The sequence below is a fragment of the Eublepharis macularius genome, chromosome 3 (genome assembly GCF_028583425.1).
Source record: "Eublepharis macularius isolate TG4126 chromosome 3, MPM_Emac_v1.0, whole genome shotgun sequence".
In the NCBI taxonomy this organism is placed as follows: domain Eukaryota; kingdom Metazoa; phylum Chordata; class Lepidosauria; order Squamata; family Eublepharidae; genus Eublepharis; species Eublepharis macularius.
The window spans coordinates 100,368,408-100,656,765 of record NC_072792.1 but is presented as its reverse complement, the minus strand read 5'-3'; the positions used below and the strand labels follow the sequence as shown (position 1 = coordinate 100,656,765).

At 43.0% G+C, this 288,358-nt stretch overlaps 3 protein-coding genes across 5 annotated transcripts; all 3 read right to left on the bottom strand.

Annotated features, from left to right (window-relative positions):
• Positions 1-48,792: 48,792 nt before the first annotated feature.
• LOC129326696 (claudin-8-like) lies at positions 48,793-49,455 on the bottom strand. Its single transcript, XM_054974994.1, has one exon. The coding sequence runs from the start codon at positions 49,453-49,455 to the stop codon at positions 48,793-48,795; it is 663 nt and encodes a 220-aa protein (XP_054830969.1).
• An 8,870-nt stretch (positions 49,456-58,325) lies between these two features.
• Positions 58,326-59,633, bottom strand: LOC129326096 (claudin-8-like). Its single transcript, XM_054974220.1, has one exon. The coding sequence runs from the start codon at positions 59,590-59,592 to the stop codon at positions 58,915-58,917; it is 678 nt and encodes a 225-aa protein (XP_054830195.1). The 5' UTR covers positions 59,593-59,633; the 3' UTR covers positions 58,326-58,914.
• A 99,753-nt stretch (positions 59,634-159,386) lies between these two features.
• On the bottom strand, positions 159,387-275,389 carry TIAM1 (TIAM Rac1 associated GEF 1). Of its 3 annotated transcripts, XM_054974621.1 has the most exons (27): positions 275,219-275,389; positions 273,812-273,915; positions 269,419-270,392; positions 247,849-248,293; positions 242,521-242,693; positions 228,466-228,699; positions 227,472-227,657; positions 225,698-225,844; positions 223,788-223,862; positions 220,883-221,053; positions 216,934-217,038; positions 215,607-215,688; positions 212,894-212,980; positions 211,443-211,661; positions 198,612-198,718; positions 187,527-187,703; positions 183,598-183,666; positions 183,058-183,183; positions 181,599-181,707; positions 176,201-176,380; positions 175,463-175,581; positions 172,095-172,203; positions 170,514-170,572; positions 168,441-168,543; positions 166,397-166,484; positions 165,441-165,613; positions 159,387-162,071 (listed from the first exon to the last, which is right to left on the bottom strand). In XM_054974621.1, the coding sequence occupies exons 3-27, from the start codon at positions 270,379-270,381 to the stop codon at positions 161,587-161,589; spliced, it is 4,791 nt and encodes a 1,596-aa protein (XP_054830596.1). In that variant the 5' UTR covers positions 270,382-270,392; positions 273,812-273,915; positions 275,219-275,389; the 3' UTR covers positions 159,387-161,586. The 3 variants fall into 3 exon arrangements, with proteins under 3 accessions (XP_054830596.1, XP_054830594.1, XP_054830597.1); XM_054974619.1 differs by lacking the exon at positions 273,812-273,915; XM_054974622.1 differs by lacking the exon at positions 273,812-273,915 and having other exon boundaries at positions 198,612-198,715.
• Positions 275,390-288,358: the final 12,969 nt, after the last annotated feature.

Genomic DNA, 288,358 nt, shown 5'->3' with positions numbered 1-288,358 from the left:
ACGTATGGTTTAGCAATCTTAGAACTAGATTGATACACATATTACAGATTTCTATGGTTTGGCAGTGGAGCCAGGCAAGCTAAGCTGCTGGCCCCCTGTGACGAGTAGGCATTTCCTGGGCAACATAATACAGGCTGTGCGGGGATGGGCACCCAGCATGACCATAAAAAGGGGGGCCTTAAGAGGTTCAGGGAGTGCAGAGCTGATGCATTGACCATATCCTGAGAAGGATGGAGATGGGTAGAAATAGTGGTTTATACTCCATCTGCCCTAATACCAGCCCTCTCCCCTCAGTTATCCCAGCTGGCAGGTAAGAATGGTGCTGGCATCAGTTGGGCTGTCAGCTGTGCTCAGTGTCTCCAGCCTATGCTATGCTAAGACCTGTGGAACCTGTAATCAATATGGTTGTGGCCTAATTCTCTGCAGCACAGTGTGTTTGTGACATCTTTTCCATCCCCGCACTCATGGCAAGTCCCCATTCCAGGCACAACTAGAGATAACAAGGATTGAAACAGATACCTTCTACATGCAAAGCAGATGCTTTTCTACTGCTCTGCAGATATTTCCCCTCTCACTTCCCCCTCTTTATGTATAGGCTTTGTGTACATGCTCTCAAAAATTGTCAGCTGGAATGACAGAAATTAAATTCCTCTTAGCTATCATATAAAATTAAAACTCAGAATAGCATAGGCTGGGGAGACTGAAATATGATTGTGCTAAATCCACCAGGTAAAAGGTAAAGGTAAAGGTAAAGGTAAAGGTAAAGGTAAAGGTAAAGGTAAAGGTAAAGGTAAAGGTGCAAGCACCGAGTCATTACTGACCCATGGGGGGATGTAGCATCATGACGTTTTCTTGGCAGACTTTTTACGGGGTGGTTTGCCATTGCCTTCCCTAGTCATCTACACTTTACCCCCAGGAAACTGGGCACTCATTTTACTGACCTCAGAAGAATGGAAAATTGAGTCAACCTTGAGCCGGTTACTGAACCTGGCTTCCGTCAGGATCAAACTCAGGTCATGAGCAGAGCTTGGGCTGCAGTACTGCAGCTTACCACTCTGTGCCACAGGGCTCTTATAAAGCCACCAGAGAGAACACATATGAAGGTGCCTAGTACTTCATACTCTTATGATGTCTGTCCAGCTTTTCACAGATGCCATTCACAAGGAATATGGGGTGGGCATTAAAAAAAAAGCATCACAGTCCTTCTGGGAGAAAAACAGCTCTTGTAGGCATTCTTTGGATATAAGACTGCACTTCTTATTACAATTTTCATGCACTCCTTATCTATATAATGCATCACAGACTTACTAGAGAAAAATTCTAGAAAGATACCCATGCTACAGTGCAATCCTAAGCACAGTTATTCCTTTCTAAACCCAAGGGCATAACTGTAAGTGTGCTACTGGAAAAACCAGAAAGTGTTTTAGGGCATCTTGAAGAATAACACTATTGCCAGTCGTCAGTCCTTGGTTTATGTTGGAAAAAGGCAGGGGCAGGGTTCTTTCCAGGGCTCTTGTAGCCTTTAAAGGAGGACTTATTGGGGCTAGGCCCAGCATTAGCTACTGGGTGACGTGAATGATTCACCTAGGTCCATCGGCTTGCTACTGTTCAGCAGCAGCCACCTCATGAAAACCAGGTTCAAATCCCCACTGTGTTGTGGAAGGTTCTTGGATGACTTTGGGCTGGTCACATTCTCTCAGCTTAACCTACCCAACAGCAGGCTTGCCTGCCAGTGGTAGTGAATCTCCCAGGGGGTTTCCTGGTTGCCCGCTGATTGCTGGTAACAACAACAAAAGGAGACACCCTGGTACAAAGCGCAATTATTGGTGGGAGATTGTCTCCTTTGGGTCTCTGGTGTAGATTTTCCATTCTTGGGTTCTTAATCAGCAAGAGGTGGCAACCTAGCCAGCAATCACCCACCACAAGCAGGTAACCCAGAAAAGAGGTGTGCTCCCAGCAGGGCACAACATCATTTCTTGAAGTGATATCGTGCCAGCCACGTACACGCTCCCACATTTTACTGGGGCCAATTTTGGCCACAAATGGACCAGAAATACCCCCATGTGAAGTGCAGAAGCACACCTATGGCCAGTGTGACATCACTTCTTGGCATGCCTCTCTGGGAGTGCTCCAGTCAGTAAATCCCAGGTCCCCCACCTCCTACAGGGAGGGTATAGGGACCTGGGAACCCTACCTGACAGGGCTGTTGAGAGGAACACAACAGAGGAGAGGAGAATGAAATAAGCTGTTTTGAGTACCCACTGAGGAGAAGAAAGAAGCTTTGCTTGGCAACCCTAGGTGGCACTGTTACTTGGCGGGGGATTGGCAGCCCTACCTAGAATTCTCACTAAACTGTTATAGTTTCCTAGCAACACCCACTGGGGGTGTCTGGTTAAAGCTACGCATGCTCCTTTTATCATTTTTTTTTAAAAAAAACATTTTAAAAAAACAGATTTCAGATTTTTCTGCTATCTCGAGTCATTTTTCAGGTATGTAGGAAGATCTGTCTTGTCCTTTCATGTCTCCAGTCTCTGGATTTAAGTATCCTCAGATCAGGGCCACTTGGCTATTAGTATATAACATGATCATATCCCAGTTGAGATTGTTGTGGCCATAGAAAAGGTGACCAGCATACCTCCAATTGAGGATATAATGAACTATTTACACAATGATTCCCCTGCAATTATTTCTGGATCTTTACACAACTGTGTTTGTGGATGGCTCAAACAATGGAAATGCCTCCAAATGATTCTGAAGATGGACTAGCTCTTTATATTTAGCATATATAAGTCATCAGCCATGAACAGGAAATGTGCACTGTCTTCCTAATATCTCTTCCTATTATTTTATGAGGGTGATATGAGAGCCAGTTATTATAAGCAGAGCCATTCTTCAAAGATCATTTTTATGGATATGGATTTAATGATATCTGAGGTATTTTAATTAAAGAACTGTAAAGCTGCCTGGGCCATACAAATATTTAATTTGAATTGATGTATTTTTAGCCTGTGACTGAGTGCTTAGAAAAGGCTCATTAAAATTCGTACAGTTCTTTTAACTGTGACATCGCCATGCAAAACCTTAAAGTTTATGTGTGAGTTTACATTGGTGTATGTATATGTATACCAGTATATTTTTTCACCTAATTATTATTCTATTGCCAGATTTGGTTGTTGTCAACTGCTTTTTAATGTCATAAACAATGAAATATTTTATATACATGTGGCCTTCTCAGAATGCTAACCTACCTCTGCCTAACCTACCTCATGGGGGCTGCTGTGAAAATAAAATGGAGGAGAGTAGGATGGTATAAGCTGCATTGGGTCCTGTTGTGGAGAAAGGTATAAACAAACAAACGAACAAACAAATGCTTCCTATATGATTGTAATGGTTCTTTTGAATTTATAAGACTGTCAGTGTATTGTTAATCACCAAAAGCAAATAAGAAACTAAATAAAAAAAATAGGATAGGGTAAAATTTGTCATCTTTACAACCATTTACCCTAAGGATTGGTTTAAATAGTTTTCTCATTGTATGAGAATGTTCTATGACCATAGAGCCAAATATCCATGGAAAGGGGTCTTCTGAATAATCCCAGTATGTAATCAATCAAAGTTTAAGAACTCTGATTTGCAAGTAGCAAGGCTAGCTTCTGGAGCCAGAATGGTTAGTCATCTGCCAAGACTAGTGGGTGGGTGTGCTGGGGGTGGAGCTGGTTTATAAACCCTCTGGCTCTGCCCTCACCTCATTCCCCGGATGTTGGGAAAGCGCCTGTCATTCTTCTGCCGTTGGGGTGGCAAAACACGTCCCCCAGCTTTAAGCAGTCAAGCTGCTAGCTAGGAGTGCCGCATTGCCACCCCACATGGAAAGAAGAGACAGACGCCAGTTTGGAGATCTAAACAGGCCATATTTATTTTGGCAACAGCACAAACCAACATATATACACGGCAAGGGCCTAACGAGCAGTACAGGTCAGGCCCTGGAGTCACTACTGGACCTCTGCCCTGACCTGTCTGGGTGAGTCCTGCTGCCCCGGGCAAGAGCCATCCACACGCATGGCTGGAACCCAGCTGGCCAGGCAAAAGGCTCCCCACTCCAAGCCTATAGCACCTCGCCATAAAGCAGGAGGGCGTTACTTGTCTAGGGGAGCCAAACGGCAGTCTGCCCTCTCAGCTGGCAGCCACCAAGCAGTACCAGTGATCCTGACAGACCCCAATTCCCCCCCAAATGGGGATGTGCCAAGGGTACTCACCATCCTGCTCATTTCACCCCTCCTAAACTTGCCACTGCTGGGGCCAAGCCTCTGCTTAGGCCTCTGCGCCCCACAGCTGGCCTATTGCCAGCCGAAGCCCTTGCTGTAAGCCTTCCAGAAAAATGCTATTGCCCTTCACCAAAGGGTGGACCCCATCCCCTCTGTAGAGGTCTGCAAGATTGGCCCATATGTGCAGATGAGGTAAATAAACTCCCAAACCACCCTGCAAGGAGTTAAATAGGGCACTATTGGCCTTCTGTCTTGCCCTTTCGATAGCTCTAGGGTCCCAAGCCTCCCGCCACACATGGGCCGTTTCCACATGGCTTACCTGAAGCCGGGCCATGGCACAACATTGCAGATCATGCCGGGGAAAATGCGAAATAGTGCATTTTCTCACACGAGTTTTGTGTGACGTTGCGCAAAACTCGCACGAGAAAATGCGATCTTTTGCATTTTCCCTAGCATGATCTGCAAAGTTACACCATGGCCCGGCTTCAGGTAAGCCGTGTGGAAACGGCCATGGCGCAGAAGCATTGCTGACCACATAATTAAAACACCAGGCCACCTCCTACATATCAATTGTAAATCCGCATGAGCCTGCATTGATAGAGCCCTACCCTCGATCAAACCCAGGTCATTTCCCCCCAAATGTATTAACAAAATATGAGGAGGAGGAGCTGACCTTCCATCAAAAAGCAATGGCAGTAGACCAGGCCATCTCAAACCTCTCCGGCCCAGCCACTCCACAGTAGCCCACTCACTAAGCCCAAGTTGGGACCCGATCCGTTTCCTCTTGGCTTGGTGGGTCACCCAGAAAACCAAGCTGGGTCCGCAGATGAGGATTCGAAGCCTCTCCCAGTGAGACACAGCACCTAAGAAAAAACAGAATTAGTAACATGTTCAAAACTGCACAGAATGAACATAGGATCAATAGGCAGCCGACCGCCACCTACCAACCCTCTGTATCTCACTTCCAGAATAACCCATGGCAGCTGCCATCGAGGCAGCCCAATCCTAAAGGAATGGGTGCAAAATTTAATCCTAGCTAATCCTAATTTAGCATGTGCACGACCTGTAACCGTCCAAAACTGATACTTCGTGAGCGGTGCCCCATCAATGTGACAAAATAACACTTTAATGTATGCCATTAAAGGTATTTGAATTGAATTGAATTGAATTGAATTGAATTGAATTGAATTGAATTGAAATAACACTCCAGCACCCTCACCCCTAACATCCACATATCTACGCAGGGCCCGATCTGGGCATAAATCCTCCTCCCCACAAGAACCCAATTCCAACAATGTGCCTTGCCTCTTATCTGTTTTGGAACTTCTAACACGAATTGTAACTCTGTCCCCAATAAACTGCAAGTCCTGTATGGACAAAGCTCTCCCCGACCTGTCCTTAAGGGACTGTGCCACAAACTCGCTTACTCTAAGGGCACCAAAAAAGGCAGTCAGAGATGCTGCATGAAATAGCAACTCTTCAAAACTAGAACTACAAACAGTAGGCCAAATCGACCGCAAACCCCATAAAATAGCAGGAGAGGTGGGCTGCCTCTGATCCCTGCTAACTCCAGATTCCCTAGACCACCCCTCCAACATTTTTCTAAGCCTAAAATTCTGCTGGGAACTCCCGAATACCCCAAGCCTTGCTTGTGAAAGCTAAAGCAGCAAGCTGAGTCCTTATTGACTTTACGATAATCCCCACAGTCTACCTTCCACACAAAACTGCATCATGTGTTCCACAGGAATCGGCCATGTCTGCAGCAATCCTATCCCCTGCCTGAAGTCAGAAAATTAATGAACTACGTGATCATGTGACCTGTGGGTACTTGGAGCAATAGCTAGTCGCATTGCTCTTAATGCCTCCGCATTCCAAGCATCCACAGCTTCTGGGGCATCCGAGCCAGCAGTGAGTCAGCCTTGGGGGCAAGCTGATGGAAATGCTCCATCTGTTGGTGAGACAACGCATCCGCCACTCCATGGTCAACCCCAGGGACATGCCTGGCCTTGAACAATATGTTCAACTGCAGGCAACAGAGCGTAAACCACCGCACCAATCCCATGACCCGTGGTGACTTAGAAGAGAGGGAGTTAATGACATGAACCACTGCCAAATTGTCACATCAAAAGTGGACACAGTGGTCGGCCAGCTCCCCCCCCCCATAAGTGCAGTGCCACCAAGATAGGAAAGAATTCCAAAAAGGTCAAGTGGGAGGTTAACCCCATACTGATCCAGTCTGCTGGCCACTCGGCAGCACACCAATGCCCCCTGAAATATACCCCAAAGCCTGTGAAACCTGAAGCATCAGAAGTCACCTGAAGCTCAGCTTCAAGCAACAAAACCTCCCTCCAGAAAGATACCCCATTGAAGGAATCAAGAAATTCCTCCCAAACCAAGAGGTCCTCCCTCATACCTTTGCTAATTTGTAACCTATGATGCGGTAAATGCAACTATCCCATAGCATCACAGAGCCTCCTTAAAAAGGCTCTCCCTGGGGCCACTACTCTACAAGCAAAATTCAAATGACCCACAAGTTGCTGCAACTCCAAGAGGGATTTTTTCCCCTTTCTTTTTACAGCCATAAGGCGATTCTTCAAATCCTCCAACTTGGATTCCAGCAAATGAGAAGCTTGCTGCACAGAATCCAATTCAATGCCCAAAAATGTTACAACAGTCGTTGGGCCTTCTATCTTTTCATGCGCCAACGGTACCCCCAACTCATTAGCCAACTGGACGAAGCCGTCCAGAAGCCTAGCACATTGACCAGTTCCTGCAGGGCCCACCAGGGGGTAATCATCTAAATAGTGGCAAGTGTCATGGCACTGAAGCTGGTGATGCAAAGTCCACTCCAGAAAGGTGCTGAAACGCTCAAATGCAGCACATGAAATGGAGCACCCCATTGGTAGTGCCCGATCCATATAAAATTGCCCATCAAATGAGAACCCCAGCAGCTCAAAGTCTGCAGAGTGAACTGGCAAAAGATGAAATGCCAACTTAATGTTGCATTTTGCCAATTCTGCCCCAACCCTGCAACACCGAACCACATGGACGGCCTGGTCAAAAGAGGTATAGTGAACAGAGCATAAATGCTCTGGGATGGCATTGTTAACAGATTTCCCCTGCGGATAGGAAAGATGGTGAAAAAGTCTAGATTCACCAGGGGCCTTTTTAGGCACCATGCCCAATGGGGAGACACGCAGGCAGGGAACTTTTTACAGCCATAAGGCCTTTTACAGCCATAAGGCCTTTTACAGCCTTTCGCATCAAGGAACCATCCCTGGGTGGGGCGGGAGGGAGGCTCTTGGTAGTTGGTGATTCGATCCTTAGACAAGTAGATAGCTGGGTGGCACAACCACGTTCTGACCGTATGGTGACTTGCCTGCCTGGTGCGAAGGTAGCGGACATTACGCGTGTTATAGATAGGCTGGTAGATAGTGCTGGGGAAGAGTCAGCGGTCGTGGTCCATGTTGGAACCAACGATGTTGGGAAATGCAGTCGTGAGGTCTTGGAACAAAAATTTAGGCTGTTAGGCAGGAGACTCAAGGCCAGGACCTCCAAGGTAGCCTTCTCAGAAGTGCTACCTGTTCCACGCGCAGGGCCAGAGAGACAAACGCAGATCAGGAGTCTCAATGCGTGGATGAGACGATGGTGTAGGGAGGAAGGGTTCAAGTTTGTTAGGCACCGGGATTCTTTTTGGGACAAGCGGGAGCTGTACAAGAGAGACGGTCTCCACTTGTCCCGAGAAGGAACCCGGCTGCTGGCACTTAAAATCAAAAAGGTGGCAGAGCAGTTTTTAAACTAAATGCTAGGGGAAAGCCGACAAGAGATAAAGTGTCTCTGGTTCAGGATGGTTCATCTCAGAGAGATGAAGGGCTAGGTATAACACTTCTACAGGGAGATAGATTAGAGTTGTCAACTGAGATGGAGACAAACAGTGCAGATGACCTAACTACGTCTCGAGGCAAAGTGTGCCGGGGAAGTTACAGGTGTTTATATACAAATGCTAGAAGTGTCCGAGGTAAAATTGGGGAGCTGGAATGTTTAGTGTTGGGCGAATCCATAGACATTGTGGGCATATCAGAAACTTGGTGGGATGAGGAAAATCAGTGGGACACGGTGATTCCTGGATATAAATTATATCGGAAGGATAGGGAGGGAAGGGTTGGTGGTGGGGTGGCTCTATATGTCAGAGAAGGTATACATTCCAGTAAGATTGAGAAGGTAACTGAATTAGATTCGCTTCTGGAAATGCTATGGGTTGAAATTACGGGCCCAAATGGAAACTTAACTGTGGGAGTTTGTTATCGCCCTCCAGATCAGAAAATAGAGGAGGATTATAAAATGATGACAGGATTAAAGATGGCTGCTAAACAAAATAACTGTGTTGTAATGGGTGATTTTAACTACCCACACATTGACTGGGCCAATGGGTGTTCGAATCGGGGGAGAGAAAGTGAGTTTCTAGACTGTCTCAATGACTGTGCTATGGAACAGATGGTTACAGAACCTACTAGGGGAGAGGTGATCCTGGATTTGGTCCTCAGTAATGCTGAAGACCTGGTGAGAGATGTAAATGTGATTGCACCACTTGGGAACAGTGACCATAATGTTGAGTACAACATATGTATAAATAGGAAATTGCCAAATAAGACCAACACAGCCATGTTTAACTTCAAAAGGGGTAACTTTTCTGAGATGAGGGGGTACGTGAAGAAGAAACTGAAAGGGAAAGTAAAAAAGGTCAAAACACTTGGGGAATCTTGGAGACTATTTAAAACTACAATCCTGGAAGCTCAAATTAAATATATACCGCTGGTTAGGAAAGGCACAAATAGGTTTAGGAAAAGGCCAGCATGGTTAACAAGCAATGTAATAGAAGCTGTAAAAGGTAAAAAGGATTCTTTTAGGCAGTGGAAAACTAGTGTCCTGAGAGATCTCTGTCTTTTGGTGCTACACCTCTGAAGATGCCAGCCACAGCTGCTGGCGAAACGTCAGGAACTACAATGCCAAGACCACGGCAAGACAGCCCGGAAAACCCCCAACAACCATCGCTCCTAAGTAAGCTCAGTAGCTATGGGATAAAGGGCCAAGTCCTCTTGTGGATCGAAAACTGGCTAATTAATAGGAAACAGAGAGTGAGTATAAACGGGCACTTCTCACAGTGGAGGGTGGTGAGCAGTGGGGTGCCACAGGGGTCGGTATTGGGTCCAATGCTTTTTAACTTGTTTATTAATGATTTGGAATTGGGATTAAGCAGTGAAGTGGCTAAATTTGCAGATGACACGAAATTGTTCAGGGTGGTGAAAGCCAGAGAGGATTGTGAGGCACTCCAAAGGGATCTGTCGAGGCTAGAAGAGTGGGCCTCCATGTGGCAAATGAGGTTCAATGTAGCCAAGTGCAAAGTAATGCACATTGGAACCAAAAATCCAAAATATAAATACAAGTTGATGGGGTCTGAACTGGCGGAGACTGACCAAGAGAGAGATCTTGGAGTCATGATAGATAACTCACTAAAAACGTCAGCACAGTGTGCGACTGCCATAAAAAAAGCTAATGCTATGCTAGGGGTTATTAGGAAAGGGATTGAAAACAAATCAGCCGGTATCATAATGCCTCTGTATAAATCGATGGTGAGGCCTCATTTGGAGTACTGTGTACAGTTCTGGTCGCCACACCTTAAAAAAGATATCATAGCACTGGAAAAAGTACAGAGAAGGGCAACTAAAATGATTAAAGGGTTGGAACACTTTCCCTATGAGGAAAGATTGAGGCGCTTGGGGCTCTTTAGCCTGGAGAAAAGACGACTGAGGGGAGACATGATAGAGGTTTACAAGATAATGCACGGGTTAGAGAAGGTAGAGAAAGATGTGTTTTTCTCCCTTTCTCACAATACAAGAACTCGTGGGCACTCTATGAAATTATTGAGCAGTCGGGTTAGAACAGATAGAAGAAAATACTACTTTACACAAAGGGTGATAAACACATGGAATTCGTTGCCACAGGAGGTGGTGGCAGCTACAAGCATTGCCAGCTTCAAGAGGGGACTGGACAAATATATGGAGCAGAGGTCCATCAGTGGCTATTAGCCACAGGAGATAGATGGTATTCTCTTTGTGGGGAGGTGGTGCTCTGTTGTCTTGGTGCTGGAAGGAAGGCAGTGGGAGGGCTTCTGGTGTCCTGGCCTCACTGACAGTCCTTTAGATGGCACTGGATTTCTAGCCACTGTGTGTGACAGAATGTTGGACTGGATGGGCCACTGGCCTGATCCAACATGGCTTTGCTTATGTTCTTATGTTCTTATGAACTGAGGGGGGGCACCAGGGGGCGCACATTCTTCACATTCCTTAGCTATTTTTTGGCACACAATCCCTTCCATGCCAACCACCGAACGCAAGTTCGCTGACATGAAAGGGGTCCTAGGACCCTGGAAAGGGATCCTAGATCCCTCTGAAAATCCTTCCCACAAGTATTTTGCATCAGCTCGCTTGGGACAAATGTCTAACAATTGCTTAAGTTCCTTCACCTTTATGGGGCTGGGACCCTTTTCCAGCTTGCTGGGAACCACCACTACCCCCTACTTTCTTTCCTGATTGGCGATACTTCTTACATGCCGAGAGGGCCTCTACAGACTGGACACTCATGTCCAAATCTGCAGAACTTCCTGGAGCATACCCCTTGATATGCAAACTCCCAACAGAGCAGCCAGGGTCAGGGCTGGTGCCAGGGTTTCTGGCGCCTGAGGCAAGATACCTACTTGCGCCCCCCCCCCCACTAACCAATTATAAAAAACAGAAGAAATGTAGGAAAAATGAAAATTGCAAAACTTAAAACTTTTTACATTTTTAATTTAATTTTTTCTTAATTTAAATTTAAATTTTTAAATAAGTGTGAGAATAAATAACAATAAATCTTTTGTTTTTCTTTCTTAAACAGGAAACAGATAAATCACAAATAACTTTGAATAAACCTGTGAACTGTAATGTCAAAATTATGTCTGTTGCATGTTTTCATTTCAGGCACGTCAAAATCTTACTTTGCGTGCCTTTTCTCTTGCAAGGTTTTCACAGGGCATGCAAGGTTCTCTCTTCCTCATTTTACATTTTTATCCTCCCAACAACAACCCTGTGAGGAAGGTGAGGCCAAGTGAGAAAGGTTGAATATGAACTGACAGTAGTCTGTCCAAACTTTGATCTCCTGGACAGTGGCAGGAGTTTGCAGATGCATAAATGGCACAAGGAACAGAATGGTTTGGCAGAGACAGCACTAATTTATACTCTGCTACTGCCTCCTGGCTGTTGGCAACCAAAGCTTTAGGGAAGTCCAGGTTTTAAAAGGTCTGCCTGTCTCTCCTTTGAGCAAACTGGGGGAGCAGCATCTTGTCACCTACCATGTCTTAAACACCATAAATAAAGAAGGTTGTCCAAACACAACACAGACATGGAAACCCTGTATTAAACATGCACACCCCTTCCAATAGCATGCCTTTTTTTCCTGGCAGGATGAAAATGGGGATGTCAGGAGATTAGGAGGAGGAGGTCAGCAACCTGTGTGTGCGTTCTCATAAAACTATTTTTGGAAATTTACTTTGCCTGGATTCTTCTTTTGCTGTGAATCACCAAGAGAGCTTCTATCCAGGTTGACATTAAGGTGTCATTCTAAGGTGAAATTTTGGTTTTTAGCACATTCATTCTTTTGTACAGCAGGAATGCAAGGGAAAATATGAAGGATGGAAATCCCATACACCTTGCATTGTTCCACCTGTACACTGAATGTGAATGGGAGTTTCCAGAAATGCTTTACAAGCTGTTCATTACATCAGGAGCAGAATCATCCTGCTAGTTCAACCCTGGGCTGCAACACAGACAGATAATAAACTTTCCAAATATGTGCACACTGTGCTGTGCCTGATCCCCTGCCAGGCCCCACAATGCAGGCAGGTCCCGTCTCTTGCAGAAACTGCAGACTTTCCCTGCCCAACCTCTGCGCTTCGTGCTGCTAATCAGCCCAAGAGGCCAGCACGCGCTTCTGCTTGGAGGGGGGGCAGGGCTGCTGCGGCTGCGCCCCAGAGCTTCTGCCAGCCTGCACGGCGCGCGCACCAGGACGCTCACAATGAGAGCGGGGCAGGGTGGAGCGGGGCTCCGGTGTGTACACAAACACCACATGGAGAGCCAGGGAGGGGATTGGCTGCCAGCCGGGGAGAACTGAGAGGCACAAGCAAACGGCATGAAGCGTCGCTGGCTGCTGCTCTAGCGCTGGGTCAGGCTGAGGTGTTGTTGGAGGCGGGGCTGGGGCCAGGCAACGGCGCCTCCTTCGGAAAGAAGCGCTCGCGGCCATCGCCTACCCCGCCTCTATTATAACGCCGGCAGTGGCCAGGGTTGAACCGGCTGCCCCGCTGACACGCAGGTTCCTGTCTGTTGAGAACTTGAAGGTTGCCCTAGTCTGTGAATTAGGTGGCCGCTATCAGAGTGGTCCCCTGTATTTGGTTTCGAGGGTGACATCACCTGCAGCCATAGCTGCTGGTAAATCTGATCCCAAGACAAGTTGAGATTAAGAGCCGCCCTCATCCTAAACTCCTCATCATATTGAAGCCAGATGCCCCCCCCAAATCTCTGTATGCTCTGTAAATAATATCCAAGTATTGAAATAGGGCAGCCACCCTTAACGGCTGAGCCCTGGCTATCATGCCTGCATATATAAAAAATCCCTGCCAACCAATTAGTCCAAGTCCTGTCAACTTTCATGCTTTTAAGGTGCTCTTTTTCTCTATCATCTAAGTCTTCCTTATCTTTCTTCTCCAGTTCCCTGAAGAGAAGGGTGAAGACATCCACATACTCACCATGCAGGATCTTATCCCTAGTGGCCTACATGAGATGATCTCCTAAAGGCAGGGCAGTATCCCCAAATGGGAGCACCCTAAAAGGAACTGATCCATAGAAGGCCAGCCTCAACTGGGAGGAATGCCAGCCCGCCCATGGTAATGAATACCAGGGGACCCCTGGCTCCTGAACAGGCAATACTGACCCACCCTGGCCAGTGGCAGGTGAATTCTGAGATCCTACTGACCCAGCAGGCCACTATATGCATTACCCCATGTTGCATGGCCCCAATACGGCCACACAGAAGAATGGGAAATACCCTGTGACGTACTTGGCTGTGGCTCAGCTGACTGCCCCAGCACTGTCTGTCCAAAGGTAGACGGCTGCCCCCAAGGCCATGGATATGCCTGATAAGGCCAACCCGCCTTACCTTCAACTTCACCATGATCAACTGTGACCTCCACAGGCGTAGCCTCTGGAGTATCTTCAATAACTTCCACTGTATCCCTCTTTCTGTACTGATGTTCAACCAAACAATGACCCTCAGCACCAGAAGTGTCCCCCAAAGCTGCAAGACAAAGATAGAATGTGACGGTGAAAAGCAGAATCAGATTTGGCCTTGACATCTCTACGCCCCCATTTGCTACCAGACCCCACAGCTGCACTCCGCTTAGAATGCTCCAGAGCAGCAATCTGCTCTAATATCTCATCTTTGCCTGGAAATACTGGGGCAGGCCTTTTTGGGGCAGGCCGTTTAGCAGGCTGCTTTCCTTTAGATCGCCCTTCCCCTTTTTTAGGTGGCATGGTTCCGAAGCCCAAATAACACTGCAAACAAGTATAGTGGCTAGAATGTGGCTTATCCTAGGCACACACTAGCCTTACTATAATGGCTGCGGGCTATACAAATTAAGGCTGCTGGTAAAAAGCTCTACCATAAAGGTTAGCCACTCCTATTCGTCACTATCTATCTAGATTGTTAACAAAATGGCTGCTGACCCTGCCAATATAAAGGCATCGTCAGGGTGTTAACAAAATGGCTGCCAGCCCTGCAACCAAAATGGCTGCTGCCTCAAACAAAAATGGCCAACAGGCCTATCAATATTAGTCCTAGGCAACCACTGCCCCAGCTAATGCCCAAAAGTAATATGGCTGCTGCTTAACTGGCAGCCACAGTCCAGAATTCTAACAGAACCAAGGTGAGGGCACAAAGGGGGGAGTATTATAATAACCACTAGCCAAGTAGAGCCATGCTTGGAGGGGGGGTTGGTTTTGGTGAATTAACAACAACTCTGACAAGAGCTTCAGTTTAAATAACCTCTTCCCACCAAAAAACAGGGGAACAAATAGGCCTCAGACAGCGCCCCTATGCCAAGCCACCCCCCCTCCTAAAAAGCCACCCCCCGAGCCAAAATGCAACTCGGGGGCAACTTCCCCTAGCTGACGTGGCCCCACTCCTGGCAAACCAGCAATTCCAAGGGCCGCTCGATAAACACAGCGGCGGCCCGAAAACGGGCCACGTAAACCAATGCAGCTCTTTGCTCGCCGTTGCAGATGGTGATCGAGACCTCTGCTGAGCCTGGTGTCAGCCTGAAAAAACAGCTTGCGCCAAGCCGCGCTGCCCTGCGCTGAGATGACCAGCCCGACTGCTCCACTCCTCAGACGCTACGGGAGGAACAACTCTCCTGCTTCGCTCAAGGAGAAAGCTTTAAACTTTTGATCATTTGAAGGCTGTAGTTCTATGCACACTTGCTAGTATGTAGGTTCCTGTGAGACATACCATTAAATAAACATACAAGATTCTATTGAGGCAATAAATGTTCACATCTGGTAGAAATCCTACTGCAGTACTGGAATGAGCAAGTTTTAGCATGAACTTCTTTTATGCCTGTTACAGCAATACCTAGAAAATGATCCAAGAATATAGCTGTGTGAGAGTCATACTACTGCTATGTACCAGTTCAATTGACTTTACATAACTCAAATGTTCTTGTATTAGAGTATGTATGTTTTAAAGATATTTTACAAAGAAAAATAAATTGCAGATCACTTTTTTTTAACTTAAGAAAAGCCCTATATCATGAACAGACATAGGCATGAACAGGAAAAAAATGAACATGATTTTCATTGTTCATTGCCATCCACGAACAGAGACTCATGAACACTTACGAGCATGACTTGTTCACGAACATGTTTGTGGTTGGACATTCGTGGGGGCCAGCAGGCTCTCCTCCAGCCATCATCCAAGTCTGATCAAGATCCCTACTGCACCACTCCCAGAAACCTTACCTGAGCAGGCAGCAGGAAAGGTACCAATAATAAATAATAGCTTGGCCCAGAGCCTGGCCGCAACCCTGGAACCTGAAGGGGTAGATCCCTATCCCACCACACACAAAGAATATTCAAGCTCCAATGCACTCTCTCTATCAAAATGCCAACCGCAGCTGTCTCTCCCTCTCCACTGTCTGCAAAGCCAGAGCTGAGAGCCCCCCTCCCCTCAGTCTTTGCTCCCTTGTAACAAATTTGGAGCTCCACACTTGAAAGGAAGACCTGCCTATCAAGCTAAATTGGGCTTAGATTGGGGTTTCCAGGGCAACAGCAGGAGTTCAGACAATCCCTGCCTAAGTTGTCAAGGGAATTGATTGCAGGTGGCAGACTGTCTGGCTTGACGAACAGCAACAAACGAGGCTTGCAACAATCACCTGTTCATTTAGAATGGGGACTCATGAACAGCTTGTTCTCAAACAGCAGATTGGGCTGCTTGTGGCTTTTTTTCTGTTCGTATTGCTGTTCATGCCCATCTCTAATCATGAATATGAAATTAGACATGGGCACGAACGGAAAAAAAACCCCGAACACCCTGTTCATCGTTCGTTGCCATCCACGAACAACGAACATGGACGAACATGAACTGTTTCCAGACATGTTCGTTGTTTGTTTGTTCATGAAGGCCAGAACCACCCCCACCCCAAACCCCCCCACTTAGCCCCCTTCTCCTCAAACCCACTTACCAGGCCCTTTAAAGATCCCTTTAAACTAGCAGCTGGCAGGCGGCAGGTGGGGATTCCCCCCTGCCACCTGCCAGCTGCTAGTTTAAAGGGCCCTGTCCTGGCAAAAACAGCAGCGTCTGCTGGCAGCTAGTTTGAGGGGTTACAAAAGTGACCTTCCCGATGTCCAATACCCACCAAATTTGCAGGGGACATAGTCCTCACTGTCCTCTGAAGACCCCCCCAAGTTTCAGAGAGATTGCACCCCGGGACAGGCATGATTCACGGGTCTCCCTGTTGGCTGTCATTTTCTCTTCACAGTGGCAAAAACGGGACTCTCTGCTGGAAGTACTTTGAAGGGTTAAAGCCAGAAGGAAAGGCAGAAGGAGTTCAGACAGAGGTCAGACCCTCCCTGCCTCCGGTTGCCAAGGGGATTGATTGCAGGTGCCAGACTGTCTGGCTTGATGAATGCAGAAGGCAATGAAGGAGGCTTGCAATGATCCCCTGTTCGTTTAGGATGGGGCCTCACAAACAGCTTGTTCGAGAACAGCAGATTAGGCTGTTTGTGGATTTTTTCTGTTCGTAATGCTGTTCGTGCCCATGTCTATATGAAATTCACTGGCTATCTTGCTGAAAGTAAGTGATAAGATTCTAAAAATGAAGGACTACTTTCTGAACACTACAATAAGGGTTTCCCCCCCCCTTTCTGATTTGGAGTGAAACTGAGGATGTTTCTGCTGAAACCACAAGGAAAGGCAAAGGGAACATAAAAAAAAACAAAATCTGAAGTAGTTTTGTTCCCAGAGATGTCATCTCATAAAACACTCGAAATATTTCCTGGTGGAGTATTTACTGATACATCACCATAAACCATAAATAAATTCTTTTCTACTCACATAACTGGTTCTACATGATTCTGTTATGCCAAATGTGCCTGCAAACCTGTATTGTTTTTTCATCCTTTTTATTCTCCTCGAAACCATAAAGCTAACATTTAAAAGATAAATTCACTGTAACACTGCAGAAATATAACTTAATGTTCATATACTTTTCAAGAGATAAAGCAAAAAGACTATTTTATAGTTACTTAAAGTTTTACTTAGGAACTGCAGGATCTTTTTAGAATAATAATATTTTTTAATTGCAACTATACTGCTAGTTAAGCAAAAGGAACCAATAGAGCCATTAAGACACACTACCATAGTTTTGGAAAGTAATGCTGTTAAACATAATTAGTTTATTTGTACCCTAGCTGACAGTTGGTTGCCAGACCTTTCCCTGAGCACTTTTAAAGTCAAACTGTCTTAATTTACTAAAGTTACAAGTCCCTCATTATCTTTGTATTGTTGATCTATAATGGGCTGAGTGTTTTTGTAGCACTCCAGTTAGGAAATGCTAATGGAGCTCGAAATGCATAGATATAACAGTTGATAACCAGATCCAGCTCCTTTAATAATGGCTCCTATAATAATGACTAATCTGAGTGATCCTGCACTACTTGACACCATCTGTGGTTCCTGTTTTAAGCATAGGATCATAGCATTTTGTTTGAACCTCTGCAAGTTTGATGGCTGTCTCCTAACCTGCTTGTTTGGCCCAACGAAGTTAAATATTCTGCCATCACCTTTTCCTTGCATTAATGGAAGAAATAAATAAATAGGTGTTCTAAAGAATAATCTTCATTTATTAAATAGCAATAAAAAGCAGAAAATAGGGGTATTATTATCAGTATATGCAATGGAAATTATTTGAAATGATTTAGCAATAGATCTTATGTATTAGTCCATTACTAAGGCTGCAGTTCATTACTAAGCTGCTGTAGCACTGAGGTTAAGTGGTTGGGCTGTGAATCAGCACTGTGCTGTTTTGAGCCCCAGTACTAACATGAGCCCTGAAGGTTGCCCTGGGTAAGCCACTCATCTCAGCCCAGTTACCCAGTTGTATTGTAGGGATATTAATAACACTGACTTTGTTCACTGTTCTGAGTGGTCACTAATCTGTCTAGAAGGGCAGTATATAAGCAACACTTGTTGTTTTTGTTGTTGTTATAAGCCAATGTTATTCTTTCTGTGGTACTCATCCAAACAATGGAATTTAAACTATCAATTCCTTCCACTTGCACCTGATGTTATTCCAGTAAGGCATGCTCCATAGATGCAAGCAACTGCATGGCTGGCTACTTGACACACAAGTCATGTAGAGTCTGCTTCTTCTTTGTTTCTTTGTGTATTGTCTACGAGTCTACACAAGACATCTTACATGGGGATGCTCAAGTGTAGGGAGATGCAATGTTAGCCAGGAAGTATAGTTTTAAAAGACTTGGAGGAGATGGTTCTTCAGAGGGTTTGTTAATTTCATCTTCTCCTCCCTGAAGGCTCTGTCAATTTCATCTGTCTACCAGAGGGTAGTTTAAAAAGACAGAGCTAGTGGAGGTCACACCTCAGAAGGTTTGTTAATTTCATTTTTTGCATCCCTGAACACTCTGTCAATTTCACCTCTCCTTTGGAGAGGTAAAGATGAAATTAACAAACCCTCTGAGGGTTTGGGGTCTTTCTCACTAAACAGGTATTTTTAATGGGGAATGTTAAATAAAAGAGTCAACTAAATGTTGTGATGTTAACTCTTACCACAGACACTGGACATTGGTCTTTACATCCCCAAGTGAAGCAAGAGAAAAAGCAGCTGTAGGTCTTCTTTCTCCTGCTCATCTCCCCTTGACCAGTCCCAGCATCCACCTCCCTTTTGCTCATGCTATGAGGCACACCTTGAGATCTTCTTACCACACCCAGTTAGGAAACTGGTGGACCATAAGGAATTATCTGGAAAAGCCATGGAGAAATTGTGGGTGCCCATTCTCTCATTTCAGCTGGGGATGTAAAAATCAATTAATCATTCATTCTGTTCCTAAAAATGTTGTTTGTGATAATTCACTCGTGCATCTCAGAAGGGACTTAGTCCTTTACCTTAACTTTCAGCTCCAAAACAAAAATGCTTCTGCATATTACAGAGTCCAAATCTTTCTAGCCAATAGACAGCTGGAAAATCAAGAAACATTTCGTATAGATGTCATGAAACTATGGGAGTAAACATCTAAACACAAATATCAGTTAGCTTCTTTTCGGCCAGGAAAAACCATATTTTACACTAATGTCACCTTTAAACATTTGTGTTGTTGTTTCTTTCATGTTTCTTTACTTATGCACCCTACACATAAAATATTTAAGTGCCACAGAAACAACAAAATCTTAATGCCTTCTGAGTGGCCGTTTTTCATAAGAACAAAACATGTTTTACATCCTTCTCAGTAGTTTATTTATAATGTAGCCCACACTTCTGTTTCTGACCAGTTAGCTGTGACTTTATATATAAAGCCTAGAATATAAAATAATAAATAATAAATTCCCACAAAATACATGTGAAAATACACATCAGCATTTCAAACCGTCCTGATTTATACAATAGAAATTCCCTTTCCAAATATATATGTAAAATAAATCGGCAAATGGAGGGGGCGAAACCCGTATTTCAGAACCCTTTTTGAAGAGGGCCGGTGTTTCTGAATTTCATTAAGAAGAATTGCAAGGACAGGATATACAAAAGCACAAACAGGAAGGACTATTTGACTTGTGCTCATCTCATGGCTGTATAGCTAGCTATAGCCCAATCCACACTAGCCTTTTTCTCTCCATTATGGGCACTGTTTACTCTTTGCTTCCTCAGCATCCAAACAATATTAATCCTGCGCTTCAGCATTTCCCCCATTTTTAAAATTCAAATATTTATTCCTTACTACTGATCTCCCCCAAGTTTTCCCAAGGCACAACCCAGCTTACAACAAATTTGTCAACAGTCTTAGAAAATTACATTAACAATTTATCAATATGAAAAAATGCTCAGATAATTTATTTCACTTACTATGCAACTGCAGCATTATTCTTCATTTATGAATGGGGTTTTTCTATTGTCATACCTTGTATAGAGGCAGACTTATTAGTGACCCAACTTCCCTTCAGTACTACTCTTCCACTTCCACTCTTCCATTTCTCTTCCCCGCTCTCTTGCAGGAAAAACTGACACTCTTCCATTTCTCTTCCCCCCTCTCTTGCAGGAAAAACTGACATTATGGAAGGAAAGGCTTTGTCAGTGTCACTCACTACTGTTCTTTGCTTTTAAAATAAAAATAAAAATGTTTACTCAAGTCGCATCTCCATCCTCCTCTCTGCTCCTCCCTCCCCTTTTCTCTCTCTTCTTTCTCCTCATCCCCCTCCTTTACCAAGAAGCACCTTTAAAAAAAAAAGAAAACTTTATGATGTTATAACATTATAAAGTTGTTGTTATTGCATTGTGTTGGTTGGCCTCACTGGTGCTGGCCTCCTAACTCTGGCTCAGTCTGAGTGAGGCTCTCTGGTTTGGACCATGGGGAGGGTCATAAACAAAATGTTTACTTGGAGCATGGCTGTCATGTGTCAGGGGGTATTTTTAAAAAACCAAGCATAATGACATTATAACATCACAACAATATAACAACAGGATTACTTTGTGTTGTGGTTACATGGATTGCTTTTAGGTTTTCAAAGATTAACTGTCTATGTTTTTGGGATTACTCTGCACCAACACTGCACACATGCCATGTTGGATTTCCTTTTGCTTTCATTTCTCTTTTGTTTTGGGGTGGGTGGGTTTCCACTGCTAACTTGCTACTTGGCACCTCTAGTTTTCATAATGTCATAATGTAATAACGTGATTGGACATACACAAAAATTTTAATAAGGCGGTGGTGGTGATGTGACAATGATGGCAACGGTGATGCTGACATGGACATCAACAATGACGTCCACACCCCACCATATAATTCCCTTTATTTCATAGTGGTGTGGACAAAAAAAATGGCACTCACAGCAGCATTAAAAGCGGCATGTGGAAAGGTAGGTGGCTAAAACAAATCCAATCCTTGGGGAGTGAACGCTCAAAAAGAGAGGAGTAAATTGTTGTCTGGAAAAGGCTGTACTCTTTCAATAATGTAGGTTTTCCAACTGTTTTGATTCAAATAAGTTTCGCTTTCATAACTGGACACAGGATTTGCTGATGTTCAAGGGAGATCCACATTTAAAATCACAGCCATGAAAACTGATGGTCATATATATCTTCTTGATGTACTACTACAGAGCATTTTTATATTAAAATTAAAGCACACTACAATGAACAGAGATGCTGATTGCCTAAGGGCCAAATGAAATGTGACAGCATCCTCATGTTCACCCTGAGGACACTGTCGTCATTTTAAAGTGATTTTAAAATGATTCAAGGGTCCAATCAGGCACACAACAGAGCAGGTTTAGGAGAATGGGAGCCTTTCTAACCTCATTAGGCAGGCCATTCTATAAGGTGGGGGCTAGGGATGTGCGTTTCGGCTTTCCGAATGCCGAAAGAAAGCCGAAACAAAAGTGTTTCGGCTTCTTTCGGATAAGCCGAAACGTTTCGGAGGAAGCCGAAACGTTTCGGCTTAGCCGAAAGAAAAAAAGCCAAAACGTTTCGGCTTCTTTCGGCTTTCTTTCGGCATTCGAGAATCGCCATTTTGTTTTTGCTAGCCGTTTGCCTTAGCAAGCGGCTAGCAAAATCCTGCTGGAAGCAAAGGCTTCATGCAGGCTCTTAGAAGAGGGGAGGGGGGGAGAAAGAGTGAATCACTCACTCCTTCTGTCACCCCCCCACCCCTCTTGCAAAGGAGGATAGGGAATCCTGCTTTGCCTTGCAAATGCAAGGTGCAAGCATTGCATTGCACTTTGCATTTGCAAAGCAGCAGAGATTCCCGCCAAAACTAACAGGTGGGGAGGGGGAGCAGGAGGAGGGTGACTCTTGGAGTGTGGGTGGGGAAAGGCAGGGGAGGGGGGACTTTAGGAGTCACCAATCCCTCTGCTGTATTTTCATGCCAGCCAATAGATTTAAATCTTTGGCTGAGGCTGCAGCAGGGGGTTTAAATTTGGAGCTAGACTGTCTGGAGCACCTCTGTTGCTGCTGCTGCTGACTGAGAGAGAAGAAGAAGAGAGACTGCACTGCACCTGGAGCCTGGAGGACATCTGCCTGGAGGATCAACTGTGCTGCTGGACATCCTGAGAGGACACCTGGTAGGCCTTTTTAAAATTTTTGAAAATTTTTTTGATGCTGGGCAATGTGCTGCTATGGCCTGCCTCTGCAAAAAGGTGTTGCAGTTTATTCTTGGCATGGCCTGGGGGACAGGTTGGGCAGACAATGTTTGATGGGGGGGGTTCAGCATTGGTTGTTGTGCTTGCCTTCTTTAAGCTTGATCTACTGTTTTAAGATTAAAACAAGAGTGTGCCAGCTTTGGGCCTACACAGGCCAGAAGCTCTGCTGGGTGTATTTGGTGCCTTTCTTCTGGCTGGCTCTCACAGTTATGCTTCACAATCTGGAATGGTGTGGCTTGTTTTTCTGTGTCTGGTCCCCTGCTTGCAAGGCTTCCCAACAGGCTCCGTCCTGATCAACTGTGCCAGCCTGTGGCCCACACACAGGTATGCTGCTTTGGCTAAGGTAACCCTTTTTGGTTGCTGGCCTGGCACTCACAGTTTTGCTTCACAAACTGGAATGGTGTGGGCTTTTTTCCTGTGTCTGGCCCCCTGCTTGCAAGGATTCCCAACAGGCTCCGTCCTGAACAACTGTGCCAGCCTGTGGCCCACACACAGGTCTGTTGCTCTGGCTTTGGTAACCCTTTTTGGTTGCTGGCCTGGCACTCACAGTTTTGCTTCACAAACTGGAATGGTGTGGGCTTTTTTTCCTGTGTCTGGCCCCCTGCTTCCAAGGATTCCCAACAGGCTCCGTCCTGAACAACTGCGCCAGCCTGTGGCCCACACACAGGTCTGTTGCTCTGGCTTTGGTAACCCTTTTTGGTTGCTGGCCTGGCACTCACAGTTGTGCTTCACAAACTGGAATGGTGTGGGCTTTTTTTCCTGTGTCTGGCCCCCTGCTTCCAAGGATTCCCAACAGGCTCCGTCCTGAACAACTGCGCCAGCCTGTGGCCCACACACAGGTCTGTTGCTCTGGCTTTGGTAACCCTTTTTGGTTGCTGGCCTGGCAGTCACAGTTGTGCTTCACAAACTGGAATGGTGTGGGCTTTTTTTCCTGTGTCTGGCCCCCTGCTTCCAAGGCTTTCCAACAGGCTCCGTCCTGAACAACTGTGCCAGCCTGCGGCCCACTTACAGGCCTGCTGCTCCGGCTTTGGTAACCCTTCCCGTTTGCTGGCCTGGCACTCACTGTTTTGCTTCACAATCAGGTTGTTTATCGTTGGTGGACCTCTTCTGGACTGGACTGCACTTGGTGGACATCGGCCTGCAGATCTCTGCGTGGAGGACCAACATTGCTGGACATCTGTAGTGGTGGACTGGTAGGGTTGTTGTAAAATTTGTTTTTTGAGCTTATGTCTGCTGCTGTGCCTACCTGCGAGCATATGCTTTGGCTCGGTCTTTATGGCTTGGGCTAGGGGGGGCATTTTCTGGTTGGGCAAGAGGACATTGTTTGGGGGTTAGGGGGGGCCAGCATTGATTGCAGTGCCTGCTTTCTTTCATGTTTCATTTGTCAAGTTTGAGTGTGGGGTGGGCTTGAACTACTGTTTCACAGGACTTAAAAATGAGTGTGCCAGCTTTTGGCCTGCACAGACAGAAGCTCTGCTGGGTGGATGTGTTTTGTTTTGCTGCTGGTTGGCCCTAGCCTTTCAGGGGGGGGGGCTGACTTGGCTTGTGCAACGGGGCCTTGAATTTTGGGGGTTGCGTGTGCGGCGTGTGGTGTTGACTCTGTTAACATTTCCAATTTTCTTGACAGCATCGCGGAGGAGAGGAGGACCAGCTGCAAGACCACCTGAACATCGCTGGACTGCAGGACTGGTGTTAGTGAGCGAGTCCGGGTTCATATTTGGGTGGGCTTGGGAGTGGGTTCTTGCTAGCTTGGGAGGGGGGAGGCTCATCTTCAAAACACCACATCCACACCCCACACCGACATACCACAGATACATTGGTCCCGCTAAATAGTGTCTCTTAGGTAGGTAGGCCAGTTGGTAGGTGATCAGTGTATAATTGCCCTCAACATAATTATTAGGGAAACCAAGCCTAGTTTTTTTAAAAAAACTAAATAGGGACTCAGCAGGGAAAACATTAGTGAGTGAGTGTTACGTTTGAATTCTATATATATATATATAAAAAAATTTGTAATAGCTGTCAATAGGCTTCCCATTAGTGCCCCCATAACTAGGGTTCCACTGCCCATCTCTGGCACCCGTGGTGGTGCCAGGCCGGCCCGGGCATACTAGTGTGTGAGTGTTTAAGGCTTAGTCACCTCTGTTATTGGGGTTTAGGGCCAGCTCAATTCCAGAGGAATTCAGCTGATTGGCAGGCTCAGGTTCCCTGACATAAATAGGGTTGCTTAAAAAGGCACTTGATTGTTCATCTCCAAGTCACAGAGCCACTAGAAGCACAGATTTAGAGCAGGTTAGTTAGGTCTTGAAAACAAAGTTGACCTTTGTTTTCCAAATCTTTTCTGATTAGTTAGGGTAGATTTCGGGAGGGGAAAGTATGTCAGAGAGGAAAGCAGAGAGGGGCCCCGGGGGAAAGGCTAGGGAGAAATCTAGAGGGGAGGAGGGAAGGGGGAGGGGGACTGCTGCGGCAGCCCCCCCATCTGAGCGGAGGAGGCCCTCCCCTGCGCTGCTGCCGTTCACCAGCCTGGCTTCTGGTGACAGGAAGAGGGTTCGCAAGACTCTCTTTCCTGAGACAGCTGCTGGAGGGCCACCCCCAACCCAGAGGCGTGAGGCAGGTGCTGGCACTGGGAGGGGGCCTGCTGCTGAGGCTCCTCCTCCTCCAGTGGTTGCGAGCCAGCTGCTGGAGGAGGGGCAGCATGCGGTGTCTCCTGGGATGGGCGCGGAGCACATGACTTTCCCTGCGCTCCCGCTCACCCCAGGAACCCAGAGGATGTTGGAGGAACTGCCCGTGAGACCCCCCCTGGGGCGGTCCACCCCAGTTTCCTCTGAGGCCAGCAGCAGGCCTCTCACAGCTGTGCAGGAGGAGAGGATGCGGGAGGAAGAGGCAGAGACTGTGGTGGAAGAGCCCACATCTCTGCCCCTTCAGCCTCATCCATCCCCACCTGCCCGGCCGAGAGTGGGACACGGTGTGTCCGGCCAGAGCACCTCACAGGAGGTGCCTCAGGGTGATCCAGAAAGCGCTTCTCCTTGGAAGCGTGGGATGCCCTTTTCCTCCGAAATCTGGAAGCACTTCCAGACAGCGGAGGATCCCCGAGCAGCCCTGTGCCTGCATTGTAGGCAGCACGTCAGCCGTGGCAAAGATGTGCGGCATCTCTCCACGTCTGGGTTGAGGTACCATATGAAGAGGCACCACCAGGCGGTGCTTCTTCAGGAGGAGGGTTCGAGTGGCGCCGCATGGCCGCCAGCTAGCCAGAAGGAGGCAGACTCCTCTGGTGCTCTCCCCCTAAGGGTACCTGCAGGAAAGGGACGCCAAGCCTCTCTCCCGGAGATGCTTGGTATGCAGGGCGCTAGTGTGCCCAGAGAGGGGATCCGGAGGGCGAGCAGGCGCATCACGCACCACATCGTCAATATGATAGCAGTGGATGGACAACCGTATTCCGTAGTTGAAGACTTCAGCTTCTCAGGGCTGCTCCGAGATTGCTTTCCCTGGTACGCTGTCCCTGCTCGCATGTCGTTGAGCAGATCGGTGGTGCCCTCGTTTTACAGGGCTGCCAGGGATCATGTGAAGGCACAGCTGTCCCGGGTTGCCGGGAGAACTGTGCACTTCACATCGGACATCTGGACCTGCCCAAATGTGCAGCAAGCGTACCTCTCGCTTACTGCTCACTGGTGGGAACCCGAGTCGGTTCTGGGTGGGGGCCGGGGGGAGGTGCCTAGCACAGCTAGACAGGGAAGGATGGGAGACCGCCAGGCCGGCTACTGCAAGGCCTTGCTTCACGCCGAGGTGCTCGACGTGTCCCACACGGCGGAGAACATCGCTGCCACCTTGCGAAGACAGTTGGACGAGTGGATAGGCCAGGGACCCGCCACCGTGGGATGCATGGTGACGGACGGTGGCAAGAACATGAGGGCAGCGGCGCATCTAGTGAGCCGAGAGAGCGTCTACTGTGCCGCTCACAAACTTCACCTAGTGGTGAGAGATGCGCTGGGGTTGGGCTCCTCGAAGGAACCCGTGGATACCCGGACCCATGAACTCCAGTTACTTATCCAGAAATGTCGGAGGCTCACGGGTCACTTCTCACGCAGCGTGAAGGCCACGCACAAACTACGCCAGACACAGGTCAGGACAGGTGTGCCAGAGCACGCTCTGATCACTGACGTTAGCACTCACTGGAACTCCACCTGCGCCATGCTTGAGCGCTTGGTGGAGCAGCAGGCCGCACTCCACGCATGGCTCTCCGAGAACCGCAGTGCGAGTCAGGTGGGTGAGTTCAGCCAGGAGGATTAGCTCACCGTCACCCAGACAGTGGAGGTCCTGAAGCCCTTCAAGGACTTCACTGTGGCGGTCTCGTCAGACACGGCGACCCTCGGTCTGGTCATTTCCCTGGTGCACACGCTCCAGAGGAATCTGGCCACCTTTGCAGACCGGGTCGCGCCCCGTGCTGACCTTGTTCCAGCGGTGCGCGCATTAGTGAGAAGGCTGCAGCAGGGCATAGCTGCCAGGCTAACTCCTCTCACTAAGGAAGAGTCATACATGTTGGCGACCGTGTGTGACCCGCGCATAAAGGGCACTTTCGCCGAGCGGGACGGGAACCTCACCCAAGCCAGAGACGGGCTCTGCTCTTGGGTGAGATGCAGGCAGGCCAAGAGGGGATGCCTGTCGACAGGGGGGACGCAAGAGGGGCCCTGCCGTGCGGGTCCCTCTGACGCCCCCTCTGCGCAGGCCCCCCCTGCGGCCACCACCTGAGTGCCGATGGAGATGGAGATGCTCCGGTGGGCCCTCGTCCCCTCTGGGGTCGTGAGGACCGTGAGAGAGGATCCGGCGGAGGCGATGGTCAGGGACTACCTCGCGGAGCCCTGCAAGTCGCTCTCCACTGATCCGCTCAGCTACTGGGCCAGGAAGGAGTCGGTCTGGCCGGACCTCTCCCTCGAGGCGCAGCGGCTGCTCTCATGCCCTCCGATGAGCGTGGAGAGCGAGCGCGTCTTTTCACATGCGGGCGACATTGTCGGCCCACATCGCACTCGCCTTCTCCCATGGAGAGTCGAGCAGTTGACCTTCCTGAAGGTCAACTCTCACCTCTTCGATTTCTCAGGACTGGACTTCCAGAGTGACTGAGGTGAGCCCAACTTGTGGCCTGCATCCTCTGTGAGTCCAATCCTTTGGAATCGCGCTCTCCCCTGTATAAAACCCTGTATATACAGTTAAAACCGGCCAGTAGAGGGAGGGTGGTTAGGAACCAGTGGCAAAGGGAAAACACCCAGCAATTTGAAAGCCCCCCCCCAGGGTATTCAAAACATCTCCCATCACTGAGACAGACCCTGTGGGACCAAATTTATTATGAAAAATAATGCCCCAGAAACATGGATTGCTACTGGAGGGAGAAACAGGTTAGATAGGGATTGCTTAGGTGTTTTTATCAGATGAAATCTTTGTAAAAAAAAATTGAAGAAGAATTGTTGTACTGTTTTTTAAAAGTTGATGTACTGTTCATGTAAAAAAAAGAACCCCCCCCCAAAATGTTGTGATTATGTTTTTTAAAAGTTGATGGAATGTTCATGTTTAAAAAAAAAAACCAAAAAAAATGTTATTCTGTGTTTTCTGAGTTGATGGACTGTTCACGTTTAAAAAAAAAAAAACCCCAAAAAATTGTTGATGTTAATGTTGGGTTTGCATGGTTGGGGGATGCGGGAAGAGTGGTGGATGGGCACCGGCCAATGATGATCTCTCGCAGATGTTCCCAGGTAAATTCTGAGGCTGGTGGCGGGGGGGAGACCTCTGCAGAACTGCTCCAGAAATACCATTGTCCAGTGCCTTGGAAGTGCCCAGTTCAGCTTTTTGTGTCTGAACTGAAAGCACAGCCACAGGAAATGACAGAGGTTCTGCTGGACCCTGTTGCAGTGGTTGCCCCCCATTAAGTTGTTTTATGGAGGGAGAGTTGTATTAGGCTGGTAGTTATGATCATCTTGTCTAGTGTGGGCTTCTGTTTCCATGCCCTGTTGTGCCCGCTCACTATGTAACCTGTGGAAATGTTCAAAACTTTACAGTTTGTCCATTTCAAAAGAAAAATTGTTTTTAAGATTCTCTGATGTGTAGTTAATTGTGTTGTGTTGTGCTGTGAGGGACAATAAGTGTAATATGTTGTGTGATTTGTTGACCACTTGTAATTTGAAAATGATAAAATAAAGTTTTTTTAAAACTTAATGATTGTGTGTCTGTGTTCCCTTCTTTGATGGGAGGTTGGTTCCCAGCATAGGGAACAATGGGGCAGGCTGGCCAGCCTGTTCCTGGGGTACTGGGTGTGGGGCAGCTGAGGGTGGTTTTGGTTCTGAGAGGGGCTGAGTGGAGGATTTGGGTCTGTGTGTGGCAGCTGGGGTGGGGGAACTGGGTTTGTGTGGGGCTGTAAGGAGTGGACTATGGGGGATGAGAGCACTGGTTGTCCTTTGTGCCCAAGTAGGCCCCTGCTACTGTCCTGGTGTGGGCTTCCATGCCTCTATCAGTTGCTGGCTTTGCCATCTTTTTCAGAAATTTTCCTAGGGCTGCCAAACTCCTGGTTGGGCTTGGAGTTCAGGTTAGAGAGAGTAGTTCCCTAGAGAAACTGGCTGCTTCCAAGGGCAATCTCTTTAGAGGGCAAATGTGGACCATGGATTCTGGGGGAGATCCCTACTCAGATTTCCCTTTCCACAAGTCCCACCCCCAAATTGCCAGTAACTTCCAAGGCCAGAGTTTGCCACCCCAGAGAGATCCCGTTCCCACCCTCTTAGCCTTGGCATGAAAGTTGTAGCCCCCATGGAACACATCCAGGTTCCTGATTCCAAGCTCAATGACACCAATGTAAGACAATCCAGACCTCCATCAAAAATGGATTTTAAGTAGCAGTGGGATTGGGCTGCATTTCAGTCATTCACATATCTGGTTGTGTACCCAAACATTTAGCTTATGTTTTTTAAATCAGCGTATGGCCCTTAAAGACACTTTTAAATGGTTTTAAAAACATATTTTTATTATGAAGTATTTAATGTGGCATTGCTCAAGGGCAGGCCTTTTGGCCAAATGAGCAGTATCAGTACAGTAAAATTTAGACAAAGCTCATAGGAAGAAAACGCATTCATACTGTTAAGTGGGAAGAAAGTTTCAATTTACATGTACCATGGACTCCGAAAAAGACATGTAAGTGGCATCCAGACCAAATCAGGCCTGCTTTCTCCCTTGAAGATATCAATTGATGATAGTGCTTATGTCACATCATGAGAAGACAAGGTTCACTAGAAAAGACAATAATGCTAGGAAAAATTGAAGGCAGTAGGGAAAAGAAGAATACCCTAGATGTGGTAGATTGACTTCGGTTTGCAATACATGGACAAGGTTTTTGGGATATTTTGGAGCTCAATAATTCTAAAGTACACCATAAGTGATTTGAATGCATAAAACATACAGACACATACACATAAAATGTATATACCCCCTCCCCACCAAATTAAAGGTTTATCTTATGCCCCGGTTTTCTCCCCCATGGGAACCTATAGTGGTTTACACATTGCTGTTCTCCCTTGATTTGTTTCACCCTCATCACAACCAGGCTAACAATAGACAGCTGCTCCATGCCTCACATTGGGAGTGACTACATCCACCGATGGCCTTCTTAGTTGTTGGAGGGGGTGGAGGGGGGGGAGGAAGGAAACAACGCACTCCAGCCCACTCTATCTGGGGCCTAGGTGACCAAATTGCTTGGCCTTGGCAAGGAGCCAGTGGTGGGGCGGCACTGGTTCTGGGGCCCCGTCCAGAACATTTGTCCAGGGCCCCAAAATCACCTAGACTGCCTCTGGAAAACACAACACAATTGTTTACTTAGGCTGAGCCAAGAACATCCATCAAGCCTACAAGGCACAGAATCAGAGTCTGCCAGATTCTAGACCAACACTCTAGCCATTGCACTACAGTGGATATCTAAAAATTGTTCATACCCCCACCAGCAACTTGAACATTTTTCTCCAAAAGGCACACAACTTGGCTGGGTCTCAAAAAGGACTATGATGCATGGGCCTGTCAATGCATACTGTTACTAAGGCTCTGGCCGGGGGGAGGGGGGCATTGTGCCAATGCCACCCTGGCTTTGGAAGGGGACAGTAAAATAGAAGAAATAATCTAGGTTCAGTGCCTCCCCCCCTTCTCTGTCTCTCTCTCTCTGTCTCTCTCCATCTGTCTCTGTCTCTCTCTCTGTCTCTGTCTCTCTCTCTCTAATGTGTGTGAAAACATTACTGACATACTATACCATCACTGAAGCCTACAGGATACTTAGGGACTGTTCACACACGCATGATCATTTCATGGCAATGCTCTGGCATGATGATGTCTGTTCTAGGAAGTGATGTGATCATCACACAAGGCTGGGGAGCACGCACAATTCACAGCAGGCAGATTTGGGCCACAAGTGATCCTGCTTTGGCCTGTAGGCCCCAAATCAGCCCACTGCAAAGCACAGGAATACTCTCAGGGCAGCCAGATGACATCAGTGACATCACGGCAGCAGCCCCAGGAGCGTACCTTGAAGGCTCATTCCCTGACTTTCCCCCTTCCAGCCAGGTAAGCAGTGACAGGGGGTGATAGGTGACAGTGGGGGATCCCCCACCAAGGGGAAACGGATCCCTAATTGTGTCTGAGGTTGTGGAAATCAAATGGGTCATCATTACCTCCATATTGCTTCTGTCTTTGAGGGACTTACATGCACATTATATTTAACTCCAGATTTCTTGATTGTCAAGGAATGCATGTGGTGGGGGGTGGTAGGAAGGGTGGGAGAAGGGCCCCTGAGGGTAAGGGTGGCCTTTGGCATGCAAAATGCCACCCCTGGCAAGACAAGCCTCCCCCAGCTGTCAGTGGTAGAGATGAGAGCAGAGCACCTACTTGGGGAGGCCATGAAATGCCCCCCCCAAGTGGGAGCAGGCTGAGCCTTGGTGGGGGGTGGGAGGAAGGGTGGGAGAAGGGCCCCAGAGGGTTGGGGGGGGGATTTTGTTGCAGTGGTTCCCCCCCATTAAGTCGTTTTATGGAGGGAGAGTTGTATTAGGCTGGTAGTTATTATGATCATCTTGTCTAGTGTGGGCTTCTGTTTCCATGCCCTGTTGTGCCCGCTTACTATGTAACCTGTGGAAATGTTCAAAACTTTACAGATTGTCCATTTCAAAAGAAAAATTGTTTTTAAGATTCTCTGATGTGTAGTTAATTGTGTTGTGTTGTGCTGTGAGGAACAATAAGTGTAATATGTTGTGATTTGTTGACCACTTGTAATTTGAAAATTATAAAATAAAGGTTTTTTAAACTTAATCATTGTGTGTGTGTTCCCTTCTTTGATGGGAGGTTGGTTCCCAGCATAGGGAACAATGGGGCAGGCTGGCCAGCCTTCTCTGCAGGTGGGGGGGGGGGGTCAGGGGGGAGGTTGTCTGTGTGCCAGGGCAGGTGCTCTTTCCCAGGGACGATTTGGCACTGCCACCATTGTGGCACCCCTGGTCTGTGCGGAATTGCCCTGGGAAAGAGAGTTTAGGGGTTCCCAAAAGGGGAGGGCAGGCCAGCCTGTTCCTGGGGTTATGGTGGGTATGGGGCAGGTGGGGGTTGATTTGGGTCTGTGAGGGGCTACTGGGGGGATTTGGGTCTGTGTGTGGCAGCTGGGGGGGAATTGGGTTTGTGTGGGGCTGTGAGGGGTGGACTTTGGGGGCTGAGGGGACCTACTTGGGGAGGCCATGAAATGCCCCCCCCAAGTGGGAGCAGGCTGAGCCTTGGTGGGGGGTGGGAGGAGGGGTGGGAGAAGGGCCCCTGAGGGCTGGGGGGCATTTTGCATGCAAAATGCCACCCCTGGCAAGACAACCCTCCCCCAGGTGGAATTGGTGGAGAACAGAGCACCTACTTGGGGAGGCCATGAAATGGCCCCCCCAAGTGGGAGCAGGCTGAGCCTTGGTGGGGGGTGGGAGGAAGGGTGGGAGAAGGGCCCCTGAGGGTAAGGGGGCATTTTGCATGCAAAATGCCACCCCTGGCAAAGGAAGCCTGCCTCTTCATTTTTCCCCATAGGAAATAATGAAGAAAGATTAGCAGCAGCATGCTAACAATATGCTGCTCCTTCGCTTTCTTATGGGAGGATGGGGGACCTGCTTTGGGGGGCCATAACATGCCCCCCCCAAAGTCTAATCTGTCTGAAACTTGGGTGGTTGTTAGAGAAGGGTTAGAGGAAGGTCCCCACCAATTTTGGGCTTATTCGGTGGGAAAATGCCTCCTCCAGGCGTCCTGGAAGACGGAGGCATTTTCCCATAGAAAAAAACCGAAAGAATGCCGAAAGAATGCCGAAAGAAAGCCGAAAGCCGAAAGCCGAAAGAGATTCTTGTTTTGGCTTTCGGCTTTAACGATAGAGATTCTTGTTTCGGCTAATGCCGAAACAAGAAAGCCAAAAGTTTTTTCCTTGCACACCTCTAGTGGGGGCCAAAACAGAGTGCATGTATGTGCAATTGTTGATTTTGCACATTTATAGGATGGCACCTGCAGAAGGCCCTGTTCACATGAGTGAAGCTGCCAAGGCATAGAAGAGTGTAACTCTGTTTAAGATGGTAGTTTAGCAGATTATGTTAATTTCTGGACTCCTCTTGAAGAGGTGTATAACATTCCCTCATCCTGAATGACAGAAATGGCACCAAAGGAATTGTTAAAATTCCAAAAATAACTAACTAATTTGTTGTAGAGGGAAAAGCCAGATGAATTCAGGGGTTGAAAATTTCTGAGATAATGAGAGAGAGAGAGAGAGAGAGAGAGAGAGAGAGAGAGAGAGAGAGAGAGAGAGATCTGAGGTAAAATCAGAATATGTACAGACCAGTTCTTATGCTGTTCATAGATACATAAAGGCCTATGTTTTTAGGCTTTGGTCCCCTTGTATTTCCTCAAGCACTCTATGATACTTTCTTTTAATATTCTCTTTCTCTTCTGGAATTAAGAATGCTGGTACCCACTTTCTAGTATCCCAATCCCCTTTTCTTCAAACATCAGTGCTTTCCTTCAGTTGTTAACTTAATGTGAATGTCTCCACAGGCAGTTTCCAACTATACCTGACCAGGGATCTCTTCACTCTCCAGAGCCACCTCCCTGCTTGAATGGGTAGGGAAAATCTCCTCTCCTTAAAAGACCTATCCTCTTTCTGTGGCCCATTTGGGAGTCTGCACGTACTTTCTAAATCTCCTTGCCATCTTTCCCCAGTTCTTCTGCCTGTTTTAAAATTGGTCTCCATTAGGACTCCATCTCCCAATTGTTCACACTTGATTGCTCTAATAGGACTGAAAACAGACCCTCCTCTTTCCAGCTGATGCTATCCTGTCAGATCCCTTGGAGTAGCCTGTCACCCAAAGCTCTCTGATTCTGTAAGGGCTTAATTCTTAACAGTCCTTCAGTTGTGTTGTGTGTACACCCCTTCTGGGCTTTATAAAATGTGCAATCTGTCACCCGGTAGTTCACTTGCTAGGTCTTTGCTTGGACATATGGAATGTGGCAAAGGCTTCAGCCTTTACAGGCAAAGCAATAGCTACAAAATCCACTCATAAGCAGAGAGTCAATCAATGAGATAGGGTTCCCAGTTCCCCTTGTCCCAGTCTCCACCCCCTGCTGGCTCTTACCTGGCAATAGGGAGGCAAAAGGTGTGGAGAATACAAACAGGAGCTCCTGTGTGCTCTGGAGCCTTCTGTGTGCTTGTTCTTGAAATGATGATTGAAATGAAATGATGATTTCAGCTGATTTTAAGCAAAAAATAGCCCCATGAACAGGCCTTCCCTTCTTTGTTGTGTTGGGAATGCCAGCATTCTCAGCACAACAAAGGCTCCAGAGTGTGCACACATTTCTTGAGTTTCCCTCATGTGTACCTCCCTCCCCCTCCCCCAGTCCCCTGAGTTGGGCACTGGGGGACCTGGCAACCCTACAAGGAAATGTGGTGGTGGTGGCTGTAAATACAGTTTGCACACAGCATCTGAATTCTTCTTAACAGTTAATATATTGGTCTACTTCGGGTAATAATAGTAATACCAGAATTTATCTCTGTTGCAGAAGCATTGCAATGAATAAAACAGTATTCTTCAAACTGGAGACAAGGCTCTCTAGAGTTACTCAGGACATCAACAAGGAAGGTACAAAATACTTTGCATTCTAATAGGTGATTTCCCATCAAGACTCTTGGCTACATGACAAATCCAATCAGAATGCTGAAAAGGAGAAATGGAGTCAAGACTGTCACATTGTGGATCACATTAGGATGGATATTACATGGCACGGAAAGAGATTACATATAAGATATAGGAAAGTAAAATGGGATAAAATGTAATGTGAGCTGAGTAGGGGGGAAGGTGCAGAATGAAGTAAAGGTATGCTAAGAAATTTTTAGTGTGGGTATGGGGGAGGAGTAGGGCTGGCATGTCCATGGAGGTGGGTCCGGCAGCCACCTCGAGTGCTGAGGCACTGGGGCGGGGAGGGGGCATGCCGCAGAGCTGGTGGAACAGCAAACCAACAAAAGGAACCCCCTGGCTATACAGACAACACAAGTACAACAACCAGGGTCACAAAAATTAATCATGCAAGGTTGATATAAATTTTTGTATTAAATCCAAAGTGCAACAGTGCAGAGGTGCAATATATATCAAACAAGATTTAAAGCGCATATATATACAAGAAGAGGTAGTCTATCGGGTAGACAATAAATATATTTCTATATACAATGAATATTCTGGTGGTGGGAGAGTGTAGACAGATGGAAGAATGCACACAGGAAATGTCCATATGTCCAAGAGTGGAAAAAGGACGTGTCCAGAGACACCTAGCCGACGGGCTACAGCTTGCTATTTCCAATTCCCGTTTCGGTCTTTCTTCATCCTGGGCTAGACTCTATGGACTATAAATAAAATTAACCCATCAGTAATAAGCATTATACACAGCCTGACCAATGTAACTACTGGTTTACAATCTAGGCAATTAAAAGTTTCCTTACTGTCCACTGGCATCTCCCCTCACTCCACACACCATTGCAGTTCCAAGTACACTGATAGTTACAACTAGTACCAGACACACCCCATGTTTATATAACAAGCCTAGGGTTATCCAATTAGGAAAAAAAAACCCTTAAAGGGGCAGTGTCAGCAGGACACAAAACAGAAAAGTAACCAATACAGCAACAAATGCAAACATGACAGAGAGGCAATACATGTACAATTAATCCATATACAAGGCAAATACAGAGAATGGACCATAGTATATACATATCAGGCAATCATAGATGGAAACACCCTGCTGTTTATCCTAGGAAACAGGAATAATCCATTGTAAGATTTAAACCCCCCGGCGTCAGGCTCTTGAGTTCAAAAATCCACCTCGCCTCCGCTTGCAAAAGGTGACAGTAAGGAAACTTTTAATTGCCTAGATTGTAAACCAGTAGCTACATTGGTCAGGCTGTGTATAATGCTTATTACTGATGGGTTAATTTTATTTATAGTCCATAGAGTCTAGCCCAGGATGAAGAAAGACCGAAACGGGAATTGGAAATAGCAAGCTGTAGCCCGTCGGCTAGGTGTCTCTGGACACGTCCTTTTTCCACTCTTGGACATATGGACATTTCCTGTGTGCATTCTTCCATCTGTCTACACTCTCCCACCACCAGAATATTCATTGTATATAGAAATATATTTATTGTCTACCCGATAGACTACCTCTTCTTGTATATATATGCGCTTTAAATCTTGTTTGATATATATTGCACCTCTGCACTGTTGCACTTTGGATTTAATACAAAAATTTATATCAACCTTGCATGATTAATTTTTGTGACCCTGGTTGTTGTACTTGTGCAGAGCTGGTGGAGGCAGTGCTGGCGGCTGAGCAGAAGGGCTGGGAAGCCACCCGCTCACCGCCCCGGCCACCTGCCATGCCTGGCCCACAGCTGCTGTGCCCAGCCAGGAGCACATGCTCGCGGCGGCAGCATGGGGCAGTCTGAGTGGGCAGCCTCCCAGCCCTTCCACTCAGTTGCCCTGTGCTGCTGCCGCCTGCACACAGCTACAGGCCAGGTGCAGCAGGGGGCTGGGGCAGCACAGAGCAACTGAGTGGGAGGGCTGGGAGGCCACCCGCACACCATCCCAGCTGCCTTCCATGCCAATGGAGCCAGCTCGCAGCAGCATGCTGTGTGATGATGTCACACGCAGTGATGTCATCACGCAGTCTGGGTGCGGCAACAGCCCTGAAGCTGCCCTCAGCCTCAGGCACCAGGAACTCTGGCACCGGCCCTAGGGAGGAGTTTAGTTATTTTAGAAAAGTATATAATTTTATAAAGCTTGAGAAACTCTGAACTAAAGATTTTATCCGAATGTGAATTTGGAATCTAGTCCAAAAGCTGTTGCAGTGTCTTATTTGTAATCAAAGTGAAACCTTTCCAAACAAACTTATGAAGTTGAATAAGCAGGGTGTTTTTTTTCAATGCATCATTTTGGCTTTGTCAAAGGTTAAATGGTGCACCATTTGTATCCAGCCTTGTCCCCAAAGCAGTGCTTATTTTCTTTGTCCCACTGAAATTGATTGACTAATGTTTAATTCATGGAGATATATCTTCCGAATGTGGTCTCCAATATATATGTGGAGCAAAAGTATTGCTAACAGTAGCACCTCATGAAATGTCTGCATCTATAACAAAAAGCCCCACAAATCAAATTATTACAGCTAGTGGATACCCAACTCTATAATTACACTCCTGTGTGGAGAACTGTAGAAGCAATTAGCTTCCTCCAGAAATTCAGATCAGTAATTCACTATAATCAGGAAAGTAGGATATCTGATCCTAAACAAAGAAAGTCATTGCTGCTTTGTCAAACAAATCTGACAAATTACTGTCAACATCAAGGAATGTTTCAAATTATTCTATGCTAATTTCTGTTCTTAAGGCTGATTCTAGATATTTGAATTTTGCATCCTTCATCCCTTCTTAATAAATATATACACTTGCAGTATTGTTAAAGTAAATGAATTCCAGTCACAAAGCTTTTTTGTTGTGCATTCAAGCCTCATAAATACTTACAGTAAAAATGATGGGAAGTGATACTAAGTAGTGATGCCAGGAAATGTGGTATTTTTCATTTCCCTTTGGGCTATGATTCAGTTGGGTGACAACCAAACCACCACAATAGGAATCTGTATAGTCACCGAGTAGAGGAAACCAATTTGGCTCTTTATTCCCTGTGTGTGTAGGAAATCTTCAACTATGTAGCAAGCTCTGCAGACAGGGGCTGTCACTGAGTTGCGGAGCACATGCTACAGATAGAGCAGGTCCCTGGTTCAATTCCTGGAATCTCCAACTGAGAAAGGATAATTACAGATGTTCAGAACTGACATCTCTGAGAGATGTTTGCAAGGCAAAGTAGACTACAGTGAAATCTAAAACAAACAAACAAACAAGGAACATTGGCAGAGGTTAAAAAAAAACCCAAGTAATAAAAGGGATGTCTGTAGCTTTAAGAAACAGATGTCAAAAAAAAAAAGAAAAAGAAAGAAAAAGAAAAAAAGAAACAGATCTCCTCAGTGACTGTCGCTCGACAACAACAATAGTTTGCAAGTATTCCAGGCTTGGTTTCTGCCAGGAAAAAATTAAGGAGCAGGACCCTTTCTGGGGCTGTTTTGGCCTTTGAGGGAGGACTCATCAAGGCCAATGCCAGCAATAACCACTGGATAATAACACAAAACTTGCATGACTCACCCTGCTTGCATGACTCACTCATGCCTGCTTGCTACTGTTCAGCAGCAGCAGCCTCCCGCACCACACTCCAAGCCAGAGTAGTGTAGTGTAGTACTTAGAGTTTCAAACTCCATTCTGCTGTGGAAACTCTCTGGGTGACCAGGAGCAAGTTACATACCTCACAAGCAGGAGCAGATTAGTCATAAAGAGCACCAGGATGCCCCCCAAAGGGCCAAAGTGACCAAAAGGCCCTGTGACTGAAAGGCTGAGTTTGGCCCTGTGGAAGGTGCGGGGGGGTAGCATGTGGCCCACCCAAAACCTGCATGGTGTGAGGAGGGGGAGCCAGCGCCTGGCCTGCTTGAACCCTATGCAAGGTGAAGCAAGGGAGGCAGTGCCCTGCTTAGCCCATGCAAGCCAAGAGAGGCAGAATCCAGCTCAATCTGCCCAAAGCCCACCCCATGTGGCAGCATGCCCAAGGCTTACCCAAGATGAAGCAGATGGTGTCCAGCCAGCCTAAAGTCCGCATGAGTAGTGGCACCTGGCCTGCCAGAGGCAAGTAAATCAGCATCTGCCCAACTGGTTAGGCAGGCTGCATGTTCCTTCCTCCCTCCTTCCCTCCTCCCTTTGGGAGGGCAGGTCTGAGTCAGGCAGACTGACTCTTCCTCTCTTTTAGGGATGGTCCAGGGTTGCTGGGCCCCCAGTAGGGGATCCCCCACTCCCAGCCTTTGCTCCCTGCCACCACTCACCTGACCAGCAGTGGAAAAGGTTCGGGAACGGGCCTCCGGGGTGTGCTCACAGTGCAACGATGCCACTCCTGGAAGTGTTTTTATGTGCCCTGTTTCAAACTGTAAATTATCCCCCTCCATTTCAAGCCATTATCAGTGATAGTTGGCAGCAGCAAAGAGATAAATCACGCAGTGTAGACTGATCTACATTGTGAACCAGTACACATAAAATCACTTCCATGTAGAATAGTAAAAAGTTACAAGAATGCTTTGGTGACTGTATTAAACTGAGTCTTGCCTTTTGCAATCTTTAATCAGCCAGGTGGTCACTTAGGAAAGGCAGTAATGCTTTTTTGATTTACTGCATATAAGTCCCTTGACATAGGTACCATTTACTTCCTTGGCAGAATATTAAACTGAGAGCTGTGTTCTTTAGAAAGCCAGTCCCTCCTGGCTTATCTGATCAGCAAGAAGCAATGAAATAAAGCATCTTTCTCCATGTGTGTGTTTCCACAGGTTAGAGGTTCTAACAGTATTAGAACACTTTCATAGACAGAACCCCTTGAGAGAACAATACATTTATGCTACAGTTGAATGATTTCTCCTGGTGATACTTGGTGGACCACAGTATTTTCTAATCGGTATATAAAAGGAATTTTTCCACAGTTTTTGCTTTCCTTTATACTTGTGGTAAACAGTTTCCATGAGCCTTGAGCCTATGAGCCGAACTACACGATACGAATGACATGCAAATGACACATGAACAGACTTACACGTGTCTCCCTGTTGCTTTCCTGTACACTCACCAGTGTGGCCAGACTGCGCTTGATCCCGTGTCCATGCTGGCATGGGTTTCTTCTGCGTTTCTCCAAGACGCAGGAATGGTATCCCATCATGCACTGCCAGTTTGTGCATGCTTAAACCATCCCCTGTAACTGTCCCCTGTCCCCTATTGCCTTTCTGTGAAGGAAGAGAGAAGTGGAAGCAAAACAGAATCACCACTCTGCAATGGTGACTTGATGATATGGTCCGCGGACACTCGCCAATGTAAACTGCTTTTTTGCTGACATGTGCACAGAGCAGAGCCACGGACACAAGTTCATCAGGGGTAAAAGAGACACAGGAAGGTGAGGGAAAAACTGAATCTGGCCAATCTGGCCACTCGCATAGACTCGTGTAATTCGTCTCATCTAGTTCAGCTCTATGTTTCTAAATTTCTTCCTTGTCTCATACAGAAACAATTTACTTCATATTCTCTGCTTGTGGCATACTCTCTGTTTACCTCATGGTTTACCTTACACACTCTTGCTTGCAATAAGCTTTTGGCTTACAGTGCGTTGTATTTAGAATGACTGAAGACCAGATAGTAATTGTATGCTAGAGATTACCTTGTATCAATGAAGATACAATTAGATGACCTCCAGTCTGCCAATTTACATTAAGTGTTCCATTGATTAAAGATTAAGTAATTAGGGCTGTCCTAAAGAAAGGACATCTTTTTCCCCTTTCCAGTTTCAGAATAAATAGACTAATAAAGATATGGCACAAGTTATTAAACATATTTATATCAATAAACATAATGTAGTCCAAGATGGTTCATGCCAGACAAGTGGCAGCTTGGGGTTCCATGAGGGCAGGATCAGCATTTACCACAGATGCTCCTGGTTTTCTCTGCTATCTCATCTACATTGCCACCACTTGAGTCCAGGGCAGGCTAGAGAAGAAGACTTTGCATTTTTAAAATGCACTTACCCTTTAAGCCTGTTCTCAGTCCTTCTTGTCCTCTTTCCCTGGCTGAAACAGGAGAGGATCTCAGATATCCTGATTGTTAGGGGCAAGACAATGGCTCTTGAGGATATCCATCTCTGATCAGAGCCAGGGAAAGGGGGCAAAGAAAAAATGAGAACATGTTAAAGTAAAAACATTTTTGAAGAATCCAAAACCTTCATCTACAGATGGCTTTGGACCAAGTGGTAGCACCAGGATGAGGGGAGAACAGGAGCCTCTTCCCATCCATGCCACTGCCATCATAGTGGTAGCAAGGATACATGGAGCCTCCTGCTATCTATCCTGCTGAGCTGGAGCCGCTTTCTACTCCCAAGATGGCTGCCATGACTACTGCAGTCCGAACAGATGAAGAAGAAATTCAGGTACTAGAAGCTAAAATTAACCTTTAGATCAACTTGAGGATAAAATTGTTAACCGGTTGGAAAAGCTCCTTAAGCCCATGAACAATCAGTTACAGTAATTAATGAGACACTCCAGCAAGCTACGCAAACTGCTGACTCAGCACTAGATCTCAGTTAGATCTCAGCCTGTCCCTGCAAAAAGATGTGCGCGTAATGCAATCAAACGAATGCTGGCTGAAAAACAAAATTATGGATTTATAAAATAAAATGAAGTACAACAACCTGAAATTGCACGGATTTGCAGAATCCAAAGAAGGAACATCGGATCTAATAGCGTTTCTAACTGGAGGCTAGCACAGGAGTTGCAGTTAGAAGAGGGGGTGGCACCAAATATAATGGCTGCATACAGGCTGGGTTCCCCTCGAAACTTGAGCTCAAAAATCAATAGAGACATAGTTGTTAGATTTTCAGATTCCCGTACCAGGGAAAAAAATCATTCAAGAGGCAAAGAAAAGACGCTCATTTTCTTTCCAGGGGAAAAAAAATACACGTTTTCCAGGACTTGTCGAGTGAAACCCTGTTGCAGAGGAAAGATCTCAAACCCATTATAATTGCATTAAACAAAGCGAATATTAGATATAAGTGGGTGGCTTCTTCTAAGCTTCAGGTGACACACCAAGGCAGAGCTCTTCGAGCAGTCGACCTGGACACCAGTATGAAACTACTCACAGAACTGAACTTGCCAACTCAAGACCTGGACGTTAAACTACCAGAAAATTACATTGTTCAGAATCTTTCTACTCAAGTGAAATGGATTACGATCCCAATCATCCCAGTCATCAACCTGAGACAGACAACACTCACCAATGACTTCCATCCACCTTGATCTTCTCTGAAAAGAGCCCAGGAAAACTTTTGGCTGTGCCTGTACTGATTACTTCTGTTCTTGCCCTTAACTTTCTTTTCCTACTATCACTGTGACTCTTTCCTCTTTTATTTTTATCTGTTGTTCTATCTTTTCTTACTAATCTTTCAGTCAGGGGGGAGGAGGAGACACCTGATTTTCATTATAGTTCCTGGTCTACTTAGGAACCTCCAGACAAAGGAAGGTAAAGTTTATTTTCCTTTCTATTTACGGTACAGAATGTCTAATTCTGTGCATCTGGAGAGATTGTTCCTTGACTTAAAGGAGAAGAGGGGTGTGAAGGTTAAGTTAATTTAGTTGGTTTTTGGGGGGGGGGGAGTTGAGAAATAGTTTATCCTTGGAACAAATGTTTATTTTTTGCAACTCTTGGTCAGCTATGTAAAGATAAGGAAGGTGCATTTTCAGCACTCCAAATGCTTTATTTTTTCTACTTGATTCTACTATGTGTTACTAGCATCAAAAATATCTTCCAATTGCTAGTATATTATGACAGATAAAATTAAAATTATTACCTTTAACTGCAGAGGTTTAAACAACCCTAGAAAATTTAAACGTGTTTACACAGCACTAGCGAAACAGACATATTATTTTTGCAGGAGACCCATTATAGAAAAGTAATGCCTCAGATACTGAAATTCAACAGGTTTAATATGCAGTTTCAAGCTTCTGGCTCCTCAAATGCAGGGGGGGGGTCTCAATTTTATTTTCAAAAAATGTCAAATTTCAGTGGATAGATTCTAAAATTGATCCTAGAGGAAGATTCATATTCATTAAGGGGAAGAAACAAGGGTAACCTTAGCTTCCATATATGCACCAAATGATAAGCAACTTGATTTTCTTCATGAAACCATATCTAGTTTATACATGTTTGCCAAAGGTGAAATCTTGATCAGGGGGATTTTAATTGTATAGCAGATTTAAATTTAGACTGGTCCCAGAATGATAGGAGCGTTCAAAGGAAAAAACTATATCAATCGAACCTGCAACTTTTATTTGATAAATTTGCTCTTAAAGATGTATGGTGCACACAACATGGGCTAGGAAAAGATTTTACTTACTTTTCTGTCTGTCATCAAGTTCATACAAGAATTGATTACATTCTGGTCTCCTGCAAAATTTACCAAAATCTAATTTCCTCCAGCATAGGCAGGATCACGCCTGAGTGGAAAGTCAACTAAATTTGGCTGAAAAAACGAGACACAAAACTCATTGGCTATTGAATAAATCTCTTTTATTAAACCCAACCATCCACAAAGAAATAGAAAAAAAGTTTGAAAATTACTTTAAAGAAAATGTCGCAGGCAAAGTTTCCCAGGCAATAACTGGGGATGCCATGAAGACAGTGACTAGAGGGAAGGTCATTTCATTAGCTTCATTCTATAAGAAAGAAAGAGAACAGTTTAGGTTAGAAATCATAAGCAAAATCCAAGCATTAGAATACAAGGATAAAAAGTATAATTGAAAAAGGCATACAAACAATTATTGCTGGAAAGGAAAAAGCTTGAAACACTAGAGTTATATTAAAGAAGAATCTACTTTTTCTTATGCAGAAATATTGGCACAGCAGTTCTAAGACACTACGTTTACTTGCTTGGAAAGTCAAAAAGAAAGCTTCATCCAACCAAATTAATTTAAAAGTAATAAGACTTACACTTCTAATAACAGAGAAATTTTGGAAGTATTCTTCGATTTCTACTCTAATCTTTATAAAACCACAAATCCTCCACCACCTGAAATTGACAACTTTTTAGCCTCTTGTACATCTTTAAAACAACTTACACCAGCACATAAGGAATTTTTAGATTCTCCTATTTCTACTCAGGAAATCACAGAGACTATCAAGAAGCTTCAACTTAATAAAACCCCTGGCAGAGATGGCTTCCCTGCTGAATTCTATAAAAGTTTCAATCACATCTTAGTTGAGCCACTTAGGCTGACCTGCAATGCAATTCTTTCACAAAACATCTTTCCCTAGTCTTGGTATGAAGCTTCGGTTATTTTGATTCCCAAAAAAGGAAAAGATGCTATCCTTTGTCCAATTTCTTATCGTCCAATGCTACCCTTCGTCCAACGTCTTATTGTCCAATTTCCCTGTTAAACCATGATGCAAATTTTTTACAGCAGTATTAGCCAACAGGTTAAACAAAATCATAAACCAATATATTCATCCTGACCAAACCAGCTTCATTCCAAATAGAAACATTACAGACAATGTGCGGAAGTCTCTTAACATTATCAAACATTGTAGTACTAACCAAATTGAGGCACTTTTATTGTCACTGGATGCTGAAAAAGCTTTTGACAGCCTAGAAACCAATTTTCTTTTGAAACTCCTATTACTTAGGGCCATCCTAAGTAAGGGGCAAATAGAAAGAGATGCCGATGTTACTGTCCCATGGTATCAATATTTACAGTTGACACACCTTATAGGCAGCCAGTCAATTGCAGACTCTTTAAAATGAGAGCTAACAGAATTCAAATATCTGCTAAAGCAAGTACAATCTCAACGTAAAGGCCTTCTAGCAAGAATTTATTCTATTCTAAATCTGAAAATTGTGCTTTGGATGGCACCGTGAGTAATCTCAGGCACTAAATATAGTGGACAGGCAGTATATAAGTTAAATAAATAAATAAAATTAAAAAGTAACTTAATACAGTGCAAAAATGTCCTAATACCTGTATTCTAAGGCTACCAAAACTAGAAAATGTGCACAAATGTATTACACTGATAAATTAGGAGTGACAAGTGGTAGGTGGCAAGAATGCGCTTATGATTTATAGTCCCTTAAGAACAGTTCTAGGACTTGTCTTCTTCAAAGTTCAAAATTACATTTATATTTGTGCAATATGCCTGCTATTTTCAGGGAGTACTCGATTCCATGCAGGGAGTACTCATTTCCATGAAGGGAATACTCAATTCTATCATTCCTTCCGCCCTCCAGGTCTACTCTACAGCCGCTTCCAATTTCTGGCATTTTCTGCCAGCATGGACAGTGCAGCCTGCTGGTCTACCTCGAAGACCAGGGTCCTTTGCTATCTGGCTCATTAAAGGCATGGGGTTTAGCTCCCAGTACCACTGGGTGCCACCTGGCAGCCATCTTCTTCAGCAGGACCCACAGCTACTCAGACTTGTGTGACTCATTTGCCACACACAGGGCTCTAGAGGGTTGGCAATGGGTGGTGCTTCCTGCCTTGGACTCCTGCAGGCCTATGACGGTTACAATTCTGGCCAGTATTTTACACCAGCTTCCAGGTATTTGTCATTCACCTTTCAAAACTCAGCTTTTTGGGGTGGCCTTGCAGCTGGCATTTTATGGGGCCTTTCGAGTAGGGAAGCTGGTCTCCAGTTCCTGCTGGGATACCTCTAAGCATGCAATAGCGGACCGAGATGTCAGGGTATCGGCTGCTGTAGTCCATATCCACCTGACCAGAGGGGGAAAGGGAAGTGCATCTGCTCGAGTTCCTCTGTGCATACAGCACTGTACCAGATTCAAGCTACAGGAGTCTACCTTGCCATTCACCCACAGCACACTGGCCCCTTCCTAATACACAGAGACTACTCCCCGTTGACAGAGTTCTAGTTCTCTTCTATCCCCATGTCCGATTTCATGGTGGCTGGCTTGCTGGCAGGAGAGTTCAGAACCCACTCCTTTAGGATCAGGGCCACAACAGTAGCAGCAGGCCTCAGCCTTACATCACCCCGCATCAAGGCCATAGGGAGATGGAGGTCTAGAGTATATAGGACCTCTACATTTGTCTGGGTTTGGGGGCCACTCACTAATGTATCCTCTCTTGGTAGTCCTTGCAGGTCAGTAGAAATCTGTCTGGATCTGCAGGCACAGCATCGTATACTGGGCCAGTCTCTTCACGTCTTTGTCCAGATGGGCCCTGTAGCTTGGCCTGGATGGTGCCATCAACATCACCTGGATTGGTGTCAGGAGGAGAATGCTGTGGGGATCACTGGTGCTGACAGTTCTTCCCTACTCTAGTTGTCGGGCGGCCTGTGATGCCCTGGTCATCCAGCTGGGGGAGAACATCTTGGGCAGATGGCAGGATGTGGGAGCATTCTATTGTAGCTAATTTGGAACTCCTCTGGGGATGCTTTCCATAGCTGTACATACTGTGGTCAAACTTGCTGGAACGTCACTTTTGGTGCAGGGCTGCTGACCCAGATAGGGTCGACCTAGCCAGGAGGAAGTTGGCCAAGGTTGTGGGACAGGACCGGGAGGAATTATTATCCCTCACCCGGACATCTCTTTCAGAGTGGAAGCCTTGTTCCACCCTGATGGAGTGCACCTGTTCAGCTGGAGTCTGGACGTTTGGTTGCAGAACATCCAGGATGGCTTGCTGGGTTGGTTGCAGCTCTAGGAGTTTTAGTGGAGCTGTTTTGTGGCTCTTGTGGCGGTTTCGGCATTGGGTACAGATCTGTTTGGGGGGGCCGGGACAGAGTCTGCAAGTTCAGTTTCTATTTTAGGGATCCCCTTAAGGGATCTGGGGAGTGAGGCATGGCAGGTACATGTCCAGCTTGGGTGGCTGTTGGGGCAGCCTCACTGTCTTCCTATGTTCTTCCCCCTGTCAATAGATAGTCTGAGGGGCTAGGGGCTGGCAGGTGGGTCAACCAATTCTGGGATCCTTCTCTTATCCACTGCCAATGCTCTGCGACCTGTAAATCAATACAGTTGTGGCCTCTTTCAACTCCATCATTGCCTGGTGTCTTCTGTCTTGTCCTTGCTGCTCCTCCCCCATCAGCACTGGGCCTGCAATTACATTTATATTTATGCAATACGCCTACCATTTTCAATGTGTTCATATCAATTGGTCATAAATTCTTGGAAATGACAAAAATTTTGTACGTGTTGAATGTTAAAATGCTGATCTCTGACATAGCAAATTAAATAATCTTTAAAAGAGTGAGTTCAGATGGCATCAGGATCTCCTTCAGTGAGGCAGTGTGAACTGACTACTTAGGCAAAGAAATGTGGATTCTTGAACTTGCATGCAATGGCAAAATCCAGATTTTGTTTTAACATTACTCACTTTTTTCTCTCCTTTGTCTGAACAAGTATGAACAAAATGCAGTAACTGTTCCAATCAGGTATGTATTTTCCATAAACTAATTTTATATATACATGTTACAGTTGAATCACAAACCTCACAAATATCTTGATAAACAGCAGAAAAAATCTATAGATTTGAAGAGTCTTTGAACAAATGTTATCACAGTAACCTTTACTACAGTCTGTTCCTGAGCAAAGCTATTTCAAGAATTCATTTACAAGATGCAAAAATAAAACACAAGACCTGTTTGCATAATAAAACAAGATTAGTTGAGGCTCACCTGAGTTAATGTTAAGTTTTCTATATGCTTTCTGCTTACTAATTTGCTAATGATGTTTATAATCACTGTTACATTTTTTAGTGTACAGAATGCTTTACAATTCCTGTCTTATGTATTCTCACAAGTACCTTGTGAAGATTTGAGTCCTTCAGCAAAAATGGATGTTTGTATTTAAATTACACACATATATGTATGCACTGACAATATTTATATCTCACCTTATCTCCCCAGACTCGGCAGTGAACAAAGCAGCAACTGATAGCAAGTGAAAGCAAAGCTGAGTTTCTGCACAGCGGAATACTATGTTCTGGCTGGTTGAGGTATAAATTAACACTGAGGCTTGTTACTTAGAAAAGAAATAGAGGTTCTTTATTGTAAGAGAATTCTATAATGACTAGGAAACGCAGAGGAAAATCTTCTACCTAGCTATCTAAAATAAAATAGAGGGAGATTGTACAAAGCGTGTCCCCTCATGGTGGAGAAAGCGGGGAGGGAGATGACTGGACAGAAGGAAGCATTCTGGGGTATGCACAAAAGTAGGTTTGGAAAACCTCCTGTTTCAAAATTTGGAGAAGTTACTGAACATCTGGGAGAGCCACAAAGAACACCTGGTGGGCTTCATACAGTTTGGTGGATCACAAGTTATACAGGCCTTGGGTATATAATTTGTCTATTCCCCCATATTGCTTGATTGATCAGGAAAAGGGAAGACAATAGCAAGAAGTTGCTTGAAGATAGAAGTAAATATATGGGTGGGGACATGGAGGGGCACCATCAAGTGTATGATGTAATTTTAATGGAAAACCAGAAAATCTTTCTAGGAGCACTGAAAAACTTTTCTAGGAATACCAAAAAAAAAAAAAAAGAAGAAGAAGAAGAGTTTCTGGTAAAAAGCAGCGGCTGACTCACCAGCAAGTGGAGTTGGCACCTGGGGCCAGACGGAGTGGAGGCAGGGCGAAGAGTGGAGGCAGAGCGTCCATCCTGTGAGGGTCCAGCTGCATGGTCAACGCCATTATTGTCCGAGCATCTGCAGCAGCAAGTTTCAGCAGCAAGTCTCAGGTAAGGAGCCAGATGCTCGGGTGGGGGGTCCCCCCGCATCTACTGCCCAAGGGGTGGGGGGCGCTCCTGGGGGGGTTTTCCTGTCCCCCGGCACGATGCGGCCTCCGGCCCGAGGGGACCTCCCGGCTTCGGCGGGGGGGGGCCTTTCTGGGGGCGGTGGCACAGGGCGGGCGCTGCCTGGGTGGGCCGCAGCACTTCCAGGGGTGATGCTATGCCATCACCTGACACAGATTTTTTAAAAATATTTTTTCTCCTGATGGCCACAGGATCCCAAACAGGAAACAGGAGCCAGGAGTGGGGGAATCCTCTACTTCAAGCAAGACAATGACAAGCCTGTTTGAAGAGAAGCCAGGCTTTATAAACAAAGCAATATCAAGCATTTTCCACAAGAGTGAAAGAACTATTAAAGAGGGAAGTCCCAGAAGGTTTAGAATACATCTGAAAGCACATGGAATAAGCAATCAGTCCCAAACAAATGAAAGTACAGCTTCTCTAGTATCATTTTGAAAACTGATCTTTGTAGAAAGAATTTCCTAGCATTTCACATCAATATGCTACAGAAGCACAATACCATTAATACAGAGAACTTCAAAAAGTAGCCATTTAGACAGTGCATAGCGTAGACGCTAGAAGCAATCAAACATAGGAGTGCGCTGATGAAGGCTTCCTCATGACATGCTCAAGTTTGTGCACTCTGTCACTGGATGGTGAGGAATATCCTTTGGACTTCTTTGCATGGCGACAGAAGCTACATAAAATGCCTCCTCCAGGGATCAGGAATGCTGGGGTTACCCAGCCTAAATAGATGGCTTCTCCCAGTTCATATTTCTGAGTATCCGGGATTGCTTTATCATAAAAGTCCTTGATGATATTGTTGGTAAACCAGGAAATAGGAATGAGCACAATAATCCCAGTCAAAATAAAAATGATTCCAGCAGTCAACAAAATCTTGCTCTTGATTTTCTCATTATTGCCAAGATATTTGAAACACTTCATGCCAGGCACTGCAATCAGAAAGGCAATAACAGATAACACGCATGCTGTGCACATAAGTGCTCTGGAAACTCCTAGATAAGTTTCGAGAGCCAGTGGTGACAAGTGGTTTAAGCACACTAATGTACCACCCATACGCCTGATGCAACTCATCCACAGGCCTTCCCAATGAATTTCAGAGATAAGAATGTTCCCTCCAATGTTGGCAGTTACTTTCCACTGGGGCGTCAGGGTGACAGCAAAAGTTCCAAACGCCCCAATGATTCCAAGCAGTAGACCCAGAGTTTCCAAAGCAAAGCAGGCCATGTTATTCTTAATAAAACTTCACCCAAACAAGAATCACCCAGGTACACTTTCCTAAAGAAGGGCTTGCACTCAAAAGATGAAGATGAGAAGTTTTCCTTGTATGTCTGTTTTCATCTGTATTGCTGAAGAATGTGGGAAGAAATCAATTCCTGCCTTGCCTGAAGGAACTTGTATTTATTTGCTCTATGATGAGCCAAGGCCTAACTGTGTAGCCAATCCAAGGCTCAGTAAGGGTGGGTCCAACCATACTTTGCCTGACATCACTGCTTTATTGTATAATAAGTGATGCAGAGACATTATAATTAAATGATTAGGCTATAACTACAACTTCCCAATAACAGTGATGATAATTCTACAGAAATTATAATTGCTTCAGCTTTAAAACACTATGTATGAAACAGGCTTGTGAAACAGAAGTCACAAAAATCTGCCAGTTACAACAATCGGTTAATAACAAATTATTATTGCAAAGTACCAAAGAATGTCACATTCTGTACCACTTGATAGCAGATTTCTTGCATTTTTTACAAATGGGAATCATTTGTATTTTTTCAGTCTGTATTTGTATTTTTTCAGTCTGATGAAGAGTTATAGACTACTCAAAATTTTTGCTTTGTGTTATTTTGGTTGGTTTTAATAATACATGGATTTTGGTCTAGGATTTTGCATTATATATTGCTTCATATATTGAAACTTGTCTGGCATTCTATACAGGATGCAGATAAGAGGCCACAATTATGTCTGAAACATACACACAACCCTCCTCACATATACCTTGAATGGCAGGCTATAAATATTTTAAATATATTTTCGGAGTATTCAGCTACACAGTTTTTCAGATAGTATCGCTATACTGAGCCCATGATAGTATTCCAGAGGGTCCACTGAACCCAAGGAACAAACAAGGGCTCAGTGGGCTACAACAGGAAGGGAAGCAGGGAAGTCCCATTCTTCAGAGTAAGGAGATGGTTAGATACACAATAATATATTTTTGACCTTCGAAAAACCTCACAAACTCTGTCAGTAATTGAAGCAAATACTTGGTCATGGACTCTTAACACAAGGAAAGTCAAGATTAAAAGATCTGGAGGCTTCTGTCCTTTGAGTAAAAAGAATGCAGGAGCTGATTAAGAACAGTGCTATTGAGTAGCACTCAGGGCTCATTTCAAGGGGGAATGCACAGGAACGCAGTTCCGGCAGTTCCCCAAAGAGGTCACATGTCAGGTAGCCCTGCCCACCTGACTTTCAGCCATTTTGGGCCCATTTCAGCCTGGATTGGGGCTGAAATGGCCCGGATCGGGCCTTTGATGGGTGATGGATCACTCTCCTGCACATCAGCAGCCTGATCCTGACCATTTGGGGCCCCCCTTTCAGCCATTTTCAACCCCTTTTTGCCATTTTGGGCCCAATTTCAGCCCTGAATGGCCAGGATTGGGTCCAAAACAGCCAGAATAGGTGATGTCAGGGGGTGTGGCATATGCATACTAATGACACTTCCAGTGATGGCAAGAGGCATGGCATATGTTAATGAGTTATGCTGGAGTTCCTCCAGCTCTTTTTCTACAAAATGACCCCTGGTAGCACTAGAGATTATTTCTACACCTTACTGAGAATGTTGGGTGGTTTTCAGCTTAAAGGTTGCAGACCAGCTTTAAAACACTTAGGGGAAAACCAACAGGAGCTGGTGTAGGGGATACCAGCTAGCTGTATATATAAGCTATACAGGAAAGACAGGGAGAATGTATTGAAGAGTGGGTGTTTATGTATGCAAAATAAGGTATAAGTGTTTGAAAAAAAGAAACCACAAAGGAAATTGCTATGAAAAGGTCAAGCAAACCACAAAAAGCAACAAGGCTTCCTTTAAAAAGTGGAAATCTTGTGTCACAATAAAATAGTTTAAAAGAGTACAGCTAAAACATTGGTTTGGATCCAGCACAAAATTTCCACCCGTGCTTGAGCTCATACACAAGTGGAAATGAAAGACAGATCACAGTAGCCTCTTGTACCAAGTTCAACATTTATTATTTTTATTTATGTCATTTATAGTCCGTCTTTCTCATGGAGACTCAAGGTGGATTTCACAGCATGAGATTAGTACTGTCAATATCAGGAACATTTCCCTAAACAATGCCATAGGGTAAATAGATACAAGTTCACAAAAACATAGCATTAGCAGGAATCCAATACAACATAATGGTGAGGTCTATGGTTCCTAATTCATTAGCGAATCATCTGAGCTCCCCTCCCTACAATACAGCCCTCCTATCTAAGTAAAAAAGCCTCTTTGAATAATTCGGTTTTGCATTGTTTGCAGAAAGCCAGGAGAGTGGGGGCTCTCCTGACCTCCTCAGACAGGCCATTCCACAGGGTAGGAGCCACCACAGAGAAAACCCATGTACAAGCTGCTATTGATTTTGCTGATGTGCAGGGTGGCACCTGCAGGAGACCCTGTTCGGATAAGCAAAGCTGCTGTGGAGGCGCATGGGAGGGAGACGGTCCCGTAGGTATGATGGACCAAGGCCATGAAAAGCTTTTTAAGTGATAACCAAAACCTTGAACTGAGCATGGTAACTAATGGGTAGTCAATGGAATGACAGCAGAATGGGAGTGATCCTCATTTGCATCCCATTTGTACTAAATGGTGTTCAACTAACCAGTCCCAAGAACCAAACCTAGCTGTTACTTCATTCTCAAAATGGCTCCCCAAGGTACAATATGGGAGAGAGAAGAAATTGTTCCACAAGATCTTGCAAGTGTATTTCACTCTGTATATAATCAAACTAGGATGGGAGCAAGGAATGTTGCACAACAATTTGTGCAATACCATCCCAAGCGGAACTATCCTAAGTAGATTTCCACTTGTGCATTACTTGATCCAACTAATTAAGACTATTAATGTATTAATGATGTATTAAGACTAATACATGAGAAACATGAGACCAACCAGGGGAGACAGTTTGGGAAATTTGTGGAAATTTGGGGATGGTGCCTGGGGAGGCAGAGTTTGGGAAGGTGAGGAAGCTAAGCAGAAATGTCATGCCATAGGGTCCTCCCTCTAAAGCTGCTGTTTTCTCTAGGTAAATTGATTTTTGTTGTGTGCATATCAGTAATTCCAGGAGTACTCCAGATCCCATAATCTCGGGGGGGGGAGGGAATGGAGACCAGAAAAACCAAAAGGCGATGAGGCTGCTAAAGGAAGATGGGGAAGATAACGAAGAAATTGACTGAATCATTTGTTAATATGAACTGTAGTTATACTGGGGCAGTTATCAAAGCTGGAGCTACTTTTTTCAGAAAAGAACTGACCAAATAGAGATTATGAGATGAAGCCTTAGAGCTGATGAACAAATTAAAAATAAACAAGACCCCATGTCCAGAAGACTCAAATGCAAAATTGTTGCTCTCCTATCAAAAATACATGGCTTGTCAGTAAAGCTGTCTTCCCTTCCAAGGGATTGGACGATATCAGCTACCCTAAATTCGGTCCGTCCATACCATCCCTTCATGAGCCGTAGGAGAGTGTGTTTTTGAACAAGCTTTGCACCTTGTGTCCAGTCCGAATTGTTATATGCCCAGGATGAAGTGAGGTTCCACTCACGAAACGGGTTAATGAAAAATTTCCTGCATATTCCCGTCGGCGATTTGTGATGCATTATATTAATTTATTGGACTGTTAAAGGAATAACATCTTGCACTACTTCCTACCTACTGGCTGCTCATTATTGTTGGCATGTTGCACTTTAAAGATGTTGAATGAGTTCTACGGACTTTGAATATCTAATTTGAATTGCGTGTGATATACATTGATGGACTCTGTATTTTTGTATTATATGATTGTATTGTAATCATCGTTGTATTTATTCACATTGGCACTTTTGCACGTTTTGCACTTTGATTGATTAACAACAATTTTGTATATCATTGTGGTTCCCTGGTCTTGTTGCTTTCCTCCAATTCCACATCAGGGTTGCCCGTTGTTTTCCTCCACCCTAACATGTTTCAGCAAAATCGATGAAAACTGTTATTAAAGACAGAATGATTAAGTGCATAGAAGAACAAGATTTACTGATGAAGAATCAACATGGCTTCTGTAAAGGAAAATCCTGTCTCACCAACCATTTGGAGTTCTTTAGAAGTGTAGTAGAGCAGTAACCCATAGAAGCCCAGCTCTAGGACCATTTTAGATCTGGAGCAAAGCTATTATCAGCCAGACCTGATGTTCACATCACCAGTATGTCAACTGGAGTGGAGTGAACATATTACTCAAAGTTTGGGACTACTTTATTGACTGCCAATCTATTCCATTTTTTACTGCTCTCCCTTGGATAATGCTCTACAGTTTGAAGTGGTATAGTCTATTCTATCACCTCATTCTGTTGTATGCATATACAAAGCCATTTTTCTTCCTTTACTGTACATACAACGAGAAGTGTCAACTGGCCACAGCTGCCTATGTGAGAAATATATATGTTCTAGGTAGTTTTCATGATATATTTTACAAAAAAGTGCCTTCCATATAAACATTTAGCAACATGGTGCTCTTCTTGAACTCGGAGGCCAAGCAAACTATAATTCCCATCAACCCTGACAGGAAGTGATAACTGGGACACGGTTGGGAGTTGTGATTGCAAGAGAAGGTGAGCCTCTTCAGGACCTCTCCTGTGTTTATCTATTATGCTGCAGGTTAGTTTTTCACTTTGCAAAGGTGAAGTTTGTTGCCTGGGAAGCACAGAGAGGTGGAGAACTAACAGGAATGGTTAGATTGCAAACATGATATGTTCACACCAGTTCACTGACCAACTTTCCATTCAGTTCAGCTTTCCAAGTGTCATACAAACTCCCTTCATCCAAAATATTTTCATTGGCGTAACTGCCTGATCCTCATCCACCATGAAGCCAAAATTTCAATGAGGTGATAAAGCCCTAGATGAGCAACTCCTCTTCTAGGGGTGGACAAATAGCTCACTCTAACAACAAAAAAGGAATAAACCATCTTGAGCAGTCAAGTTGAGGCCAGTAACTATCAGCTAGAGTTACAAAACAAAAGGATGAAATTTGTGTTGTGAGCTCTTATAGGATTACCATCATCAAGGTGGGAACTGCAGTTCCATTTTTGTATACTTTATTTGTACCCCACTTTTCTCCCCAGTGAGGACCCAAAGTAGTTCACACTCATTCTCCCCTGCTTCAATTTATCCTTACAACAACCTTGTGAAGTAGGCTAGGCTGAGTGTGTATGACTGGCCCAAAGTCAGCAACAAGCTTCCATGGCAGACTGAGGATGTGAACATGGATCACCCAGACCCCAGTCCAACATTCAAACCACGGTTTTCCCAGAATTACAACTTCTGCCAGAGGTCAATTCCCCTAAAGGAAAAAGCAGCTCTGGAGGGTAGACTCTATGGCATCATGTCCTTGCTGAGCTCCCTCCCCCACCCCAAACTCTACCCTCCTGAGGAATCACCCCTAAATCTCCCAAGAATTTACCAGGCTGGAACTGGCAACTAAGCCTCGGGCAGATGGCCATTTGCTTATTGCTTGTGCTCTCCAGCAAAATAGCAAGAACCAACAGCGTATATAGGAAATGGAAAGTATACTATCAAGACACAGCATAAGAAATAGTACATTATGCTGTTTGAATAGTACATTATGCTGTTTGAATGAGGATAGTTGAAGAGAAAATGCTCCTAACAAGAAACACAAGGAATGGATACACAAAGAGAAGATATACAATCATTTCCCTTTCTCCAGTGTTATAATGTCCATATCTAATGACTATAAAATACACACAGTATGTAATCCTTACACGCACACACACACACTTCTCCCCCTTTTTTGTAGTCCAGACAACTAAAGTTGCTCAAATACCACTTGCGATTGTATTCCAAAATATGTTAAGTAGACTTCTGAGGAACTGTATTAGGCCACACTGACTACAAAGTAGATTGCATTTATTTTTCTGTGTAAGATGTAACTGTGCTGAAACTCATTCACATAATCTCAAGTGATGGGATAATTACTAGTATTGAGCCCTGAGGGAAGGGAAGCAACACATGACAAAGCAAAAGGTGGAGGATATTATGCACTGTACAAACACAGACAGAATTCCAAAGAGTTTGGGCTTGATTTCCACTTCATTTGTTGTTAGTAAATCTTTCAGGAAATAACTGTGATAGAGAATATACTGATGCAAGAGAGTCAGGTCCCAGATTTGGGCAGCAGACCAACCCATTATTTCCTAGAAACCTGCACAGATACCCCACACAGACTTTGCCGGTTTGCTTTGCCAGTTGGCATTGGAGATCCACTGGGCTCTCCAATGAAATGAGTATTTGGACAGGAAGTTTATTATCTCTGTGAATCAGACGATCCCTGTTTCAGTCTTGGATATGGCATCTTCCTGTTTGAGTTGAAATTCCTGCAACATATTCTTAGACTCAATTGATATGCGTAATGAATGACATACTAGTTTCTTGAAAATACAAATAAGTGGACTCTGTATTGCATAGGAAGCTTGCAATATTCTTGAGTTAGTGGCATTTTAAGGTGCATTCCAAGTTTCATGGAATTCACTGACAAAACACCAACTGACATTAATGCAGCTGGATTGCACAATATAGCACTGACATTTTGATACTGACTGTACTAATCTCTCTAATCTCTCTGTAATCCGCCTTGAGTCTCAGTGAGAAACGCGGACTAGAAATGACATAAATAAATAAAATAAAAATAAATTGTTGATAGTTTTAAGCAATTTACTTATATCAGTAAGAGAACCTTAGTTATTTACTTATTGTTACACAGTTAATATTCTGTTGTATTGCAGACAGGGCAGTATTACAGTTTCATGTTGCCATACCAATCACAATCAGTTACTATATACAGTTTTCAACAAATTTCTAGGGTGATTTGTCTGGAATTTTATTTGCTGATTCCTGAATAAGTTAATACGCATTCCAGTTTTATAAAAATATTTTATTTAAATTTTAAAAATTGATTTTGAAAGTTTCTCCATCCATTGTTTTCCGCAGAACCAGCAGTCAGATGCTTAAAATGGGAATAATCGGTATGTCGTCTTATTGATTTGTGCCAGTCAACACCATATCATACTCCAGATGTTGCAACCAGTGTAGCAAGACAACTCTTTAGTGGAGGCTATTTTCATCAATGCAAAGCCTATGTTCAATTCTAATGTAGTAGGAAATTGCAGGACCATATGAGACAGGAATCAGACTTAATTGAATTGAGTGCTATGTCTCAGATACATTGCTTTAAAGTTACTCATGAGATCAGTTCAGCCCTTCACAAAAATGAAATATTTTAATGTACTTCACACCAAGATGAAATGAGTCCTCAGCTTTCAGATACACTGAGCTGCCTTTTTGTTCTTTTTTTCTTTGAAAACGGAGACATCGTGTTTACAGAGTATGATAGCCAATACCGTGCGATACCTACAGGACACATGCACATTTCTCCAGTAGGTTTTGATCAAATCAGCTTGGCAGATTCTGCCATGTTTCGAGCTGTTTGTGGGGAAGCCTCGATTTGTATGTTTGTGGAGCTTGTGTGTTTGCTAGAATTCAGGTAATAAGTAAAGTATCCTTATTGCTATTGGAAACAGTAAATGAATTAAATTCTATGTTTTCTAGATATACATAATATATTTCTGGAAAAAAACTAACCATAAAACATGGTAGGAAGGGTGAATTCAAGATAAGCATTGCAAAAGAGAAATAACAGCTAATTCTTAGGTCAGAGTATCTCCAAGGGGAATGGAAAGACCTGCATAGGGGACAATCTGTTGATGCCTGAAACTGTTTATTTATATTATGTGTGACTGTCATGGTTATATATTTCATTATCATTTCAAAAAAAATTAAAAAGTGTTCCTACTGTCCTAACTAACATGGCATGCATTTCCTACAAGCCTGCCTGATACACAGATAAATTCATTCATATATGAGAAAAATGCATAGATACATAAAAAGAGTCACTAACTGCCACTGATGAAACAATGAAATTAGCATTCAATCCACCTGCCTTCCTTATCTTGTTGTGGCAGTCATTCCCAACTAAATTTGGGGAGGCAGCCTCAGACAGCTTAAGACACTGACACTGTTGACGTTTGATGATGGCATATCTCTTGACATGCTGGTATATCTTCAGGATATACCAGGAACTTGTTACTATCTTAAGGCATGAGTTTTGCCTAGAAAAATCTTGCAAGACACCAAGAAGATCACACACATCTTGTTGTATGATGCAATTTTAAAGTTTTATTGAAATGTGTTAGAATTATTTGATCACAAAATATAACAACAAAGTGTTCTAGGAAAGTAACAGCTTAGCGTGAGCATCGAGAATCAACATTCTACTTTATTGCTACTAAATTTTATTCATCTATTTATTTATTTAGAAGATGTCTGTGCTGCCACTCCACAGAACCTCCTTGACACAGTTAGCACTTCACTGAAGAGGTAATACTTTTGGATGAAAAAATTTAGAAAGAAAATGGTCTATGTATACTTTGAGTCAGGGCTTTTTTTTCTGGGAAAAGAGGTGATGGAACTCAGTGGGTTGCCAGCTACAGGGGGCAACTCTTGGCGGGAGGTGGTGCCCTTGGTACCACATGTGTGCGCGCAAAGTGCACGCATGCTTCCAGGGCCAATGACGTCACTTTGGGTCATCTGGAACAAGTGGGGAGCTTTTAAAAGTTTAAATCACCCTTGGCGAAAATGGTCACATGGCTGGTGGCCTTGCCCCCTGATCTCCAGACAGAGGGGAGTTTAGATTGCCCTCCGCGCCAGCAGTGTCTGGAGATTGGGGGCGGGGCTACCAGCCATGTGACCATTTTCAAGAGGTTCCGGAACTCCATTTCACCGCGTTCCAGCTGAAAAAAAGCCCTGCTTTGAGTCTTTGAAAAATACACTGAACGAAAAAAAGCTCTTGAGAATATCAGCCTTCTGTACACATGTAAACAATACTTCCATTAAAATTATGGCATAGGTTAATATAATCAAGATTTAGATTAGGCTTCTCCTCACACAGCTTTTCCCCTTTACTCTTCCCCCACTCAAATTCTATGATACATTTTATATATTAAAGCAGTATTTTACAATATAATGGATTTCAGTAATTTTACAATTTTTTGCTAAAGCCTCCTCCTCCTCCCTCCAAAGCTATTTAAAAATCATTATAATCATAATATATATCTTATTCAATACTACTTTTAAAACATTCAGAATGCCAAACAGGATCCAGCTAGATTTTCTCATCTTGTGCTAAAACATACAAAGACTTCATTTTGTACTAAAAAGCTTGTCTTAGAATTCAAAGATAATTCCATGGATTTCATTCTAGCCAGCATGATGTACTAGCAAGTATTTTCTGACTTTGTTAGATTTCAAGTTTGAGATGAAAGCATCCTGTTCTTAGAGAGACCAGTAGATGAAGAAACAGCTAAACATACTGACTTTTAGAATATGCACTGTCAGATCTTCTTTGCACATGATGGCTGCGGTAAGCTGTTGGTTGCGAAGGCACTGAGTATCGGTATGTTCCACTTTTTTCATTACAACGACAGAAGCAACAAAGAATGGCTCCTCCAGCGACAAGACAAAAGGCAGATGTCCAACCAATGTAAAGAGCCTCCCCAAGCTCTCGCTTCTGAGCTACTGTAACAACCGGATTGTAGAAGTCTCGAATGATGTTATGGGCAACCCAGGACACTGGGATGAACACAATGAGACCAGCGACGATGAAAACAATGCCACCTGCTAGCAAAATGTAGCCCTTTATTCGGTCATCGTTTCCTGTACACTGTGTACATTTCATGCCAAGAACGGCTATTGCAAATGCAAGGAATGCCAGGGCTGAAGCCGCACACATCAGGCCTCGGGAAGCCTGCAGGTCAGGAGACAGTGCCAAGAGGGAGTCATAGACTTTGCATTGCATCCTGATGTCTGCTTGCCTTATGCAGTCCATCCAGAGACCTTCCCAGATAGTTTCAAAAACCACAATGTTGTTTTCAATGAAAGCGGTTACACGCCACTGTGGCATGCCAGTAATGGCAAAAGTCCCAACCACACCAATGCCTCCAAGGATCAGTCCAGTGATCTGCAGAGCAGCAGCAGCCATGTCTTTGTTCCAGGGAATCAGTCCAGAATGGAGCTCCAGCTACGTGCTCTGCAAGTACAAGGAGGATTTTTTTTCTTTTGCAGACTGAACTTAGCTGCTTTCTTTAAAAGCTTGTGCTGGCGGGGTTGCTTACAAAAGCCCTATGGACTCCAACCAGTTTAAATCTCTGTACACTGGCTAGCTCTGGGCTGTGCTTTTATTGTTTTAAACATTCCACTGCCCCCATTGCTTGGAAAAAATAAAGTTGCATATCAGGTATAGCAACTTTCAAAGTCAATGAAAGGTTAACCAGGACTGGGTGGGAGTGCAATAACGACAGCCAAAAAAAATGCTTTTCAGACACAAGCATATGCTCTCAGGGAAATTACACACACTTAAATTTTCTTCTCTTTTTTGTTTACAGTGAAATTTTATAAACATTCTGAAATAGGAATAAGTTGACTTTAATATGGAAGGCAACACATAATCTCTACATAAAAATTTCCCTCAAAATAATTCTCAGAAGAGACTACGAGAAAGCCAACAAGAACCAGTAAGAAAGTGTAGCTATGGTCTCTGTCCTAGGCTTAGGCATTTTTACTTTGAAAACTCGGTTTTTAAAAATGGTATTGGAATTTAAGGTACATAATTGTTGTAAGAAGTTTTAAATGCTCCTGTGAATATGATATAGTATGTGTCATAGGCAAGTTGAGCTATGAAGAAAACCAAATGCCCTTATATACCTCCTTGGTTTTAAATTGGTTTTATGAGTAGAGATGGGCACGAACCGGAAAAAACCCGAACCATGTGGTTTCTGGTTCGCGAACCAGTTCGTTTGGTTCATGAAAACGGCACATCCAGGTCAGAAAATCATCACTTCCGGGTCAGCAGAAGGCCACTTCCAGGCCAGCAGAAGTTCACTTCCGGGTCAGCAGAAGGTCTGAAGGAAATCCATCCCGTTGCCAAGGAAACTGATTGATTGGCACCAGGCTGTCTACAGTGACGAACCAAAAAACGAACCAAATGAAGCAATCTAAAGTTCATGGCGGTTCATAAGAAATGGGATCTGACGAACCACTGGTTCGCAAACCACGAACCGGCCTGGTTCGTGCTTAATTTTGGTTCATATTTAGGTTTGTGCTCATCTCTGTTTATGAGTTTAATAATGTTCTTTTTTAAGTTGAGTGACTCTGATTGGTCAGAAAGGTGCAATTCTGTAAAAATGAACGAATAAGTTTCCATAATGGCTGGTTTGGCAAGCTTTGCTCCAGCACCCTGTATTTGTGTTATGAGGTTTACCTGTGTGCCATCCTGCACTCATTGTCAACAATGCCACAGTCCGGATCCAGGGTGAGTAGCCCCTAAGATGCAGCACAAAGGCCACTTGGCTCAGCAGAGCTGGCTCCTGGACACTTCCAGGACAGCAGTCCTCCTAGAATTTTCCCAGTAAATTAAAGGGCCAGTCCACCTGGGAACAACCAAACAGAGCATGTTCTGTGACATTCACAGTTTTCTACTACTCATATGTCAAGTGCCATGAAGTTTAAAGTGGAATCCCTAATGGTCAATGTTTGGTGGATGAAACAGCACATAATTCAAGCTGGTATGTTAACTGCATAGACCAGAGAATTCCTGATTCAGGGAACTTGCTGATCCCACAGAAGTAATTCTGTGGTTTGCCGCAATCTCTCAAAATGTGTAGCTCTTCATGAAGAAGCAATTTAGCTCTCACTAATATTCAATATTCACTGAACATGGGGGTGATATTGGACCATGTCAGCTTTCATTTCTGGTCACTTACCACTCAGTCTATCTGAGGAAAATAGGAAAAACAATTTTTGGAGAAGGAGGAATCCTTTGAGGAAAACGCATAGGAAGTAGGCCCTATTCTGGATGATCCATAGAATCCTATTAATCTCATTATCAAATCAATAAATGTATAACTGGACAAATGTTGTAATAGGATGTGTGCTGATTTCAACTTCGTAACTAAAAACAATAATTGTTATCTCATAATTTCTCCTCTAATATTTCTTCCATTTACTCTTTTCTAAATCTCCCATATGTAAGATGAAAATGCGTAAATAAAGATTGCCTCCTGCAGGCACATTCTTAATTGGGGAATTATAAAGGACGTTTAAGAGCTTTGTAAAATCAATAATGCAGCACTATTTCTTCTCAGTTAATTACTTCTTTGTGATGTATAAAAACAATCCCTAGAGCTTTTATTATAATTTGTTTACTTATATAAATTAAAAGGCATAGGTGTGCAGATTCCCTAAAAGGCTGCCCCATTGGGTTTGCCAGCATTGAGAAAATCCTACCCTGGCTCCAAGCGCTCTGCAGACTCAGATGTGCTTTGCTTTGCAACACATCCTATCCATTCACCCACACCCACACACTACGCCACACAGAGTAAATGTTCATATGCTGATGGCCAGTGCTAAAGGATTAACAATCCCAGTGTAGTGTTTAACTAAGAGTGGCTACTTTGGGTCAGGCTTGCCAGATCCTCTGCTGTAGCAAGGGATCTCCCAGCCCCAGGCTGCACCAACCTGGGCCAGGGCCGGCGCGCCCATGGAGGCCAGGTAGGCGGTGGCCTCAGGCGCGAGGGCACTGGAGGGGCGCCGGAGGACGTGTCGGGGGTGGAGGCGCACACAGCGAAGCTGGCATGACTGGGCTGCAGCTACTGCTGCAGCCAGCCAGCCCCGTGCTGCCGCTGCCGCCACATGCCCCAGCCGGGCGCAGCCTCCGTGTGCCGCCCCAGCAGCGGCTCGCGACTTCTGCGCCCAGCTGGGGTGCATGGCAGCGGTGGCACGGAGCTGGCTGGCTGGCTGCAGCAGCAGCTGCAGCCAGCCATGGCAGCTCCGCTGCACGCTCCTCTGCCCCCACACACCCCAGCCGGTCGCAGAAGCTGCGAGCTGCTGCTGGGGCTCGCGGCTTCTGTGCCCAGCCGGGGTGTGTGGCAGCGGCGGCGGCATGGGGCTGGCTTGTGCGCTCCTTCACTCCCACATGCCCTGGCCGGGCGCAGAAGCCGCGAGCCGCTGCTGGGGTGGCGCGCGGAGCAGCCTCCGTGCACCACCCCAGCAGCGGCTTGGGGCTTCTGCGCCCAGCTGGGGCATGTGGCAGCGCCAGTGGCATGGGGCAGTGCCAGCTGTGCTGCATGCTCCTCCACCCCCACACGCCCCAGCTGGGCGCAGAAGCTGCGAGCAGCTGCTGGGGCAGCGTGCGGAGCACGGAGAAGCTTCTGAGCACTGCCCCATCCATCTTGTGCTGCGTGATGACGTGACGTCATCACACAGTCAGAGGTGTGTGCGTGCACAGCACGTACGCTCGTGGCCACAGGCGCCAGAAACTCTGGCGCCAGCCCTGGCCTGGGCCCCCTCCCTCACTCATCTGACTGGCTGGGGGGAAAGGCACCTGAAAAGGGCAGAGGCAGGCCTGAGGCATGCACATGTGCTCACCTGTTGTGCTATAAAATGACATTTCTATCATAATGCAGAAGAAAAGAGGGGCAATTTTTTGAGAATTAGTCTCCAGCACAACCCATTGCTTCTATGTTACACTGCAAATTATGTCATTTTCTGCTGGAATGGGGTAAGTATCAGCTTCCCACTCCCCTACCCCAGTTTGGCTCCAGGGGACCTGGCAATGCTGGTTTGGGTGCCTCCCCCTCCAACATTTGGTCCCTGAGGGTGATTTCCAATAAATAATAATAACAAGCAACCTAACCCATAAAAATTCTGCAAATCCCAACTAGTGTCTAATCCAGGGGTTCCCAACATGATGCCCATCAGAAACTGAGCCTTTAGCATTATACCAATTAACTCCTTTGGCGGAAAAAGCAATGTGTGCAATGTGCATGAATGCATTTTTTGTTTGGCACTCCCCAGGCAGTCAAGAAAACAAAAAAACGTGAAACCTAAGTAAGCATAGCAATCAAGGAAATGAATGTAACTAAAGACAATTTAATTTGGCTCTCACAGAACAGTGTTTTTTTAATCATACAACACATTCAGATTGTATACTCTCAGTAATGTTAGCAGAATAAAGTTTTCTTACATTACTCTATCTACCAACTGGGTCATCAAAAGGGGAGGAGTACTGACCCCCTCTCCCCACCTATCAGCTTTGGAAATGTTCCTTCAATTTTACCCCATTGGAGAAGAAGGAGGAAGTATACATTTTTCTTTAGTGTTTGATGCAGATGATTAACTGCATTTATAAATGTGACTGTTACTGCTCCCCACCCCAATATCTGCTGGCTGTCAAAACCATCCCTGCTCTAACTGAGCGTGAAACTTGCTTGTGAACAGTTTTATTGATTAGCACTCTTACCAGGATTTTTTTTTGCTTTATTTATCTGATTGTCACCAGCAGTGTATTCAAAATGTATTCATGTATCTAGAAACATTTCAGTCCACTCCATACCCCTGGTGTTGTGGTCTTATGTCAATAAAGGTTCCTACTTTAATAAATATAGATTTGTGGATTACCATGATTCTCATCTTAAAAAAAAAAATCATACTTTTTATCAAGTTTTATCCTCTTGGTATCTAAATACACTTTTTCCCCATGTACCTACAACTATGCCCTTATTGCATTCATTGATCTGAGCAACATTTATGGCATTTCCTGCTTCAGTACTAGAATATACTTGAGGCTACTTATTCTGATGGCTGGTCATGATTTCCAATGGAGTATTCTACTCTGCTTAAGGTGATGCTGGCAAGGTCAGCATTTTCATCATCAGCACCTTTAGAAATGTCCCAGATCTGTAAAGCATTCAAAATATCTTTGCTATTATAAGATAAAATTAGTAACATTAAGTTAGCTGTTCAGCATTTCTTTCACTTTGGAAGCTATTATTTTAACAAGTTATTGTTTGTGCATTTGTTTCTACTTTCCAGAAGTAAACGTTTTTTCTCAAAAACACTTTACCTGATTTTCAACTCATGAAAAACCATATTTGGCAGAGAATGGATGAAAAAGCAACACTTTGTACTCATTTAGAAGATGCCTCATTGCAGCGTATCACTTTTTTAAAGTTAGGCCCTGACAATAGCTTTTCCCTCACCCACATCCTGAGCATTCAGCCACTGGTGGGGCAGGCCTAAGGATCAGTCCTCTTAGCAGCTTTCAAAAACCAGAGTTGACAAAATATTGAAAAACGTGCATTAGGGAGCAATCTTGTATTGGGAAGGAGTTGGAACTGATGACTTAATTGACCTTTCCAGCCACAGGCAATAGTGCTTTTATGAGGTTGAACTGCCATCTGTTTACTGCAACGGGATGGACAAAAATATACAGCAAATAAGAGGTCATTGAACCAAGTTCTCTTGGCAAATATGTACTAACTTTTGAACTCACAGAGTCCATTAATAGGTAGGACGAAGATGCCAACAGTTCTGGAATTTCCATGTAAAACAAATAACATTATTAGAAAACAGTACTGTAATCACTTCAGATTAAATTTAGGATCCTAAGAAAGTTCTTAGCTCATGAAAACAGCAATGGGATTGACACTACAATGACACCTAAAGGAGATTCAAAGGGATCCTATGCATAATCTTCTACATGGTGGTCTTCTACTAGTGGTCATCAAGTTCATGTAATCCTTTTGCTGTGAAACAACTGCATAATTGTCAGTGGCATTTTAAACATAGTTACATCCTTCTAAATCAATGGTCTTAGGAGGATATAACTGTTCAGGATGAAATTGTGAAACTATCAAATGGTCACAAAGGGCAAGTCATAACTACCATCATCACTAACTTTGTCCAGCATTTCCAATGGAAAAAGCCATTAGACTTGCCTCCAAATCAGTCTATTACAAGAGATTAATGTCTTTGTCTAGCAAATGATGTAATCCCTCACTGCTGCTCTCCAACATGTGGCACAGAATCACAAGACACTAGCCCAGAAAAAAGATTATAGTTTATCTGTTCCTTTAGACTCATCTGTAGAGATGGGCATGGACCAGGAGTTGGCCATGGATCGCTGGTTTGTGGTCCATGGACTTTCACGGACCATGGACCACAAACTTTTAAACTGACTGGCCTGGTTCGCGAACCAGTTCATGAACCATTTTCATGCAGTAGACCTTGTTTTCCCCACATATTTTTGCTTTAGTAAACCCCAAAGGTTTTCATGTAACCCTCTTCAATTATCACTTTTTCAAAGACTTAGACAAACAACAACTTCCCCTCCCCTATTCTGACTCACCCTTACCCACCCTTGGTGGAAGGACAGAGACTTGTGCTCCTGTCCAGGAAAGGTGGCTGCCCACAAAACCCACCTACATGGGGCTGCATCAACAACTTGAGTAAAAGTCAACTCCACAACAGGAGATCATGTAGCAATTCAAAGGCCCCTTGCTGGAATAGAAGGCACGGGAGGGAGGGAAATGATGTCTTCCACACCTTGGGGGAAGGAGACTTATGCTACCCTATTCAGAGGGAGCCGCTTTGGGCAGTGGCCAATGAATTCCACCTCAGTGTGTCTGCTTGCTTGGGTTAGGGGCAGGGCTCTGACCTGGGCCGCTGTCCTACTTGTCACTGGACCTTGGGGATTGACGATCTGGTTTCCCTCCACTCCAAGTTCAGTTATTTTAGGGCCCCCAACCATCTGGTGGAGCAGAAGGCTCCACCACAGTGGCCCACTTTAAAGGGTTCTTGTGAGGATAAAATGGAGAAGTTTCTCCAGTGTCAGCAAGAAAAAGTTCAGCTAACAAAAGGGGTATCCAAGTCCCCTCTTGGGGCTGTTGGGAAGGAAAGCCCTTCCCAACTTCAGGGAGGGTGACTCTAAGCCCCTTTGCAGGGGGGTCTTCCCTCCCCCTAGGGAACGCGACTTAGAGGAAAGGTGGTCACCACCAAAAAACACCTCAGCTATGGGGTAGCCATGAGAAAAGAGAAGGGTGGTGCTGTCATGATGAAAAGTAGAAGACAGTGGAAAAGAAGCAGCGAAACAGAGGCATATGAGATGTTACCAAAAAAGAGAAGCAGTTCTTGAGTGTACCAATGCTGGGCAACGAGAGGGGACAGAGCGGGATGTCTATGAAGGTGCCCAACCACAGGGACTTGTCTCGTTGCGCAGAAAACGCGAAATATCGCATTTTCTCTCGCGAGTTTTGCACAACGTTGATATTTCGCATTTTCTGCGCGACGACACGCGATGTTTCACAATGGGGAGGGCCGTCTGGAATCGGCCCTGGTGTCTGCGAGGGAATGAAACGCTTGTGTTGGGGAAGGCAGTAGACATGGTGTTGGGAAGGAAGCAGACTTGGGCTCCCCAATACTGATGGTAGCCTTGGAGGATGGGAGCCTCGAAGGAAACTTGTGCTCATCTATTCGGAAGGAGTTTTCCACAAGCCTGGGAGAGGGAGACTTGTGCTCTCCCATTCGGAGCACCGTTCCCCATGCTTGGGGAAGGAGACTTGGGTTCCCCATTCAAAAGGTCCCTTCCCTATGCAGGTCAGGAGCCTGGAGACCACTAAATGATAATTTTTATTTTAAAGGGGTGGCCCCCCACATCGTATCGATGGTGGCCACCTGCTTCCTTGGGGGGCCCCCTTTCCTTGGACCACGTGAGGTTAGGGTGGGGAGAGGGTGGCCACCATGTCATGGAAGTGGGTATCAATGGCAGCCACCCCTCCCTTTTGGGGTCCCCTTTCATTGGACCAGTGGGGTTAGGGCCGGGAGAGGGCGGCCACCACATCATAGAGGTGGGTCTCGACAGTGACCACCCCCTCCCTTTGAGGGCCCCCTTTCCTTGGACCACTTGGGGTTAGGGTGGGGAGAGGGTGGCCACCACATCGTGGAGGTTGGTATCGATGGTGGCCACCCCCTCCCTTTGGGGGCCCTCTTTCCTTGGACCAGGTAAGGTTAGGGTGGGAAGAGGGCGGCCACCACATAGTGGAAGTGGATATTGATGGCGGCCACCCTCTCCCTTCGGGGGGCTCTTTTCCTTGGACCAGTGGGGTTAGAGTGGCGAGAGGGCGGCTGCCACATCGTAGAGGTAGGTCTCAAGGCTGACTACCCCCTCCCTTTGGGGCCCCCCTTTCCTTGGTAGCTAAATTATTCCTCATTCATAAAAGTAGCATTACAGTTTCAAAGTGCGAAGAAACAGGAGATTGGAAATTATCATTTTAAATTGTTTCTTATTTATCTTCTTGGCTGAAATGGAACTGCAGGCAGATTGGGCTAAGAAGCCTACCTTTACAACCATTTGCTGTTGTCCCCATTGCTGCATCAATTCACTGTTCACCTTGCAGCTTGAACGGTATTAAAACCTCATGCATACTTTTCTAAGAACAGATAGATTTTCTTATTCATGGGTGTAAGAAAATAAAAGGGGATATAAATAACTTTTTTTTTTTAGCTCTGAAGGTTACTCTTAGGTCATTTATAAAAATATTAGTTCAAATTAGGTTCCCCCCCACACACACACACACTATCTGTCCATGTTTATAATGTGAAAGCAGGAGGCACAACTCTTCCTTAGCCTCTTCCTCTCCCTCGTTAGATATTCTCTGACAAAGTCTTTCCCCCCAAGAATGAAGAGAAATAACAGACATAGAGCCATACAACTTGATTTTAGTTTGATCATTTCATTCCCCAGTGTTATCTGTTAAACATTAGAGTTTCTTTCATTCTCTTATATAGAAAATGATGTATTGGACACTGTTTCTCTCTGATTTTTGAAAACACCAAATATAACTGTAATAGAAAAAGATTATATCTAGCTATGTGGATCTGAAGATTTTTTTTAAAGACCTGGATTGTAACCTGTGTAAGCAGAGTGAGGTTTGGAGAAGATAAGACCCTCCCCACCTTCTACTGCAGTCCCCTGTGCCCTCCTAAATTGTGCTTCTGTGGGTCAATGAACTTCCAGGCCCAAAAAGCAGCTAGGGGAGAGAATTGGTCAGCAGCAGAAGGCAGGAATTTGCAAAAATCGCCCTTGCAGAAACAAATACTGTTCCATCATCACTGCACTTTTCAATCCAAGGTAAAAGTTGCTAGGATTAACATATTGGCCAGGGTTTAGTGATCATTTGGGTGGTCCTAATAAAAGGTATTCCACAATTTTTGTTTTCGTAATTTAAAAAGTCTTTATCTACGAAAAGCCTATTCACATGGCATTAGAAGCATTCTTTTGCATTTTTCATCATATTTGTATGCATATGTGAATGCTGTTAATGCAAGGAAGCAAAAAATGGCCTTTTTATTCACTATGCAGAAATGGGTAATGCAAAATGTTTCTAATGATATGAGTAAGTTCTGTCTGGTCCAGACCATAATATGACATTCACTTGCTCTGAGCTGATAATTGCCTCCCTTCAAACTCTGATGCCTATTTGGTTCTCAGAAACTGCTCTCAATAAAAGGCCTTTGGATGGCCCCAAAGCTTTAAAAAAAAAACTTCTAAAATGGTTTTCAATCAGTTAACTTTCAAAGCAGTGTAATACTTTAGAAAATCCACTGATCCCTTTAAAATAAACTACCTTGCATCAGAATATTTCAACCAAGAAAGGTTTTCTTCAGGGCAGAAGGGGACAATGACTGAAAGAGGCCCTTTGACTTGTCCTTCAGGGAAATGAAAACAAAGCACTTAAGCAGTTCAAAGTAATGATCAGTTCTGAAATTCGAAAATTAATAAAGGTAGCAAACCAGTCACTTCATTAATTTTTTCCATGCCAAGTGTTTTTCTTTCTTCAATTTATCATAACTGTGAGGGAGATATATATTATATCAACCACATATAATTTCTCCTAAAACATTTGAAAATACAGCATTAGCAGTGCCCCAGAAATACTTCTACAAGCTGTTCTCAACTTCTTTTTGTATATGAAAAAGCCATTATCTGAATGGCATGTACCATTCCCTTTCTGCCCCAAGCATGTACAGTCTTAGAGCAGTGCCACAGACTCAAACATCTAGAAGAACAGGTAGGCCTTCCTTGGAGCAATGTGTGTAACACCATTAGGGAATGGATGAGTTAACCACCTCAGATTGTAATCTGTTCTATTAGGAGAGAAAAGAAAAAGTTCCTCACAGCCAAATTTATTGAATCTTTAGATAAAAAGATGAAAAGAACAGCTTCATCAAAAAGATGCTAGCAAAACTGAAATGACTTTTAAACAACACAGGAGTTCTGTTAACAGCTGTTTTTTCACAGCACATTTCACTGTACTTCTGTAACATTTAAAGACATTTCGGTTGTAGATCAAAATGGCCAGGGCTTTGTGGCTCTTTGAAATACATAAAAATTATATGCAGAAAGGGTGTAAAGCTCTGCATAACCATGACAAGAGTTCTGTCTCCGGCTGTTGCATGTGCATGGGGCCTGTTGCCTTAGTGGCCAGGGACAGCTGTATTCTCTGGCTTAATCCCAATTTATCAGCAGTCTGACTTTAAGGAAACAAGTGGTGAAGTCTGGTCAGCTTATTCTAATTCTGTGTCCTGTTTTTCCCCTGTGCATTGAATCTCAGACAGCTTTTTAGATTTTAATTCTTGTCTAGTTTTGAACTGTGCACTGTGCAATGTTGATACAAACACGCAAAAATAGATTGCTCAAATAAATTGTGCCATAGGGGAAATCATCAGGTCTGAACTAGAAAAAATTCCTTCTTGAAATCAAAAGGATGCTTGTGTGTAGCCTAAACATAAAAGCAAATTTTGTTCATTGAAAACCCACAAAATAAAGCTCTGTTTCTCTGCCATACAAGCCTACCCTACCTAGGTCTTCTGGGGCAGTTAGTTAGGCACTGTGATAAAGAGGATAGTGACTAGATGAACCATTCGTCTGACAAAGCAGGGTTGTTCAGGGTTGCAATTGAACATGACTTCCTTCTGTATAGTTAATGCTGGACACTAAAGTGAGGAGCATGTGCTTAACATGCATGCTGGTATCACTGTCTCACAAACCCCCAAATTAATCAGATATCCCTATGCATTTCTACATTTCCATTAGGAAACTCTCTGCAGGGAAGAAAGATTTAGGGAACCCTGTGTTTCACTTCCTGCATTTGTGCCAGGGAGGGGGGTGGTGATGGTGAATCTTAGATCAAGAGCTAAATTGGAAGCCAGATAAAACTTTGTCAAGTAGGACAGCCCCTTCTTTGTAATGGCAGCATTAACAGAGCAGCCAGATAAAAAGTGCAATCTCAGATGGAGGAAACAAACTGGATCCATCCACGGTCTTGATAGGCTTCAATGCATACAATGCTTCCTCTCTATCAGCCCTTCTTTCATTTTTACAGGATCATTTTGAATACCAGTGACCAAAAGTTTAAGAAATGTGTGTAAGATTTGATTCAGTCTTTTCAATCAGCATTAAATGCAAATAATAGTTCTATATTTCTACTAGCATTTGTAATATGACATTTTGATTTCTTTCTCTGTGTTTAGGATAGAAAAGAGTGTGGATTATGCATTAGGTCAGGCAGGAAGGATCTGAAAGATTGTATTCCTGCTAAGCTCCTTTCTCTCAAGCTTGTTGCCCATATGGCCTGGTAATAATGTAGTTCTACAATTTAACAGCATTTTCCTTCAAATAAATCCCAAAGTAAGTTTCATGCAAGATGGCTTTCATTTAACATGGTCAGCTTGTCCCAATTGCAGTGACAAATGCACAGACACGCACCCTGAAAGGAGAAAATACATCAGGACAAAACACAAGTTGCTTAAAAGTTCAACCTTTGTCAGTTTTGTTTAATTTGCTCTGCTCCAAAAGATCTACACAGTAACCAACATTTAGAAACAAGTATGTTTTAAAGCTACTGCCTTGGTTTGCCTGGCATTCCCTCAGTGATCCCTCCTTCCTGAGGTATAGCCAATCTTTCTGTATTTTTATATAGATGTACTTTAGTTTGGCTTAAAATAAAGTAAAAAATCAAAGGTTTTAGAACAAGAGAAGCAATATCTCAACAGAAACAGAGCAGATCTCAAGACCTAACATTACAAGATCATGACTGCCATTTTGAGAGTTGCTTAGCAACCACCATAACCATTACCAATGATTAGACATGGGCACGAATAAAAAAAACCAACAACGAACCATGTGATTTGTGGTTCATAGCATTCCACGACCCATGAATTTCTGACCTTTTCCCAGTTCATGGTTCGTGAGGCTGACATTTCACAGACCCAGCACTGGAACCAGCACAGGGTCTGTGAAACTGACAGCCCCTTTCTCCTGCCGCTCTGGCAGCAGAAGAAAGGGGCTGTCAGTTTCACAGCCCCCATGCCAGTTCCAGCGCGGGGTTTGTGAAATGACAGCCTCTTTCTCCTGCTGCCAGAGTGGCAGGAGAAAGGGGCTGTCAGTTTCACAGACCCTGCGTCTGTTGGATGAACCAGCCCAGGGTCTGTGAAACTGACAGCCTCTTTCTCCTGTGCAGGGGCTGTCAATTTCACAGACCCTGGGCTGGGTTCAACTAATGGGCTGAAACTGGCGTGGGGTCTGTGAAACACCGAACCGGCCACAGAACTGCTGGAAAAATTAGTTTGTTCCGTAAACATGTGTTCCCATGGAACGTGTGTTTCAGTGCAAACGAACCAGTCCTTCCACACGGAATTTTGTTCCATGGTTCATTTCATGCCCATCTCTACCAATGATACTACAAAAACACTTCAGGAAGCAGCTAGATAAAGAAAGAAGTGAGAGAAACTGTCTGGTTTTTCCAAGGCCTGCAACAAACCAAGATGCCAACTTTGCTCTCATATAGTTCCAACCAACACCATCAGTGGACCCAACAACATCAGTCATACCATTACAGGACCATACTCTTGCTCATCCTCCAATGTGATTTATGCCATCACGAGTCATGCCTTCCATGCCTACTCTGGACAAACTGGCCAGTCTCTTCGACAAAGAATTAATGGGCATAAGACTGACATCAGAAATCAAAATATTTAAAAACCAGTGGGGGCATATTTTAACCTTCCAGGACATACAGTTGCTGACCTAAAAGTAGCAGTTATCCTGCAGAGGAATTTCAAAGGGAGATTAGAAAGAGAGACTGCTGAATTGCAACTGATAATTAAGCTCAAAACAATGCTTCCACCTGGGCTGAATCGTGACATAGACTTCCTGTCTCATTACCAATGCTGATTTCTCCATACCTACTACCCCTCTGCATACCCCACCACATTCAATCACGGCTACTATTATCATTTGGCTTCTGCAATTACTCCACTCTCCAAGATTAAAGGACATTCTAGGTGTATCTGAAGAAGTGAGCTGTGATTCACGAAAGCTCATACCCTACCTCAAATGTTGTTAGTCTTATAGGTGCTACTGGACTCTTGCTCTTTTCTACTGCTACAGACAGACTAACATAGCTACCCATCTTAATCCTGCTTTTCTTTAGAGCAATTCAGCTAGCTGGCAATGACAGTGAGGGAGGCAAGCCTGAAGTAGACAGCAATTCTCCTGCCAATCTAGGGACTGGGCTTCTTGGAAATCACCTTCTGCTCCATGCTCACACCTCATCTCACATCAGCTAGCCAAGGGGAAGGAGTGAGTTCAGACTTATTTTCTCTGATGATTACAAGCATTGCAGAAAACCAAGAAGGAAAGCACAAAGAGAGGCTCTCAGAGTTGTTTGGCCAGCTCATGTAGATAAAAGTATGGGCTTAGATTAGAAGATTATTTGCTGGATCTCTCACCCTGCTGCCATATCTGGGAACAATTCAAAGAAAAAATCTATGTCTCCCTTTCCAAAAACTTAATGAATTGTTTACAAATTAGGAGGGATGGAGAATTTGTGGTGGGGCAGGGAGCCAGTGAAGGTGTTTCCTCATAAGTTTCTTTGTGTCCTACACACACACACACACACACACATTGTTTTTTACAAAAAAAAAAGTTCAGTGTCTGAGTTGCAATGTCACGACAAAGTTAAATCCTTTGAGCAATTTAGATGCCCATTAAGACAAGCAGAAGAATGTGTAGTGCTTATGTAATGAAGTAACTGATAAATACTGGCTTCATCTTGGCATACCAGTTTTTCAGGCAGATATTGTGTACATTTCCTTATAAAGCATCTGCAGTTGCACCACTATATGGTCATGCATTTGGATTCCATTATTTTGTTAAAACTGAATTGTTCCATGAGGAAAGCTTAACAATAACAATTTTATTTTAATTTAAGATTTTTACCACTTTTCAACCATAACTGGGCCCCAAATCAGGTCATAATACAAATTAAAAACATAAAAACATAAAATCAGAAATCTTTAAAACATGCCTTAATATATAAGAGGAAAGGCACTCATCCATACTCCCTGAACAGGTAACTCTTTAAAGCATTAACTTATTATGATCACAACAGTTGCACCGACCTTGGGTCTGTCACAGTCTCTCAGCCTAACCAACTCTCACAAGGTTTTTGTTGAGAGAATTTTATCCACCTTTACTACCTGTTTTATGCTATATATATTTTATTGAGATATTTTATCTTGGGATTGGATGTTTTAACAATTTTATGATAGCTTTATTAAAGGAGGGGAATGATCCAGTATTAACATAATCATATAGATCAATTTCATTAGTAAATGTGGAATATAAAATTTTCACAACAATAATGGCTGAGAGATTAAGAAAATGTTTCCCAGATTTAATCCATGAAGATCAAACAGGTTTTGTTCCAAAGAGATATATGAAAGACAATATTAGATATCTGCTGAATGTAATTGAATATTCAAAGAGAAAAGGATAAAAAATAGCATTCATGTTTTTGGATGCAGAGAAAACATTTGATAACGTGTCTTGGTTATTTTAAATGAAAGTACACAGTGCTTTCCTCAGGGCCAATTAGCCTCCATCTAATCCCCTCAACAAAAACCATAACTGGGGCACAAAACAGGTCATAATACAAATTAAAAATATAAAAATATAACTTTTTAAAAAGGTGAAAGTATTGATTATGTAAATAAAAGTATAGATACCAACTGATAGCATATTTTAATTTCCTGCTTTTAAAAAATAAGTACCATGCTGTTTTAAACTAAACAAATATAACCAAAACAATTTACAAGGAGAAAGGATTAAATGGAGAAAGACAAAGTGAAGTGGTTTTCATCTATTTTCTTGCTAGATTCTGTTTTTGTATAAAGTAGCCATATCCAGAATCCCACTGTTTCTCATGCTGGGGAAATGATTCTATCTCCTTCAATATCTGTTTTCCTTAAAAACCTTACATAAAAATGTCTTTCGTTGGTTAACATTTTGGTTGAGTAATAATTCTCAGGAATGGTTGTCAGGAAGGCTTCTGCACTTCTATCATTATACAGAATATATAAAATTACTATTACTATTACTGTTCCACCATTCTAACTGATACCCAAGATGGATTACATTGTGCAAGTGAAAATATAATACAATCAACAGCTAGAACATTCATTGAGCAAAGTACAATAATGAACAACAATTATGACATTCCATTTTCCCTATTTTTTCTGCTGGAAATCAGTACACATTTTAGAGACTGAAATAAAATGTTGTAGCACAGATTTTGTGTGATTATTCAATATTTTTGTTTACAATAAAAGAAACAGATCTCTGGGTATCCATGTAAGTGCTATGAAACAATTTCAGGATCACTTTTGTCTAGATCAGTGATTAGGAACTTCTTTTTGCTGCAAAGGATCTTGGGACACAATGTGAGATACCCTCTACCAACCAGCGCAGCTCAGTGGCACAGTGTGGCTTGGCAGCACCCAGGGCAACTCCCGGCAAGAGATGGTGCCCCTGACACCATACACATGCATGCTTTGCGTGCATGCACTCCCGGGACTGAGCAATGATGTCACTTCTGGGAAGCGATGTCATTGTGCAGGCCGTGGCCACCCCCTGGTAACGCTTCCATGTTACCATGGCTTGCCTTCATGCCCTTTACCAGGCAGCCTTCCGCAGCAGCTGCCTGCAGCACCGCCACCAGCTCGGCATGCTCCTTGGCTGCAGTATGGCCAGCTCAGCACCCAGCATGCCAGTCACCCCATCAGTGTGGCAGGCAGCCATGGCACCATGGGCAGCCTCCCAAGGACGCAACGCAGGCTTTCCTTGGTCCAACTACCCCTCTTGCCCTCCCCCCATGCTACACCACTGGAGCAGCCCTCAGGCTAAAAGGGAAGATCAGGCTATCTTTCATCAAAGCTTATTTGCCATTTCTGATCTTGTAATTTAAAGAACACTTTGAAAACAATTGATCTAGAACAGAAATACAAAATACTGAAGGTTCTAACATTAGTTTGACAGTATGATCTTTATATTTTCAGGGGACACATTGCTTAAGATTAAATTAGGGATTTTCAACAACAGTAGCCTTCAACTCCTAATTTAAATCCTTTCTGCAAGTACTTCATCATGAACATGTTGATGTTATAATGGAAATGCCCATTTGAATTAGCTGCAAGTACTCAGGCTTAACCTTTGCACTCATTCTTAATTAAAGTGGGATTTGCTCGAGTGTTTACTAGTCACATGGACTTTGGCACTTACATAAACAGAGTATGGCCCTTGTACGTGTATTACAAGTTAACTTCTATGAATTAGAGCTTCCATCAGTTAGCATGACCGTGTGTCAGTCTATGGCTGTACAATGCATCAGCTTTGTCAAATTAAATACTTTAAACTGTTTGTGAACATTCAGAATCAATATTTATTCCAGGAATCCTGAGGAATGATAAACTTGTTCCTTCATGCTACGTGCATAACAATGTGGGACACATTAGGTATGGCAAATGGAATTCTAAGTAACTATATGAATCATAAGATATAGAAACATTTAAGCTGTAGAGTGTTAGTTTAAAATATGGTCCATGTGAAATGAGTTGTCACAGACTATGTTCAAGAATTCCAGGCAGATGGCTGTAATATAGAAAGACAGCTCACAGTAGTGTGAAGACTGTCAGCTCCTCTTTTATAGTAATGTTCTGATATGCCATCTTGCTTGTCCCCACTTACTTGCTTCATTGGTCCATTAGCTACCACTACTGCCATTCCTCATTCTCCATCTGGGAGAATGCAACCATCCAGAATTGGTACATAAGATGGGGCACAGCACAAGTTCATCTGTCTCAGGCACTCAGGTGCTTGGTGCTTGGTTTTCCATCCTGAGCTGGAATCAGCAGCAGAAACAGTGATGAGCAGACAGGAACAGGCAAGAATAATCACATACGCACTCACACACGCACACATGGTTAATTATTTACCTAGCTTCCAAATTATTCCTAGATTTATCACTGGGCGTTCTAACAAACAAGTTTCTATAGCATGCAACACATTTAAAAAAAACACTTGCTTTTTGAATAGTTGTAAATGAGTGTTTGTCCTGACCTGGATTGTCCAGGTGAGACTGATCTTGTCAGATCTCAGAAATTAAGCAGCGTCAGCCTTGCTTAGTAATTGAATGGGAGACCTCCGATGAAGACCAGGTTTGCAGAGGCAGGCAATAGCAAACCATTTCTGTTAGTGTCTTGCTCTGAAAACCCTACCAGGGATCGCCACAAGTCAGCTATGACTTGAGGGCACTCTTTACCACAAATGAATGTTTAATATTTATTCTAATTTGATTTGACATATTTCTATTCCCCCTTATCTCTTTAGACTCAAGACAATTAATAAGTCAACAATTTATAGTTTAACAATTTTATAAAAACTTTATCAACCCTTATAGTACAAATTTGATTAACTGGTTTATGATGGAGAATGTGTACCTATAATTTTGGTGTATGTGTATATTATCTTTCTTTCTTACACCATTCATATGTATAAGTTGCTATCATTATTAATAATCTTCTTATAGTAATTTCTCTGTCAGACTCGCACACTCAGAGCCAAGCTACAAGTGGCGCCTGACACAAGTTGGACACGTCAGTTTCCCTCAAATTTTGAAGGGAAGATTAGGCATCCTGGTCTTGGAGCTTGGCTCTCCTTAAGCCCATTTAATTGAAGTTTGCAGAGCGGCAGTCTATGGGAGGGAGAACGAGCGGTCAGGAGGGGAGTGCAGGCATCAGGCTCTCACCAGGCGCCCCGCTTCCCCTCCACTGGGTGTGTGTGGGATTTTCAGGGCCACTCTCCTGCCCCCTGCCAAACCATTCTCAGTGCTGCTGATGGCAGGGGGAGTGCTCCCCCTTCCCCGCCAGGGCAGTGCATCAGCCGGCAGGAGCATTCACCCCTTGCTCCCCCCTCTCACCTGGGCTGCTCTGGGGAGGTGCAGTGGTGCGCCGGAGTGTTGCTGCCTCTCCCCCCCCCGCTTGCCTGGCCTTTGCCCAAAGCCACGTCATGCAAGCTGGGTGTGGTCAGTGCACGCAGCAGCCAGGCCGGGCTGTGGCCTGAAGCTGCATTGTCTGGCATGGGCTGGGCAAGTGTGGGGGAAGAGCCAGCGACACTCCGGCCCACCACCCTGGAGCAGCCCAGGCACACACACGGCTCACGCAACACGGCTTCAGGTGGAGGCAGGATGAGCAGGGGAGAAGAGGCAGCAATACTCTGGCCACATTGCTCTGCGGGGGCTGGGCCAGGGAAGGGAGGGGAGGGGCACGCAGTGACACTCCAGCCCACCCTGTCCACCACAGAGCAGCCTGAAGCAGCCAGGCATGCCTGCTCGGCCAGGCATGCCTGTTTGGCCAGGCCGAGCTGATCCCAAAGCCACAGTGAGGGGAGGGAGAGGAGAGCAAGGAGCAAACCCTTCTGCTGGCTGATGCACTGCCCTGGTGGGGAAGCGCTCTCCCCCCACCATCAGCAGCACTGGCAATGTAGCCCTGGTTTGGTGGGAGGTAGAAAAGGGGCACTGAAAACCCACACACACACATAGTGGTGGGGAAGGAGGGTGCTCGGTGAGAGCCCGATGCCTGCACTCCCCTCCCGACCGCATGTTCTCCCTCCCATAGACTGCCACTCTGCAAACTTCAATTAAATGGACTTGAGAGCCAAGCTGCAAGACCAGGATGCCTACACTTCCCATCAAAACTTAAGGGAAACTGACGCGTGTCCAACTCATGTCAGGTGTCACTTATAGCTTGGCTCTCACTCTCCTCAAAATCCTCTCAGCAACCAACTGTCATCCTGAAGGCTGGTTCTGACTGGCCAATCAGAGAGATAGGGGAGCTGTCCATCAATCAAGCTCTCATTCCAACTCCTTCCATTCCAGCTCTTTGAGTGCTGCAGTTAGGAAACTTCTTTAAAGTGCATTCCAGCCGCGACCCCCGGGGGCCCCCGGCCCGCCGGAGGCGGGGCGGGGGGCGTCGGGGGGAGCGGCGCAGCCGCGACCCCCGGGGGCCCCCGGCCCGCCGGAGGCGGGGCGGGGGGCGTCGGGGGGAGCGGCGCAGCCGCGACCCCCGGGGGCCCCCGGCCCGCCGGAGGCGGGGCGGGGGGCGTCGGGGGGAGCGGCGCAGCCGCGACCCCCGGGGGCCCCCGGCCCGCCGGAGGCGGGGCGGGGGGCGTCGGGGGGAGCGGCGCAGCCGCGACCCCCGGGGGCCCCCGGCCCGCCGGAGGCGGGGCGGGGGGCGTCGGGGGGAGCGGCGCAGCCGCGACCCCCGGGGGCCCCCGGCCCGCCGGAGGCGGGGCGGGGGGCGTCGGGGGGAGCGGCGCAGCCGCGACCCCCGGGGGCCCCCGGCCCGCCGGAGGCGGGGCGGGGGGCGTCGGGGGGAGCGGCGCAGCCGCGACCCCCGGGGGCCCCCGGCCCGCCGGAGGCGGGGCGGGGGGCGTCGGGGGGAGCGGCGCAGCCGCGACCCCCGGGGGCCCCCGGCCCGCCGGAGGCGGGGCGGGGGGCGTCGGGGGGAGCGGCGCAGCCGCGACCCCCGGGGGCCCCCGGCCCGCCGGAGGCGGGGCGGGGGGCGTCGGGGGGAGCGGCGCAGCCGCGACCCCCGGGGGCCCCCGGCCCGCCGGAGGCGGGGCGGGGGGCGTCGGGGGGAGCGGCGCAGCCGCGACCCCCGGGGGCCCGGCTGTCTTTGTCTTTGTCTTTGTCTTTGTCTTTGTCTTTGTCTTTGTCTTTGTCTTTGTCTTTGTCTTTGTCTTTGTCTTTGTCTTTGTCTTTGTCTTTGTCTTTGTCTTTGTCTTTGTCTTTGTCTTTGTCTTTGTCTTTGTCTTTGTCTTTGTCTTTGTCTTTGTCTTTGTCTTTGTCTTTGTCTTTGTCTTTGTCTTTGTCTTTGTCTTTGTCTTTGTCTTTGTCTTTGTCTTTGTCTTTGTCTTTGTCTTTGTCTTTGTCTTTGTCTTTGTCTTTGTCTTTGTCTTTGTCTTTGTCTTTGTCTTTGTCTTTGTCTTTGTCTTTGTCTTTGTCTTTGTCTTTGTCTTTGTCTTTGTCTTTGTCTTTGTCTTTGTCTTTGTCTTTGTCTTTGTCTTTGTCTTTGTCTTTGTCTTTGTCTTTGTCTTTGTCTTTGTCTTTGTCTTTGTCTTTGTCTTTGTCTTTGTCTTTGTCTTTGTCTTTGTCTTTGTCTTTGTCTTTGTCTTTGTCTTTGTCTTTGTCTTTGTCTTTGTCTTTGTCTTTGTCTTTGTCTTTGTCTTTGTCTTTGTCTTTGTCTTTGTCTTTGTCTTTGTCTTTGTCTTTGTCTTTGTCTTTGTCTTTGTCTTTGTCTTCGTCTTCGTCTTCGTCTTCGTCTTCGTCTTCGTCTTCGTCTTCGTCTTCGTCTTCGTCTTCGTCTTCGTCTTCGTCTTCGTCTTCGTCTTCGTCTTCGTCTTCGTCTTCGTCTTCGTCTTCGTCTTCGTCTTCGTCTTCGTCTTCGTCTTCGTCTTCGTCTTCGTCTTCGTCTTCGTCTTCGTCTTCGTCTTCGTCTTCGTCTTCGTCTTCGTCTTCGTCTTCGTCTTCGTCTTCGTCTTCGTCTTCGTCTTCGTCTTCGTCTTCGTCTTCGTCTTCGTCTTCGTCTTCGTCTTCGTCTTCGTCTTCGTCTTCGTCTTCGTCTTCGTCTTCGTCTTCGTCTTCGTCTTCGTCTTCGTCTTCGTCTTCGTCTTCGTCTTCGTCTTCGTCTTCGTCTTCGTCTTCGTCTTCGTCTTCGTCTTCGTCTTCGTCTTCGTCTTCGTCTTCGTCTTCGTCTTCGTCTTCGTCTTCGTCTTCGTCTTCGTCTTCGTCTTCGTCTTCGTCTTCGTCTTCGTCTTCGTCTTCGTCTTCGTCTTCGTCTTCGTCTTCGTCTTCGTCTAGCCCTCCAGCCGATGGGGATGGGGAAATTTATTTTTGGCAACCTCTTCTACATGCAAAACTTAAAACTTTTGTGGTACAAAGTTGTAATATTATAAAATGGTAAAAATTTCATAAAATTTTAATTTTACTAACCATCCAACTCGATTAAGTATATAGATAATTCAAACAGTATAGCTTCTATAATCATTTTAGGCATAAATATTAAACATAACTTTTAAGCATTGCGTAAAAAGTAAAAAGTAGAGATGGGTTGAAGGTTTTATCTTAAATCCTGAGCAGCTTGAAACCTTCAAGTTAGAACTGAAAACACGTTTCTCTGTTTTAGAGAAACTGTTTGTCAGTACAAAATAAACGGAATGGATGTTTTTGTTGCACTCTCCAAACCAGAAGACAGACTCCTCCTAAGAGTTTAATGGCTTCTTTCATTAACAAACGCTAGTCTTTTTCATTAAGTGAGGTATCTAAATATAAATGTTTATTTAAATAAAACAGAAAAATAGAACAGATGAACACAACACGAATTAAGTTTCCTAACATTTCTTAATGAAATCTAACTCAGTCAGATTAACGATGAAATGCATTCGAGGTACCGTAGCACATATTACAAGGGTAACTTTGCTGCCTAGATCTTATGAGATTTCTTTTGGCTAAAACCCTGATCTGCTATTTGGATTACCGTTTTTATATATTATCTTATGCAGAAATCTAAGATCTTTTCATATGATAACATAGATAAATATCAAACCAATCATAATTTAATTCTTTTTAACTATTTCCAATCATGTGACATTCTACCTAGCCAAAAGTACCACTATGCCCACCTGCAAGATAAGAGAGATGGATAGTAAAAATGACAGGAAAAGTTACATGACCAGATCATCCTTGGTCTCTGCTAACAATTACAGAACATTTATCTGATACTGTTCACTATTTTTGATTGACTGTCAAACAGAAAGAAGCACCAGTTATACACCATACTAGAAAAAGAACTACAGTGAAGTTCATACAGCGTTATTTAGAATGCATATGTTTCACGAAGTATGTGTTCTAAACCATAATCAGCAGTCTACTGGTTTGAATCCCACTACTGACATGAGCTCAGTAGGTGGCCTTGGGTCAGCCACTCCTCTCAGCCCCAGCTCCATTGTGGGGATGAGAATAACACTAACTTGTTCACTGCTCTGGGTGAGGCACTAATATGTGTAGAAGAGCGGTATATAAGCACAGTTATTATTATTATTTATATTTCCATGACACCATCCCTTGACCTGTGAAGTTATGTATTTTGATAAATATGAAAGTGATACAAAATATAAATGCATTGCATAATGTGTGAGTGTACATATACAAACTTTAAAAATTGTATTGGATAATACCGCAAAGCATGATTACTCAGAAAGCTGCTTTCACTGCTTTCAGTGTGGAGAGCTGCTTGTAGATCAAAACAACCTGGCGAGCTGTCTTCATGCAGAGTGCACTTGATTCTCTTGGCTTTCAATTCTGCTTTCGTTCAGCATGGGTAAATCAATGTGTCAGCAGTAAACATTTGTATCACTCCTCTCTGAATGACCTTTTAAATTTTACTGCCTATCGTGTCAAAGCAATTAAAATTAATAATACAGTTACTAAGCTTCTAAGATCAATTAATGGCTCTTAGGCTTTATCTATTGATCTAGTGACATCTTCAAAACCCACTGGTAACAGACTATACATACTTCTCTTCTATCCACAATATATACACAAGATTTGATTACATATTCTTATCTTCTAAATTACATATTTAAATGACATATTCTTATCTCCTAAATTAATTAGTCAAACTCTTTACATCAAAGATTGGTGACACAAGTTGTGGACAGACTATGTTTGGACAGAATGTACACTGAGAATAAATGACATCAAACAAATTGTAAACTAAATAAATCACTTTTATTTAACAAATAAATTTCTTCTGAAGTCTCTTTAGAAATTAAACAATAGAAACAAATAAATAACGGAATAGCCGTCTGTAATTAGTGCTTCCAAGCGACCCGCTTAGCCCAAGAACAAAAACACTGGAGCCAAGACGTTGTGATAAAGTGCAGATGGTGTATTTACAAGTCCATATATTACAGGTACAAAAAGTGCTCAGCATACATACAGACAGAATGAGAGAGCAAAAACCAGAGTCCAAGCTGAGCAGATCAGCAAAGTACAGACCTTTGGCTGGACCTTTAATTGTCCACTAGCCTATAGGGTGAAGTGGAGTCAGCCAATCAGCACAAGGCTGATGCAATCTTGCTGCAACACCAGCTTAATTGATCAGGTGTGAACCTGTCAGAAAAACTGCTGACTCACCCTATGTTAAAGGGCACAACAGCCTTTACACATGTGCAAGTAAGTTTATATTCTGACACTCCTGCTAAACTCCTAGTCACATGTCCCATATCATTTATACACGTTACACAGTTTATTATTAGTTCGTTTTGTGGCAACTGCTGACCTTATACATTTACACCATTAAACAACTGTTCAGTGAATATGTTATATTTTACCACATCCAATCCTTTGGTAAATATGTCAGCTATATGTTGTTCAGTGTTGCTGTATTGCAGGTCCAACAACCCTTTATCAACAGCTGCTTTTACGTTTTGGTACCTGATCCCTATGTGCTTGGAGCGATTTTTGAAGTTCTGCTCCTTAGCTAACTGAATAGCAGCCGTGTTGTCACAGTGTATAATTACCTTGTTTTGGGCTATACCAAAATCATGGCATAGCGAGGTAAACCACTCCAATTCTGTGACACAGGAACTTAAAGCACCAAATTCTGCTTCTGCAGAACTTAGGGATACAAACGTTTGTTTTACTGCTTTCCACTGAACCAGGGCGCCACCCAAATAAATAGCTATACCGGTGGTGGATTTTCTCTGTTCCCTGTCTCCCCAACTGGAGTCTGAAAAAGCAAACAGGTTTGTATGGCAGACTGCCAGAGTTAGTTTCCTGTTGCTAGTGCCCTTGAGAAACCTCAAGACTCGCTTGGCTGCCACCCAGTCAGATTGCCTAGGACTGGCATTTCACTGGCAAAGACGGTGCACAGCATATGCGATGTCAGGCCGAACCCAGGAGGATAGATACAGGAGAGACCCCACCAAAGATTGATATATTGTTTTGTGAGCAAAAGGCTCACCTTCTTCATCACTGTTATTTGTGGTGATGGGAGTGTTTACTGGCTTGGCTTCTGCCATGCCGAATTTGTCCAGGAGCTGCAGAATTTTTCCTTCCTGGAATAAGACATAGGTCCCGTTTGAGTGCCTTGTCACTTCCACCCCTAGGTAGTGCCTTAAAGGGCCCAGGAATTTTAGTTGGAATTTTTCTTGCAGCTTACCCTGGAACCAAGTTAGGTGCTGCTCATGCTCTGTTATGAGACACAGGTCATCTACATAAACCAGTAAATGCACCCATTTACCTGCCCTTTGTAAAGTATACAAACATGAGTCAGCGTTGCTCTGCTTAAAACCCAGAGCTTTTAGTGCCTGATCCAGGCATTGGTTCCATTGCCAGGCACTCTGTTTCAGCCCATACAAAGCCTTGTGCAGTTTTAAATGCATACCTTTTTCTCCCATGGGGAAACCTGGAATTTGATCCAGGTATAGACTTTCTTCAAGATCTGCATTGAGGTAGGCAGTTTTTACATCAAAGTGGAAAGCTTTCCACCCTTTGAAACCTGCTACTGCCAATGCAGTTCTAAAGGTCTCGGTTTTGACGGTTGGGGAAAATACTTGATCATAATGTATCTGATTGATTTGAGAAAATCCCCTGGCAACCAGTCTTGCTTTGTATTTATTAGAACCATCCTCCAGTGGTTTCCTTTTAAAAATCCACCGGCACCCAATTACCTTCTCACCCTTGGGTAACCACATTGGTGACACGACCTCATGGGTAATGAGTGACCGGTATTCCTCTTGCATGGTGGCCATTCAGACCTCTTGTTCTTTTGGTGGCAGTTGTTGAACCTGCCAAAAATCCTCTGGCTCAGAGGTGTAAACATAATTTATGGCCTGTGAATAGTCCAACCGGTCTGGCGGCACACCTTTGTTTTCCCTCTGTGACCTCCTCGGCACAGCCTGCATTTGAGCAGGGCTGGAGGAGGGAGAGGAACTGTTTGTTTCTGCAGGAGGGGGAGATCAGCTGACAGCCGACTCACCCTCCTCTTGCTTCACAGAAGCATGCCGTTTCTTCGGGCTGGGAGTTTTTGGAGTGATAACGTTCTCCTCCTGCTGTGGAGGGGCCAGCGGCAATAGCAATTGTGAGTGGTTACTGTCACCTAGCCTCTCCCAGCCAGAATTTTCCTTAAACCCCGCGGAACGGCTGAAGATCACCTCATTTCTATCACCCAGGAACCTGTAGGCTTTTGAACCTGATTGATAGCCAAGAAAAACCAGCTCCCTGGCTTTCTTGGACAGAGTCCGTCTCTTTCTCAAAGGGACATTTACAAAGGCTTTGCTCCCAAAGACCCTGATGTGATTTATGTTGGGGTATTTTTTATACAGGGCATGGTATGGAATGTCCTGTATTGAAGAAGTCCAAGTCCTGTTGGCCAAAAAGCTAGCAACCTTCATAGCTTCAGCCCAGAAGTGTTGCTTCATACCGCTATCAGCCAGAAGGGCTTCCATAATAGTTTTGAGAGTTTGTATCCACCTCTCAGCCACACCATTCTCCTGAGGAGACATAGTGTTGGCAAGCCTCTGTTCAACCCCTTGCTTCTGCAACCATGCTTTCAATTGGTTTGAACAGAACTCACCCCCCCCTATCCGACTGGATTGATACCACAGCAGTGTCCAGCTGTCTCTGAACTCTGCTCATCCAGTACTTAAGTGTACTAAAAACCTCTGATTTGTGTTTCATGGGATACACCCAATAAAACCTTGTACAGTCATCAACTATCACAAGTACATATTGGTTCTTGGAAACACTTGGGGGAAAGGGGCCAGCCACATCCATATGAACCAGCTGAAGAGGCTTGACTGACTGCCTCTGGCTGTGTTTGGCTACTGGGGCTGCCTTGCTTTTTACTTCCTTGCAGATATTGCAGTCTAGGAAAGCATTGCAAGGCTTCATCTTTACCCCTAGCAGTCCCAAAGTTTTCTCCAAAGCCCCAAAAGAAGCATGCCCAAACCTACGAAGGAGAAAGTGTATACACCCATCGTGGTAAGGGTGGTTACTCACATGGCTAATGGTGGGAGAGTTCTTAACCATGTAAATATTGTTAGTCCGTGGTCCAGACAGCAGCTCAACTCCGTCCCTGGAAATTGTACACTCTCCGTTAGCAAAGCAAACAGCAAAGCCTGCTTTGTCAAGGTCAGCCACAGAGAGTAAGTTATTTTGCAGGGATGGGACACAAAGCACCCCCACCAGGGAGTGCTTTAATGCAGGAAAACAAATCTCCCCTTGACAGACCGTTGATGCAGCTTTGCCGTCTGCAAGGGAGACATGGCTGAGCCTGGGCTCTGTTTCAGTGACCAACAAGTCACGCTCACAACAAAAAGATTGCGTCGCGCTGGAATCGACTAGCCAGATACTCCCACCAGACACTGAGGGTCCAGCAGACACCAGTGCTGTTTGAGTACGCTGGGTCACACCACCGCTTACGACTCCTGCTGACTTCTGGTGTTTTTTCTTCCTCCGGCTGGACGGGCAGGCATTCTTTAGATGCTGTGTAGAACCACAGGCAAAGCAATGACGGACACGCAGTGCAGTTTCCTCGCTGGAAGCTTTCTCCGGCAGGTGCTGGGACACTCCTCCGCATTGTTTGTTGATTGCACAACTCTTTAAGATCGTAGCAGTTTTCGCTTCTTGCTGCCTTGATTCCTCCTCAAGCAGCAACCCAGAGATGAGGCCCATCGTTAAACTGTCCACGTCTCTTGCCTCCAAGGCTGTAATGAGGCTATCAAACCTGGCATCCAGAGAGCTGAGCAGGACAAACACTTTGTCCTGTTCAGGCAGGATTTTTCCTCTCTGAGCCAGCTGTTGGAAAAAGCCCTCCATCTGAGTCAAGTGAAAAGACATCAACTCCCCCGGCTGTAGATAGCATCGGTAAAGCCTTCTTGTTAGAGTAATGAGTAAGTCCGCTCCTTGCCTCACATGTAGCCTTTTCAAAGCGTCCCATGCAGCTTTGGCAGAAGCAGCACCCATCACATGGACAAACTGAATCTTATCCACACTCAAAACGATGGTGGCCAAGGCTTTTTCAATGTTAGTCTGATCTGCAGACATGGGAGCAGCGGGAGGGTTGCTTACAGCAGTCCACAGCCCGTCCCTTTTTAGATAATGTTCCATCCATACTGCCCACGTAAAATAGTTATCGGCTCCCAGCCTTTCAGCCGGCATGAGAGCCATTTGTGCCATGGTTGTTATCTTGCACTCTGCAGGACTCCCACTCACTCACCGCACTCACAGCTGCCTTAACGGGTCCAGGTGCCGGCTTGTAACCAGTCAGCGTCTATTCCAACCCTTGAGCTGCCACACAACGATCCAAACAACGCTCCAGCAAACCAACAGGTTCAGTTGCAGGCGGCGGCTACACTGGCGCAGTGGAAGCGTGCTGGGCCCATAACCCTGACGGAATAGCCGTCTGTAATTAGTGCTTCCAAGCGACCCACTTAGCCCAACAACAAAAACACTGGAGCCAAGACGTTGTGATAAAGTGCAGATGGTGTATTTACAAGTCCATATATTACAGGTGCAAAAAGTGCTCAGCGTACATACAGACAGAATGAGAGAGCAAAAACCAGAGTCCAGTCCTTAGGTCTATATCCAGAGGTATCCAAGTTCGTATAGAGCGACAAAGGTTTGCACCAGGCACCAAGCTGAGCAGATCAGCAAAGTACAGACCTTTGGCTGGACCTTTAATTGTCCACTAGCCTATAGGGTGAAGTGGAGTCAGCCAATCAGCACAAGGCTGATGCAATCTTGCTGCAACACCAGCTTAATTGATCAGGTGTGAACCTGTCAGAAAAACTGCTGACTCACCCTATGTTAAAGGGCACAACGGCCTTTACACGTGTGCAAGTGAGTTTATATTCTGACAATAAACTATGTGGCATTCCTCAAATCCACGTGTAGGATGCTATGGAAGTGGTACTTAGAAGGAAATTAATCTCCATTGCCTCCTGTCATGAAGAGCAAAAAGAAAACATTAGAAATGAAATGATATCTAGAATAAGAAAACTAGAAGATGAACACAAAAAAGGCCACCCAATCTATAAACTTACTTGCTTGAAAATTAAAGGAAAAAACCTCCTCACATTCTATACAAGCTATTAAAGGCTCCCAGGAAAAACTCAAACTAATTCTGTAAAATTAGCCGATGTATTTGCTGAATACTACCAAACCATTTGTACATCAGACAATCCTGACACTAATCATATTTTAAATTATTTATCATCACAGGAAATTATTTGGAAAAAAACTCACAAGAACATCAATATCTGGACCAACCAATCACAACAGAAGATGTTAAAGTCACTATCAAATCCTTGAAAAAAATAATAAAGCTTCAGACAGGGATGGATTCCCTGCCAAATTTTTACAAAAAAATACATTCACCTACTTTCAACTCCACTAACTGCCACATGCAACTCTGTTATGTTAGGAGGTAGCATCCCTCTATCTTGGTCAGAGGCTGAAATAGTAGTTACTCCAAAAAAGTACAATGATATTACAAATACTAAATCTTCTCAACCAATACCCTTACTGAATCAAGACCCAAAGATCTTTACAAGCATATTTGCCAAAAGATTTTCTAAATTTAAATAACCAACTACATTCACCTTGACCAGACTGGCTTTATGCCAATAAGGAATCTTTTTGACAATACACGTAACACTTTAACTATAATTAATTTCTGTGAAGCATACAAAACCCCTGCATTACTTCTGGCCTTTGATATAGGGAAGGCATTTGATTGTGGAAATACCATATCTAAAACTTTTACTTCAAAAAATGGGTTTTGGTGACCAATTCTAAAATGCCATTAATGCTCTTTATCTTTCTCCAAAAGCTACAGTTAGGACTAACAATGTACATTCGATAGATATCCATATAGCAAGGGGAACTAGACAAGGCTGTCCCCTTTCCCCATTTCTGTTTGCCATAACTATAGACAGGGCCGGTGCTACCATTAGACCAACTAGGCAGCCTCCTTGGGCACAGACCTCAAGAGGGGCATAGTATTATACAGATTACTTTCTTGAAAAAAATGCAACTAAGAAAACCTATTGAGCACCCCCTAAATGGTCCTGTCCACAGGCATCAAGCAGCTCAAAAGCTCACCGTAACATTTATTTATTTATTTATTTATTTATTTATTTATTTATTTATTTATTTATTTATTTGATTTATACCCTGCCCTCCCCACAGATGGGCTAAGGGTGGCGAACAACATTAAAAATACATTAAAATCACAGAAACATACAATCAATAATATTTTTTTAAAAATGATTAAAATACTCCAGGAGAGGCTATTTAAACAAATATTGGGAGTCCGTATACAGGCATGGCAGATGGCTGAGGGCAGCTCCGGAAGAAATGGTGGTCTTAGATGGAAGAAGAAGGACACTCGCTGGCACTCAGCCAAAGGCCCAGCAGAACATCTCCATTTTACAAGCCCTGCAAAACTGTAACAGGTCCCACAGGGCCCAGATCTCAAGGGGGGAGAGCATTCCGCCAGGCCAGGGCCAGGGCAGAAAAAGCCCTCGCCCTGGTTGAGGCCAGATGGATGTCCTTTGGGCCAGGGACCACCAGGAGTTGCTTGTCTGCAGAGCGCAACACCCTGCAGGGGACAGAATGGAAGAGGCGGTCCCACAGGTATGGAGGTCCCAGTCCATGAAGGGCTTTAAATACCAAGGTTAACACCTTGAACCAGATCTGGAACTCCACTGGAAGCCAGTGCAGCTGGCACAGCACATGACGAATGTGCGCTTGGATGGGCGTTCCGGTAAGGACACGTGCCGCTGCATTCTGGATCAGCTGTAACTTCCGGGTCAGGCCCAAGGGCAGTTCAGGATAGAGTGAGTTGCAGTAGTCTAGCCTGGAGGTGACCGTTGCATGGATTACTGTGGCCAGGTCCTGGGGTGAAAGATAGGGCGCCAGTTGCCTGCCCTGTCGAAGATGAAAAAAGGCAGACCTGGCAACAGTTGTGACCTGGGCCTCCATTGAAAGTGTGGCATCCAAGGTCACACCCAGACTCCTCACCATCAGTGAAGGTTTCAATTGTACCCCATCGAGGGCTGGGAGCCGGTTCCCAGCTTGATTGCCCCCTGATCCAGACACAGAACCTCTGTCTTCAGGGGATTCAATTTCAGGCGACTCTGATGTAACCATACTGTCACAGCCTCAAGACCCTTGACCAAGGAATCCAAAGCAAGATCGGACTGGCCATCTGTAATGATTCCAAGTAAATGTGTGCATGTATATTTAAATGCTTGATGAGATAGGTGAAGAGTGGGGGGTGAAGGAGATGGATGAGTGAGTGATATGATTGGTTGAGGACTGAGAGGGTGGGCGGAGTAAATGCAGTTTGAGACTGAGAGTAGAGAGAAAATTTTTAGTCAGAAGAAAGCAGGCTAGCTGTGTGCTGCCTGAATATGTTGAAGTGTTTATGAGAGAAATATAACCTGTGTGGAACCTGAACTGAGCATGTTTGTGAAAGGACACTCAGTCAGGGAAAGAGAGGCCAGCTGTGTGAATGAGAGTCAATGAAGTAACTTTAAGAACCGAGAACTACGTTTATGAAACCGATACGCTTCTTGACTAAATAAAAGTTTATTTTTGTCTTGTTATATCCCAGTGTAGCTGTCATTGCTATATCCCATTCCTATCTTCAGAGCCACATAGAACCACAAAGGAGCCTGACGCTTAGGAATGTTACCAAAGGGAAAATTTAAATAAAATATCTTGGAATAAAATATTCCTGGTGGCAGCAGACTACCCAGAGGGTTAAGGGATAGATTAAAAGAAAAATCTCCCCTAGAGAAAGTAAAGGTCATAACACCATCCATCAGCAGATAGAGCTGAGTGTCATCCGCATACCGGTGACAACCTAGCCCAAAGCTGCTGGCTAACCGGGCAAGGGGGCACATATAGATGCTAAATAGCATCGGGGAAAGAATCGCCCCCTGAGGGATGCCACATACCAAAGAATGGTAAGCAGACATCTGTGCCACCTTCTGTCCTAGATTGTGAAGGAAGGAGTTCAGCCATTGCAGGGCTGTTCCACGAATCCCCACATCGGCAAGGCAGTGGGTCAGAAGATTATGATTGACCATGTCAAATGCTGCTGTAAGATCTAAAAGTATCAGCAGTGCCGACCCACTCCGTTCCAGGTGTCACCGCAGATCATCTGTGAGGGCAACCAGAACCGTCTCTGTACCATGGCCAGGCCTGAAGCTGGACTGGAATGGATCCAGGATACAGGCATCACCCAGGTATACCTGCAGCTGTTCCGCTACCACCCTCTCAATTACCTTACCCAGGAACGGAATATTCGAAACTGGGCGATAATTGGCTGGATCAGCAGGATCCAGTGATGGTTTCTTTAATAAGGACCGCACCACTGCCTCTTTCAGTGAGTCTGGAAAAAAACCAGAACTCAGAGAAAGATTAATGATGTCAGCTAATGGTGTCCAAATCCCATCACCACCACTTTTCACCAGCCATGATGGGCATGGGTCCAGTGGGCACGTGGTAGGTTTCACAGCATGCAGGACCCTGCCCACCTCCTCCTGGGAGAGTGGCCTGAATTGATCTAATATCAACCCTGAGGACAACCAAGGGGCCTCCAGTACACATACTGCATCAACTGTGGTGGACAGATCCCAGCGGAGTGACAAGATCTGATCCGCAAAATAGTCTCCAAAAGCCTTACAGCTTATTACTGAATTTACATTTTTATTTGTCCCATGTGTGAGGGACGTTAAAGACCAAATCACTCTGGAAAGTTGTGCTGGGCGAGAACTAGTGGACACAGTGGAAGCTGCATAGTAGTCTCTCTTTGCAGCTTTCAGTGCCATCTCATAGGCCTTCATAAACGTCCTATGAGATGTTCTTGTCACTTTATCATGGAGTTGCCGCCACACCCGCTCTAGCCATCTCAGCTCCCATTTGATTTGTCGTAGCTCATCAGTATACCAAGGAGCGACTCTAGTTCGGGGGCGGAGAGAGCGATGGGGAGCGATCTCATCAATAGCTTCAGAGAAATGGGCATTCCCGTCCTCTATCAGCTCATCCAATGAGCCACCAGGGGGCATCGGATCCTGCAGAGCGTTCTGCAATTCAATTGGATCCATTTGACTCCACGGGCGAGCATAAATCAGCTCGTCGCCCAAGCAGGAGGGGGTCATGGTGCCCAGACAAGCCCTCAGGATGAGGTGGTCTGACCATGGCACAGCTATAGCTTCATCCAGATCCACCTGTATCCCGAACCCAAAGATCAAATCCAGTGTGTGTCCTGCTCGATGTGTGGGCATTGATACAAACTGGGAGAGTCCTAATGCTGCCATGGAGGCTATCATGTCCATGGCCTGTGAGGAGGTAGCATCATCGGCATGGACATTGATGTCCCCTAAGACCAGAAGCCTGGGGTACTCCAAGGCCCAGCCAGCCACCGCCTCTAACAGGCCAGGCACAGCATCTGCTGGTGCGCTGGGCGATCGGTACACCAGACAGATGGCTATACTCTCCTCGGCATCCCACACCAGGCCCACACAATCAATGCCAGCAATCTTTGGCAAGGGGAGCAGCCTAATGGAGAAAGACTCGAATGAGCACCACTACACCAACAAGACATTTACCAATATGTAAAACAAGTATGAGAAACCTGTACCATAAATATGTTGGAATATGTGTGTTGCAAGGTCTGAGATTCAGTCATTATGGGGTTAATGTGTTTACCTACCATGCTATTGTTTCGATTGACCTGGAAGGGGAACCTGGCTCAAAGCCAATAATCTGCAAGCCCGGGAAACTTGAGAGTGTTTGTAAACTGTTATTGGTCAACAGGTCAGGTGATTTTCTTTCAGGGTCAAGAAGACAGAGGAAGAAGAAGATTCTGCATTCAGTTATCCCAGCTCTTTGTTTGTAACCAGTAGTGAGAATGTAGCTCCAGGCATTTGTTATTTTGTAGGCAATCCTGTTAACCTTTTTTCCTTTAGAAGTAAATGATTTTAAAAGCTAAACTCATGTGCTGACTCTCTATTGATTCAAGATCCATTGCACCTCTGAAGAAAAACTATTTTTTAACCTTTTTCCCCAACAAAGTGGACCAGTAGAAGTAATTATTAAGGTGAAAAAGATGCTAGCAATTCGTGTATATTGTTCTTTGAATAACAGCAGTATGGTATGGCTTTGGATAGGCAATATGAGATTATTAACTCTCGAAAAAGGCAAACCTTATGAGTTATATCATCCTGCTTTCAGATAATACTGCCAGTCATTGCTGCATCTCAAAATAGTCTAGGAGACTCAAAGTTATCTCAGAAGTCTCAGTCAACTTGAGAGGAACAATCCTTAGTGAAACTACTCCTTTTTAGCTCTCCAGAGAGCCAGCTAAAAAGAAGAAAGCAAACAAACAAAGTAACTGCAGATAAAAGTATCTCCTTTTCAAGTACAACATAATTCTCTCATTGTCTCACAGCAAACATGAGAAGGGGGTGGGAGTAGAAGACACTCTGTTGTGCCAGTCAGGAAAAAGGTGGGGAAATAGCTTCCAATGCTAGAAAAAGAAATTTTTCAGCAACTTGAGGAAGCCAAGCAAGAAGTGAGAAGGAAAACAAAAGGGAAAAGGTGGGAAACTGCCTCCAGAGCTAAGAAAAAAACCCACTTCATAGAGCAAACTGTATCCCAGCAACACCAAGAGAAGAGGCAGAGTGGAAAACACTAAAATCTTCACAGCTATTCTGCTGTGTCTGGAAAGAAATGGGCAGAAAGTCAGCTTCATGGCTGCAAGGAGGGAAAGTAGGAAAGGGAGGAAAGTAGGGAAATTCTGCTGTAGCAATGCGCAGAGCATACTTTCTGCAGAGGAACAAGTGCAGGGAAAAATACCTCTGCACTAGAACCTACAACTATATAGCCAAGCTTTTAAGGTTTCCTCAAAATCTGAAAATCCTTTAAAGAGTTATGATGACCTCGTCCAATCCTTAAGGCCACTTTTGGTAGGTGCTCGAGAGGGAAAACTGGTCAAGACCAATTTGTCATCTAAACCTTGGTTTGATCAAAGCTGTATTTGTGCTAAAAATGCTTTAATCTATGCCTATAAGCTAGCACTGAGAGCTGATGAAAAGACCAGACAAGATGCATATCGTTCTCTTTCATTTTTAAAAAAGAAGTATAAATCACTGGTTGCCCGCTGTAAGAAAGAACATACCAGAAAACTGTGGGCCAATATAACTGAAGCAGCTACGAGCAAAAACTCAGTGGTGTTCTGGAAACTAGTGTCAAACCGCGCCTCCACAGCCGCCTCCCCCTTGGCTTCCTCTATCCCCCCAGATAAATGGACTTCTTTTTTCCAAAAAATGTATGATGATCCTATTCAACCCCCTCCTGCCCTAACAATAGAAAATCTGGCCAAATGCCCCCCAGTTCATGCCGAAGAGGTAAAAGCTTATATTAGCCAGTTAAAGAATGCAAAAGCCCCTGGGCTTGATGGAATATCTCCAGAATTACTAAAAACAAATAAGGACTGGTGGGAAACTTTCCTAGCCTCCCTATTTACTTATGTTGATGAAACCGGCTACATCCCCAATGATTGGGGAATGGCTATAGTAGTCCCCTTCCATAAGAAGGGAAAGAAGGAGGATCCATCCAATTATAGACCAATCAGCTTACTAAGCATTGTAAGCAAGTTGTCTACAAAACATCTGCTGGAGAAATTTTTAGATTGGCTAGAACAAGAGGATATAATTGCTGATGAGCAAGCTGGGTTTAGAGCTGGCAGGTCAACAATAGATCACTGCCTAGTAATGCAACACCTTGTAGAGAAATACGCTACAGGAGACCAAGCATCACTTTACTGGGCATTTGTTGATTTAAAAGCAGCTTTTGACACAGTCTCTAGAAATAGACTTTGGAGGAAACTGCAGGCCTCCTCTATTGATAGGCGACTGCTGTCCCTTTTGGGGGCTATGCACAACCAAACTGCCCTGAGTAAGGTGCAGCCGAATTGGGCATTTGACTGACCCCATTCAAACTTACAGGCAGGTGTGCCTTCTAGCCCCCTTTCTGTTTATCTTCTACATCAACAATTTGGTAAACCTTTTGAATGACCCTGGATTGCACCCTCCCAAATTAGCAAATAGGCACATTCACGTACTGCTCTATGCAGATGATGCTGTACTACTTTCTAGGACCCCCATAGGGCTGAAACGAGCCCTAAAAAAATTCTCCCAATTCTGTGATACTGAACACCTTCTAACTAATTACCAAAAAACTAAGATCCTGGCTTTCGGTAAAAATCCAAAGATCAGACGATGGGAGCTTCAGGGGCATCAGTTAGAACAAGTTACCAGCTTCAAATATTTGGGTGTAATTTTGCAAGCCTCAGATACCAAAACAACACACAGCAGCTTCATTGCTGATGTGGGAGAAAAAACAGCACACGATATACTGAAATTCTATCGATCACAAGGGGGGCAGTATGTACCGGCTGCACTCAGATTGTTTAAAGCCAAACCATTGGCCCAATTAGTATACGGATCATTCTTGGGGCTGCCATTCTCCTCTTTCTCTCAACTTGAGAGAGTGCAGTCCAAATTCCTTAGAGCCCTATTACAAGTGCCCAAATGCATGCCTAACTCATGGGTTAGACTGGAAACAGGAATGTTAAGGGTAGAGGCCAGAATCACCATCCTTTCCATTTTCAAATGGCTGTCAGGACGTCTAAACCCGCAAGGTCTGCTCCTTCTGTTATTCCAAGACAAATTTCAATCTAATTGGCAAAAGGCGACTCTGAAATCCCTGGGAAAATTGGGTCTTTCCCCTCAAAGTTTGCTAGTCATGGGGTTAGACTGAGCAAAATCACTCATTAAGCAGAGAGTAACAGACATTGAAAGACAAACAGATTTACTTAGAGCACCAGGTTTTATTTCTTCAGATACTACTAAATATATTGCCGCTCCTGCAGCCTATTTTTACTTTCTTGAATCTAGTAACTCCAGAAGGGCATTTACTTTAGCTAGGAGTTCAACTCCACCCTCTGCCATTCTGGAAGGAAAGTTTAAAGCTGTCCCTTACTCTCTTAGGCTTTGCTCCTATCCCCTAAGAGAAACTGACTCAATGGAGCACATCTTCTTTAACTGCCCAAGTCACAGTAAAATTAGAGCAGAAACCATCAGTCCATTAGTAGAAAGATTCCCTGGAAGTTCAAATAAAATCAAACTTGATTATCTTTTGTCTGATCAGAATCACCAGACAACACATCAAGTAGCAAGAGTCTGTGGCCAGGTCTACAAGCAACATAAATCGCATAAGGCAGACTGAATGTATTTTAACCTTTTAAACAATTAATTTATGATGATCTTATATTTTTACTCTTATATTTATTCATCGTTCTTCCCCTGTATCCAATCTCGACTGTTTTTAAACTGATTTGCAAATGGTTTTATATGTACTGGTCGCAGACTATAATAATAAACATGACTTGACTACCTCTGCACTAAGAACAGCAGAAATACCTGAACCTACTTCATGGGGTGAAATATCCTAGCTACCACCAGAAGAAGCTGAGAAATGGAGAAAAGTGGAGGGTGTGGTGTCGGTGTTGAAGAGAATGATAGCACATTGAAAGAGCTCCGTCTCTCCCCTACCTGAAATTTAAAATGTATGTTGGAAGGGTAAAGTAAAAATATTTACCCTTCCAACATAAAGATACACTAAGAGATCCGAAAGGCAGATTCATATTTATTAAAGGCACTATAGAAAACCAAACTTACACATTTGGCTCAATTTATGCCCCAAACCAAGACAGCCTAATGAAATTCTAAAACAAAGTTCATTAGAATACACATGTATCACTTAGTATAATTTGCTCTAAACCATATTTTCATGACAAACCCACAGAAACAGCAGCAACATAATCTAAGAGTATAATGGAAAGCAACGAATAGAAACAGAAGGATTAAAAGTATCCTGCTCACTAGGTTGGAGGCAAGTTCTGACGACAACAGGGTCAACAACAAAGATTCTCAGGTCAAACTCCATGGTCAAGTAACAGATTCCAAAATCAAAGACTGTGACCCACCAAGGCTCAGGCAGCCAGAACTGAAGAGCTCACCAACAGCCAAGCCCAGAATACCACAATTGTGATTAGCTAATCCCATGCTAGCTGCGGCCTTATAAAGGGTGTTTCTCCTACAGGTGAGGCTGGGTTCATTAAGCTTCTTTCTCCAAGCTGGCTCATCTCTGCTACTCAGGAGGAGTAGATCAGATCCTGTACTGGCTCTCCTGACATTTCCTCAGCAGGGGGAAGGCCATGGGCTGCCAGGCATGCGCTCCTGTGCTTGGTCCATGCCTCTGCCCTTACCCTCAAACTTCGCTTCTCCTGGAGTTCTTTGGGAGACAGTGGCAGTTCTGGCAGCAGTAGAGATGGGTTGAAGGTTTTATCTTAAATCCTGAGCAGCTTGAAACCTTCAAGTTAGAACTGAAAACACATTTCTCTGTTTTAGAGAAACTGTTTGTCAGTACAAAATAAACGGAATGGATGTTTTTGTTGCACTCTCCAAACCAGAAGACAGACTCCTCCTAAGAGTTTAATGGCTTCTTTCATTAACAAACGCTAGTCTTTTTCATTAAGTGAGGTATCTAAATATAAATGTTTATTTAAATAAAACAGAAAAATAGAACAGATGAACACAACACGAATTAAGTTTCCTAACATTTCTTAATGAAATCTAACTCAGTCAGATTAACGATGAAATGCATTCAAGGTACCGTAGCACATATTACAAGGGTAACTTTGCTGCCTAGATCTTATGAGATTTCTTTTGGCTAAAACCCTGATCTGCTATTTGGATTACCGTTTTTATATATTATCTTATGCAGAAATCTAAGATCTTTTCATATGATAACATAGATAAATATCAAACCAATCATAATTTAATTCTTTTTAACTATTTCCAATCATGTGACATTCTACCTAGCCAAAAGTACCACTATGCCCAGCTGCAAGATAAGAGAGATGGATAGTAAAAATGACAGGAAAAGTTACATGACCAGATCATCCTTGGTCTCTGCTAACAATTACAGAACATTTATCTGATACTGTTCACTATTTTTGATTGGCTGTCAAACAGAAAGAAGCACCAGTTATACACCATACTAGAAAAAGAACTACAGTGAAGTTCATACAGCGTTATTTAGAATGTATATGTTTCACGAAGTATGTGTTCTAAACTATAATCAGCAGTCTACTGGTTTGAATCCCACTACTGACATATACCCTTGAGCTGCCACACAACGATCCAAACAACGCTCCAGCAAACCAACAGGTTCAGTTGCAGGCGGCGGCTACACTGGCGCAGTGGAAGCGTGCTGGGCCCATAACCCTGACGGAATAGCCGTCTGTAATTAGTGCTTCCAAGCGACCCACTTAGCCCAACAACAAAAACACTGGAGCCAAGACGTTGTGATAAAGTGCAGATGGTGTATTTACAAGTCCATATATTACAGGTGCAAAAAGTGCTCAGCGTACATACAGACAGAATGAGAGAGCAAAAACCAGAGTCCAGTCCTTAGGTCTATATCCAGAGGTATCCAAGTTCGTATAGAGCGACAAAGGTTTGCACCAGGCACCAAGCTGAGCAGATCAGCAAAGTACAGACCTTTGGCTGGACCTTTAATTGTCCACTAGCCTATAGGGTGAAGTGGAGTCAGCCAATCAGCACAAGGCTGATGCAATCTTGCTGCAACACCAGCTTAATTGATCAGGTGTGAACCTGTCAGAAAAACTGCTGACTCACCCTATGTTAAAGGGCACAACGGCCTTTACACGTGTGCAAGTGAGTTTATATTCTGACAATAAACTATGTGGCATTCCTCAAATCCACGTGTAGGATGCTATGGAAGTGGTACTTAGAGGGAAATTAATTTCCATTGCCTCCTGTCATGAAGAGCAAAAAGAAAACATTAGAAATGAAATGATATCTAGAATAAGAAAACTAGAAGATGAACACAAAAAAGGCCACCCAATCTATAAACTTACTTGCTTGAAAATTAAAGGAAAAAACCTCCTCACATTCTATACAAGCTATTAAAGGCTCCCAGGAAAAACTCAAACTAATTCTGTAAAATTAGCCGATGTATTTGCTGAATACTACCAAACCATTTGTACATCAGACAATCCTGACACTAATCATATTTTAAATTATTTATCATCACAGGAAATTATTTGGAAAAAAACTCACAAGAACATCAATATCTGGACCAACCAATCACAACAGAAGATGTTAAAGTCACTATCAAATCCTTGAAAAAAATAATAAAGCTTCAGACAGGGATGGATTCCCTGCCAAATTTTTACAAAAAAATACATTCACCTACTTTCAACTCCACTAACTGCCACATGCAACTCTGTTATGTTAGGAGGTAGCATCCCTCTATCTTGGTCAGAGGCTGAAATAGTAGTTACTCCAAAAAAGTACAATGATATTACAAATACTAAATCTTCTCAACCAATACCCTTACTGAATCAAGACCCAAAGATCTTTACAAGCATATTTGCCAAAAGATTTTCTAAATTTAAATAACCAACTACATTCACCTTGACCAGACTGGCTTTATGCCAATAAGGAATCTTTTTGACAATACACGTAACACTTTAACTATAATTAATTTCTGTGAAGCATACAAAACCCCTGCATTACTTCTGGCCTTTGATATAGGGAAGGCATTTGATTGTGGAAATACCATATCTAAAACTTTTACTTCAAAAAATGGGTTTTGGTGACCAATTCTAAAATGCCATTAATGCTCTTTATCTTTCTCCAAAAGCTACAGTTAGGACTAACAATGTACATTCGATAGATATCCATATAGCAAGGGGAACTAGACAAGGCTGTCCCCTTTCCCCATTTCTGTTTGCCATAACTATAGACAGGGCCGGTGCTACCATTAGACCAACTAGGCAGCCTCCTTGGGCACAGACCTCAAGAGGGGCATAGTATTATACAGATTACTTTCTTGAAAAAAATGCAACTAAGAAAACCTATTGAGCACCCCCTAAATGGTCCTGTCCACAGGCATCAAGCAGCTCAAAAGCTCACCGTAACATTTATTTATTTATTTATTTATTTATTTATTTATTTATTTATTTATTTATTTATTTATTTGATTTATACCCTGCCCTCCCCACAGATGGGCTAAGGGTGGCGAACAACATTAAAAATACATTAAAATCACAGAAACATACAATCAATAATATTTTTTTAAAAATGATTAAAATACTCCAGGAGAGGCTATTTAAACAAATATTGGGAGTCCGTATACAGGCATGGCAGATGGCTGAGGGCAGCTCCGGAAGAAATGGTGGTCTTAGATGGAAGAAGAAGGACACTCGCTGGCACTCAGCCAAAGGCCCAGCAGAACATCTCCATTTTACAAGCCCTGCAAAACTGTAACAGGTCCCACAGGGCCCAGATCTCAAGGGGGGAGAGCATTCCGCCAGGCCAGGGCCAGGGCAGAAAAAGCCCTCGCCCTGGTTGAGGCCAGATGGATGTCCTTTGGGCCAGGGACCACCAGGAGTTGCTTGTCTGCAGAGCGCAACACCCTGCAGGGGACAGAATGGAAGAGGCGGTCCCACAGGTATGGAGGTCCCAGTCCATGAAGGGCTTTAAATACCAAGGTTAACACCTTGAACCAGATCTGGAACTCCACTGGAAGCCAGTGCAGCTGGCACAGCACATGACGAATGTGCGCTTGGATGGGCGTTCCGGTAAGGACACGTGCCGCTGCATTCTGGATCAGCTGTAACTTCCGGGTCAGGCCCAAGGGCAGTTCAGGATAGAGTGAGTTGCAGTAGTCTAGCCTGGAGGTGACCGTTGCATGGATTACTGTGGCCAGGTCCTGGGGTGAAAGATAGGGCGCCAGTTGCCTGCCCTGTCGAAGATGAAAAAAGGCAGACCTGGCAACAGTTGTGACCTGGGCCTCCATTGAAAGTGTGGCATCCAAGGTCACACCCAGACTCCTCACCATCAGTGAAGGTTTCAATTGTACCCCATCGAGGGCTGGGAGCCGGTTCCCAGCTTGATTGCCCCCTGATCCAGACACAGAACCTCTGTCTTCAGGGGATTCAATTTCAGGCGACTCTGATGTAACCATACTGTCACAGCCTCAAGACCCTTGACCAAGGAATCCAAAGCAAGATCGGACTGGCCATCTGTAATGATTCCAAGTAAATGTGTGCATGTATATTTAAATGCTTGATGAGATAGGTGAAGAGTGGGGGGTGAAGGAGATGGATGAGTGAGTGATATGATTGGTTGAGGACTGAGAGGGTGGGCGGAGTAAATGCAGTTTGAGACTGAGAGTAGAGAGAAAATTTTTAGTCAGAAGAAAGCAGGCTAGCTGTGTGCTGCCTGAATATGTTGAAGTGTTTATGAGAGAAATATAACCTGTGTGGAACCTGAACTGAGCATGTTTGTGAAAGGACACTCAGTCAGGGAAAGAGAGGCCAGCTGTGTGAATGAGAGTCAATGAAGTAACTTTAAGAACCGAGAACTACGTTTATGAAACCGATACGCTTCTTGACTAAATAAAAGTTTATTTTTGTCTTGTTATATCCCAGTGTAGCTGTCATTGCTATATCCCATTCCTATCTTCAGAGCCACATAGAACCACAAAGGAGCCTGACGCTTAGGAATGTTACCAAAGGGAAAATTTAAATAAAATATCTTGGAATAAAATATTCCTGGTGGCAGCAGACTACCCAGAGGGTTAAGGGATAGATTAAAAGAAAAATCTCCCCTAGAGAAAGTAAAGGTCATAACACCATCCATCAGCAGATAGAGCTGAGTGTCATCCGCATACCGGTGACAACCTAGCCCAAAGCTGCTGGCTAACCGGGCAAGGGGGCACATATAGATGCTAAATAGCATCGGGGAAAGAATCGCCCCCTGAGGGATGCCACATACCAAAGAATGGTAAGCAGACATCTGTGCCACCTTCTGTCCTAGATTGTGAAGGAAGGAGTTCAGCCATTGCAGGGCTGTTCCACGAATCCCCACATCGGCAAGGCAGTGGGTCAGAAGATTATGATTGACCATGTCAAATGCTGCTGTAAGATCTAAAAGTATCAGCAGTGCCGACCCACTCCGTTCCAGGTGTCACCGCAGATCATCTGTGAGGGCAACCAGAACCGTCTCTGTACCATGGCCAGGCCTGAAGCTGGACTGGAATGGATCCAGGATACAGGCATCACCCAGGTATACCTGCAGCTGTTCCGCTACCACCCTCTCAATTACCTTACCCAGGAACGGAATATTCGAAACTGGGCGATAATTGGCTGGATCAGCAGGATCCAGTGATGGTTTCTTTAATAAGGACCGCACCACTGCCTCTTTCAGTGAGTCTGGAAAAAAACCAGAACTCAGAGAAAGATTAATGATGTCAGCTAATGGTGTCCAAATCCCATCACCACCACTTTTCACCAGCCATGATGGGCATGGGTCCAGTGGGCACGTGGTAGGTTTCACAGCATGCAGGACCCTGCCCACCTCCTCCTGGGAGAGTGGCCTGAATTGATCTAATATCAACCCTGAGGACAACCAAGGGGCCTCCAGTACACATACTGCATCAACTGTGGTGGACAGATCCCAGCGGAGTGACAAGATCTGATCCGCAAAATAGTCTCCAAAAGCCTTACAGCTTATTACTGAATTTACATTTTTATTTGTCCCATGTGTGAGGGACGTTAAAGACCAAATCACTCTGGAAAGTTGTGCTGGGCGAGAACTAGTGGACACAGTGGAAGCTGCATAGTAGTCTCTCTTTGCAGCTTTCAGTGCCATCTCATAGGCCTTCATAAACGTCCTATGAGATGTTCTTGTCACTTTATCATGGAGTTGCCGCCACACCCGCTCTAGCCATCTCAGCTCCCATTTGATTTGTCGTAGCTCATCAGTATACCAAGGAGCGACTCTAGTTCGGGGGCGGAGAGAGCGATGGGGAGCGATCTCATCAATAGCTTCAGAGAAATGGGCATTCCCGTCCTCTATCAGCTCATCCAATGAGCCACCAGGGGGCATCGGATCCTGCAGAGCGTTCTGCAATTCAATTGGATCCATTTGACTCCACGGGCGAGCATAAATCAGCTCGTCGCCCAAGCAGGAGGGGGTCATGGTGCCCAGACAAGCCCTCAGGATGAGGTGGTCTGACCATGGCACAGCTATAGCTTCATCCAGATCCACCTGTATCCCGAACCCAAAGATCAAATCCAGTGTGTGTCCTGCTCGATGTGTGGGCATTGATACAAACTGGGAGAGTCCTAATGCTGCCATGGAGGCTATCATGTCCATGGCCTGTGAGGAGGTAGCATCATCGGCATGGACATTGATGTCCCCTAAGACCAGAAGCCTGGGGTACTCCAAGGCCCAGCCAGCCACCGCCTCTAACAGGCCAGGCACAGCATCTGCTGGTGCGCTGGGCGATCGGTACACCAGACAGATGGCTATACTCTCCTCGGCATCCCACACCAGGCCCACACAATCAATGCCAGCAATCTTTGGCAAGGGGAGCAGCCTAATGGAGAAAGACTCGAATGAGCACCACTACACCAACAAGACATTTACCAATATGTAAAACAAGTATGAGAAACCTGTACCATAAATATGTTGGAATATGTGTGTTGCAAGGTCTGAGATTCAGTCATTATGGGGTTAATGTGTTTACCTACCATGCTATTGTTTCGATTGACCTGGAAGGGGAACCTGGCTCAAAGCCAATAATCTGCAAGCCCGGGAAACTTGAGAGTGTTTGTAAACTGTTATTGGTCAACAGGTCAGGTGATTTTCTTTCAGGGTCAAGAAGACAGAGGAAGAAGAAGATTCTGCATTCAGTTATCCCAGCTCTTTGTTTGTAACCAGTAGTGAGAATGTAGCTCCAGGCATTTGTTATTTTGTAGGCAATCCTGTTAACCTTTTTTCCTTTAGAAGTAAATGATTTTAAAAGCTAAACTCATGTGCTGACTCTCTATTGATTCAAGATCCATTGCACCTCTGAAGAAAAACTATTTTTTAACCTTTTTCCCCAACAAAGTGGACCAGTAGAAGTAATTATTAAGGTGAAAAAGATGCTAGCAATTCGTGTATATTGTTCTTTGAATAACAGCAGTATGGTATGGCTTTGGATAGGCAATATGAGATTATTAACTCTCGAAAAAGGCAAACCTTATGAGTTATATCATCCTGCTTTCAGATAATACTGCCAGTCATTGCTGCATCTCAAAATAGTCTAGGAGACTCAAAGTTATCTCAGAAGTCTCAGTCAACTTGAGAGGAACAATCCTTAGTGAAACTACTCCTTTTTAGCTCTCCAGAGAGCCAGCTAAAAAGAAGAAAGCAAACAAACAAAGTAACTGCAGATAAAAGTATCTCCTTTTCAAGTACAACATAATTCTCTCATTGTCTCACAGCAAACATGAGAAGGGGGTGGGAGTAGAAGACACTCTGTTGTGCCAGTCAGGAAAAAGGTGGGGAAATAGCTTCCAATGCTAGAAAAAGAAATTTTTCAGCAACTTGAGGAAGCCAAGCAAGAAGTGAGAAGGAAAACAAAAGGGAAAAGGTGGGAAACTGCCTCCAGAGCTAAGAAAAAAACCCACTTCATAGAGCAAACCCAGCAACACCAAGAGAAGAGGCAGAGTGGAAAACACTAAAATCTTCACAGCTATTCTGCTGTGTCTGGAAAGAAATGGGCAGAAAGTCAGCTTCATGGCTGCAAGGAGGGAAAGTAGGAAAGGGAGGAAAGTAGGGAAATTCTGCTGTAGCAATGCGCAGAGCATACTTTCTGCAGAGGAACAAGTGCAGGGAAAAATACCTCTGCACTAGAACCTACAACTATATAGCCAAGCTTTTAAGGTTTCCTCAAAATCTGAAAATCCTTTAAAGAGTTATGATGACCTCGTCCAATCCTTAAGGCCACTTTTGGTAGGTGCTCGAGAGGGAAAACTGGTCAAGACCAATTTGTCATCTAAACCTTGGTTTGATCAAAGCTGTATTTGTGCTAAAAATGCTTTAATCTATGCCTATAAGCTAGCACTGAGAGCTGATGAAAAGACCAGACAAGATGCATATCGTTCTCTTTCATTTTTAAAAAAGAAGTATAAATCACTGGTTGCCCGCTGTAAGAAAGAACATACCAGAAAACTGTGGGCCAATATAACTGAAGCAGCTACGAGCAAAAACTCAGTGGTGTTCTGGAAACTAGTGTCAAACCGCGCCTCCACAGCCGCCTCCCCCTTGGCTTCCTCTATCCCCCCAGATAAATGGACTTCTTTTTTCCAAAAAATGTATGATGATCCTATTCAACCCCCTCCTGCCCTAACAATAGAAAATCTGGCCAAATGCCCCCCAGTTCATGCCGAAGAGGTAAAAGCTTATATTAGCCAGTTAAAGAATGCAAAAGCCCCTGGGCTTGATGGAATATCTCCAGAATTACTAAAAACAAATAAGGACTGGTGGGAAACTTTCCTAGCCTCCCTATTTACTTATGTTGATGAAACCGGCTACATCCCCAATGATTGGGGAATGGCTATAGTAGTCCCCTTCCATAAGAAGGGAAAGAAGGAGGATCCATCCAATTATAGACCAATCAGCTTACTAAGCATTGTAAGCAAGTTGTCTACAAAACATCTGCTGGAGAAATTTTTAGATTGGCTAGAACAAGAGGATATAATTGCTGATGAGCAAGCTGGGTTTAGAGCTGGCAGGTCAACAATAGATCACTGCCTAGTAATGCAACACCTTGTAGAGAAATACGCTACAGGAGACCAAGCATCACTTTACTGGGCATTTGTTGATTTAAAAGCAGCTTTTGACACAGTCTCTAGAAATAGACTTTGGAGGAAACTGCAGGCCTCCTCTATTGATAGGCGACTGCTGTTCCTTTTTGGGGCTATGCACAACCAAACTGCCCTGAGTAAGGTGCAGCCGAATTGGGCATTTGACTGACCCCATTCAAACTTACAGGCAGGTGTGCCTTCTAGCCCCCTTTCTGTTTATCTTCTACATCAACAATTTGGTAAACCTTTTGAATGACCCTGGATTGCACCCTCCCAAATTAGCAAATAGGCACATTCACGTACTGCTCTATGCAGATGATGCTGTACTACTTTCTAGGACCCCCGTAGGGCTGAAACGAGCCCTAAAAAAATTCTCCCAATTCTGTGATACTGAACACCTTCTAACTAATTACCAAAAAACTAAGATCCTGGCTTTCGGTAAAAATCCAAAGATCAGACGATGGGAGCTTCAGGGGCATCAGTTAGAACAAGTTACCAGCTTCAAATATTTGGGTGTAATTTTGCAAGCCTCAGATACCAAAACAACACACAGCAGCTTCATTGCTGATGTGGGAGAAAAAACAGCACACGATATACTGAAATTCTATCGATCACAAGGGGGGCAGTATGTACCGGCTGCACTCAGATTGTTTAAAGCCAAACCATTGGCCCAATTAGTATACGGATCATTCTTGGGGCTGCCATTCTCCTCTTTCTCTCAACTTGAGAGAGTGCAGTCCAAATTCCTTAGAGCCCTATTACAAGTGCCCAAATGCATGCCTAACTCATGGGTTAGACTGGAAACAGGAATGTTAAGGGTAGAGGCCAGAATCACCATCCTTTCCATTTTCAAATGGCTGTCAGGACGTCTAAACCCGCAAGGTCTGCTCCTTCTGTTATTCCAAGACAAATTTCAATCTAATTGGCAAAAGGCGACTCTGAAATCCCTGGGAAAATTGGGTCTTTCCCCTCAAAGTTTGCTAGTCATGGGGTTAGACCGAGCAAAATCACTCATTAAGCAGAGAGTAACAGACATTGAAAGACAAACAGATTTACTTAGAGCACCAGGTTTTATTTCTTCAGATACTACTAAATATATTGCCGCTCCTGCAGCCTATTTTTACTTTCTTGAATCTAGTAACTCCAGAAGGGCATTTACTTTAGCTAGGAGTTCAACTCCACCCTCTGCCATTCTGGAAGGAAAGTTTAAAGCTGTCCCTTACTCTCTTAGGCTTTGCTCCTATCCCCTAAGAGAAACTGACTCAATGGAGCACATCTTCTTTAACTGCCCAAGTCACAGTAAAATTAGAGCAGAAACCATCAGTCCATTAGTAGAAAGATTCCCTGGAAGTTCAAATAAAATCAAACTTGATTATCTTTTGTCTGATCAGAATCACCAGACAACACATCAAGTAGCAAGAGTCTGTGGCCAGGTCTACAAGCAACATAAATCGCATAAGGCAGACTGAATGTATTTTAACCTTTTAAACAATTAATTTATGATGATCTTATATTTTTACTCTTATATTTATTCATCGTTCTTCCCCTGTATCCAATCTCGACTGTTTTTAAACTGATTTGCAAATGGTTTTATATGTACTGGTCGCAGACTATAATAATAAACATGACTTGACTACCTCTGCACTAAGAACAGCAGAAATACCTGAACCTACTTCATGGGGTGAAATATCCTAGCTACCACCAGAAGAAGCTGAGAAATGGAGAAAAGTGGAGGGTGTGGTGTCGGTGTTGAAGAGAATGATAGCACATTGAAAGAGCTCCGTCTCTCCCCTACCTGAAATTTAAAATGTATGTTGGAAGGGTAAAGTAAAAATATTTACCCTTCCAACATAAAGATACACTAAGAGATCCGAAAGGCAGATTCATATTTATTAAAGGCACTATAGAAAACCAAACTTACACATTTGGCTCAATTTATGCCCCAAACCAAGACAGCCTAATGAAATTCTAAAACAAAGTTCATTAGAATACACATGTATCACTTAGTATAATTTGCTCTAAACCATATTTTCATGACAAACCCACAGAAACAGCAGCAACATAATCTAAGAGTATAATGGAAAGCAACGAATAGAAACAGAAGGATTAAAAGTATCCTGCTCACTAGGTTGGAGGCAAGTTCTGACGACAACAGGGTCAACAACAAAGATTCTCAGGTCAAACTCCATGGTCAAGTAACAGATTCCAAAATCAAAGACTGTGACCCACCAAGGCTCAGGCAGCCAGAACTGAAGAGCTCACCAACAGCCAAGCCCAGAATACCACAATTGTGATTAGCTAATCCCATGCTAGCTGCGGCCTTATAAAGGGTGTTTCTCCTACAGGTGAGGCTGGGTTCATTAAGCTTCTTTCTCCAAGCTGGCTCATCTCTGCTACTCAGGAGGAGTAGATCAGATCCTGTACTGGCTCTCCTGACATTTCCTCAGCAGGGGGAAGGCCATGGGCTGCCAGGCATGCGCTCCTGTGCTTGGTCCATGCCTCTGCCCTTACCCTCAAACTTCGCTTCTCCTGGAGTTCTTTGGGAGACAGTGGCAGTTCTGGCAGCAGGCAGGTCCATGCTAAGGCCGCCTGGCTTGATGACACTGTGGTTGCCAACCCTCCTGGAGATCCCCACAAATTACAACTCATCTCCAAATGACAGATTTTAACATTCTCCGAGACATGGAGGCTTCTTAGGCTGGCCTATGTAGAATTATACCCCACATAGGTACTACCTGACAATTGATGCCAACCCACCTAGAGAACTCCGAGAGTTACAAATGACTTTCAAATGACACATTTTAATTATCTCAAACAGAATGGTGGCTTTGGAGTGTGGCTTCTGTGGAATTATACCCCACTGAGGACCCTCCATATTATGATTGCCATACCTGGAGATCTCCTTCCATTTCAGCTGAACTCCATATGTCCTATTTAACCTAAATTGGAGACAATGGTGGTATTGGCACCAGCACATGTGCTTGGTGTCAGGCCACAATCTTTGGCTGCGAATGTGGCCTGTCTCCAAGCACCCAGTATTAGACATGGCTTTGAATAAGGAAGTGGTGAAAATATAAGCCCTCAAAAAACCCAAAACAATCTTTGGATCACCCCAAATCACACACCCCTGAACTCCAGAGACTGTCCCCTAAAAGAGGACATGTGCTGGTGCTGATCCAGTCTCTGGTTCTGGACCTAAGGCCTCGAATGTGGCCTCCCTCCAAGCACCCTATATTAGACTTGGCTTTGAATAAGGAAGTGGTGAAAATATAAGCCCCCTGAAACCCCAAGTTGGCAACTACTGTAAGGAGGTGCTTCAGACACCCAGTTGCCAATACTCAATACCACCACTGTCTCCAATTTAGGTAAAATAGGACATATGGAGTTCAGCTGAAATGGAAGGAGATCTCCAGGTATGACAATCATAATATGGAGGGTCCTCAGTGGGGTGTAATTTGTAACTCTCGGAGTTCTCTAGGTGGGTTGGCATCAATTGTCAGGTAGTACCTATGTGGGGTATAATTCCACATAGGCCAGCCTAAGAAGCCTCCATGTCTCGGAGAATGTTAAAATCTGTCATTTGGAGATCAGTTGTAATTTGTGGGGATCTCCAGGGAGGTTGGCAACCACAGTGTCATCAAGCCAGGCGGCCTTAGCATGGACCTGCCTGCTGCCAAAACTGCCACTGTCTCCCAAAGAACTCCAGGAGCAGCGAAGGCTGAGGGTAAGGGCAGAGGCATGGACCAAGCACAGGAGTGCATGCCTGGCAGCCCATGGCCTTCCCCCTGCTGAGGAAATGTCAGGAGAGCCAGTACAGGATCTGATCTACTCCTCCTGAGTAGCAGAGATGAGCCAGCTTGGAGAAAGAAGCTTAATGAACCCAGCCTCACCTGTAGGAGAAACTCCCTTTATAAGGCCGCAGCTAGCATGGGATTAGCTAGTCATAATTGTGGTATTCTGAACTTGGCTGTTGGTGAGCTCTTCGGTTCTGGCTGCCTGAGCTTTGGTGGGTCACAGTCTTTGATTTTGGAATCTGTTACTTGACCATGGAGTTTGACCTGAGAATCTTTGTTGTTGGCCCTGTTGTCGTCAGAACTTGCCTCCAACCTAGTGAGCAGGATACTTTTAATCCTTCTGTTTCTATTTGTTGCTCTCCATTATACTCTTAGATTATGTTGCTGCTGTTTCTGTGGGTTTGTCATGAAAATATGGTTTAGAGCAAATTATTCTAAGTGATACATGTGTATTCTAATGAACTTTGTTTTAGAATTTCATTAGGCTGTCTTGGTTTGGGGAATAAATTGAGCCAAATGTGTAAGTTTGGTTTTCTATAGTGCCTTTAATAAATATGAATCTTCCTTTCGGATCTCTTAGCGTATCTTTACTTTGGAAGGGTAAATATTTTTACTTTACCTTTTCAACATAAATTTTAAATTTCAGGCATGGGAGAGACGGAGCTCTTTCAAAGTGCTATCATTCTCTTCAACACCAACACCACACCCTCCGCTTTTCTCCATTTCTCAGCTTCTTCTGGTGGTAGCTAGGATATTTCACCCCATGAAGTAGGTTCAGGTATTTCTGCTGTTCTTAGTGCAGAGGTAGTCAAGTCAAGTTTATTATTACAGTCTGCGACCAGTACATATAAAACCATTTGCAAATCAGTTTAAAAACAGTTGAGACTGGATACCGGGGAAGAACAATGGATAAATATAAGAGTAAAAAAATAAGATCATCATAAGTTGGTTGTTTAAGCTGCCTTATGTGTTTTACGTTGCTTGTAGACCTGGGCACGGAATCTTGCTACTTGACTTGGTGTCTGGTGATTCTGATCAGACAAAAGATAATCAAGTTTGATTTTATTTGAACTTCCAGGGAATCTTTCTACTAATGGACTGATGGTTTCCGCTCTAATTTTACTATGACTTGGGCAGTTAAAGAAGATGTGCTCCATTGAGTCAATTTCTCATAGGGGATAGGAGCAAAGCCTAAGAGAGTAATGGACAGCTTTAAACTTTCCTTCCAGAATGGCAGAGGGTAGAGTTGAACTTCTAGCTAAAGCAAATGCCCTTCTGGAGTTACTGGATTCAAGAAAGTAAAAATAGGCTGCAGGAGCGGCAATATATTTAGTAGTATCTGAAGAAATAAAACCTGGTGCTCTAAGAAAATGTTTGTCTTTCAATGTCTGTCACTCTCTGCTTAATGAGTGATTTTGCTCGGTCTAACCCCATGACTAGCAAAATTTGAGGGGAAAGACCCAATTTTCCCAGGGATTTCAGAGTCACCTTTTGCCAATTAGATTGTCTTGGAATAACAGAGGGAGCAGACCTTGCGGGTTTAGACGTCCTGACAGCCATTTGAAAATGGAAAGGGTGGTGATTCTGGCCTCTACCCTTAACATTCCTGTTTCCAGTCTAACCCATGAGTTAGGCATGCATTTGGGCACTTGTAATAGAGCTCTAAGGAGTTTGGAGTGCACTCTCTCAAGGTGAGAGAAAGAGGAGGATGGCAGCCCCAAGAATGATCCGTATACTAATTGGGCCAATGGTTTGGCTTTAAACAAACTGAGTGCAGCCGGTACATACTGCCCCCTTTGTGATCGATAGAATTTCAGTATACCGTGTGCTGTTTTTTCTCCCACATCAGCAATGAAGCTGCTGTGTGTTGTTTGGTACCTGAGGCTTGCAAAACTACACCCAAATATTTGAAGCTGGTAAGTTGTTCTAACTGATGCCCCTGAAGCTCCCATCGTCTGATCTTTGGATTTTTACCGAAAGCCAGGATCTTAGTTTTTTGGTAATTAGTTAGGTGTTCAGTATCACAGAATTGGGAGAATTTTTTTAGGGCTCGTTTCAGCCCTATGGGGGTCCTAGAAAGTAATACAGCATCATCTGCATAGAGCAGTACGTGAATGTGCCTATTTGCTAATTTGGGAGAGTGCAATCCAGGGTCATTCAAAAGGTTTACCAAATTGTTGATGTAGAAGATAAACAGAAAGGGGGCTAGAAGGCACACCTGCCTGTAAGTTTGAATGGGGTCAGTCAAATGCCCAATTCGGCTGCACCTTACTCAGGGCAGTTTGGTTGTGCATAGCCCCAAAAAGGAACAGCAGTCGCCTATCAATAGAGGAGGCCTGCAGTTTCCTCCAAAGTCTATTTCTAGAGACTGTGTCAAAAGCTGCTTTTAAATCAACAAATGCCCAGTAAAGTGATGCTTGGTCTCCTGTAGCGTATTTCTCTACAAGGTGTTGCATTACTAGGCAGTGATCTATTGTTGACCTGCCAGCTCTAAACCCAGCTTGCTCATCAGCAATTATATCCTCTTGTTCTAGCCAATCTAAAAATTTCTCCAGCAGATGTTTTGTAGACAACTTGCTTACAATGCTTAGTAAGCTGATTGGTCTATAATTGGATGGATCCTCCTTCTTTCCCTTCTTATGGAAGGGGACTACTATAGCCATTCCCCAATCATTGGGGATGTAGCCGGTTTCATCAACATAAGTAAATAGGGAGGCTAGGAAAGTTTCCCACCAGTCCTTATTTGTTTTTAGTAATTCTGGAGATATTCCATCAAGCCCAGGGGCTTTTGCATTCTTTAACTGGCTAATATAAGCTTTTACCTCTTCGGCATGAACTGGGGGGCATTTGGCCAGATTTTCTATTGTTAGGGCAGGAGGGGGTTGAATAGGATCATCATACATTTTTTGGAAAAAAGAAGTCCATTTATCTGGGGGGATAGAGGAAGCCAAGGGGGAGGCGGCTGTGGAGGCGCGGTTTGACACTAGTTTCCAGAACACCACTGAGTTTTTGCTCGTAGCTGCTTCAGTTATATTGGCCCACAGTTTTCTGGTATGTTCTTTCTTACAGCGGGCAACCAGTGATTTATACTTCTTTTTTAAAAATGAAAGAGAACGATATGCATCTTGTCTGGTCTTTTCATCAGCTCTCAGTGCTAGCTTATAGGCATAGATTAAAGCATTTTTAGCACAAATACAAGCTTTGATCAAACCAAGGTTTAGATGACAAATTGGTCTTGACCAGTTTTCCCTCTCGAGCACCTACCAAAAGTGGCCTTAAGGACTGGATGAGGTCATCATAACTCTTTAAAGGATTTTCAGATTTTGAGGAAACCTTAAAAGCTTGGCTATATAGTTGTAGGTTCTAGTGCAGAGGTATTTTTCCCTGCACTTGTTCCTCTGCAGAAAGTATGCTCTGCGCATTGCTACAGCAGAATTTCCCTACTTTCCTCCCTTTCCTACTTTCCCTCCTTGCAGCCATGAAGCTGACTTTCTGCCCATTTCTTTCCAGACACAGCAGAATAGCTGTGAAGATTTTAGTGTTTTCCACTCTGCCTCTTCTCTTGGTGTTGCTGGGATACAGTTTGCTCTAAGAAGTGGGCGTTTTTCTTAGCTCTGGAGGCAGTTGCCCACCTTTTCCCTTTTGTTTTCCTTCTCACTTCTTGCTTGGCTTCCTCAAGTTGCTGAAAAGTTTCTTTTTCTAGCATTGGAAGCTATTTCCCCACCTTTTTCCTGGCTGGCACAACAGAGTGTCTTCTACTCCCACCCCCTTCTCATGTTTGCTGTGAGACAATGAGAGAGAGAATTGTGTTGTACTTGAAAAGGAGATACTTTTGTCTGCAGTTACTTAATTTGTTTGCTTTCTTCTTTTTAGCTGGCTCTCTGGAGAGCTAAAAAGGAGTAGTTTCACTAAGGATTGTTCCTCTCAAGTTGACTGAGACTTCTGAGATAACTTTGAGTAATTGAGAGGGCGGTAGCAGAACAGCTGCAGGTATACCTGGGTGATGCCTCTATCCTGGATCCATTCCAGTCCAGCTTCAGGCCTGGCCATGGTGCAGAGACGGCTCTGGTTGCCCTCACAGATGATCTGCGGCGACACCTGGACCGGAGTGGGTCGGCACTGCTGATACTTTTAGATCTTACAGCAGCATTTGACATGGTCAATCATAATCTTCTGACCCATTGCCTTGCCGATGTGGGGATTCGTGGAACAGCCCTGCAATTGCTGAACTCCTTCCTTCACAATCTAGGACAGAGGGTGGCACTCAGGGAACAGATGTCTGCTTACCATTCTTTGGTATGTGGCATCCCTCAGGGGGCGATTCTTTCCCCGATGCTATTTAATATCTATATGTGCCCCCTTGCCCCGTTAGCCCGCAGCTTTGTGCTAGGTTGTCACTGGTATGCGGATGACACTCAGCTCTATCTGCTGATGGATGGTGTTATGACCTTTACTTTCTCTAGGGGAGATTTTTCTTTTAATCTATCCCTTAACCCTCTGGGTAGTCTGCTGCCACCCGGAATATTTTATTCCAAGATATTTTATTTAAATTTTCCCTTTGGTAATGTTCCTAAGCGTCAGGCTCCTTCGTGGTTCTATGTGGCCCTGAAGATAGGAATGGGATATAGCAATGATAGCTACACTGGGATATAGCAAGATAAAAATAAGCTTTTATTTATTCGAGAAGCGTATCGTTTTCATAAACGTAGTTCTCGGTTCTTAAAGTTACTTCATTGACTCTCATTCACACAGCTGGCCTCTCTTTCCCTGACTGAGTGTCCTTTCACAAACATGCTCAGTTCAGGTTCCACACAGGTTATATTTCTCTCATAAACACTTCAACATATTCAGGCAGCACACAGCTAGCCTGCTTTCTTCTGACTAAAAATTTTCTCTCTACTCTCAGTCTCAAACTGCATTCACTCCACCCACCCTCTCAGTCCTCAACCAATCATATTGTCAGAAACTGTTTTAACCTAAGTAACGCCATATTTAATCGTGTAGTGTTTAGACTTCTTTCCCTCCAGGCAATACCTGCAAGGAGCTGATTCCATGGGAAAGGATCCTGTCTTATCTGCTGTTTTGACCTTGGCCAGCTCAGCGCACCTCTGAGAAGTTTTGCTGTATGAACTTGGGGGGGAGGCTTGGCTCCGGGAGTGTGAAATGTAACAACCTTTGCTCTATGATTCATTCCTAGCAACGCTTTGCTCGGCCAGGATCTCTAATCCTGGAATATGCACATCTGGGCTTGAATGCTGTCTTTCACAATAAACCTTTTGAAATCAAAAGACCTCGTCTTCTTGCAGAAGGGAGTGAAACAGACTATCAAGTCTGGAATGCCATAGCCTGACACGTATCACTCACTCATCCATCTCCTTCACCCCCCACTCTTCACCTATCTCATCAAGTATTTAAAGATACATGCACACATTTACTTGGAATCATTACAGATGGCCAGTCCGATCTTGCTTTGGATTCCTTGGTCAAGGGTCTTGAGGCTGTGACGGTATGGTTACATCAGAGTCGCCTGAAATTGAATCCCCTGAAGACAGAGGTTCTGTGTCTGAATCAAGGGGCAATCGAGCTGGGAACCGGCTCCCAGCTGTTGATGGGGTACAATTGAAACCTTCCCTGATATTGAGGAGTCTGGGTGTGACCTTGGATGCTACACTTTCAATGGAGGCCCAGGTCATGACTGTTGCCAGGTCTGCCTTTTTTCATCTTCGACAAGGCAGGCAACTGGCGCCCTATCTTTCACCACAGGACCTGGCCACAGTAATCCATGCAACGGTCACCTCCAGGCTAGACTACTGCAACTCACTCTATCCTGGACTGCCCTTGGGTCTGACCCGGAAGTTACAGCTGATCCAGAATGCAGCAGCACGCATCCTTACCGGAACGCCCATCCAAGCGCACATTCATCATGTGCTGTGCCAGCTGCACTGGCTTCCAGTGGAGTTCCAGATCTGGTTCAAGGTGTTAACCTTGGTATTTAAAGCCCTTCATGGACTGGGACCTCCATACCTGTGGGACCGCCTCTTCCATTACGCCCCCTGCAGGGTGTTGCACTCTGCAGACAAGCAACTCCTGGTGGTCCCTGGTCCAAAGGACATCCATCTGGCCTTAACCAGGGCAAGGGCTTTTTCTGCCCTGGCCCTTGCCTGGTGGAATGCTCTCCCGCTGGAGATCTGGGCCCTGTGGGACCTGTTACAGTTTTGCAGGGCTTGTAAAACGGAGATGTTCTGCTGGGCCTTTGGCTGAGTGCCAGCGAGTGTCCTTCTTCTTCCATCTAAGACCTCCATTTCTTCCGGAGCTGCCCTCAGCCGTCTGCCATGCCTGTATACGGACTCCCAATATTTGTTTAAATAGCCTGCTCCTGGACTATTTTAATTATTTAAAAAAATATTATTGATTTTATGTTTCTGTGATTTTAATGTATTTTTAATGTTGTTAGCCACCCTTAGCCCATCTGTGAGGAGGGCAGGGTATACATCAAATAAATAAATAAATAAATAAATAAATAAATAAATAAATAAATAAATAAATAAATAAATAAATAAATAAATAAATAAATAAATAAATAAATAAATAAATAAATAAATAAATGTTACGGTGAGCTTTTGAGCTGCTTGATGTCTGTGGACAGGACCATTTAAAGGGTGCTCAATAGGTTTTCTCAGTTGCATTTTTTTCAAGAAAGAAATCTGTTTAAAACTATGCCCCTCTTGAGGTCTGTGCCCAAGGCGGCTGCCTAGTTGGTCTAATGGTAGCATTGGCCCTGTCTATAGTTATTAGCACAAAATATGGAGCAACACGGTAAGTATGGCAGCAACAAAACACAATTTCCCGTGCAATAACAATGTCTCCCTATTTTATTTACAGTAATTGCATAATTTAACAGAACTATACCACATGTAACCAGTTCTAGGAAAAATTATTTTGCAGGCGTCATATATGCTCCAAAGTCCATACATAAAGTGTCCAGTGCTTCAAGTGCTCTATTAATATTGCAACAGGTATTAAAGTGCAAATGCTTCCTAGCACCATGTACACATTAATTATTTCATACAAGCTCGCCTTATATTCCAACTGGAGTTGGGTATAGTCCAAGATTTGGTTCCAATAAACTGTGTAGTTCACAGATCACAAGTAGACCTTTGCGTGTATTCTTTAGGTGTACATTGATAATTCTGTGACATCATTATTCTAACGGAAGGTCCAGATCACCATTGTATCCGTTTCCAAACTCTTTCTCAAAGAACACAGTTGCTGGAAAAACATGCAATAACACATATTACACACCATCTTACAATAATTTACATTTACAATACAGCAATAATTATTGCATATACAATCAATATCACATGTACTCACTCAAAGTTTCATGCAGCTACCACTCCATATTAGTCATCAGTTTTCCAATTTTCACCATTTGCAATCCATTATCTCATAATCATCTTATCTACAACAGCCCTTCCACGCCCAATTAGTATAGTATCCTTTCTTAAAGTGATCCACAATCTGAGGGTCACTAGCCCAAAAAATATTTTTTAAAAAATATTATTGATTGTATGTTTCTGTGATTTTAATGTATTTTTAATGTTGTTAGCCACCCTTAGCCCATCTGTGGGGAGGGCAGGGTATAAATCAAATAAATAAATAAATAAATAAATAAATAAATAAATGTTACGGTGAGCTTTTGAGCTGCTTGATGTCTGTGGACAGGACCATTTAGGGGGTGCTCAATAGGTTTTCTTAGTTGCATTTTTTTCAAGAAAGTAATCTGTATAATACTATGCCCCTCTTGAGGTCTGTTCCCCAGGAGGCTGCCTAGTTGGTCTAATGGTAGCACCGGCCCTGTCTATAGTTATGGCAAACAGAAATGGGGAAAGGGGACAGCCTTGTCTAGTTCCCCTTGCTATATGGATATCTATCGAATGTACATTGTTTGTCCTAACTGTAGCTTTTGGAGAAAGATAAAGAGCATTAATGGCATTTTAGAATTGGTCGCCAAAACCCCTTTTTTGAAGTAAAAGTTTTAGATATGGTATTTCCACTTAATCAAATGCCTTCTCTATATCAAAGGCCAGAAGTAATGCAGGGGTTTTGTATGCTTCACAGAAATTAATTATAGTTAAAGTGTTACGTGTATTGTCTGGTCAAGATGAATGTAGTTGGTTATTTAAATTTAGACAATGTTTTGGCAAATATGCTTGTAAAGATCTTTTGGTCTTGATTCAGTAAGGGTATTGGTTGAGAAGATTTAGTATTTGTAATATGGTTGTCCTTTTTTGGAGTAACTACTATTTCAGCCTCTGACCAAGATAGAGGGATGCTACCTCCTAACATAACAGAGTTGCATGTAGCAGTTAGTGGAGTTGAAAGTAGGTGAATGTATTTTTTTGTAAAAATTTGGCAGGGAATCCATCCCTGTCTGAAGCTTTGTTATTTTTTTCAAGGATTTGATAGTGACTGTAACATCTTCTGTTGTGACTGGTTGGTCCAGATATTGTTTATGTTCTTGTGAGTTTTTTTTCCAAATTTCCTGTGATGATAAATAATTTAAAATATGATTAGTGTCACGATTGTCTGATGTACAAATGGTTTGGTAGTATTCAGCAAATACATCGGCTAATTTTACAGAATTAGTTTGAGTTTTTCCTGGGTGCCTTTAATAGCTTGTATAGAATGTGAGGAGGTTTTTTTCCTCTAATTTTCATGCAAGCAAGTTTATAGATTGGGTGGCCTTTTTTGTGTTCATCTTCTAGTTTTCTTATTCTAGATATCATTTCATTTCTAATGTTTTCTTTTTGCTCTTCATGACAGGAGGCAACGGAGATTAATTTCCCTCTAAGTACCACTTCCATAGCATCCTACATGTGGATTTGAGGAATGCCACATAGTTTGTTTCTATTGTTTAATTTCTGAAGACTTCAGAAGAAATTTATTTGTTAAATAAAAGTGATTTATTTAGTTTCCAATTTGTTTGATGTCATTTATTCTCAGTGTACATTCTGTCCAAGCATAGTCTGTCCACAACTTGTCACCAATCCTTGATGTAAGAGTTTGACTAATTAATTTAGAAGATAAGAATATGTCATTTAAATATGAAATTTAGAAGATAAGAATATGTAATCAATCCTTGTGTATATATTGTGGATAGAAGAGAAGTATGTATAGTCTGTTACCAGTGGGTTTTGAAGATGTCACTAGATCAATAGATAAAGCCTAAGAGCCATTAATTGATCTTAGCAGCTTAGTAACTGTATTGTTAATTTTAATTGCTTTGACACGATAGGCAGTAAAATTTAAAAGGTAATTCAGAGAGGAGTGATACAAATGTTTACTGCTGACACATTGATTTACCTATGCTGAACGAAAGCAGAATTGAAAGCCAAGAGAATCAAGTGTACTCTGCATGAAGACAGCTCGCCAGGTTGTTTTGATCTACAAGCAGCTCTCCACACTGAAAGCAGTGAAAGCAGCTTTCTCAGTAATCATGCTTTGCGGTATTATCCAATACAATTTTTAAAGTTTGTATATGTACACTCACACATTATGCAATGCATTTATATTTTGTATCACTTTCATATTTATCAAAATACTTAATTTCACAGGTCAAAGGATGGTGTCATGGAAATATAAATAATAATAATAACTGTGCTTATATACCGCCCTTCTACACATATTAGTGCCTCACCCAGAGCAGTGAACAAGTTAGTGGTATTCTTATCCCCACAATGGAGCTGGGGCTGAGAGGAGTGGCTGACCCAAGGCCACCTACTGAGCTCATGTCAGTAGTGGGATTCAAACCAGTAGACTGATGATTATGGTTTAGAACACATACTTCGTGAAACATATGCATTCTAAATAACGCTGTATGAACTTCACTGTAGTTCTTTTTCTAGTATGGTGTATAACTGGTGCTTTATCTTTGACAGCCAATTAAAAATAGTGAACAGTATCAGATACATGTTCTGTAATTGTTAGCAGAGACCAAGGATGATCTGGTCATGTAACTTTTCCTGTCATTTTTACTATCCATATCTCTTATCTTGCAGCTGGGCATAGTGGTACTTTTGGCTAGGTAGAATGTCACATGATTGGAAATAGTAAAAAAGAATTAAATTATGATTGGTTTGATATTTATCTTTGTTATCATATGAAAAGATCTTAGATTTCTGCATAAGATAATATATAAAAATGGTAATCCGAATAGCAGATCAGGGTTTTGGCCAAAAGAAATCTCATGAAGATCTAGGCAGCAAAGTTACCCTTGTAATATGTGCTACGGTAACTTGAATGCATTTCATCGTTAATCTGAGTTAGATTTCATTAAGAAATCTTAGGAAACTTAATTCTTGTTGTGTTCATCTGTTCTATTTTTCTGTTTTTTTAAATAAAGATTTATATTTTGATACCTCACATAATGAAAACGACTAGCGTTTGTTAATGAAAGAAGCCATTAAACTCTTAGGAGGAGTCTGTCTCCTGGTTGGGAGAGTGCAACAAAAACATACATCCCGTTTATTTTGTACTGAAAAGCAGTTTCTCTAAAACAGAGAAACGTGTTTTCAGTTCTCACTTGAAGGTTTCAAGCTGCTCAGGATTTAAGATAAAACCTTCAACCCATCTCTACTGAGTATTTAATACTTTTTACTTAATGTTTAAAAGTTATGTTTAATATTTATGCCTAATATGATTATAGAAGCAATACTGTTAGGATTATCTATAAACTTATTTGAGTTGGATTGTTAGTAAAATTACAATTTTATGAAATTTTTACCATTTTATAACATTACAACTTTGTACCAAAAAAGTTTTGCATGTAGAAGAGGTTGCCAGTTCCCCATCCCCATCCCCATCCCCATCCCCAGACACAAAGACAGCCGGGCCCCCAGGGGTCGCGGCTGCGCCGCTCCCCCCGACGCCCCCCGCCCCGCCTCCGCCATCAGTTATCAAACTCAGTTCAAGGTCTTGACTGTGACATGGCCTTGGCTTGGCATATCGGTAGGACAACCTCTTCCTCTATGTTCCACCACAGCAGCTTTGCTCACCTGATCAGGGCTGTCTTCAGATACTGTCGAGGAGGGAGGGAGAAAGCTGCCATTTGTCTACTGAATGTAAAGCCTTTGTCCTTCACATATGTGAGAAGCTGTTCTCTTCCACATATGTGACAGGGGGAGGTAACCTCCCCCCACCAATCCTTGCCTTTTGAGTGCTGACATCTACAATGGATGCCCCGGCTCCATTTTTTGGGGTTCACCAACCCACACTTTACAAACCAGTGGGTGAAGAAGACATCATTTGTGCATGTTATCTACCTACCTCTTTGTGGCTGCATGGCAGACAGATGTTTGGGATATAAACTTCCCTGTGTCCCAAATACCTGATTCCAGGTCACAGTGTTAGCAAATATGAATGCTGTGCTGTCACAGGATGGCATTGTCAATGATATCAAAAGGCACTAAGAAGTACAGGAAAACAAACAAGAATGCAGTTTCCAAATAAGAGGATCAGTGTAGGGCATTCATCAGGGCAACAAATGATCTTAGTCTGCCATGATGAGGGCAACAATCAGACTGAAATGGATCATCTTTATGACGTGGCAACGGGGGTGGACAGGGTTGCCAAAGAAGCCATGGAAAATGGTTCTTCACCATTGGTCCCATCCCTCTTCCATCAACACTGCCTCATCTGGAGGAGATCCAACAGATAATGGGCTAATATACAAGTACAAGCCAGCTGCAGGAGGCAGCACCACAGTAAAGCCAAGGACTATTGCTGCCTGTCTCCCTCGGCTCGTCTTTGCCTCACTTGCCTCATCATTGGTCATCTGTGGCTGGTGTCTCTGATCAAGAGGGATCACTGATGGGGCAACTGAGGCAAAGGCAAGCCAAGTGAGGAGGATAGGCAGCTGCTGCAGCACCAGGCTTTTCTGCACCACTAGACCACTGGCTGATTCTTGCCTAGCCACTCTTATTGGCCCTCCTGGCTGCCTGGGCACTGACGTGTGTGTGTGTTGTGTGCAGACAAGTGGTACCCCAGACCACCATCCCATAGGAAATTTTCTCCTAGGGGCCATAATGGCAAACCTGATCTTGCTTAGAAGCCCTTTATCTGTTACATTCTAGAGTATGATATTTGCTGCTTCACCATCCTCAGCCTCCCCAGTCTTACAGTTGCTGACTCCTGCTTGTGCCAGCAGATTTAGGGGTAATATCAGAGGATGGTGTGGTTTAGGAAGGAAAGGAACCTCGGTGGCATATAATGTCATAGAGTCCTCCCTCCAAAGCAGCTATTCCAGGGGAGTTGATCTCTCTTATCTGGAGATCAGCTGTAATTCCAGGAGAACTCCAGGCTCTATCTGGAGGTTGCAACCTTACCCAGTCTCCTTCTCTTCAAATCAGCTCTGCTGTTCCCTCCTGTATGCTTGAACCGTCTCTCCAAGCACCTGCTGACACTTTAGTCAAAACCCTCTTCAGATACCAATACTTCATGCAGCTTTCCAACCAAGCTGTCACGAATTTTTGCATCACTGATTTTGTTCACATTGATCCACTGTTCACTGTACAAACACACACACCCTTCGCATCATTTTTGCACTCACCTTCATTTTGACCCTCTAACTGAATTGGTCTATGGGAAGCAAGCCTTAAAGTGGATTCCTTTTTTTGGTTTATTATATATATTAATCGGACATCTCTTAATTTTTTTTCAAATAAATAAACAAATAAATAACTGAAAAAATAGGACATTTTTTTATTGTTACTTGGAGCATCCAGCCAGGTAACTCCTCTTCGCCTGAGGCTAAGTCCCAGGCTACCAACAGATAATTGTTTGTACTGCAGTCTGTTTTGTGCTGTTCTGTGAGCATATTGGCATAGAAAGGGTTAATTGAAGGGTGCCAGTCCAGAGTTTTCATTTCTAAAATATTGTTCTGGAGTATCTCTAACACATCCCACTGTTTTTTGTAGCACTGGCGTTTCGTTAGTGCCCGTTCCGGGCTGTTTTGTGCTGTTCCGGGAGCTTTTTGGCATGGAAAGGGTTAATTGAAGGGTGCCAGTCCAGAGTTTTCATTTCTAAAATATTTTTCTGGAGTGTCTCTAACACATCCCACTGTTTTTTGTAGCACTGGCCTTTCTTTAGTGCCCATTCCGGGCTGTTTGTGCTGTTCCGGGAGCTTTCTGGCATGGAACGGGTTAATAAAAGCGGGGCAGTCCAGAGTTTTCATTTCTAAAATATTGTTCTGGAGTGTCTCTAACACATCCCACTGTTTTTTGTGGCACTGGCCTTTCTTTAGTGCCTGTTCTGGGCTGTTTTGTGCTGTTCTGGGAGCTTTTTGGCATGGAAAGGGTTAATTGAAGGGTGCCATTCCAGAGTTTTCATTTCTAAAATATTGTTCTGGAGTGTCTCTAACACATGCCACTGTTTTTTGTGGCACTGGCATTTCTTTAGTGCCCGTTCCGGCCTGTTCCGTCTCGTTCCGGCTTTTACCCTGTCCCCTCTCAGCCGAGCTCCTCTGAGGCTGGTTTTACTGAGGGGCCTCAGGGCTTGGCAACAGCAGCTGCCTTAGAGAAGCTGTGCTATTCCCCTGCTTGCTACCTTTGGACTTCATGAGGAGAGACAGGGCCCAGCGCCAGGCTCACTGGTTTGGCAGAGACTTTTTTCTCCTTATTTACATTTGGGGCCTGTTGTCTATCAGTCAGGAGGGATAAAGCAGGATTATGCCCAGCCCTTGAGGCCTCTGGCCTACCTAGGCTCCTTCCCCCTCCCCCCAACACTGTTTTACTTCATTGAGAGAGAATACTTGCAGCAGCAGCAGCAATAGACTTTGCTGTAGGCCACAGGGGTGAGTTGCAGCCATTTAAGGGGTGGATTAGTTCATACTTTATTGCTACTGGCCTAGCAGGGTGGATTCTAGTAGTCCCCCCGCCCCTTCCTTCCACCTTGGCTTTATCCCCCCTCGCCATTTACACTTAATTGGGAGGGAGTATTTCTAGCAGCAATAGCTCAGCCTTGGCCTGCAGGCAGCAGGAGCCATTTTGCAGTTTATTCAGTGGGTGCAGCCATTTTGAGAGGGGCACCCAGTGACCTTCTTAGCCTGGCAGTGCAGCCATGTTACAAAGGCATCTACAATATGCACAGCTCCAAGAGTGGCCATTTTGAGTGTGGCATTTGTGTGGCCTGATTTGCCTCCTGCTTATTAGCAGTTGCAGTCATTTTGGTGGGGCTTGTGCAGCTACCTGCAGACTCATCCTTTGAGAATGATGAAGAGACCAAAGGAATGAGGGAAATACTGGGCTATCAGTGTTCATCAGTCAGGAGGGCTGAGGCAGGGTTAGGCCCAGCCCCCCTCAGGCCTCCAGCCTATCTAGGCCTCCTCCACCCCACTGTTTTACTATATTGGTGAGAGTACTTACAGCAACAGAGGTGGATTGCAGCCATCTGAGGGGCAGATTGCTTCACACCTGGGCTGGTAGCACACATTATTACTTTCTCACTCATGCCACCAGTGGCATATTGTGTTATTGCATCTGTTTTAGCAAGTACTGGTTTTTTGTGCAAAGAAAGAGGCACTGAAGGGTGAGAGGAGGTTAACCATTTTGGCAGAGTGTGGGATTTGATGAATAACATTTCATTTATAAGAAACAGAACAAATTGATGTTGGAGAACAATCATCATGGTTGTCAGGCTTTGCAGGTTGCTGTAAGAGCATGGTGGACTGCCACTAAAGAACACTATCCAAAGCTTCTCCAAAGAAAGGGGAAGCATATATGAGCACCACAACCAGGAGACCCGTGAGGCAAGTTTCTTCCTCTGCTGACTACTAGTGGCATCAGGGACCTAGTGGCACATCTAGATGCCAGGAAAGGCCTGGGACCAGAAGAGGAAGCTAGGTGGGGAATCTTCTGGGGAGGGGGGAGTGCAGAAAACTGCGAAGTTGTCATGTGGGGCACAGAAGTCTAAGATGTTATCTGTCCTTTCTGACAGTTTAGTGCAACTGATGGAAGGTAACTGATCTGAGCTAGCCTGCCTTAACCCAATCCAGTTGCATGGCAGTGAACTGAGTGACAAAGCTGGGTCCATATGGCCTAGGAGGATTGTTCAGCACCCCTGGCAGCGATGAATCTGGCGAAATGTGAAAAACAACATGGATATGGCTGAAGGAGGCTGGTAGCAATGGCAGTGCAGCCACCTAATAAGGAGGTAATGGGAGCATCTGCCATGTTGGCAGTGGGGGAAGAGGATTCCAGACTGTAGAGTGCATGGCTGTGAGGTGGTATCTATGGCAGGTATCCAGTGGTCAGTAGTGGTAGGTCCATTTGGCCCTGGCTGGGGTATGCTTGGCCATTGGGGGCCTTGTGGGTCAGTCCCTGCCTCCTTACCTCATGGCTCTTTCCACCCAACATGGCCTGGCTAGCACATTCCAGGGTTAGTCCCAACTGGTTATGTGAATGGGCTTATATGGTGGGGTAGCTTAGGTGCTGTCCACTCAAGTTCCTATCAGCACTCTCTCTCTCACACACACACACACACACACACACACACACACCCTTCATTGAAGCACGGACTGGCTATGTCATGCCTATCTAGGTCCCTCAGGGATGGCTTCAGTCCACCATATCCTGCCCTAGGTGGCTAAGTGTGGGTGCCAGGTGCTGGTGGATCTGTGGGAAGCCCAGCAGTAGTCTGGTATGAGGACCCAGCCCTATACAACTGAAGGTACCTCGGCAGCATGGAGCATCTCCCAAACGGGCCAATGCCTTGTTTTGGGGAAGAATGTTCCTAGGGACGGGAAACTCCCTCCTTTCTGGCTGGTCTCCCCCACTTTTTGGTCAGGTACCAGACAGCCTGCTGTAGTTCATTCCATTCATCACCCTTCCCACCCAAAGAAGCCCATTAAATGATGCCTGTGCGGACACATGCTTCGACTGGCCATCAGGTTATCAGCGGTGCACAGTTGCACAGAAAGGTGACACTGAGTTGGCATTTTGCCTCCTCCAGGGCCTGCCTGTGGACTCTTGGCTTTTGGGTTGTCATTCAAGGACCATCCCTACATGGGCAAGGCTCTGCCAATCAGGTGCTCTGTCTCAGGTGTGGCTTTTGGCTGCTTCAGCTCTTTTCTTGAGGGGGCATGTAACATGCACCTGCAGCTTTAACACGGCCATGATTATCCCATGGTTTCCATACCTCAGTTTTAGGATTACAGCAGGCATGTGGGAGGACCTGTAAGTATGGGGGGGTTCTCAACTCCTTTAACTGAGTCACTTTATAGAGGGAGGCCTGTTGTTAGTTGGTGTCCTTTAGGCCTTCTCCGATGTCTGCTTGAAGGTCTTTGATGGCGGCCCTAGTTAGTTTGCCCTTGAGGCCGATGGATCCCTGGCCTGGATTCCTCAGGATTTCCCCCCCTCCCCAGCTTGGAAAGCAGAGGTGTACAGGGCAGTCTAGTTTGCCATTTTACTCAGCACTCAATGGGCTTTCAATACTGCTGAACACCTGTTTAGGTCGAGGGGAGGCATGGCAACTTTGGTTTAGCATGCCTCCCAGCTTTGATGTGACAATTCTTTCAGCTGTTCTGCATTGTTGTGGCCTAATCCCTTAAGGATGGGTCATGAGGAGCCTTTATGGCTCATGACATGTATCTTACAGGTGTCACATTTGCAATCGAGCCAATGGCAATGGGGCTTAGGAGGCTATTGGGTTCCAGGGTGGTTGGGAGCTATGCCCAGGGGTCCCCTTGGCCTGTACATGGAGGTCCAGTGATGGGATGCGACTGTTCTGACATGCATGGCACACCCCCATCTCAGAGCCCGAGTGGCCTGGTGGCTGGAAAGGAGATGTAATTCTCTGCCTCACCTCCTGGTCGTATAGGTGTGGTCCTCCACCTCATGTTGGTCATTCACTGTGTGGTAATGACCTTGTCTCACAGGGCATGGCCCTTTCCTTACAGGCTCACACCGGCTTGCAGCACCCAGGCAAGTAGTAGCCTGATAGTTTGAGGGCAGGTGCATTCCTCCACCTCACATCCTGGTCATTCGCCGCATAGTGTTGACCTTGTCTCACAGGGCTTGCCCCCTTTCCTTACAGGCTCACACAGGCTTGCAGCACCCAGGCGAGTAGTGGTCTGAGGGTTTGAGGGGAGGTTCCACCCTCCACCTCATGTCCTGGTCATTCACTGCATGGTGTTGACCTGGCTCACAGGGCAGGGACCTTTCCTTACAGGCTCACACAGGCTAGCAGCACCCAGGCAAGTTTGAGGGTTGAGGGGAGGTGTGTGCCTCCACCTCACATGCTGGTCATTCGCCACATGGTGTTGACCTTGTCTCACAGGGCATGGCCCTTTCCTTACAGGCTCACACAGGTTTGCAGCACCCAGGCAAGTAGTGGCCTGATGGTAGAGGGGGGGTGCGTGCCTCCACCTCACATGCTGGTCATTCGCCGCGTGGTGTTGACCTTGTCTCGCAGGGCATGGCCCTTTCCTTACAGGCTCACACAGGCTTGCAGTGCCCAGGCAAGTAGTGGCCTGATGGTTTGATGGGAGGTGCAGACTTCCACCTCACATTGGTCATTCACCGCATGGTAATGACCTTGGTTTACAGGGCATGGCCCTTACCTTACAGGCTCACGCAGGCTTGCAGTGCCCAGGCAAGTAGTGACCTGATGGTTTGATAGGAGGTGCGGACCTCCACCTCACATGCTGGTCATTCACCGTGTGGTGTTGACCTTGTCTCGCAGGGCATGGCCCTTTCCTTACAGGCTCACACAGGCTTGCAGTGCCCAGGCAAGTAGTGGCCTGATGGTTTGATGGGAGGTGCGGACCTCCACCTCACATTGGTCATTCACCGCGTGGTAATGACCTTGGTTTACAGGGCATGGCCCAGGCGCACATAGGCTTGCACCGCCCAGGCAAGTAGTGGCCTGATGGTTTGATGGGAGGTGTGGACCTCCGCCTCACGTTGGTCATTTATCGTTTGGTAAGGACCTTGGCTCACACATCCTGGTTGTTCATTTGGGAGATGATGACCTGGGTTTGATAAAGGGCATGGCCCTGTGTTGGCAGGTGCGGGATGACTTGCTGGAGAATAGCAAGCGTTGACCCGGCATCCTGATTTGTTGGTCTGCAATGCTTCTGTGCCGGGTGTGGCAGGATGCATTGGACCAGAACGCTTTAGAATGGGCTAGGCGAATGGCCAACAGAGCCCTATTCAAGGCTAGGACAGAGGGGTTGGGGTTTTATTTGCTCCATCCGCAAATTTGGGCCAAGTTTGCAGACCTCTACCGAGGGGATGGTGTGCACCTCTCTTCCAGAGGTAACAGCATTTTTCTGAACGAAAAATGCTTAGGCTGGCTTTAAGCCATTTGTGGGGCACTGAGGCCTAAGCAGAGGCTTGGCCTCTGCGGTGGCAGGGTTTTAGTTAGGGGAAATCTGTAGCGGGCCAGTGAGCACCCTTGGCACCTCCCCATTGGTGGGGAATTGGGGTCTTTCAGGAGCGGCTGGCTGCCGTACGGCCCAACTGTGAGGTCAGACGCCCTGGGTGGGGAACCCCTGGACAAGCCAGTCTCCCCCCGCTGCCGTACGGCTGGGTGGGGGAGCTTTACAGGGGTGAACCACTCCGCCTGGCCAGGCCGGGTCCCAGCCATTTGGTGGATGGCTCGCACCCGGGGCAGTGGGTGCTCGTCCAGACAGGTCAGGGCGGGGTCCAGCAGTGACCCAAGGGCCTGACCTCTACCTCTAGTTAGGCCCTTGCCATAGTTTATATTTAATTGTTGTAATTTTAATAAAGCGGCCCATTTTAGAACCCAAATACTGTCTGCCTTTCATTCCAACTGAAGGGGCAATACCCATTGCTGTAGTATAGTAGTTATTCTTTAGCACTACTTTTTCAACATTAAGGCATTATACAGAATCACATTTGCAGTATGACAGTGGTATAACACAGGCAATGTTATTTGTATATCTGCATGTGTGACAATCACAAAATTCTAACTATGGGAAACCATTATTATTTAATTTAAAAGAGGCAATTAACAGGGCAGTTCTAAACAGGATTCAAAGCCCACTGACTTCAAGGGACTTGGAAGAGTGTAACTCAGTTGAGGATTGTATTGTTACTGTTTTTGTCATTAATTCCTGTATGTTTATGACCAAAAGAAAATATACTAGAAAGGACAACCAAAATGACCAAGGGACAAGAATGCCTTTCTTGAAGCATTTGGGATTTTTGTGTTTAAAGAAACGATGGCTGAGGATGAGGTGCCTGATACAGGGTTATACATTTATGCATAGTATGAAGAAAGTGAACATTTTCTCTCCCACTCATCCCCCAGAATTTGAAGAGAGGATACCCAATTTAGTTGAAGACCAGCAGATTCAGGACATACAAAAGGAAGCATTTCTTCACAGAAAGAAAATAACTGTCACGGTCTGATTATGCTACACAGGCATCAGTGGCAGGGTTCAAGAGAAGACACAACACACCAAGCTTCAGTACAAATGGTGTATTGTATAATTTACAGGTGGATATATTTACAGGTACATTACGTTGACTGACAAAGTGCTTCGCCAGCAACCCGCAGAGCTGGAGCTCTTCACAATACAAGACTCTGCATCCTTATATATTACTTAGTAGCCTGTCCCCACACAGTGCTGACTCACTGTGCCAGCCCAGGTGTCCTTGACATTTACAGAGAAGTACATCACCTGGCTGGTGTCACATGATAGCTACCTGTCATCACTCTGTTACTACTGATGACACAGATCAGTCACTGCTAGCTGCCTCATCTGTTTGTTTATTTTATTATCGTGACACTCCTCCTAGGCAGCTCAGAGTGACTCCCAGTTTATTTCTTAATTGTACATATTGCTCAGTATACAAACATTTAGTAAACATATCAGCAATATTACATTCAGTTGAACATCTCTGCAGCTTTACAAAACCTTTGCCCACACTGTCCTTTACATTCTGATATCGGATCAGAATGTGCTTGCTTCTTGACTTGGCTCCAAAGTCCTCAGCTAAGTGTTGAGCTGCTGTGTTGTCACATAAGATGGAAATGGGAACTTTACATTCGATCTTCATGTCCTGCAAAAGCTGAGAAACCCACTCCAAATGTATGACACATTCGTTTAATGCTGCAAATTCCGCTTCACAAGTGCTTGTAGCAACAAGAGATTGCTTGACTGACTTGTGCATTATCAGGGCATTGCCTAGGAAAATTACCAGACCCGTCGTTGACTTTCCATCCGGATGGTCTGCCCAGCTTGCATCACAATATGCCTGCACTTGTACTTCCCCAGACACTCTGAGTACAAGTTTGTAACTTATCGTTCCCTTCAGATCATGTAAGATACGCTTGGCTGCTGTCCAATCCCTTCTGTAAGGACAGGCTGCTCTCTAACATAACAAGTGAACTGCGTAGCTTATGTCAGGTCTTGACCAACAGGATAAATATAACAAAGAACCTATCAGGGACTGATACCTCTGTACATGTTCCCATAACTCATCTTTTGGCTCTTTTATGAATCCTGTAACCATGGGTGTAGCCACACTCTTGGCTTCTGACAACCCATACTCTTCCAGCAGTTTAGTAATTTTATTTTGTTGGCATAATTCATAATACCCTTCAGGGGTTTGTGTAACCTCGACCCCTAGGTAATTGCTTACAGGCCTTAGGTGTTTGATCCTAAACAACCTCTCAGCCATCTGTATGAACCATTGTAAGTGTGTGTTATCGCCATACACATATGTTTACCTTAAGACCAAACCTTTGTTTAGTGTCCAGTACCTGGAACCTTTTGCATATATACCTCCTCCTGAGGTGCATGCAAATATATGCTATTTTACAGTCATAATGGTCTTTTTGCTTTACTTTGAATCCCTGCCTTGTACAAGGCAACCTTTAGAGACTCAGACCTTACAGTGGGTGAAAACACTTGTTTAAAGACCTTGTTATGCTTTGGTGATTCATACTCTGTTTGCATGGCTTACAGCCATAAACGCTTCTTTTCCCCCTCCTGGTAATTGTTTCTCTGGCACACACATAATTGACCGCTCAAAGCCATATCTCACTGGTGGAATTCCTTTTGTGTTTCTACTGGATACACGTATCTGCTGCCCAGAACTCTGTGCATCCTCTGAGGCTTGCCTCCCTGGCGTAGCAGCCTCCTGTTTGAGCACCTCAGACCCTTGGTCTGTACTATCACCACCATTTGATAATGGTAACAACACTTGTGGTTTGCTTTCATAGCCATGTAATCTTGGCCAATTTCCATTCTCGCAAACACTTGCTGACCTGCTGTATCTCAGCTTTCATGTTATTCTGATAACCCAGAAATGTTAGCTTAGTAGTTTTGGCACTGCCCTTTCTTCTGTTTCTCAAAGGGACATGTACCCAAACAGGCATACCAAACACTCTCAGAAAGCTTAGACTTAGATCCCTTTTGTATAGCATTCTGTAAGGGATGTTATCTGTAGCACTGGTCCACAATCGATTAGTTACAAAACATGCTGCTGACAGTGCTTCAGCCCAATAGGACATTGGCAAACCTACATCTGCCAGCATTGCATACAACCTTGTTTGCAGAACTCCCCCCTTCCATTCTGCCAGACCATGCTCCTGGGGTACACAGGTGTTTGTTAACCTCTGAACAACACCATTACATTTCAGCCACTGGCTGAACCTTGTTGACATAAATTCCCCACCTTGATCAGTTTGGATGGCCTTCAGGTCCACCCCTAATTGCTTCTGTACACATTTTGCCCAATACCTGAATGTGTCAAATACTTCTGACTTTTGCTTAAGTGGGTAAACCCAAGAGAAACAGGGAAAATCAGTTATTATCAAGGCAAAACAATTGTTAGAATGACTCTTTGGATAAGGACCTATCACATCCATATGTACCAGTGCCAAGGGCTTCTGTGACACCCGTTTGCTTTCCTTGGCCACTGCAAATGCATTAGTTTTCACTTGCTTACAAACAGTGCAATCTAAATATTCATTAGAGTGGGAAACCTTCTCATTAGTCAACAGTGATAACGTTTTGCTTACTGTTTTAAAACTAGCATGCCCCAAACGATGATGGAGCAAATGTATACAATTCATATGCTTAGCCTTATTTGTAACTACTACAGCCTTGGCTGCAGCACTATTCACTATATAGACATTGTTTTGGAGCGTACCTCTTATCAGCACTTTGCCACCCTTAGCTATTGAACACTCATCTCCGGCAAAAGTGACTGAGAACCCAGCCTTTGCTAAGGCACTAATGCTTAGTAAGTTGTTCTCCAACGCAGGAACACAAATGACACCTGTGAAAACAAACTCTAAAGCAGGGAAGTGTAGCTTTCCCTCACATAACACATTTGCAGCACTCCCATCTGCTAAGGATACATGCTGCAGGCTGGACTGCCTTGTTTCATCCAGCAAAGCCTCTGATATGCTGATATGCTGTGTGGCTTCCGAATCCAAAATGAAATACTGGCCCTTTCCAGCCTCCTCTGTGGTAACGAGCCTCGCCTGCTCGCCTTTCCCTGAATGCTGAGGTGCTTGTCGCCTCTTCCTCAGCTCTGGACATCTGCGCTGCAGGTGTGTCGTAGACCCACAAAGGAAACATTTCCTCACAAGGGAAACAGTTGGCTTGCTTGCTTCTGGCAGTCGGCTGTCGTCCCTCACAGAGCCCCTTTGGCTGGCCCCACCACTGGGCTCAGGCTTGGCTCGGCTCCCAGCAGCTCCGACTCTCCGCTCCTCCTCCAGCAAACGTCCACACACATACAATAGTGTTAGTTGGGCTGCTTCCAAGGACTCAAGTGATGTTATTAAAACATTATAGTCTTGAGATAAGGAACTCAGTAATACATTCACTTTGTCCATCTCCTCCAAGACTTTTCCTCTTGCTTCTAGCTGCTGAAAACATTCAGTCAAAGCATTTATATGTCCTTGCATCGAGTCTCCCTGCTTCATAACCAGGCGATACAGACGCCTCATCAAGGCTATGAGGGAGCCAGCAGAGACTGTTGCATACACAGCCATTAAAGCATTCCACGCTTGCTTTGCCGTCATCTTCCCCTGCACTTATAACAGTTGGTCATCTGCCAGGCTCAACACAATGTGCGCAAGGGCTTTTTCCTCGGCAATTACCTCGGCAGCTGTGGGAGCAACTGGAGGGTCATTTACATACCTCCAGAGCGACTCCTTCTTTAGATAATGTTCCATTTTAAAGGACCACATAGAGTAATTTGTTGCTATTAGCTTATCCACCAGCACTGCTATGGACTGCGCCATCTCACCCACTTCAGCAGTCACTGGAAGCTCAGCAACATTGTCCAACACGTACTCTGGGCTGCTCTCACAGTCAGACGTGGACATCCACCTTCTACTCCAGGCTCTCTTGTTCTTTCTCTTGCTTCAGAACCTCCACAGCCTAGTGCAGCCACGCAGGAACTGGGCCCATAACCCTGTCGCGGTCTGATTATGCTACACAGGCATCAGTGGCAGGGTTCAAGAGAAGACACAACACACCAAGCTTCAGTACAAATGGTGTATTGTATAATTTACAAGTGGATATATTTACAGGTACATTATGTTGACTGACAAAGTGCTTCGCCAGCAACCCGCAGAGCTGGAGCTCTTTACAATACAAGACTCTGCATCCTTATATATTACTTAGTAGCCTATCCCCACACAGTGCTGACTCACTGTGCCAGCCCAGGTGTCCTTGACATTTACAGAGAAGTACATCAACTGGCTGGTGTCACATGATAGCTACCTGTCATCACTCTGTTACTACTGATGACACAGATAAGAACATAACATAAGAACATAAGCAAAGCCATGTTGGATCAGGCCAGTGGCCCATCCAGTCCAACATTCTGTCACACACAGTGGCTAGAAATCCAGTGCCATCTAAAGGACTGTCAGTGAGGCCAGGACACCAGAAGCCCTCCCACTGCCTTCCTTCCAGCACCAAGACAACAGAGCACCACCTCCCCACAAAGAGAATACCATCTATCTCCTGTGGCTAATAGCCACTGATGGACCTCTGCTCCATATATTTGTCCAGTCCCCTCTTGAAGCTGGCAATGCTTGTAGCTGCCACCACCTCCTGTGGCAACGAATTCCATGTGTTTATCACCCTTTGTGTAAAGTAGTATTTTCTTCTATCTGTTCTAACCCGACTGCTCAATAATTTCATAGAGTGCCCACGAGTTCTTGTATTGTGAGAAAGGGAGAAAAACACATCTTTCTCTACCTTCTCTAACCCGTGCATTATCTTGTAAACCTCTATCATGTCTCCCCTCAGTCGTCTTTTCTCCAGGCTAAAGAGCCCCAAGCGCCTCAATCTTTCCTCATAGGGAAAGTGTTCCAACCCTTTAATCATTTTAGTTGCCCTTCTCTGTACTTTTTCCAGTGCTATGATATCTTTTTTAAGGTGTGGCGACCAGAACTGTACACAGTACTCCAAATGAGGCCTCACCATCGATTTATACAGAGGCATTATGATACCGGCTGATTTGTTTTCAATCCCTTTCCTAATAACCCCTAGCATAGCATTAGCTTTTTTTATGGCAGTCGCACACTGTGCTGACGTTTTTAGTGAGTTATCTATCATGACTCCAAGATCTCTCTCTTGGTCAGTCTCCGCCAGTTCAGACCCCATCAACTTGTATTTATATTTTGGATTTTTGGTTCCAATGTGCATTACTTTGCACTTGGCTACATTGAACCTCATTTGCCACATGGAGGCCCACTCTTCTAGCCTCGACAGATCCCTTTGGAGTGCCTCACAATCCTCTCTGGCTTTCACCACCCTGAACAATTTCGTGTCATCTGCAAATTTAGCCACTTCACTGCTTAATCCCAATTCCAAATCATTAATAAACAAGTTAAAAAGCATTGGACCCAATACCGACCCCTGTGGCACCCCACTGCTCACCACCCTCCACTGTGAGAAGTGCCCGTTTATACTCACTCTCTGTTTCCTATTAATTAGCCAGTTTTCGATCCACAAGAGGACTTGGCCCTTTATCCCATAGCTACTGAGCTTACTTAGGAGCCTTTGATGAGGAACTTTGTCAAAAGCTTTCTGGAAGTCAAGATAAACAATATCTATCGGGTCTCCCTTGTCCACTTGTTTGTTCACTCCCTCAAAGAACTCTAACAGATTGGTGAGACAAGATCTTCCCTTACAGAACCCATGCTGAGTTTTCCTCATCAGCTTTTGGTCATCAATGTGCCCACTAATTTGAAATGAGAAATCTGGACAAGGGAGTGAAGTAGAACCTCATTCGGAGGCACCTGCGCTCGATAAAAAAGAGCAAGCCCACCAGCCAAATGGAGGTGCTCCACTCATGCAACAAAGGGCGTCTGAGCGAGAGGGACTCTTCAGTTCATCAGGATCGCAGTGGCTGTCGGGGACAGCACCAGTCCAGCAGCCATGGTCACAGCCAAACCATGGGCAGCAACCACCGGCGCCCAGCGAGTCGCTAGAACTGAGAGCGAGAGCCGGGGGGAAGCCCCAACTCAGGACCAGCCCTGCGAGGAGCGGCACGAGCTCCAACTTCTAAACCAAGCGTCAGAGGCGCCTACCATGCAACCACTACCAACCTCTCTGGGAGGAGAGGGGCAAATCCTTCAGCCGCTGTTTCAAAAATCACCAGGCGAAGAGGTGATAAAGGCGCAAGCCCGGACAGGAGCGCCCGTGCAGCGACCACGGAGGAAAGTACCGGTCCAACAGGTGCAGCTACCGCTGCCCAGAGAGCAGCCAAAGCCGAGAGAACGAGCTGGGACTGAGGCCCCAGTTGAGTACCAGTATGGGGAGGTGCCTACCATTCAGTTATCACCACGTTCTGGGGGAAAAGAGAGGCCTCCTTCATTTCTACAGATATCTCCCGCTACCTCTCGCAACAGCTTCTCTCTGTCAAAATAAAAACTCAAAGTAACCGGAAACTCACTGGCACATGTGTACGGGCTGCTGTGCCCTTTAACAGGAGGTGAGTCAGCAGTTTTTTCTGACAGGTTTACACCTGATCATTTAGCTGGGTTGCAGCTAGATTGCATCAGCCTTGTGCTGATTGGCTGACTCTACCTCTCCCTATAGGCTGGTAGACAGTTAAAGGTCCAGCCACAGGTCTGCATTTCGCTGATCTGCTCAGCTTGGTGCCTGGTGCAAACCTTTGTCACTCTACACAAGAAAACTTGGATACTTGTGGACTTGACCTAAGGACTGTACTCTGGATTCGCTCTCTCATTCTGTCAGGCTGTGACTCTGCTAGTTGCTGCAGTCTGCTGTTTGTATGCTGAGCACATTTTTGCACTTGTAAATATGGACTTGTAAATACACCATCTGCACTACTTCTCACAACATCTTGGCTCCAGTGTTTTTTGTTGTTGGGCTAAGCGGGGCGCTTGGAAGCACTAATTACAGATGACTTTCCATCAGGGTTATGGGCCCAGCACGCTTCCGCTGCGCTAGTGAACCCACCGCCTGCAACTGAACCTGTTGGTTTGCTGAACCTGTTGGTTTGCTGGAGTGTTGTTTGGATCATTGTGTGGCAGCTCGAGGGTTGGAACAGATGCTGACAGGTTTTTTAAGTCGGCCACTGGACTCGTTAAGGCAGCTGTTGGTGCGGTGAGTGTGTGGGAGTCCTGCAAAGTGCAAGATAACAACCATGGCACAAATGGCTCTCATGCAGGCTGAAAAGCTGGGAGCCGATAATTATTTTACATGGGCAGTGTGGATGGAACACTATCTAAAAAGGGAAGGGCTATGGACTAGTGTGACCAACCCTCCTGTTGCTCCCACGCCTGCAGATCAGACTAACATTGAAAAAGCCCTGGCCACCATCGTTTTGAGTGTGGATAAGACTCAGCTTATCCATGTGATGGGTGCTGTTTCTGCCAAAGCTGCATGGGATGCTTTGAAAAGGCTACATGTGAGGCAAGGAGCGGGCTCACTCATTACTCTAACAAGGAGGCTTTACCGGTGCTATCTACAGCCGGGGGAGTCAATGTCTTTCCACTTGACTCGGCTGGAGGGCTTTTTCCAACAGCTGGCTCAGAGAGGAAAAATCCTGTCTGAGCAGGACAAAGTCTTCGCCCTGCTCAGCTCTCTGGATGCCAGGTTTGATAGCCTCATTACAGCCTTGGAGGCAAGAGACGTGGACAGTCTAACTATGGGCCTCATCTCAGGGTTGCTGCTTGAGGAGGAATCAAGGCAGCAAGAGGTGAAAACTGCTTCTACGACCTTCAGAAGCTGTGCTATCAGCAAACAATGCGGAGGAGCATCCCAGCACCTGCCGGAGAAAGCTTCCAGCGAGGAAACTGCACTGCGTGTCCGTCATTATTTTGCCTGCGGCTCTACACAGCACCTTAAGAATGCCTGCCCATCCAGCCGGAGGAAGAAAAAGCAGCAGAAGTCAGCAGGAGTTGCGAGCGGTGGTGTGACCCAGCGTACTCAAACTTCACTGGTGTCTGCTGGACCCTCAGTGTCTGGTGGGAGTGTCTGGCTCGTGGATTCAGGCGCTACCCAATCCTTTTGTTGTGAGCGTGACTTGTTGGTCACTGAATCGGAGCCCAGACTCAGCCATGTCCCCACCCTTTTCTGTTTGATTTTGCTTCTTTGCAACTTTTTGGTGCTGCAAGCCAATGCAAGTCAATTGGCATTTGTGACTCCTAGTATCTACTGGAAGCTTCCTGGGGGCAGCCACTTTGGGGGTCTGTAACTCGGACCTCCAAACTGCAATCTTGGAGGGTGGCTGGAGGAGAGCCTGCTGAAGCCTTGCTGCAAGTCTAGCATCTCTGACTGTGAAGCGGGTGGTCCTAGGGCCCTCGGAAGGGACAGACCACAGACCAACAAACTGGGCTTGTCTTATGTTTTAGAGGGCTTTCCCCTAATCTATGCTTCTTAAAATGCAACACTTATGAAGCATATGTTCAGCCTTTGATTTTTAAAAATTGTTTATCAATGTTTAGTGGCTTTCTTTCAATTTTTCTCTTGTCTTTTCTGCTCTTCCTATTCTGAAAATTCTCTCTCCCACCACTTTCTCTAGTGCAAAAATCTCTCTAAATTTTGAGATTCATTCTGATAACTTTTTTGAAGCTGCTTATAAAATGACTGCTATTATTAGATGCTGATCCAGCAAAGCACCAAAGCATCAGCTTGTAATAATGTGAATAATCCTGCTGGAATTTGACAGAGGAGACCTCAATGCTTAAAGGTTAAAAAGTACAATTAAAACATTAGTTTGATTAGTCAGAATTCTCAGCACCTTACATAATGAATGATTCTACTGAACATATATCCTGCCATTTTATTAGCAGTTTGCTTTGGCAATAAATGCTGTTAGTTTTCTTTGCAGTGTCATGGCCATTTTGTACTGTGCTGTTTTACAGTTAATATACCAACATGAATTGCTAGCATTAAGGGAGGATAATTTTTTTAATGGCACAAACTTCCTTTGCAATATTGTAGTCCAGCTGTTCAATCCAAGATCAAAAGTCCAAAGGACAGGCTGTGTGACTTCTAGGAATCAATTTACAAGACAATAGACTGTGGCTGGCCTATGTCTGAATGGACCCAATTAAGGAAATAGCTGGATAACATGCAGTATTTTCTGGAACTCTGAAAGAGGGACAGTTCTGCTGCAGAGCAATTGGCACAACACCAAACAATACAGGCCAGAAGTAAACATATTATAATCCGTTACCAAAATGTACGTGATGCCATTCACAGAGGTATAGTATGTTTAAGTCATTGTAGGTCAAATGAAAATTGTGCAGATCTGTTGACAAAGGGACAAAACCAGGAAATGTTGGCTAAATGCAAAGAAATGCTGGGTATCATGCCTCTTGTCTCAAGGAGGAGTGTTGACATAATGAGCCAAGAAGCATGTGTGCATCTTGCTGTTTAGGTCTGTCTGTCATAACTGATGTAAAAGATCTATTTGACAGGTCCTTGGATGATGCAAGAGCGAAGAAACAGCTTAGTCACCTCACTTGATGCGCTGGGATTGGACACTGGGGGGTGCTATGGATGTATATAAGCCAGCTGTGTCTGATGTAAGTGTGGAGCTTGTTCCATTAAGTGCTTGGCGAAGCACTTTGACAGTGAGAACAAAGTCCTGTATATATGTCACTGTAAAATAAATGTACATACACTTTTACTCCTATAAGTTAACCTGTTGGCTTCTGTGTGACTCGAGTCTTGACATAGGCTGATTCCTCTGGGCCAGCTGGGGCTTAGACGAGTTATTTGCAAGAAAGGGCCAGAGAAGAGGCTCAACACCAGGGCCCTCCCCTTCTCTGCATGTTCATGTTGTTCAGCATAAGAGATGCTTGCGGATTGACTTGACACCATAGAATTCTTAGTCCAACAGTAATTAGAAAGTAGATAAAAGTGCTTCGAATTAGGAGGGTGTTTTTGCCTGTCCTGCAAAATCCACAGTCTTCAAATATTCTGATATAGCAGCAAGCTAATAATCATATGTCATACAAGAAGAGAGAGAGATACCAAAGAAAGCTTAAAGGGAAGAGGCAATTGAAGGATCAAATCAGTTTTGATCCTTCAAATCAGTTAAGCATCATTCAAGATATTTATATAATGTACAAAAGACAGCCTTGTACTTGGGCTGTTTAGCTCTCAACATCTCATTACACAGTCTCTCTACACATTACTTCTTTTACAAGTTTTCCACGAGATCTCCACAGAGCCAACCTGTGCTCTTCACAGATACACATCAGATTGTGAATTGGCTTCTAGTAAAAAAAACAAGAATGTAAACGGGCTTGGAAAGCTGTTGCCTGAAGAGGAAGAGCTCCTGTCTTTCTCCCAAGCTTTTTTCTCCATGTAAAAACAGTGCGGGGTGGAAGAGTTTTCCCCTTTCTGCTGCTGCACGTTCACACAATACCAGCACTGTTTTTGCATGGGGAGAAAAGCTTGGGAGAAAGGCAGGAGCTTTCCCTCCCCCAGGGGCAGATTTTTGAGCCCATTGCATGCTGTTTTTTTAAATATAAGCCAATCCCTGAGATCTACGTAGTGCATGGAATGGTTTCGTGGAGAACTCATAAAAGAAGTAATTCTGTAGAGAGACTTACAGTCAGGTCTTTTAGGACCTGTTTGTTCTGCTACCAAGAAAAAAGGCCTGAAGTGTTCACAACATGTTCAACACAAAATCTAGGCAGTTTCGTAACGGAGTTCAAGAAATAGGGTAAGATTTTAGGAACTATTTTATGACATTATGCACATGATCGATATAACTGTCAGTGTCTGCGCATCTTCACCAGTCAGCTCACATTAATGGCTCAATTATGCCTAAAGCTAATGTAGAACTGCCATATTGTTCATACTGAATTTCTGGAGTACACATGCCCTAGGGAAATACTCATTATGACTGAACAGAAATTACAAATAGACTCTGTTCCTGGCTCCCAAGGTAACTTTTGTATTAGTGGGAAGAAGCAACACAGAAAGCCTGCCTTTATAATCTAGTCAAAGTCAATTTCGTGGTGTTGGAAAAGGAGAGTTTCTACTGCCATCTTCTAAAACATACATGGCTGTACCACATGTACACTTCAAGCAACTACGTTGATCGATGGGCATTAAAGAGCAGAACCAGCCAATCTCCTGATCCAAGCTGCAGATTGGCTTGCAGTCAGGTGAGAGCAACTGTGATTTCACCCACATTCATAGCCAGCTAGTTATTCTGAGACTCAAACAAGAGGAAAACTCCTCCCTGAGGGCAAGATATTAGCCGACAGTGGCCACATCTCCTCCTTGCTATTTTGGCACCTGCAACGGTACTGGCAGGGGGGAGCAAGAGCTCCTGGGGATGTTGCACCACACACACAATCCAAATGGGGGCCCTGTGGCAATTTTTAAAGAACTACTACAATTGCTTTTAAAATGGCATCAATGGCCGCAGGTCACTGGAGGAAAGGAATCTTTTTCTCAGTCACAGCTTAATCATTAAAAATTGTGAACACGATAACTCAAAAATCTTAGGTGGAGAAGGAAACTATTTCAAGTTTTTCTGGAATATCCTGATCTATTCCAAAGTTTCATATACTAATGAAAGAAAAATAAATGTTGCATAATTAAGGCAATTGTTTATATTTTCCTGGTCTCTTCTGTGACATTAGGAAAACTGGGAACATCCAAGCCAGCCCTGAAAGCAAGTAACACAGGGCACAAATACATACATTTGTCAAATCAATTTCCACCATTGATCTTCATCTACTAAGCATTTTGAAATCTATCAAATATACATTGTTCTCTTTTCCTTGAAGATTAAACTCTTCTTTATAAAAACTCACTGGCCTCACTTTTTCACTGGCCTTTATTTCTCAGACTGTATATCATAATAATATTAATATCAGGCTAGGATACTACACTTATTTGAACAAGATGTCCACTGCATAAAACATCAAACACAGATCAGTTTGTGATTAGTGGCAGAAAGGCTAAGAAGATACCCAATTTCCAAAGGAGGTATTACAAAGTTAATTAAGACTTTTAATCTCTCCCTAATGGAAAGTAAATCTAAATTCATCCCTTGAAATTGCTTTTTCCTGATTGAATGACGTAAAATTAAAATTCCAGCTAGAAGAGAGAGCTCTTCTGCATGTATATATGTTACATTCTTCTAGCATATTCATCTTCCAAATGATAAAAAGGTTCTGGATTTTAATTAGATGAAAAGCAAAAACATACTGGTCTTACTATTTACACACACATTCATGCTCTAGCAGTTTGCACTCATATTTCTAAGGACAGAGCGCCACACTCTGGCCACTGGAAAGAAAGGTTCCCAACTAATTCCACAAACAAGTATCACTGAATTTCCATTATTTTTTATGGAATTATTTCATAGCAATAAATATGCCCAATAAGTACTTACACCAAAAAGTTACAACCATAAGTATATTTTACATCCAGCTTTATTATTTATTGTTAATGCTTCAATTTAGTCAATATATTTATTGTTAATGCTTCAGTGAAAGTAAAAGTTCATTTTATAGCCATCAAAAGCATATCTCTAGCTTTTATATTATAAACAGCATATTAATTCTAGCATACCCTATATGTATATTTGATTATCATCTTCACTTTATGCAACTGATGAAGCAAACAAATTATCTTCAGACTGGTCATATGAATATCACCAGGACTCTGTCTCTCTCTCTCTCTCTCTCTCTCTCTCTCACACACACACACACACACACACAAAGCTCTTGCATAGTAAAAGCTCCATGACATCATTGATGCCTTGATGCTTTCATTTTCCAATAGGGATTGTGAAATCAAATGAAGGTTCAACAATCCACTTTAATATACAGATTGACAGGAAAGGGTTGCTGTCTTCAAAACCTGACTAGAGCTGAACCCAGAGAGTCCATCCATTCCTTGCTTTACTTTTGAGCATCCTTAAAATATAGTTTCAAGCCTTTTAATATTCAGATTGGTGGTGGAGAGTGCCCACAAGTAATAGCTGACTTATGGTGACCTCTAGTGAGGTTTTCATTCTAAGAGACTAACAGAAGTGGTATGCCATTGCTGGCCTCTGCAACCCTAGTCTTTGCTGGAGATCTCCCATCCAGTTACAAACCAAGGCCAACCTTGCTTAGCTTTTGAGACGATATCAGGCTCACCTGGACTATCCAGGTCAGGGAAATATTCAGATTAATTTATCTCAATTTCTTAATTAAAGCAACCTTTAATTTCAAAACCACTTCAAATTTGAAATAATGTTCTGTCAAAAAGTGCTGGTACTCAGTACCACCAAGTACCGTGAGAAAAAAGCCCTGAATCCCTATTTTTCACAGTACTTGGTGGTACTGACTACTGAGTACCAGCACCTTTTGGGGAAATCAAGACATGGGCACGAACAGAAAAAAAATATGAACATGGTGTTCGTTGTTCGTTGCCATCCATGAACAGTGAACAACAAACACTGACAAACATGACCTGTTCACGAACATGTTCGTTGTTCATGGGGGCCAGCAGGCTCTCCTCCAGTTTGGCCCCAGAGCCTGGCAGCAGCCCTGAAACCTGAAGGGGTAGATCCCTACCGCACCACTCCCAGAAACCTTACCTGAGCAGGCAGCAGGAAAGGCACCAGTAATAAATTGTAGCTTGACCCAGAGCCTGGCAGCAGCCCTGGAACTTCAAGAGGTAGATCCCTATCCCACCATACACAAAGAAAATTCAAGCTCCAATGCACTCTCCCTGTCTTTCTCTCAAAATGCCAACAGCAATGGTCTCCCCCTCTTTTGCAACTGTCTGCAAAACCAGAGCTGGGAGCCCCCCTCCCTCCTGCTCTTTGCTTCCTTGTAACAAATTTGGAGCTCCACACTTGAAAGACCTGCCTATCAAGCTAAATTGGGCTCAGATTGTGGTTTCCAGGGCAACAGCAGGAGTTCAGACAGAGTTCAGGCAGTCCCTGCCTAAGTTGCCAAGGGAATTGATTGCAGGTGCCAGACTGTCTGGCTTGACGAACAGCAACAAATAGCAATGAATGAGGCTTGCAACGACCAGCTGTTCATTTAGAATGGGGCCTCACGAACAGCTTGTTCGTATTGCTGTTCATACCCATCTCTATTTAGGCCTAGCTCACACATCTAGTTCACTACTGGGAGGGTAAGGGGACCTGACAACCCTAATCAGGTGTGTGTTTTTCTGCAGACTTTTAAAATCTCAATTGAAACGGACTGAAGCCTAATACAGGACCAATTTAGAATGTGTTTATACTAGCTCTACTTGTAATGTTTCATTTGAATTTCACTTCGTTCCTTTTAAATCTTTGGACATGTACAAGATCTTCATGGGGTATTTTATAGTATTCTTTTACTAAAATAGAGATGAATGTGAACAATGCTATTTGTACAAGGAAAAAGAGAAAGCTTTAGTTAACTAAAAAACAAACCCCCTCATATTTATAGCCCATCTTTCTTACTGAGATTCAAGGAAATTATACAAAGTATAAAAAGCAATTCAATCAGACAACATAAGACATCCAATATTTGCAAAAGGACTAGACTACAGAATCAGAAAACAATACAAATGGAAAATTGTCTAAAGCAGCGCAGTAAAAAGCAAGATAAAATAAACATTGCAAGATAAAGCAAGATAAAGCAAGATAAAATAAACACTGCAATAGACTACAATCCTATTTCTTTATAAAAGCACCCTCCTGGTCTGTTCCATTATACTGCAGTTCTAATCGCTTTATATAAATGCCTCCAGAACATTTCTATTTTCTACAGTTTGCAAGATGATAGAAGTGTGGTACCCTTCCTCAGGCAAACCATTGCGCACAAATATCACAACTAGGGATGTGCACCCGAAAAAGATTTGGGTTTCAGAAAACAATTTGGGATTCAGGTGTTTAAACCACTTCGGTATGCTCCCAAGAGATTTGAGAATCTTTACAGAGCATAGCGAAGCTCAAAGCAACACTTGTCTCCTGCAAGAAAACTTCCCACCTAACCGCTTTCTTCACCCAATGGAAGCGGTGAAGGTGGCAAGAAAAGTGTTGCTTTCAAATGCCCCACCACTTTCTTCACCTGGTGTGAAGGGGAGCATCCTCCCCTCCCATCGGGTGAAGAAAGTGGTGGGGAGTTTGAAACTTAAAGCAACACTTTTCTTGCCACTTGCAAGAGGCATGAAAAGTGTTGCTTTCAAACACCCCGTGTGTTGCTTTCAAACCCTCCTCCAACTCCCATTGGGGGGGGGAAGCGGCGGGGTGGGAAGTTTGAAAGAAAATAGCACTTTTCTTGATGTTTGCAATGCAAACAGCTAGAAAAGTGCTGTGGGCGGGGCTGCTGCTTTCCCCCAGGCTTCCCGAAGTGATACGAATCGCTTCAGAAAGCTTTGCTTTGGGATTCCCAAATCTGCTCAGCAATGCTGTGGCTGATTCGAGAATTCCAAATCTTTCCAAATCGGGACTGATTCGAGTTAAAAACCCAAACTGGAAACCCAAAGTGCACTTCCCTAATCAGAACTACAAAACCCACTAAACAGACTAATAAAAATAGTACAGTCTTCCATTCAATTATTCTATTTGTGAATAAATCGTTATTCAAAAATCAAGTCAGAAAGAAAAAATAATGTTGCTAGGAAAAAAAACAGTACAGAAATCCTAATTATGAAAAAACTAATATATAAAAATCAGTATAAAAATGTCAAATGCCTTGGAGCCACGAGGCCTCCTTTAGGGTCTTAAAGTTTCAGAGTATGTCATCTTAGCTTTGCAAGTCCACTTAATTCACTGCATAATGAATTTCAACTATCAGTAGGCTACTCAAAGACATAATTTCATCCTCATAGTATTCCCTACTCATTCATAAATCACATAGTTTTTGCATGTTTTAACTCAAAGGACCTTTTTTGAAAATAGCTTTCCATGTAGATTTATCACACATTTTACAGAAGCTCTTTTAGTTCTGTTACCTAAATTATACCTACAAAATATCCAGTGGTGGTAAAATTGTATTATATTAAAGGTTTTGTTTAGTGCTTGACTTATTCAACCTGCAGATCCCTAGAGACAAGCATATTAATAACTTCAAAGCAAGAGGAACACGAGGCCCTTTGAAATGGAATAATAAAACAGCTATGTTTGTACAAGTTGAGAATCACCATTCCTTCCAAAATGCAAGTTTTCAAGCACACTCATATCAGCCTTTGACTTTTTTCTCAGGGTTCCAGGAATGGAGGGACTGAAACAGGGCAATGGGAAAGAAGGGGCTGCCTTTTGTTTGGATTGCAGGGCATGCAGACAGATGGGAAAGCAAATCCTTTGGAAAATCTGTTGTCTGGCCGCACAAAGCAGTTTGGAATTGGGGATTGCAGTCAACTGCAGCAATGCAGTAGGACATAAATCTAAACCTTCCTTCCAGAAAACCGAGACGCATGGCAAGAGACAAGATAAAAACAACTGAAAACAAAAAACAGAGAAAACAAAATTACACTAGCATAATGACAACCAATAAAGCATATATAGACAATACTCCCTAGACAGTTGTACACCAAATCACCAAAACAATGTACACCTTCCTTATGCCCTCTTATACACTGCTAAATGTGCTTCTGAAAACTTTGTCTTGCAACCTCTACCAGAATAACAAGATGGCACCTTCTTCCCTTCTTCTGAGAAGATAATTTCACCAGACAGGGACTGTGACTAAAAAGGCCCCCAACAGGTAGCAACTAGACATGAGCACGAACCAAAAAAAATTAACGAACCAGCGGTTTGGTGCAGACCACGATCCCGAATTAGTGAACCGCAACGAACATCTCCCGTTGACAACCCGGACCATGGTTCGTGGAGGCCAGAGCGGGGCACGCTGATGTTCCCAGCGATACAGGAACAGTGGTTGATGCCGGCGGCCACCAGGCCTGCCGGGCATGGGGAGGGGGTGGGAGGTCTGGCTGCTCGCTGGTGGCACCCCCCATGTGCCTGCCCGCCAGGCCAAAGTGGAGTGCCTTGGTATTCCCAGCAAGGGCAGGAACGTGGTTGAGGCTGGCAGCCAGCAAGCCTGGCGGGCACAGGGAGGCAGCGATGAGCCACCTCCCCTTTAGGGGGAAGGGGGTCTGGCCGCTCACCGGCGGCACTCCCCATGTGCCTGCCCCCCAGGCCAAAGAGGAGCGCGCTGGTATTCCCGGTGTGGGTGGGAGAGGACATGTCATTCGGACGGGGGCCTGATCCCCCAGCAAGCGAGGGTCCTCACCTGAGGGTCCCACTGAGGAACAGTGCAGCAGCAGCCAACAGCACACACCTTCCTGCCTTGCCAGAAAGGACGGGAGGGAGAGGAGATGTCATTTGGAGCGGAAGTGGGAAGATCCACCAACAGCTGCGAGGCCTCCTCCAAAGCTCCCACTGAGCTACCCTGTGGTGGCAGCCAACAGTACCCACCTTCCTGCCTTGCCAGAAAGGATGGGAGGGAGAGGACCTGTCATGTGGGGGGTAAGTGGGAAGATTCCCCTGCAACCACCAGTCCAAAGTGGAGCGTACTGGTATTCCTGGCGCAGGCCGGAAGGAGGGTGATGATGGTGGCTGCCGGGCCTGGCAGGCACGGGGAGGCAGCAACGAGCCACCTCCCCTTTAGGGGGCAGGGGGTCTGGCCACTCGCTGGCAGCACCCCCCCATTTGCCCGCCCGCCAGGCCAAAGAGGAGCGCACTGGTATTCCCGGTGTGGGTGAGAGAGAACATGTCATTCGGACGGGGGCCTGATCCCCCAGCCAGTGAGGGTCCTCACCCAAGGGTCCCACTGAGGAACAGTGCTGCAGCAGCCGACAGTACCCACCTTCCTGCCTTGCTGGAAAGGATGGAAGGGAGAGGAGATGTCATTTGGAGGGGAAGTGGGAAGATCCACCAACAGCCGCGAGGCTTCCTCCGAAGCTCCCCCTGAGCTACTCTGTGGCGGCAGCTGACAGTATCCACCTTTCTGCCTTGCCAGAAAGGATGGGAGGGAGAGGAGATGTCATTTCAAGGGGTCGGGGTGCTCCAGAGAGGGACAGGTTGAAAGAGGGTCCGTGAAGTTGGAAGATCCTAACAGCCGCGAGGCTTCCTCCGAGGATCCCACTGAGGAACTCTGCGGCAGCAGCCAGCATCAACCACCTTCTTGCCTTTGCGGACAGGATGGAATAGGACAGGACCGGAGAGGTCGTTGGGAGGGGACTCAGTGTTCCGCAGAGGGCGAGGTGAGAAGAGGGACCGTGTACTTGTGTGGGAGAGGAGGGCTGAGTCCGAGGCTTCCTGGCCGCATTGCGCAGCAGGACCAGGACAGAGGGATCCCACATCCACTCTGAAGGACTGCGCAGACTGCTGTGGAAGAGGCTTGCCCGCTCCCCATGTGTCACAGTGGAGGATGTCGCCAGCATCACTCACCTTCCTGCCTTCGCGGAAAGGACATGACTGATCATGGCAGCATTACCCATTCACCCCTGCCCAGAGGGGACCACCGCTGCTGTTGGCAGGGGCCACCGTGAAGTGCAATTTTATGCACAACAGCAGTTGATCTGTCCCTCGTGGCCCAAAGCTGAAGCATCATACAGCACCCACCGTCCAGCCTTCACGGAAAGGGTGTGAGGACGAGGGACCCATTCCCCCCTGCTCAGAGGGGGCAGCAGGTGCCCATGGAAAGGAGGGGGGTACTGTGTGGTGCCATGCTAAAACCAGCAAAAGCAGCAGAGCTGCTCCTCGTGGCAGAAAGCGGAATCAGCTCGCAGCACCACACCTTCCTGCCTTCACGGAAAGAACATGACTGGTCGTAGTGGCATTACCCATTCACCCATGCCCAGAGGGGACAGCCACTGCTGTTGGCAGGGGCCACCGTGACGTACAATCTTATGTGCAACAGTAGTTGATCTGTCCCTCGTGGCCCAAAGCCGAAGCATCATACAGCACCCACCATCCGACCTTCATGGAAAGGGTGTGAGGGTGTGGGACCCATTCCCCCCTGCTCAGAGGGGGCAGCAGGTGCCCATGGAAAGGGGGGGTACCGTGCAGCGCCACACTAACACCAGCAACAGCTCCTGAGCTGCCCCTAGTGCCCGAAAGCAGCAGCGGCAGACCTCAACCACCTTCCTGCCTTCGTGGAAAGGACATGTGACTGGTCGTGGGTCCCATTCCCCCCATGCACAGAGAGGACAGCAGGTACACATGAATAGGGGTGCACCATGAAGCTCGAACCTGTCAAGCTGACCGCGAGCTGCTGAGCTGCCCCTGGTGGTCCAAAGTGGCGGCAGCAGACAACACCTACCTTGTTGCCCTCATGGAAAGGGTGGGAGAAATACACTCCCCCCTGCTCAGAGGGGACACCAGGTGCCCATGGAAAGGGGGGGTTCCGCACAGTGCCACTCGCACATTGGCAACAGCAGCCGAGCTGTTCCTCTTGGCCAGAAGCAGCATCAACTGGCAGCATGGCAACTTCCTGCCCTCGCGGAGAGGACGGGATGGAAAGAGAGGTTGGGAGGCATCTGAGCAGATCCAGAGAGGGAGAGATGTGAAAAGGGAATGGGAACTTGACAGGGAGAGGAGGGCAAAGGGTCATGATCCACGGAAGCAGCCCCGAGAATGGAAGGAGGCTTGAGCCCGCTGTGGACGAGCTGGGCTGACTACCCCCCAGGGGTGGCTCAGACCCCAGGTAGGTCCAGGTCCACAGGAGGGTGCCCCAGTAGGTTGAGGTTCACCTTGATGAACATCAACATGTCCACCAGGTCCAGGTGCAGATGTGCACAGCGGGGACAGAGGAGGTCTCCCAAGTGGGAGAACACTCGCTCACTCTGCACGCTGGTGGGAGGGCAGGAAAGGATGTTGGTGGCAATGATCGACAGTTCCAGCCATCGGTCTGATTTCCTCTCCCAATACTGCAACAGGTTGGCATGGGGGGGGGGCTCGGTGGGCTCCGAAAGGTACTTGTGCACCATGGCCCCCGCAGAGTCCTCCACTGGGTGGGACGCGCCCGCCATGCAGCGGCCAACCACGCTGTCCACCGACGAGGCCCAGAGATCGAATGTGTCCGTTGGGATGGCTCTTCCCTGGTGTGGATCTCTTCCCACCTCCTGCCCCTCGCCCTCGCCCTCCTGCTCCACCACCTGCCCCTCACCGCTGCCCAGTTCATTATCTCCTGCCCTCTGTCTCTGGAAACGGAGCACCGCTCTGCGGTGCTCCTTTTTCCAGTGCTGCATCTGACCCACCTGCGTGTCGACGCTGCCCTTGATGCGGGGGGTCACAGAGGGAGGCAAGTTGGTAGGGCACTTCGCAGTGGAGAGGATGCAGGCATTCGGCAACGCAGGCCTGGATCCTCCGTACAAAGTCCCGGACCCTGGGGAGCAGCTCTTGCCCTTGCTGGAGCTACTGGGCCAAAAACTGGTCAAGGCCGTGGATCAGAGGGAAGACCTGACCCAGGCTGGCCTGCTAGGAGCACAAGAGCTCTGTGGCATCCTTGAACGGTTTCAGGATCCACAGAGCTGAGGCTCAACTCCTCTCCCCTCCTCAGCACATCCGAAGAGGACAGGATGTCTTGCACCACACACCTCTGCTCCACCAGATGACATATCATGTCGTAGGTGGAGTTCCAGCGGGTGGGCAGATCCTGGAACAGTTGGTGCTCGGGGTCCCCTCCCTCCCCCTGCATCTGGAACAGCTCGCAGGAAGAGTTGATGCTGCACGAGAAGTGGGAAGCGATGTGACGGCAGCTGTCCAGCAGACTGCATGTCCACAAGGTTCCCTCATCCCAGCTGCCCCTTGGCTTGCTCCCCAGCCTGAGCATGTCCTGCATCATGAGGTGTAGCTTGTGCGCCATGCACACCAGGCCCGGGAGGGATGCCTCTTTCAGGGCTGCCAACATGTTGGCTCCCGCATCCGTGACCATGAAGCCATGGACAAACCCTTCCACCGCGGACGTCCACTCCTTCAGAGCCACCTTGACAGTGGTGGCGATGTTCTTCCCTGTGTGGACCTCGTCCATCCCCCGGGCCTGAAGGAGAACCACCCTGTAGCCCGGGCTCAAGCTGGGCACCTTCTTATGGCTGCCAGATCTTGGCCTGGGGAGGCAGAGGTCCTCTGGTTGGCACCAGTGGGCGGTGATGGCAAGGTACCCATGATGGCAGCCCCTCCACAGGTCGGCCGTGAAGTGCACTGTTCTGCCTTGGGTGGCTGACAGGTCTCTGCGCACCATGTCTCGCACTGCCTCGTACAGGGCGGGCACAACTCGACGCCCAACGGTGAGCCGTGACGGCATGGAGAACCATGGGGCAAAGTGTTGGAGCAGCAGTTGGAAGCCCACGCCCTCCACGACCGATAGGGGGAAGCCTTGCAGGGCGATCACCTGCGCCACCACACGAACACCCGCCTCCTGAGCCCTTGACCTCACTCTTTTCAGCGGCACCACCCCTGACACCAATGGAACAACTTCCCCGAGGGAGGCCTGCCTGACCCTTCTGCTCCCACCAGCCGCACCCTCAGGGCAAGGCTTCTTGCTCGGGGTGCATTCCGGAGACCCTCCCACTGATCCCGGATCAGACGAGCTGGCAGCCCTCGGTCTCCCCCCGACAGATGTTTCGCTGCCCAAGGACGGAGAACAAAGGCTCGGGTGGTCCCTCTTCAGGTGCTGAGTCAGGGCCAAAGATGATAGGTGCTGCGGGTCTTTGCCCCTGCGCACCAGGCCCTCACACACACAGCACCGCACCATGCGGGCATCATTAGGAAGGGGCCCAAAAGTGCCTCCAAACATTGAGGTTGAACCATGGCCCACTTACGGTTCCAGGGGAGGGAGGATGAAGGGTTGCTGCTGGCTGTGCCACGGTGCTGGCAATGGAAGACGGAGTGGTGGGTGGACTGCAGGCAGGGACAGCACCACCGGTAGTTTGGGATGGGGACGGGCTGGAGGTTTCCTCAAACCCAAACCATTCCTCCAAGGATCCCTTGGCCGCCTCCTCCCCCAAAATTTTTAGGATTGCCTCTTCCACCACCATCAAGACCTCTTCAGCCTCCTTCACAGCCTCAGCTGGTGATTTTGGGGGAGCAGGAGTCTCTGCTGCTCCAGAGCCCTGCACAGCACTGCTTCCCGTGCTGCAACCAGGACAATCTCTGCACTTCCCCCCACGACCACTCTTGTCCCCCACCCGGAGCCTCATAGTGCCAGCAAACAACAATTGAGGAGAAGGAGATGACACTAAGAGCCCTCAGCCAAGGTACCCTCCGAGCTTGGCCCCAGGGCCTGGCAGCAGCCCTGGCACCAGAGGGAGGGAGGGACTAGAGCCCTAGCCCACCGCTCCCACAGACCTGAACAGATCAGGCACTGATTAATAATAATCAATGTGAGCCCTCAGCCGAGGTACCCACTGAGCTTGGCCCCAGGGCCTGGCAGCAGCCCTGGCACCAGATGGAGGGAGGGACTAGAGCTCTAGCCCACCACTCTCACAGACCTGACCAGATCAGGCTCTGATTAATAATTATCATTGTGAGCCCTCAGCCGAGGTACCCACCGAGTTTGGCCCCAGGGCCTGGCAGCAGCCCTGGCACCAGAGGGAGGGACTAGAGCCCTAGCCCACCACTCCCACAGACCTGAACAGATCAGGCACTAATGTGAGCCCTCAGCCGAGGTACCCACTGAGCTTGGCCCCAGGGCCTGGCAGCAGCCCAGGCACCAGAGGGAAGGAGGGACTAGAGCTCTAGCCCACCACTCCCACAGACCTGAACAGATCAGGCCCTGATCAATAATCAATGTGAGCCCTCAGCCGAGGTGCCCACTGAGCTTGGCCCCAGAGCCAGGCAGCAGCCCTGGAACCAGAGGAGATAGATCCCTATCCCCCAAAGACAAGCTCAATTGTGCTGTAGTCTCAGTCTCTCTCCCCAAAGGCTAGCAAGTGGCAAGCAAGAGCTCTGTCCCACTCCACTGCTCGCAGAAAGTGAAACCCAGCCTTGGAGACCATGGCTATTTATAAGCATGGGTCCCATTCAGCAACACAGGAGGTCTGTGTTTGGCCATCAGAGCTGCCTATCAGGGTTTGCAGGGATGAGATTGGAGTGCCCATGGCTACAGAACACCCCCTTCCCCCTCCCTCCCCTGGGTGTCTTCTCCCAACTGGTAACTGCTTTGCTGCTCCATGGTTGGAAGGAAGCCCTGCTGATCAAGGAAAGCTGGGCTTCCATTAGGGTTTCCAGGGCAACAGAAGGAGGGCAGACAGAGCTCAGGCATTCTCCTGGCTCCGTTGCCAGGGGAATAGATTGCTGGTGCCTAAGTGTCTGGCTTCCCGATTCGTGCCCGAACGCCCTGAACCAGGCCTCTCCCAAACGCTGGTTCATTGGCCGTGGACGAGCACGAATTGCTGGGTCACGATTGTGAGATTGCTGTTTTCGTGGGTTTTTGAGGTTCGTAATGCGGTTCGTGCCCATCTCTAGTAGCAACTGATTTCCTTTTTAGTGCATATGAGGGGAGGAATAGAAATAAGACACTGTTGTGTTACATCATATAGTTCCATCAGAAAGGCTCTGTGGAGAAAGCTAATGCCTATGGGGAGGATGGTGAATGTTCCAATAAATGGCACAGGGGAAGGCCTCAGTGTATGATCTTCTGATATGAGCCCCATTATGCAGTTTGCTAGAAGATCTATGCTACTTTAATGAGAAGTTGTCTTTCACATTAAAAAGGAAGGTGTGTGTTAAAACAGAGAGTGATTAAGTCATAGGATGAGGTGCAGACGGCATTAGTTTGTTAATCTCTAAAGGTAGACTGAAAAGAACTAAGGTACATTTCGCACTCGGTTTTTAGAGCGCATTTGTACCTGTTCCACATCCCATGTTTGCAAGGTTTTCACACTTAAAAGCAGTCATGGGATGCAGTCCCGCTTTTTGTCTGCTGTATCCCCGATTTTTCCCCCTGCGGACATACCCCGATGTTTTTTTGAGTTCGCTGCCGACTGGCAGCTGGCCCGCATTTTGCTAATGTGAACACTTTTGCCCCCTTTTTACTTCTCTCCCCCCCCTCTCCTTTTCCCTGGGAGCTGATTGGTTTGTGCAGAATTAACCACTCCTACCCTCCTCAGCTCTCTGCACTCCTTGTCCACCATTTTTTTTAGTAAAGCGAGCTGAGGGTCATAAGGGTGCTTCTTCGTTGGTTTCCTTCCTCCCGGCATGCATGCTGTTTTATTTTTTTTTCAAAAGCCAGGAATGATTCCTAAGCTTGCTGCTAATTCCCTGCTAGCTTTAAAAACAAGGAAAGTGTTAAATAGCTGCTTTCTCCTTCCTCCCTTAGGGTATGCACACACATTCTTTTTTTTTTTAAAGACAAGAATGGGTTGCAACGTTGTAATGTTCCTGCACTTTCTTCCTGGCTTTAAAAGCCAGGAAAGGATTAAATGGCTGCTTTTCCCTCCCTCCCAGGCATGTTTCAGACTTTGCCAAAGAGGGGGGGAAAACCCAAGCACTTTGCACAGCCCTTTGGAAACAAGCCTCTGCTTCCTGGGAGGAGATGAATCGGCAGCATTTTAACCCTTTCCTGGCTTGATTTTAAAAAATGAGAGTGGTACATGTTTTCCCCCAGAACTCTGCCACCAATTGCCTCTCCAGTGGGCAGGAGACAACCCAATCAGCAAAAAGGGAGGAAGGGTTCCAACATTGCAACGTTACTACGCATGCTCAATTTTTTAAAAAAAAGTGTGACGTGAATTGCAAGGCCCCAAAAGCCCAAAATTGCACCGAGGTTTTGAAATGAAGCACAGACACCAAATCGAAATTGCAGTGGACAGTGTGAAATGAACAGGTGCAATGCCGAAGCCACTGCGATCGGGGCGAATGCTCATAAATGGCGGTTTAAACCGTAAGTGCGAAATGGGCCTAAGTGTAGTTTTAGTAGGCAGCTAGGAGGTCACCAGAAATCCGACCTTCTCTACGTAAGCCTTAATCTCACATTTCAACAACGAGGCTATCATTCAAGGAGCTTATTTAAACTTCCACAAGACCAACAGAACATCTGACTTTCCCCAACACCTGCTTCCTTCTCAGAGAGTGTTCTTGAAGTCCTCCAAGTTCCAGGAAAGACTTCACAAGTGTTGCATGAAGCAGCACAGACAACTGCTGTCAATGGAAGAAGCTTGTTAATTCACTGCACGCATATGTAACTTTGAGTTGGGGCCTGAATGGATTTCAGAATTGAGAAAGGGGCTCCTGGAAACTGTATTTCAAGATTAACTAATGAAATAATGTCTTGTTGAAAAAAATAGCAGATGGCCTGGGAGAGACTATGTGCCAGAATCCCCTCATGTTCTTCAAAATGTTATCTGCAGCACCTGTGACTCAAAATGTTCACCTGCAAAAAGTAGACACTTTTGTGATGATCAACTATACTTTATTATAATTCTCTGGTAAATTGTCTCAATTCCTATCAAGTCTTCTTAATCAATCAGATTTGTCTCTATGTAATTGATTTAAAAATAAATGATTGCCAGTTTTTTTAGCTGGACAGTTGTTGTGGGCTGGGCCTGCTCAAGCAGAGTAGTCAGATTCTGGTCTGAAGTCAGAGCCACAAACCCAAAGCCAGGGGTGAGTCCAAAGTCCAAAGCCAAGTCAGGAGGTCTGTAGGTCAATTACCGGTGAGGTCAGCTCTGGATGCAGGCAGAGACAGGGCATGGTCTGAAAGCAACAGGAGCAAGACAGGGTACAAGGGAGTGGTCGCAGCAGTAGTAAGAATCCCACACATTGCCTCCATACTTCTTTGTCTTCTGTGGCTGGGTTTTATAGTGAGGCTGAGCTTGCAGACAGCTGCTTGGGAGCTATCCTGTGGTTACTCCTCATCACTATCCACAATCAGCTGGAGTTCAGCCAGGAGGTGTGTACTTCACCATCTCTCTTGCAGCCCCATACATTGCCTTTGTCTGCGGCACTCTCTGGGTAAAGCTTGAGGTTTGGAAATCCTTGGCTGTGCTTCATCTGTCAGTGCTTCTGCCTCAGTTGCTGGCTGTGGATGCTGATCAGCCGGCAGCTGTTCATTCTGATCACTGGCTTCTGCTGAGAAAGGGCTGGCTACAAGAGGCTCCTCTCCTCCTGAGGAGTCCTCACTATCACTGAGCCCCATGACACCAATATTGCTTTCTCCCCATTACTGCAGAAGGAAAGAATGTCAACACAATTTTGTTGTTCCAATAAACCCAAATGAATGCTTTGCTAAGCTTATGCCAGGGTTGTCAACTCCATGACAGAATTTAGAAAAACCACTCCTGTTGAATATACTACTGAGATGGAAGAAACTCTGTATTTGTCCCTTTCTGTGATAATTGCTATAAAAGGTTATTAACTAGTCTCATTATGCATTTAAGCCATGACAGAAAAAAGTAGATATAGCAAATAAGTGGCATGGGATGGGAGTAACCCTTGACTACATCCAGTGTGGTACCTAGGGCCTGGAATAAAGTGTAAGTGAAAATTAATTGCTCAAACAGTGGCCATAAAGCTACCAAAAGTTAACATTCTTGTACATGGAAAGTGTCAGTGGTCTGATCTGCTCTCATAATATTAAGAAGGTTTATGAATATGGCAAATATCATAAGACCCTCTCTGTATGTGTTTTAAACATAGAAAAACTGCCTAGCAAGGCAGGAAATGGATGCCAGATCCCAGACAGGAGCTGGAAAATAACTAGCTCATGAGGTGCACAGCGAGACCAACTTTCAGCTCCCATGCCCCAGAGATGTGCAAAGATTCTAAGACAATAGGATCTTGCGGGAGTTCCTGAATTAATCTCCTTAACACACCCTACCAATCTTCCCTTATCCATTCTCCCACTTCAGGCTATTCAGGACTCAGATATAACTTCACCTATCCAGCACTGCAGGTCATCAATTACTATTGATAACTTCCATTTTGCTCAGGAAGGCTTGCTCAAACCTTCCAGTTTTATTGTCTCACCCGAGACAACGTTTCAGTTTATAGTCTCACCCCAGAGACAGCCTTCCAGTTCTTTGTTTCACCCCAAGATGATCATTACGTTATTGTTTTGGGGGAAGAAGACATAATCCTGCCACTGGGGGTGTTCTACAGTATAATTGGACTACCCCTCCACCATAGTTGTATGCATGCCCTTGGATCCAGCATCCACCCTCAGACTGAGTTTTTGCTGCATTGAAGCACTGTTCGCTCAGCACTCTTTCTCACGGATGCCCCCTTCTGGACTGGTAACTATCACCCAATACCACAACTCTCTCCAATTTTCCTCACTGCTTTCTAGTTAGCTCTTTATGTGTGCTGTGTTTTGTGTGCAATTGATTTTTTATTATTTTAAATAAAAACCATTTTTGATTGAACATCTGCTTCTTTATTGAAAGAGTTCTCTAGAAGAGACAATCCTCGTATACATAGGTGGACTAAGTTACCTGCCTCTCGCTGCCTCTCTTTGCATGCTAATTCCCCCAACTTGCAAGGAAATTGCCCCATTTGGGTAACAAAAGTTGCCTCCAAACTCCAACAAGCTCTAAAATATTTAGAGGGTTTAAAGGAAACCAAACCTTCTAAAAATTATGAGGTTAATTAAAAGTAAATTGAAATGGAGGTTATTTAAATCTATTATAATAAAACACTGAAATAAAATGCAAACTACAAATTAGAAAAGGTAGAAACTAGGTCAAGAGAATGCCAACTTAGTTAATGAGCCAATTACAGTATAAAAGGCAAGAATACACCCTTTAAAATGTGACGTCTTGCCTATAAGGAAAATAAACTGACAAATTGAAAATTAACAACTCTCCAGTTTTGGATGGCATATAGCAAAAAAAAATATTAAAGCTTCATTTGAGATGGTTAATTTTCTAAGAAAAATATTCAGCTTGTAATTTCCTAGCAGAGCATTGGAAGATAATCAGAGTAACACTGTTATTTTTTTAAAAGAGAGATTAAGATAGAAGCTAGCAAATCATAAACGGATAAGCCTAACACAGATGAAGCTACATCGCTCTCTCTATGATCTGGTTTGTTATTGTCTATTCTTACTAGTGGTGGCTCTCCAAGTTCTCAGACAGAGAAAGATCTTTCCCAACACCTACTAGAGATGCCATAGAGTGGAGCAGTGACTGTTTATATGCACTACCATTAAGCTGTGGCCTTCCACCCCCCCCCCAACTTTTGTCCCAGATAAACTGGTGAAAAGCATTATTAAAACAAACATTATTACACATGTAAAAGAACTAGCCTTGCTGAAGAAAGATTAGCCTGGCTTCTGTAATGAAAAATTCTGTCTCAAATATTTAGAAAGTGTCAACAAATATGTAGAACGAGGTGATCCAGTAGACAATGGATTTCCAGAAAGGTTTTCCATGATACCATCATCACGCATTTGTTTCTTTAACAGAAGATGGAGCAAAAGTCCAGAAGCATCTATAATACTAACAAAATTTGTCAGAGGGTATGAGCTTTTGTGAGCCACAGCTCACTTCTTCAGATACTAAAGAAGTGAGCTGTGGCTCACGAAAGCCCATCTGAAGAAGTGAGCTGTGGAAGTATCTGAAGAAGTGAGCTTTGGCTCATGAAAGCTCATACATATCTGTTTTCTTTATATTATTTGTTTAATTTTAATTGAGTTCACTAGGATACACATTTCCCAGTGGTTTTTTTTTTTAACAGCAGGATTTGTGTCCAGTGGCACCTTAGACACTAACAAGATTTTCAGGGTATAAGCTTTTGAGAGTGAAAGCTCCCTTCTTCATATACAGGGAGGAGTGGAGGAGGGGTGAAGCAACGAAGGGAGTCCGAATACAATGCAGCTTGATTAGAGCAGACATTAGCATCTGTACTGAGATAAGACTCCTATGTCACTAGTCGACCCTGAGGGTTCCATTGTTTTGAACTTGTACATGAACAGTAATTTCATATTGTAATCAGCCCTTGAAGCTTCTTTGTTTGAGGACAGCCACTTGTAGGACACCAATGGAATGTCCTAGAAGACAGCTGAGAGCTGTATGGGACCACCAGTCACCACCACAATAAACTATCCATTGTCTACAGCCAAGCTGTATGTTACAGCCTCATCTGTTCCAATCCTCTGACAGCGTCTCACCTGCAGGCTCTACAACAGACATTTTTGGAATTGCAATATGCACCTGATGTAGTAAGGAAACAGATCTAAAAAGCAAGAATGATACCAAGGAATAACCTGCTACAAGATAGGCCCAAATGGAACAACAACTGGCGGTCACATTCAGCTCTCAGCTCAAACCAGTTTAATGCATCATTAATGACTTGCAACCTATGCTGGACAATGATACTTTTTTCTCATAAGTATTAGGAAGGAAACCTTTTTCTTCCATCCTAGCTGACTTCCAAGCAGGGAGAAAAATGCTGCAATCAATCGACCAAGCATAGAGAGGTAGACACAAGAGCTGAGAAGGTTTTATGACCCTAACCTGGCTACTTCTGTTTTGTTCAAATGTAGACAGCCACACCCATACTTTCTTTACATGGATATACATAAACCCAGATTACCTACCTTGTTTGGCCCTGACTAAGAAAAGGAAACTAAACAACAATATAAAGAAAAGAGTGGTAATAATGGTAACAGAGAAAATGAAATTTGAGAAAATGGTACACATTGCTACTATTTATGTGCTTTCTGAAATCATCTAGCCACTTCCTGTTGAAAACAGGCTGCTGGGCTATATGATATGAGCTAACTGGTGTGAGCTGTAATTATACTTTTAGGGGACCCTCTCACAATCACATACTGTCCATTCTTATAGATTTCTCCGGAAATGATGGTTCTAGATATCTGCCGTGGAGTTACCTATTCATTATCTAGATAAGAACACACAGTGTGGCACTAACATCATTTCTTCTCACAGTAATCATGCCAGTTTCAGGAAATGGGAGTGAGTTATAGTTGGGTATTGTTGCTCATTACTTCGTTGTTCAATAAATCACACAAAATGAATTTCAAAAAGTGCATATTCAGGTGTGCCTTTTGGCAGCAATACTTTAAGCTCTTGGTAGATTGATTCAGTATCAGAGTCAGAACAGTAAGAAAGTAATGTTTGTATATGTGGACATAATACAGCACAAAAATTGCAAAATAGGTGCTTATTGATAGCTGAACAGAAAGCACAGACTCTATCTAGTAATTTTAAGTCCTGTTGATTTCAAGTAAACATAAGGTTATCAAAATACTTACATTTACAGTGCAATCCTAAGCAGAGTTACTCCAGTCTAACCTCATTGATTTCAATGGGTTTAGACTGGAGTAAGTCTGTTTAGAATTGCACTGTTAGTGACCTAAGTGCTTAAATTTTGTAGCATTGTGCCTACTGCTCTGCTACGAGGCAAATGCAGCCCTCTAGACTGAAAATCAAGATAGCCACAAACACCACAACAATGTAGTGCTTTTTAGTATTATTTTATTTGACAGGCATTTACAACGTTCCATTCATATACCTAAAAACATAAAAATAGACCTTCTTTTAGCTTATAAAAGAAATATATAAGAACCTTTGACATTGACAGGTCATGACATTATGTACAAGAACAATGGCACCCTCCAAGCACAGGACGTCCAGCATTTCACAGGCTTACTGTATTCCACTCGGGATAGCTAAAATATTGTCATGTCTAATAAGTTGGTACACAACTGACTTGAGCTTAAATATAATGAAATACATAATGTGTAGAAATCTCACTAAAGCTTTTTAAGAAAACAATGAAAATATAGCAAAAGTTAAAGAGAATAAAACTTTCAAACACTATTGGAGTAGTGCACAGAGAACCAGACAGGTAGGGAGTCCAATGTTGGCTGGGCCATCAGACAGTTGATGTTGCTGAGTAACATTTTCTGCTCATGTCTCAAAATATAATCACAGTTGATTGTATAAAATATAATTCCTAAAGCTATTATAAAATTTTAGGTTTTCAGCGTACCTACTAATGTGTCAAACATCAATAGATACAAAAAGTGATCCCCCTTAAAAACAAATCCCCCCTTTTTGTGTAGGTTAAAACTAAAATGGGATAACTATATAAATAGTTTTAAAGAAAAAAAGTGCTTTTTCAAAATTATTTGGAAACGTATTGAAAATTAGAGTTTAGTCACATTTTACCCTGTTGTAAATGTTTAAATAAAAGGTTTAAAATTGTAACAATGTTGTTTTAGAATGCTGTTCATAGTCTATTGCAGTGGAGAAAAATATAGTAATAAAGTAAAAGGGGACTAATTTCACATAGGAGAAAAGAGTAGGATGAGGTCAGTTTTTGGCCATAAAATAATCCATTTTTCCTGAGCTCTAACTTCAAACACAGAGGATCAAACTCATCCTAGATGTAACCCTGTTAATTCCAACAGAATTACAGCAGAGATTTATTTAACCTACTTGGTTTCTCAGCTATATATTGACATTGCTAAATCAATTCCAGTCTCAAACATATACAAACTGTTCATTATTTTTAAAGCAAAGGTTATCCCTAAGAATTTTCAATTCAGAATTTTACTATAAAACCAACATACTCAACTCATTCTAAAAGGGCAGTCTTACATCCTAGACTTGGAATAAAACTAACACTGTAAAATTCCCATCCCTTTGTGCCCTTGCATTTCAGTTAAAATACAAAAAAATATCTTTTTCAAGTGTTAAATTTGGATCTCTTTTTTTAAATAAAAAAGAGTTTGGCATTGAAATAATTTATGTAAAACTAGAACTTCCAACATTGACATTAAGTTAGACTAGCCACAGACCAAAAAGAACTTGACACAACATAAAACTCCAAACTTTTCCTCACACATTTCTAAAATATACATAATGTCGCTGGATCCAGAGATCCTCCCTTGTGACAGTAAGCTATGAGAACGCTACTGCAAGCAAGAGGTCTCCTCTGCCAGAGAGATGCGTAGTGCGTCCAGTATTGATCAGTTGTTGAAGGAGAATAGAAGGGGAGCATGATTCAAGGTCCTCCCTAACAAGTGATTGGATCATAGAGCTGACAGCATTACACATCTGTAAAGCAACAGTGCAAGACCACCCCATGCGTACCCCTGGGAGCTGGATGCAACGATTTCTACCATTTTCATTTGTGGGACCCCTTCAAGAGGAATGGTCCATGCATGAAACCCCCTCCCCCATGTGAGTTTATCTGAAGCTTAAGAGAAAAATTAAGAATCCTAGAGTTATGGTGACTGTGACGGCAGCATCCTTGTTTAAAGAGATGAACCCATGATGGACATGTCACGTATAAAAGTCATTTGCTGCTTGTGCTATCACTTAAACTAATTTGCTGCACATATTTTTAAAAATCCACAGCAATGTGTTGTCTAGTAATATCTATGCATCCCTTTTCAATATGCTACCCCTGATTAGTTTAGAATAAATACAGCCCTTGATAATGTATAGAGAAGGACTCAAGCTCATTCCATTTCAAAACTGCTTTTTTTTCTTGTTATACGTTACCTTAAAGGGGGGAAAAGAGGCTGTGTGGTTTTCACCAGTTTAGCTGCCATAACTGTATGTGCAAGTGTGCATTCTAAAGGAGCATTCTCCAAAATGTGTAAGGGGTGGGTTGAGGGCATATCTATGTCCACCATCTAACAGGAAAAACATAGATCTAAAGCTCAGTGTTCAATTTTCTGGGTGGTACAAAATCTTCACGACGAACCCAAATGACCTCTTCACTGTTGCCTTCCATACCACCATTAATTCCAGACAAAGCAGCTTGTTTCTTTAACTGAGCCATTCTTGAAGCATGAGAACCCACGCCATAGCACCCTTTGTCTCCTTGGTACAACTGGTTGCCTGTAATGGATACCGCTTGTAACTGCTCCTGAAGTTCTTTTTCAACCATTGTACCAGTTAAAGGCTCACAATATTCATCGTCATCACTGAGAATGTCTGTTTCTTTTATATCCTCTTGTTCCTCATACTGACCAAGGTCAAACTGTTCTTCTACCCAGCGGTCAGTGTCTTTGCTGTTGGATGCCTCTTGAGACTCCTTTTCAGGACTGCCTGCAAAGACGGCATCTGAATCAATGGTAAATCTGTTCCGAGCCAGCCGCCGCCGCCTTCTCCCAAGAGACTTGCTTGGAGCAGATACTGCGCACACAAAAAAATAAAACCCCAGATGCTTTTACAAACTATTATTTTTATTGTGTTTTTAAAACTTATTTTCTAACACAGTTTCATTTGAAATTAGATAGGATTTTTATGCTAACATTTTCTATACAGAATTTTTGCAAGTGGAAAAAATCCAGTCAGCTTCTCAAACTAGGGTAATGAGACCCAACTACAGACTTTCATCTATCTCTTCCTGCTCAATCATTCTAAAGGTTGCCATTTTCAGTTGAAGTAACTGCCATGTAAAATTTTGGAAGCTAGCCTCTGTGACTGGTTTTTTTTGAAGGGTATGTAATACTTTTCTGTTCTAGAAGGCATATAAGTATTAATGGTTTATAGTATGTCTGCTGGAGGCTAGTAGACTAGTGGTTATAACAGCTATTATTGTTATCTGATGTTCAATGTACTTTCCACTGGTTTCTCCACTCCTGTTGAAATGGGGTGGGGTAGCAAAGAGGCTGTGGACAATCTCCTGTACTGTTTATGGTTGTTAAGAATTCTTGGGAAAAGCTCAGAATTACTCAATCTTCTTTTCAAAAAGAATTATCTGAGACAGCTTGGAAAAACATGATTTCTGAGGGAACTGGGGGTGGGATAGGAAGTTCATCATAACTTGAAGCTATTGACAATACTGCTCCTCACCAACCTCTCTGACTCTGAAACGGAAGCCAACCCTATGATTTATCATGGAGCTGGGTGAAGCTAGAAGACGCCTAGAAAGACACTAGCAGCTAGAAGACGCCTAGAAAGACCGTAGCAGAAAACTTGCACTGAAACAAAGAGCGTGCAAATCTGGATACCAGCTGTAATACAGATGAGGTAGAAGAAATGCTTAATACACTGTCTGGATCACATTTGGACCATTTTGAACCAGTTACAATGTAGGATCTGGAATTTGTGAAAGCCACTACTTTTGTACTGGATCCTTGACTATCTTAGCTGTTATAATTAAGTTAAGGCCCATCTAAAAAAGCTCTTGAGGTCTATCATAAATCAGTCACAAACTAAGAGCACCTTCCCTTAGCCACTCGAACATGCAGTTATCTGCCCACTAATTAAAAAACCATCCTTAGACAAAAATGATGTGGCCAGTCTCTAATCTGCCCTTTCTGGGCAAAGTGATTGAAAGAGCAGTAGCTGACCAACTCCAGGAGTTCTTGGATAACTAGTGCTTTGGATCCTTTTCAGTCTAGATTCAGTCTAAGGGATGGAGATGGCTCTAGTAGCTTAAGTGGATGATCTCCACCTGAATATACTCAAAGGTCATACTTTGTTATTGCTCCTCTTGGGTCTGTCTGCAGCCTTTGATAGTTAGACCATGCCATCTTGTTGAGGTGTTGGGAGGCAGAAGTGGTTGTCAAAGGATGCACCTTGGATTGGTTTAAATCATTTCTCATGGGACAGAGTCAAAGGGTCACTGTCAGAGATCAGTTATCTCCAGAGTGGGAATTATCTTGTGAGCTTTCACAGGGTGCAATCTTATCCTCTGCATTATTCAACCTCTATGTAAAGCCTTCAGAGAACTAATACATACCTATAGAATTGGATGCCCATCAATACGCGGATGACACCCAACTCTATATCTCACTATCAAAATCACCACAGAAATGCAGTAGAAATCTTGAGTCGCTGCCTGACAGCTGTAGTCAAATGGCTAAAAGCTAATAAATTGAAACTGAACCCAGACAAGATACATATGATGCTTGTTGGAAAGGCAGAGATCTTGCAGGACACTGTACTCCCCACTCTCAATGGAGAGTTCATCTGACCATTGCAGATTCAGTTAAGAGCCTAGGGGTTATACGGGACCCAGCACTACTGCTATAAAAACAAAACAGTTAAGACAGTTGCAAAGGTGCTTTCTACAACCTCAATCTAACCCCTACCTGAACACGGCCAATCTGGCCACCTGGATCCATGCCATGATAATATTGAGACTTGACTACTGTAATGTACTGTAAGTCTTCTCTCTAAGTTAACTCAGAGGGTCCAGTTGGTGCAGAATACTGCAGCTCGGTTATTATCAGGAGCTTAGGGAAGAGGGTTGGATACTTTATATATTTTAAAATGATGGCTCATGGTTCAGATCTTACAGCCTACAATCAATGAGGAATCTGGGGAAGAACACAGGAGAATGCATACAAGTCTAACATGTACTTCCAGTTTCAGCATGCACAAGGATTCTGTGGGGTTGACTGAACAGGCATAAGAGAAGGATGTACAATGCAAATACAGTTTTGGTTCAGTTAGTTTAAAGGAAATAATCATTCTGAAGGTTCTACCACAAGCATCCCAAAGTTGAATGCACATCACTATTTTCAGGTTTTAGAAAGGGTGAGAACCTATACAACTTAAAACCTCTTGAGGCAAAAATACTAATATTTTGGAAACGAGAAATCACCAGGAAACAAGCAAGACCCAGCAGTTCAGAGGACCATTTTGTCTTTCCTTGGAGCTCATTAACTGTGTCTCTGAGGTGCAGAGTTTTGCACAAGAAGTCAAGCTGTGAATGGCATTGGCCTGTTACAAAAATAGGACACAACATCCATGTGACAAGGTTAATTTTCCACTCATATAGAAGCAGTATAGAAATCTAGTAAAGCATTATGTTCTTCTTTTCAAAGATTTTTTACTGCCTTGGGTTTTGAATTTCTATGATTTCCAGTTTTCTTTGCTGAAGGTCAACTCAAATTGTAAACAGCTCCCTGAAGCCATGCACTTTTTCTCCCTCAGACTGCAGGGGAAAATCCAAGTTCAATCAACATAGGTTCCCAGAGCAGGTTTGGTTTTGTTTTAAAAAGACAAAAAAAAATGACTGTCTATTGAAGTTGACAACCATCTTTGAATTCCTCTCAACTCAAAATCTCCTATTATGTATGCATTTCTTCATTACATGAAGTTATCCGAATGAGGGCCTGTTAAGTGTTTGTGTATGCCATCAAGTTTCTTCTGACTTAGGATGACCCTATGAATGAAAGACCTCCAAAACATCCTATCATTAACTGCCCTGCTCAGATCTTGCAAACTGGAGGGCGTGGCTTCATTGAGTCAAACCATCACATTTTGAGTCTTCCTCTTTTCCTACTGTCTTCAACTTTTCCTAGCATTATTGACTTTTCTAGAGAGTTAAATGTTTGCCTCTTGATAAAGCATCTGGTGGACTTTGAACAGAGTCCCACCTGGATATTTTAAGCTTAAGGGATGGTTGTTCCTATTCTAAGGGTTCCTATCAATGTGTGTAGGGATGTATTCATGAGGAACCTAAATTTGTATGAAGAAGAAATCCAGGTGTGTCTTACAATAGTGGTGGGGTTACCAGGAACTTGAAAATGTGTAACCTTACAGTACCTGCCCTGTTCATAGCTGGCCTTGCACCTTTTAGAGCACTCAGTCTTTTTCCTCCAAAAGGAACATACTGCTGGGATGAAGGCAAGCTTTCGGTTTTAAGGAGTTGCCTTCTGTGTTTGTCACGTAGAATTGAATGTACGGTCTTCAAAAAGTCCTTCCTATGTTCTGGGGAACTGAAAAGGAAAAAAAATAATTTGAGACAGGCACCAAGCTAACAACAAAGTTTGTGGTCATAATTTATTTAATTTAGCTTAAATTGATGCTTACTAGAGGTGGGCACGGACTGGGAAAACCCACAGGCCATGGGTCCATGGTGTTTCACAGACCATGAACTTTTCACAATCCAGCCCAAGTTTGCGAACCGACCAGTTCTTCAGTCCGGGCCGCTGGGAGCGCTCTAATCCCCCCCTTGCACCAGCTGATTGGCAGGCCACCAGTCAGCTGGAGCAAGGGAGGGAGTTAAATGTTAAAGTGCTCCTGGCACCAGTTGCCAATGGTGCCGGGAGCACTCTAACCCCCCTCCCTCCAACTGACTGGACGGCTGCCAGTCAGCTGGAGCAAGGGAGGGGGATTTAAACGTTAAAGTGCTCCTGGTGCAGCTGGCAAATGGCACCAGGAGGCTTTAATGGACCACGGACCAATGAACCAGCAAAAAGTCTGTGGATCCATGGAAAATGGGCACCCCACGACCCACCGGTTTGCAAATGCTGATCCGGCCTGGTCCGTGCAAAATTTTGGTCCGTTTTCTGATCCATACCCACTTCTAATGCTTACAGCATTAATTGAATCTCCCTTCAAAACAAATGCATGTCACTATTCTGATTTATTACACTGGGAACAATAGCTTCATGTCAGAGGCATGATGTGATCCCATATCCACATCCTCCTTTTTATCGACATTAACCATTAGTGTCTTTCAAAGAGATAATCATTATTAAATATCGGCACTCTCTTACCTGCAACAAAGGTGGAATGACCTCTCCGGCCTGCCTTCAGATTCTGATTTCACATGAACTATCTCACAGACAGAATTAGTCTCTGCATCTAGAAATACAGAGAAGAATATTTTTATAATAAATGCAATTTCAAGCTGTTCAGTATTTACTAAAATATATCAGCATAGTAAATGAAGATTTTTCAAAAATAACCTGATATTATGACCATTATTTTAGTGAACTCAAGCATCGCATTATATAGAAACACTGCTGCATGGCGCGGTCTCTCATAATATGGGAGACTCATAATATGTGAAAATGTCATGTTGGGCAAATCAGTCTCATCATATGGAGCACCTCCATCCATACTGCACATTCTTGGTACAAAGACTTTCCACACTGTGATGCTATTTCACATGGTAAGCAGCTCTGAAGGCAATGATATTCAGGTACTGTTAAATACACGAACATTCTTGGGATAGATAACTTTGTGCTTCTACACTGCTAACAACAACCATAAAGCAATTACAATAGTGTAATTGGATAAGCTCTGCCAGAATGCTGCTTCCATTACTTTCAGGTTGACTTTGTATAGTGCCCTCATTCAAGTCACAGTGAAGTCAACACTAATGCTTGAAAGACTGTTGCCACAGGAAGATAAGCATCTTTCCTGCAAACTCAAGTATATAATTATGTCTGCATTTAAAACATAGCTAAAGGAACTTAGCTAAAGGAAGCCTGCAACAAATGATCCTGGAATTATCTCTTTACTACCTGATAGCAGAAAGTCATATTGAGTTCTCATACCACTGCACAGAGCATAGGGCTTCACTACCACTCTGCTGGTTGTTTTGCAGTTTCATGCTGCTTCTCTGCTTTATGCTGGATGTCCAGCTGCTCAGTAAGATTCAAAGCAGTAACCCTGCTATGCCCCATGCAGTGCATGCTAGTAGTTCATATTAAGAAAACACTTATCTAAGTATCTCTGAACCAATCTCGTTATTCTTCAGGACAATATCTTCTGAAGCTTAGGGTAGGATAACAGCATTTCCTGAGACTTGAAGTGCAGAACTATGCAAGTCTGTATTACATTCAGACAACGATCAGAAGAGCCTCAGTGACAACCCAAACAGGCTTCTGACTTACGTGTAAGAAACAGAATGTGGCAGTGTGCATCTAAACTAGCTGTTCGGTCAGTGCTGGTGCTACAGTGGTGTGAGATGTTTCATACTTTTAAGTGGGACTTACTACTTGAAACTGATTGTCATTTAATATGAAAAAATGTAAAAGCATTCCTGTCGCCATTACAAAAATAACCTGAAAAAGGGTTCTTCTTGACAAGATGACTAGAGTCATCAATAAAAACATTGTATTTGTGTGTGTACATTTTATACTTTGCTTATGAAGCTGTTAATATAAATCAATCTGGTTTATAAATATTTTTGCCATGGTGTTTCCGCTATCTGTGTTTTTGGTTTTGAATGCTGTTGTCCCTTTGTGATTGTCATTATTACGTTGTGGGTAGTGAGGGCTGGTATTGTGGCAGGGTTGTTGGGATTTTAAAATATCACTATTTATTCAACTGCTCCATAGGTAAAACAAATATTAGTTATAATAAAATTAACATTTAAAATTGTGAATTTGAACCAATATGCTTCCTGATTAAAATTATTAACTTAAAATTCATATGAAGGAACATTCAGTATAAAAACAATAACCTTCTAAATGTCAGCTAAAAGGGAGCCAACTGAACCAACTTTTTCAGGGAGTTCCGTAAAGGCAGTACAAGGGACAGGGGGCCATGTCCTGTAGCCACCCACTGAAATTGAGATGACAAAGACAATCACAAAACAGCCTCCTCTGAAGATTTAGATTTACAAGGATTCTTTCACATTACAAGGCCCAGATCCTATAAGGATTTTAACATGGAAATGGGCCCAGTAACAAAATAATCAACACAGATATTTTAGAATTGGTGTTCCAAGGTCTTCTGTCAAACCAAAAGATGTATATGAGCAACACAGAAAACAGACCCAAATAGAAATGAACAATTTCCCAACACTACCTGCACTTGCCAGTGCTCGAACTTGCAGAGCTTCCAGAGGTATCATGTGACGGAAACGAAATGGGTCTGAGTCTTCATAGATTGAAGCTCTATGTGATCCACCCTAGGTAAGAGTGGGGAAAGAATGAACAATGCTTGTAAAGCTGACTTTTCTTTTCACACTGGAGACTTGAGGAGGTTCAGGAAATGCCTATAAGAACATTTGCACTAGAAACACTGAAGCATAGTGTGGGAAGCAGAAAAACAGACAGAACTCTTCCCTGCTGGAATAGCAGCATATCCCTGCAAACTTCTCAAGAAAAAATATATTACTAAACATTACCAGCCCCCAAGCCCTCTGCCTTTCCTCTCTGCTGGACATTATACCTCTTATTTATTTATTCACTTTATTAATAGTCTGCCTTTCTCCAATGAGGACTCAAAGCAGCACACATTGCTCTCCATTTTCTTCTCACAACAACCATGTGAAGCAGGTTAGACTGAAAGAGTGTGACTGGTCCAAGATCATCCAGCAAGCTTCCATTGCAGAGCAGGGATTCAAACCTTGGCCTCCCAGATCCTAATCTGACACTCTTACCACTAATACCCCAGTGCATGTCAGAAGCTTTCTGGTTTATTTTGCAAGAACTGTTGCAAATATCAAGAATTTGGAATTAATAGTGACCCAGAGTCTCCAAAATACTGAACTCCATAACAGTTGTATTTTCACCTTTCGATTACTTATTACATCTGCAAAAGTAACGACAGCTGTCCAAACTGGCTTTGGCAAGTAATTTGTTGCAGAGCTTTTTAGTGCAATATGATTATGATGAATAGTCAACAAAAACAAAGGACTCTTTGCAGATGATCAGTTAGCTCTATTACTTGATGTTCTTTGAAGTTACATTCAGGTAGAGACAAAAATATCAGATATTTTCCCTTGAGTTGTTTTTAAAATCCAGTAATTCTACCTCAGTTTGGCAGATCTTTGCAGCAATGAGTACTGCATACTCTCCTACAGACTTCAGACTAATAGAGGAGTGGATTTCCCTCACCTTCATCCTCCACTTCTCTTTATGACCTTTTGACTGGAGGAGCAAGAGCTGCTGTATCCTCCTTTGTTGATTTCCTTTTGTCTTATGAAGGGCCTGGTCTGCCCTGGGGCCAGCCACTTTGGTGGCTCTGCCCTTCTGGAGTTCTCCTGAGATCTTAGTTCCTGTGGGAAGCTGTCACATTCATCTCAGCTGTGAATAGTCCCCTTGCTCCCCTACCAGAGGCTCAAGGCTGCCTCCCAGCAGGTTGCCAGGTAGCAGGCTGTTAAAGGCCAGTCACTGCAAACCACCAGGTGTTGCCTTAAAGGCATCATATGCATTGGTTGTTGGGGGTTTTCCGGGCTGTATTGCCGTGGTCTTGGCATTGTAGTTCCTGACGTTTCGCCAGCAGCTGTGGCTGGCATCTTCAGAGGTGTAGCACCAAAAGACAGAGATCTCTCAGTGTCTCTCAGCGACACTGAGAGATCTCTGTCTTTTGGTGCTACACCTCTGAAGATGCCAGCCACAGCTGCTGGCGAAACGTCAGGAACTACAATGCCAAGACCACGGCAATACAGCCCGGAAAACCCCCAACAACCATCGTTCTCCGGCCGTGAAAGCCTTCGACAATACATCATCATATGCATTGTTGACTGGAAACTGAGGGTGGATTCTTGAATCCCCTTGATGTTAATGAGCCCTGGGCTCCCTCAAGTCCCCAACAATTTTTTTTTAATGCTCTGATTTTTAAGAGTGAGATGCTGGTGCTTTCTGGTAACCATTCATGACAAAGACACAAAGTACTCCCCTCTCACCTCATTTTTTGTATCTGTTACAAGTTTAGAGGTGGGAAGGGGGGGTCAATTGCAAACACCAACAATTAGATTTTTATCATTTTTATTGTTGGAATTTTATTGCTTTTAGTCTTTTTAATTTAGTTGTTTTCTAAGCTGCTTCAAATGACAGGAGATATTATTAATGAACTCCCTCTACCAGTATCTTTTTTTATGTACTCAAAGCAGACTAACTCTAAATGTCATTGGTTCATCTATTACAAACTTACCAGCTTTTTCTTCTGTTTGGAACCATCTTTATACACAAGTACCACAGCAGTTTTGAATACTAGAAAAAACCAAAACACATAGAAAGTCAGTAATTTTTCCTCAACCTTCCACATACGAACAAGAGAGGGAATGTAGTGAAGTAGGAAACATAAAATGAACAGGGTTTCCAATAGTGGGGAAAGAAGGGACAAAACTGTGGGGGCCCTGGTTTCATGCCTAGTCCTGGATTGCCGGGCGAGGTACAACTAGGATGTGGCAATAAATTTACTTGCTGCTTTACTGAAGGGGAGAAAAGAGTGAGTATGGCTTTGGGACAGTCACTGTTTCTGAGCCTAATTTATCTCAGAGTGCTTTTGAGAACAAAATGGAAGTGGGACCCATGTACAGTGCTCTGAGTTCCTTGGAAGAAGGACAAAAAATGATGGGAAAAGGTACAGTGCACACAGAACAGCCAATTATTATCTTATCCATGCAAACAACAACTGATTTGTTTTCTTATGAAGTTTGAGTTCATTATAGATAGTGTGGGGGGGGATGCTGTGAGCCACTATGGAACCCAGAGAAAATCTTAATTTTGGGGCCTCATGATGGCACTCAGCATTCCCGGGACTATCCTCAATCTTCTCAGCAGAAAGACAGGTTCATTCACAAATACCCAAATGGCTATAGCCATTCCTCGAAACATCAGTCCCTTATGATACATCACAATATTCTAATTATAAATATTACTATATAAGAAAGTAAACAATGAAGTAAGAAAATTCTACGACTCTAACAGCTGGAATAATTCTACTCACTTGAATGAGATTACTCTCAAATAAATAGTTACAGAAAGCTGTTTATGTACTGTTTCATTGTATTTGTCTAGTACATTGTTTATCCAAATTACAATATTATATTAAATACTATTTTGGCTATTTAAATGGTTCTAAAACAAGAATGTTAGCTTCAATTATTTTAAAGAAAAACCTGATTTTAGCAAATTATTTCACAGGAACACTTGGCAATTTTTAGCAGAATTTCTCAGCCACCCCCAAAACAGAGTATTATGGTATATGAAGACTAACAGAAGTATTGTGGCATGCATCTGATGACATGGGCACCTGTTCATAAAGATAGGCACTATAATAAATCTTCTTGCATTAAAATGCCATAAATTTCATGTTTTGTCTTTGCTTAACAGATACACATGGTTACTTCCCTGGACTCTTCAGCTCAACTAGAGCAGATCCTTACTCTTCATATGATTCCCTTATTAAAAAGACATTTGGGATTAAATGAGCTGATGATTTGTGTTCACTACAGTCAAACGGTGTAAGCTACATGCCATCCATGATCAGCCTATCCACATCTCTCCACCTATCTGGACTGCAAATGAGAAATCTTGAGTAATTCATTCCACAGCACAGCAAGAACAACCTTGTTCAGGGAAGTCTCATTTCATACCACATTCAGTACAGCACTGACCTGGAAAGAAAGGAACTTCCCTACAAGCATGCCCTGAAAACAACTGCTTACATACATTATTTAAGTACTCGGTGAAACAATATCTGCTTTCTTCTGGAGGAAAACTCACGTACCAAACGCTGCTAATTCAGGTTCCTTCTTCCACTTCCCAAGGGATGCAGGAGGGTTAAGCCAGATTACTGTGGTATGCAAAAGCAAGTCTCCCATAGAAAGATCTGCAACCTGCCAGAGACAGAAAGGTCATGCTTAGGAAAAACATTGCTTTAATAAAGCTTTGAAACTGAATTCAAACAGAGAGTACTTCATTGGGGATTTAAAAGAAAATATTACCAGTATGTTTCAGACCTAAGCAGAGGACCCCAACTCCAGTCAAGTCAAAGGGGATGCTGGGAGGGAAGTCAGCTACTATGGAATGTACAGACAGCTTTAAAGTTGATGGTGTCTAGGTTTAAAGAGTCTTGTGGTCTTTTTACATTACGTTTTGATAAACAAATGACTGATACGGCTAAAGTGTTTCCCCACCCCCCATCTCCATCTTTTGCATTTTGTAGACAGAGCTGATCTTTCCATGCTAATCTACCACTAATATCCAGACATGACTACTTCAATGCACTAAAACAGGGCTGCCCTTGAAGACCACTCAGAAGCCTCAGCTAATGCATAACATGATTGATTGCATTGGTTTACAGGGACTGGGCCTTAAGCCTGTATTTAACCTGTGTTATAGCAATTGCATAGGCATCTGATTTGCCACCAGGCTCAAGCCTGATATTAAACTTTAAGCATTTCATGGCCTGGGGGGCTCACATATTGAAAGGCCGCCACTTTCCAAATGAGCCCACCCTGCTGTTGAGACTGGATTAACAGCATAACAGCATTTCCTGATAGTTCATTCTTGCCATGAGATTAAGTCAGTGATCGCATCTACTTTTTGGAATTTACTCCTTGCAGAATAGTAACTTCCCTACTTAGAATTATTTACTAGAGCAAAGTTACTTTCTCCCTGCAGAAGAGTAACTTCCCTGCTTAGTTTCTAGAGTGGCTGTAAAATTTTTACTTTTTCAGCAAGCTTTTACTTTGTAGGGAGTGTTTTCAGAAAGATTTTTTAATAGAAGTTTTAAACTAGGTTGTACTAAAGTCTGCTTCCTACATTCCTTAACCCTCCCAAGGGGGAAAAAAACCTGACTACACCACTTGGGAATTGGAGTCAAAATGGCCCCAACTTACAGCCCAAAAAATTGAAACTTGATAGTTCTCTCAATTATGGCATTAGCTACTAAGAAAAAAAATCAGGCCTCAAGAATAACATTCTTCAGCAATGCAGGACAAAGAAGTGTAAAATCTGGAATTGGGGGCCAAAAATACCCCTTGTTGAAAACATCAATTTTTTTACAGAAATGTAAATGGGGTAAAATTGACCCCTCCCCCACCACCACTTTTAAAGAACAAGACAATTTATTTTAAAGAAAGCATTTTTAACTGTTTTAACTGCTAGCCTTCTGGTAACCTGCCCTCAGGCTGCACCTGTTGGAGCTTTACAATTAAGAGCTCTTCCTGAATAACAAAGGGAAACAATCAGCTCAATGGGCAGAAGGCTAGGGGTTATCTAAAGTTCCAGGCTGAATGGCTCCTTCAAGTCTGGAAAATAAAAATAAGAATTGTGCCATTCAGACTTTCAGAGGATTGAATTAAAAACCTTTCTTTCTGTTCCTTTATTTAGACTTAGCTGCCCATGTGAATCAGATGCAAGAACACCTAACACTGCAGCATTTACCCAAAGATATGTCATGCTGAGTAATCCTGTGAGACTTAAGCAAGATCAAGCACTTGTGTGTCTGTTCCTATGAACACCAGCACTGCCAAATAAACAAAGCAGAGTAAAAGGTAGATCTCTTTAGAGAAGATTACATTCCTTCACTTGAACCTCACAGACCCAAAGCATTCATGCAGTGAGTATCTAAGTGTTAAACTAGACATGACAAGCAAGTTCTGGGGTCATTGCGACCCCCAATTCCAAAAGTAGCATAAAACCTCAAAGCCAAAAGTGCAATATTTTTACACAGCAAATGTCTATGGATATAAATTATGGATAGAAATTTTAGTTTTCTTTATTTGCTCCACTTTCCTATAAAATGGAGATAATAGGTGCTGGTTCATCTATTTATACATGGAAACAGTACTAAAATCATTATCATTATTTGTTGAGGTCACTAAAACCCCCATTTCCAATTATGCGAAGTACTTTCGCTTTCAAGTCAAGTCTATTGGGGGCCAGAATGACCTGATTTACGCTTTTGATGAACCTCAAACTTAAGAAAGGACATGTGGAAGGTAGAGAGGGATTTCAGGGCACTGGAGTTCATAGAGGAGAAAGCATAAAAGGAGACTGTTGTCTGCAGAAAGTTTTAAATGCATAAACCAATTTTTTTCCAATGACTTCTGGGGTCCAAATAACCCCTGTTTCCTTGGGAGGGTTAAAGTGACTATTAAAATCATCTCTACTTGTATGCAACACTTGCTTTTGGGGTAGGTCTCTATAAAAGTGAAATAAAATTTCTGATTACCAAATGCACGGAAGGAAATCAACAAAGGATCCCTGAAAACCACCATGACTTATTTGAGAGATTCCTGGACTCACAATTGGATTGATGCAGGAAGGCAATTCATATAGTCTGCTCTGTGTTCCTATGGATTTAGTGCTTGGTTTTACTTTCGACATTGCCTTTATAGTACTGATCAACAGAAAACTATTTAACCCCCTATATAATTTTTCAAACAAGGATTGTCCAGGCATTCCTGTTCAGCGTTCCAATCTGGAAGTCTTTCCCCACAGTCAGATTGTGATCCATTACAGAGAGGTTTATTCTGGCAACTTGGCAGTGAGAAAAAAATTGTCATATACCTCTTAAAAAAACAGGTTTATGGGTAAAGCCACAATGAGCTGTGGCTCAGATTAAATGCTGACTCATCTTCATTGTATGCAAAACATAGTTTCTAAACCATTTTTCAATTTATCTACCCATTCTATTTTCTGAGCTTATTTTTACAAGATTTCCTCTTCATTGCCATAATGATTACTCAGATTTTTGTGGAATTTGCTGTATTCCTTCCACACAAAAGACTTGTACCTCCCAGGATATGATTTCAGCTTTGTGAATTGGCTGCATCAAAAGTTGCACTTCGTATAAATAAGCAATGGTTTGGGCACCACGTTAAAATACTTTGCATGAAACTGTTTCCTAGTGATTGGCTATCAGGTGTGTTATAAAGGCCCCTTAAATTTGTACCCTTTATTTATTTTATAAAGTTCAAAATGTTTCTATGTAGTGGCTACAAACAGCTAAATGAATATTTTAGATAGTTACTGTTTAGATTTTGTAAGAACTAAAATAGTACTAGAAATACAGTTACACATAAATCACAAAGATCAATATATTTATCAACAGGAGAATTTTGTAAACTTTCAAAACAAATTCCCTACCTCTTTTTTGTCTCCTGTTTGTTCTGCAATAAGTTGGTCGAACACAGCACCGTATTCTTCATGGATTTTCTGCATTTCATTGATATGGCTGGCAACTTTGTTCATTGTTTTAATGGCCACTAAGAGAAAGGAAATGATTCAAAATGAAAGGGCCAATTTCTAAAACATAGAAAAATATAAAACTTCTTGTGGAGGATGAGAGGGCATACCTGCTAGGGATGTTTGAATATATATCATTTTGGCTCACTTCCCATTTGCCAGGGTTGATCAGGCAGCCAATAAACCAATAGGCTATTCAACTGTTCACAACCTGTTTGTGTGAATCTGCAGTGACAAGTTACTTGCAACCATCAAAAGCTGACTTCCAGCTGTTAAGAGATCAGCTGGGAATTGGCTCCTGGTCTCCTACAGTGGAAAATTCTGCTGTGCACCCAGCAATGTTTCTGCGGTGGCAATGGTGAATCAGGAGTAACTCCCAGCTGTATTGTTTGAAGGATAGCCACATATCTGAAAACTTGTATCAAGCATAATTTCATACCATCCTGGCAAGGACTGACTAAAACTCCACTGGTAATATTTATTAAATAGATTTAAATAAATTAATTCTTCCCAGATATTACAAATTGATTGACCTCCAATGGAAATGCAGGGATCCATTTTTATTGTAGCATGGAATGCTAGGGAAAGGGTTGGCAAAAAAAAAAATCAAACATTAAATTTTATTATTGCATAACCTACCATCAAGGTGATAATGTTCTTCACTCTCTGCATCAGTGAGGGCAAAGAGCTCTTTCAGCAGAAGAGGATACTTCAATATCCTCTGGATGGGTTTAATGAGGTAAGACTCTAATGTTGACGAGTGTTGTCGTCTAGGATTCTGAGCATCCAAGAATGCCTTAAATGCTGTATCCGTCCTGGCTAAATGATTACAAAAATTAAAAAACCTCTCAAGACATGATAAAAAGCTCAACTCTATTATATTTTAAAGACAGTATAGATTATTTATGCATGTACTGAATTTTATAGTTACTCATGGCAATGTATGACATATCAAGTGACAATCAAACCAAATACTTGATGAACTTTAAACTGTAGCCTAGACACACATAATTTATGAGACAATGGAGACTTCTTCACAAAGTGCATCAAGCAGAAAATTAAAAAAGCGAGTGTGCATGTGGGAAAGGACAGGAAAACAGGTGGAAATGAAGAAGATATGACATGGTAAAATTGGGTACAAGAATGTCTGTTTGATGATGGGCTTATAATGAAGTCATTTGTCATGCACTGGCTTGTCTAGAGGGGAAGGAAGTGGGCATGTGGGCTGTATTTCAGTCTTTCATGTGGAAGCCTTAAGAAAAGAGTTTGTCAGTGTACAGCCTCATGGACTATTTTGGGTAGTAACTAGAGATGGGCACGAACAGCAATACAAACAAAAAAAAGCCATGAACAGCCCAATCTGCTGTTTGCGAACAAGGTGTTCATGAGGACCCATTCTAAACGAACAGGTGGTCGTTGCAAGCCTCATTCATTGCTGTTCGTTGCTGTTCGTCAAGCCAGACAGTCTGGCAGCTGCAATCAATTCCCTTGGCAACTTAGGCAGGGATTGTCTGAACTCCTGCTGTTGCCCTGGAAACCCCAATCTAGCTTGATAGGCAGGCCTTCCTTTCAAGTGTGGAGCTCCAAATTTGTTACAACAAGGGAGCAAAGACCAGGGGAGATGGGGGCTCCCAGCTCTGACTTTGCAGACAGTGGAGAGAGAGAGAGACAGTTGCTGTTGGCATTTTGATAGAGAGAGTGCATTGGAGCTTGAATTTTCTTGTGTGTGGTGGAATAAGGATTTACCCCTTCAAGTTCCAGGGCTGCTGCCAGGCTCTGGGCCAAGCTATCATTTATTATTGGTACCTTTCCTGCTGCCTGCTCAGGTAAGTTTTCTGGGAGTGGTGTGGTATGGATCTACCCTTTCAAGTTCCAGGGCTGCTCCCTGGCTCTGGGGTGAAGCTATTATTTATTATTGGTACCTTTCCTGGTGCCTGTCAGGTCAGGCTTCTGGGATGGTGCAGTAGGGATCTTGACCAAACTTGGGTGATGGCTGGAGGAGAGCTTGCTGGCCCTCACAAACAGCCAACCACGAACATGTTCATGAACAAACTGAAACTAAGCTGGTCCCCTCTTCAGTCTGTCTCACTGCTGTTTCCTGTCAGGTATACAATACTATGATAAATAATGCTATGATATTTGATTATCAAAAGTGTATGACTTCTTAAAGGGCATGACTTAAACTCCTCAACACAGGAGCTTTCTTACAAAAAAAAACACCTGATGCCCAAGCTACCTGAATTATCATCCCCTTAACACTTGCCTGGCCGCACAGTATCAGCCTCTGTGTACCTCATCCACCATTTTAAGTATGTTTATTGGCAAAAAGAGAGGTGCCTCAGGAAACTTTACTGGGCTGGATCCTACAATAATTTCTCTTGACGGAAGGGACTTCCATCAGTGGAGTGGATCTTTCATGCCTCTTCCCTTCCTCTGCAGGCTGAAATACTTCCCAAAATATTACTCCTGTAGGGAAAAGGAGACCCTAAAGAACAGCATGAGGGCAAACTGGGGATATGGGAACGGGGAAAAGGACTAGCAAGATTTGTCCCTCTATTCGTGGAAATTTAGTGGATCCACCCATATGTTTCTTTCTTGTTCTCTCACTGTGTGCAAACACCACACACCAGGCAATCCAATGTGCAATTCCTCTTCTGCTTGTACTAGACACCATGAGGCTGTCTCCATGTCATCATCATAGACAGTCACTACAGAATTTATAGACAGTCACTATAGAATTTAAAAGTTCCTCTTTCACCCAATAAGCCATTCTTGTTAAAAATTATATCAACAGTATATATGCAACTATTCTGTAAAATAATTATATCTTATCATCATCATCATCATCATCATCATCATCATCATCATCATCATCCCGCCCTCCCCGCAAGTGGGCTCAGGGCAGGTTACAACAGAAGATAAAATATACAAGATAAAATCACAATAAATTAACACAGCTTTCTAATAAAACACCTGCTCACCATATAAAAACCATATAACATCTGACAGAGGTGGAGGTGTGGCTTAACCATGCGTGGTCACTCATATACAGAGAGTAGATGGTCAATACCCCCTACAGACATAGAGGAGACTGGGAGAGAGGCTCGTTTGGTGGAAACCCTGATGGCCTCAACCATAGGCCTGGCAGAACATCTCCGTCTTACAGGCCCGCCTGATGAAGACAAGATCTTGGTGGGCTCGGGTGTCCTCAGACAGAGAGTTCACCAGGTCAGGGCCAGAACTGAAAAGGCCCTGGCCCTGGTTGAGGCCAATTGAGCCTCGCTGGGGTCAGGACCCACCAGTAGGTGCTTACCGGCTGATCTCAGCACCCTCCAGGGAGTATATGGGAAGAGACGGTCCCTCAGGTATGCTGGTCCTAGCCCGTTTAGGGCTTTATAGGTTAATACCAAAACCTTGAACCTGATCCAGAACTCCACAGGAAGCCAGTGTAGCTGCTGCAGAACTGGAGTTACATGTGTCCTGAAAGGCACACCCATCAAGACATGGGCAGCAGCGTTCTAGACCTGCTGTAATTTCTGGGTCAGACTTAAGGGAAGCCCTGCACAGAGTGAGGTACAGTAATCCAATCTGGAGATGACTGTTGCATGGATCACTGTTTCCAGGTTACGGGTGAAAGACAGGGAGCAAGATGCCTGGCCTGCCAAAGATGGAAAAAAGCAGACCGGGCAACTGCTGCAACCTGGTCCTCCATTGATAAAGAGGAGTCCAGTATCATGCCAAGACTTCTGACCAGCAAAACAGGCACAAGTAGTGCATCATCGAAGGCCGGAAGCTGGATCCCCCCCCCCCACAACGTCCCATGATCTAAGTACAGGACCTCCGTCTTCGTGGGATTTAACTTCAGTCTGCTCTGCTTCACCCAACCAGACACGGCATCCAAAGCTCTAATCAGAGCTTCTGGAGCCGAGCCAGGCCATCCGTCCAACAACAGATACAACTGGGTGTCATCAGCGTACTGGTGGCAACCCAGTCCGAAACTCCATGCCAGATGGGTGAGGGGGCACATATACAGATTGAACAACAATGGAGAGAGAATTGCCCCCTGGGGGATGCCGCATACCAATGGTTGGCGTGCAGACACCCTTTCCCCTAGAGCCACCCTCTGTCCCTGACCGTGGAGAAAAGAGACAAGCCACTTTAAGACAGTCCCTCATATCCCCACATCGGCAAGGTGGTGGGTCAACAATTCATAGTCAACCGTGTCGAACGCTGCCGAAAGATCCAATAACATCAGCAGCACCGACCCGCCTCAGTCCAGATGCCTACGGAGATCATCTGTGAGGGCAACCAACACTGTCTCAGTCCCATGGCCCGGGCAGAAGCCAGACTGGAATGGGTCCAGGACCGATGCATCTTCCAAGAAAGCCTGCAGCTGCTCCACTACCACCCATTCAATCACCTTACCCAGAAACGGGAGGTTAGAGACCCTGTATGTATAAATATTTTATAGGGAACTTCTATGTATAGGTGATTTTGTAGGCTGTTAATGAACATTAGTCCCATGAAGCTTAAGATGACAAAACTGGATCCTATCTTGTTGTGGGGAAAAAGGTCTGCCAATAGACGTTGGCTCGTAAGAAGAATTAATCAACAGCATATAGAGCAGTTTTAAATTTAAATGCAAGATATATTTTTTTAAAAACCCAACACAAAAATTATTCAATTTCTCATTTCAATAGCACCTATACAGTTTTGGAAGAGCTTTAGCAACAAAATTAATTATTCACATATTCAGGGGTCGCAAGCACATCTTTGAACCGTCAATTTAAGTTAGTAGCAATAAAAATAAGAATTGTGCCATTCAGACATTCAGAGGCTTGAACTAAAAACCTTTCTTTCTGTTCCTTTATTTAGACTTAGCTCTCCATGTGAATCAAGAATACTAGCACTGCAGCATTTACCCAAAGATATGTCATGCTGAGTAATCCTGTGAGATTTAAGAAAGATCAAGCACTTGTGTGTCTGTTCCTATGAACATCAGCTTTGCCAAACAAACAAAGCAGAGTAAAAGGTAGGTCTCTTTTGAGAAGATTACATTCCTTCACTTGAACCTCACAGACCCAAAGCATTCATGCAGTGAGTATCTAAGTGTCAAACTAGGCATGACAGGCAAGTTCTGGGATTAGGATCTTCACTGTTATCTCTTCCCCAGCTTAAATCCCCTCTCTGAAGCTGCACCTGTGCCTGTCTCTCCCTCCTGCACTCCATGCAGCTTTGGATGAGTTATTTAAATAATGAGTGGGCATAGGAGGAAAGCATTTACAACCCCACAGCTCTTCCCTGATCTTCAAAACAATTGCCTGGGTTGCTAATTAGCCTTTTTTAAAACAAAAATCACAGACAACTCTAATCACAGGTCTAATTTGATGTACAGTTCACAACTATTTAAAAATGCAGCTCTGTGGAAGCTACTCCAAACTGTATATAAATTCAGGTCTTAGCGAAGAGTCAAAATGAATAAATATCTTCAGCATGTAGCATAACTGAAAGGTTTAATGGAAGATGAACATAGTAATAGTAGCAGGTGGGGAAAAGCAGTACTGCCTATTTGAAGCCACAGCAAAGTTGCAGGAAAAACATTCTCCTCCACCCACCCAATGACGCCCCACTGCAATTTGTTCCCTTCCTTCACTGCATTGCAGAGAAGAGGTAGCTACTGGTGCTTTAGTACACAAATTGACCACAACTATATATTTCCAAGCTCGACTACTACTTAATAGGAATATGGGAAACTGTATGGGATGAAATAGTCTACTTCTATTATCCTATTTTTTAAAAACTTGCCATGATGAAGATAGTGGTGGTTTTACCTTTATATTCCTGATATTCCACAATGGCTTGTCTGGGCTAAAGTATCAAATGTTACTCCTTTTAGGAATGTTCTTCAGCCCACAAAAATGTCATCAGAAATTATTCTCTGTGGTTTCAGCATTACCTAGACCATGCTGCGATGAGCAAGTCTGAATATTGAGAAAAATTATATTTTAAAAGTACAATGAGTTCAGACAGCTCTTACCTTTCACAAGGACTTTTGGAACTTTTGTGTGACTGGCGCAGAAGGCACTGTACAGCTTGAAACGGTCAGCATAGTAGAGAAAGGACCCACCCAAAGAAAACAATACTTTCTAGGATCAAGAAAATATAAATAGAATATTAGCTTCCCCTTTGAAAAACTGAATAAATTAACAATTTAACCACCACAGTAAAAGCCCAGAAGAAATATTGTTTCTCCATTTCAAGATCACAAGTTCAGGAAAAGGGAAACTTTCGAATTTAGAATATATCATCTTGACAGTCAATCAAATCCACTAGGAAATCACAAGTTCTAGTATTAAGTGTGTGAGGGAGATCATTTAACACAGATTAGCTCTACTTAGCACAAGTCTTATAAACACTGTGACTAAAAGAACCATTTAAAAGAAAAGCTTTTACTTGTTTAAAAGACCATTTTAACCATGAATTCACATAACCCCCTCCCTCATTTTGCTATCTTAACATGAACCCTTCTGATAACTGATGAAAGAATTTTGGCCTTATTCATAACTTTTTCTGGGGATAAGTGGCCCTTTCCATTTCTGCAGGAGAGATTAGCATCAAGCAGAATTAGTTTTGCCTTCAAGAATTAAAGGACTGGTGGGAAAAACCACAAGCCATTTTCTGTCATATGCAGAGAGTAGTATGAATACAGACAGATTGAATTTATTATTTATTTAACACACACACCTAGAGGAAACGCACCATGGGGATCATTTACCACAAATCTTGTCACTGAAGTTAAACAAAAAAATTTTTAAAGTTAAAAATACTAGGAAGAGTAATTTGCATATAAATGGTAACCACAATGATTTATAGGACATGCATAAATTATCATATGGTAACACTATTGCATAATGAAATACTTAATCTATTCAGCATTACTGACAATGGTTCTTTAGTATTTACCTTTACTGTTATTTGTTTAAAAGCCTTTAAAATTATATATAATACCTGAAAAAAATGAAAAAACCCAGAGAAATCTAACAAGCTAGCAACTTTTATACATGCTTTTTTCATCAAGGGATGAGTAAGTACAGTTAATTGTTCCAAATTATTTTTTCCAATGATTTTCCAGGAAATCGTGTACTTTAAACTTGTTTGAACGATGGTCTTATGCAATGATACTTCTGTTGCTAGCTCTTCCTAAACATAACTACAAGTGAGGAATTGGATGTGTAATAATTGCATATAACCTCAAATAGCTTTGCTGATACTGGAATTACCTATGTATCAAAATTGCATTCCTTTTAAAAGCAATAAAGTGTGTTATTTTCTTTAACTGAAAGATCATCCAACATCCTGCTAAGCAAATGATTTGCAATATCAGTGGGGGGTATCAAACTGGTTTGAAAAAAGTTCTTCAGACAATTATTCTGGTTTAGTTTCATTTAACATTAGTACATTGATTACAGCTCTTCGGCAAGACCACGAAGGCTTACTTTAAATTGGTCAACTTTTTCAAGTTTTTCAAGGTCAGGGATCAGCCTCACTCCATCTTCAAGGGTTTTCAGGAACTCTACTTGAAATGCTACCATTTCAGTCAAATTTCCAAAAAGAACATCAAGCTGGTAAGAAAGAAACATTTTAAAATTGAGTTTGTCATCATTCTTCCCATATTTTGTTATACAAAGTATCAAAATATTGTCGAAGGCTTTCCAACATCCTGCTAAGCAAATGATTTGCAATATCAGTGGGAGGTATCAAACTGGTTTTTGGTGCTACACCTCTGAAGATGCCAGCCACAACTGCTGGCGAAACGTCAGGAACTACAATGCCAAGACCACGGCAAGACAGCCCGGAAAACCCCCAACAACTATCAAAATATTATCCATAATTATTTGCACTCAACAGAGTTTTATTCTATTTGACAATCAGTCCATAAATGCTTAGAAGCCTTAGCAGGCACTACCAATCACCAGCTTGGGAACAACATCAACAAACATTCCTGAACAATATAAAGGTTGAGGAAGAAGCCATACCTCTTCCTGAGTGAGGAAAGTTTCCTTTTGTAGAGGTTTCAGATATCTCTCCATTAAACAATTTAAGTCCTGAAAATGAAAAACTATTATACATGCTGTATTTTCAACTAGGTTTATAGAAACTACACATTACAAACTATTTCAAAGTATTTCTGATTACTAGACATGGGGTAAGGTATTGACAACATGATGTGTTTAGGCTAGACATGGGCACGAACCGAAAAAAATGAACCAGGAAGTTCGAGGTTCGTACAGTTTCATGAACCACGAACTTTCACTAACTTGCCCCAGTTCCCGAACCGGTTCATGTGGTTAATGAAAACATCAATTCCGGGGCAGCAGAAGGTCTGCAGAATAGGGGTGTGAGCTTCCGGTTTCCCCCTTTTAAATGCCAGCCACTTTTCAGCTGATGGGAGGGGAATCCCCATCAGCTGAAAAAAGCTGCCGGTTGTTCTGCTTCCCATGTTTGCAGAAGTTTGCTTATTCCCTGCTGGCTTTAAAAGCCAAGAAAGGGCTAAATGGCTGTTTTTCCCTTCCTCCTTTGGGGTAGGCACACATTCTCTCCTTTTTTTTCCCACAGGCAAAAAAGTGTACCAACACTGTAACATTGTAGCATTGCAATATTGTAACATTACTGCACTTTCCTCCTGGCTTTAAAAGCCAGGAAAGGATTAAATAGCTGCTTTTTCCTCCCTCCAAGGCATGTTTCAGGCTTTGCAAAGAGAAAAAAAAACAAGCATTTTGCACAGCCCTTTGGAAACAGTGGCAGGGAAGCCTTGGAGGGAGGCTGAAAAGTGGCCGGGTACACACCTCTACTGCAGAAAGCTCATCTCGGCTGCCTAAGAAACTGATTGATTGGAGCCAGGTTATCTGCAGTGATGAACCGAAAACAAACCAAATGAACCAGCCTAAAGTTCATCCTGGTTTGTCAGAAATGGTCTCTGATGAACCGCTGGTTCGCGAACCACGAACTGGTCAGGTTCGTGATGAATTTTGGTTCATATTTCAGTTCATGCTCATCTCTAGTTTAGACTACCGGGCCTGATGCTTCAGCTGGCCATTATCTTTCTGCTACACAGAGCATTGGTTTGACTCAGTACTCCTTACATTTATATTCATTAAAAAAACCAATAATGTATTTTGAGTGATATGCCACTTAAAATAACATTTCATAAAGCAGTGTGTATCTTCATTTCCTATACTGTACCTAATTTCCAGAGCAATGATACTTGAAGCAACCTCCATGTTGTATATAATATGGCAAATACAACCCTAATGTCTATTGGGTGCATGGAAACACATTGCAAATTTTGAACATGGACTTAAAATTCTGACTTATTAATTGTTTCAAAAGTACATGCAAGGTTTTTATCTTGGATAAGTAAGCTACAGAAAAGAGATTGCATTTAATCAATAAATTAATTAAACATTTAAGCCCCACCTTTCCTTTTAGATCAAGGCAGTTTACAAAATAAAACCAAACAGAATACCCCTCCCCTGAATACCTCCCTCTCCCAAAAGATGTAAATCTCATGCAAATATAAATATTAAATTGAAACTAATATCACTATGGCAATCTTCTCTCAATCTAAATATGAACACGGCCTCAGAGTGCAGATCAAAAAGACCTCATAATGGGGCCATACAGAAATAGAGGAGATTTTTTTCTATAAATGTGGGAGAACCCCTAGGTTTTCATAAAAATCTTAAGTGGAAAAAAATCTTTCTACCTAAACCAACCACCCAACTAAGATCTTGTGATATCATTACTAATGGACATTAAAAAAATAATTATGTGAGCAGAGGGAGACAAAGTAGTGGTAGGAGGGTTGGATGGGAAAGAAGATGACATGTCAATAGAAGAAGGATTGGAGAAGGTGAGAGCTATGCTGATGGAGGAAGAATGTAGTGAAGTAGGTAGCAGGGGTGAAATTGGAGAAGAGGAGGAAGAGGAGGAGGAGGAGAAAGTGGGGTGAGGTGGTGGAAGAATGAGGAGTCAGCAGGGGCTATATTAAGACGAAAACAAAAGCAGGCTTGGAGCAGAAAGCATGCAGGATGTGCTTTTCTCTCCAAGTCTCCATCCTCTGCCACCACCATGACCTACCTTAGAGTGCTTTGTAATGATTTTCAAAAAGCTAATTTACATGTTAGTTATTGCCTGTGATTGCTATATGTCAGGCCATATTATTTTAAATGATTTTCATAAGAACATTTGTGAACAATCAATTTGGTATCTGGGACTTTGTAATAGTGTTTTTCTATTTTGTGAACTGTATACTAGATGTCTTTTGTATTTGTCTTATTAGTCTGGTTTATCATGTAATTTTTATTGTAAGCTGTTGTGAAACCGGAGAAAAGGCAAGCTAGAATCTTTTAATAAAGAACTCCCTATGCCTTCCCTGTGCTTGTAATCCACATGGCACACTAGTACTGCTACCACTTACATCATCAAAATGAGTCAAGTTTTTGCATTTCAACATGGTATAGTCCTGAAGTAACCAATGGTAGTATTCAAACTCTCAGTTTTTAAAAACAGATCCCATAGGTAATGGCATTTAAATGGTACACCCAATATATGGGTCATTTGCAACCATGGCTTCTGTAAATTAGCCCCAGCATGTGAAATATACGAAACAAGAGGAGGATGTGCAAGGACTTGGAGGGGAAATCTCATTTCCTCCTCCCCTACTATTTCTTCTTTGCCTTCCCTGAAACCCCCAACAGCCTATCCCCTTTTCCTGCTTCCTTCTCTCCTTCCTACTCAACAACCAATCTATCTTTATCTGCTCTCTTATCTTAAGGTTCCCTCCCCTTGATAGCCTCTCCCTGGAAAAAAACTCTCCACATTTTCAGCTGCATGGTGATGCACCTGCAAGGACTTGTGGGGGGGACACCTCACTTTCCTCTGAATCTCCTTTCCCACATTATTTCCTGTTTTTCTCCTCATGGCAGTCCCCGTATCACCTTTCCTTGCTAACTTTTCTACTTCCCACCCAGCCATCCACCTTTTTATCTGCTCCCTTCCTCCTTCAGCTACATTTATTTACTTTATGTATATTTTAACCTTTTCACAGTGGGGACCCAAATCGTCTTACAGCATCCTCTCCCCTCCATTTTATTCTCACAAAAACCCTGGGATGAGATTAGACTGAGAGTACGTAACTGGCCCAATGTCACTCAGTGAGCTTCCATGGCAAAATGGGGAATTGAACTTGGGTCTCCTAGATCCTAGTCTGAAACTCAAACCACCCTGGCTTTCATTATATGGCTGCTGTTGAACAGTAGCAAGCCTCTTGGCTTGGGTGAGTCCTGCAAGTCTGGTGGTTGTCACTCACTTTGTTACTACTGGGTCTGGCCCAATGACTCCTCCCTCAAAGGCTGAAACTGTCAGGTTCAGAATGCTTCCCTGTATGTTGTAACCAAAGAGACTCCATTTTAATTCTTTTAGTGTTCTGAGTGCTTTCTTCACAGGTGCCAAGATGTTCCCTAGCAGCTATCTCACAGAAGAGGAATGTTTTGACTACAGCTTTTCCAGCCTTGGGAAACTTTCACTTTCTCAGCTTCAAAGGGATTGTTTTGAGAACTATGGGGGGAGGTTGGGCCTGCTGGGTCTTGATACTTTGTACCTTATTTTTTGCCTCTCATTCGTAACAATACACGTGTACCAACCCAGATATTGCATCTGGGCCCGTGGACTATAATGGTTGCCTTTTTCAGTAAATCTTTTGAAAACAACAGACTCTTGTCTGATTGCAGAAGGTAGTCTGGATACAACTATTATTTAGCCACAGTTCTGACAGAAACAGCCCTGAAGAGGGCTCTGCCACTCCCCTCCCCCTGCCTTTACAGATTTACATATCCACAGATTTGGCCATGTTAGAATTAGATATATTGATAATAGTATACTATTACTCCCCAAAGCAGTTCACCTTGACGTAGGTGCGTTCTGTTTCAAGGAGTTCACAAATAACCTTGCGCAGTTTATCAGCATCAGTTAGCTGTTTTGCGGCTTGCTGAGGGCCAGTAAATTCCTGAGGGCTGACATTCAAGTCGGATGGATTCATCTCATGAAGACGACGACAAAAAGCAGCAACTTGTTCTGTACTCTTTAAAATTAAGAAAATACACAGCTTATTATTACCACCCAAACTGGCAAACTGAGCCATAAGCAAAGAACTTCAAATTGCTGTGTTGTTCTAAAGAAAATGTAAATGCACCATCAACTTAAGAGGAAAATAACTAGTTATAAATTCAATAAATGACTGATTTCTAGGGAAATATGCAATACAATAAAAACAGCAATTAATTGCATTAAAAGTGCAATACTGAAACCTACTTTGTCAGTAAATAGTTGTTTACTGTGAGGTTTACTGACTGCTGTATCAGCATAACATCATATGAAGCTGGGCCAGCAGTGCAGAGACATCATTTTGTGTGAATGACAGGTAAGATTGTTACCAGGGAACAAATACAAAATGCTCAGGATGTGCCTTTTATTAAAAGAATAAGTTTTGCTAGTATCATATATCTAGCTCGTTTGTTATTTTGACACCTGAGAGGAAGTAGGTAGAGGAAGTAGGGAAGTAGGATGATGAGCACTGGCCTATGTCATTACATGTAAGATATAAGTTGTTGGGGAGTGAGCTGAACAGGAAGCTGCTGAATTGGAATTCATATGTAAATTTGACTCAGTCAGACTTGGATTGAATAGAGACTATGAATGGTTATCTCATTATCAGAAGTAACTAATTTCATTATCAGAAGCAAACTGATCCCATTATCAGAAGCTACTGATTGCATCTACTCCCCCCTCCCCTCACCACCTATATATATCTTACCAGTTTCTTCATAACCTCCATGCATCTGATGAAGAGAACTGTGGTTCTCGAAAACTTATGCTACAGTAAAGTTGGTTAGTCTTAAAGGTGCTACTGGACTCTTTTCTATTTTGGAGAGTGAGTCTGAACAATTCTTTTGGAGACCATCAGTTGCTTCTTCCTGTGGTACTGGCAGTTACACTCTTTTAATCTCCCTGTTTCGGACCCTGTTACTTTAATTGCCAATTAAGAAAACCTGAACTTGTTTTCACTAAACCACAGTTCAACAGAGGTTTTCAACTCTTGTCTGAACTGAAATAAACAGAACGCAAGTTCTCTGTGCTTAGATTACATTTATACCATTTCACTGCAATGTGTAGATCTGAACTCTGGAAATGCACTTTGTACACTGTAAAGCTAATTGTCAGGACACATTTTCAAATATTGCAAATTAAATCCCTATTATTTTGCATATATCTATGTATTAATACATAATATATGGATATTACTTCCTATATGACATGCAATCAGAGTTCTGTATTTCAAGCTCCCAGAAGCGTTTTAAACTTTATCTTCATATATATTGGGCCCAATTTAAGTCAGAATTTGAGCATGTGGAGAGGGGAATTGTGTCTTCTCTCTGGACTATTTTTCCCATTGCTGCAGAGCCGTTTCAAGTTAGGAAAATGGTCCACAGGGAAGACATAAAACACTCCTCCCTATGTATTGTGGTCCCAACCTGAATTTTAGCTTCATATGCCCAAAAATTAAGTTAAAAAAATTACTAGTAGCTTGGAATACAGAACTCCCAGTGCACATATGGTAAGGCTCTGAAAGATATGACTCTTATTTATACACACTTTTTATTCAGGCCTTCAATTTAGCTGTAAAGTCTGCACATGTCTAGAAAAATAAAAAGTTGGGCCAAAACATGCTCCCACAATCTACAAAATCGCCACGACAAATAATTTATACAGATCTTAGCTTCACTATGTTGATATGAATATATATGTGTTTAAAGTCATGCATTCAAAGCAAAGTGGTGCAATTTAAAGAAGTCTGGCACTTAAGACAGACACAAAGAGGAGGCCAGGATGGCTTCCATGTGAAGATGAGATTTTGTGGTTTTCCCATTGTTGGTGTGGCTGTAGATAAAACTTAGTAACAGAGCAACAGATAAAGCTCAGATAAAGCTCAGTTTCCACATGGCAGGTTTCTCTGCAGTTTCCTAGTCTCAATCCCCGCAAAGTGGCACCCCCTCCCTTGGGCCACCAGGGCTTTTGCAATTTTTTAAAATTGGTACTAGTATGTAGTTATATTTATATACCACTATAATGAGCCCCGTGGTGCAGAGTGGTAAGCTGCAGTACTGCAGCCGAAACTCTGTTCACGACCTGAGTTTGATCCTGTCAGAAGCTGGGTTCAGGTAGCCAGCTCAAGGTTGACTCAGCCTCCCATCCTTCCAAGGTTGGTAAAATGAGTACCCAGTTTCCTGGAGGTAAAGTGTAGATGACTGGGGAAGACAATGGCAAACCACCCTGTAAAAAGTCTGCCAAGAAAATGTCATGATGTGACATCCCCCCATGGGTCAGTAATGACTCGGTGCTTGCACAGGGGACTACCTTTACCTTTATGTAGTTATATTTATATACCACTATAACTATAGGTGTAGCAGATTCTCTGAATTCCTTGTTTTCATTTTTAAAAGTCTCTAGTCCTTTCCTTCTGAAGCCTTTTTCTTGTATTTCCACAAGGCAAGGGACTTGAGATTTCCTTTTTTTTTAAAGAAAAGCTGAAAATTCAGTGGACTTGCTATGCCTATTGTTACAATGGTATATCAGCGGCACTCCAGTGCTGATTTTTTTTTAAGGGGGTGGAAATGGATGCAGTGGGGACAGGGCCAGAGAAAATAGATTTCATGTGGGCCGGAAAATCTTAATTTTCCCACCCACACTGCAGCCATCTAGGCTTTATTGCTATCTTTTCCAAACCTTCAAAGCAAAACTGGTTTGAAAAAGATCAGAGGAAACCTGGAGGAACCCCTGGAAGCACACAAAAGCACCTCAGTGCTGTGAGAAGGAGGAAAAAAGCCCACTCCCCAAAGCTCAGAACAGATAACTCATAAGGAAACAGTGCAGATTAGGCAGGGTTTGGAGCTGAAAGTGCCCACAAAGCCAAAGAAACACTGCTGGCCAGCTGATCAGGGACTTGAACCTAGTACAAGTGTTTGGCAGCCCCCACCACCACTATGGGGGGCCTGTCACAAGTCTCTCAACAGAGATCACACAGAGATGCCAGTACACATAGCTCCTGTAACTATGCAATAGTGGTGGCCCAAGAAGAGATGAACAAGACAGTGCAAATTGCAATGACCTTTTCCTCATGAATGGAAAGAAGCCCATTACACGTTGTTCTTAAAATGATCTAAAGTCATAGAATTTACACCTGAAAAACTACAAATTCACCAACTTCTCTGTGCAACCTTCTCTACATTCAGAAGCACCTTTTCTTTAGATGCCTTCTTTAAATTTAACAGAGAATGATACACATACCTTTCACACATTTAAGATTTACAAAATGTAAATTCCAAGTCTACAGGATTTTTAAAAAATTCACAGGATAAAAACTTCAATAGAGTACATTTTCACACCTAGTTAATCATATCTCTTAAGCAAAAGACAGCAAAATAATTAATCTACTAATGTTTGTATCTATTTTTGCTTGAAAACTTACAGACAAGTGTATGTTAACTGAAAGATAAGTAATAAGTGTTTGGGATAGTATTATCCAAATCTTCTCTAACACTGGTGCCCACACTCCTGTGCTTAGAGAGTTGTGTTCACCAATGGACCAGTAATAGAAAGACCCTTTTCCTTTTCATTAATGAAACAAAATTATGCTATCCAAAAAGCCTGTATTTCATTTGACTATAAGAACACTGAAAGTAAAATCTCACTAATTATTTAATGTGCTTTCAGTTGGCTAAGCAAACTTCACACAAATCTCACTCTTTAAGTAACTCCTAGTGACACAGAACATTGCACATTCAAGCCAAAAACTAAAAACCACTCCATATATCAATTATTGCTGAAAAGTGAAATGCAACTTTCTTCCATTATTGCACTATATAGTCAATCTCACCATACAAAGCATTTGCCAATGAGAGTCAGATGCTGTCTCAGTGCTTGCATTTCTGGATTTATGTTTAGCTATTCTAAAGTACTGATATCATCAAAATAATGTTACACTAATAATTCCATTACTTTCCATTTTCAGAACCACTCCCCTCCACACACACATACACTAAAATCCAGATTCCTTGACTTATTTAACCACAGAAAAATCCTTTCTCAGTCAAAGTCCAAGTATTTCATGTTGTTGGATACCTTCATGCACATCAGTAAGAATAGATAGCTACCAAATTTCTCTTGTATTCCTCTTCAGACCACACACACACACTCAATAGAATCAAGAAGGATGGAATTCTCAGATGTACGCTGCAGAGTCAGTTCTTAATTCTTTCAAGGAGCTTTTTGCAAAAGAACTCAAGCGAGGACAGCTTAAACTTGAAAGGAAGAAGCAAAATCCCCAGTGGAAAACAAATGTCTCTTGCCTGTAGCTGGGGGAAAGCTGATTGGCTGCAATCTGTACTGTATGAGAATATTAAAATGTCAAGAAATAAAGGAGCTTGCCAATTATAAAATCTTTGAAAACCAACAGCTTTGGGGAAAATCAAGAAAGTTGTCTTCCTTTTATACAAAAATATCACTCATAAGTGGAGTGAGGGCATATATCTGAATATATTTAAACTACCAGTAAAAATAAATTTAAAATGTAGAAGTAAAATACTTGGATAATTGAAACATATGTACAAAAATTATTACTCTGTGCAACATCAAACATGCCATAAGATAATTAGCTGCAATTTCATGAGGCAGCTGCCCTAATTTAGAGGGAAGGAAACGGATGTCCAGTAGTGCTTCTGCTTAGCTGGTTTTTTCTAAACTGGACATCTGTTACCAAAAGTTCTTTCTATCTGCTTAATCTAATTCCACTGGGGGGGGAGAGATATGTTAAGAAAGAAAGAAAGAAAGAAAGAAAGAAAGAAAGAAAGAAAGAAAGAAAGAAAGAAAGAAAGAAAGAAAGAAAGAAAGAAAGAAAGAAAGAAAGAAAGAAAGAAAGAAAGAAAGAAAGAAAGAAAAAGACTCACACATTCCAAGCAAATTAATTCACCTGTCAATTTGGGAACTTTGGGGACAGTGTCCTATATAATGGCATACAATGAACCCAGACTAGGTAGGATGACCTCAAGTTCTTATTCAAAATGTTTTTCAAAAGGAATCTAAACAGAAGACAGTGAAAAAATGATGAAGCAGACAGGAGGCAAGAAAGACAAGCAACATATTTCATTCCTTGAAATCCTTCTTCCATCCTATCCCTTTCTGCAAATGAAAATTCAGATTACATGGAAGGAGAGTCTCTCTACATGTCACTGGGGCTTTGGTAGCATATTGGATCTTTCTGTACTCTATATACACAGATGAATTTCTGCTCCCCATGGTTCTCTTGCCAGCCCCAGAGGCAAGGGGGGGGGGTTCACTGGGAGAATGCCCATCTAAAGTGGATATATGGCACCCCAGAAGCAGATGAAAGAGTTTTGGTGTCCATATCCCCTGTTCCACAGGAGGATACGTATACTGTGGTCAGTTTGGGAGGCCTTTCCTCCATAGCTTAAATGTAGCCTTCTTTGATACACCATCCAACTTTGTTCCTGTCAGTAAGTCTAAAAAGCATCATTTCTAAAGGGAGAACTACTCCAGTCTGCCTACATGTCTGACTGAGCAGGTTTGGGGGGAGAGGAGAGGGTGATTTTCTCTGCACATACTCAGAAGCCAGCTTTGTTTCTAGCTCCGGCACTGAACACTGGTTCTGGGGCTAAGCCTTACAGAGCTCTCATTTTAGTAACATCCTGATGATTTTTATTTTGGCTTATTTGGTTATTATTACCTGTAGGATTTCTGTCCCTTATCATACCTTTACTCTACTGATCCTATTATTAATTTATTCTTTGGCAATTCATGCTGTAAATTGCTTTGAATAGATCCCGGATGGGTCCTTTCTCAAATACCAAAGTGCCCACAGTCTGAAAATGGCTGAAGACCTCCGGTATATAACCTACTGAAGAATCTATCCATTCTATCACCTAGTCACTAGGTCCTAGTGTATAGAATGAAAAATCTGGCACGGTTTTCATCTATTTTAATTTTCTGCAATAGCAAAAAGAATTCCATCAACAACTAGTTCCAGTGGTCTACGTGCCCTTCGCAAATGAGCTATCCCACTCATACACATAGGTTTTCTTTTTAACTGATATCCACACATGGTTCAATTTAGCCAGCACTATTAATTGGTTATAACTTTTTTAAAAGAAATTATGCGCACATGTCATTAGTCTAGCTAATGTGAAAACTGGATGCTTGATTCTTGTTCATAGTGTGATGGGTGGGAATAAAGAGGGTGTGGGAGGTTCCATCCTTTGCTTTGCTTTGCCCAGGGCTGCAGAATAAGTAACCCCACCCCTGGGTTCAGGTCACTACATTTTGAAAGGCTTAGCCAGGCGACTCCTGGAAACTGCTCCTTCCCTACACAGCTGTAATTAGAGAGGGACTAAGCTATCTTCTGAATGCTTCACCCAATACTGATTATTGGGGCAGGGCAGTGTTTTTCAAGGACAACCACATCCCTCTTCAAGTACAGCCAGTGGCAGAGAAGAAGGAAAGAGGCTAAGAAAAGGTGAGAGACAGAGGCTTTTAAAAAGACAAAATCCTTTTCTGGCTTGCTTGAACCTGTGCAGCAGTATGGATTGGGGGTAGGGGAAACAGGATCCTCATCCTATCCTTACATTCATGTCCACAGTCCCCTTTACAGAGGCAGCCACGGTATCTGGAGGGAAGGCTCCTTGCCATCACTGTAGCCTCAGGAGCTTCACATCTTTGCCATCCCTGGTGGCCTCTGGAGCCCATTCTGGACCCAAACAGCATCAACAAGGATGGGAAGAGGGCCCACCCCCACGTCTATGCTGCTGCTACCCTGCACATCGCTTAGGAAAGCATGGAAGACTTGAGCCAGCTAAACTGCATTAGCTGCCCCTGCCTCCATGCCCTGTTTGTAAGTCTTCTGGGAGCAACTGGTTGGCCACTGCATGAAACTGGATGATCTTTCCTGGGGGGAGGGCTTTCACCTTAAAAAAAAACCAGTTTACAGCCTCAAGCAGACTATCAAGATAATTTTATTTCATATATGACTGGTACATGTATGGAAATAACAACCATTTTCTTTTTAGGGCAAGAAAACTGATGAGCAAGACCCTGGAGGCCCACAGGGGCAAATAGGGCTTGGACCCTCCAAAAAAGAAAAATGCATGTAATTGTATTAAATTACTCAATTAAAGATTTCTGTGTGACCTAGGCTAAGTCACTGACTAATTAATCCTGGTTTTCTTCTGGTTGCTCAACACCATAGCTTCTCTCTCACGTCTACAGCATTTCAGTCCAGTGGCACCTCAGAGACCAATTTGATTTTCAGGGTATAAGCTTTTGAGAGTCAAAGTGCCCTTCAGAGGGCATCTGAAGAAGGGAATTTTGACTCTCAAAAGCTCATACCCTGAAAATCTTGTTGGTCTCTAAGGCACCACTAGACAGCTACCTATCAGAAACTCTCACATCTGAGTCTCTAGTTTCAAGTATGGGTGTGCACCAAAAAAAGATTCGGGTTTCCTGCTTCGGGTTTACTGAAGAAGGAAAAAAATGGAATAAATCCAAAGCCTAAAGCGGCAAACCGCTTCAGCTTCAGGTATTTTAACTGCTTCAGGATTATTAGGTAAGATTTAGCCAGTGTTTCTAAAGGCAAACGCCATACCTGGCTATCTGGGGACTTGGGGGGGGGGATTTTCTTACCAAATAATTCCAAACTTTCAGGGGACCCACTAACCTTCCTCTAACATCTACCCAGGTTTCAGGGAGATTGGACTTGGGGGGTATGTTATGGCCCCCCTCAAAGAAGGTGCCCCTATCCACCACCGATCTCCATTATTCCCTATGGAGAAAATAGGGGAGAGGTGGCTGGGTGTGGAATTTTGCAAGCAAAATGTACCAAACTTGCCGGGGACCCATATTATAGCCCCCCAAAGAAGGTGCCACTATCCTCCAATTTAAATACTTGCAGCATTTTTTAAAAGGCACTCTACTTCCAGCAAATCTCCATTGGCTAGAAGGAGAGCTGCTGCAAGATTGGTCACTCTCAGATTCACCTCTCCCTTCCCAGATGCCCCTCTCTTCTGACTCCCTTTACTCCAACCCTCTTCCCCCCGCCCATCAGCCAAAAGGAATAATGGAGATCGGTGGTGGATAGGAGCACTTTCTTTGGGGAACCATAACATTACCCCTGAAGTCCAATCTCCCTGAAACTTGGGTGGTCATGAGAGTAGGGATAGAAGAGGGTCGCCTACAGGTTTGGTGCAGTTTGCTTGCAAAATGCCACCCCCAGCTACCTAGGACGCCCCTATTTTCCCCACAGAGAATAATGGAGGTCAGCAGTGGATAGCGGCACCTTCTTTGGGGGGCCATAGATCATTTATCCCATATACAAGCTCAACATACGATGAATACCACTGCAGAATCAATCATCATCCAAAAACATTACCTAAAATGCCCTTTTTGAATGAAAACAATGCATTAAAAGTGATCCAGAGTCTGATGTAAAAAATAGCCCTATGGCAAGTTTGTAAATAGCCACTTGCTTAATTTCATTACGCTAAATTGACATTCCCCTCAGGTGACCAGGCAGGGACATTTTACAAAGATGGGTCTTTTTATGCCAGAAATGACTAATACTTGGTATGAACATCAAATTAACTCCCACATTTACTAGCCCACAAAAAGTATTCATAACATTTTTTTTTGTGGGCTAGTAAATTTGGGAGTTAATTAGCAACACTGCTATAGTTTACAAAGAAAGGTTTCATTGTAGAATCCACCAAGCACACATAGTGATTTAACAATTAGATGATAGTGTTGTGATATTTACTAACAGAAATACAATGCTTAAAAAATTGTTTCCTAGAATTTTTCAGATTCATAAACTGTACAAGAATACAAAAACACAGAAGAATGTCCTTATACAGCAATACTGAATGCTATCATTTTATACAGTATAGTATAATGAGAGAGCAATTCATTTATGCAGTTGCCACTTAAGTAAAATTCTTTGGTGTAAATCACACATTCGGTTTAGGTTCAACAAGAATCCACAATGAATTCAAAATTCTACCCTCAAAAATACTTTCCCCATTTTTTCTTAGCATGCTGATGCACAAGAGATTTTTTTCAGTTACTCAAATTAATAGTCCTATATTACTGAAATACTGAATTAAATTCACATTTCTTATTGCAATCATCTTAATGCATTATAAATATTAGAAAGGGATACTGCAGACAAGTGACAATGATTCAGCCAGTTGGTCATAAAGAATATGCTTTTTGCTTCCTATACTCCAGTTGATAATCATTAAACCATTTGAACTCCCCCCCTTTCAATTTACAATTTAATTAAATTTTTAAAAACAGCAGCACTAGAAGCAAACAAACTTTACACAAAATAAATGCAGCTGAAAAAAAGGGGAAGAAACCAATTACCTGGAGACATAGGACACTGCTATCTCTGCAAAATTTAGGTTATCTAGTTAGAATACATATAGATATTCAAAAATATATTTAAATTAATAATCCAGTTTTTTCTGGAATGCACTTTAAAATATGAGTACCTTTCTGACTTCATATAGCATGGCACTGACCATACCTACAGGTTTAAAATCTACATCTATCAAGAGGCATCAGTACTTCCCTCCTCCTTTTAAAAGAAAAAAGCTCAGCATTACTTACTATATTTGGTTCTGCAGGAAACCAGAGTACAAACTTCAGCAGCCTCTTCTATGACATATGAGCCCAAGGTTTAGAAGCCGATACAAGCCTCTCCTTGTGGCTGTTTCAAGCTTGGAAATGCCTTGCTGAAGCTGTCTTCCACTGCCAAGCTACCAAGGAAGGGCTCCCAGCTTGTGTGACAAAGTGTCAGGAAACAAGAGGCCAAGAGCTTTTTCCTTCCTTTCCATTATGATACCCTAACAGTATCATGTGTTGATCCGTTTACAACTCAGGCCAATTTACAGAGCCTGAATGTCTTACATGAACAGAAATTTCATGAACCCCTCATGCAGTTATAGTCACAAGGGCACACACATCTATTTTGCCTTGTGCACACTTTGTGGTATACCACCAAATACAGTTTTCTATGTTGCTGTAATAGATGTGTGCTTGTGTGCTTGTTACACAGGAACAAGCAGAAGTGACGTTTGCATAGCTGCTTTCAACCAAAAGTTTTAATGTGCAAAAAAGATAATGAGGAAAAAAACAAAATGCAGACACGGAAAAGATGAGGGAGCTCAGACCTATTTATTAACCTATTATTGATTACCAGACCAATTAATGCCTCAGAGGACATTCAGAATTTGTTTATACTTAATTTGAAGTGGGTCTGTGGCACTATTTGTAAAGAATCCTGAGGGGTGAGAAGGCAAAGAGGGTTAGCTGCTCCAGTTCCCAGGTTGGTAAGATGGCAGAAATAGAACCACCATAAACACATGCAAAAACAAAACAAAACCTGGCAAGTTTATCTCTGGGCCACAATCGATCAATTTGTTTAGCCATTTTAATATATTTGGAGCGCTCTGCTTCCATCAAATGTAGATTGCCTGGAAATGCTATCTCATTTAGGATGCCACCAAGGACACTGTAATATAGGAAGAACTGAAAAGGGGGGGATTAAGGAAAATATGGCAAGTCTGATGTGGTATTTGGACAAGTCAACTTGATGAAAAGGCATACTACAAAATGCTCTCTTAAATCTTACTGTTACACACATGATGGGCAGAAGGGGAAGCATTTAGGTTCAGCGAGTGGTAATGGGCTGTAATCAAGGCTCTAACTGGTTTCATTCCATATCATTTGTAAATTACCTTAAAGACAAGATCAACATTCTCCCGGAAGAAATGCTCTAATAAAACACAGTTATGAAGTTGGCATGCCAGCTTTGAGCCTTTCTTGCCAATACTATTTACATAATGTGAAAATGAAAGTTTCACACCTTGCCTGTTTTATCAGCCTCATCAGAAGACTCCAAGACCTGCGCTTCTGCCTCTTCTGGAGTCATCTCAGCACAGCTGTCTTGTTCACTGCAGAGAAAGTGGCCTGCTGGAATGAGAAACACGCATGAAAGGAGGGAAATAATGTTTCAGCGGAGAAACACAGCAAACTCTGATACATCAGAAGCCAATAACAATCTTCTCAGTTTGACCCCATAACTGCAAGACTTCTCACAGAGAGGGAATCAGATACTACAAAAACTCTGTTACTAACCTGCAATGGCACACAAATCAGTACCATAAAAATGAGCGCTGTGCATGAAATCAGCACGTAATCTGGACATTCTTGAGGCTACAATTTTGAGACAGAATCAAAACAGGACTCAGAAGTAGTTTTCCAAGAAATGCAGCTAGGTTTACCTACTCTTCTGCTTTTGTATATTTCATTTACTACTAGTTAAGTATTTTGCCCGAAAATGTGTTACTTCCAGAAATGCCTTTGTAAGCTCAAAACACCCTAGACAGGTATAATGCAGTTTTTTTAGGTTGGCAAATACACCCCTCAAGCTACTGAGACACTGCTATATGCAAGCAGACTGGAAAAATTGTTTCTAAATATTGTTTTGTTCAATTAATTTGCATTTGATCAAGCAAGTTAACTATTTCTGCATCAGTTTTAATGATGATAGAACGTTGGAATTTCTCACCAAGCAGAATTACTTTAAGGACACAGAGGGACTGGATCTAAAGATCTATCTATATCTATTAATTAATAAAAAATAAAACTGGAGTAGTAATAGAGGAACCAAAATTGAAATTGTATTTGTCTTACTAATCTTCTGTGCTTAGGCTATGCAGTATAAAATGTTCTGTGACTAACTTATAATGCAGAATTAGGATGACATATACATAAATCAACTAGTGAAGGCAGTGAGATGGATGAACAGAAGAATAGAAGGTTAATGATGTATTATGTAATATTAGCTCTATTTCAATGCATAGATTTCAGAGAAAGCTACACATACAATGGCAGTTATATGAAGAGAAGGTTCAGGTAACTCTTGTATGCTACTAGATAGTTCTTATCCATAGTTTATATTTGTAGGTTGGATCTTGTGGAAAGTTTCTATTAACAGGAGGGGTTGGATTTTCAATTACTTCCAGGGCAAATCTCTACCTCCCTCCTCATATTGTTTGTGTGTAGGGGGAGTCCTCTATTCCCCAAAAGCAGCATTTCTGGATATATTCTAAAGGAAATCCCTTCCATCTGCATAGATTTACAATGGTATCTGAACCTCTGTATTGCTATAGCATTTTCAAAATATTTGTCAGATCTCAAAAATCAATAATAGAGAGAATAGGAGTTACATCAACCAAAAAGCCCACAGTGCCACTCTAGTTAAAGAGAGCAGTAACCCCCAAGAAGAGCAATGGAATATTTGAATGTTTATTATATGTCACCCAAATCAAGAAGTATTTAACTAATAGATGTACAAACAGGCCTATAGACTACAAATCGCAAAATAATTTAAAATCTGGAGTATCCTTTCCTCAGCAGCTTTGAAAGTATCTCAGATCCAAGCTGGAACAGTTCTCTGAACCTGGCCTTCTACTGCATAATTTATTTACTTATTTTTAATTAGCCTGTAGAATAGTGTTATTTAAATAATAAAAGATTCAGTACTATAACCCTGAAAATATATTACTGTTTGAATAGTATCTGTGGAGAAATACTTTTATTTGCGGGTTTGAACTGTGTCACCTCCAGTTTAAAAAGTGTATCTTAGTTGAGAACAAGAAGAAGGGAAAGCCAGATGCTTTCCAACTTGCAATCAGCCATGGGTTTTAGTTATGCATATGTGGCCAGAAGGCTTTCTGCTAGAAGCTTACCCTTTCAGATGTGTGGGGGGGGGCAAAGACTTGGAGGACTAAAATGCTAGACAGTTTTCTTCCTTGAATCTCCAGTAAAAGCCTCTCTGACCTGCACAATTGACCTGCCCAGGGGGGTGGGTAAAGAGAGAGAATAAAATCTGGCATAGGAAGAAGCATCTCTTTGGCTAACTTGATCTGGAATCTGCTGAGAGCTGGCCCCTTGTATGTAATAGCCATTGACTATGTGGAGACTGGAGGCCTGAACCATGAAAGGTGTGTGGACATCTCAATAAGCTGAAAAACACTGTTGCACTTGACTGTAACTGTTGTTCATCGAGTGTCTTCTGTGCAGACACATATTGGGATTGCGCCTGCGCAGGCCTGCTGCAGAGAGAGATCTCTAGCTCTAAAGGTCTAGAGTGGGAGCTCCTGCTCACTGTGTACATGCGTGGCATTTCCCACCCAAACGCAGCATAGAGCACGGAGCGCCCCCTCTTCCCTCAGCAGGGCCGGATCGAGGGAGGGCAGGGGGGTAGCCTGCCCCCGGCACTGCCAAAGAGGGGGCACTGGGCACGGCTGTCAGTCGCCAGGAGCACACCAGAGCTGGCGGCTTGCCGCGTGGGAGGCTGAGCACAGGGTTGGGAAGCCCTTGCCTACCCAGCCGATGGGGCGGCTGGCTTGCCGTGTGCGCAGGATCTCCCAGACCTGTGCTCAGCCACCCGCGCGGTAAACTCGCCACCCCAACACATGCTTACGCTGCTGCCACCAGCTCCGCAGCACACCAGGCGCTGGGGCGGTGGGCTTGCCACATGGCACGCCTCCCACCCTGCGTGATGACGGGGCGGGTGTGAAGAGACATTACTGCAGTTTCCTCCTGGCTTTAAAAGCCAGGAAAGGGTTAAATAGCTGCTTTTCCCTTCCTCCAAAGAATGTTTCAGGCTTTGCAAAGAGGGGGGAAAAACCTCAAGCGTTTTGCACAGCCCTATGAAAACAAAGTGGCAGGGAAGCAGCAGCAGCTGGATGCCATTGTGGATGCCATGAGTCCCAAGTGTTTGGATGGCTCTGGCTGGTCGGAAGCGATTGCTCTCAGATTATCTTACACAACCTTGTATGGATGTAACACTGTCCAGGGGTAGGACCGCCCTACCAGATTTGGCACCTAGCATGTCCCCTATGAATTGAACACATTGTTTTGGTTCTAGAGAAGATTTCTTCCAATTAATCAGTAAACCTATGTTAGAGATAGTTCTGGTAAAGAGATCAATCTATTGTAACAGTGATTCTCTAGACTTAGCTACTAAAAGCCAGTCATCCAAATAGGGGTACACGGTTCACCCCGGGATCTGAGGAATGCTACCACAACTGCCATGCACTTGGTAAATACACATAGGGCCGATGACAGCCCAAAGGGTAGTGCGGCATATTGAAAAATTTCATCACCTTAATGAAATCACAGATATTTCCTGTGAGCATGATGTATAGCAATGTGAAAATATACATCTTTTAAGTCTAAGATGGCAAAACATGAATCAGTCTCCAGAAACTGAAAGACACTAGACAGCGTCAGCATTCTAAATTTTTCAACTTTAATGTAAGTATTCAACTGGCGTAAGTCAAGGATTGGTCTGACTCCACCGCTCTTCTTCTCAACAGTGAAATACCTGGAATAAACAACCAAGTTGGAAGTCGATTGTTAAGACCCTTATGGCCCCCTTCTCTAACAGATTAGAGATAGCTAGATTGCATTCTGGAGAGATGTTGGTGGTCTCCCTGGAAGGGACAGTGGTGGTATCTCTACAAAATACAAACGATAACCATTTTTAACAATGGCCAAAACCCATGCATCATTTGTGATTCTCTCCCACTGGGTTATGAATGGTGCTAGCCTGTCCTGAAAGGAGCAGTATTACACCCCCAGAGGGGTGGTCAGTCAAAAAACAGATTTCTGGTTCTGTGACTGTTATGAGGATTGAGGCTGAGGTTGTTTGGGTATAGATCGATTAGACCATCTTCCAGGGTTATGGTGGTAACTGGAATACCCCTTGTGATGCTGATATAGTTAGTAGTTGTACCTTGACGAACGTTGTTGGTATTAGTAGCATCCCTGTGGACGAGATTTTTATCATTGTTGTTGCTGGCCCCAATTTGGAAATACTGAAGCAAAGCTTTCTGAAGTGATTCAGATCGCTTTGGAAAGCTTTGGGGCAGCCAGGAGCAGTACTTTGATGGCTGTTTGCATGTGCAAACAGCCAGCAATGTTCTGCTACAAATTCAAGCTTCCCGCTTGAGGGGAAGGGGGAGGAGGGGAGGGAAGGGGGAGAGGGAGAAGGAGTGAATGACTCACTACAACCTCCTCCTTCCCCCTCCCATCTCTTAAAAATTGGCGGGAAGCTTGAATTTGCTCCAAAACTTATCTGGCTTTTGCTTTGCAATGCAATGCAATGCAATAGCAGCCAGCAAGCTGCCATTCAATGACAGCAGCCTACCACTAGCCTACCTAACTCACAAATCCACTAATTAAATCTGAAACTAAAGTAAACATACCAAACACTGCTATAACTGCTAACACAACCACCCAACAAACAGAACAATAACAGTAGCAATTAGCAAACAACAAACTTTAACCATAAAACTCCAACTATAAGGAACACCAACTCAAACAACAACTGGGGAACTTGGGGGTGCATGTCTTTGGGTCTGTGGGGCTGTTGGGGGGTAGATTGAAAGGGGGATTATGCCTGTGGCCATTGATGCCACATTCCATGTGTTCCTGCTGTGGGAGTCTGAATTTTCCCATAACAGGAGCCAATGGAGAGTGGCTGGCTAGTTACTGCAAGGGTGGTTAGTTTTTTTGGGGGGGGGTTGCTTGGGGTAGTGTAGCCAGACTGTGGCTGTGGCCATTGGCAGCCCCAATCCATGTGTTTCTGCTGTGTGGGAGTTTTCCCCACAGTAGAAATAAAATGGTGTGGTGGGAGAACCACCTTTGGGGCGCCATAACATTGCCCCCCAAAAGCAAATCTCCCTGAAATTTGGGGAGGGCATGGTAGGACAGGTAAGAGCAGGCCCCCTAATATTTGGTGCATTTTGCATGCCAAATGCCACCCCAAGCCACCTAGAAAGTCTCCTTGTTTTTCCCTTAGAGAATAATGAAGAGTGGAGGAGAATGGGGCACCTTCTTTGGGAGGCAATAAAATGCCCCCCCCAAAGTGCAATTTCCCTGAAACCTGGGGGACTGTGGGAATATATGTAGGAGCAGGTGCCCTGAAAATTGGGTGCATTTTCCTTGCAAAATGCCACCCCAAGCCACCTAGAAAGATCACTTGTTTTTTTCCCCATAGGGAGTAATGGAGAGTGGAGGAGGATGGGGGTTCCTTCTTTGGGGGGCCATAACATGCCCCCCCGAAATCTAATCCTTCTGAAACTTGGGGGGTAGTTAGAGGAGAGTTAGGAGAAGGTCCCCACCAAGTTTGGTTTGCTTCATAAAGAAAATGCCCCCCGCAGGCTCCTGGAAATCCAGGAGCATGTTCCCCATTGAAAATAACGGCCGAATCTTTAGGAAGCAAACCTGAATCTTTCCGAATTGGGCTGCTTCGGAATTCCTTTTATTCCAAATCTTTTTCCTGATTCGGGTAATCCAAATCAGGAAACCCAAATCACCCTGGCCCTGCACACCCCTAATTGCGATTGTGGGGCGATGACACCCAGAGAGTGGGCTGTCTGTCTGTTGTTCTTCATTTGTGTGAGGGATTCGTTGTTTTTTTCTGAAAAGAGCAATGTACCCTCGAAGGGGAAGTCCTCAATCTTATTGCATTTATCCACTGGTAGTGCAGTCAATCTTAGCCAAGAGTGATGGTAGAGAACAATGGCTGAAGCCATGGCCCACAATGCACAGTCAGCTTCATGTTTGTCTGCCGTCATCTGTTGTTTAGCTAGTTTTGTAGCCTCGGTCTGGAGCACCTTGACCAAAGACTTCTTGTCTTCAGGGAGCTCTCTGGTGTAAGCTGAGAGTCGTTCCCAGAGGATTAAGTTATAAGACCCCATAATGGCCTAGTAATTAGATATCATGAAGTTTAGGGCTGCAGATGAATATATTTTTCTCCCCAATGAATCCAGTTTCTGCTCTTCTTTATTCACTTGGAGAAGAGTGGAGATCTTGTTTGTATTTGGTCTGAACCTGTTACCAGCAAGGAAGGCTGTGGGTGCGTGAATAGGAAGGAACAGTCCTGTTGTTTCAACTTGTAGTACCCTTCTCTCTTGCGTGAGGTGGCAGGAGTCGAGGCTGGTTTCTCCCATACATTGTGGACTATGTCTAGCAGGTCCTCCACCACTGGGAAGGCTACAGATGTGGATGAATCTGAGTAGAGTGCTTGCAGCATCTTGCTCTTCGTTTTCAGGACAGAGGAAGAAATGTCCATTTCTAGTGCTCTAGCCATTCGGAGCATCTGTTTCAAGAAAAGTCAGAAAACTTCTGTCGGGGAAGATGAAGTGGTGTCCCCCATGGTTTCTTCTGGTGATGGGTCAAATGCCAGATCGGACATCTTATACGATTGAGATACCGTTTCGATGTCCTCATCGGAACCAGATAGGGAGTGAGTCTGGAACTGATGTATAGACGTTCCAGTAGCCTCTGATGGTGGTTGAGGAGGGAGGGCTGAAGAAGTTGAAGGTTGTGCAAGTGTAGTTGATGGTAGCCACAACATAAACTCTTGCCAGCTAGGTGCTGAAGGCTGGTAGTTAGATGCAGGCATCCATGGCATCAGGGCCAATGGGTTGGAGGTTGTCAGAACCAATGAGGGTATTCAAGAGTACATCGGGTATGCTTGAGTTGGGGGGAGCAATTGTGTCGCAGATCCCAGCATTGGAACTGATGCTGTCAACATAGTGGCTGTCGGGTCCAGATGGATAAGATCTGGTACTGGGTCCGAGGTGTAGGTCTGGTCTAGTTCCTCTCTGACACTCTCCCCCTCCCCTCCCTGAAGAGTGGGAGTATGCAGAGGAGACTGAGTCGGTGGTGGTCTGAGGATTTCCTCTTCTATGATCAGCGAAAAAGTGGATGAGCTTGAATGATATGAGACAGCGTAGAAACTGGTTTGTTAAAATGTTTCGACTTCTTGGTCTTCTTTTTAGCAACAGGTTCCGAGGAAGCGCGTTTCAATCTAGAGGAATCAATAGTGCGCTTTGACAAACCCAATTTCCGTTTCAGGTGTTCCTTGGTTCCTTTAGCTGTTGATTCTAACATCGTAGATAGAGACAGTTAGTACTTCAGATGTTCGGGGTCCCCTCCCTTTGGATCCGAACCTTCACAAGAGGTAGTCAGTTCCAATGCTGCCGATGGAGTTGGCTACTGAGGTTTTAGAAGGTTGGATCACTCCGCTTTCGAAACCAAGGTGTCGGAATGATCGGCTGGGTCCATTTCAGCAGGAGGCTTAACTGCTGGTTTGGAGGATCCCACCGACACCATCTCCCATAGGGCTGCTTTAAGTTGGGCCACTTGGTGGCTGCGTGCCTTAGGAGTAAACCTTTAGTAGTGGTGGCAGGCCACTACATTATGGGCGTTACCCAGGCGTAATAAGCAAAGGGCATGCTCGTCCATATGTGGCATTTTTGTATCACATTTTGAGCATTTTTTGAACAGCGCCTTCTGAGACATGACGCCTCAGTAGATCCTTACACAGAGAAGAAAGGATAAGATAGGTGAGCGAAGAGACCGAGCGAGAAGAACCTCTCTCACCAGTGGCGAAAAGAGAACTGAGGGAAGAGGGGGCACTTCCACACTCTATGCTGCATTCAGGCGGGAAACGCCATGCATGCACACAGCAGGCGAGAGCGCCCTCTCTAGAGCTTTAGAGCTAGTAATCTCTCTCCGCAGCAGGCCTGCACAGGCGCAGTCCCAATGTGGGGCTGCATAGAAGAAGGAAGATGAACTTTCTAAGATAAAGAGCCTGCCTAAACAGAAGATCTAAGGCATGTACAGAAGGAGACTCAGCGGGAGTGCAGTTTTACCCATTTCTTTTTGAGTTTCCTTGCTTGTTTTGGACCTGTGCTTAAAAGTGTGAGAACATTTTTTCACTTTTCTTTAATAAATGCTTTTTAAATTCTTAAATGCTGGTAGCTGTTCTCTGTACTACATAGATTCCCACTGTTTAACCAGGCTATATAAAGCAAGTGTCATGGGAATGGGGTGGTCTGTTGGCAATTAGCTGATCCCCCATTGGTGTACAAGTGCAGTAAGCAGTCCCTGCGGTAACCAGGTGCTGGGTAGCAGGAGACTGAGCACTAGGCCCTTCTCTTAGCCTTCCCCACAGAGGCCAAGTGCTGGCAGAGGGTGCAAGAGAGAAGGAGCAAAAGCCCCTCTGAGGATTGGGGGGCACCATGTGGGTGGCACATGCCACGCGGAGGTTTGGACTCCACTGGTGAACCCCAAACACTCCAAGAGGACAAGAAGAGGCAATGTTTATGGGTCAGCGAGGCTGTTCCTTCACGGTATCATTACTAGATTTTCAGATATCTAGCCAAAGGCTGAAATACTTATACATACTTCAAACATTTAAAAAAGAAATCTCTTATTTGTATACCAAAGTCTTTGACTTTTATGCATATCTAACAGCCAAGATTTCCACAAAACCTCACACAATATCACCCATTGTTCCTGACTTGAGCAGTTTCAGTTTGTCTGTTATGATGAACAGTCTCTTCAAAGCCACATGAAAATACATTCTCAACTCTCTCTATGCTAACAAACCTACTACTTTTTATAGCTATCTTGCCTCTCCTTCCTGTTATAAGAAAAACATGCTATAATCTACTTCCTGCAGTGTAGACACTAATCCCAGACAGAAAGTAATTGCACATTTGTCCCAATGTTATGTATGCCTTGGGTGGCTAAGCAAACTAAATGCTTTATTACCAACTCTAACACCCAGCCCTCCCCTTCAAATATCTCATGAGTTTGATAATGATGTATACTCTGACAACACTTGTTTAAATATAATACAGCATCTTTCTTATTTATGTCACATTCAATACATTGCACATCTTTATTTGTATATCTAATATCTGTCATTGTTCATCATCCGTTCATCCTGAAATGGAGATCTTTTGAGGACTGCAGTGCGGAGTGTTAAGCTGACCTATGTGGAGGAAGCAGTTACCCTGTGCAATGGATTTTTATTGGGAATACAGCCATATAAAAAGTCTTGACAGGTTTACAACTTTTGAATGGTTGAACAGATATTTCAGTGAGGTCATGTACTAGGCTAAGGGGGAAGCAACAGTATGATTTCCATAATCTATGGGAAACGTACATGTCCCTGACTGCAGATATCAATATGAGTCACGTTACTCAACCTCTGCATACCCCATCTAAACTACTCAACATAGCTTATCTAAGATGATTCCTGATGAACAATAAAATCTTTAAAAACCCTGGCCACTCCAGCTTCCCAATGATTCTCCTGTGCAAACACTGAACATGCCATCTGGGTACAAGGGCCTGTGCCAACCCCAGGCGTACTATCTCTTCCAACCAGGTCTCAGATACAAATAACAGGACCACGTTGCATGAAAACGTGGTATTTCAGATACCACCCAGGCTGCGCTTCTTACCTTGCCAGCCTATGTTAGTCAGAGCTTACGAATATATGAAGTTGTTGCATGCTGAGTCAGACCACACTGGCTCATTTAGTTCAGAACTGTCCACTCAGCCTGAAAGTGGATCTCTAAGGCAAAGAAGGGTCTTTCCTTGTCCTTTATACTTGAGATCCTGTAACTAGACCTTCTGCAGGCCATGCGCTGAGCCATGGCACTTCCCAGTCTGATGAGAAAATGGGCTTCTCCTCTTTAAGAGTTCCCAGCAACCCTTACTTGAACTCCTCTCTGAGGTCAGACTTGATGAGGAAAGAGACACAGTATGGGAAAGGATGGATACACAGATAAGGAGATTTCTGCACCTTTCCTTTCCCTCCATTATTTGAAGGGGGGAAAACCCTTATCTGGCAACAGGAAAAGGGAAGGAAAAATCAGTCATGTTGATAGAACCTGCCATATGGCTACTCTAGATGCCCATCTTTTTACCATTTACTGTAGGGGAGAGGACCCAGAGGAGTTAGCTGTGTTAGTCTGTAGTAGATTCACACAGAATGTTGTTACCTTAACATCTGAATTTCAAAATATAATACTGTCATTATTCATCAACAATAAAGCACATTTAGGGCTCAGTCCACAAAAGTGTTCCTCTACAACAGAGCAGAAGAGCAGCCTCAGCAAAATCCATACCCGGACATTAGGGATGACATGGTCCTTTGGGCATGCAAATACCATTACTGTTGCATTATTCCTGGCTGGGAAGTATTTGTATTGTAACTTCTCAGATCACTTATACACTCTGTAGGTTATCTTGTATTCTGTTCCCAAAGATACTTGGAAGTTTGTTGGGTTTCTAAAGCCTGCTGAGGCACATGGGAGGGGTGGGGGAGAGTTAAGAGCAGCGTTATTGTGAATTGCACCCTTCACAAAGGAGGGCACTATTGTGGATCATGATCCTTCACACAGCCTTTACAACTTTGACTTTGTTTGGGCCCACCATCCTATGAGTCAGAATTTTACAGATATACCTAACTTGCCCAAGGACACTCTGAATTCACGTCCAAGCCTAGGACTTGTACTCTGTTCATTATTCTAAGAACATATAGCTGATTATGAAGTTTTAAAATGGTAAAATTCAATAATGTTCCTTAGAGACCAACAAAATTGTAGTATCTATCTGATGAAGAGAGCTGTGGCTCTTGAAAGCTTATGCTACAATAAAGTTGGTTAGTCTTAAAGGTGCTACTGGACTCTTTACTATTGTGGGGGAGAGGAGTGTTTTGATTGATGATGCTACACAGGTGGAAAGAGTTAACCCCCCCTCCCCCTAGCCTCACTCAGAATAGGATTATTACATAAGGAAGGATCTCTTTGTTTTATGTAGTCAGTAGACAAACTAAACTGGTTTTACACAGCATAGTACTGACATCTTGTGGCCAACTAGAATTTTCTAAATTTCTTGAACAACAACAAAGCCATTTGCCAAACCTTAAAAGCCAAGCAATGTTTTGCTTTGTTAATGTTTTTTCTCAAGTTTGTCTAGTTCTCAAGTTTGTCTAGCAACAGTCTGTGATTCATCAGAAGAAAAATTTAAATAAAACACAAGATCTTTGGGGCAAATATGCCTGAAGCATAACATGATAAAGTAAAAATTCTCTTTTGTAGCTCAGTTTTTGAAAGCAGAAATGTTCTCCCCCCACCCCACCCCACCCTGCTGGCTCCAGGAGATGACCAGTTTTGTATCTCTCTAGCAGCTTTTGTTTTGTGTGTTTTCTATTCTAAATGTATTTATGGCTTATCAGTAGTCTTCTTTAGTGGTTTTGTATCCTCTGCAATAATGTCTATGCACATTTAATTGCACTTCCTGACATTCATGTCCCCCTTCCCTTGTCTCTTCCTTAGTCTGTTCTCTGGAGCTGCCAACTGGCAGGATTTCCACTGATTAGGTTTTGTGTTTTGGCCAGTTGCCTGATAAGAGTGGCACTGAGTTGGGTTTTTTCCCCTTTCTCTTCTGTCTCTCCTCACACTTACTTCTTAACTCGTTTTTGGGATGTGTCATGTGTATGCATGCATCAGGCACACACATTACGGGGCCCAGAGGTGTTATCAGTGGCACTGCACATTCACATGAAAAATTTCAAAATAAGTTGCAAGCTGGATTCAGGTTGGTTTCAAGCTGTAGCTGCTGTGGACTGCTACTCAGCCACTTTGTTCTCTGTGGAACTTTAGACTGAAAACTTGGGGTGGGGGTGTTTCTTGTTTATGCTATAAAACATGGTGGCTAGGATCTAGCACAGCATTTCTATGGAGGAAGTATTTTTGCCCAGAGTGGTACTTTCTCACTTCCCCCTCCAGTTGTAGCTGGAGGGGGGGGGTAGTGAGAGAGTAGCACTCTATGGGCAGAAATCCTTCCTCCCATGGAAATGCTGTGCTAGATCCCAGCTACTTTGCAATGCTGCATGTGGGGATGGAGGGCAGAAGGAAGGAGGTGACAAAGTCTCATTCCTGCCTCCGATAGACAGGAGAATACTCCAACCATTTGATATCTTATCCAGTTACACAAATATACATTCCTCTGGTTTCTGTGATTTTCAGTAGATTTTGCTCAGACACTTCTAAGCATAACCTTGCATAGCCCTAAATGACTAGGAAAAGTATTTTAAAAGATGGGACATTTTAAAACTTTTGTACTTAATATGACTTTCAGAGGCTTTTTCAGTTTTCCTGTGGAACTGCAGCACACATGCAGCTCCAGAGGCCACATGTACACCTTTTGTTCATGGTGTTCTCCATCCCAGTAGGCTGTTTGTCTACACAACATGTTAGGAATTTAGTTCCACTTGTTGCTTGTTTTATTTCCACTCATCAGAGAGGTTGGCTCATAGTTAAATCTCTCAACAGGTAATGTAAGTACTATTCCAGAAGCTAACAATTAGTAATACTGGTGTTTACATATAACCCTTTGACTTTTCTGCACATTTTCTTATTAACTCTCCTTTGCTCTCTTGTTGAACTCTAAGCTATACAGTTCTTGTTGGAAGGGCGGGACTCTTTAAATTTATCAAGTGATACATAGATTATTGTTGTATAAAACCCTGCAAGGACATTGCAATCATAATTGCAATAAAAGTAAAAGTATGTGGTCTCTTCATCTGCTGAAAAGTACTGACCCACAGCCAATGCAGAGTCTTCTCTCTTAGTATCCTTGAAGCTGGATTTTCATCTTGTATATTTACTGACTCACTAAGAATGGTCCAGTGATGGCTGTAATTGCCACCCTTAATTTTTTAAATTAAAATACAGATAAGTTATGAGCTAATTCTTAGGTATAGCATGCACACACACCTCAGATTTTAGGAAAATTTGGTATGCTTTACCTTGGCTGTTGTTGCATGATCTCAAAGGACTGTCCATCAGGTCGAAAGAACCATCTGTGCGGCGTGGTGGTAGCTGTGTTAGCTTTTGCTCTGACTCAGGATAAGTCCGCACTGTAAGGCACAGAGAAGGCTGAACAAGAACATCTCTTAGCATGGCTGAATTAAGGTTTTCAGCAGACTTTTTATTAATTTCAATAATTTCATCACCAGCTTTCAGGCCTGCAAAGAGGAAAAGTAAATTAAGATTCACACAGAATGTTGTTACCTTAACATCTGAATTTCAAAATATAATACTGTCATTATTCATCAACAATAAAGCACATTTAGGGCTCAGTCCACAAAAGTGTTCCTCTACAACAGAGCAGAAGAGCAGCCTCAGCAAAATCCATACCCGGACATTAGGGATGACATGGTCCTTTGGGCATGCAAATACCATTACTGTTGCATTATTCCTGGCTGGGAAGTATTTGTATTGTAACTTCTCAGATCACTTATACACTCTGTAGGTTATCTTGTATTCTGTTCCCAAAGATACTTGGAAGTTTGTTGGGTTTCTAAAGCCTGCTGAGGCACATGGGAGGGGTGGGGGAGAGTTAAGAGCAGCGTTATTGTGAATTGCACCCTTCACAAAGGAGGGCACTATTGTGGATCATGATCCTTCACACAGCCTTTACAACTTTGACTTTGTTTGGGCCCACCATCCTATGAGTCAGAATTTTACAGATATACCTAACTTGCCCAAGGACACTCTGAATTCACGTCCAAGCCTAGGACTTGTACTCTGTTCATTATTCTAAGAACATATAGCTGATTATGAAGTTTTAAAATGGTAAAATTCAATAATGTTCCTTAGAGACCAACAAAATTGATAGGATATAAGCTTTTGAGAGTCAAAGTACCCTTTTTCAGATCTGAAGAAGGGAGCTTTGATTTTCAAAAGCTTCTACCCTGAAAATTTTGTTGGTTTCTAAGGTGCCACGGGACTCAAATCCTGCCATTCTACTGCAGACCAAGATGGCTACCTAACTGAATGAAGTTCCTGTCACTTAAGTTTTTCAGAGTGTAATTATTCCATTTATTTTTCTTTTTGTAAAATATTTTATATTGCTATCTTGTTTTTAAAGTACTTTCTAAATAAGAATCTTATCCCTCTGAGTCATCCATAAGTTAGCTATTGATGATCATTATAATAAAATATCAACAAAATCTCTACCCCACTCTTCTTCTGAGATTACTCTGTGTACTCGTTTTACATATGATAGTTCTACACCTTAATTTAACAAAATGAAGACTAATATCATCTGGAAGAGAATATGGCTGGAATAATTTTGCTGCCGCTCCTAAATTAATTTTAGCAAGGCGGAAGAGAAAAAGTGTATCTTGGAAAGAAGGAAAAAGCAGCTTGGGTTCAGTAAAAGGTTTCAAGAGGAAAATCTTCCCTTAGATCATACCTTTCTTGAAAGCCAGACCTGTCTCTTTGACACTGCTCACATAGAGCCGGCGAATCCCTTCTTCTTCCATAGAGGACAAGGAAAAACCTGTCAAAATATCAGTAGCAAAATTAAGCACGTTTGAACTGAATTATGCAAACAACAGAGAGTCCCATTCCATTAACTGATACTATGGATACTACTTTTACTATTTGAATAAAGCAATTTAGAATTCTGGGCCAGATTCTACAACAAAACAAAAAGTATTTTATGTAGATGGTGGCTCATTACTCATACAATTGGTTCTCCAAATCAAAACACACACACTGTCTTCTAAACACACCAACATCTTCTCCTGATTTTCAGTGAAACAGTGAAATCACTGTTTGTGTATGTGTGAGTTACTTAAACTTCAGCACATCCAAACTTCAGCTACTTAAACTTTGGCACATCCAATAAGTTTAAGCAACACACAGGTTTCACCCACAGACCAATCTGCGTATTATAATGAAGGCCATAGTAGAAGGGCTTGACCAGGGGAAAAAAACCATATTACCATGTCACATGTTATATTCTTTCTGGGACTGCTGAGGCACACATGGCTCATGCCTTCTTGGAAAAGGATGTGTAAATTGGGCCTTGCTAGCCAAGATTCTGCCGTCAGCAGACTAAAATACAACGATAAAATTTGACAGTTATCTAGGAACCTAGCAGTACATGAAAATAACTTCAGTGGCTTAGGGTCTAGTGGATTTGACTTCAAAAATACATTTCTAGTATCAAAAAGTAAGAGATACATTGGAACATGACAGTAAATAGAAATTACGTTTTTAAAGACCAACATTGCTAATTGATACAAATACATTACATTGAGTGCGGTCCTAAACAGAATTACTCCCTTCCAAGTTCAATTAAATCAATGGGCTTATAAGGGTATAACTCTGATTAGGACCGCACTGTCTATTTAATTAAAAATAGCTTTTCTGTCTGTTATTGATTGATTGATAAATGTTCAGTCTTCTTTTCAGAGATGTTCCCACCTTAAAATACTATTTGGTTAACCAGAAATCACTATGTGTTTTACATTTACATACAAGCAGAAGAGGAAAATATTGTCCAAACCTTGACTAAAAGCTTGTGGTACTTGTCAGCTCCATTTGCCTTTTTGTCTCCAGGCAGATTTTATTTATAACATTAGCTCCTGAGTATGCAACATGCAAATACAAGCTAACTATTCTGTATTATTTATTCATTGCTAAGGCTTCTCTAAAATGGGACATTTGCTGTTCTGAAATTGTACAGCTTCTTAGGGTGCAGAGGCAGCTATTTGCCTTTTTGTTCATTAAGCAAAATATTTATGGTTCTCAGGGGAAAATGTTTAACGTGGAACTGGCCACTAGCTAAAAGGAAACAGATGTAATAGAAACCTATTCCCTGTCTTGCTTTTGAAGTAATTTTTGCGGATGGAAAAATACTTCCATTCATGACTAAAAAGGAGAGAGAAGGGAAATGAAGCTATGGGTTAGTGTATCATTAAATGCAGAAACCTGGCTGCTGCTATCATCAATAAAGTTAATTCTCAACATAGCCCCATCTGTTGATACGTAAATCCAGAGACTGGGCCAGAGACAATCAAGACAGATCTTTGTATAAACCAGAAGAAAGCCCCAGATTTGCAGAAAACAATCTAAGAAAAATACATTGGGGAGGCTAACCTACCCAAATAACAAGCAGTGCATGAATAAACAAAAGCCATCAATGGATGTTGCTAGGCAAACACAACATTGTTACTTGCCTTGATTTCTGTCAGTAAGGGGGGCAGGGCTCTTTCTAGGGCTATTTTGGCCTTTGAAAGAGGGCTCTTTGGAGCCAGGGTGGCAGTAACCACTGGGTCACTTGCTACCACATGACTTGCATGACTCACCCAGGCCTGGCTGGTTTGCTACTGTTCAACAGTAGCCATCTCACAATAGCCAATGTAGTGTAGAGATTACAGTTTCAGAATAGGCTTAGGTTGAAATCCGCATTCTGCCATGAAGATTTTGCAGAAAGATCTGAAATCTTTAAAAAAAAATATTGGGGGTCTGGTCAATCCCTCCAATAATAGAAGAGGAGCCTGCCCTTAGTGGCAGTTCTGCTATGCAGTCAGAAACCATTGATTTCACTAAGAAGAATTAAAATGAATCAGATAAATGTTCTCTAATGGTTTCCTCCTAATATTTCTATATGAATGTAAAGCCTGGCTACAGCACAATATTGCCAATTGAATGGATTTGCATTACAGAGCTACACCCTTCTAAGTCAATTGAAGCCCGTGCAATACTATGCCCAAGTCAATCAGCTTCCGTGAACAAGCTGCCCAGGATGTAGAAGTGTATGTATTGTTATTAAGGATGTAAGGTTTAAGTGGCTGACAGTGTCAAACTAAGCAAAGTTTTAAGACCATTGACTTCAGTGGACTTAGAAGGGTGTAACTTTGCTTAGGGTTGCAGTGCAAACCAATAGATTAAAGGCTCAAGGTTGGACTTAAGGTTCTATTCCACTAAAGTTGGAGCCCCTCTCTGGTGGAAATCTCCTTGAATCTAAGGAAGGCTCCAATGATAGCAGAATGGAGCCTTTGACTGCAAAACAGAATGGAGGGCTGCAAATTAGAAGCTAGACTGGTGAACTGATTGGTAAGGAGAAATAATTTGATATGGAACCCATGAAAAACATAACCCGCCCATACACTCACCATAGTTATCTGACAATCTGTCAGATTTTTCAATCTGAATTTGTTGAGTAACTTTCTCACAGATTTCAATTTCTTTATATAACTGAAAAACAAAAACCAACAAAAAAAAAACCTGGTTAGAAGAACATCAACTGTTGCTAGCTTTGGAGATATTTATATTTGTGGACCTGATTTGTCTTCTGTGAGGCACTGCTTTTTCCAATTGTTGTTTTACATGTTGCTATAAGTCATCCTATGCATACACCTTGGATGGAAGGGTGAGATGCAAATACATACATATACCGGTAAAAAACAAAACACTTATGCAATCATTCTCACATCACACAAAATATGTATGTTTTCATGCAATGGCATGAACCTTCATACATGAAACTGCAATACGAGAAGCAGCTCTTGACAGACATATTGGTCTAAACATTTCTGAAAATATATCAGTAATTCATTGTAAAATGTTAAGCTTTGTCTTCAGTTACTCAGATTTAACTTCAGGTGTTTCAGCATCCTTTCTTTGTGCAGTAGTTCTTATCACCACCCCTAGGGGCCAGTGTTTACTCTCTTTTCTATTCACATTTTTCAACTACCAGTGTTTGTTTCACAGTGGTGAGAATTTTTCAAAATGTAAAATGATGTTAACATTTTCTTATGTTTGATCTTTTACTAGCTTTACTTGAAACAAAAGCTTCAAATTACCTAGGCATTATTAGGACTTTATTATTTCTTGTCTTCCATTATAGAAGCCATCGATTTTTGTCCTTTTCTACTTTGGGTTGCTAATCTCCAGGTGCCTGGTTAACTCCTAGAATTACAACTGATCTCCAAGATGGAGAGATCAGTTTGCCTGGAGTAAATGGCTGCTTTGGAGGCTGGACTCTGTGTCATTAATGCCCCATTAAGGTCCCTCCTCTCCAAGCCCTGCCAAACCCACTCGACCCTCAAATCTCCAGGAATGTCCAAATCTGTAGTTGGCAACCCTGTCTCTACTATCAGTGACTATTAAGATCTCTACCATGCTAATTCCTAGGCCTGAAAACACTTTTTCTCTCTATTTATTTAAGTAATTCCCTTTCCTCATTCAATAGGAACTAATAATGAGCAACGAATATCATTTTCCTGAATAAATATGAATTATTAAACTAAAAAAAGAATCCCACATTATTTGTCCCACTTCACACAAACACACACAAAAACTATTCTGCTAATGGTTTAAGGTCCTGCTACTGGTTTAAAGTCCTTGATATTGATGCCTTTCAAAAGCGCAAGAGGATAAGTAATACAGTGGCATTAAAAAAAACATTTTACAGACTTCTTATTGAAACGTTAGGATTACCAGTTCATAGATATCCTCATCTGACTTTGGTACATAGAACTGCATTTGGTTTCCTGTCATGAACTTTAGACGCAGACAGTGTGCTGAGTAATCTAGCTGATGAGCCTGGAACAAAACCGAGAGAGCAGAGGAGTTAGGGTAAGTCTGAATAGACATATCCATTTTTTTAACTTACTAATTCCTGTGTAAAATGGAAGAGGCTCATATTATTAAAAAAGGTTTTAAAAATATTTTCTAAGTCTCTGAGAAAAAGTTTATTCCCCATTCAAAAGAAGCAACACCCTTCATAATTACAGCATTAATCTGAAAGAGATTACTGCTGAAGCCAGAACCTGGCTCACCTAGCATGCGAGTAAATATATAGCAGATAAATGAACCCTATATATTAAGACAATCTTTCTCAACAACATACTGTACAAGACTAGTTTGTTTCTGAATCTTTCCACAGTTCACCATCAAGATACCAATTACTTACACATTTTGAATGGAAAAAACACCCACCTCTTAAATTCTAAGTGTTACATATGATCCCTACTGAGGTGCACATCAAATATCTCAACTGTAGCTGTTTGTATCTTTAAGAAATACGTTAGTATAATTAGCTTCAACTTGCTTCAAAAGCAAGTCAAACAAATACATCTCCTCAAGATTACAGAATATAAATAACAAAAAAAACCCAGGTCTACCAACGCTGCAAATAATTAATGAAAGCCAGGCTGCTTCACTTTGCTGGCTGTCCTTCCATTCTCTCATCCTTTCTCCCTTCACCACAAATACTTCTTTTCCCCAAATGGAAAGAGCAAAAGGTTTCAACTCTTGGCCCATTATAGCTCCCCACCACCACGACCACCACTGTTCCTTTCAAGGAAACAAAGTCCACTGCAGTAGAAAGTTCAGTGTGAAGGGGAGCCACTCAGTTGCCTCTTATGGCTTTAAAGGATTAGAAGAGGAAACTACAAAAGCATGGTAGCATTCTTCCTGGGGTTGGTGACAGCATCATGGGACAACTAGGCTTGCATTCTGTAAGAGTTAAAAGGAAAGAAGACCTACAATGTACCTGCCTCTAATAAAAACATAGCAGCATTGTGAGGAAGGGGGAGGCAAATGAGTGCTGTCAGTCTTCTGTTCTTCTGAGGACAATTATTACTTGCCCCAGGCCTGTGGCAGATTGTACTTTGAGCCAAGTCAGATAAAATAACACTGAATTAAAATCAGTCCCAATATGGCCTATTACATCTAAAAAGATGAATATTAGCACACTTCTTATTTGTAATAAAATATTTCTGATTTAAAAATTTAGAGGCCACTACTAAATCCAAACTATTTTCATTGTTTAAATCTGGAGCCAAGTTAGATACAATACATATCAGGGAACAAAAGACTCAACAACAGGCCACCCGCTGGTGAAACATTTAAAAATAAAACTTGACAAGCCAGCACAAAGGCAAGGAAATAAAACCATGTGAATGGAAAAGATGACCCACTAGCCTATTTCCAACAATCTCTTTCTGTCAGTCAACATTCAGTGGAAACCCCACAGCTCAGTTAACTTCAGAGCTGACAGAAGGAAGCAATGACTGAAAGGCATGTCAGTAAGATTTAGTCTGACATATTAGAGAACCCACAGAGCACCCAGGAAGCATCACGCTATAACACACAGTAATGCCTACACACTGATGAACAGCAAATCTTGGATGTGTTCTTTATCTTGGGAGATAATAGTTTCCTAGCAGGAAAGAGATCTCTCCGAAAGCTCATTTAACAACAAGTTCCTTCCTGAGGCCCACAGGATAAGGGCCAGGGGGGGAAAGCTAGGAACCCCAGAGTATTTTTTTCCTTAATGTCGAGAGCAGTAGATTCATTAAGACACGAATGTATAAAACTACTTTATACAGAATTGGATCATTGGTTTATCTGTCTCAGCACTGTCTGCTCTGACTAGCTGCTGTTCTCTAGGGTTTCAGACACACGGGTCCTTCCCAACAGCCACTACCTCAGATTTTTTCTGCAGGCCATGCATGTGCTCCACCAAAGAGTCCATTAGAGATGGCCCAACTGCACAAGCGATGGTGCAACATACACTGTATTAGAGGATAATACAGTATCATCAAAGCCTCAAGGCATTATTTAGCAAGACAGGTCTCTCAAGCACCTCAGGGACTTTGTGTTTTGAAATTACCACTGTCAAGGTCAGATTTACCACATGGGCAATCTTCAAAAGAACAACATCTAGAGCATGAAGAGGTTTACATGAAATGTAAGCTTGAAATGTTTACTATACCAGCACTGGTTCTCAGATGACAGATGGCAAATTGATGGGAAATGATGTGGATCAGAGAGTTAAAGGAAAAAGAATGAGCTGAATGTAAGAGAGACAGAAGAAAGAGATTATTAACTGTTACAGAAAAGAATGTAACTATCAGTATTTTCTTAGGATGATAATTTGGAAAAGAAAAGACAGAATCACAGCATGAACCACAAAGCAGTTGACTTAAAGTGCATGAAGTTAAAAAAAAGTTAAATTTCAACTTCATAATACCTCCTTTATGGCTCAATTTCTAAAAGGAAGCAGGATGTTTTTAGGAATTTCTCTTTATTAAGCTGAGAGAAAAAACACATTGTTTATCAGCTGCTTATGTAAAAGCCCTAAAAAGAATACTAAAAATGTCATAATTTTTGCCTATTGTTAGTGTCTTTAAAAATGTCTTCTCTCCTTGGTTACAATGAGATGTTTTCAGGAGTGTCAGTGGTCTATGGAAGTTCACTTGTCAATGAATACAATGTATTATTATCCTAAACTGATGCTTTTTTCTCACTTAATAGGCAATGATTGGCTGTTCTTTAACAGCCACAAAGTTTTATTTCTGAAGGCATCATCCAAATATAAAAGATTTTCAAAGTTGCATGCAGATTATTTTTTTAGTGTTTCAGTTTAGTTGGTTAGTTGATATTACTGGGATTAAAGGTAACAGCTCTTAAATTTTAACTCATAATTATACAACCTTTATGATCTTACCTAACAAAATGAAATTCACACGCATTTTTAAAGCTTATTCTCTCTCCCATGCTTAAGAAATCCAACAATGCAATTTACAAAACATATGATTAGCTAAATTTGTTGCAAGTCAACAAGTAGTTCTCTGTGTCTGAAATTCTGTTTCTTCACTTTGCAGACTTGCTCACATATTCCAGAGTATTTTTCCTGCAATCCACAACTGGTAAACTGCCAACAAATGCATAATATGATGACACTAATTGTCACAGTCTTTCATGGTTAACAGTGAAAATAGAGAATACAAATGTTAACATCAAGAATGAATGTCTCCGTGTCCAAGATCCAGGGGGATACTTGCAGGAGACAAAGGCACTCATGCGAGAGGAGGATTTGTAATTTCTGCAGATTTACCAGAAATTCAGAAGGTTTCTCAGGGGATGTAGCAGAAAGGGTGCCACAAGAAGGCTTCTGCTTACACTTCTCTACATCTAATCCAATAGTTGGGGGAATTTGGAACATTACATGTTTGTGTTAAAAAAAAAACACCCACTTACTTACACAGCATACACCAAGTGATGTGCATATTAATTGGACTGTGTGAAACAGGCTACCACTTTCTTCTGTTGCAGGAGTAAGTTTGGTTGAACTTGGGAGGGATGCACACAGAGTGGGACAGCCTTCAGGAATACCAACGCCATCTATGGGAGCACTATGAGTTTTCTAACCCCATTCTAATCCTGGAATTGCAGTCAAAACATACAAATCTTTTTTCAAGTACCTCAATTCAGCCATAATTGCAACGTTTAGATAATCACAGAATGTGGGGGAGAATTCAAGTTTCACAGGACAAAACTACAAAACCCTCCATCCTAATAAGGTTTTCACAGATGTTGCCCACATTTGAATGCAGGAAATTCATCAGGTTTGGCCCTTGTGTGCAATTTTTTGTTTTACCTTACAAATCATTTCCAGGATATCTCTTGTTGTGTCCCCTGGGTGGATTACAGTCAAAGCTGATTGGTTATTTGGTAGGCAGTACCAGGATGGTGTGAAGTACTCATGAACCCAGATGTCTGAGGCAGGATTATGTGGATGAACAGTGGTCACTGTCACTTCTTTCTCTCTCTGAATAAAAAGATGCAATTATTTTTAAAACTTTTGGTCATATACCACCCATCCATTTCTCTGTTAATTACAAATACAAAGAAACTAAATATGGCATTGTTTACTATGCAGTTAAACCACAGTTTATTTTGAGGGTGGGCAAACTGATTGTCCTAAGACTGAATTTAACCCAATGAGAGCTGTCAGCTGGTCTGCCTGTTGCTATCTTGTCCCTCCCCTGACCTCTGTTCCCTAGGATTAGAAGTCACTTCTATGCTTGCAGCACTCTCACTGGGCAGCAGGAGAAACCTGCTTGCAAGGGAGATTGTGATCATTGGACTGACCTTGGAACTTTAGCTCAGGGGCAATATGTGCCTTAATAAGCCTACAACCAGTTATAAATCAAAGATGATAGCATGGTGCTCAATTTAAAGCTAAACGGTGAAAGAAGATGAAGGTAACAAAGTCCCCATGGATCTGGCAGAGTTACGATTGCTAATACCAGACAGTAAACCTCAATATTAATTTCAAACATCCTTTGTTTTTGTAGATTTAAGTTGGAGTCGGAGGGAACATTTCTAGCAAGTGTCAGATACATAAAATTCCCATTAGATATGAATGCAATCATACAGTTAAAATCCCATTTGCTTAGAAATAACATCCCTGAAACTGACTTAATGGTGTTTCATACAAAAGCTTCCTGTAGGGAATTAGAGGCATTAGTAGGATGTAAGCATAACTGGCAAAACATAAGTGTACACACTGATCAAGTACAGAGAGAGTAGTGTGCTTTTGTGTCCTCATCACCTCAAATTTGTAGTGGTTCATTTGAAAAACTTTCCCACAAATATTTAAAATACTAAATTTCTCCTTACTGTTCTCAATCTGAATTACATGTCATATTGCCATGTCACTACCTGCTGAGGTATTTGGTCAAGTCTGACACTGCTGTACAAGAAATATTTAGCAACAGGCTGAGAACAAAATTATGACAAAATACCTTCCTGTTCCAAGAAGAAAAACCACACTGATTTGGGCAGAAAAAATACAGCTAAGGGATGGGACACACTGTGCTTGCTGAAAGGTTTCAGACATAGTGAAATTTAAGAGGGCCTTGAGTTGAAGTCACTGTTCAGAGCAAGATGTAAACAGATGGACAACAGCAGTGGCCAACGGTTGGAGTAGCATAGTGTAGGAACATGTACACCTGAAGCTGCCTTAGATCATTGGTCCATCAAGGTTACTACTCTACTCTACTCTAACTGGTAGTAGCTCTCCAGGAGCTCAGGTTGAGGTTTTTCACATTACCTATGTGATCCTTTCAGTTGGAGATGCTGTAACTAAGCCTGGGACCTTCTGCATACCACTGAGTCATCGCCCTCACTAATGTGGGAGGAGAAAGCTACATGTACCTACAAAATAGATACTCTGTTCCCAATTCTCCACTTGTGGTGCAATTAGGATTACTCAATGACAATTAAAAGATGGCAAGAAAGGATTTTGGTTATAAGAGAGTGCTGAAAAGACACCAGAGTGGTGATACGTTCTAAGCGTGCTCTGTTTTCAAGGCTGCACCTGCTCTACAGTGTTTTATATTCAGTAAATATACAGTTCAGAACAATGATTTCCCTCCCCTACTTCCTCCTCCTCAATCCTCACTGACAGAAGAGAAAGAAAGGAGCAATTCTGTGCTCTTCTCCCTCTCCACAGCAGCCTCTCAACCTGCAGCTACAAGTTTATTCACAGGACCCGTATAGCAATTAGCCCTGGGGCTATTACGACCCTGAGAATAAATTTTCCTGTAGTTAGAATGGACTCCAGGGGAAAGAAGATGTGAGAAAGATCTACAATCATTGCATCTTTAGACCATGGGATCTAACTCCGTCTTTTCTTGACTCTGCTAAAATCCAACTATTAAGTGCAGATATTTTTAACTGTCATTAAGGGTTGAAAATGGGAAGTGATTTAACACTAGTATAATAGAAGCTCAAATACACTAACAGTACTATCCTGTGCTGAGTTACTCCAGTCTAAGCACACTGATTTCAATGGGCTTAGACTGGAGTAACTCAGCATACAATTGTGCTGTAAGAGCACAAAGAAAGAAAACACAAAGCAGTCCAAAAGGATGCCAACATGAACAAACAACTTAGTCAAGGAGGATTTTAAAAGTCTAATAAAAACACCATGTTTAAAAGTTTTCTAAAGGCACATATCTAGTTGAAGCCACAATGCTAAACCAGATAGAAAATCAGTCTAGCCTTGCAAGACAAAGCCAATGTTTTTATATTGGCTTAGGTATTCTTATTAGGAATTCCAAATTCATATTTGTGGCAATTAAGGCAAGTTCTGGTTGCAGAATTCATGACTGTTGTAGCAATTTCCTAGGTTTTTTCCTAAGAAGTTATAGTTCTAATAGTCTTCATAAATAAAGATTTGGCCCTCTGTACTTCCATCTGCCTTTAATGGAACCAGAATCCTGCCCACTAACCATGAAGCACTGGTCTTGTTCATCCCAATGCCAGTGAATATTTGAGGGTTTGCATTTCTGCGGTACAATGGGAGGTGGGCTGTTCTGTATCTCATGCTTGGCTCTGTTTCAAAGGACCTAATATCTGGCACAGCTTCACTGCCACATTATTTACTCCTCCTATCAAGATTTTGCTTCTCTCTGCTTTGTCCTAAAGTGATGGACTTCATTCTAAAAACAGCTAATTGGAATCCTTTGTGTAAATTAATGACTTCCTCTTTTTACCTGGATTTCTGGTATAGTGTCATCAAATATTCCTTCTAAAGATTTCTTCACAGAATCCGTTCCTTCACCAAATACCTGCAGAAAATAAAAAGAGGTATTTTAGAATACAATAGGATGACGCAAATGTATTCTAAATTTGGAAATATCTTGTGCTGCATGATGAAGTATTCTGAAGGAAATTACCATATCAATTAAAATTGAATAACGTTCTTTCCTAGCTAGAAAAATAGTCAGATGCAACTATTTATATGGTCTGTTGAGACAAGTTCCTCATGTCTGACATAAACCAGGACCTAATAAAACACATAAAGAGAAATTTGGAGAAAGAATTCAAATGAGAACTGGAGGAATGTCAGGCAGGTGATCAGTTCTCTTAGAAGTAATTTGTGAGATCTAATCAAATTCTAAGCACATCTTTAATAGCTTATAAAGAAGTAGCTTTCAACTAATAACAACCTCCACCCACGCATATATTCTATGTGGACATCATGTTAAGCCAGTTACCAAGACCTGTTACACTGAGTTCTTGTATTGGTTAAAAAGTCTGATTTCAGAGATGTACAAATAAACTACATCAGTGTTAAAACTGGCATTCATATCGAATTAATAGTTCCTCCACCAAAAATATTCCCCAATCCAGTTATTGAGGCTTCAGAGCGTATACATTATAATAACCTCAAGATGGAATGGAAAAGTTCATTTAAATTAAAAAAGAGTTCTTTAAATGAACTTTTCCATTCTATCTTGAGGTTATTATAATGTATATGCTCCGAGGCCTCAATAACTGGATTGGGGAATATTTTCAGTTTATATAAAGTGTCAGTTTAAAGCTCAACCACTAACTTCTTTTCTATCCCCACACATCCATGCTTACTTTCTGGGGTGGTACAGGTTAACTCAAATTTGCATGTTTTTTAATGTAAAATGGAGTGCAGTTAGTTTTCCTAGCCAATGTTTCTCCTTATTTGCTAGGAGCAGCTCAAGGCAGCACTTCCCTTAGCCAATCACCTTCTTCCTCTGAAGGTTTGGTGTGGAAGAGAGGGTGAATTGCTGGGACACCATTATAATTTTAGAGTCTCTTGTGTCAAGAGTATCAAATAGCACAAGGCCATGTTGATCAAGAGAATGTTCCCATATTTCATCTTACCAAAATCAGCGTGATTAACCCTATATTTAGCTGATTTAAAAGCTAGTTGTAGAGGGAGAAGAATGGAAGAACCTAGATAGGCATAGATTAAATTAATTATCATTACTTCTTTGAAGGCAGACAGAAAGCATGGGTGAACCTGGAAGCCTCCCTCCACTGAATCACCATTGTAGTCTACAGTACTTAGAAGCAGAAAGATGGTCTCCCTCAAACACTGCACCAAAGTTTTATTGATATTTTATCATGTATTTCTAAAGCTAAGATAGGAAGCCAAATACTTCAGGAACTAAGACACCACATTTTATAACGTGGATAGATTCCTACTGCCTTATACTAATTGCCTGCAGATCCTATGATTAAATTAATTACATATACTTGCTTACCTTGAGTGGTTTCAAAGATATTATTGGCTGAAAAATAGTAAAGAGTCCTGTAGCACCTTTAAGACTAACCAAGTTTATTGTAGCATAAGCTTTCAAGAACCACAGCTCTACTTGTCAGATGCATCTTGTATTTTGCAACCAGACTAGCACGGCTAACTCCTCTGGATCTGTTAGCTGAAAGTTTCTGATTTTGTTGCACTTATGAGTTTGGTTAAAGAAAATAAAAAATAGTTGTATTGTTCTAATTGTTAAAATGTTTGGTGAAAAAAATTCTTAACTTTCATTTGTGTGAACATTTGCTTCCTAAATTAGCCTCATAGAATCCATACAGTAGAGGTTACATCAACGCAATTTAGAACCGTCTTCCTTCCAGGGACTACCTGATTAATGCTTGGTCTCCCTTGCTTTTTCTTTGAAGTAGTGTCCAGACCCCAAAGGGATGAAAACCGGCTTCTTCGTTTGCTTGCTGATCGCGACATAGCCTGTGTTCTTCTCCTGACACCAGATTCACCTGTGCGAGCTGCCACCTGCCAGGTGCCATAAAACTTATAAATCCAATGCCACAAAAATATCTAACAGAACTGCTTCACCAGGGGCATTTTTAAGACCACCCATTAAATAATTAGACATTTTAAAGTGTTTGCATAAACACTTCATTGGTAGTTTCATTCTACCAATCGGCTACTTTGCTCTGCTCCATAAAACATACACCATCAATTTGTAACTCTTTTTTTGGAGTACTTAGAGTTAAATTATAACACCTATAGGTGAGAATAGTACTGTCATCGGGGGGCGGGGGGCGGGGATCCTGTTCAATATTAATTACATTACACAATCGATACTCTTACATTAGATGGATTTTGCAAGCAATAACATGTTGTCATTCCCATAAAGCATAATATGATATTGACATTAGTTGCCCTTCTCAGGTTGGCTAGCTATTTCAGTAAACAAAACACGTATGTGAACAAAGAAATCTAGATATATTCTTTGCAGAAATTCCCAGTTATACTTTCTCATGAACTCCAAATTAGCATGGATGTTTTTCTCCAATTATGTAACACAAATCTCAAGTGGAACTATCTGATTGCCCAGGTACTTTTCTTCAGTGAAGGTAAGAAGAATGATAAGGAAGAAAGGAAGGAAGGAAGACCTCCATACCTACCTACTTTTACAGGAGTATAACTCTGAAACTTTATATGGTAGACTGCGTTCTACCATATAAACACTGTATAAGCATGTATTAAGGTTTGTTAGCTAAAACAGAAAACCTTGGACCAAGCTCTTTCTGTCTCCTATAGTGATGTAGCTGGGTGATTTGTATTACTATACTGAGAACAAATACAACAAATAATGACAGAGATTTCTGTTGTGTTTACTAATCTTCAGTGGAAAAGCTAGTTGTACATTGTTTCTAGAACAATAAGGGCCCTTTCTCTTTAAAAGAGTTAAGAGGCTGGCTAACAAAATGTCAAATATATTTCATTTAATATTTCAATTTTCTCCTAATTTAGGGTAATATGCTGAGACAAGACTTTAACTTTTGACTTTGAAATAAGATATCCTTTTTTGGATCTACCATAGCTGTGGAACATGATGGAACAGCTACAGCATTTCTGCCAGCATGCAGTGTCCATCTGTAAAAAAAGTTTAAATAATAAAATAATAAATATTAGAAATTACCACTGGCAAGACACATGAGGCCCCAAACAACCCAAGTATCTGCATGACCCAAGCAGACAGCTACTGACACAGTACATCACTAGGGAATTCTGTTGACAAACTGCTAAGACAGGTAAAAAAGACAGGTTTAAAAAGACAGGCAAAGTCTTCCTTTAAAAAGCAGCATGTTAGCTTTTATAATAATGGGCGGCTGTGAAATGTACTCCACCTTTTTAAAAAGTCTTTTTGAGAAGTTAATCTTTTATTTAACTTTGTATCTCAAGATGCAAAAGAAGTCTAAAGACAGAGGGAAGAATCTGCCACAGAAGTTAAGAGTTCAGCATTTTGCTAATATAGGAGCAGAGGCCAAGACTGCACTTGACCCTCTGAAACAGAGGTTGTACAGCAACAGAACTCCCTTCATCATCTTATAAAAGCATCAAACAATTTCTGTTTCAGCAACAGTGACCTCTGGCATCAGCTTAATCTCACCAGTGCATGAAAGGAAGACACTGAAAAGATTCCAAGACGACCCATTGCGTCTTTTGTTGGGCGACTTGCAAATGCAAGCAACGTCTTTGGATTTGGCAGTTCTCCTCCTTGAAGGCTAGCTAAATAACACCGATATCGGAAGAGATCCATCTGGAATTGTTCCAGGTTTTGCTCCCAAACAAAGATCTAGGAAACAACAGCAATAGATGAGTGGGATGAGGACAAAAAGATCACAAACTAAACGTAGATAAACAAGATTACATTAAATTACATCTTCTATTGTCTATATTGTAATCCTAGGGAAGAAAAGTGATTAAATTTTTTAAATTGGATCAAAATAAAAGGTCATCCCAAGACACATATTAGTTAGATACAATATGAAGATTAAAATCATGGTTTTGATTTTGAACCCTCAGAACCTAACTTTTATGCAAACACAATAAGACACCACATAGCAAAAAATTTCCAGACAAATAGAAGCAAAACCCAATAAAGTCTTTCATTTTATAAATTAAAATACACTGGAGGATATGATAACATCTCTTAGCTGTAGAGTTTCACTGTGTGTCTGTTTGTCTGACTGGAACATACTGCTAGTAGGGAAGACTTTCAGAGATCTAAAAATTCTCTATGAAGCAGTCTTTAGTTAGAATTCTAGCTACACTGGTAAAAGGAATTGCAGTTCAGTAAAGAGGATTCTCTGTGTTATTTTCCCTCGCATATATTACCATTGTAATGACAATACAGATACTTGTCATGACAATTGTCTTTGGCTGAAAATTGTCCTCATCAAGACATAAGTAGCAGAGGATAACCAAAGACCTATCTGTTTCTTGCTTATCGAGCTCTGAAAACTACCATGCATATCAAAAGTGCATGCAATACAGTTTAGAAGGCTCCAAAGGCTAGTTAGCTCTGTCCTGGCTAGTTAACACCATCCTTCAAGTAGGAACTCTTGGAAATCTAAATTTATTTTATACAAGTGAGGAAATACCTGATCAAGAATGGTTTTTTTCTTCTTGGAGTCTCGAACAGAGGATAAGCTGAGGAAATGCATTTCCCCCATTTTCTTCATCTTTTCATCCATGTCTATCTTCTGCTCCAGTTTTTTAATCTCTGTTTTCAACAGTTTGACAGTATCCTCTTTGTGATGTTGCCGTGCTACTGCTGTTGCACAAGCGGAATGAACTGCTGTGATCCAGTTCTCAAGTTCTGTTTGGCTAGAGGTCTGAAATGAAAGAAGAGACAGAAATCCTCTAGATTAACACAAATGCCAATATCTTTAGATGAAAGAGCCTCTGGTATTCTTAATCTCATTTACAGAAAATGACTTCTACTCTCCTTGTGTGTTTAATTTCTCCTGTTTAATTTGGAACCCAGTTTTCAGCCACAGCATCAAACCTAACAACTATATAATGTTAGCCAGCAATTGTGCCTCTCTGGCCAATCATTCTGCAATCCTACAATAATATGCAGCTCCTCCATGAAAACAATGATTCAGACTACAACATCCTTAAGAAAGTCAGAATGCATGCCTGTATACTTTTATAGCATGAGTGTGTAACAGTTAATAAACTACTTAACGAATGTGTTGTCTATTGCTGTTGTAACAATAATAAAATATATAGCACTTTTCTACTGAGAAAGATTATAATCATTAATTATTATTATATCTTCACCTTTGAGAAGCTACTGATGCTTTACAGCTGAAAAATGAGGTATATAAAGAATGGAATACCTCACATAAAAGAGAAAAATGACGTAAAGAAATGTCATGAGTATGAAGCACAAACCTACAAATTCTGCTTGCCTAACAGTGCTAACAAGTAGGTTTCTAAAAAGGGGAAATAGAGGCTATAGAGAGTGGGTTTGCTACACAGAAAAAAAAAATCACGTCCCTAATTCTAGTATAAGGTGGAGGTTCTTTAAGTCCCCTGAGTAATAGAAAATAGGAATAAAACAGGATTGTAAATGAGTGAAACTGAGCATCAAGAGCTGACCATCCATTAATGCCCACATAGCCTGTTTTTTCTCACAGCACATTATGGGATTGTCGCATAAAATGACGAAAACTTCACTAGATAAAGAATTAATCTCCATACATCATCCTTTTGCCCATGTTTTCCATTTGTATAACATCTGCTGTAAATTCTTATAAAACCTGGTACCATTCATATAAAGGAATGGAAATTGAGTGATCTGATGCATTTAAACTAAGATATAAAACTAAAGCTCATTAAATATATAATGTGTCATGCAGAAATCAGTTTTAATGAAGTCTAGGCATGTCAGAGATGCACGTTTTTGGCCCCTGGCTCGCAGCCTGTGGGTTTGCATCAGCTGGCCCATGGACCCAGGATGATACCAGGATGTGGTTTAGTGTATCTTTGTTTTATCTGGGTTTTTTAATTTAAATTATATTTTGGTGTTTTTATTATTGTATTTTATAAGTTTTTATAATTCAGTCCTTATGTTGATATAGGGACATAAGCCTGTGCCAAAAATAAAAAAAGAGGGGAATGCTGTGATGTCACTTATAATTTAAGTGACATTGATAGCAGTCTTACTTGAAAATCCAGAATGTTTAAGGCAAGTGCAAAAAAAAATAAACCAACTCCACAACTCTGAAAGATGTAAAAGGAGGGTAGATATTTGAAGAACCATACCTAAATTGATTCTAACGATTGGGGATTGACTGCTAATAACAACAACAACAACATTTGATTTATATACCACCCTTCAGGACAACTTACTGCCCATTCAGAGCGGTTTACAAAGTATGTTATTATTATCCCCACAACAAATACCCTGTGAGGTGGGTGGGGCTGAGAGAACTCCTAGAAGCTGTGACTGACCCAAGATCTCCCAGCTGGCTTCAAGTGGAGGAGTGGGGGATCAAACTCAGGGCCAAGCTACAAGTGACGAATGACACTTGAACGGCAAGTGTATTTCTCCCTGTTCACTTGCTCTCCACTCAATCCACTTGCCGTTCAAGTGTCATTCGTCACTTGTAGCTTGGCCCTGAGTTCTCCAGATTAGAGTCCCGTGCTCTTAACAACTACACCGAACTGGCTGTCAAGAATAAGTTGAGTGTGTGAAAAAGCATGAAGTATTAGAGGTATCTTATTTTGATATGTGAGCTGAGAATTCTAGGAATATCACATTTTAAAAAACTCTTTTCTTGCATAAATTAGAACAATCCTGATTCATAATTGTATGAAGCATACTGGGAATGAAAGTCAAATTATTTTTTTTTTTGAAAAATTTTTTATTGGGTTAGAATCCATTATTTTTACATTACATTCAATTTTCCCCGATTTTCCATTTCTAACCCCCTCCCTTTCCCCCCCTTTTACTGACTTCCAACAGCTTTCCAACCCTTTGTCCCTTTCCCCTTACTTCTATTAGATTCCTCTATCTAAAACAAATATATATTCTCCTTTATTCTAAGCAGTACATCCTTAACTATTTTTAATATTCTATACCCAAACTGTAAGTCCTTATTTCCATCTTGGATAAACAATTTATCCCAATTTCTATAATTCAAATATTTCTATAGATCATAAACCATGTAAATCATACATTCATTTAAGTCAAACAATTTAACTTATGCTCCATATATTGCTCATTCTGTCTTCTTATAATAATTCAATATAACTCTCATCATATAGTCAATCAATTTGACTCATCTTTACCTTCAGACATTCAGTTTGGTGCATTATACAGATCTTACCAAAGAAAGAAAATATTACTGGTTACTCAATCCTTATATTTAATCCTTATGGTTAGTTATTTTCTATCAATGTTCTATTTATTAGCCTTCATATATCTATATATATATCCATCTATTAATCTAACTGCTTATAGATTCACTTTTATCTCTTCTCCCCCCCGGTAAAGTCACCCTCCTCTACACTTTATTATACTTCAGTAGTTCTCAAACTGCCACAGTTTTCCTCCCACCTCCCATTTCTTCTCCAAATATTGTTTCAGCTTCTCCCAGTCTGTGTTAAACTGCCCTGAGTCCAGATTTCTCAATTTTCTTGTCATCTTGTCCATTTCAGCCATATACAGCAATTTGTAAATCCAGTCTTCAATGGTTGGCACTTCTTGTATTTTCCATTTTTGCGCATACAAAAGTCTAGCCGCTGTCGTCATATAAAATATCAATGTCCTATGATGGGCTGGAATTCCCTCCATTCCCAAGTTTAGTAGCAGGAGTTCTGGGTTCTTATTAATTTGAAATTGTAAAATTTCACTCATTTCCCTTATTATTTCCCCCCAGTACTGCCTAGCTACCTCACACGACCACCACATATGATAGAGGGAGCCCTCATGCTTCCTACATTTCCAGCATTTATTAGAAGTATTCAAATTCCCTAGCGCAATCTTCTTTGGTGTCATGTACCAACGATAGATCATTTTGTAAATGTTCTCTTTAATGCTAGTACATGTCGTTGTCTTCATTGTAGTCTTCCACAAGTATTCCCATGCCTCCATTGTTATTTCTTTGTTAAAATTTATAGCCCATTTCACCATTTGTGTTTTAACTGTCTCATCCTCAGTATACCATTTCAACAGTACTTGGTATACCTTAGATATTCTTTTCTTATCTTCTTTAAGAAGGGTCTGCTCTAGTTCCGAATTCTCTATTCGTATACCTCCCTTTACAGAGTCCGAATTATATAAGTCTCTGATCTGTCTATACTGGAACCAATCGTAATAAGGTGATAATTCCTCTTGCGTCTTTATTCTGAGTTTAGATACTTCAATTCTAGTTATTTCTTTGTAAGTTAAACATTGTTGTTCATTATCAACAGCTCTCGGGTCTATCACCTCATATGGAACTACCCACAAAGGAGTTCCTTCTTGTAGATAAATTCTGTACTTCTTCCAGATTGTATATAGACTTCTCCGTATGAAATGATGCAGGAACATCGAGTTGACCTTTACTTTATCGTGCCATAGGTATGCGTGCCATCCAAATATTTTTTTGTATCCCTCTAGGGCTAGTAATTTCTTGTTCTTTAATGTCATCCACTCTTTCAGCCACACTAGGCAGATTGCATCATGATAGAGTCTCAGATTGGGCAGTTGCATTCCGCCTCTTTCCTTTGCGTCTTGTAAAACTTTCATTTTCACTCGAGGCTTCTTGCCTGCCCATACAAAATCTGATAATTTCCTCTGCCATTTTTCAAATTGTTTAGAGTCTCTGATGATTGGTATTGTCTGTAGCAAAAACATTACTCTTGGTAACACATTCATCTTAACTGCTGCAATCCTACCCAACCATGACAAATTCAGCCTATTCCATTTAATCAAGTCTCTCTCTATCTGAATCCATAGTTTTTCATAATTGTTTTTAAATAAGTCTATATTCTTTGCCGTCAGTTCAATTCCCAAATATTTCACCTTGCTTGTTACTTCACAGTCCGTTATTTCCATTAACAATTGTTGTTTCTGCTTAGTCATGTTTTTACATAATATCTTTGATTTCTTTTTGTTAATATAGAAACCTGCCAAGTCTCCAAACTCCTTGATCTTATCAATCACTCTTGGCATGTTCTCCAATGGGTCCTCTACAATTAACATTATATCATCCGCAAATGCTCTGACCTTGTATGAATAGTCCTTAATTTTTATTCCTCGAATTTCCTCGTCTTGTCGTATTTGTATCATCAGGATCTCCAATACTAAAATGAACAACAGTGGAGACAACGGGCAACCTTGTCTTGTTCCTTTACTAATGGTCAATTTCTTAGTCAGTTCATCATTCACCACAATTGCTGCAGTCTGGTCTCTGTAAATTTCCTTAATTGCTCTGATGAATCTTTCTCCCAGTTGTAGCTTTTCCATAGTGGCAAACATAAAGTCCCAGTTTAAATTGTCAAACGCCTTTTCAGCATCAACAAAGAAGAAACCAACCTCCTTGTCACAACGCTTGTCATAATATTCAATAGCATCAATCACTGTCCTTAAATTGTCTCTGATTTGTCTGTCTGGCAAAAAGCCTGCTTGTTCCTCCTCTATGACTTCCGAGAGCCACCCCTTCAATCTCTCCGCCAATATCTTCGCAAAGATTTTATAGTCATTATTAAGTAACGATATAGGTCTGTAATTTTTCACATTAGTCAGGTCTTGGCCCTCTTTTGGGATCAATGATATGTTCGCCTCCAACCAAGTGTCTGGAATCCTTTGATCCCTTAAAACTCCATTGATCACCTCCTTTAGGAATGGTGCCAGCTCATTGGCCATTGTCTTATAAAATTTAGCCGTAAGTCCATCTGGCCCTGGCGCCTTTCCTAGATTTGCAGATTGTATTGCCTTACTTATTTCCTCATCCGTTACTTCACTGTTCAATTTGTTTCTCCAAACTTCCGAGATTTCTGGAAGTTTCATTTTCTCCAAATATGACGCTATTGATTCTTTGTTTACTTCTTTCTTATTATACAGCTTAGCGTAGAATTTATAAAAGGCTCTACTAATGGTAGTCTGTTCCAAATACGTTTTGTTATCTTCACAGATTTTGTTTATTGTTTTCTTTTCCCTTCTCTTCTTCAATTGCCATGCCAGGTACTTCCCAGGTTTATTTGCACCCTCAAACGCTTTCTGATTCAGCCTTTTAAGATTCCACTCCAGTTCTTTATTACTCATTGCTGTTAGCTGTTCTTGAAGTATTTTAATTTCCTGATATAATTTCTTTTTCCCTGGTCTCTTTTTTAGCTGTATTTCTTTGGCTTTTATTTTCTCCTCAATCTCTAGTCTCTTCTCCTCTTTCTTCTTTCTTGCTCTACCATTTAAGTCCATTAGTATGCCCCTTATGACCGCCTTATAAGCATCCCAAACTTTATCAGTTGGTACTTCTTTATTCACGTTGTATTGTATAAAAAACTTTGTCTCTCTTCTCAGTGTTTCCATGTTCTCTCTTTCCTGTAGCAAGTCCTCATTTATTCTCCATGCTTTCCTTTTTCTCCTTCTCCCTAATTTCCACATAATTGGGTTGTGGTCTGAGCCTACCATCGGCATTATTTCTACCTCCTTAGTCCATAACGCCAAGTCTTTTGAGGCCCAGATCATATCAATTCTTGATAATGTAGAGTGCCTTGCAGAATAGAAAGTAAACTGTCTACTTTTAGGATATTCTCTTCTCCATACATCTTCAAGAGTCTCTTGTTGAATCAGCTCAAAAAAGAGCTTTGGTAGTAATCCTCTTTTCTTTTGTGCCATTGTGGTCTTTTTATCCAGTTCCAAGTCTGTCACTCCATTGAAGTCTCCAGCAAGAATTATCTGATCATATGAAAGGTCGTCTAAATGCTTCCTCAAGTCCTCAAAGAAGCTTTCTTTTGCACCATTAGGTGCATAAATTCCGACTACCAACACTTTCTTTAAGTTCCAAGTACATTCCACTGCTACAAATCTGGCTTCCACATCTTTCATTATGAATTTTGGTTGTAGCTCCTCATTTACATACAACACCACTCCTCTTTTTTTCTTACTTGAGGCCGCTACAAAGTCCTTGCCCAATTTTCCCAATTTTAAATATTTTACATCCTGTTTTCGAATATGAGTCTCTTGCAAACAAACAATATCACATTTTTGTTTTAATAACCAGTGGAAGATATTTTTCCTCTTATTCGGTGAATTTAGTCCATTTACATTCCAAGATAGTACTTTACATTCCATACTCATAATCTTGTTGGTAAGTCTTTTTCATTGTCCCTTATAAATCGCTCCATTTCCCGCTCAGATCTAATACGCTTTTTGGCACCTCCAAATTCAAAGGACAAACCCTCTGGAAGCTCCCATCTGTACCTGATTTTCATGTCCTTCAACATCTGGATTAGCGCTTTATATTTTTTCCGATCTAGTAACACTGATCTGGGTAATTCCTTCATTATAATGATTGTCTTGCCATCGATCTCCAATGGATCTTGAAACTGTTTAGTCACAATCTTCTCTTTCATGTTTCGTGTTGTAAATTGTACGATCACGTCTCTTAGTATTTTCCTCTGGGTTGCAATTCTCGAGTTCACACGATATGCCACATCTAGGATAGCCACAACTTCCTCCTCCTCCTTCCCCAGGTATTCAGCTAACACCTCAGTCATCTGTTCTTGCGCTGTCTTTCCTTCCATTTCCGGCAGACCGCGAAATCTCAGCTGCTTCTCCATGTGTCTACTTTCCGCAACCGCCATCCTTCCCCTCATCAGTCTCATCTCTGTTTGTTGCGTATCTGCTAAGTTCTCCATCGCTCCTTCTACTGTTTTAACTCTCTGCTGCGTCCCTTGTAATTCGTTTTGTATTGTTTCCATACCTTTCTTCACCTCTGACAGCTCCGATTTTACTTCTGACAGCTCCGATTTTACTGTCTGTTTAACCTCTTTAATCAGCTCCAATTTCATGTCTTTAAATTCCTTGATCACCTCTAAAAGTTTTTTGTCCAGGTTTTCTATTGCCGATTGCCACTCTTTTTTCGACATCGTGGGGCTTGCTTTAGCTCGCTCCCACGAGTCCGCTCTCTTCCTTAACTCCGTGGCGTTGAATTTAGTACCTTTTTTATTTCAAATGTCCCGGTCTTCTTGCGTAAATTAATTTTTAAAGGGTCCAAAATGTCGGGCGTCTTTTCTCTATGGTCTCTCTATGATTTTGTAATCCAAAATGGCCTACTTCCTTTTCCGCTGAGGCCGCGACCCTTCCCCTCTCAAAGATGGCGATTCCCTTCTTCCTGCCCTCCAGCAAGGGCCACTTCTCTCCAGCCACTCTATTGTTGTTACGCACTTCCTGTCTCCCGTCTTCCCACAGCAGATCTCGCGATGGTGTCTTTTTCTCACAGCTCCAAAACCACAGGTATTCAAAACAATAGTCCAATTTCTTTAATAACTTCTTTAAACTTAGTCTCTTTTCAAATACAACTCCTGCCGAGTCTTCCCCTCCTTTTCACTAGTCTGTTGCAGTTTAAAAATCTACTTTTTTTCCTCTCTCTTTTTATCAATCTGTCCCGTATCGGAAGATAGTGATCTTTACCTTCCCTTCACTTTTCTTGGGTTGTAATCGCTGTTTCGATTTTAAGTTCTCCTCTCCGCTTCTTCTCCCAATCGAAGCTTGGGTATGTAGGTCTTATGCCAGCCGAATTGGCCCCAAAACTGCCGCAGAGATTGTAGCCGACCCGTCGCAGGGTGGGACCTCAAGGATCGGGAGGGGACCCGTTGCGCAGAGCCCCCCCTCGTCCGAGATCTAACTCACCCTAGGGTCTTGAGCGTTCTTTGCCTGCTCTCCGCCTGAGAGCAGTCGGCCGCGGGCTATTTTCACCCCGCCGGCCGCTTAAAACGGCAGTCCGGTCAGCTCCGCAAATGGAGCTGCGTTAGACCTCCATGGATCCCAAACCGGAAGTCGGAATGAAAGTTAAATTATAATGCTTTTCCAGATCAAAGAACCCAGTTCTTGGTTACGACAGTGTTTTGACTGGATGGTCACAGAAAGGGAACTATTATTATTTTAAGTTGTATTTTGTGGAGGGGAGAGAGTAGGTGGATTGTGTTATTTTGTGATCTGTGACTAAGGCAGCTGTTCTGCCTCCAAAGAAAAAGTGAATCCCTTTAAAGAAATGGCACATATCTGAAAAATGAGCATGAAGTTTTAAGAGAGATGGTTGGCATCTGGAAATACCATGTGACTTTCAAATTTAATGGATTTGTGTAGGACTGATGGTAGCTCCCAGTTGAAAAGGAAGTTAGGTGGTGTGCAACAACTTTGGAGGTAAAGAAGCTAGAAGAGAATTACAATGATGCACACACATTGGCTGTACTGAATAGCCATTTATGGTGTCAGCAGGTTACAGAGGATGTACAGTAAATAAGAACTATCAAGGATTTATTCACTGAAAATCATAAACAGCAGCCATGTTGTTTCAAAAGAAACATTTCATACCTTTTTGTTCCGTTTACATACTACTGTGTATTTTCACAAAGTATGCAGCAAAGGTATATTATTAGTAGTTCTAAGAAGGAACATGCTCTAGCAGTTCTTGGCATAACAAATCAAGCTTGGGGGCTATCATAAGTTGCGGATTATTTCCATAATTATGGCCAATTTTTCTTCCTCCTCTCCTCCCCTTTCTGTTTAACTCTCTAAATCTGCTGTTTTAGATTTATGAAGGCTCAAACACATAGCAGACAAATACTTTCAGAAATCTCAAGGAAAGAAGCCATTAATCTGACTTTTAAAAGGTTCATTTTGTGTGCATTCCCACATTAGGTGACATGAAAACCTAGCTCCAATGTGACAGCACAGAGCTTGTAATAAATAAGGCTCTATGCTGCCACAAAAGCCATGCACTCATGTGACCTTTTCAGTATTTAGCCTCTATGGCATTTGTTTTCCAAGAATGGAGGTTTTCATAAGGAAAATGTAATGCTTTGCATTGATATAGGCTGCTCTGAGTGGGGAGAGTCCTCACAGTCTATTACGTTTATGCTGTTTCCACATGTTCTTGTACTTATTCCAACATCAGCAGCACCCCCTGAGTGAAGCTTCCAGGGTGGCTAACAGACTTAACCCATGAGAAAAAAGTGGAGGACAGAAGAAAAGAATGCCTAACAAAGGAAAATGATGGCTCTGCAAGGGTTGCATCTGCCCTACCACACACGAAGGTAAACAAACAACATAGGGCAGGTCTGCAGCAGAGGTAAATAAAAACTTTTCCAACTAAAGCATTAGCATGGTTCAAATGGATGATGCTTTTTGATTCATTTAAAAGATAAAACTAGTTTTATCACAATGAGGTTAGATTCGTTCATTACATGGTTTTTACATTTTGGAGCATGTGAATGAAACAGGAGAGCCAGTTTGGTGTAGTGGTTAAGAGCGCAGGACTCTAACCGGGAGAGCTGGGTTTGATTCCCCACTCCTCCACTTGAAGCCACCTGGGTGACCTTGGGCTAGTCACAGTTCTCTCTCAGCCCCACCCACCTCACAGGGTGTTTTGTTGTGAGGATAATGACATACTTTGTAAACCACTCTGAGTGGGCATTAAGTTGTCCTGAAGGGCGGTATATAAATCGAATGTTGTTGTTGTTGTTATATAAAAAAGAGAACTTATAGTGGGGGGCAGTTATGGTCTGAATTTGGATTCCTCCTTCTGGGCATGGAGTAAGGGTCACTGTGTGTCTGGAGGAAGGTATTGATGAATTTCCTGCATTTTGCAGGGGGTTGGACTAGATGACCCTAGAGGTCCCTTCCAACCTTGTGATTCTGTTATTCTTCCCATGTTCACAAACTTGGATGACAGCTACACATACCATTGAATCAAATGCCGGTTCAGAGCTGTGAGATTTACCCCACCCACTATTGCCTACATGGGCAGCTCAATACTAATGCCCAAGGCAGCGTCGTTGCTTGTGCATCAACGTAAATGGGGCGCCTCTCCACGGAGCCCTATGGACTTTTGCAAGAGAGTCCCGCTGGCGCCCAAGTGCGGCAAGGCGAGGAGCAGCTGTCACCAGGAGCACTTGCCTGCCATTCCCCTGACAACCCCGCTCACTCCAACCAATGGCCACACTGCTCCCCTGACAGGCAGGCGAGGGGCAAGCAGTGGTGCAGCCAATGAGGAGGCCACAGTCCCTGCTGCCACCAACAGCACCTCACCCCCCGGAGAGCAGGCATCCCTGCAAGGGAGGAGGGCAGAGGTGACAGTGATGGTCCGGATCAAACACCCACCCTCTTGCCCATCCGGCCCCCATATCCAATGAGGGCCAGACCAGTGGCCACAGCTTGGTGCGCCTGCAAATCCCGCCGCTGCTGCTACCGCAAGAAACAGGTTCCCCTTCCCTGAAAAGTGGGACTAGAAAGCCTGCAGCACTTTGGAGCAGCCCTCAGGATCCAGAGAGGCAGGTGGGCAGTGGGTACTACAATGAGTGACAGGAAAGCCCATTGGAAACCTTGCGAGAGGCCAGAAGCGAGTGCAAAGAGCCCACAGACTTGCGGTGGTGCCATTTGAACAATCACTACATCACAACGATGCGAGATTGCAGGTTGGACCTTGAGAGCCACGCCCCAGTCCAGGCGTGACGCCCTCCCCCCCCTGGACTGACAGCTCGCAGGAGCAGAGAAACTGCTCCGTGGGCCGCCATTCACCCCCTCCCCATGCCAGATGTCCCAAGTCCATCCCTGCTTTTGTAAACAGCAAAATGGAGGGTGGTCCATCCTCCTGGAGGAGGAGGAGATCCAAAGATGTCGCTCCACATCCCCCACCTCCCTGCAGTAACTTCCGCCTTCCCCTCTGCCTGGCTTATCAGACAGCAGCAGCTCAGTCTGTCAGAGAATGAACATCCTCCGTGGAGCCTCCTCCTCACCCTGCCAGAGATTCATGGGCCACACTTCAATTCCCACCCCACTGCCTGAACTGACATTGAGGGGAGGGAAGAGGGGCAGGGAAACTGGACAGGGGTCACCACTTGACACCTACTCCTCCTGGCAGCATTGCCCACCCCATTGATCCCAGCCCTGAGCCTGGAAAAATTTGCGGGAATATGTGAGAAGAAGTCCTGATGGGGGCGGCGGCAACTACTGTCAAAGTCAGGGAAGCGAGCGAACAGACAGCAGTTCCTTGTTTTTCAACACGTATTTTATTAAACTGGAAAAGATGCAGAGGTTCTCTGGAAGTATTTCCTGCTAATGTGGCTGAGCCGCGGGCTGCCTTTGTAAACTGCTCCCTGGGCAGGACCTGGATGGCACTTGTGGAGGCTTACGGAGGGCTCAGACAGCCATGCCCCTTGGTCTCCCAGATGAGTGGCTATCTGCCTGCAACGGAAACAGACATGTGTTGCAAGTGATCCCACTGCCTGTGTGTGGCCAAAGCCAAGCCCAATCTGCAATGTCTGGGAAGGTGTCCATTGGCTAAGAGCTGTGGCGGCAGCTCCACAGATGCAGCTCACAACAACATGATGCATGACCCTCTGTTGAGACACTCTGCCTTGGGATGATCTTATCCCATGAGGGAGAAAGTCAAGTCACTGAGCACCCTCCAGCAACAGGGAGTTATGAACACCCAGTCAACCCAACCACTGGCAGCACTTCCTCCTCTGCCGGGAGGAACCCCAGCTGAGGATGTCTGAATAGAGCTCCCATTTGGGTAGCACCTCCCCGCAATTGGCTGTGTCAAGAGTAGTTTTCTAGGCAACTGCCTCTAGGTAGGCAGGGGCTGCCACCACTGCCCCCTCCCCTGCCGAGCCTCACTTGAAGAGGCTAACAGTCAGGTGAGTTCAGGTGAGGGGGCAGCTGGCACAAATCAGCAAGCCGGGTTAGCTGCCACCCCATCTCTTTCTTACCTCTCAGTGCTCCCTTGTTCCTTACTGAGCTGGAACTTCAGCATGAGATAACTTGCAAGGAGACTTGGCTGGTTATTGTTAGTTAGCCAGACATTCTGGACTTTGCCCTTCTTCCCTTGAGCAAGTGCAAAGTTCTCCCAGTTTTCCCGCAAAGACCCCAGTGCACTCAGGGCCCACCACTGAGAGTATCCGCTCTCCTGCCTCAGGCACAAAGTCCCTGTGGCAGAAGGCTGACAGGCAGAGCCTCTGGCCGCGTGCTCACCTACCTGAGGTCATGAGCAGCACAGCTGGAGGTTTTGTAGGGTACATGGGCAGGTGATTGGGTGCGGGGAGGGGGGGTCACCTACCCCGGAAGCGTACGTGGATTGGCCCCCATGGTAGTTCCCATCCTATTCTCCTTTGGGCTGCAGGAGTGGGGCTGGGTGCTGGGAGAGGGGCCCAAGTTTTCCCCATTCAATGCACACTTATGGGCTACACCTCCTCTTTTTGTGGCATAACTTTACACTGCTGCAGGGGGCATTCCTGGGCCTGGAGTGGCTTTGGAAGTGGACTAACTCGTGGCTCACCCCCACCCCGCCCTCTCCCATGCTGGCACGGGAACTTGCACCGCACTTGCACCTCCGCCTGGCCACCCAGTGTGCCTGCCAGCGGCGACCCATCTGCAAGCACCAGCAGAGAGGGGTTTATGTCGACATAAGAGCCAGTTCCACTGGCGTAAGGCTTATTAGTTCGCACCCTACGTGCTTTCTGCCCTGCTGCTTAGGATTGCACTGTTATTTTATTTTTTAAAGCACATCATGTTTGTCCATCCACTCATTGCTCTACTAGTTGAAAAAAACACAAACTTTTAACTTTAACAGATAAAACTGGTTTTCAGAAGCTTATAATTTAAGATTCATTTAAAAACAAAGATGATGAAAGTACATGGCAAAAACTGAGAAAAAAGCTTTAGAAGATATTCTCCCCACCCTGAGATCCACTGCTTACATCTACTCCTTAAAATTATTATTGAGGGTGGGGTGGGAATTCCCATTGAGAATACAGGTATTCTTAAAATGGAAGGATGAAAGAACAAAATACCACAAAGAATCACTCGAAATCATTAGTTAAATGACATGAACAAATTGCAATCACTATCAAATGAGGTAAAATAAATTTCATAAATAATTTTTATAATATAATCATAGATTATATTATAGAGAGGAAACTAGTCCACATGCTTTGAACCATGTTCTGGGAATACCTTGTATCTCAAGGGCCTGTCAGGGGTTCATCAGTGAGCAGATTAGTAATGGCAGACCAGTTTTCTTGAAAGGTAGATTAACAGACCATTACAGATCTCCCCCACCCACCCACCCCAGCAAACACAGGAGAGTATTTGGCCCTGTCAAGGGGACACACTCAGTCTATAGATGGAAATGATAAGCCAGAGTGCACCACATGAACTGAACTTGCATTTAGAATATACAATACAATATTCAACAATGCAGAGTTTCCATGATGGTAAAGTTAATGAGGAAAGATTGTAAAACAGAAGAGCTTGCAAACCACTGACCGAACTCAATCTACTTTTCTAAAGAACAACATCATCAGCAAAGGTATTCTATCCTTTACCGAAAACTGTTTTGTCTAGCTATCAAATGGTACTAAGTTCCTGAAGCAGGTCTTTGCCTGAAAGATGTGCTAAGAAAATGATTATTTAATAAACCAAGAACAGGACAAACCTGAAACAGAAATGCATCTCCAAGGGAATTGCTGAGGCAGAAAACATAGTCTTTCTTTGGGTGCTCAGGCACTGCTTGGACAATGCTATTTTCCACCCAGACGGCATGTTTTGGGATGCTGTTGTGGTCTATTATAGACCTGCCATCACTCTCGTAGAAGAATAATGTACATCCTTAAGAGAAAAAGCAAAGTATTAGCAAATTACACATCTGAACAAGCTCTTTTTGCAGTTTCATTACTAAGAATTATGCAAAGCCAGCATCTAGAATAATTAAAAATAAGACTTAAACTACAGAAAGAGGAATATTATGTTAGACTGGTGGTTTATAATCAGTCTATTTGCGAGGTCTCCTTTTGCAACTTTATTTCAAGATACTAGAGGGTAAGCAAGGAATCCTATACTTAATAGCACTAGGAGGACTCACCTGGGCAGTATCTGCAGCAAAAGAAAGATATTTTAAACAGACAAAATTATCATCAACTATATCTTTACTAGTTAAAATATGCAAGCTTATGGACAAGTATGGTACTGACATCAATATATGCACCAAATAATGGCAAAAAGTTTTATGATATTTTCAAGCATTATTAGATTTTCAAGAAGGAGAGATTCTGACTTTTAGAGATATGAACTGTGTCCTGGATTCAAAAATAGATCTACAAGGTCGGGAGAGAATCTTCCCGAGTGTGTACCCAATTATAGGTCCACTTTGGAATTGGAAGATGTTTGGAGACAGTTGCACACAAAAGAAAGAGATTACACATTCGTCTCAGATAGGCATCAAATGTATTCCAGAATAGATGTGTGTCAGATATCCAAAAGCTTATTGACAAAAGTGGACAAAGCAGAAATTCTCCCAAGGACTCTAGCAGACCATAATCTGATAGAGGTAATTTGTCAAAGTGGAGGCAAGAAAGAAAGAAGATTGAGATTAAATGACACTTTATTGCTATAGGAGGCTATATTACAAAAATGTAGGAAAGAACTAATATGTTTCAGGATAAATACTACAACGGATGTTAATCCAATAACAATATGGGAAACCAGGAAAGCCTACATATGAGGGACCTTGTTAGCAATAGCATCCAGAAAGAAAAAAGAAAGGTTGGGAGTAGACATGGGCACGATCTGAATTACGATTTCACCCCCCCCCCCGATTTTGGCATTTGCGCCATCGTGACTCAGCTAATTGGTTCCGTCCACGGCAACCAATCCAGCAGTCAGGGGTTTGCTTGTTCGGGACTTGATCGGATATATCGGTTTCTATTCGGAATTGCAGACACTCTTGCGCCAGTAATTTATTCCCAGGGCAACGGAGCCAGGGGGATGAGCTGTGTTTGCCCTCCTTCTGTTGCCCTCGAAACACGAATGGAAGCCCAGCTTTCCTTGATTAGCAGGCTTCCTTCCAACCACGGAGCAGCAACCCAGGGGAGGGAGGGGGAAGGGGGTGTTCTGAAGCCATGGGCACAAAGGAAAGGCAAAAGGCAGTGCAGGAGGCTGGGAGGCCGCCCACATCGTTCATCTTTCCCCAGGACAAGGGGCGCGTGGGCAAGCCAGCCGCCCCTTGTCCTGGGGAAAGGCAAAAGGCAGCGTGAGAGGCTGGGAGGCCGCCTGCGCCATTCACATTTCCCCAGGACAAGGGGCACGCGGGCAAGCTGGCCGCCCCTTGTCTTGTGGGGAAGGTGAATGGCACGGGCAGCAGCCGAGCCACTCGCGCTGCCGCCAGCTCCGCAGCACACAGGGACAGCTGGCTTGCTGCGTGGGCAGGGGGGGCGACCCAGGAGCGCGCTCGCATGCACGCGCAAGAGCCTGACTACGGTTGCCCTTGGCGCTGGCAACCGTAGATCCGGCCCTGGGAATGTCCCCTCCCTGAGGGAAGGCAGCTCGTTACCAGGTTAAAAACTCCCCCCCCCACTCTAAATGTGTGTGTGTGTGAATGTCCCCTCCCTCCCTGAATGTCCTCCCCCTGCCCGCCGGGCCTGGCGGCCGCTGCCACCAACCACCATTCCTATATCGCTGGAAACAGCGGGGTGCTCTCCCACTTTGGCCTTCCCGATTCCGGATCGGAAATGGGACTTGATCGGTTAGAATCGGTGGCCTGGGTTCAGCAGCGGCCCGGATCCACGAACGGCTTAATCGGTATTTTTTTTTTATCGTGCCCATCTCTAGTTGGGAGTTATGGAAAATCTAATCTAAAAATTGAAGAAATTGGAACAAGAATAAAAAATAAGAGATAAAGATGTATGGAAAGAAATCAAGCAGAAATCAAGATATATGAATATGCATTAATGGATAAATTAACTTCCTATGTGCACTGTAGACCAATATCAGAATTCTGGAGAAAATGGAAAGATTTATTTGATAAGATAAATTAAAGTAATTATATTGTAGAGATAAAATATAGAAAAGATGACTGATTAAAAATCATAGACATTAAAGTCTGGGTATAAGCAACTAAAAAGAGGGGAAGAGAGCTAACATAATTTAGTTGTGCTGTTACATACTTTGAATATGTTTTTCTGCTAGTTTAAATCTAATTCAAATTTAGTGCTTGTTTAAGTTTCTATGCACTTTCCATTGTTATTCGTATCTTTTCTTATTAAATAAAACCTTTACTCAAAAAAAAAAACCCTTGCAAGCTTCAATAATTATTTTTCAGCACTATTTTTAAGCACTAGTTTTGTGTTATCAAAACCATCTCATTCTGGCCTGGTTTATCTCTTCTTTAATAAAGCTAAAATTACATCCAGCCTATAATTTTAACTTTTTTAAAATGTGGGACTATCACACAGCTATAACTTATTTTGAATATATCCCACCTGCATCCCCAGTTCCCGCCTAAGGTACTGTGTCAAGACTGGCTTATGTGCTAACTTTAATGTGCTTTTGTATGACTCATAACTAGAGATGGCAACAGTGACTACCTATTATTTGATCACAGTCAAATATCCCATAAAGCCAAGAAGGTCACTACATTAATAGTAACAGTTCTTAGAAATTCCACTATCCTGCTATTTGTTAACAAGGGCAGGAATAAGAGCTGCTTGTCACTTTGCTTTGCCATGGTCATAGCAAAGCATCTCCTACTGGAAACCTACTGTAACGGTAAACATTAACAAAATACATCTAGCAGATGTTGTTAAGTGATTTGGGGTTGGATGCCACCAATATGCTGATGACACCCAACTCTACCTTCTACTCAATAAGCAGCCAGAAGCAGATATCTCTTCCTTGATCCAATGTCTGGATGCCATAGTGGAGTGGATGAGGGGTAGCTGGCTTAAGTTAAATCCTTTGAAAACAAAGGTCCTGTGGGGGAAGGACTTCAGCTGTAGGGAGTCCCAATACTATACAGAGCCCAGCTTTATGCTGCGGACTCCGTGAAGAGATTGGGGGTTTGACTTGATTCTAAGCTTTCCATGGACAAACAAGAGTCCATGATGGCTAGAACAGCATTTTTCCATCTTCATCTGGTCCGACAACTTTCCCCATATCTATCTCAGTCCAACCTTGCCACATTTATCCATGCAATGGTCACCTCTCATTTAGACAACTGCACCTTGCTCTATGTAGGACCAGGGCCGGTGCCAGGTTTTCCGACAAAGAGAACTGTGGTTGTTGTGGGTTTTCCGGGCTGTATTGCCGTGGTCTTGGCATTGTAGTTCCTGACGTTTCGCCAGCAGCTGTGGCTGGCATCTTCAGAGGTGTAGCACCAAAAGACAGAGATCTCTCAGTGTCACAGTGTGGAAAAGATGTTGGCAGGTGTTGTTCCACACTGTGACACTGAGAGATCTCTGTCTTTTGGTGCTACACCTCTGAAGATGCCAGCCACAGCTGCTGGCGAAACGTCAGGAACTACAATGCCAAGACCACGGCAATACAGCCCAGAAAACCCACAACAACCATCGTTCTCCGGCAGTGAAAGCCTTCGACAATACAAAGAGAACTGTGTTTCTCGAAAGCTTATGCTACAGTAAAGTTGGTTAATCTTAAAGGAGCTACTCTGGACTCTTTACTATTTTGCTACTACAGACTAACACAGCTAACTCCTCTGGATTTTTAACTGTTGTAATTGTTGAATCGCTACTGAAGAGAAGCAGTATAAAAACTGAATAAATAAAATATAATAAAGTAAAATAAAATAAAATAGGCAAGTTTATTCGGAAATAAGCTCCACTTTAATTCTACTGTTTCAGAACTACTTATGTTTAGGATGGGGGTGCAGGATTTCATGAGTTTCAACTACTCATTGCTCACTATATACTGTATTGATACTCCTATTCAAGTCAGCACAGCCATTTCTCTCAAATTTATACAACCTCAAGCATAAAATTGAATAGAAAGTATCTTACTGAACATTTAAATAATACTCCTGCCTGAAAAAAAATCTTTAAGTGTAAATGTCTGTTGATCTGAGATATGCTCCTAATATTCATTTCCATTGATGAAAACTGATGCAACATCATACTGATTTTGAAACTGTGCCTACAGCAAAGTGAAGAAATAAGAAATAAATACATCCTTAGCATCAGGATAAATTTCATGCAAGTTTCACCTAACTTTATTGACCGTGCACCTGCAATCAAGCATTTGCAACGATCTCTTCAAAGATGTCTTTGCATGCTTGCAGCTAATGGGCTTTATTTAATTTATTTACAATATTAATATGCCAGTCTTTCTTCCTGGGTATGAGGGAGGGAACAACAATGTAAAAACAATTTTATAAAACAAACATTTAAATCAATTAGGCTGGTTTTAATGGTTTGCATGTCTAAAACTGGTCTTGATGGACTATCATGGTAGATACCTCTTGTTTTTTTTTTAATACTATATTTCATTTAAAACTAAATACTGCCTTGTATTTTGTAAACGATTGGATCCCTACTGGGAAAGAAAAGTAGGATAAAATACACTGCTAAATAAACAAGCAAGCAAGCAAGTAAAAAGGAATATCTAATCTTCTTTTTAAAAGATATTTGACATTATACTCCTGCCTTTTTTGCAAAGAGCTCAGAGTGGAATTTCTTCCTCACAAAAACTTTTCGTGCAGGTTTTCTTAAGGTAGAGATATTAATCTACTCTCAGTGTTATGGCTGAAGTGGGATATGAACCTTATTACATTATATAATGAAAATCCAAGAAACAGACAATTATTTTAACTAATATTTTAATATATTTTACTCATTTTAAAATTACTCACTCTTAATCAGAAGCTCGCAAGGCCATCCAAGCAAGCTCCTAAGATATCAGAAGTAGCACTCTCCACTGCTAATAAATATTTTGACTTTTGATGTTTAAATGGATACTGAAAACGTATTTTCTGTACCTTTTAGGGAAACCCAGTACTGCTTCCATTTCCTTCGAGCAGCTAATTCCACCTTCTTGTTCTTTTTGTGGACAAGAAAATTTTTCACTGCAAGTGCTCCAGCTTTCCGTACTGTTCCCTGGCCTGCTGTAAGGAGAATGTCTGACTGTCCTGGGGAACTTAAGGTCCCACTGCTCTGTTCATCACTCAAGGCAGAACCAGCTTCATCCAGGTTATCATTGGTACTGCTCATCTCCAGCTCCCGTCGGAAGTTTTCATAGACTCCCTGACGGGCGCCATCTCCTGTAGAAGAGCTGCCACTGTCACTGCCAGCGAAGGTCCGACTGGTTGTTGGAGAGTAACTAGAGTTTGTAGCATTTGAACGTCTGGAAAGCAGGTCTGTGTCAGTAGTTGCACCCTCAATCCCGCTGTCAGCAAATTCACTCCCTTCACCTATATTAACATCCTTGTTAAATAAAAGAAAGGAGCCATTATGGAGAAATGGGTTGCATAAATAGGTAATAATGAATAAGTTTTTTGCATTTAAATACCATTCTTTTACAACTATAGTAGATTCACCAATCCAAGTCCTACCTCAAATGTATTGTATTTAGCTGACCTGCTGATTATTATTTTAGAAAGTCTCTTAGGATAGGTAAAGAAAAAAAGACAGGTTGAATGTTTCTTTCAGATTTTAATAATTGGATGCAGACTAGCATTTCTGTAGGACAAAGGAAGGGGCATACACAAACAGGATTTCAGAAGCCATTTCAGCTTCTGTGCTCAGTCACATTCACTTGGTCTCCAACCATCTACCCAATCCCTTTGTTGCTCCCAGCTAGGGTCATCAGATGGGCTCCAGAAAAATACCAGGGAGAGGGGGGCAGCACTCACAACCCCAGTGCGATGACATCACTTTCAGAATTGACAATGTCGCACCAGGCCACACAAGCCTGATTCACCTCCTCCCTCCAGAGCAACTTGCCCTGGCCCAGCCACCACAGCCACACTGCCGTCCATGTTTGGGATGCCACTTCCCTTTTCCTGGTCTGACCCCTGCAGATGTGGCCACAGGTGAGGCTTACCCAGAGGCCACCACAGTGGGGACAGCACTACTGAGGGGAAAAGGAGGCCTGGCCCAGCACTGTACTCATTGCTGGGGACACAGGCACTCTTTGACTGCGAGTAGAGAGGTGGGGGCACTGTGGGCCTGGCCTGTGAGGGGCACTGGCCCACAGGCCAAGTCTCACTGGTTCCACAGCGGCAAGTAGGCTGGCTTCCTACATGCCGCACTACTCCCTCCCCAACCTTTCCCTTCCCTTCTTCGTCTTCTCCTCTCTCCCCTCCAAATGTCTGGTATTTTCAGTATTTCAGTATTTTTAGAAGACAAAGCACCAGACTGTCTGGATGAAAACCAAACCATACTCTCAGCTCCTCACTAAACCAGTGAACATTCTGGGCTCTGCAGGAGGGCAGAGGGTGCTCTGGAGCAATCATGCTCACAGCCCAGGTCATCTTAGTAGCCCACAGAGTGACCAGGGCTGCAACAGGTGCACCAACCTTGCTGACTGGAAATCCCTCAACTTATTGAATGTATTTAGCTGAAACTCTAATAATGAAGTTGAAAATTTGAGCTGAGACTTTTTATTTAGTTCTGCTGGCCTTTGACAATATTTGATTTTAAAGAAGTACCGAGTTGTCATTGCTGCTGTTTTTCATTCACTGCTGGGAGGTGATAGATGTGTAAACTTTTTTTAAAGTGTAATAATTTTGTAATTAACAATAGGCTTCATTGAGTCAAAGTAATGCACCTAGAGAGTCCCACTGATTTCACTTGGGAGAGATATGTTGCACAATCCTGTTCTTTTCGCAGAAAGTATTACACTTCTCAGTAGTACTTCTTAATCTCATGGTTTGCATAACTCTGCCATTGAAATATTTGAGACTTGGAAGATCTTCATTTTTATTGGATGATGTGTTACATTTTTAATTATTTGAAATTGCATTAATTGTTTGAAAATTACTTTTTGTGTCTATGGCATTAATATTATTCATAATTGTTAAAAATAACCTATATAGTTACATTGATATCCCAAGCAACTCTTGTTGTCATAACACTTCTACAAAATTACACTGAGAGGCAACGGACCCTTAAACATTTATTTAGCATCTTTACATTTCTACTGCATGGGATTCTGGAGCTTCATTTCCCTCCTATGAAACCAAAAAATATAAAATATAAGCCCCTTTTATCCATTTAAAATGTTTTCTACATTATTAATATTCAAACAGGAAAACACAAAAATGTGACAAGCTGATAGGAATGGAAGGGGAGACGAAAGATCCCAGATGAATGCTAATTGCCTCTGAAAATTCTAGTGGGGGAGGGATACTAAAAACAGATGCATCCTTACATATAAAAATTCATATCTGGCACCTTCAGATTGCCCCTTACCTATATTTCTTTAAAAGCAGGTAAATATGTTAAAAGTAGCTAAATTACCATTTTCTTAAGGCTAGGGCATAGTTTCAGAAAGCAGAATTATATATTCTTAAAAAGATTTTAAAAACCCCAGAGAATGATCATAACAGAGAACTTTAGGGGGATAGGAAAGGAAACAAATCCTAGCTAGCAGATCAAGGAGCACTGCCTGCAATTCTGATTGCTGCAGAAAAGGATGTTCTAAGCAAAACAAGTGGTACAGCTGGTAGAGCTCCCTTTAAGTGGCAGGAAACAAGCCCACCACTTGGAGTCAAAAGGCTTCTGAATGTTGAAAAACTCTGATTGCAGCCTGGCTGAAGTTTAGCCTGTTCAGCACACTTGGGCAAAGACAAAACATATTCAGCGATGCTTTTGAACTTGGTACAGAATCCACACACATGCCCAATACTTAAATATATGTGCAATCCAACAAGAGAATGAAATTACATGCATCTTTCTCACAGATAAAATGAGATTTTCCTGAGAACATATATCCAGAGGCACCTTCCTGCATTGGCTCAAGGTGCTCAGACGAGACATGGGCACGGACCAAAAAAACCCTGAACCATGAGATTCATGTTTCATATATTTTAACGGACCAGAAACCACGAACTGGCACGGAACTGGGGCCAGTTACGACCCAGTTCGTGGGGTTTAAATGCCCCATTCCGGCCCGCTTAGCAGCGGCAGGGGAAAAGCATTTAACAGTTTAAAAGCCCCTTTCCTGCTTTGCAAGCAGCAGGTCCCTTTATTTATTTATTTTATTTATTTCAAATCTGTATTCCACCCTCCCCGTGAGCGGGCTCAGGGCAGATAACAACATATTAAAAATACAATTAAAAATTCATCTTCATTAAAAACAACACATTTAAAACAGGATGGTGGACAGCCTTCACAGGGAGGGTTAAGATTTTATACACACCTTTTTTCCAGGCCAGTGGAGGCCCAGCCTCAGCCATATGCCTGGCAGAACAACTCTGTCTTGCAGGCCTGGCAAAAAGATAATAGGTCCTGCCAGGTCCTGATTTCAGCAGAGAGAGCATTCCACCAGGTGGGAGCCAGGACCAAAAAGGCCCTGGCTCTAGTTGAGGCTAGGCAGGCCTCTTTGGGGTCAGGGACCAACAGCTGTTTGTCCTCTGATCGGAGTGTCCTCTGGGGAATATATGGAGAGAGACAGTCCCATAGATACACTGGTCCCAGTCCACACAGGGCCTTATAGGTCAATACCAGAACCTTGAATCTGATCCGGTACTCCACTGGCAACCAATGCAGCTCCCATAAGAACGGTGTTATATGCGCCTTATTTGGCACTCTCGTAATAACATGCGCCGCTGCATTTTGTACCAGCTGTAATCCCCCCCAACTGCCAGCCAATAGTTTAAAGGGACCCAGCCCCCAACCCCCACTCCCCCATCCCCAACCCCTGCCCCAGCCCCACACTTACCTTCCCCTGTGGTGTGGGGTCCTCCCTCTCCTCCTGCGAGGGGCAGCAAGGCCGTTTTTGGCCTCCTCTGTCCCTGTGCGGGCCTGTGCAGGGGTGGATCCCCCTGCTGCCTGCCAGCTGATAATTTAAAGGGACCTGCCCTTGCAAGTCCCTTAAAGGGGCAGTTTAAATGGCCATTTCCCTGGGGAAATGGCCATTTAAACTGCCCCTGTAAATACGACCCAATGAAATAGTATAAAGTTCGTGGAAGTTCCAGAAAAGGAGCTTCCACAAACCCTGGTTCGGGAACCCCGAACCAGCCTGTTTCGTGGGGTTTTTTGGGTCATATTTTGGTTCATGCCCCTCTCTAGCTCAGATCACCTTGCCCCGCCTTTCTACACTGCCACCCAGCAACAGACAGACTGTGGCATGATTCAGCTTCAACAACTGAGAAAATAAATATTCAGTGCAGTAAAAGCCACGTATTTTCTCCAGGTTGATTAGGGACCATTTGAGAAAATACAGAGTTCTTCGTTGTCCTAATTTTTCAGCTGCCAACAATTTTCTGGCATACTGCAACTTGGCAAAAGAGGACTTCATTCTACTGTACACCATGTACTGAACAGTGTAAATCAGTGGACTTAATATTGCTCCCCAGTTCTCGGAAAAATACTAGAACTGGAGATGCTAAGCAAGACTACTGGAAAATGCTCAGCATATAAAAATTAAATTAAATGGAGGCTCACTTTGGACATAATGGCCACGTGATGGTTGGCTATTGCATCTGAACCTCAGGTCTGATTGCTTCTTTGTCTTCACGCTTGCAGTGATTCCTTCCCTTTCCAGTTTGGAGGCAAGCCATAGTTGGCTATTTCATCCACACTGCAATTTGTCTCCAAGCAGAAATGGAGGTAAGAAATCATACCATACAAAGGATAGAAAGTACAAGAAGGGAGCATGCAAACTCAAAGCTCACTCTCAGAACAGTAAATTTAAAAACTTTATACAGCTTGGGGCAATTATACTTTAAGGACTGCCTAGTGCCTACTCCCTTATGGACCTACCCATCCATTCCAGTTATCTTCAGAGGCCAAATGGGTGGCAATCCAAGAAAAAGCCTTTTTGGTTGTGGTGCCAAAACTTTAGAATTCCCTTTCCAGAGAGATTCATCTGCCTTTCTCTATTGCTGTCTTTAGCCAGCAGTTGAAGACTTTTTTGTTTTGTTTAGCATATTCCTAGTAACTGCTATTGGCCTCCTCTCTGGTGTTTGGTGTTATGTATGTTTATATGTTTTATTGAATTATTGTATATACAATTTATTTTAAATGTTTATAATGATGAAATGTTTTAATGTTTGTTGTTGTCACTTTGGGTAGAAAGGGAGCTTAGAAAGCTTTTTTAAATAAAAAGGTATATAAGCTATGGTTTGGCATTGCCTGAGAACTGACAAAGTATTTCTAAAATAAGAAAAGTGGAGTGAATGGAAAGAAGGGAATTTCAGCAGCAACCAGATAGATTGTGGGGGAGGCTGGTCACCAAAACAGCATTGTGCAAATGTCAGTTGTTCATGAATGTAAGCTCTGTGGTTAATCTAGACCAAGCTGTCAAAATTGATAAAAATAAAAGGGTCTATCTGAGGAGGATTAAATGCTTCTTGAGAAAAAGTGGGTCAAATTTGTAAGTAATTAATCTCTAATTCCTTCATTATAAAATAGTTGCTTCCTACATCCTTCTACTTCAACTAGCAATGGCAAGTTCTCCTGGTACAAGATGTCCCCAAAGAAGCCCTGCCACACAAACTCTCAGATAATTTTTTATTTGTGTTTATTCTCTCTGTTTCGTTGTAAATATTTTTCAGAGATCTACTTTTCTAATACTTGCTTATCTGTGCACAGATAATTGCTTTATTGATCTGAATGTAGTATGACTCATTCAAGAAAACATAAAATACATTCCCAATTAAGAGCTGTAAAACCAAAACATTAAACCAGAAACACCAAGAAAGTTATTTTGATTTTTTTTACATGAAAAAGAGAGGAATTCCCACTATGTCAGGCAGCAGTCCTCCTAGCCCTTCCCCTTCCTTCATCATACAAACGTCACAACACCACACAACATATTCAAGATTCCTATCAAGAATCACGACTCCACAATGCACTGCATCAGTACCAGGCAGTTCAAGAGGTAGGTGGCATAAACTAGAGTTTTACTCATTACTAGCTACAGCTAACAGTTGTTGATTTTATCCCTCTTTAAACACACTGCCTTGTTAAGTATGTGCAGTATAAGCGGTATGAGCATTTTTACAACCCACTAATCCTTGCCTGAACAAATGCACTATTAAGCTTGTTAATGTTTTTAAAAATTCTCTGCCAGAAGATAACTAGGAATCACAATGAGGTTTGATGAATTCATTATATGTTTTTTATATTGGGGGCTTCAGAGTGAAACAGGTGCAATATAAAAAGAGAACTTATAGTGAGGCCCCAGCTATAGTCTGCATTTGGATTCCTCCTATATTCACAAAACTGGATGGCAGCTACACATATCAGTGAATCAAATGCTGGTTCAGAGCTGTGAGTTTTATCCCATCCACTACTGCCTGCATTTATTGCCTGAATTTCATTTATTTTAAAGCACCTCATCAGTGTTCTTTCGTGTTCGTTCATCCATTCAATGCTGTACTAATTGAAGAAAACCACAAGCTTTCAACTACAAAAACTGATCCATGCATAAGATTATTGATTACACAGGCACAAGCCAATTAGTGCTGTCCACAGCCGGCTTTAAGTTACAAACTTACTGAACTGGTGAGCTCAGTCCACGAGAGGAAAAAATAGGCTTGAACCAAATACAGTGAAAACACCACTAAATGGGGCTCAGTGTTCTTAAAATATTACTTCTGTAAAATATACTGTAACAAATAATATTTCACAATAAATGTGTTGCCCAGCAAATCCGGCATTAAAAAGCAGGCCGCCTTTAATTAAGTCATCATTCAGGGCACATATGACATTTGGCAGCACGTTACAATCTACAGGCACTCCTGTATTCATATCCCAGAAATTATAGCTCAGTCGTCAGGCAGGTCAGATTCTCATAGTTCCCCAATGACTACTAGGTCAGCCTAATTCAACAGCTTTGGTTGAAATTCTGAGCATATTTAGGAACATTTCTCACACTAAATAATGGACATTTTACCCATGGGTTGCATTATACAAAAGTTCTTTCAATGCAGGAAGAGTCCAGTGTGTTAACTGCTCATAGGATACACTTGCATGTGAGTGCCCCTTGGTCCAGCAATCTTATTGACAAACCATTGGATAAGGCAAGGATGGTGCAGTACAGGACATCCCAGTACTGATGCTTTCGTTTGGGGCAGCACTGTGCTAATCCTATGGCCATCCCAGTTGCTAATTCAGGAGACAACAGTAGAATAAGGGTTATACCCTCAGTCATGAGCACAGTTCATTCTTGTGGAATGGAAGTTCCCTGTTTTATACTACAAGATGCTATGCTTCTTGAAACGATGCAATGGAAGCTCAGCCCCATACTGGGGCTGCAGTGGGAGGGGGAATTAGCAGGTATCTTGATCAAGCAGAAGTTCCTCTTTGCAAGAGCGGAACAAATCACAAGATCCAACTCGGGAGTGCCTGAAACAACTGTCTTGAATGGATCAGATGTGTTGACAACATCAAGATTACTTATGCACAGGCATCCATAGCAGAAAGGCTGACTGAAGAATTTCATTGAAGTGCATTTACTGTCTGTGTTAAATTGCTGTCTGTGTTAAAAAGGGTCACCTAGTAAAATAATAAAAAGGGTTGCCTAGCTTTATTTTTATTACAGTTCCACACATTCCACAGAGTTATGATTAAATTAATGTCCTACATAGCAACTGATATTCTGCACAGGATACAAGTAAAAAAGGCATGAAGTGAACTAGCCTTCAACATGCATAGCATTTCCTCTGTTGAATAGCAAATAAATATTTCTATAACATATTGTGTTTCAAGCACCTCACATATATTCTCTAAATCCTTAGAACAGCCCTGTAAGTTTGCTACCTCCTGGCTAGGAAATTCCTGGAGATTCGGGGATGGAGCCTTGGGAGGGTGGACCTGAGGAGAAAAGGGACCTCAGCAGAGAGGTGATTCTATAGAGTCGACCCTCCAAAGCTGACATTTCCTCCAGAGGAACTGATCTCTGTCATTTGGAGATGAGATGTCATTCTGGGAGAATTCCAGCTCCCACCTACAGGGCAGCAGCCCTACCAGTAAACTCCCAAAGTGCAGAATGGAGGAAAGGGGTTGAAGATATTCAATTGCTTCGATCACCCAGTGTATTTGTGAATGCAGAAATACTTGGACTAAGGACCCCTCCCCCCCACCCCTCCCCCCCATGCCCCTCACCCCCCCCTACTCACCCCATGAGCTCATCATACTCACAAGTCTCATCAAGCAAAGACAAAGATTTAGCACTGGACAAGATGAGCTAGATACATCCATAGAAACAGACTGTCAACACTCTTAGCAGAATTCCTTGCAATAGTTTTCTTTTTTTAATTAGCCTAAGTGCTGGAAGTAAACAACAAAAGTGCTTCAGAGAAGATATCACATCAGTTTTAAACACAATCTTTGTGCAAAACTTTCTGAAATGTTACCAATTACAATATTCCTGGAAATGAAGTTCAATCCTCAGCTCTACAAGCATGTCTTATCTCCACCAGCACCTGTGTGAAACTCCACAGCAACCATATGCTCATTGCATAGCAGCTTTCCCACCTATGCTGTTTTAATGGCTTGTCTAACCATTTATTTATCATTCCCCAATGGGGAGTGAAAGTGGCTTAAACATTCACTCCTTATCCATTTTATCTTCACAGCAACCCTACAAGACAGGTTAGACAGAGGGTGTGGCTGGGCCAAGGTTACCTAGCAAGCTTCCATAGTAGAGTGAGGATTCAAACATGGGTCTCCCAGATATTAGTCTGATTTCACCACACTGGTTTATATGGCTTTATTGTACTGTTTTATTTTGTGACCTACCTTGAGCAGGCCTCTGAGAGGCAACATATACATACATACATTTTCACCTCTCCCTTCCTGCTCTAGGTCTCTGCACAAACCAGAACCTGCTCCCAGCCTCAAGGGCAGATTGGGAAATTAAAGTAGTCCTGGAACAAGACAACCTGAGCAGATCCAGTGATGCAGGCAGGTCCCCTGGCTTGGACTTGGCTGTCTGTGGCACCGCCTACATCTGTTGCCAGTGGCCAGGTCCAAGTCAAACAGCCTTTGCAGTGCCACAGGGGCTGAGCTCAATTTGCTCCTTAGTGCTAGCAGACCTCCCGGGCTGTGACCCCCCAGAAACCTTTACAGAGGTTAAAGGGACAGTCTGCTCCGGCCTGGTCCTGCTGCCTATTCCTCATCTACCTGTAGAAATTAACCACACAAATGTGACCGCAACTTTGTTACCCACTTTGATGGCCCAGGTAAGGCAAGCAGAACAATGTTCTAGTTTGAAGACCAGTCTCTGTACTCCAGCATATCTTTCTATATAGTGGACAAAATCCTAGTCTCATCAACACTAAAAGAACTGTGGTCCACTTTGTATCTTAAATGTCACAGGTACGCATAGGCATATGTATCTACCAAAAATATAAAATGTGAATGTGACAGAATTTTTTTCTAAAAACATGGGTGTACTCATCTGGGAGCTCTGACTGGCTACAACTCCTCAGTGAGCATACAACCAGTGGCAAACTCAAGTTATGGCAAACTCTGTATTATATGTGACAATCAAATAGGAGTCGATTTGAAAGACCTCCACCAGAGAACATATGAACCCCACAAGTGGCTCAAGCATAAAATGGATGAGGAAAGAACCACATATGAGCTCTTGGAGGAAGGACAGGGTACATTTGAGACAGAAAAAATACAGTAGGTTTGCTATGCCCTGACATGGATAGCCTAGGCAAGCCCGATCTCATCAGATCTCGGGAAATTAAGCAGGGTAAGCTTTGGTTAGTAATTGGATGGGAGAGCTCCAGCAAAGACCAGGGTGGCAGAGGCAAACAATGGCAAACCACCTCTACCTCTTGCCTTCATAACCACAGCAAGGGTCGCCATACATCAGCTATGACTTGAAGGCACTTTCTACCACCAAGTTTGCTATACCAGATGACAACCAAGTCAGAGAGAACTGCAAAGAAATATTTCGAATGAAGAGTTCAAACAAACACTTTTAACTGTTAGGGATCACTACTACAAATTACAAGCATCTAACAGCACAGTTCCTCCGACTGTGAGCTGTGGTAACTCCTTCAGAGTTTTCATGTGAAAGTTTTAATATATAAAGATTTTTTGAAGTTAAAGACTTCATATGTCTTCAGTGTAAAAATTCTATGCTTAGGACATTTTGTACCAAAAAAAGTATCAAGTCTAGAATTTTGTTTACCAAACTAAAGCAATTCGGCCCATCTGGACGGCAGCACCGCAGCTTGGACAGGAGCTGCATTTGCAGCCCTGGAAGAAGGAAAAGCAGTTGGGCATTTTCTAGGCATCCGAGGGCTTTGCTGGATGGGCGGAGCTAAAGGCATATTTGCCTGCTCTGCCCTTCCCCAGCACACCTGTCTTTATTGCTCAGCCTGCCCACCCTCCCTATAGCAGTGCAGGAGTAGTCAGTTGCTGTTTATCATGGCCAGGTAGGAATTGTTCTCCTCTTCCAATTGGCATAAGAAGAGGGTTTTTTTTGCCTACCTTGTACTACAGGATGGAGTCCTAGTAATTAGTACGGTGGCGCTGTAAATATTTTGGCCGCTGGCAGTTTAGGATGGGAAAATGAGCAGGACAGTGACCCCCCCCCCCTTGGCACATCCCCATTGGTGGGGAATTGGGGTCTGTCAGGAGTGACTGGTGGGCTCCATGACAGTCAGTTGAGAGGGCAGACTGCCATGTGGCTCCCCTGTACAAGTAAAGCCCTTCTGCTGTACAGCAAGGTGCTGCAGGCTTGGAGGGGGAACCATTTGCCTGGCCGATTGGGTACCAGCTATGCATTGTATGGCTCACCCCCGTAGCAGTGGGGGCTTGCCCAGACAGGTCAAGGTGGAGGTCATGGGTGACCCCAGGGCTTGACTTGTACCACTAGTTAGTTAGATCCCTTGCCGTACTGACAGTTTATGTTGAAATTAATAAAGTGGCCCAATTTTATACCCAAGCTTTGTGTCTGCCTTTTATTTTGACTGGGGGGGGGAAACAGATCATGGAGGAAGGGTATCAAACATGTTATAGGAGAACAACAGAACCCTCCTTAGCAATTATGCTCATCTAAGTTCACTGACTTAGAATGGTGTAGCTCTGCTTAGGATGGCACTGTAAATAACTTATTTTATGCAAGCATGTCCCTTTATTTTAGTTTCAATACATGACATTAACCACAGAGTCAAAGAATGGCCTTTGGCTCCTGCAGTTGGATGGCTTTAGGAGAATGAACAGCTATTTGAGCAGTCATCGGAATAATCTGACATTCTCACATTGGAAACAAAGTAAGAGCTATTCTACTAAACTTTTCAAAAACTGGGATCAAACATACATCATATAAGAACTTGTTTGTATAAAATCATACGCCAGTATATTTATTGCTATGTTTATATAGCCCTAACATTATATTTTATTTATAATATTAACAAAGCCCGTTGTGGGGGAAATACAACAGGCTCTAGAAAGGGGAGGGCGGGCAGGCAGGCATTCCCTCCTCCTCACTCACTGATCCCAACTGGATGGAGGAGGAGGGGGGGCAGGAATGGCTACCTCCTCTGCACCTGATCCCAGCCAAGTGAAGGGGGGGCGGGCATTGCCACCTGCTTTGCACCTGATCCCATCTGGTTCAAGGGGGCAGAGATTGCGACCTGTTCCATTCCTGGTCCCAGTTGGGTGAAGGGCAGGCAGGCATTACCACCCTCTCCACTCCTGATCCCAGCTGAGTGGAGGCAGGGGATGGGCACTGCCACCTGCTCCGCTCCTGCTGGGTAAAGGCGGGGAATGGGCATTGCCATCTGCTCTGCTCCTGATCCCAGCTGGGTGAAGGTGGAGGGTGGGCATTGCCATCTGCTCCGTTCCTGATCCCAGCTGGGTGAAGGCGGAGGATGGGCATTGCCATCTGCTCCCCTCCTGATCCCAACTGGGTGAAGGTGGGAGGTGGGCATTGCCACCTGCTCTGCTCCTGATCCAAGCTGTGTGAAGGCGGGAAGCAGGCATTGCCGCCTGCTCCATGCCTGATCCTGGCCTCAGCTTCCCGCCATGATGAGCTCCCTGGAGGTCTGGCTGCCTCATCTGGGCTTCCCTCCACAGCAATGGCGCACTAATGGCGCACCAGGGTAGGAAGTGAGTTGTCTTGAATATGCTTAGCATTTTATATAGTAGGATTATTTGCCAATAATCAATATGTAATGACAGACATATAAACTAAACATGCTGCTCTTTTATATGGTTTTGAGGTAGTGATTTCAATTACACTCAAAGTAGATTGCCCCCATGTTAATTTTGTAGTTACCACTTAGGCTTTTCTTCTGGAATCTATCATGTGGTCACATCTATGGCAGCTGTCACTGGACCTCATTATAAAACAATCTCCCAGCAGTTGCCATAGTTTTTGTCCGCATTGTTCTCTAATTCTGTATGTAATCCAAATCCAATTGCATTGTTCATTGGTTGTTTTATGTTGTTTGATTGCATTATTTACATCCTATCTTGAGTTTCAATAAGAAAGGCATACTATAAATAAAGTAAACAAACAAACTAGCAGCAGTTCTCCAAGACGTCAGAGAGAGGTCTTTCCCACCCTGCTACTGGAAATTCTTTTGCCAAAGAAATTATTTGGACAAAGATTGAACCTGATACTTTTCTGCACGAAAATTATTTGTTTCATCACTGAGCTAAGGGCCAGTATTTAAAATGTTTTCTGCACATTATTCATACACTTTAAAGTAATTTAGTTTGAACTAACTACAATATTAAATGGTGGAAGAATGTTAGAAAAATTGTTATAATAAATGATTAAAATTTGAATTTATTTGTGAGTAAGGTTGCGATGTCTCCTATTATAGCGGGACATTATCTGCCAGCAGCCACTGCTCAGTCAGCTGACAAGAGGAAATATAAAGGAAAAATCACCCAATGGTGACTGCATGACATCATTTCCGGTGTTAACCTACAAGTAATGTCATGTCAGTGGAGTTTCTGCTGAATCCTACAGCAACACGGCATCACTTCTCGGTTCACCTGGGAAATGAGGTCATGTCATTGTGTTGGTACCCCCCCCCCATGTTGCCACCCACACCAGTCTCCTACCAGGTGCCAGCCACTGCTCAGCAACCCTAATTGTGAAACATAATTTTTTTTTATTTGTCTGAGCATGCTAATATATTGATATTCAGTTAACACTGGAATATATACAACAGTCAGCCATGTGTAATTAGATATAAAGCAGAAGTGGTAATTTATGCAATGTTTTCAGTTATGTTGAGGTTCTTAATTCCCACTCTACCATGCCCCCCCCAGCCTGCCCCCCCCCAGCAATCAGGAGAGGCGTACTAGCCAGTTTTCTTCCACCTCTTGTGCATGTTCCTGGCTTGCATGCAACAGCATCACTTTCAGAAGTTATGTCATTGAGCTGCCTGCAGGAGTGGGGCCAAAACCAGTCCTGCTCAAAGTGTAAGAGCACTCTCATGGCCAGAGTAACTATGTCACTTCCAGAAGTGATGTTGTCACACCCATCCAGTAACATATACACCACACATTTGCCCGGGTTGCCTGCTGGTGGCAGGTGATCCTCAGGCAGCTTGCCACCTCCTGCAGGGGGGCAAACTGCCAGAAGTTTACCTGCCACCAGCAAGCACCTGGGAACCCTAGATCTTGGGCCAGTCAATCTCACTCAGTCTAACCTAAATTACGAGGTTGCTGTGAAGATAAAATGGAGAAGAAGAAAAACACAATATACAGTGCCCTAAGCTTCTTGGAGGAAGGATTAGATAAAATTGTTCTAAATGATGATGATAATAGTGAAAATAATGTTCTTGTTTTACATTGGAGGAATAAGAACAGGCAAAACCATTTGTGTGAGTCTATTGAATCAATCACAGTGCAGGGAAGAAACAGAAGGAAAATAAATAACATTTGGCCTGTTACTTCGGCTTTGCAGCACATACATGTTACATACATACATTGAAAGTACCAGTTTGGCAAGGTGCACACTTAATTCCTTGAATCATATATTTCATTACATTTGAGTTCAGAAAAAATATGAAACATGGAAAGATGTTCTAGGCTTGTAGACACAGCACTGGATGTGTTAAAAAGTAGCCTGGGCATGAGACACTAAGAGGTAATAATCACTTGAGTGACCAGAGTATGGTCATAAGGGGCACTCTCTGCTTGGGTTGCGTTGTTCTGTAACTCCTACTCACTTCAACAGGATTGGCAGAGGGCAAGTTGAGTGAATTTTGCTCAACATTAGTCATTATTTGACCCTACTTTCAGTGTACAGTTACAACAGATGACAATGTACCTTCCCAAGCATCCCAATCTTACTAATTTACTCAGGAAATTCTGTGGTGCTTGCTGCCTAACAGAGTCTTGGGGCTACATTTCTTCAATTAATCAACCTTTACTTAGAAATAAATCTTACTTCGATGGAACTTAGTTACAATATGTATGCTTGGGATCCCAGTGCAAGCCCAAACATGGAATTCTACCCTAGTATTTTAGTTCTAATTAATGCCACTAAATATAATTTAATTACCATGTCTGTAAACCCTGAGGATTAGACTATAAAACCTCTTATGAAGGCTAGTCACTGGAGGTACACAATGCTCCAGAAAAAAAAACACCCTTCAGTGAGGTGTTTTGTACAATTGCAAGAGGTTATTACTAAACTTTGCATCTGCAGCTTCATTATTTTGAAACTAAGTGGAGTTTATCGAAGTAATGGCAGATTTCTCAATACCGATGGCCGCCTTCTGATCAACAAAATTTCCATCTTGTCTATCAGAGACAGAAGCAGACTTGGAAAACAAAGGCTATGAATATTTCAATCAGAAATGTAAACAGTATATAATTAATGCAAAGAGCTCTCATGTTTACCCAAATGCTGAATGGCAATTTGCTCCTACTTCCACTGATATAAAGATTTATAATTATTAATAGCCATTCATTTTGCAATTAAAACAACAACCTAAGTCCTACCACTCTAAATTATTACTTCAAAGAGTATGAATAAAGACTTGACAATATGGAATTGACTAACGATTTCAAAATGATAACTTAAGCTGAAAATCCACCAACAGTGATTTTAAAAGGTAGTGCTTTGGGGGAGATTTAGGTGTACTGTTTGATGAATTTTCAGAAGCTTTTGATCAACATTATCCACGCTGATTACTTTATCCCTTGGACAACTTTTCCTTCTCCTGTATCATTAAGAAATAAAGCTGTACATATGGGAAGGGGCGCGGCAGGAGCAGCCAAGGCGAGGCTCGCCGCGGTGGAGCCGGGCTGCGGGGCTCTCCGGGGTTCTCCCGCCGCAGGGGCGCCCCGGTCAGCAGCATGCGCGGAGGCAACGGGAGCGGCGCGGAGGGCACGCAGCAGCAGCGGGAGGCGCCATCCTCGGGCCGCCTGCCGGGGGTGGCTGCCGCCCTGGCCGCCGTCCTGGTCGTCACCATCGCGGGGGACGTGCTGGGCAACCTGCTGGTGATCCTCTCCGTCTGCAGGAACAAGAAGCTCCGCAACGCAGGTATCTTTTGAACTGCTTTTAAATGCCCTGAGGCAAAATGGAAGGTGCACGGTATGTCTCAGTTGCCCTTCTGCAAGACCAGCTTAATAACTCCCAGCCTCATGATGCAAAGGACAATGGATGGCCAATGAACATTTATGTTTCAGTCTTGCAAATACCATGTAGCAAAAATGGTAAGCATATTTTGTGCAGTAGGAGCAGTGGAGGATACATCTGCATGAATAGTTGAATTTTGGCAATTGTAGGCAAGAATCCCCCCCCAATACTTTTTAAAATGTAAATGTTTAATTTTATATTCCCTGGTGTTTCTGAAATGTGAAGTATCACTGTAGCCTATAATGAACTCCCCAATGTAAAGCTGTACATATGGATCTTTCCACTGAGATAAGAATGAAACTAAGAGGAAGGTAGAGAGGCTGCCAGTCCCTAGACTAAAAGTAAGTAGGCAGACATGTAGGGGTTTGAGACAGCTGAACATAGTGGAGCAGTGCCCTATTTGCCCTAATGCATCAGCTTCCCCTGGACCTGAGATGATCTTTTTCAATGCATTTAGAACATGATCCTAAGGACATTTTCCTGGGAACAAGTTCCAACAAAGAACATGAGTCTTACTTTCAAGTGAATCTGCTTAGGATTTCTCTCCTTGTCTTGTATCTCATCAGCTTGAAAAGTCAAACAACATTTTCCCCTTCTCTCATTCTCTCTTCTCCAGGAGGTCTCATTCAGTTACAGTGAACTCTTAATATTAAAAATGAAATTGCTATGTATGTACCCCATAACAACTTCTAATTGCTGGTGCACATCGACACTAATTATTTGCAAAGCACCCAGGGCCAAGCTACACATGACGAATGACACTTGAACGGCGTGTATTTCTCCCTGTTCACTTGCCCTCCACTCAATCCACTTGCCGTTCAAGTGTCATTCGTCATGTGTAGCTTGGCCCCCAGTTCGAATAATGGAATGACAGGCTCTGAGGTCCATTTTAATTCAGGTTCTTAACCAGAAGGATCCAGTATTTGTTTCTTGCAACATGGTTCTTCCATGCAATGCATTAGCTGGGACAGTTTTGTTCCACACTTGGAGAGAAGAGCACATCTGGCCATTGTTACCAGAACTGCTTTTTATTATAAGGGGAAATTAGCTTTAGCAGTCTGTAACTAAAATTAGCGCGGATCTGACCTATATATACCGAGGTCCCAATTCCAGACACTCTAGTGAAAAAGAGGCAGACTACAAATAAGTTCCAAACACGTGTATTTAGTGTGGCGTAAGCCTAAACTTGCACAAGCATACAAGAAAACACACAAGATCTGAGAAATACAGAGTAGGAAATGCAGAGACTTTCGCATTAGCTGGTTCCCAACGATGGTGGGGAATACTCACTTATCCTGAAGCGAAGCAGAGACACGACAGCGAGGGTGGCCCAATGCCAGCACTGGGACCACAGACGGACAGCAAGGGGTTCTGGATAGGATGGCCTGAGCAACGTGTGGTCTGAGAGACCAGCTTAAATACCCCAAAACGTACCCTGGGGCTGGTGCTTTACTTGGTGGTTCTCACAGATTAAAACAAAGGTTCTAATGGGTTACTGAATGGCTTAGATGGGCCACTTTGGTAATCTGATTGTGATGTGACACCTCAGGAAGAGGGGACAAAAGAGGGAGGGGGAAATCCGAGTGGGCTGAATGGATGTTCCAGCGGACAGGGCTTGTCCTGATGTCATCAGCTCTGGAATGCGGAGGTTTCTTTGAGATGCATTCTCTAAGTGCTTGGGATGGTCGGCACTTAGTTCCTTCTCCTGGGCAGCTCCTAAGATATGCAGAGCGGGGCGAGGTACTCTCGCTGCGGACATGGTGTGCCCGCTTCGCCAAAATGGCTTCTCAAAGCAGTCTTCTTCCCTGGGTCTTCTGGCTGCCTAAGAACATGGATGCCGGCTGGGCATGGCTGGGGCTGGATAGCAGGCTGCCCGGTAGCGAGGGCAAGCTCGGCGACCGGCCTGCGGGAGGCTCCAGGCGGGAACTGACCAGGGAGCGCCTAGCCAGGCTCGCTGGAGGTTTCCCCGGCAGGCGCCCGGCTGCTAGCAGCGGCTTAGGCCCATATGAGGTCAGTAAACTACACAGTCTATTGCAGCAGCAAGGTAGTTGACACGCAGGCAGGAAACTGACACGTGTAACAGAACACACACGTGCAGGGCAGTCTTTGGTGCAGCAGTAAAACAGCAACGCAGGAAACTTTAACACAGTTCATGGCAGGCTTTAAAGCATGAGAGGGGGCCTACTTGGCAACACCATGTCCTCTCTCACCTTCTCTCATGCCTAGCAGCTAGGAGATAAAGTGTTGTGGATCTAAATCACATGGTTTTGTAGTAAGACCAGCATTTTAAGTGATATATTTATTTATTACTTCCCCTTTAAATTAGAAAAACAGAGCAAAGTTCCTCTGTTGATATTTTTTACTGCAGTAGCACTTGGAAAGGATTCTTAATATAATAATATGAAACTAAAAAACAAACCTAGAATAAGGTCATGATGGAACCACGTCACTAAGCAAGTCTGATGCCTTGCAATAGTCATTTGCCATACTTACTGTATAATGGGACAGGAGAAACAAGAGGCAAAACAACCTGAGCTATAATACTGAGCTATAATGTAGCTCAAGACAAATTGTGTTTCTGTATTTTATTTTTAAAACCCTCTCTCAAATAAGTTTGCCAGAACAGTTTAGAGATTTTATACTGATGCTACATGAGTGCCCTCAAAAACAAAAAAGCTGATTTAAAAGAGAGAGAGAGCGCAGGGGGAAAACAGTGGCATCTGTTTCAGAATGCCTATTTTTATATTTAGCAGTGGCACATCTTCAAGGATCAAGCACAGTCAGCTAATCCAGAAACCCGCCCCCAGTTGCCTCCTACAAGTTAATGCCAACTGATGCTGCTCATTTTGGCTTCTCCTCTCCATACAGTGGGCACCTCTCACTAATAAATTATGTTAAAGGATCCTAGCACCTGAGCTTGAAAGATACTGTAAAAACTGACCAGCTCACACTGTCAGATCTAACTGTGCTTAAGGAGCAGTGCCCTGCCAAAACCTTCAGCATCTGGAATACAAGCCTGCTGGTTGATTGCCCCTCTATCTCATCCCCATACAAAATGCTTTTATTTTTCTGGGTCATAAGATGTAGCCTATATCTTCTGCTACAGAGATACTAAAATGGAACATATAATAAAATCAGGGAGCTCACTGAAGCGTGAGGTCTAGTGCTTGCTTCGACTTCTTTGCTCAGACTTTCTTAGATTGTTCCATTTTATTCTGCTAGCTATATATTACATCAGATGTTCAGAAAGGGAAAATACAGAAAGCTGATGAACATTATAGCTAAGCTTGCCTTACAGAGCAATCACTGTATGATTCCTTAAAAACAAAAGAGTTACCCTAATTGAGGAGGGGGGGTCTCCTTGTAAATTGTGAGAATTAGCATTCAAGGAGAAGCAGCGAGAGGGGGCAACCAGGAAAATCTCCTCCTAGGTATACCGGGATTGTTCCCTCAAAGAACTCTCAAATAAACAGGCAGATGTTCTACAGGAGGTTTCTTTATTAAAAGAGCACTGAAAGGCAAACACACAGAAAATCTCACACAGCAAACACACAGAGCTAACTAGGAAAACAGTGAGGAAATGGGAAAGCACTTTTGGAAGAAGGATGATATTTACCAGTCTCAGAGGGGAATAGAGGTGGGAACAGCAGCAAAACAGCACTTCACAGTGAGCGGGGGCAGGGGGCTCAGATGTATCTGCAGGTGCAAGTCTGAGTCCAGAACATACACACACACTGAGCACATTGTTGGACAGCCCAGTTATAGAGCGAAATGTGCCCAGGGGCAAGGCTGACGCAGCCAAAAGTAATGACTTGATTACTGTCTCCAGAGGTGGAACAATGAATTGGGAAAGTTGTGATATGAATATCTGGGCTGGACTGTAGGTAAAAATATTGCTTGATGACCTGATAAATGTTGGACAGGAAGGCTACTAGGCATGCTGAATAGCTTGATTAGGGAAATGGGAAGGGGGGGTAGAGGAAAGTGCTGATGAGATTAAGCTGGGAGTATCTTCATGAAGCCTCATTATCTCTGCTTCTCTCTGGGGAATGAGGGCCATTCAGTCAGTCATTCCCCTATGAATCACGGCTTGTTAACTTCCCAGTCTCCAGGCTGGCTGGCATCCACTCTACCTGAGGCCAGGCAGTGCCCGAGACCCCTGGCAAGAGGTTTATGATATTTCATATCCATAAACTGCCCTTCTGGCATGAGGGAGGGGGCTGACTGCTAACAATTGCTACAAAGATTGTATTAATTAGTAATTATTATAGTTCAGCAACTGGAGCTGTGTTAAGTATTTCATGTGTATAGCATTAGTTTAGCATTAGCTCATTCTCCATTTATGATTTGAGTGCAGCACAGAGCAGCATGACATGCATATACTTAAAGCACCCAACAGTCAGGCCTTCTGCAAATGAGTGAGATCAAGCCTGCCTGTACTCATGCTTTCTCTGTTTGTGCTCCCACCTGCTGGAACAACCAGCCTGACAAGGTCAGGAAGGCTCTCATATATCTGTCACTTCACAGAATATGTACAACAGAATTGATCAGGAGGGCATTTTATGAAAGGAGTTTTGTGTAGCTTTAATATTTGTAGGATTTCAAATGTAATTTTTATTAAATTGTAAGGGTTTCTTGTATTTCTTGTATTTTTGTAAAGTATGTAATTGCCTCGAGTCTCTGAGATTATTTCTCTTACTGTACTCATCTGTCAATGCACAGCTGTTCTCCTGGTAGAAGAATGTGGCTCAAAAGCCATTATTCACATAGACATTAATATGGGAATACATCCTTATTTTAAGGTCAATTTTGATCTCACAATTATAATTTAATAGGGAATGCGGTAGTACTTCCCACCAGATGGTTGTGTCTGAAAATGGTACATCAGATCCGGTTTCAACTTCAAGATATGTTTTTACTCTTTCCTTAAGTCATCATCAGTGCAGTCCAATGAAGAGTTATTCCAGTCTAAGCACACTGATATCATAGGATTGTACTGTAAAACTGTCAGCTAGCATATCAAAAGAAATTAACACCTTATACACCAAACACCTTATACACCTTATACACCAAAGAAGCAGCATCCTGCAAGGTTTCAGTGTCTTTCTCATATCCAAGAAAAGTCTTTAAAACACAAATCTAGGACCAAAATCACTGCTGCAGTTGAAGCCAGGAGCTGATACAGAAAAGAAGGAATAGGAAGAAAACAAAGTAGGGAGGAACGGATGGAGGACAGAAATAGGGCAGCAGGAATTGTTGGGCAGACCACTGTTTCAAAGAACTCTATCTCTGATGGCCTAATTTTCTTTCTGGCTGGATAAAGTAGTTATAATTTTCTCCTTCATAGACAGTAATATATTCTCTGCATTGGCCAGGGATGATTCATCATCATTCATGATAATTAAGATAATAATTGCTAACTTTTTTGGTCTATGTTATGGGAATTTTTTCCCAAGAAACCTTCTTCTAAACCTCAGTAGTTCTCTCTTTCCCTAATAATTAATGAGATAGGATCCATTACCATAGTGATGTTTTAAGAATACTGCTATTGTACTTGGAAAAGATGACAAAGGCAACTATAGAAGCTGGTTCCCATTGGTTTTGGGACTAACAGTATCAGAAATACTTTAGTTCTGCCTGTGATTGTATTGTGACTTCATTGGAATGTAAGGATTTGAAGACAAACAAGAGCTTATCTGGAGCTACCAAAGTAAAGATTTTTTTCTCAATAAAAACAGTAACTATGTAACACATCATGTAAACTCTGCACTGCTTCTGAAGTTTGAAATAGTATATAGTTCTTTACCTGGGTAGTTTTTGCTCTTCTGCCATGCATACTGTTGCTATGGCTCGTTTTTTGATGAGTGATCCCTTCAGAGAGGCAATGAGATTTCCTGCAGGGGAGCGTGTTATAGTTACTATAAGAAGAAACATTCTCCATTGTGATGGGCGATGCTTTGCGGTTCCCAATATCTGGGATATGAGACACTAAATTCCGACAGTACCCTCCCAGTGTGTTTTGTGAGCCACCATTTGTTGTAGTAGCTGAACTTTTGGGAGAATACAAATCACTCATGGAATTGGCACGCTGGCAGGTGACCAACTGCTGGTGATTACTGCTGGCCTCTCTTCCTCGATTCTCTTCACCATCCTTTTCCTCAGCAGAGCATAAGATTTCTTCATTGCTTGTTAAGTGTTCTTGACTGAGATCAGAAAGTGAAAACTCCAAGCTGTCCTCCCGCCAAATATCTGCAGATTTTGATCGTTTTTTCTTAAAGCTCATAGGCTCCAAGAAAGTGGTCCCATTTGTTGAGTATAGATGTTGCCTACTGCCTCCTTCAGCCAAATACCCATCTGCATAAAGTCTGTCTTCTTCCGAATTAGGCATACTCTGTATGGAGGCTGCCATAAGAACTGTACTACTATCCATACTGTGAGTGACAGAAGACTCTGTATGGTAAGAAACGGGCCTTAAACCCATGTCCATTCTGTCCATCCAAACTGGGTTGCCAAAATCCTCCAGGTTGCTTTCTTGGGTAAAAGGTTCCAGGCCATTTTCAGCTAATGACTGAGGGATACTGGGAGTACTGCTAGATCGTGTGCTTACTTCCGAGTTCCTGTGAATAATTTTTCCTGAAGAAGCATGTCTGGTCCGTCTAGATGCTTTGTTTGAAAGGCGAAGTGAGCGTGATGTATGTTTTCGTCCCAGGCTGGCATGTTTATCTCCATAAAATTGATGTTCTACATTTTGGCTCTCTGCATTGCCCATGGTTTTAATGACTGCAATAACAAAAAAAAAGCCAAATTACACACACACACACACACACACACACACAGAGTTTTCTACAGACTCTAGTGCTTCATTTCAATATAGTTGAAACCGCTGTCAAAAAAAGTTGCTGTCTAACAATAAATACTACCGTGTCTAACAATACTATAAGGAATATATATGCTATCACCTTCTCTCACATATCAACCTAGAAAACAGGAAATGAATAAAAACCAACGTGGTGGAAAGTGCTGTCAAGTCACAGGCAACTTATGGCAACTCCACAGGGTTTTCAAAGCAAGAAACATTCAGAGGTGGTTTGCATTGCCTGCCTCTGCAAAGCAACCCTGGGCATCCCTGGTAATATCTCATCCAAATGCTAAATAGGCCCAAACCTGCTTTGCTTCCAAGATCTGATGATATCAGAGGAGACTAGGCCATCCAGGTCAGAAAATAGGAAGAGAATGAAAACCAATGTAGGATTATAGATATAAACTGGGAGGAAGTCAAAGGATTGAATGGAGCCTATGTATATTCACAATGTTACAGACTGCTTTTCTACATATAAGTCATGACTTGCCAAACAAGTGACCCAGGTAAGGTTGCTAAGTCCCCCAGAACCCAAACCGGGGGATGGAGGGTTGGGGGTGCATGCACACCCAGAGGACTTACCTAGATTGGGGGCCGATTTTTATCAAATCAACCCTGTATGGGGGCCTTCACTTCCCTGTTGCACCAGGAATAACATCATCCCCAGCGTGACAGCATGCTGTGGGGCTCCTGGGCCCATTCCCTGTGCCTTTCCCCCCTGCATGCCAGGTGAGAGGTGGCAGGGAGCAAAGGATCATCCACCCCCACCGGGGTGAGCAAAGCTAATTTAAATCAGTGAGTGTTAAAACCATATGAAATGGGCAGAAGAGCCCATTTATTATGAAAAGGGATTAAGCCAATGTGAGCAACACTAAGAGAAACCATGTCCTTAAGATTAATTTTTATCTCTTTTGTTTCTCAGTAAGAAAACAAGGACTGAAACTGAAATATTTCTTAAATTTCATCATATGTATGTTTCTTAGTTATGAAATACCTTTATTCAGGGTAACACCACATCCCTATTATGTGACCACTAGTAATGGGTATTAAGAGGTATACAGTTTCAGAGCATTTACAGTGCAATCTTAAACAGAGATATACCATTCTATCTAAACCCATTAGCTTCAATAGGTGTAACTGTTCAGTGTTGTAGAGTTGTAGAGAACAGCCAATAAGAGAACCTCTTTTAAATCAATCTTTAAGAACATAATATAGCAGTAAAACATATGAGTAAGATACATTCAAGTTAGTTAAAAAAATTCTCTTTTATAGTTTTCTTCATTGGAAAAATTCATTGTGAATATATTGGCATAAATAGCCAACGAATAGGCCACCCAGTCATCCTAAATAATAAAATAACTATACAGTAATACAATTACTACAAATTAAAGAAAATAATATATGGCTCACCTGATTTTGAGTAACCTTAAATATGCTTAGAAAAGCTACATATTATGGCCCAAATCCAAGATGCTTATTTTACATTTATTTTATATTTGGAGGCAGAACTGAAAGATGGGAAGAAAATCACAGAACAAAAGGATATAATTTTAAATAAAGCTACCCAAATAAGAGGGGCAGGAGTATAATCTGGAGAACCGGGTTTGATTACCCACTCCTCCACTTGAAGCTAGCTGGGTGACCTTGGGTGAATCATAGCTTCTCGGAGCTCTCTCAGCCCCACCCCCCTCACAGGGTGATTGTCGTGAGGATAACAACAACACACTTCGTTTTCCACTGAAGCAACTGAATCTTCATTTCATATCAGATATAGGCTCTGATGGGTCATCTTCAAGAACATGAGATTGCTTTTTTGTGTCCATTAGGAAAAAAGAGCACAAAGACTCATACCTACTGAAAAGCTACTAACTTTAGCATGCCTTGATAAGTCTTTCCCAGAACATGCAGCTACTTGCCCAATGCTTAAAGCAAATGCAATGAACCTTCAAAAACATAAATAATGGATATGATCATATAAAATTTAGAAAGCTTTCCCTCTTCTGCAAAACTAACCTAAAAGCAATCTATACCAAGCAAAAAAAGCTTTAAAAATTCTTTTCTTCATAGAGTAATAATGCATTTGCTACCATAAAATTTGGCAGTTGTAAATAATGTTTTGCTTAATGCTTATTATTGCTGGGAGTACAAATGGAGATTTTTAATGAGAAACAATATCAGAGGATAGGAGGCAACTATTAGGTAATGTTCTGATATAAACCAACCATCCGTCATATATCACATCCAGCTGATACAAAATTGTTTTTTTTATCCTGGCATGAGAACACAATGAAAAACTAAAAGGCATAACTCACACTTTCAGGCTTTATACATTACCTAAGAAAAATATTAATCTAATTTAAAAATATAAAATCCCCAGAAATTTTGAAGCAATGAAAAACAAATAAAACCCTCCTTTCTTTTCTCTGGGGGCAAACAGACAAATCTGAGAGGAAATTGATATGCAACACTTATTTTGTGTCAAACCTAAATTTATTCTACTGATTAAACAACATAAAATATAAAATTATAACTTAGTTAACATATAAAATGTTACCATTTAAAAGTAAAACTCTCTTATTTTTCTATAAGAAAAATTGGACGTATATCCAGTACTTGAAAAAGAATTGCAAAATGATGCACCCAGTGCTACCATAGCACATGTATCTTAATTTTTGTCATTTGACAGCTAGAAAAAAATCAAAGTAGAAACAAAATTTTGTAGTAAATAAAGTATATTATTTAGACTGAAACCCTCTCAAGCTGTCACATACATAGGGTCACCAGCTTATCTGGATATTAAGTTATACTTTATAACATTGAAAACACTGAACTCTTGAGGACGTTTTCAGATGTTTTCATACTATACTTTTTAACACAAGGTTTTTCTCACTCAAAACAAATATTTTTTAGGAATTATTTTCAGTGCTCCACTAAATTTCCAATGTTTTCTCATTAAAAACATGCTACACATTTCAAATGAAAAACTTTGCCTTAAGAAGCATTTCACTTACTATAAAAGAGAAAAATATTTCATAAGAGCTTTCCCCCCCGAGGCTCCCCAAAATTTCCCAATTTTTTTCAACGTAAAAAAAGGGGGGGGGGGTAGATTCCTCAGGAGAAACAATGGTTTTCTTCCAATTTTTCCCTGTTTTTTTCTGGGCCTTCACATCTCTAATCCCATTGAATCAAAAAGAATACCCTGAAGTATTTGAAAAACTGATATCTAGGATATTGTATAATAAAGCAGAATATTATGAATTGCCTATAATACTATATAAATATTAATGATAATAGTAATAATCAGTATAAAATTAATTTAAAATGGAAATACTAGACATACAATTGTCACTGCATGTTGCTTGAAATCAAACAAAAGATGTCCATGTTCACCTATGAAGGACCACAGGTTCTTCTCTGTTTCACTGTAGTTTACTTGAAAGTCAACTGAATAAGAAATACATCATTAAAGACTGAACATAACTGCCACAATGGAAGATAAAGTGAAGTGCCCTTATTCCTGATCAGTTTTAGCATGTTTTTATTATGTTAGACAGTGGCTAAATCCTTGAGAATTGAACCTAGGACTTCCAAGTTTACTGTTCACATACCTAGCTGCAACAGTATCAGCTATTTAGATCTCCCAGCTTGCCAAAAATTAACTATACACCAAAGATTTTCATAGGCAAAGAATACCAATTTTTCTAACCCTTCCCCTCATTAAGTGAGAATTCCTTCTCTTGTTCAGAATGCGTTTTTTCTTTCCTTATTAAATCCCCAACTAACTATGCAAGAAATATGACAAATTAAAACTAATTTAGTCATCAAAGTTTTAGGCTTTGTGAACTTTATTAACTTCAACATTAAATATGAAGCACCTTGCAAGACAACAGATTGCAAATTTAAAATTAGATTCTGGTGGGAGGCTCTCATGAGATCTATATTTTCAGCTGCAAGCTAAGCTTTCAAGACTGTGAAACTGGAGGCAGGAACCAACCAATAACATGTCTTTGTTTCCAAAAACAAAACAGCTGTCCACTGAAATAGATTTTCTCTGGGACCCAAATGACACGATAGCAACAGAACCATTTATTAGAAACCATACTGATCCCAGTGTCCCCAACACCTCTTTCCTTAGATACTTTCCTCCTAGCTCTATTCTGATACTGGAGCCCAGCTGGGGAACAAGTGATATCAGCAGAGTGGCTGCAGATGGGGTAAACTGAAGGTACGACAGAATTTTGCCACTGCAGCCTTCTTTTAGCTCCCTCATGTACTTTATGTGACCTGAACAGAGCTGGGGCTTCAGCCGCTGAGTCTGCTGCAGTATGATCATCAGTCTCCTGAATTTGATAAAGTGAAAAACTATAATGTGACTTCACTTTTCTGGTTTGCTTTTTCTTTAATTAAAATATATAAAAGTTTTAAAATAAACTTTATTCCTTGACATTTCCCAAAACAATATTGCTTTTTTCAGTTTTAAAAGCTAATAGTTGGTAGTAGGGCATTTCCAGTGAAATCCCAGGATTTCACTGTTCATTTTGTAATCAAGCAAAAAATGAATACTTAAAATGCCCTACAGGCAATTCCAAGGGGAAAATACTATAAAAGAGGGAAGAAAGAATACCATCGGTAGTTGTTAGAAGGAGATTTCAATTATTTTGCTTTATATAATGATAAACCACACTTGCTTTCTCCTTTTCCAAACCTACATGCCAAGCCCTGAACAAAATGCATTCAACAGACATACCTTACAAGGCAGTACTGGTACCCAGCACTACGTTCTCCAAGAAGTGGGAAACTGAGATGTATAGAATTGCAAATGCTATCAAAATGAACAGTTGATGGAACTGCAGAATCTGTCACCACTTGCCACTCAAAGACTCCACTACTGCCTTGTTGGAGCCTGTGAATATTTGCCAACAACCTGGTTGAGAAGAAGGGGGGGGATACAAAACAAAAGAATTAGCCAAAATAGATATATAGTTTTGCTTTCATCACTTACTTCACAGATAGGACAACATCAACACTTAGTTGTATAATAATTATTCTTCTGCATCCCTAAAAATGTAGAAATTTGTTGGGGGGGGGGAGGCTTACAGAACTTATTCATCAAGAGAAAATATACAAATAGGCATGATTGAAATACAAGCCACTTACATAATATGAAATATAATATTCTTACTAACTCAAGTGCTAAACTGCCTTTGCAACCTGGGAGCAAAGCAGAAGGGGAGGAAGGGAGAAACAGACAAAAAGAAGAGGCCTCCTTGAAGGAAGGTACATCTACACCATCTTCACAGATTCTTGTACTGGTTTTCTGCTCCAACCTCAGTGAGCAAAGAAAAAGGCATGAAAGGATTCTTTTGAAATGTTTCTGCACTAACAAAAGTTCAGGATGCAAGCTGAACTAAAAAGGGCAGTAACTGAAGGAACTGGTTTAACTGGCTTCTGTGAAAAGAAATCACACAATTAAATGCGTAACTAACAGCATAGGCAGAGCAGCAGTATGTTTTCTTACTTAAAGAACAGATATGTATATGGCCTGCACATACTGGAGCTGAAGGCTGAATTTTTAGGTACTTGTAAAACCTATTCCTTGTTTCTGCACTAAGATACTGAAGTGGTGTCAAAAACAGCATAAGACCTGGAGGGAGGGACAGAAACACCAACTAAACTAATTAAGGCCACTGAACATAAATGGCATGATCTGCAGCTGCACACATACGCTGGCAAAACTAGCTTTAGTTCTTGGCCAGGGAACAGGCAGATCAAGAATAGAGGAGGGGATTACGACTGTGCCCTTCTAGTGAAAGACATAGTGTTTAAAAACAAGTGTTTCCCCATTGTTCATTAACATTAACACTGCAGGGGACGTAGTGATGACCACACAGACAAAAGAAAATTTGCTTTAATTATATTGCTTGTGAGGTAAGTATTAGTACCTCATATTGTTAGCTCTCTACTGTCTGGTCATGGGGGCAGGGAGCAAGATTGGAAGGGGACACAAGACACTGTTTAGGGAGATTTTAGGTTTCTATTAAATATATTGTAAAGAAACAACAAAAAATAGTTCAGTGTTGTGGCACGCAGAGTGATAGCCTTCTATTAAGACAAGTTCTTAGGCTCTATGAAGGGGGAATGAAACAGATTATTTATATTTTATGGAGTGTAAAATATATAAGGAGAGGGATGTGCCGTGGAGTTTCTTTGTCACTGGGGTTTGGAAAAGCTGTTCCTGGAACAACAAACATTTCTAAGCCTGAAAAGGGGGGGGGGGGGGAATGCTGGAAAAGCTTCATAAGAAATTACTATGAAAAAACTGCTAGTGATGCCTTTGTTTCCCCAGAAGCAGCAGTTCTGTCCTAATGGGTGTGTTAAAGATCACTGGAAAGAATACATTCAAAATGAGGTTACATTTTGCTTTGTTGTTTTTAATTTTGCTCCTCATTTTTGGATTCAGCTAATGCAAAAGGGTTACCACGTTTTTCTTAATTTTTCTTCTGCTTTGTGCCTCTCCCCCCTCCTCTTCCTTAAACTGCTGTTGAGTGCTGAAAAGGAGTTCATGAGTTGCCCAGAAGCTGGCAGAAATTAATAACATGAAACTCATTTATACTGAAATAGACTCATTATCATGCCAGCTGCCGACAATTTACAGAGATGGATGCATGATAGCAAGCAAAGGTCCTACAGACAAGCTTTCCTTCCTCCACCTGCATCCTGTATTGTCTTAAAAAAAAACTTTAACGTATATTTGGTAAAAGAAAAGGCTGCTTTGTAAATGGTGCTTTGAAAGAGAAATTTTAAATTGATGGTAAACCACTTTCCATGACTATAAGGTTCTTCTAACCAAACAGAAAATAAGAGACTATCTGTGAGGATACAATTTCCTAATCCACTGAGGCAGCCAGCTGACCTTGCATACTTGGATCAAACTCTTGGGATCTTAATTTTTGAAACCATATAGAAATTAAATTAAAAGGGGAAGATATGTTTCCATTTTGGAAAGAGGAATGTTTGACTTTCCAGGCATGTCCCTTCAGAGAAATTACTAGCAATCAATTTGCCTGAAAAAGTGAATATGCTCAGATTCCAAAATTTCATGAGCAAATTGCCTTCGCCAGTAAAATACCTTCAAAATTTCTACCTCACGTTGGGTAATGTAGCTTCATGGCTCTCGGTTAATACTCTAGAAAATACCGCTTTTAAAGGCAGATTATTCTACAGACTCCTGGCAGGCAGTGTGGAACAAATAACTGATTCTGGTTCTCAACCACAAATGACAGACATTTCTCTTCCTCATGAGAGGAAGAGACTAGACTAAACAGCTGAGGTCCTAGGAGAGATCCCTTTCATATGGCAACTGACAATTTGTATTTAGCTGGAGGGCATATTTGCTCAGATGTTGTGCTCTGCTTTCCCAACCCGCCAAAGAGAACCATTTAGAAGTCAGCACAAATTCCCAAGCCACAATGTTTCTTCCCCACCACTGCCACCAGTTCATATCACAACAGATTTTAAAAGATTTTCTCGCACACAACCTTTGTTATCAAGTGAGGTTTATTATATTTATTAGCTGATTAAAAGATGCATATGACACATTCAAGGAAACTTCCAAACACAACCATCTAAATTGGCCAGAAATAGTTAAATTACTAATGAGGTTATTAAAATAATCATAGATATGAAATGGTATTAAAACAGTAAAAAGTTAAAATTAAGCCATCCACACCATGTATCAATCAAACAGCAATAAAGTACTAAAAATAGTATTAAAATATTAGAAAGTCAGATGGAGAAGCCCATTAAAGGATTTGTAACAAACTCTTCCCTACTGGCCATGCCATTTGGGAAACCTTTTTATGCTTTTAAAGGAACATTTGACATTTTATTTTACCTTTCATACACAAAGTGCTCCCAGCTGTACCAAAGTACCCATTTAGCCTTTTAATTTTTTGAAAAAGGTAGCAAATGTCAGCAATCATACCCCATTTGAGGATGCATTGTGGCTGTTTTATTCTTCTTGTTCTCCTTATTTTTGGTCATGTGCTCATGACCTCTTTTTGGAGACATGTGTAGATGGGTTATTTAAACTCTCAAAACTACTCTTCGATCCATCACATGGAATCCAAGCCCTGTATCCAAGCAAGCACTAAGAAAGATACTATTTTTGGCCATATAGATAAACCTAAGTTAAAGTGGATAAACTCCAAACACTTTTTGAGATGCCGTTGTGCGGGTGTGCCTCCTACAAAATTCACACAAAATACTGTGCTGAACAAATTAGTATTGCTCCTGGATGGTGTATAGGGTGGAGGTTTCCAAGCACATAGCATAACTGAAGCTTATGCTACAATAAAATTGGTTAGTCTTAAAGGTGCTACTGGACTCTTTTTGATTTTTCTCTCTGTGAATGCATTCAGAAGACACCAAGGTATGTACAGCAAAGATGCTGTGTTAATAAGATACTTTTAAAGTTCCTCATTGTAAACAACCGCTTACATTGATCTTGCAAGTGTCTGAACAAGCCAAAAAAAGAAATGTATCATTGTTTAAGATGAATATCTGCTCTCCCCCCCCCCACCCTCCTGTCCCAATTCTCTTAATGGCTCTTCCACAAGTTTTTCACATATTAAATTCACAAACATTAGAGGGAGGGAGGGAGGGAGGGAGGAAGGAAGTTTGAGTATTATTTCGAAAATACAGCCATATTTCCCAAGCATATTAATCTCATTGTAGAAGTTTTGCAAAAAAAAAACCCAACTGTAGATAAACCTGTCAAATAAATTATTCTTCCAGCATGAACATCAATCCCACACAAATCTATAAATAGAAAGATAATTATCCCTTTGAAAAGACCTTGCATTTCTATGTAAATGACAGGTCACATCATCCAAACAACAATTAAATCGGCAAAACTACCAACAGGATTAAATAAGAGCTGATCAAGAAGGCAACATACTGGCAGGCATCACAGGGAAAATCCCCCTGGGTGAAGTGTCCATTGTTGTTGTTTAATAAATTTGAGGAGCTAGCCATGCTAGTCTGTTGTAGCTAAAATGATAAAAAGAATTGTATAGCTCCTTTAAGACTAACAATTATATTATAGCATAAGCTCTTGTGAGTCAGACTTTGTAAGATGCATGAAATATTATCTTCAACTATGTCGAGGGCAGAGGGTGAAAGTGGACACGTGTTATTCCACAAAGAAGCTAGAAATTCAAGCAAGCCAATAAATAGGTATATTACTATGCAGAGCATATCTACAACTGCTCCTAGAAGATAATCCTTCCCTTTCACAGGCCTGGGGACTGGACTTTTCCAACATACTGTTTGTGGAATTGTCCATGGAGAATATTCAAAAGCTTCAGGTTACCCAAAAAGCAGTAGAAGATTGTCAATGGACATGGCTTATAGAAGAACACATCTTACCAGTTTTAAAAGACCTTCACTGCTTTAGTAGATAAGAAAGCCATTATTCCCACAATACAGCTTGGGAGCTGGGGCTGAGAGGAGTGGCTCACCTAAGGTGAGCCACTCACCTTCATTGGGGAGGGAGGTACAGTTCAAAGTGCTAATTATTATCTTGAACGTTCTAATCAGTCTGGGTCCAGGATACAATATATGTCTACTCCCATACTGCCCATTGGTTAAGATCCACAACTGAAATATACTCCTATACTGCCCATTGGTTAAAATCCACTACTGAAATCCATCTGTATGTGTTCCACTATTTTTTCTCCATTCTTTGAGTTAGGTTTTTCTCAGCCCTGCCCCCTCCTCACACATCCCAGCCAGAATCTATTAGCTGTTACTTATATTGCTCACTTTATTTTATTCATGATGACTTATTGTTTTTTACCTGCAAATTGATTTTACTAACATTTTGTTATAAATTTTTGGTATTGGGATTGTTTACTTTATGAGATTTTAATCTCATACTACTAATACTAATAATAACCTGTGCTTATATAATGCTCTTCTAGACAGATTAGTGCCCCACTCAGAGCAGTGAACAAAGCTGGTGTTACTATTATTTCCACAATACAGCTTGGGAGCAAGGTCACCTACTGAGGTCATGGCAGTAGTGGGATTCGAACCAACTGAGTGCTGATTCACAGCTCAACCACTTAACTATTATGCTGCAGCAGCTCTCATGCATCTGATAAAAAGGGATCTAGCTCACAAAAGTCTGACCACAAAAATAAATTTGTTAACAGTAATAGACTTTCTATTATCATTGATTTTTAAATACCACAGTTTAATAAGAGTCATGTCATGGGACATGAAGCCAGATCCAAAGAAGCAGATCTCCCTGGTCCTTCCAGGCACTGGCAGTGGTACAGTGGGGGAATATAGCATGAATAATGATGCAGATGAGAGTGGCAAGGTAAGGCTGCCAGTTCTGACGAAGGAGCAGATCTGACTGATGGTGGCTACGGTCCCTCAGCTCCAATGAAGAGTAGGGTCAAGTAGTCTCCATTTGAACCCTAGAAGAAACTCTTGGATCTGGTGGAGGTGCAGGAGATCCATGAAGGTGCTGCATCAAGCCAATGTGCACTTTGCCTCCTCACCTGTAACTTTGTTCTCAGCCTTCTTCTGTGGCATTCCAAAGGTGGTCAGCACCTCAAAATTCTGAGTTGGCTACGCAGGGCCCCTCCTCTTCTGAGGAGTCCTCACTGTCGCTGAGCCCTGCCTGACTCATGACACCCACCCTTGGAGAAAGACCATTCCAGGGAATTCACGTGAAGGGAGGGGGTTCTTGGAGTGACCAGAACAACCTCCTTGCCCTCCATCTCCACAGCTGAGGATCAGCTCTGATGAGCCATAGACAGAATGAGACCTCGAATGCTTGGTCTTTTAGGCGATGGTTCCAATAAGCGCCTCCAATCTAAAGGAGGTCTCAGAGAGCAAGATTTTCTGCCTCTTGGATGGGAGCCTTAACACTGACCTCAAGGAGGACACTGATAGGCACTCCTTTAGGGCAGACACAAGAAGCAGAGATTGAGCTCATTGGTCAGAGTCATCTTTGTACCACATTTGGTAACTTCTTAAAGAGTGCCCTCTGAGACATTTTGATGGGCTAGAATAAATCCAAAGCATGAAGTCAAGCCAAGCTGGGTCAAAAGCTGTTCAACAGTAAACAACATCTGAATCACAAACCATACGAGGAGTCAAAAGGAAAGTCCGAGGTCAAGATCAAGCTGAAAAGACACAAGAATGGAGCTCACAAGTGAGGTTCTTCTCTTCACAGCAGCTGAGAACTGAGCAGAAGGGATCACTTCTCCTAGATAATCACTAGAGATGGGCATGGAACAAAAAAAATGAACCAGGAGGTTCATGGTTAGTGGGTTTCACGAACCACGGAACTGGACCAGTTACGAATCAGTTCGTGGGGTTTAAATGCCCCTTTCCGGCCTTAACAGCGGCAGGGAAAGGGACATTTAACAGTTTAAAAGGCCCTTTCCTGCCTTGCAAGCAGCAGGTCCATTTAAACTATCAGCTGGCAGGCAGCAGGGGGGGGGGATCCTCCCCTCACCGCCTGCCAGCTGATAGTTTAAAGGGACCTGCTGGTGGCAAGGCCCTTTAAACTGCCCAAACCCCCGCCCCCTACTGCCCTACCCCCAGCCCCCAGCCCCAGACTTACCTTCCCCTGCGGCGCGATGTTCTTCCTCTCCTCCCAAGGGGGGCGGGAAGGTCGGCCTCTTTTACTGCCCTGGGGGCCTGCAGGGCAGCGGAAGAGGCTGAAAATGGCCTTCCTGCCCCTCAAATGGCCACCGCAGCGGCCATTTGAGGGGCAGGGACGGAGGAGGCCGTTTTCAGCCCCCTGCTGCCTGCCAGCTGATAGTTTAAAGGGACCTGCCCTTGCAAGTCCCTTAAAGGGGCAGTTTAAATGGCCATTTCCCTGGGGAAATGGCTATTTAAACTGCCCCTGTAAATATGACCCAACGAACCAGTATACAGTTTATGGAAGTTCTGTGAAAAGGAGCTTCCATGAATCCTGGTTCGCGAACCCCAAACTGGCCTGTTTTGTGGGGGGTTTGGGGTCATATTTAGGTTTGTGCCCATCTCTAGTAATCACGTGGCTATATATTGTCGAAGGCTTTCACGGCCGGAGAACGATGGTTGTTGTGGATGTTCCAGGCTGTTTAGCCGTGGTCTTGGCAATCACGTGGCTGTTTAGATGGGAAAGCAAGCAGTGACCAGGAGAAGCAGCCCCCTAACGGAGCTTAGAAAAGTGACAAAAACTTCTCCATTAGGCTGGCCTGAGCATGCACAGTCCCAATGAGGGACTGCTCAGTAGAACGAAGATGAAGGTTATGTTACGCAAAACAGTATTGCATTGACATTACTGTGTAAACAAATCTAGACAAGACTATGTGTGCATTCCTATAGAGAGTTACTCCAGTCTAAGTCCATTGACTTCAGTGGGCTTAGATTGGAGTAGCTCACCAGAGGATTGCACTGTAAGATCTTAAAGTTAAAACTGGAGAACTCCTTAAAAAAAAAGGACAAGAGGAGATTGGGATAACTGAAAAACAGGTTCAGGAATCCATATCTTGTAACCCAGGTGCCAGTAACCCTGCTGATAACAGCAAGTTCCAGGGCAAAATTAATTTGATTGATGACCCTGTCACTTTTTCTTTTTGGTACTATATCATTAATTTGCTTCACTGGAATTAATATACAACACAGTTTGTTATCATTCTGCTTACATCTTAACATTAAGTTTGAGAGAAGACAAAAGGACAGATAAGCCCTGAAGGGTTATTCATTTTCTTCATGTTTCCTATTGGGAATTTAGTAGGAAATGCCATGAGGGAAGAAAATTCAGAAGCCCCTTCTGGCAGCATGACATTTATCAATCAATGTGAATTCTGTAAATGTGTATCATCTTTGCCTAAACATCTGAATTGTTCATGAAGAATTTAATTATGTAAATCATGCAGCTCTTTTTAAGCTGCTCTGCAATAAATCAAAAAAATGTTATCTGTTCAAAAAGAACCTATCTGAGATATAGCTGCTGGTACTTTACAACTGTGCGTTTCACACAAAAGAGTCTCATCGCAATCCCCTCTCTCTCAAGGATGCAATATGCTATAGTTCAGGCCCTGTTCTTTTCTTTTGCTGCCCAACTGTTGTGGAGTAACTTCTCAGAAAAGACAATGTAGACCAGTGAAGGGCTGTTCTGGGCTGTTCACAGAAGGTGTGAACAGAACTATTTAAAAGAACATACTTACTGGGTATCTGGAAGGCTATAGATGTGGGCTCTGGCTTATCTGCTTTAATTATTTGTGTTAATGAGACTGCATATCTGCAGAAATAAACTTTTGTCCCACCCACATGGGGCTGGGACAAAAGTTTATTTTTGCAGATATGCAGTCTCATTGTAAACAGCCTGTATCACATACCACTTTCCTCAAGGGTCCTCCAACCCAGAGTAATAGTTTTTCAGGGAGCACACAGACTCCATAAATAAAAGGCACCCAAGATTCCTTCCATGAACTCTGTAAGATAGATCCACTCCTAGATGTATACAACTGTATATACAAAGAGCTCTTTCTCATGCAATCAAGAATCCTGAAAAAGCAGCATTTCTGATCACGTGGAAATAGCTTATATTTGTAGACTCTATACAAAGATTTGACTAAACACACATAGGCTGCTGTGATTCCCCCACCCCAACTGATTCTCTACTGTTGTCTGACAAGGGCTAACAACACAACATGCTACTTTTTATTGGACCAAATACTAATCAACTATGCAATAAACAAACACTTAGGACCCCAATTCCACCTACATTTAACGTAATATATGATAAAATTCTTAGTATTCCTTTTGAGAAATACTTAACTTATGAACAAATTGATAAAATCTTTAACTAGTAAACACACACAATATCATCATTTATTTATTTTATTTATGTCATTTATAGTCTGCCTTTCTCACTGAGACTCAAAGTAGGTAGCCATGTTAGTCTGTCTGTAGCAGTAGAAAAGATCAAGAGTTCAGTAGCACTTATAAGACTAACAAAATTTGTGGTAGGGTATGAACTTTTGTGAGCCACAGCTCACTTCACTTCAGACACTAGATATCTGAAGAAGTGAACTGTGGCTCACGAAAGCTCATACCCTACCACAAATTTTGTTAGCCTTATAGGCTAATCATGCCTTATAGGCATGATTGCCAAGCAAGTATACCAGGATGTCAGGACCAAGATCTTGGGTGGTAGCTACACAATGAAGAACCAAGAACCAGGGATGGGGTCAAAGGGTGGTTCGAGAGGCAAAAACTAGAAGATCAGAAGCAGAGTCATAAATCAAGAGCCAAAGTCACAGAGATTATACAATCATAATAAATAAGAAAGTCTTCACCAGATTTGAAAATGAATGGAAATTATACAGGCCCAAAAGATGAAGTGCTTTTCATCCATGTTTTGTCCTGCCTGCATGTTCTACTGAGGAAAATGTATATGCTGGTAGTGACCCTCAGTCAGAACATACTAAATAATAAAAATAAATAAATAAATAAATAATTTAAAAAAATGAAAGTACTTTGTGATGCTAAGGAAAGAGGTGGAATGTAGTTACCAGATCTTCAACTATACCATGAGGATATATGTTTAGAATGGCTAAAAGAATGGGTGTCTTTATCCAACCATAAACTGTTAATATTGGAAGGCTACAATAAACTTTTTGGATGGCATGCATATTTGTGGTACGATAAACACAAAATGGACGCATTGTTCCAGCACCACTATTTGAGAAGAACTTTGTTTTTAACCTGGCTGAAATATAAAAAGTACATTGATCAGGAGAAGCCACTGTGGATCATACCAGCTGAAGTGATTAACCTGAATTTGGAATACAAAGGAAAAGAATGGCTTACCTTTAAAGATTTAACAGAAACAGAGGACAAGGAGCTAAAACTCAAACCAAATGAGGAATTGCCATTCAAATACGGCTGGCTACAATATCGACAGATTAAGGATTTATTTGACTCAGATCAAAGGAAGACAGGTTTTAGAATTAAAAACTCAGAGTTAGAAGAACTTTTGTTAGGGGATAACAATAAAGCAATGTATAAACTGTTATTAAAGTGGTTTACAGAAGATGAGGCAGTCAAGATTCAAATGATAAAGTGGGTGATAAATTTTAATAATGAAATAACGATGGAGGCATGGGAGCAATGGTGGAAAAATACCTTAAAAATTTCAACATGTACCAGTATTAAAGAGAATGGCTATAAAATGTTATATAGGTGGTATTTAGCACTGAAAAAATTAGCCATAGCTAATAAACAGCTGTCTAATAAGAGTTGGAAGTGTAAGGAGCATGAAGGTTCTCTATTTCATATGTTGTGGACTTGTGGCAAGGCTAGAGACTTTTGGGCTAGAATAAGTGCTGAGATGTTTTTAATACTCCAGTATAATGTCGTTTAAAATCCAGAAATGTTGCTGTTATCTTTACATTTGGAAGATGTTAATAGAAATGATAGGATATTATTGTACTATATGATAACAGCGGCAAGAATATTATATGCACAATACTGGAAGAGAGAAGAAACACCTGAAATTGAAGAATGGATACGAAAACTGTTGTACATGGCTGAAATGGACAAATTAACGAGAAAACTGAGAGACCAAGATCCAAAGGGATTTTTCGAAGATTGGAAGAAAATGAGAAAGTACTTAGAAAGAAAATGGGATGTTAAAGGACAATTGTGGTCTTTTGAAGTATATTAAATAAGATAAGATATACTTTAGATCTTTACCAGTAGTAACAGACTAATGATTATAGTGTAGAAATATGATCAGAAAACGGGGGGGTTGGAGTGCTGTTGGAAGTCATCATTGAAAAGGGGGAGGGGTGGGGAACATATACTTATGGGAATTGAAAAGAAATGTAGTTGCTTTTAATTTGATTGTATGTTAACCCATCCAATAAAATTTCATTAAAAAAAACATACTAAATAAAGTAATCAAACCATAGGAGTGAGCTTTCACCCAAAGTGGGATCCTCATTTACTGAAATATAATGCTGAAAGCAGAGTATTATTCTATGTTATTAACTGACTCCTTGCACCCCAAATAAATATCAAACAATTCATTTCCAACAAGGCCTGAGAAAGGAGATTGAGCAACTTTGATTATGTCTGACTCAGAATTCTTTGTAATTTGCAGATACCCTCCCTGCTGAGTTGGCTGAACAGTGAACGCTCCTTGTATTATTCCTTGCAACATGAGAGCCAATAAGGCAACAATGAACTCTCTCTCAGTTCATCTTTTAACATTTCTGTTCTCAGTAGTAGTGTAATAAATGGCAAAAAGGTCATCATCAATCCTACTCTTCATTTGCAAAAATGATTGAAGTTTTCAAAGGATTGATTAATTTTTGTGCATTATGTTTGTAGGTAACAGAGTTCTTTCCAGATCTCACTTTGTATCAGACGACTAGTATTTTAAATAAAATGTCGCTTTTGAAAACAGGTGACATTGGGCAAATCCACACACCCTCGGAGCGTCCTGGCGTTGCACTAAATGTTCGCTAAACACCCGGAAGTATAGCGTCTTTCTAGTGTGATTTCTGAAATCGCGCTAGAAAGACGCTATACTTCCGGGTGTCTAGAGAACATTTAGTGCCATGCCGGGACGCGCCAAGGGCGTGTGGATTTGCCCATTGACACATCTACAGAATTGGCCCTGGCCCACAAGAACTTATGGTACAATTAACCTGATGCTCTTTAAGATGGCATAAGACATCTGCAGTGCAATCCTGAGCAGTTACTTTTTGAATTCTGAGGGAGTAACTCTGCATAGTACAGCTCTGTTCATCCGGTGTAGGAAGTACCACCAACACAGCTATGTTGCTAGTATTTTGGATGAAGTTTTACCTAAACCCCAACTCCAAATATAAACTGGAGTTACAAACTGACCATTTTTCATCTGTGCCCAATATATTATTTACAAATGAAGCTCAATTTAGAATGGGGCCAACTTCCTGGAATTTATGTAAAACAGACAAACCAACAAGATAACATTCCCCAAATGACTGGGTTTTTTTCATTGATTATAATTTAAATGAACAAAGTTATGTGGCAAACTGCACAGTCAAAAAGAGTCCAGTAGCATCTTTAAGACTAACCAACTTTACTGTAGCATAAGCTTTCGAGAATCACAGTTCTCTTCGTTAGATGCGTCTGACGAAGAGAACTGTGATTCTCGAAAGCCTATGCTACAGTAAAGTTGGTTAGTCTTAAAGGTGCTACTGGACTCTTCGATTTTGCTACGACAGACTAACACGGCTAACTCCTCTGGATCTATGAAACTGCACAGTGATACTGTTCTATTATTTTACTCAACTGGACAAAACCTCCAATTAGATCTGAATGTTAGAATACCCTGTAGGTGTCAGTTATTACCAGTGCAATCCCAAGAAGAGTTACACCTTTCAGAGCCCATGGATTTCAATAGACTGACAAGGTACATGACCAAAAACCATAGAACCTGTCACTGCTAAGCCTCATCTTCTAACAGTACAGCTAGATGCTAAAAAGAAAAAAAAAGCCAGTGAATACCAATGGGGGCTGGAAATTCCTGTTCAGAAAGTGGGGAGGGAGGTTAGTTATACACACCTTCTGAACAGGAATTTCCATCCCCCATTGGTATTCACTGGCATTTCTTCTGATACACTATAAAAATAGGGGAAAGTTCAGAGAGGTGCTTTCCTCCTACTTAAATACTAGTTCAAACAAGGACTGTGTCAAACTCATCTAGTAATGAGAAAAATATTTTCATAAATACTTCTGCTATGAAACCCATAGAGCTTTCACTTCAAGCTGTATAATATATCCAAAAAATCCTACAGCTCCAGCAGGTGACATCTATAAA

Bases quoted from the DNA above. Each gene is read 5' to 3' on its own strand.
- TIAM1 (XM_054974621.1), bottom strand. From the start codon at position 270,381: ATGGGCAATGCAGAGAGCCAAAATGTAGAACATCAATTTTATGGAGAT. The intron at 228,700-242,520 runs GTTTGTCCTGTT...CTTTCATTTCAG, and splicing joins GAGATGCATTTCTGTTTCAG to ACCTCTAGCCAAACAGAACT. The intron at 211,662-212,893 runs GTATGATCTAAG...TCCTCTTTGCAG, and splicing joins AGGTCTGGCTTTCAAGAAAG to GCCTGAAAGCTGGTGATGAA.
- LOC129326696 (XM_054974994.1), bottom strand. From the start codon at position 49,455: ATGGCCTGCTTTGCTTTGGAAACTCTGGGTCTACTGCTTGGAATCATT.
- LOC129326096 (XM_054974220.1), bottom strand. From the start codon at position 59,592: ATGGCTGCTGCTGCTCTGCAGATCACTGGACTGATCCTTGGAGGCATT.